General features: G+C 40.6%; 3 protein-coding genes across 17 annotated transcripts; 1 reads left to right on the top strand and 2 right to left on the bottom strand.

Moving 5' to 3' along the window:
• Nucleotides 1-17,776: 17,776 nt before the first annotated feature.
• Nucleotides 17,777-78,099, bottom strand: bcl11aa (BAF chromatin remodeling complex subunit BCL11A a). 2 transcript variants are annotated; one of them, XM_047351835.1, is made up of 3 exons: nt 77,715-78,099; nt 74,100-74,549; nt 17,777-24,862 (listed from the first exon to the last, which is right to left on the bottom strand). In XM_047351835.1, exons 1-3 carry the CDS (start codon nt 77,767-77,769, stop codon nt 22,626-22,628), a joined length of 2,742 nt encoding a protein of 913 aa, XP_047207791.1. In that variant the 5' UTR covers nt 77,770-78,099; the 3' UTR covers nt 17,777-22,625. The 2 variants fall into 2 exon arrangements, with proteins under 2 accessions (XP_047207791.1, XP_047207790.1); XM_047351834.1 differs by having other exon boundaries at nt 74,100-74,552.
• Nucleotides 78,100-93,731: 15,632 nt separating this feature from the next.
• On the bottom strand, nt 93,732-217,034 carry LOC124858842 (regulating synaptic membrane exocytosis protein 1-like). Of its 12 annotated transcripts, XM_047351115.1 has the most exons (34): nt 216,585-217,034; nt 211,948-212,022; nt 185,437-185,647; nt 182,307-182,318; nt 151,715-151,977; nt 148,950-149,629; nt 143,946-143,986; nt 141,828-141,941; nt 141,649-141,748; nt 141,343-141,466; nt 137,204-137,221; nt 135,059-135,105; nt 134,153-134,268; nt 133,942-134,072; nt 133,562-133,733; nt 131,326-131,473; nt 131,045-131,101; nt 129,532-129,700; nt 129,137-129,241; nt 127,876-127,935; nt 124,249-124,338; nt 122,115-122,198; nt 116,214-116,270; nt 115,899-115,964; nt 112,976-113,085; nt 110,830-110,948; nt 106,829-106,989; nt 106,544-106,752; nt 102,877-102,909; nt 100,887-101,052; nt 97,572-97,684; nt 97,312-97,413; nt 97,067-97,206; nt 93,732-96,086 (listed from the first exon to the last, which is right to left on the bottom strand). In XM_047351115.1, the coding sequence occupies exons 1-34, from the start codon at nt 216,743-216,745 to the stop codon at nt 95,871-95,873; spliced, it is 4,470 nt and encodes a 1,489-aa protein (XP_047207071.1). In that variant the 5' UTR covers nt 216,746-217,034; the 3' UTR covers nt 93,732-95,870. The 12 variants fall into 12 exon arrangements, with proteins under 12 accessions (XP_047207071.1, XP_047207059.1, XP_047207061.1 ...); XM_047351103.1 differs by lacking the exons at nt 115,899-115,964; nt 116,214-116,270; nt 122,115-122,198 and having other exon boundaries at nt 216,585-217,033; XM_047351105.1 differs by lacking the exons at nt 115,899-115,964; nt 116,214-116,270; nt 122,115-122,198 and having other exon boundaries at nt 134,153-134,265; nt 216,585-217,029.
• Nucleotides 217,035-225,897: 8,863 nt separating this feature from the next.
• asrgl1 (asparaginase and isoaspartyl peptidase 1) lies at nt 225,898-242,778 on the top strand. Of its 3 annotated transcripts, none has more exons than XM_047350939.1 (7): nt 225,898-225,991; nt 231,045-231,240; nt 232,270-232,412; nt 232,631-232,785; nt 233,600-233,721; nt 238,501-238,611; nt 240,471-242,778. In XM_047350939.1, exons 2-7 carry the CDS (start codon nt 231,054-231,056, stop codon nt 240,683-240,685), a joined length of 933 nt encoding a protein of 310 aa, XP_047206895.1. In that variant the 5' UTR covers nt 225,898-225,991; nt 231,045-231,053; the 3' UTR covers nt 240,686-242,778. The 3 variants fall into 3 exon arrangements, with proteins under 3 accessions (XP_047206895.1, XP_047206897.1, XP_047206896.1); XM_047350941.1 differs by having other exon boundaries at nt 240,445-240,664; XM_047350940.1 differs by lacking the exon at nt 238,501-238,611.
• The last annotated feature ends 28,594 nt before the right edge of the window (nt 242,779-271,372 follow it).

Here is a 271,372-nt window from a genome sequence, read left to right on the forward strand (position 1 = left end):
GCTTTGTTTAGTGCTTTTTTGCCTTTCTATTTAACTATACAACAATAACATAAGACAAAATCAAACAATTCTTAAGACAACAGGCCTTAATAAATTATTTGACTGCGATGTCCAAATTTAATTTTTTGAATTATGATTCAGAGTGGTTCAAGTACAAATCAAGGCACAAGTCTTTGAAAGGTCAGTTAAAGTCAACTTCCAAATCTGCACCATGTTCACATTATGTCTGAAGTCTCCACCAGTTAAATTAGCATTCTCACAAGGAATACATCCCACCCAGTCTGCCTAAAATATGGAAATGCAGTAGGTTATGAATCCAAATTGTTACACTTAAGCTTAATTTAGCACATGGACAGTTAAAATCATTATCTTTTTTCAGAACATTCAATCAAACATATAAAAGAACTGTTATTAACTGTGATATATTGTAAAAAAGAAAGGTTATAATATTTGCCAAAATTAATATGTTGAAAGACCATCGTTAAAACCAGTTAATCTGAAGAAAATCAACCAGGAGGTGCATTTATTTTGAAGAATAGTTAGTGCCTTTGTGATGAGGTAGTTAACATTTGTTAATTCCTTTGTAAACATGTTTAAAAGTAAATTATAAAATACAAAACAAAATCCGACATTCAATGTTGTCAAAGAATGACAAGAATGTATAAATTTCTGAAAAATATAACAGGAACTACCTTCATACTGGCGCCAGCTAAACAACAAGAGAATAAGATGTCAGAGGTAAGATAAGTGTATTTTGTTTTGAAATGACACCAGATACAGAGTTCAGTCTGAGAGACATCTGTGTGGTCATTATTATGAAGCAACAGCAAACATGAACAGGTTGTTATGGACCACTATTAAGCCAAGGTCCTCAAATGTCCCTGACTAATAAATCACACCTTTTAAATAAGAGGGATTTTGTATCTCTTGTAGAGCTGCTATTTTCAAAGTATTAAATACAAACACACCAACTTTTAAGTTTTTAGCTTGTTTTAAAGGCACACGCTGTTGAGAAACATTACCTGGAATTCATATTTATTGTAAGCAACAATGCTGTGACATACGTACACTATGGTAACTCAGAAAGAATAACATTAATCATATATAAATTATTTACACTCACCAGCATTACCCTCTGATTACAACCTAAAGATTGTTCATGTTGACACAAGTTGCTTCATTCCCTCTCTAACCCTCCCCCACCTCTCCTTCAGTTCTCCTTTCATTCATTCATTTCTCTTTGACAATGTATGTGAACTTAAGACTGGGTTCAGTGGTGGACGGAATGAATGAAAGACTGAAAAGATAAGAAAGGGAGGGAGGGGGTGTTCTGTCCTTTTTGATCCTACTCTCTGACCCTCTGACCTTTATAGGAACAGACAGCACCCCTCTCTTTTAACCTCACCACTCCCCTCCTCCAGCTTCTTCAACCCCACAGCATAGGCGATCTTTATAGTACACCTAGTAAGATGGTAGAGGCAACGTCTACCTGGCTGGCCTGCTTCGTATGATTTGTCTTTCTATATACGTAGCATTCCAGCACTGATTGCTTATCAATAGACTTTAATCTCTTGCCTCTTGGCTTAGCTTGTGAGTCTGATCATGTGTGGACTTGTGCTGGGTGTAGGTTGGATAACTGCCTCTCTCATGACTAATTCTAGTAGCATTTTTTTATAACAATTTCAATAACAATGGGAACTGAGCAACTGCAGTCACAAACATTCTTTGTAAGAGTGACAATTTAAGAGATTTTTGAATCTTAGTAACATACAAGAGGGATGGTGATAGCACTGACAGAAAAAAAGGTTACAAACTAAGCTAATGTTAATTTATTTTACATTTGTCTTTTAGATTGTCTAAACACGTCATGTGGCTACCCCATAACTTAAACAGAGCATTAAAGTTGTCAGCTCTGACCTCTCACCTCCTCAAATTTTATTCTCTGTTTATTTTAGGGATGAGCATATTTACAAGCCTATAAAATGCAAAGATCCACTTGTTAAATCAATGCTCTCTTCAGAACTAACTCCGCAGTACGGTTTAGCAAGCCATTATTTGGTCGTAGAGATGCAAGAAAACCTTAAGATGCTCTTGTGCATCTAAAAGGCTGGTTTTCTTTGTCACTTTTTGACAGACTGCATGGGAATTTGGGAATTTTCTGTTATGAGTTTTCATGCTGTAGAACTCTAACATCTTTGACTGAAAAACAACCCATCAAGAAAATATTTTTAAATTTGACCACTTTTAAGTACACTAATATCTTATTCATACCTATTCAGTGTTTCCACATTTTGTCACATCACAACCACAGGCCTGGGATTTTATGCGATAAACTAACACTAAGTAGCACAATATTGTGAAGAAAAATGATACATGATTTTCATAAGTTTCTCTCACAAATAAATAAGTAAAAAAGTGAAGAGTGCATTTATATTCAGTCCCTTTTCTCTTGGCAATCCTAAGGAAATCTCAGTGCGACCAATTGCCTTTGGAAGTCATCATATTAGTAAATGGAGTCCACCTTAAAGATATTTTATCTCAGTATAAATCCTGTGCTTTGAAAGCAACTGTTGAAACATAGTCAATACAAAGTTATGCTTGCAATTTACCACATGTAATGTAGGGAAAGCAGTAAACATGTGGAAGAAGGTGCTCTGGACAGATGAGACCAACAAAAGAAGTAGTTTTTTACCTACATGCCTCCATATTTTGCAGAAATCAAATACCGCACATCATCTTAGAAACACCATCCCCGTTATGAAACATGGTGGCTGCCTCATGGTGGTGGGGACGCTCTTTATCAAGAGGGACAGAGAAGCTGCTCAAAGTTGATAAGAAGATGAGTGCAGCTAAATACACTGCTCAAAAAAATAAAGGGAATACTTAAATAACACATCCTAGGTCTGAATGAATGAAATATTCTCATTGAATACTTTGTTCTGTACAAAGTTGAATGTGCTGACAACAACATCACACAAAAATCATCAATGGAAATCAAATTTATTGACCAATGGAGGTCTGGATTTGGAGTCACACACAAAATTAAAGTGGAAAAACACACTACAGGCTGATCTAACTTTGATGTAATGTCCTTATAACAAGTCAAAATGAGGCTCAGTATTGTGTGTGGCCTCCACGTGCCTGTATGACCTCCCTACAATGCCTGGACATGCTCCTGATGAGACGGCGGATGGTCTCCTGAGGGATCTCCTCCCAGACCTGGACTAAAGCATCCACCAACTCCTGGACAGTCTGTGGTGTAACGTGACGTTGGTGGATGCAGCGAGACATGATGTCCCAGATGTGCTCAATCAGATTCAGGTCTGGGGAACAGGTGGGCCAGTCCATAGCTTCAATGTCTTCATCTTGCAGGAACTGCTGACACACTCCAGCCACATGAGGTCTAGCATTGTCCTGCATTAGGAGGAACCCAGGGCCAACCGCACCAGCATATGGTCTCACAAGGGGTCTGAGGATCTCATCTCGGTACATAATGGCAGTCAGGCTACCTCTGGCGAGCACATAGAGGGCCATGCGACCCTCCAAAGAAATGCCACCCCACACCATTACTGACCCACTGCCAAACCGGTCATGCTGAAGGATGTTACAGGCAGCAGGTCGCTCTCCACGTTGTCTCCAGACTCTGTCACGTCTGTCACATGTGCTCAGTGTGAACCTGCTTTCATCTGTGAAGAGCACAGGGCGCCAGTGGCGAATTTGCCAATCCTGGTGTTCTCTGGCAAATGCCAGGCATCCTGCACAGTGTTGGGGTGTGAGCAGAACCCCCATTTGTGGACATCGGGCCATCATACCATCCTCATGGAATAGGTTTGTAACCGTTTGTGCAGACACATGCCCATTTGTGGCCTGCTGGAGGTCATTTTGCAGGGCTGTGGCAGTGCTCCTCCTGTTCCTCCTTGCACAACGGCAGAGGTAGCGGTCCTGCTGCTGAGTTGTTGCCCTCTTACGGCCTCCTCCACGTCTCCTGGTGTACTGGCCTGTCTCCTGGTAGCGCCTCCAGGCTCTGGACACTAGGCTGACAGACATAGCAAACCTTCTTGCCAGAGCTCGCATTGATGTGCCATCCTGGATGAGCTGCACTACCTGAGCCATTTGTGTGGGTTGTAGAGTCCGTCCCATGCTATCACAAGTGTGAAAGCACCACCAACATTCAAAAGTGACCAAAGCATCAGCCAGAAAGCATAGGTACTGAGAAGTGGTCTGTGGTCCCCACCTGCAGAACCACTCCTTTATTGAGTGTATCTTGCTAATCGCCAAAGATTTCCCCTGTTGTCTATTCCATTTGCACAACAGGATGTGAAATTGATTGTCAATCAGTGTTGCTTCCTAAGTGGACAGTTTGATTTCACAGATGTTTAATTTACTTCGAGTTATATTGTTTTAAGTGTTCCCTTTATTTCTTTGAGCAGTGTACAAGGCAATCCTGGAAGAAAACCTGTTAGGGGCTGCAAGATATTTAGATATGCAATGACCTTAAAAATATTTGGGGCTATAATTGCAGCAAGATGTGGTTCTGAAAAGTATTGACTCTGGGGAGCTGAATGTACAGTATATGCATGCTACACTTATAGATTTTTATTTATAAAATATCCTATAAACTATGTATCCTTTTCGTTTCAGTTGACGATAAACAAATTCTCTTAATTCCACAAAAATCCATTAAAGTTGGTGGTTATCACAGCAGTTTTGTCAAGTTTGCATTAGACTAAAGTTTCACTAGAAAGTCTGAAATTATTTTGATTGGAAATTAGAAAACCTGTCAACCCTTTCAAATCAGAGTACCTTTCAGGATAAAAGGTTTAATGGGTAAAATGGCTATAAGAGTTATGGTTGGATGGGATGAGAGACAGATAGATAGAACAGAGGCTGCCAGGATTGCGCTCTCATAATTAAAATTGAGTTCATCTGAAAGGTGAAGTGTATGATTTTTGCTTTGTTTTATTTTATCCATGTTTTAACCTTCACCTGTGATCATATTGGATCAAAACCAGAAGAGTGAGACTCTGAACGTAAATGACTGGAATAGGCTTCCTCCTCAGGTTAGCATGGCTCTGCTTTAGAGAAAAGATGAGTAGTTTAGTGAGCTTGGGAGAGATTGGAGTGGAGTAGAGCTACTGCTTCTCAAGATTGAAAGGAGTCAGGAGAAGGGTCATGTGATTATCGTGACTTCTGGAATCCTCCTTTTGACGTTTTTTAGGGTACATCAAGACCCAGAATCAAACTTTCTGACAAGGGTAGAACTTGACACCCCTAAGAAGACCTGGAGAGGATATCTTAAAAGCATGATCTCTTGCTTTCAATCTAGGATCTGCCAAAAATATGTATTTTGTTCTGATCTGACCATTTTATCCTTCATCCACAATTTTTGTGTGCGCCCAACATGGGTTATGACAATATGGGCTTATGGTTCTCTTTCTACAGTGGCCTGCTTATGATTTATGGAGTGCATGACTAATAATTTTTCAGTGGATAGATATTTCCTTCAAGCTTTAGATCTCTGTAGTTCCTTCAGAGTTACCATGGCCCTCTTCACTGCTCCTCTGATGGATGCTCTCCTTGACAAGCCTGCCGTTTCCTTTTTATGTCAGTGGAGGAAAGAACACTTGTTGGTTTGAATTTTAAACTCTTCATTGAAAACCCTTTTACACAGTGTTATAAGTACTATTGCTTTTTAAAAGATAAGGATCTAAATGTCTCTACCACCTTTGCTATGTCAGCATAGTGTGAACTGATTAATCGGAATGGGATATCTTTGTTGACACAGCAGCAGTTAGAAATCAATTTTGTACAACTTCTTCAAGCAAAGACAAGCAGCTACACTGCATTTCAAAGATTAAAGTAGCAAAATATTTAATGACTGACAACAAAACAACATTTTAGAAACGAAAAAGTTTGCATTGTCATGTTGGGGTTTTGGAGTGGACCAAAGTGCAGACAAGAGCTTGGCAGCAGCATCTTAGTAATTCTTTAGTGTACAGGTCCTTCTCAAAATATTAGCATATTGTGATAAAGTTCATTATTTTCCATAATGTCATGATGAAAATTTAACATTAATATATTTTAGATTCATTGCACACTAACTGAAATATTTCAGGTCTTTTATTATCTTAATACGGATGATTTTGGCATACAGCTCATGAAAACGCCAAATTCCTATCTCACAAAATTAGCATATCATTAAAAGGGTCTCTAAACGAGCTATGAACCTAATCATCTGAATCAACGAGTTAACTCTAAACACCTGCAAAAGATTCCTGAGGCCTTTAAAACTCCCAGCCTGGTTCATCACTCAAAACCCCAATCATGGGTAAGACTGCCGACCTGACTGCTGTCCAGAAGACCACTATTGACACCCTCAAGCAAGAGGGTAAGACACAGAAAGACATTTCTGAACGAATAGGCTGTACCCAGAGTGCTGTATCAAGGCACCTCAGTGGGAAGTCTGTGGGAAGGAAAAAGTGTGGCAGAAAACGCTGCACAACGAGAAGAGGTGACCGGACCCTGAGGAAGATTGTGGAGAAGGGCCGATTCCAGACCTTGGGGGACCTGCGGAAGCAGTGGACTGAGTCTGGAGTAGAAACATCCAGAGCCACCGTGCACAGGCGTGTGCAGGAAATGGGCTACAGGTGCCGCATTCCCCAGGTCAAGCCACTTTTGAACCAGAAACAGCGGCAGAAGCGCCTGACCTGGGCTACAGAGAAGCAGCACTGGACTGTTGCTCAGTGGTCCAAAGTACTTTTTTCGGATGAAAGCAAATTCTGCATGTCATTCGGAAATCAAGGTGCCAGAGTCTGGAGGAAGACTGGGGAGAAGGAAATGCCAAAATGCCAGAAGTCCAGTGTCAAGTACCCACAGTCAGTGATGGTCTGGGGTGCCGTGTCAGCTGCTGGTGTTGGTCCACTGTGTTTTATCAAGGGCAGGGTCAATGCAGCTAGCTATCAGGAGATTTTGGAGCACTTCATGCTTCCATCTGCTGAAAAGCTTTATGGAGATGAAGATTTCATTTTTCAGCATGACCTGGCACCTGCTCACAGTGCCAAAACCACTGGTAAATGGTTTACTGACCATGGTATCACTGTGCTCAATTGGCCTGCCAACTCTCCTGACCTGAACCCCATAGAGAATCTGTGGGATATTGTGAAGAGAACATTGAGAGACTCAAGACCCAACACTCTGGATGAGCTAAAGGCCGCTATCGAAGCATCCTGGGCCTCCATAAGACCTCAGCAGTGCCACAGGCTGATTGCCTCCATGCCACGCCGCATTGAAGCAGTCATTTCTGCAAAAGGATTCCCGACCAAGTATTGAGTGCATAACTGTACATGATTATTTGAAGGTTGACGTTTTTTGTATTAAAAACACTTTTCTTTTATTGGTCGGATTAAATATGCTAATTTTGTGAGAGGAATTTTGGGTTTTCATGAGCTGTATGCCAAAATCATCCGTATTAAGACAATAAAAGATCTGAAATATTTCAGTTAGTGTGCAATGAATCTAAAATATATGAATGTTAAATTTTCATCATAACATTATGGAAAATAATGAACTTTATCACAATATGCTAATATTTTGAGAAGGACCTGTATTTTCAAAAAGTCAACAACGTAACAAAAACACTGAAGGAATGAACCAGAGACAAGATCAAAAACTTCCATAAGCACTTCAGGTTCTCATGGCAAAAACATAGCATGGTTTTCCAAAACGAAGCATAAACAAAGCATAGTCATGGTAGGGAGCGGGGTTGTGACAAAAGGAACCAGCAACACACAATGACACAAAACCAACTAATATACTGAGTGGTAACAAAGGGCAGGTAATCAAAGAAACAGGGAACAGGTGTGACAAGGAGGCAAGAAGGCAGAAGGAACAGGTGAAGCAAATACAAAGGCTGAGGATGGGCAAAGTAACTAATAAACAATAAACAGAAACACAGACCAAGCAAACCTATAGACAAAGATAAATAATCAAATGGGGAATAAGAAAACTAGAATAATCATGACTAAAGTAAAAAGAGAAACTAGAGGGAACATAGGAACAACAATAACAACCTAAGAACAAACAAAGAACCCATAAAAAAAAACCTGAATACAAAAGTAAACAAACCTAACCACACTGACTGAAATAACTGGAAAGGAAACAGAAAATAAACTAGTAAACAAGAAGGATGCAAAGGAACAAGTAATAAAACACAATCAAACACAAAGATACTAAAGAGAAATAAAACTAGAGAATCCAGGGAAGACCAAGAACTATAATAATTACAATAATAATAATAATGATAATAATAATATTAACCATACAAAGTAATAACAACCATAAAGGAACTTAAGAAGGAAAACACTAGGAGGTGGTAGAGGGAGAACAAGAACTAATAAACATGATACAAAAACCAAAATAGAAACATCTAAGCAAAAGGTAAATAAACACAAAGCCACAAACAAAGTCCAAAAATGTCACACCCTGACAGCATTAGTGTATCATACAATTATGGGGTGAAAAAATACATCCCCTTTCTTATTCTGGGTGTTGCATATCAGGACATAATTAGTATGGTTAGGTCTTTACCAAGATCTGGCAGTATTTTAATCTAACACATAAGAAAAAACAGACAAAAGATTGCAAACTTTCATTATTCGTTAAATAGATGAAAGCTAATGAAAACAATTTTAGCAGCAATAACTCACTAGTTGTTTTTATTTTTTATTTTATCATGCTCTCACTTCATTGTGAATGAATTTTGGCACATGCTTCCGGTCGAGGTCTGGACTTTGACTTGTCCTCTGCAAAACCTTAATTGTTTCCAGACATTCTGTCATAAAGTTGCTGCTGTGTTTAAGATCATTGTACATTTGGGCCAAGCTTCTGATGTCCGACAGATGGCCTCACATTTGACATCAAACAACTTTGGCAAACAGAAAAGTTCACAGTCGACTCATTGACTGCAAGTTGCCTAGATCCTGTAGCTGTAAAACAATCCCAAATTATCACTTATCCACCTTTGTGCTTGCCAGTTGGTATCAGGTGTTTTGTTTTAACAAACATGGTGCTGTGCGGCATGGTCAATCATCTTTTTATTCTCATCTGTCCAAAGCACATTGCTCCAGAAGTCTGTGGCTCATTTGAATGCAATTTTTAAATTTTAAACGTCATGCTGCCATATTCTTTTACAAAAAACCGCATTCCCTTGCCAATGCTTCCAAACGGCCAAAAAGCTATTCTGGTTAAAATTTTAACTACATTATCTTTCAAGAAATTTAAATTGCCAACTTGAAGCATGTAGTGCCTGAGATGGAGCTCTTGAGTTTGTTATTTCTCTGGACTGACTTTGTGGTGAAGTTGCTGAGTTGTCCTCTCCTGGGAAGTTCAGCAGTTTTCTAAAATATTTTCCACTTGTAACTAATCTTCTTATCTGTACAATGCTGAACAGCTATTTCACTAAGGTCATTGTTGATGTCTTTCCACCATGACACTGTGTTAACAAACAATGCTATACGCTTCAGGGTAGAAAACCATCAAAGTTGCTTTTGTAGTGTTGGTTGCACCGATGATCACCAGTTAATCCTCTTTTTACCATGACTATAGACAGTGTATGCCAGTACCTTCAAACTCATAGAGCTGCAGTGTGTCAATGTATTACCAAGAGGTACCATTTAGTTTTGGTTTTGAAAGCAAGGAAAATATATGAAGCAGAAGATCTACAACGACATTTATTAAATTCCCATTACAGTTTCTGATTACTGTTAAAAGAAATTGGTTTTCACATGAAAGAAAATTATGTTGGCAGTTAAGCCTAAAGCATTGAATATAATCCTCCTTGACGTTATACCCTCTAACAATTTATAGTGAAAAAAACAGATAAATGAGACGAGAAGTTGTCTTCATACCTTCCTGTTGTCTTTTCAGTTCTGAACTTTCTTTTTTTTGTATCATGCTCAACAACCATCATTTATTCCATCTATTCTAGTAAGTTTACCAGCATGAACAAATTACAGGCTCTCCCTGCATATAAAAAGCTTCTATAATTTTTAGACAAGTATCTTAACAAGAAGTCCTACGCAGGGGACTTAAGAGTGCTACAGGCAAAGGCAGTCATTATTCCTTTACTTCTTTTGATTGCAGTTATTTTTACAAAGTCAACTGACCTTCTGGTCTTTGTACGTGATGCTGTGTTCAATCATCTATTAAAGTAAAAGGCACTTATTCTGCTGCGCCTTCCTACAGACCTCTGTGGTCAGCGTGGATTAGACCATGTATGTATAGAGGCTGATTCAGGTTTGTATGGGAGGCACAGCCTGGCCTTGACAAAACGTACCTCTGTGGTGGACCACAGTATGTACAGGGAAAACAAAGTCTGCTTCATCTGAGGGCAGACAAAACACACATATATTCCTGTCCTTTATCTGGATTTCACTGGAACTGTGCTTCGTCAAGGACATACTGTGACAAAAGCAGTGTGAAAACATGCTTTGGAAGGTCTTTAGAGAATATCTTATTGTTCAACTAACCCAGGCTGAAGACAAATCCATGGTAGTTTATGGAGCACTGCAGGCCATGGTCATATAGATTTTATAACAGCCACAAATGCTTAATGTTTTTAACATAAACTAGCTCAGAGGAGCCCCTGTAAAACAGAGCAGGCATGGATGCTATGTGGGTTTACAACTCAATTAATTTATCACAGAACAACAGGAAAGACAGAGAAAATATATAGTGGGGATTGTTTTCATTTTCCAAGGTGTTGCCAGTTAGTTGTTTATCTCTAAGAAAGGTTTATAGTGACAGTTTTTTTTTTCTGTTGACGTCTAAACAGTGAACTTCAGAATTTGTCCACTGCAAAAGTTTTAAATTCAATTTTGTGATTCCACCTTATCCTTTTATCACAGGGCTGGGAAATTCGGTTCATTGATGGCAGGTGTCCTGCATATTTTAGATGTTTCCTGGTTTGAACAAACCTGAACCAAATGCACTGGTCATTAGCCAAATCCTGAAGAACATGGGGGCATTCTTTGTATTTATTTATACCAAGACAATTTATGGTTAACAAATGTTTGTTTGTTTTTTTTAATCTGAAAAGTATGACATGAGGTATGTTTGTACCAGTTTTACATATTCAGAGACTGACGTTTTGCCCATTCTTCTTTGCAAAATAACACCCTCTCAGATAGATCGGATGAAGAGAGTAGGTGAACCTTGATTTCAAGTCTTCCAACAGATTCTCAGTCGGACTTTGATTTATTGCCTTAAAAGAATAAACAAATATGCTTCGATCTAATATGTATTGCCTTAGAATGAATATGCTTTGATCCATCCCTCTTTTCATCAATTCTGAACAGCTTCCCTTTTTTCTATTAAAGAAGAACATATACTTATACTATATTCAGGTGCTTCTCAATAAAGCTTAAAGAATATTTTGTTTTAATATTTTAACAATTATTTTAATTAGTCTGTTAATGTAACCCAAACTGTAATCTTTGTTTCATGCTTCTCTCAAGGCTGTGTTTCTCAATGTTGCTTGAGCAATTTTATTCATTACGGTTTTTCCTTGCACTCAATTTTCCATTAATATACTTGGACTTTGTGAGCAGGCACATTCCTTCACAGTGCCCTTTTGTGTCTTATAATCCTTGTGGGTATCGTCAGCGACTGTCTGCTTGATAATTGCCAGGTTAACAGATATCCCCATGTTAGTTTGGGTCTGGGGTAGTCAACCCCACTCCTCAGGAGATGTGTCCTGTATGTTTTAGATGTCTTCCTGCTTCAGTGCAATAGATTCTAATACCTCCTCAGTATGATATCAGGTTCTGCAGGAATCTGCTAATTGAACATTCATTTGATTCCAGAGAAACATCGAAAATACCCAGGTACCCAAGTATTTAAATCCTTTTTTATGTGCCACTAATACACAGTCAATAATACACTAATATACACTGTGTGTACAGAATTTGTACGGCAAATAGGTTTCACTTTTTGACTAATTAATATGTTGAGATGCACCATGTGTTTAATGTTTTACTGAAACAACTGTAGCTATCTAAAAGGATTTAAGAAATGCTCATGTGAATTGGCCATTTCAGTATTGTACTAATAATAAACTTGGTAAACATGCAAAGAACCAATTTGATTTGTCATGGAACTGTGAGTAAACTGTTCAGAAAATATAAAGGAAATCATCAGCCAGAATTTACTGATACAAGACTGAAGAAATGGAAAGTTCTAGGCCAAATCAGGCCCATATCTGATCTAATTGAGATGATTTAGTAGGACTTGAAACACTCTGTACATGCAAGGAACCATCTCACTGCTGAAAATAAGGAGGGGGCAAACTTTCCTCAAATCGAGGAATATCGATATAACTTCAGTGTAGTGCCTGAAAGAGGCATTTCACTGAAGTTATTTCAACCAACGGGTGTGACCATTGTTTAAGGGATAATGTTTTCAAACCTTTTCCACCATTAGAAAAGACAATTTTGTTAATAGCTGTAGTTTAACAAGTATAACCTTTTTTGTTGCTTATCTGAAAATAATTCAATTTCTTTTCCAGATATACAGAGGTTGGACAATGAAACTGAAACACCTGGTTTTAGACCACAATAATTTATTAGTATGGTGCAGGGCCTCCTTTTGCGGCCAATACAGCATCAATTCGTCTTGGGAATGACATATACAAGTCCTGCACGTTGGTTAGAGGGATTTTAAGTCATTCTTCTTGCAGGATAGTGGCCAGGACACTACATGATACTGGTGGAGGAAAACGTTACCTGACTCACTCCTCCAAAACACCCCAAAGTGGCTCAATAATATTTAGATCTGGTGACTGTGCAGGCCATGGGAGATGTTCAACTTCACTTTCATGTTCATCAAACCAATCTTTCACCAGTCTTGCTGTGTGTATTGGTGTATTGTCATCCTGATACACGGCACCGCCTTCAGGATACAATGTTTGAACAATTGGATGCACTTGGTCCTCAAGAATGGTTCGGTAGTCCTTGGCAGTGACGCGCCCATCTAGCACAAGTATTGGGCCATGGGAATGCCATGATATGGCAGCCCAAACATCACTGATCCACCCCCATGCTTCACTCTGAGCATGCAACAGTCTGGGTGGTACGCTTCTTTGGGGCTTCTCCACACCGTAACTCTCCCGGATTTGGGGAAAACAGTAAAGGTGGACTTATCAGAGAACAATACATGTTTCATATTGTCCACAGCCCAAGATATGCACTCCTTGCACCATTGAAACTGACGTTTGGCATTGGCATGAGTGACCAAAGGTTTGGCTATAGCAGCCCGGCCATGTATATTGACCTTGTGGAGCTCCCGACGGACAGTTCTGGTGGAAACAGGAGAGTTTAGGTGCACATTTAATTCTGACGGGAATTGGGCAGCCGTGGTTTTATGCTTTTTGGATACAATCCGGGTTAGCACCTGAACATCCCTTTCAGACAGCTTCCTCTTGTGTCCACCGTTAATCCTGTTGGATGTGGTTGGTCCTTCTTGGTGGTATTGCTGACATTACCCTGGATACCGTGGCTCTTGATACATCACAAAGACTTGCTGTCTTGGTCACAGATGCGCCAGCAAGACGTGCACCAACAATTTGTCCTCTTTTGAACTCTGGTATGTCACCCATAATGTTGTGTGCATTTCAATATTTTGAGCAAAACTGTGGTCTTACCCTGCTAATTGAACCTTCACACTCTGCTCTTACTGGTGCAATGTTCAATCAATAAAGACTGGCTACCAGGCTGGTCCAATTTAGCCATGAAACCTCCCACATTAAAATGACAGGTGTTTCAGTTTCATTGTCCAACCCCTGTATAATAAAAAAGAACAGACATTGATATGTGAACATTTCTTTTGAAAGAACTGACTGTTTAATAGTGTCTTAATTCTTTACATGACCATTCAAATGAGCCCTACACAGACCAATTAAATCTGTATGTCCTTCATTCACAAAACTGATTGATCCTGGTACCTTTATGAGGCATTGTGACTACAGAGCAAAGAAAGGGACATAATGGTATTTACACAGGTACATTCTGTGAAATTATACACCTGTGTGAGTTCACACACTGCATGTACCCTACATGCGTCTCACATAAGGGACACCTACTATCAGTTACAGATAATACACTATAATTTAAGGAGTGACACACACACTGTATGCATGTGTTCTGAGGTAGTGTGCATATACACACACACACACACACACATATACTTGTACTGAAAACAGCTGGTCTGTGTTCACCAGTAGATAGGATGTTGCATGCAGACACATGGGTGTCAGGAGTTCTCAAACCCCTCTGGGCAGGGTTGTGACATCGCACACACAGGAAGCCATAAAGTTCATAGAGTACAAGGCCAAAGGGTGGAGGCGGAGCTTCCAGGGTCCAAAGAACATTATGAGTCCTCATCAAAGACACTGTGTTTATGTGGACAGATCACCACTGATACCCATGACACACAGAAGCAAGTTTTTTAAAGAGGTAATGAGGTGTCCCCATTATCCCTGTCGCACTTTGTGAATCTGTCATGTGTTTTAGTGGGATATGAAGCTATGTTGCTTGAAGTAAATAATGTTTCAGCATCACCTTTCTATGCATCTGATACTGTAGCATCTCAATAATTTTACCGAAATATTAAAGTGAACTGTTTTGCATGAGTGTCACAGTTTAGAGATATCATATGCCCTGATCAGACATAACATTATGAACTCCTGCCTAATTGTTTGTTTACTGCCAAAACAAACCTGACCCATGGAACCATGGACTTCACAAGAACCCTCAAGCTTTGCTGTTATCTGAATGTCCGTAATTGATCATTTAAGTCCTCTAAGTCACGAGGTGGAACCTTAATGGATCATATTTGTTAAGCACATCTCACACAGGCTGTTGTCTCGGCATACAAATCGCTTAAATTGAGAACTCGGCAATATGAGGCCAAACCTTAAACCATTCCTGAACTATTTTTGCTTTTTGACAGGGCTCATTTTCCTGCTCAATTGGGCCTCAGGATTCAAGGAATACCTTTTCCATGAAAGGGTGTACATGATCTGCAACATAGGTGGTATGTGTCAAAGTAACATCCCCATGGATGACAGGAACCAAGATTTCCTAGCAAAACATTGCCCAAAACATGATGATGCCTCGTCCGCCCTGTCTTGTTCTCATAGTGCCATTGTGGTGCTATATGTTCCCCAGGCAAGTGACCCACATGCAACCGGCCATCAATGTGATGTAAAGGAAAACATGATTCATCACACCAGGCTACTTTATTCCATTGGTGGTTCATTGTCCTTCTGTTCTTGAGTACATTGTGTTACACCTGACTGTAAAAAGTGCTCTATAAATAACATTTGACTGATTGATTTACTGATTGCTTTGTGAACCAGTTCTGTTACTTAATTACAAATTATTGGAACTTTAAGTGGTTCATAGGTATTAACGTGGGCACCCTCACTGGTCTGTGGCAATGCTACCCCAATTGCAACACACAGCTGTTCACAGTGTATTCTGATACCTTTCAATCAGAACCAACAAAGCCTTTAGCAATTTCAACTACCGAGGCCAGCCTTTGCTTTCCACATAAAGTCTTGGCTTCCCACAACCCTGTTGTCAGTTAACCACTGTTCCTTCCGTGGACCACCTTTGACAGAAACTTATGACTGTAGAATACAAACATAGTATAAGAGCTGCAGTTTTGGAAATATTCTGAGTAAGTGGTCTCAGCATTACAACAAAGCTGTTGTCAGAATCACTCAGATACTTTTGCCTATTTTTCCTACTCAAATTTAAGGACAAAATGTTCTCTCAATGATTGTTTGTTAAAAAGGTTCTCATTTGATTGTATTATACTGCACATGGGGGGCCATTTATTAGGGGCCATCCGGTCCCTGTACAAGCGGAGCAGGAGTTTGGTCCGCATTGCCGGCACTAACTCGGACCTGTTCCCGGTGCATGTTGGACTCCGGCAAGGCTGCCCTTTGTCACCGTTCCTGTTCTTAACTTTTATGGACAGGTTTTCTAGACGCAGCCAAGGGCCGGAGGGGGTCTGGTTTGGGGACCAATGGATTTGGGGACCAATGGATTTCATCTGGTTTGGGGACCAATGGATTTCTGTCTTTTTACAGATGACATGGTCCTGCTGGCCCCCTCTAGCCAAGACCTACAGCATGTGCTGAGGCTGTTCGCAGCTGAGTGTGAAGCGGCTGGGATGAAAATCAGCTCCTCCAAGTCAGAGGCCATGGTACTCAACCGGAAAAGGGTGGCTTGTCCTCTTCAGGTTGGAGGAGAGTTCCTGCCTCAAGTGGAGGAGTTCAAGTATCTCGGGGTCTTGTTTACAAGTGAGGGAAGAATGGAGCGGGAGATCGACAGACAGATCGGTGCAGCTGCCGCAGTAATGGGGGTGCTGTGCCGGTCCGTTGTGGTGAAGAGAGAGCTGAGCCGAAAAGCGAAGCTCTCGATTTACCGGTCGGTCTATGTTCCTACCCTTACCAATGGCCATGAACTTTGGGTCATGACCGAAAGAACGAGATCCCGGATACAAGCAGCTGAAATGAGCTTCCTCCGTAGGGTGGCTGGGCACTCCCTTAGAGATAGGGTGAGAGCTCGGCCATCTGGGAGGGGCTCGGAGTAGAGCCGCTGCTCCTCCGCATCGAGAGGAGCCAGTTGAGGTGGCTCAGGCATCTATACCGGATGCCTCCTGGTCGCCTTCCTCAGGAGATGTTCCAGACACGTCCCACTGGGAGGAGGCCCAGGGGACGGCCCCGGACACGCTGGAGGGACTATGTCTCTCGGCTGGTCTGGGAACCCCTGGGTTCCCCCTGGAGGAGCTGGAGGAGGTGTCTGTTTTTGCATTATTTGCTGTTATTTCAGTTTTTAACTTTATGTTCTCTCTCTTTTCTCTTCCTAAAAGCTACACCTGGCCTGACTGTGTCCACCTGTGACACCTTTCTGGAGAGGGGCATTGTCAAAGCTTCTGTTGGCAACAACTTAATGCTCACCTTCTACAGATGATCCACTTGGCCCTGTCTTTCAGTGTTTAACCCTTTCTCTCTCCTAGATATAGCAATTGACTGAGCTTTTACTGTAACTAATTATATGTGCTCTTTTTCAGACTCTATCCTTGAAAACTGGCTCAAAGTGAATCTGTTCTTTCTTTCTAGGTGAAACGACTAAAGGAGCCACATCCATTAACATTTACTTTTCCTTCCCATAGAAAGTACCTCTGGATCAGTGCTTCTTTGTTCTCTTTGTGTCTCTGCTCTGTTCTCTCAAACCCCCAGTCGGTCGTGGCAGATGGCCGCTCACACTGAGCCTGGTTCTGCTGGAGGTTTCTTCCTGTTAAAAGGGAGTTTTTCCTCTCCACTGTCACTACATGCATGCTCAGTGTGAGGGATTGCTGCAAAGTCAACGCCAGTGACTGTCCACTGTCTCTACATGCTCATCCAGGAGGAGTGAATGCTACAAATCTCTGACTCGATGCAATCTGCTGGGTTTCCTTAGATACAAAAACGTTTTATCCTATTTGAATAAATAACTGAATCTGACTGCACTGTTCAATGGTTAGTATTAATTGGAATGTATGTACCTGACTTTTGTGAAGTGCCTTGAGACAACATGTGTTGTGAATTGGCACTATATAAATAAACTGAATTGAAAACAGAATTGATCTTAGAAGCAAAAATGCATATTGCAAGATAAGAAACAGCAACAACAGCTTTACTTAAAGCTGTAAATGAAAACAAAGAATGCAATTACACTTTCATTTTTTTTATTAATCATTTTTCAATAAAGGGACAAAATGGGCATGTGAACAGGATTATGCAGACATCTGCCAGAAAACACAGACAGTGGTATTCCCAATACAACTGAACAGAGACCCCAAACAAGTACAACAGAAATCATAGTTTGTTTTGTCCAACGACCACTGGCCACCATTAGAAAAGAAAATATTATAATAAAATTATAGTATAACCAAAACAAAAGAATAAAATAAAAACAAACCAAAAATATATGACTCCATTCCATGTCTCTGTTCAGAACAGAGCATATAGGTAATAATAAATAGTAGCTCCCATTGTAAAAGATAAAGTTCATGTTCAAGTTACAACAAACAGCTCTCAGAACAGGAATAGAAAAGGCTGATAACAAAATATTCCGCATTGCCATTTACAAAAAAAAGTCTCAACTCAAGCAGGCTTCTCCACATCCCCCTGGTCATTTTTAAATATGCTTTGCATATGAAAGTATATTCACCCAATCTAAATATAAAGCACCATTTAGTATTTGGCAATGGAAAAGAAAATGCAAAAACATATTATTTATTTTTAAACATATTTATTTCAACTTTTTTTAAAGTAATCCATGTACTGCATATTAAGTTTTTTTTATCTTTAGATTTTTTTCCTCCTCTCTTCTTGATGTTGGAATGTTGTCAGGTGGGAGAGGTGAGAGAGACAGAAGCACACAACAGAACAGGCCAGCGTCAGCTTTCAGTACTGCATACAGGTATGGCAGCAGAGTGAGGAGAAAGAAGTGCGAACAAAAAAAAAACCCAAAGAAGATATGTACAAACGCCTCTGTGGACAGCAGGAACCAAGGCAGCAGCCATCTGATGGCCTGCGACGCCTCCCAATGTTACACACTTTACCTGCTTTCTATGGGAAGTTTCTTTTTTATCATTTTATTTTATTTCTTTAGACATACAAATAATTCGCACTATATTATCCTGCCAAATTAAAAAAATATACCGCGGCAGCTTGGGATTTTTTTCCACTACCAAAACAGGTATGGCAAATACCTTTAGAGAGAACAAGCAACAGTTAAAAATACGAGCCTCAATATAAATACTATAGTGCCTACTCTAAGTGAACATTGAATTCAAATACAATTCTAGAAATACAGAAAAAGTAGACCATAAATGTGTTTAAGTATAGGAACTGACATGACTGTGCATTTTCCTATATTTTAAGTTCTTTATTATATATTCATATATAATCTTAATCCTTTCCCAAATGCAAATTGTATTTCAACCTGAAGAGCCGTGAAGAACAAAGGCAAAAAATGAAAACAAATAAACATTACAAAATCCTTTTTTTTTTCAACTTTTCTGAAATGTTTCACCTCATATATACTGTGATGGTAGTACTGAACGCCATTGAGATGCAGTAACAAAACTTAAAACATTTCCCCCTAAAATATAGTATAGTTTTGTTTGAAAAAATTTATTTTATATGCCCATGTTTGAAAGAGAAGTTCTACCAAAACAGAGTCTGGTGGTGTAAGCAACAAAATCGGAGTGTTGTCCAGGCAGCAACTTGCTCAGGTAATGATAAATCACAACTTGTTTTAAAATGGTGGTTATTAATAAAGCCAGGAGAAGTGCATTTAGATTGCTACTATGTAGGAGAAGTGGTTAGCTGGGAGGAGAGTACGTTCTTGGGTTTCCATGGTTAACAAACGGTCAAGGGTAAAATGGCGAGGATACAGAGGTCAGGGATAATGAAACCGCTGGCAACAGATTTTGTGCGTCTTTTTTTTACTGCTTGTAACAAGAGGATCCTCATCATCTGACAGCATTACAAAGAAGATTTTCCCCTTTGGCGTAAACTGGGAAAACTGAAACAGTGCACTTCATGTCAAACAAATCCAGCTTTTAGACTCAATCCACGTACCATCTCTGCATGGATGTGCGACAATGCACATTTAGTGCTTTGCATTGAACAACATGAACGAAAATCTCTTTTGGGTTAAAGATCAACTGGAAACAAACACAATAAAAAGTAACGCGCTCTACATTGACCTACAGTGGCTCCCAAGAGTACACATCCTCTTTAAAATGGCATTGTGAAAAAATGTTTTTTAAATATTTTTCCACCTTAAATGTGGCAAATGTCTCATTCAGTTCAACTGAAAAATAAATTAATCTGTTAGGAGAGGAAATGTACAAAATAAACAAGGTACAACTTGGTTACATAAGTTTGCACACCCTTAAACTTAAACATTGTTAAAGCAAGTTTTAATGTTATTTCAGCTTCTTGTCTTATTAGGTACAACCCTAAAACCATTTAAGTGCATCTGATTAGCTAGAAATGAAACTGGACCAGTTGATTTCTTATGTTTTTTTTTTTTTTTTTTGCTAAAGCTGTAATTTATAGAGATGTGACAAAGACTCCAAAGGATCTTATTGTACACATGGATCATTCAGCAGAAGGGGCCTAAAAATCCAGAGCGATATATATAAACACCGTAACACAGTAAAGACAGTCCCCATTAATTTGAGAAATTATGGGACAACAGGGACATTACAAAAACTGGAGCTTCACCAAAATGGATGGAAAGAAAAGATAAGAATTAGTCAGGGAGGCTGCCAAGGAGCCTACAGCAGTACTATTTCTGCCAAGTATTAGTTGTGTTCTACATCTGACAAAAATCTCCAGTTTTTTCCAAATGTCTGGACTATGGAGTTGGGTTGTAAAAAAAGAACATTTCTACCACATAAAACATCGAGGCCTGGCTAAAATCTTCTAAAGCCTTTTTGGTATGAACATTGAAAACTGAACATTACTAAAAACATCAAACCCACAGTAAATCATGGTGAGGGCAGCATCATGACATGGGATAGTTTTTTTTTTTTTATATATAATAGGAGTTTTTCATAAAGGTGGATGTAAATTTCAATACCGGTTCCAAATGCCTATTAATATAGACCCAAACCCTTCAGGTTTCTGCTAGAAAGCTGAAGATTAAGAGATAATTTATTTTTAGCATTACAGTAAGTCCAAGCATACATGCAAATCAACAAAAGAATGGTCTAGAATCAAACTCCACAAATCTGTGGGGGTTCCCTGAAGAGGGCTCAGACAAGAGATGTCCTCATAATCTCAGAGATTTGAAGTTTTTTGCAAGTCAAGATGTAGGGCTCTGAAAGACTCCGACCAAAAACCGAATGATGAAATTCAAATGATGTGTCATTAAAGTATTAGTTTAGGGACGTGCATGTCCAGATTACTGCACCTTTTCTTAGTGCTATCAGATTTGTTTGTTTTTCAGTTGAATAGTAGTGGACTGTTGTCAAATTATAGGTGGAAAAGTATTACATTGATTTATTGTATTCTCATGTTTTAAACACAAACACCTGATATTTTAGTAGGGCTATGAAAATTTTTCAGAGCCACTGTATGCATATTAAATAACAATAAAACATTTTTAAGAGCCCTAAAGTACAGGTACATGTTTTTGCAAAGCTCTCTTTCTCTGCCAGTCACTGCTGATAACCCTTTTCTAATGCAACAATTGTAAAGTGAAAATCGTTGCCGCAGATCCCTGTAGCGCGTACATAGCTTTCAGTTCTGTTTAGCTTTCTGTCTGTCTAGCTTGTATTTTCTTCACTGCTCTTAAGTAAAGTTAGCTTCAATTTGAGCTCAAATATTACTTTATGCATTGTTCCACACCCTGACATGCTGAGCAGCGTTTTAGGCTTGTGCTAACGCAGACATGTGACACTCTTCGCCTGGTCCCTCAAGTTCAGGATTGTACATTTTATCACAGATTACCTTTCTCTCAAAAGCTCCTCCATACAAAAACTAAAACACCAAATAATTGAGATATACACAATACTGCTTGTACCATGCTTGCCATGAAATCCCCAATAATAATATATAGCCTATTAAACGTGTATTAGGTAGCTAAATGATGATTTGGATCTTTCATCATGAGCTGTCCGTTTAAGCTGCCAGGTGCTTGATGCAAGGACCTTTTCCTGGATGATCGAACTCTTTTAGCTTCATCTAGAGTGACCCCAAACGTAAACCAGATAAGATTATGGCCAATGCAGTTTTGAGATATCAAAGGCACTCTTCCTTATTCCTCCAAATGATAGTACAAATTTAGTTCTTAGCACACTTTTTGTCTTTGTGAAAGAAATTTGAGGCCTGTCGTCACTTTTTTAGTAGTCAAGCCAAATACATGATTTTCTTTTTCTTTTAAACCCTGTTTGAACATGGCATCTTTTAGAAAGATCAGGATAAGTGCATTTCCAGGGTCGTAAAAAGAGGGTCAAGTTAAAAGACTGTTCACTTTCCATGTTACAAAACAAAGCTGTACATGATATGTGTTACAGAATGTATGCAGCATGGATGTATCTTTATTTTCTTTTTTTCTTTTTGAAGAATAAAAAGAAAGTAAGTGAATGAGAGAAAAACAGCAACACATTTACTCAACAACTAACCAACCAGGGACAAATTCTTTTCTTTTTTTCTTTTCTTTTTGATTAGCAAAAAACATACTATGCATGCTGACTAATTCTTAAAAATAAAAAAAATAAAACTCAATAAAAGGAAATAGTACACAACATGTAAATTATTGCACAAGAGAAAGGCTTGAAGTTTTGCGTCAATGCAAGAGTATTGCCCCGATACAGATCATGCATTCGATGGGTAATGGAAACAAGGTGTGCTGGTGCAGAGCACATGGTCTTAGGCTTCCACCAGGTTGGTGAAAGGGGAGTGTTGGGATTGGGGCAAATCTACAAAGGGGCTAGGAATAAACACTTGACTGTTGGCGACCCAGTTACAAGGACAAAAGGTCTCATTGTTCTGCCTTCTACTCTGACTTTATTTCGGTACTCAAGGGACGGTCACTGTGCCATTTTTTCATGTGTTTCTCCAAGGTGCTGTAAACACTGAAGGGCATTTTACAAATTTCACACTTGTACACATCTTTTCCCACCTGACCATGGGTCTTCATGTGGCGAGTAAGTTTAGAGCTCTGGGCACACGCATAATTACACAGCTCACACTTGTATGGTCTCTCTCCTGTGTGGCTGCGCCGGTGTACTGTCAGGTTACTGCAGTTCTTGAAAACCTTGCCACAGTACTCACAAGTGTCACTCCTGCGTCCATCCTTGGAATTGGGTCTCCCAGGACCCCCAAGGTGGGGCGTGCTGCCCCCACTGCCTGTCCCACTGCGACCGGACATTCCTCCATCCAGTTCTCCTGGAGGGGTCGAGAAACGCAGGCTGCCATTCTCTGACGAGTGCTCAGATGATGATGCAAAAGGCGATTGTCTGGAATCCCCAAAGTTGAGAAAGGGGTCCTTGAGTTGTCGAGAGGCAGCATAGCCAGCCAGCCATTGGGAGTAGACATTTTCTGTATTAGGGATTGTGGGGGTAGGCAGGTCAAATTCTTTCTCCAGTTTAATGCGCTTTGAGAAAGGACTAAGTGGACTTGGGCTACCCAGAAGTAGTTTCTTTGAGAAGCCAATTGAAGCAGATTCATTAGGAGATGCTCCTCGCCCATTGACTGCTGAAACAGTGCCTTCCTCTAAACGTTCTGTTTCCAGGACAGAGTCTCCATCGCACATATCCCGACTGTGGTGATGGTCTCTGCTGAGATGATGGTGCAGGTGGTTCTCCTGGGCCATGGCGTTTCGTTTGTGTGCATTGAGGGCTTCGCTAAAATGCTGCATGCTGGCAGCCAGACCTATTCCCTGCATGACCTCTGGCAGTGAACGAGGGATAGATGCCTCGTCAGCCACCCTGCCCAGTCGACTTCCAATGCTGCTGCTGTTTTCATGCTGCCGTGCTGCTTCCAGGTTCAGTCCAAAGTGATAACTGTTGTTTCGTTTGGGTGGCCTCTCACCATTCTGCACTTCCTCCTCCTCCCCCTCCTCTTCCTCCTCCTCTTCCTCTTCCTCCTCCTCTTCTTCTTCTTCCTCCTCCTCCTCTTCCTCTTCTTCCTCCTCCCCATTTTCTCGTAAAATGCGATTATTTTCACTTTTCAGCTTGGCCACCACTGATTTAAGTGCATTGCTTGCACTGCCTATGTGCTCACTAGTGCCAGGCTCTGGGGATGAGGCTATTGATAGACCATCTTCTGACTTGCCTGTGTTTGGTGAGGAAGATTTGTGCATGTGAGTCTTCATATGTCGTTTCAGTTTGCTGGCCTGTGTGCAAGCATGATCACACAGGTGACATTTGTACGGCTTCTCTCCTGTGTGGCTTCGCCGATGCACTATTAAATTACTCTGGAACTTAAAGGCTTTGCCACAAAACTCACAACACTTTGATTTCAACTGGGTGTTGGAGGAAGTGGGTGGTCCTGCTGTAGGGAGAGGAGTCGGAGGAGTGGTTTGTGAGCCCACAGGCGACTGCATTGAGCCTTGTAGTGGTGGTGGAGTAGCAAGATATGGAGGTTTGCCACCCCCTGCACCCCCTGTGCCTCCATTTCCTCCTGTCTGGAATGGCTGCAGTAAGCGCTGCATGGGGCTTGGCCGGCTGGGTGATAGTGGGGGAGTAGACCCTGAGGTGTTGCCCGCCAGTTCCCGTAGACGCCTTGAGAAATCCATTGTCGGAGGTGGGTCTAGAGGCAGAGGAGGATTAAGGCGTAGCACCCTGTCAAAGGCACTCGGGTGGTGGGCTGCCAGCGCCAGCTCCTCTGGGCTCAGATGGTGGGGATCCAGATGGTTTCGTGGAGGGGGGCTGAAGAGAGGTGGTGTTGGGGGGAAACGCTGATGATGGCCCCCAGGAATGCCAGAGCCAATGGCACCTCCTGCTCCAATGCTGTCCCTTCCCCCTGAACCCGAGCCAGGAATGCGGAGGAGGTTGAAAGGACTTGCATCAGGTGGCAAATGGAGGCCATGAAGGGGAGGCTGAGAGGGACAGTCGGCGCCACCACCAAGGGAAGAAGGCCCGCCCATGCGTGGGGTGAGAGGACTGCCATGTTCACTTTCCAGGTAAATTCGAAAGCCATGGGAGTTCTGAGCATGCTGCAGCAAAAACCAGGCGCTGCCATATGACTGCTTACACGTTGTGCAGGTATATGTGGTTGGCTCCTCCTTACCTGTGGGGACAGACAAAAAAGAACTTAGAAACATGATGACTATTTTTTTAACACTGCTTTGTGAAACAGCCTTATAAGAAAAATCATCTTAATTTCTTTCAACACTTGAATGTGGAAAAATGCCGGACCTTAGGCCTAGCCCCATTTAAAAGTGGTTGGACATGGTGTTGAGGGCTTTGCAAACACAACAGCAGCTCTTATTGAGGTCATGCCCCACATGAGTAGCATGTGAGAAGTACTCTGTGTATCTCTTTTTCTCCCAGACTGCTTTGGGACATAATTTCTCCCTTTAGACTGACTGAGAGTCCTCCATTGTCAGCAGGAGAACAAAGATGCAGGCTATCCCTGTGGACCACTACTTCTTACTGATCTACCAAAACAGACTCGCTGGTATCACTCACACAAAAACACACGATCACACTCACACGAAGCCCCTGGAGAGACAACAGAAAAACACAGAACTCTGAAAACCTTTAAGTTTCTAAGTTTTTAGTGTTTACCAAACAACCATAGGTAATATAAAACCTTAATATACCCGATAAAGCAGTTTTTTTTACTCAGAATTAATAATGCAAAATAATGGAAGATGTCAATACACTGTATGCTCTGAGATCCATAATCATGAGATATACCTTTAATCCAAAAAAATACAGTACACACATATATTCAATGACTCATGCATATATGTAACCTCGGCTGCCTGAAGAAGAAAAAACTATAGGAGTGTGCAACCTTCTAGGCTCTGACTGAAGAGGAAATCTGATGCTTTCAGTCTGCATCAGAGCTTTTTTTTCCCTCATTGAGCCATGCACAGTTGCTTTGAGAAGGCGATGAGAGGAACATTTAAAACAATAATTGCTTTTGTAAGGGCATCGGGAACGATGACCTGTGGTGCGACCCGCAACGCGTGTCTAATCTCATTAGTGGACGGAATAGACGGCCATCGGCTCGTTTATGAGATTAGACGACAAACGAACGCCCTGCCGCTGCTGTTCAGAGGCAATGTCTGCTAAGCACGAAATGGAAAAAGCACATCAAAAGCAAAAAGAGACAATTTTACCAAAGTCAGAGAAAAGATCTTATTAAAATATTTGTTCAGCTTGTTTCTAAGAAGGAAGATCACTATGGAATAACTGCTATATCCGTTGGTTCCTTTTGAAAAAGAATAACCAAGAAAATTAAAATTATTTATCTTAGAGCTTTCACGTGTATTTGTGAGTATAGAAAATGAATAATTGTCACATAGTGTCTATAATATTGAGTTGTAAATTTTGTGCAGTTTATAGCGAGACACACATACTGTAATGCATTTATCGAAAATGTAAATGTGTTTGTGTGTCTAATGATTGAAGAAGTGGAATTAATTGAGATAAATTGCTGAGATATTATTTTGTTTGCAAAATTATTTATAGATTCATTACAAAGAGGAACATATTTCAAGGGTTTGTTTATTAATTTTCGATGACTATGACTTACAGCTAATTAAAACCCAAAATTCAGTTTCTCTGAATATTAGAGTATTACTAGTACAGCTGCTGTCCATGCCTCGTTATTCTCCCTCAAACCTTTGAATAGGCTTTCATTCACAATCCTCTCAAGACTACAGTTATCCCTTTTTATTGTGCATCAATCTTTTTCCTTCCACTTGACTTTCCATTCATATTCTTGGATACAGCAATCTTCGATCAGCTAGATTCTTTAGCAATTATCTGTTTTGCTGTGGCTTACCCTTCTTGTACATGGTGTCAAGACAGCACTTTTCCCTATGATTGTTTAGGCAATAAAGTGTAATTTTCTAAGAAACAGAATTTTGGGTTTTTATTAGCTGTAAGCCATTATCATCAAAATAACAGAAATGAACCCTTGCAATATGTCGCTCGGTGTTCAATGAACTTATATAAAATGAGTTGCCTGAAATAAATGTACTTTTCAATAACATTCTGGTTTATTGAGAGTTGCCTGTATTAAAACTGACACCATTGATGATATAAAAAACACAACTTCACTCTGTTTCTGAAACAAAGGTTCGGCCACAACTGTGCAACTCTTGATCTTGCCGTGAAGCTCAGACCTGTATCATTGCCGACTGAAACGGTAAGGTTAATGGATATTGGAGTAGGCGACCGCTCCACTCTGTCTCCCTGTAATATACTCCCATCAGCCACTTCATTAGGCAAACTCTTCACCACTCCAAAGAAAAAAAATGAAGTGAGAAAGCAGAAGATGAAGACAGATGGAGTCAAAGAAAGGCAAAGACAGAAATGAGATGGTGGTAATTCCTCTGTATTAAGTTTCAATAAAGGTGACAAATACCTCTAACAACTCTAAAGTTTGAGCCTGGCCTATAGAGACATGGGGAAGGCAAAAAGGAGGGTAGAAATGAGGGAGGGCAGATGGGGTAGATAATAGCATCCGGTTCTTTACCTGGGGTAAATGTCAGAGCCTTCGAGGCACTAGTAAGACTCTAGAGAACACACGCAAGCACTGTTTCAAAAATTTCCTAACACTCAATACCTGCCATGCTGCAGTGACAAGCACAGGCATTAAGCCCTATTAAGCCAAGGGCATTGCCTGGACACTTATGTGGTGCTAGATGGAGGAGGAAGCTAGTAAGGCAGCCTGGCTCAGGTATCAGATGTGCGTGTGTCTGTTTGTAATGTGGGAGTGTGTGTGTGCAGCAGGATCCCCTGGCTCCTTCAATCCCTCTCTGAAGGAAATGTAGCACTCTGGCTGTCTGAATGGCAGAAATAAAGCTTGTGTACCTCAGGACACAGACTACACACCTCGCAAAATAGATTTATTACGACCAGTATTCACTAGATGCATCTTCACTGGCAAATTATAGCAAAATTATAGATTCATTCAATTATGGTTTCAAATTACCTTTCAAATGTGTCACCTTATCAGTAGCAACAATAAATTTAACAGAGCTAATAGAATTACACTATAAATAGTCAGTAAAATTAAAGTAGGCTATTAAAGTCAAATCTATATTTTGTTTTACTTGTTCAATTTGTGACTCCGCATGTCCATGAAACGCCAAAAGCATCCCTCTGTGAGGGAAACCTTAAATGTTTCAGATAATGATACATTTACATAGTTTTTTTTTTTCTTCTTTTTCAATAAATTTACCTTGGAACGTCAGCCTGAATAATTGTCTGTTCCTCATCCAGTCATTCTGTCCTATAAATTAGCTGGATTGCCACCATTATTCCTCTCCAACCAGCTGGGAGACAGAAACCAATGCCAGGTCTTGGCTACCAGATAGGACAGTCCTGCAACTATCATTTTGGCCTTTCCACTGTCTCAGTTTGGTTTCTTTCCCTGTAAAAATGTTCTCCCCTCTCCTGTGTTTTCATATTCCCATTTCTTCTCTACTATTGCAGCGGACAGTAGAGCAATGCAACATTTCCTCAACAGGATTAGTTGGGAACGCTTAGATTGGGGAAAATGTTCCCTAAAAAAATCTCAAATTTCTAGTAGAGCTCCTGGCTTTCAGGAAGCTCAGCTTGTACTTATATCCAGGCATCCACAATAACCTCTGGTCACTCTGTGGGTTACTGAAAACAGGTATGAGCCGGTTTATAGTATCAAATTAAAGCTAGATTTAAAGAAAGTAAATAAATAAATAAATCAAGACCACTACCTTTTTCCCTGTGCCATTGGTTTAAAGGCCAAAAACGCCAAAACAAATTTACCAGTAACCAGTGTCCAGCCATATACATAGTAACGCAGCACTGCCCCTCCCCCACCTTTTACTGCACACTGCTAGTCAGCTGACTGAAAAAAGGGTACAGTTTTCCCTTGCTTACAAGAATGATAAATTCAACATTTAATGTTTAATTCAATTCAATTCAATTCAGTTTTATTTATATAGCGCCAATTCACAACACATGTTGTGTCAAGGCACTTCACAACAGTCAGGTACATACATTCCAATTAATCGTAACAATTGAACAGTGCAGTTGGAGTTAGCTTTTTATTCAAATTGGATAAAAAGTTTTTCTATCTAAGGAAACCCAGCAGATTGCATCCAGTCAGTGACTTGCAGCATTCCCTCCTCCCTTGTAAATACGTTTGGTCACAAAAAATGCTGACAAGCATAGTCGAAAAACTGACTATTATTAAGCCAACACTGCTCTAAGACTACAGTTGGCAGGCTGCAAGCTGCATCTATACAGCAGCAGACTCCAGGCTGGCTACATGAGCAAATAGCCCAGCTAATTAACCTGCTGATAAGAGGTTTTTATACATGTGGTGCTTTACGCAGAGCATAATGGCAATAAAGTATAAACTAATAAAATATTTAGTGGAGGTTTTTGTTTTTCTTTAAATTAAGTCTATGTATCAAAATCACTATAAACAAATGTTAAAGATAACCGTAACGTGTAATAATTAACATTTTATTTTAGAAACTTGTTTCTTTTCTGGTTTTAATAAAAGCAATCTGATTATTTTACATTTCTGTTGAAAAATTATTTACCTATTTTAACCAAAACAAACAAATGAACATAAAATTGTGTTCGTTTTTTCTCAGATTTCTCATTAGTTAGTAACTGAGATCTGTATTAAAGCAGTAGAAGTGAAGTTCTTACAGATACACTGCAGGCCAGACTTCTGGAAGCAGGACCAGTAAAGGCCAGACATTCCTGTTTCTGTTCACATAGTTTTATGGGTTTTGTTAGAGCTACAACATGTTCAGACTTTTCTTTCATTAGCATGCATCATTGTCCTCAGTTTGCCTATAGGCATACATTCATGTTAACAGACCACTGCAGAATAAACATGTTACCAAAAGAAAAGAAGGGCTTAGTTTTAGGTCTGAGATTCGTACACCGTGACAGCTTTAGTACAAAAACAAAAACAATTCAAAGTTTGCATATTGTATATATGTCATGATATTTTTTAAGCCAGCGAGGTTACTCTGAAAAAGGAAATTCTAAGCAAGGAAAACCCAAATACTTGCTAATTATAGCAAAAACTTTGTATGATAATCATGTTTATTTTAATGGAAATTATACCAGTGAAACCATGATCTTTTTTGTACAAATTTAATCTTGCTTCCAAATGTTTGACCTGCAGTATAGTTAGAGTTTCATTTAGCTCTCATCATAAATACCTCTAATCACTATTTTGACTCCTTAGACTTTATTTGCAGACCAGCGAAAAGGGGTTTGCACAGTCCTCCTCTCCTTCAATTATTTTCCCTCTATGTTCAAGCATTCTCCCTAACTGGACAGCAAACAATTGGAATGCAAACAGTGGCAGCTGGTGTCCTGTCCACTCACTGAGAAGAGCAACGCCATCAAATAAGTACACGAGAAACATTGCTATAAAAAAAAATAAAAGCCACCAATGCTCCGCTTGGAGGAAAATCAGTCTCTATTTACTGGCTGGATCAAAGCAACTTCCTCAAACACAGCCATTTTAAGAAAAAATATGACAGCATTGGTGCAAGGAATACTAGAAAGTGGTAGACAATAACTATCAAGAAACACTGAGTATGACTGAGGGGAAAAGACTGAATTCCTCATTTTACAGTCAAAAGAATTGCTTCTTTGATCACTGAAGTGACTTCTGTTCAGCTGCATTCGCCTGAGCTGTACCACCGTGTCTCTGACTTTGCCTGATTTTGGTTTTCACTTGCAGGTGGAAGCAGCCCCACATATATACTGTGCGCATCACTTTGAGGCTGGGTAAACCATCATTTACACCCCATGAATAAGATATTCATAAACGTTTTTCAGGGACTTGCTTATCAGTTGTTCTTTTTAAAAGGAATCGTACCAATTAATTTGGGAGAGGTCAAGAATGCTGAGAAATATAGAAGACAATTGAAATTTGGAGACTTTAGTTTTTCCATAGCCTTCAGACTGTAAGATATTAGATGGGTTTTGGTCTCTTTCATCAATGCGTTATTGCTCCGGCTAATAAAGGGTCATAGTTCTGCTGAGCCATGTATTCCTTTAGCTCTCAGTGGTGATGATTTTATGGAATAATCTACAAATAAAATGTTTTTCACTGAAACGATCGAGCTATGGCTGCTTGCACCATAAACGTGCTCCTGACCCAGTGCTTCTGTAATTTCTTTTATTTGTTTCCTGTCCTCTCTGGCCTGCTTCTAGCGGAGGTTGCTGGGGGTCTCTCAGTGTGGTGAGTGGGTTTCTAGAAGGGAGTGGTCCACATTCACCACATGTTTGTTCAGGAATAGGGAGATACCAGTTTGTATCCCTGGGTTGCTCTATAATGATTAAAATAATAAAACTGTATAATATTATGCACAGTTTACTAAGTAAATAAAATTCTGCTTAAGTATTTCTTTAAATAAGAGCATGTATATGGTCTAGATGACAATATAATGACAATATAATAAGCTTATCAGTAAAATATTATATACTTGCAGGAGCAGGAATAAATGTTGCTTTGCTTTTTAAATAAAAGTAATTAAATTTTTCCACATTTTTGTTTTATATCTTTGAGAAAATACAACAAAGGTGTGGTAGTTTTACTCAAGATTATCATAATAAGAAAATCTTAAATCAGCCCATACCTACTTTTCACCAAAGGCATTAGATGATCAACTGAATTTAATACTTTAATTAGGCCTGAATTGGACATTATGTAACTGGACTACATTACTGAATATGATTGTGGCTGTTTTGTTTTGTAAAGTGTCTTAAGATTACGTTTGTTATGAACCAGGGTATATATAAACCCTTATCAAACATCAGCTTAAACTTCCAGTTTAGCTTGTGGCTGTGCCGCTATTGTCAGTCAGAGAATGATGCCTTTAAACAGATTATGTGTTTAAATGCCAGGGTGTTATATTTATCTCTTTTTCTTTGAATACTTGCAGGATGGACTCCAAAACTACAGCAAGGGATGTATATAACCCTTAAACTAGAGGTATAAAAAATGAAAACGTGATTTAAACCAGGCTACATCTGTGCGATCATAAAGAATCATAGAACATGTCAAGACCACTTTGATGTAGTTAAAAAAAACAGGACTGCTATTTTGTTTCTGCAATAGAATGCAAAGAAAGAAAAACATATTTTTATCTTCAAAAGAACGTGGTTCAGTCAGCGGTGGATTTGTCAGATTTATAGACTTTTAATCAACGGGAACATCAACAACACTGTCACCACAGAAAACCCCCTAAGCTGAACTTAAATCGGCTTCAAAAAACTTTTGAAAAATGAGTGTCCAGGAAGAAAAGAACTTTGAGCACAATTGGATTACCAAAGACAACAAAGAATTATTGATCCGGTCTGATTACATGCTGTGTACGTGCACAGAGGTGCGCGTGGACGTGTGTGTTTGCATGTTGCTGCTATACGTCCATGCAGTCCAGGCTGATGAGCAAGAATATCAATACAGTGTGTCTATGTGTGTGTGTGTGTGTGTGTGTGTGTGTGTGTGTGTGTGTGTGTGTGTGTGTTTGTGTGTGTGTGGCATATCAATACCTTCTGTGTCTGTTTTGAACCCCTGCTGCGTTACAGACTGGGCTATTTGCAACTCTCTCGCCAATCTACTTGTGTGTGTGTGGGTGGGTGTGTGTGTGTTGGCCAACCAACTATTACAGCTGCCATGTGACAATCTCTACTTTTTCCCTCCCTTTGTGGTCCTCACAAACAAACAACCTCTCTCACACAGACAGTTGGGTCTTTTTTAAAGTTTGTCCTAATGACACAGCTCGGCCCCTTAAACTATGTTTATAAATGTAATCAAACAGCTCGGCCTTTAAAGAAGGATCCAAGATCCAAGCTGCTGTGTCGATGCACTGTAGCCTCTATGTGTGTGTGTGCGTGCGTGTGCGTGTGTGCGCTCATTTGGGGGACCAGTAGTCATGATGGCAGAGAAAGCATTCACTTAACCCCAAACCGCCATGGTGAAATTACAGAGCATCCAAATTACAGCACATATGTGAACACAGAGAGAGGGAGAGTAGACTTGGTTCTGACATGCACACACACATACTGACACACACATAACGTGCATGTTAGCCTGGTGACTCATCATGAGGATTGGCATTTAACCACAAATGGACGAACTTTGTATCAGCTCATTTGTTTTGTAGAGTGCTGTTTTTAATCACTGTTTAAGCACTTGGGTTGTTTTGTTGTAACTACCACTGCAACACTCACATAGACATTAGATTAGTTGCCCGTATCATCAGTTGGTCGGATTCAACTGTTGACTAGATCTGTATATTAAAACCCATTAAGTTGCAGTGAATGCTGTTCATCCTAATCATCAAAACAGAAGTGTGCTTATTATTGATGAAACGAGATCTCACAATAATGAGAAAGTTCTTATTATGGCCCCAAATATGAAAGCATGTTCTTTCAGGACTGTGGAATCCATGTTTAAGCCTTTATTTGGAAGTAAGAAACAAAGTAGTTCTTGACTCGCCCTATATTGACAGAGTTGACTAACAAAGCTGGACATAACCGCTCATCTATATCATGTGCCTGGCAGCATTTTGGGTACCCGACAGGGCCTAATGATAAATTCAGATCATGAGTCGAGATGATAAACAATATTTGGTTTTAAAAATACAAGCCTGAATGAGATTTGAAACCTAATAATCAAAATTATGGCATTTTCACAAATAAAAATTAAAGTTTCCTGGATTACCAACTTTGTTTTTAAAGACTTTTTAATCAGTGTAAAATGATTTGGTCCTGGTTTGATCAGTTTTACATGCTTGTCTTATTCTAAGGTGGTCATGATGCCAAAAAGAAAAGCATTGGAAATGCTCTTTTTGTATTTTACAAATAGAAATTACATTTCAGAAATCTAAAACTGTATTTTCAATAACCTCTGCTCAGTGTAGATTTTTTCAGTTCAGGTTTGATCACTTAAAGTATTTTAGATTTTAAAGTAGAAATAAACAAATTCAGTCCAAATTCCTTAAAACTGTGAAATGTCCTTTAGTGTAACGCAGACCGAAAGTGTCAAACCTGACGCTAATCTTAGTATCATTAGTGGCTAATGGCTGGCCAGTTTTTTCTGGGTGTTCATAAACCATTCATATCCTGTCTGTCCCAATGTTACAATTCCTTTCTTCTGCTGAGCACACAAATTCTGTCACATAAATGATTTTAAGGTGATGGAAGCTTCTTCTAAATTTATGCAACCAACGATTGTTAGCCAGTCTGATACAGAGCAGTCAAATCCATCACACCACTTTAAAACTACTTTCTTACACCAAGCATAAGCAAGATAAGAATGATGTTTGTACTGTGAGAATACTGCAACCAACAGTTACCTGCTAAAAACAACACTAATGTTATCATCTGCTTTGGAGCTTCCGATCAGCACTAAACTAAATGGCTATTTACTGATCAGAAATTCTTAGGGTGTATTCACACCCTACTGTACTTTTTGCAAGTGAATCATAACTTGTAAACAAAGCCACGCATTTGACCATCGTTGCTCCCATTGAACAGAAATGAATGGGCAGGACAAAGCACAGACCTGGAAATGGAGGAAAACTATCATAGAAGTAATGCTGCATTTCTGTTCTGCATATTTGTGCAGTTATTACAGCTGTAAAATCATTATGGGTGTCAAGAACAGCTCATTCAAGGCAGGTTTCACTGTGTTCTATTTCTAATTTAGAACGGCGTTGGCAAATGCGTGCTCCAAGCCAAAGGAGACAATGTGCTCTGTATGCCCTGACCCTCAATATTCTGGGAGCAGCGATGCTAAGCATAAGACGGTGGATCAGGTATGATTTTAATGTATTTACTATTCAAAACATTCAATACAGAGGCTTGTTAAGTTCAAAAGGTGTATCTTTACTGTAGTTGGGTGGGATCGAGGCCGGTTCAAATTTACACCAGAAGCGAACCGCACCAAAGTCCATTTGGAAGTGGACCGACACAACCTCAAAAAGCGGTTCTTGGTCCGGGTGTTTGGTTCAAATCGGGTTTCGCTTAAGTGTATTCACACAAAGGGGGTCTGGACTCCCTTGGTCCGGACCTTCAAACTATTCAAACTTTGGTCCGTTTAAAGCGTGTCAGGTGTGAATACACCATTAAAAATATAGTTTGAAATCCAATAAATGTTTGTTCCATTTGTGAAAACACTAAAATGAAGAATTTTTATTGTGTATTTTTTATCATGGCTGCCTGAGAATTAGAAAAGCATAAAAAATTAAATACATAAACAAGTCAGATCTGGACTGTAACATTCAACGCTGAATGAAGATTCTTTAAAATTCAGTATTTGATTTGTAAAACTTGTATTTGAGAAAACACATGGAAAACATTTATTGCAAAAATTTTGCCTTGTTGTACTGAACCCAGTATTGAGTATTGTCTTGTCTTGTGAGTTGCATGTATTGCTACACCCCTAGTATATATAGATTAATTTATTTGCTCTCCTTAGGGGTTAGTTTCTATCTCCAGTGGTAAATTAGGAAAAGACGGGGCACAAGGCGCAGCACAGAGACACACACCCATACCTAATGGCAATTTACAGTCTTTGTTTGGAATTGTTTTTGGACTATGGGAAGAGATTGGAGTGCCTGGAAAAATGCCCAAAATGCATGGGAAAACTGTAAACTCCAAATAAAATGCCACTGTACCACCGTACCATCCTGCATTCAGACAGACTTGCTAAATCTGGTTAGTGATGCATCAGATTTGAGAACCATCTGTTTAGAGCACTGACTCATTGCAAGTTCAGAAGTCTGACTTGTGATGATAGAAAGCCTTCCAGCTCATTGTTCCACAAGAGCATACCATCAATGTCAATTCAGTCAGACACCTCAAACACAGATGTTTCAGTGTGTTTTTAATAAAGAACATGGTTTCTAAAGGACCCGAGTCTTACTAACGAACATGTTTTACAATATGCCGAGGAGTAATGTAAGCATCTCAGATATTGAAACCAACAGGGCAAAGAGCTCCATTTAGTACCTGCCAAAATCAGGTTTGAAACACCAAAACTACAAAGACACAAAACAACAAATGTACAAAGTGACCAGCACATGTATTTAGTATATACTTAGTTTCTGGCACAATTTTCAATTTCATCTTTTAAAAAAACTGGTAAAAACCAGATTATACATTAAAACCCAAGAACTTACAGAGGGCGCACTTTCTTTTTATCTTGACTATATTGTAGTATCTTTCTCTTGCATTTATGTGTGCACAAATGTGTAAAACCTGCAAAACACTAAATGTAGGAGCTTTACATTAAAGCCACTAAAATTATATGAAAACCACACTCTCTGGTGTGCAATATTTTGACATATTTAAATTTTGTTTTTTTAAGACAAAAAAAATTGCTTGAAACAAATGATTCTTCCATAGAATAAAATTAAGGCAGTTTTTACTTTCCACAGGTGATGTTTGGTGAGGTTTCTTTTGTGGGGACGTGTTGGTTGGGTCAGGTGTTACATTAATAAGCCAAATAGAGTACGATTAAGATATAATACACTAATTTAGAGATGACCTACCAGTGAAACATTTAACTGTTATAATATTTTTAATAACAATTTGTGGAGATCTCCTGCAAGTTATTTCTGTTTCAACAGGAAATATGTAATATCAATGATTTTCATTGTAATAATCACTGGAATCACACTAATGATACTATATTACTTAGGTCCGGAAGGATTAAATATATTTTATTTAAAAATTTTCTTTTTCTTTTATGCCTCCCCTGACCATACCTACCAAAACATCAGGCTTTTACTTCCCAAAACTAATTTCTGGTTTTCATTGAAGTCTAACCTGCTATTTTGTTTTTTTATGGACCATAATGACATAAAAGCGAAAATAGGCTGCACGTCCTCTGATAGAGGTGATGATGTTAAACCTAGCAGAAAACAAAGGATTTCCTTGAGTATTCCCATTATAGCATCAAAGCATATGTCCCCAACTCAAAAAAGTGCATCAAAGTACGAGTTGTCTGATTTGCTGATGGATTGCTGGTGGATTAAAGTGATGCAGTAAATTTGCCTTAGTTAAATATTTTAATAATTAGCAAAAAAAACTAAACTTTCCTTCAATTTTGTTGTTTTTTTTCTGAACACATTTACAAACACAAACGTGAATGCACATATCTTAAATGCCTAATAGGACAAGAACACATGCAGAGATTTTCTTTACCTCCACAGAGGTTTAGAGGTTGTTGGTCACCCCCCACACACCCACACACACACACACATAGCAACACGTATCCACACCAAGCAATGTGATATTGAGTGATTTGCAGGGAACTGCAACAGCTGCCAAACAGGACAATTCAGTCATCAGTGTTCGTGTGTGAGTGTCCACAGTGGTGAGTATCCACAGTGGGAGAGCAAACACCTCAGCTGGCCGGAGGCCCACACACACACACACTTACAACACAAACACAGGGCTCTGCTTCCTCTCTTCAGCTAATCCCTGCCCAGCCCAGTTGGTTCCATACCTCTGTTTGTCCACACTGAGTACAGGTGGCTTTTCCTCACTCTGACTACCTATTTCTTCCCGATCACCACATCCCTCCTTTTCTCCATCTTTATTGTTAACCTTTATCTCTTTCACTTCCTGACTTCTTTTCAACTAACCAGAAAAAAGAGACAGAGAGGAGATGGAGACAGTGCGGATAACATCCTGGGAGGCCCGAATCAGTAAAGCCCCAAACCCAGCTGCCTACACATACGCGCTTCTTTACGGCAACATGCGAACAAGCTGTGACTTGACCTAAGAAGCTGCACTGTTGCCAAATAATCCTTTAGCATGCCTGTTCTCCCTTCATCTTACCGGTGCTCTGGTCCTTCCATTCTGTGTTCCCAGGAGGGCAGCACTCAGCATTATCTCTTTAATTGTACTCATCCAACAAGGCCAATCAATATAGGACATATTTAATACAGGTTTATGACTATAAGCAATCAGCAACAGCGATAGCTTTTGCCTGTGGTGAAAGAAAAAAAAGAAAGCAGGAGAGGAAATATAAGCCATCCTGCTTTTAACACGAACAGCCTCCCACAATCTCCCAGTCAGACCTTGGAGAGAAACGCTATAAACTGCAATGAGAACAGAGGAATTCAAGATTCCTTTCTCTCTCTCTGGTAAGAGAAGGCTTTAACTTCAAGGGGGTCTCGGGTGGATTTCGGCGGCTCTTTAAAGCGTTCGATTCTAGCACACAGTTCACATGAGGATTGCAGGATGGACTATGGCACTGAAGCAACTTTTGGCAGACATAATAAATAATTATACGCCGTAGTTATTTTCAGATTTGAGTGTGATAGATGCCTGCAGAACGAGGGAAAAGGAAGAAATAGATGCTTGTTGTACCAATAGAACAGCAACTTGACACACTTTATACATCACTTGCTCTCTGTTGAATCATTACTATTTCAAAAAAACCAAACGTGTTCAGTATCTGTTTAATAAGTAGAAAATTCATATGTGAAACAAACGTATTGGCAATGTGTAAAAAGTCAAAAAATAAGTAAATCTTTTTTGTAGCAGCATAATCTCACGCTTCACATTTTAGAGAAATCCAACGCTTAATTTATGTTTAGTGAGGAAAAATACCACATTAAAAAAATAACCTTTTTTCACTAAATCAGCAGTGGCACCCTTTAAGCAACCCCTTTAAAAAAAAGATTGCTGAGGCATATTGTTTTAGGAACGTAACTTAGCAATCCATGACCTTCTGTTTATCTGGGGTGTAAATTTGATGACTGTTTCTCTTGACTCAGTTTGACCAGGACCAATATTTATTTTGCAGCCACACAGTGGGACTGATGGTAAGCGAAGGAGAAATTATCTTCAAAGTTCACTATTACAGACCTGCAGCAAAGGGTAGCACTTGGAGTCTCCATAACAACAAATAAACATTATCTACATCCTAACTGGTCACTTGGGAGTAATGCCGGAAAATGAGGCTTTTTCATCATAAAGGTTGACACGAGGAATTTGCTAACTGCTACTCGGACTATAACGTTTGCTTTGGTCAGAAAACACCTAGATTAAACTTATCAGGAACAAACACTCCAGTTGGGTTTGGTATCATACTTTGTTTTATTAATACTGTACACAGGAAAACATAAGCCCATTGTTAAATATGGTGGGTGATCTTTGATGCTGTGGGCCAGTCGTTTGTAAAAACAAGTTACAAAACAAAAGTATAAATTTAAAAATGCTTCAGTTGCATGAGATTGTTAGGGGTACCATCAATAATGCCAATTGTGATAAAACAATTTAACATGTGCTTTTTTAAATTTGAAAGTAGGTTTTTTTTTTTACATTTTTAGGATTCTGTTACTGAAATAAAAGAAAAATTGACATTAAGGTTTTTACGCAACTTTAATAAATTTGGCCATCACTGTAAAAAAGGTTAAGGTTTATTTTACTTCAGTCACATTTTTTCCACTGATCTCTGTCTTATAGAATCAAAAGGCTACAAGCTAAAGCCCCCTTCCGCAACCTTTCACAGCCTTGTCTGCTTAACAAAAAGTGTGGGCTTGATTCATTAGAGCTGCAGTCACTACACCCTGAGAGTTTTATCGATCACCCCCCGATGCTTTCTGCAGGCTGGAGGGGAAAGAAAAAAACCCGAGCTGAGGAATGAGACACTTGGAAGAACAGAGGAAAGGTGGGGAAAAAAATAAGTCATAGAGGCAGGCTGAATATATGGCTCAGTTAATGCAAAGCGAGCAGCTGTTTACCTGCCTCTTTAAATTCATTCGAGTGTGCAAAGTGAAGAAAAGACCCTCCATTTGTCAGAGGAGGAAACCCACAGCCCTCTGACGCTCTGTCAACAGAAATATCCCAGTAGTATAGGCTATTTGTTGTGGATTCTTCCCATAGGTTTAACTGGTCAAACCAATGACCCAGTCTTCTTCAAGGTCCTATGAACAGGATGGAAACTTTGTACAGTCAGTGGAAAGAACTACTCCTTTTATTTTGTTTTTCAAATTGATGTGTTGAAGATCTTATTATATGTTTATTATAAGAATATGTTTTTTTTTAACATTAACAAGAAGTTGATTTTTTAAATTATCTTTTTTATACAGGTTAACCCTTGTTCAGATCTACAATCTTATTTCCAGAGGAAAATTTTCACGCTAACAAACAAGGCACAACTGAAAAGTAACACCAATGAGAAGAGGAGTAACTAAAGCACTAAAAGCAATGGATTTCTATTGAACTTCCAAGTATTTGATCCTTTCACTTTTGCATTATTTTCATCTACTGACTGTATTTATTGTGTTTTTTATATTTCCAGTCTAAATTTACTTGAACCAGTGCTTTTCAAACTTCATAGTCTAAGACCTACATTAAGGAGAAGAAAAGAAAAAGAAATATTGTACCAAATAAATTTTAGGCAAAGAAAAATGAAAATAGAAATTTTAAAAACTACACAATTCTTATTCCTTTTGTTATTTTCTCTTCTTTTTCCTCTCTTTTTTATTTGTAGTGTAAAAAAAAGTTTTTTTATTTTTCAAAACATAAATAACCAGGAACAGCACTTTCCTAGAACCAGAAATAAAGTAGAACACTCCTCCATCCAAAAAATATAATTATCTAAAATTGTAAAATTCATTTGTACAAATAAACCAACCAACTCTATAAACACTCAATATTTTACAGTCTTATTGCTGGTTGGAGTCATTAGTAGGAGGACCAGGCGGATCCTAAAGGGTTGGTACAAATTAACATATAGGCTTGGTTGTCAAAAGCAATCGTTGGGAAGACGGGGGGTATTAGCATTGTTATTCAGGAAACATCCATCAGTCCATCTATCCATCCATCCATTACTCTGTTTTACGCCTATACAGTTATCACGTGGGTTAGCAAACCCAACCTGATACCAGACACCCCACCAAACAAAAATCTCAAGATTCCCTGGCCAGAGAGGAAATATACCCAAAGTCCCTCGGGCGAGTTCTGGGTCTGCCTCGGGGTCTACTCCCTGTTTGGCATCCCTATAAAACCTGGGGATATCAAACAGGTTAACCAGAAGAATCCTGCCCCCACGAAGAAGCTCATTTCCACTCTTTAAATCCAGGAGCTCGTTCTTTTAGTCATGATCCATATTGCATGACCATAAATGAGGGTTAGATCAAAGGCCCATCACTAAACCAAGAGCTTTGCTTTTTGGCTCAGCTCTTTCTTCACCAGACTGCATCAACGAGGCCCAAATCCATCTCCTGCTCTATCACAGGGGTTCCCAACCTGTTTAGACTGTGACCCTCAAAATAACAATGCCAGAGATTGGGGACCCACTAAAACTCATCTGGTGACTCCCCCACTTGGTTTCTCGTAACACCCGACCGCCACTTTGAGAGCTACTGTTCTATCAAAAATCATGAACAGGATAACCTGGCACAAGTGACAATGTTATTTAACATAAAAAATTAAATCTGCATTTGAATTAGTTTGAAGAGTGTCATGCAAATTTTAACTTTTTGTCTTTGCTATTTTTGGTAGCAGAGACAAAATACAGCAAAGTGAGTTATTTTATCCTAACTAATATTGTAAAGAGGGGGTTTAGCAAAGCAAATAAGTAAGAACACAAATCTTCATATGGCTAGTCCACTGTTTCCACATGAAACTGTGTAAAATACAGCGTCAGTGAGCCTATGAGCGGTCAGCGACTGCCTGAGCATATGGTCCAGACAACGTTTGTGAATGATAAAAGGCCTCGCATTTGTGTGTGAAGTAGTATTCATTTCTGCGTACACAAACACACTGTGACACAAGCTTGGGGCCTGGCCAACAGCAGAAGACAAAAAAGCCAGTAAATAATTGAGAAGTGTGAAAAGCAATGAAAGAGGAGGGGGTTAGGGGGGAAAGGGCTGATGGGTGGGGCTATAACACGCCCTGTTCTTTTAGAGGTGTTTTTTTGTCAAATATTCACAAAGATCTGAAAGAGTGTGTTTCTGCTGATCTTGTCTGTCACAGGAATAATGGCGAATCCTGTTTTTCTTGTATCTGAGCAGCAACTGTTCATTCATGTTTCTTGCATGTGTGTGTGTGTGTGTGTGTGTGTGTGTGTGTGTATGTGAGTGAGAGAGAGAGAGATAGTTCTCATGTGTGTGAAAGAGGGATAGAGAGCCCAAAGATGCTCCATTAGTGATTTGGTAAGTGGTGTGGGGGGCCTGGCATTCCCATCAGGCTCAGTATGGCCTAAGTGCTGCACCTCACAGACTCCCAAACCTAAACCAAACCTCGCCCTTATGAGCACAGCCTGGATGCAACCCACACCCCCACCCAGTCCTTTTCCTCTCTCAACCAACTCTTATCCCACCTAGGACGACCTAAAAGTGCCTCACAATCTATCACACACACAAACACACACACACTCATGGTCCACTAATGACCAAACCCAAGCAGCTCCCAAACAACTCTGAAAAGCTATTAAGAGAGGGCATTTTGATGGGGAAGTGATTTTTTTTTTTATATGCCATTAAAAGCCATGGATAAAATGGGCATTCGCGTAAATACAGCCACAGGTCGGAAGGGGGATAGCCAAACAGGGATAATTGACAAACCATACTTTTCCCTGAGGTAAACTTGAAGGAGTGTCCACACTTTGCTTTCGCTTCAGGCCATCCGGTGGGTTCTTTGCTTTCCTTTGACTTTGCATAATATTTTAACTTTTTGTAACTTTTTAAGAGATTATTTTACAAACATCCTGCTGAGTATTACAGTGAATTGCAAAAGTTTTTTTCATGCTAAAAAAGCTCAACTTTGTGTATTTTTATCGGAATTTAAGATAAAAAATGACACAAAGAAGATTAAAATTCAAAAGTGGAAAATAATGCAAGGTTTTCAATACTTTTTACTTTGAGTCGGTACTTTGCAGCAATGGCTTTCTCTGGAATTACAGCTGTAAGCCTTCTGGGCTATGTCTCTACCTGCTTTGCACATATAAAGATTAAAATATCTGTACATACTTTTTTGGAAAGAAGCTCGAGCTCAGATTTGATGGAGAGCATCTGTGAACATCAATTTTTAAGTTGTGCTACAGATTCTCAGTTGGATTTAGGTTTGGACTTTGACATTTTATGCTTCTAGAAATGTATAAAGTATATTTAATGTATTTTACTTTATTCTGATCCAACTATCTGATACAGAAGCTTCTTCAGAAAAACTTTTCAGGTTCCAGGATAAACAGGACAAATTCTTCACAAGTGTCAAGCTCTAGGAAACTCATAGGTTCAGGTTAGAACACGATTTAGTCCTTAATGCTAAGTGACGCAACTTTTTCCTAGAAGGAAATAACCGGCGTACCTGTTCATTACACTTAACCCCCTCGTCTTACTGCGCTTCATCTTTTTCTTTATTCCACTTCCTTTTTTTTTAATCACTGCCATCCCCCTCCGTCCACCTCTATAACAAAGGAGGGGGAGAGAGACAAAACATAAACATCAGTCATCACCGAGGAAAAACACCTACATGCACACAGACGCAGAGGCCTGCCTCAGTCTTATTCAGTTTTACCAGCCCGTCATTCAGCACTTCAGCTGGATTTCCAGAGCCTTGTGATGAAACAATGAGCAAGAACACGAGCAAAAAAAGTAGGAGAAATCCAGGTACCCTTGGGGCTTGACAAACAACACACACACATACACACACCTCACATTTACTGCAGGGTATCTTTCCTCTCCTCATTAGCTTTTAATAACCCACAAGGCCATCATTTTCATAACAGCTGTTAGGCAATCTTTAAAAAAAACACTTTCTGGTGAGAAGGTCATTCAGCCATTAGAAAAACCGGCCAGTGTCTTCTGCTTCTAAAACCTGGAAGAGGCCACACATACAGCAAAAAAGGAGCCACCAGTGGCAGTTTGTGATTGGGTTGCTACAGCATTAAAGTGCAATTTACAACGCCTTGCAAAAGTCATCCTGCTCCTTGAACTTTTACACATTTTGCCATTTTATAAACACAAACCTTAACATCTTTTATTTTGATTTTATAAGATAGACAAACAGAAAGTAGCACATAACTGTTAAGTAAAAAGGAAATGATACACCTTTAAATGTTTTGCAAATAAAATCTGAAAAGTGGGATGTGCAGTCTGATCACCCCAAAATAAAATCCAGCACAACAAGCTGTCATCAGAAATGCCCAAATTAGTATCAGAGTCCATCTGAGTGTAGTTGAATCTGCATAGAGATGACCATCTACTTAAAGTGACAGGATGGGCAAGCAGAGTGTTATTCAGAGAAACATTAGGGGAACAGCAGGCAAGTGGAATAAGGTGTTCTGGTCCGAAGAGATACAAATTAAACTTTTGAGAATACATGCACTATTTTATTTATGATTAAACACTAGACTGCATGTCAAGCTGAATCTCCACCACTAAAGATGATGGCGGCAGCATCATGCTCAGGGGATCTTTTTCTTTAGCAGGGACAGGAAAGGTGAGTTGATCAGAAGAGACATAAAACAAAAAGCAGGTCAATCAGGGAAGGAAATCTGTTAGGAACTGCAAAAGATTTGACACTGCAGAGGTTCACCTTCCAACACATCCAATCTGGCTGATCTTGAGTTACTTTGCAAATAATAATCATATAAATGTCCGTTTCAAGATATGTAAAGCCGTTAGAAACATACTCCAAAAGGGCTTGCATCTATAATTGCAGCAAAAGGTAGTCAAACTTTTTTCTTTTTTACTTTTACTTGGAAAAACAAACAAACTGATGATCATTTAATTTTCACTTCACTGTTGCACCTTTCTTTCTTTTGGTATTAATTAATCTCAGTAGTGTACACTAGCACTTGTTCTAACATTCCTGAATGTACAACATTCATCATTTAATACTTAGAGATATATTCTGGACAAAACACATGGAATAAACATGCAAGATGTAAATGTAAAGCTTTTCCTAATATAGACTTATTTAAAGTTTGACAAACACCCTAAATTTAGGAGTTTATCTTCTAACAGTAATAACACGTTCCTACAGACCTATTTACAGAGGATCAGTAAAATTCTCTTCTAACTTAAATTTACTGATTTAACCCCCAACAACTACAATCTTTTAGATTTGGATTTATCAGGAGATAGTGGTTTTCTTAGATGCTGTCAGCATATTTCTCTAATATCAGCACCACTATAGATATCAATTCATTATAGTCTAAAGACTAAATCATTGCTTGCTCACACCTGCTTGTTCTTCTGTGATCCATCAGAGTTTCTTCTGAAAGTTTGTTTTATTTCCCCATAATGGATTCAAAGAGTTTCTGTTCCACCTTCAAATGTAAAACATACCAGATATTTCTCAGAAAACGCGATGAATTTAGATTATTCTCACAAACAAAGAAACAGACACTCTCAGTGGACTGTTATAAATCAAGTCTGTGCCCGTTTTGTTTTTAATGGGAGCCACATCCCAGAGACCATACAGCAGTCTGTCAGGAATTTCAGATGAAAATTTTCTAACCACAAACTACATTTTTACAACAGGGCAGCTGCTCCCTGACCCCGTAAAATCCTGCACAACTTCTGTTTAAAAGCCTTGCACAATCGCTGTATTTTTTCCTCTCCCCAGACCTGCTACCTGTAAATTATACTTCCCCATCCCTCTCTCCCTTTCTGTCCACAGCCCCCACATTCTCTCTCTCTCTCTCTCTCATTCCATGCAGCTGAGAGTTGTAAATCAAGTTGAAACACAGCTCTACATTTAAACGTGTGTGTGCGCATACTGTACGCTGCCTGCTTACTGCTGCCAAAAAATGTGTCCCAACCGCCCCCTTTTCACCCCCCTATACGTCTGCCTATAGAAGGCGGAAGAGCCAGAGGGGACGGAGGCGTTGCAGGCGTGTGCGAGTGTGGGTGGGATTAAGTTTGGTGCTATCTGTAAGGGTCATACGGGTTGAAGGAACACATCCTGGACACTTATCTCAAGTGGTGCAGGGAGACAGTGAGCGCACAGGGTTTTCTGTAGGGTTTTTAGGAGAATGAGAAAGAAAGAAAGAAAGAAAGAAAGAAAGAAAGAAAGAAAGAAAGAAAGAAAGCTGAGGATAAGCCGCTTTGGTCAACATTGTTGTTTTTAAAGTGCTGTACACCTAAAACAAAAATCAAGAGATAAAACATACAAAATTCCAAATAATAAAATCAAATAAACATGTACAGAGCAGCAAAACACTTAAGACCATAGCACAATTAAAGCCAATGTGCAAACTCAATTAAAAGCTAGAGAGACAAAATGGGGTTTAAGAGATGATTTAAAAACAGGAAGTGAGTTGCAAAGGCAGATCGTTCCACAATTTAACCTCCTCTTTGTCTTCGGGACCACCAGCCACGACTGATCTGTCAAACAGAGGGGAGTGAGGGAACATTCGGTTGGAGCACATTGGGGAGATACTGTGGCGCGGGACCATACAGGCATTTAAAAACAAATAAAATAACTTTAACATAGATGCAGAAACAAACTGAATGTAGTGCCGTTAAAACCAGCCGTGACACACTCTTGTTTTATGGTACCAATTGAAAGTGTAAAATGCTGCAAATCTTGGATGCACTCTCACCGTCCTCTTACCGAGCAAATTTCACAGGTTTTCTGTGTACTGTCACTAAAGCCTGATAAGCCTCGCGTTGTTGTTGTTTGCATGTTGGAATAAACCAAATTACACAGGACATGTATATAACTTGCTGCAAGGCAAAGGGTAATCAAATTACACTGGTGCTTTAAGGCATCCATGCCAGCAGGTGGACCCCTGAGAGCACATGACTTTTCAGATAGAATATATGCTGCTTACTCTTTACAATCGATCTTTACAGTCGGTCTTTCAAGTTCCCAGATGGAAACACAAGAAGAATGCCCCCTGACCTTAGAATTCTGACTGATAAATTTGGATCTTGCCAAGCAGCTCCTAGCAGAGTATACGTGTTTGTTGTCACGTTGGATGGTTTGTATCTTATTTTACCAGTGACACACACAGGACAGTAAAATACTTATACGTGACCATATTCCTTCAGCGTATGAACACATAAAATGGAGACATTGTTTTGCATTGCTAAAACAAAACAAATGGCAAATCTCATAGTTTTCCGATTGCAACTGGGATATATTCATCCCTGTTGGGACTTCATTCACATCCCAGACAAATCAAACACAGCAACAGATTTCAAAGCCCCATATTTATAGGAATGTTTATCAAAATTAAGGCTACTTTGCAATTTGCTTTGACACATTCATGAAGCAAAACAGATGGATACAGCTATAATACTGTTCCACAAGATGAATAACAATGAAACATAAACTTCTACACAATGGTTTAAATACTGGTTTTGATTACAGGTTTGAAAGGCAAGTAGGAAAAGACAAAATTGCAATGCGTAGGTATGAAATGGGGGTAGAAAGTGATTTGAAGTCTACTAGTATAAAGGGAAACGCTAAGCAAATTATCACACAGTCAACTGAAAAAATTCATTGTTGGCTCACAAATGAACTCTGAATATGAAACAAGTTGCATTAAATAAATGATAAGGAGAGACATATTAAAAGAGATGTTAGTGATGATGCCCAGTCTGATATCATGGTTTTACCTGGAAGAGCAGCCCAAATCATATTTCACCCAGGGCCCTAGATGTTTATTCTACAATTAATTTCAATACAATCACAATAATACTGTTATAACACACTACCTATATATATTATCAGAAGATTGTGGCCAACAGCCTGACCAAGGTCATGTAAAATGTTTCAGTAGGCATTCTGAAACTAAACATGGGTCTCTATTAGTAATTAGTGTGGCTTTTATCACTGACAGGCAGCTCCTAACACTATCACTGGTCATCTTTCAGATGTCACACTGTCACAGTAGTGTTGGAGAAGTGAGGAGGAGGGCTGTGGGTGATTCTGCTCCATGTGAAACAAATGAACAGTTTTCTTATACACCCGACATTTGCTCAATGTAGTAGATGAAAAGCAGCGTGAATGCAGCTGAAGACGTAGATCCATTTTTTTCTGTTTTGTGCAGAAAGTGTTGTGAGAAAGGGAGAGCATGTGGGAGGGGGAAAAGTGTTAAAACCATGCCATATTTAGGCCAGACTGACACACTGCGAAGACATGGGCTAACTGTTGCTTTTCACACGTTGCATCGTCTCTTCTTACCATCTGCCCTCCCTCTTTGTCTCAGTGTGTGTATATATATGTCGTTTCCTTCGCCTCTGTCGTTCCTTGCTGAACTGTTGTTCTCTGCCTGGCTGATACCATCTTGGCTCTAACTCTCCCTCCACCTCCTGTCTTCCACTTCGCTCCATTAGGAGTGCCTAAAGGTCTCAACAAGATAGCAGGAATATTTTGGAAGGGGGAAAAAAAAAACTGACGGCCATCACGGTTCTGTAAATGCAGTTTCTGGCCCTAAAATGGCCCCTGTTTGAATCTTCGCTGCACAGACATGGTGTAATATCAGGAGTGAAAGGCATTGAGAAAGAGGCACTATGTGTCAGAGGGCTTGTGGCCATTAATAAAAATAAGAAACATGGAGAATATTTCTCATGGTCTGCTTCTATATTTAAACCAGACAACCAGAACATTAAGCACAAAACCGATATGACTCACAAATGCAGAGGAAATTACAGACACACACACATGTAGAGACACAAATAGACTCCTTCACATACAAATCGTGCACAAATCAATCCCACTGCAGACAGGCATGTTTCGCCTCAACGGCCATTCACGTTTCTCACTACCTGTTTCTGGCAGTCCCGGAGCCAGATGTTTGAGCAAGGATGCAAGAGAAGTGAGAAACAGGAAGTGACCAGTGTGCATCATAGGGCTTAGCAAGGCAGGTGTGGGCAGTCAGGCCTATCACTGATCTGAGCATCATTTTTAAATGAAGTGTTCATGTACAAATAAGAAATAAGACTGTCAAACATACATGAAGTACATCTGTGCTGTTCTGACAAAACGACTGATTCCTAAAATGTCCTACATGCTCTAAATCAGTGACTCCCACACAGGGTGGCAAGGTTTTGATATTTAGCATAATAATAGACAAAATGAGCCTGACTCAAAGATCTAGGTGAAAATGTAATTACATGAAACACTCCTGTTATACACAGAGATCTCGTTGACAACTATTTGTGGAATTTAAAAAAAGTTATTGAAACAACTTTATATAAACCAAAGAATGATGAATCTTAAAAGGTATTCCCCCTGGGGACATAATAACTCTTTTAGTTACGTTTTTTCCACCAAAGAATTCCAGGTGCTAGAGCCAGTTATCAACTGTTTCAATTAAAAAGCAACAAGGAATCAGCTTGATTTTCCCCAGCAGGACAGCCAGCGTGGTGCCACGTCATTACTTCACCTAAAATTTTTCTTCCAGTGAATGTTTGACCATCCATCTGTTGTATTCTAAGCTCCTGTCGAACAAGGATCCACATTTAAATTTCAGCAAGGTCTGCTAAATGTACTTATTCCTCAAGTAAAGATCCAAGAATGTCAGTCAGTCAGTCATTTTCTACCGCTTATTCCATAGTGGGTCACAGGGGAGCTGGTGCCTATCTCCAGCAGTCTATGGGCGAGAGGCGGGGTACACCCTGGACAGGTCGCCAGTCCATCGCAGGGCAACACACAAACAACCACACACATTCATTCATACACCTAAGGACAATTTAGAGAGATCAATTAACCTAACAGGCATGTCTTTGGACTGTGGGAGGAAGCCAGAGTACCCGGTGAGAAGCCACGCATGCACGGGGAGAACATGCAAACTCCTTGCAGAAAGACCCCAGGCTGGGAATTGAACCCAGGACCTTCTTGCTACAAGGCAACAGTGCTACCAACTGCGCCACCGTGCAGCCCAGATCCAAAAATGTATTACTCAAAATTTAAACTCTCAAAAGAAAGAACATAGAGCATGTCTTGTCTAAATAAAATTCTTCCCATCCCCTTTCTATTATCCTCTTTTTAAAGTAAGCCATGCATTTTCTTCTCTGGTGTACGGTATTTTTTTTAAGATTCCCTATCTCTACTTCCTCTGTGGTTGGTTTCATTCTGCAGAGAGACAGGAAGATTACAACCATTGCGGTACCATTGTGAGTACCAAATATCTGTGTGAATACAATTTATTAAGGCTTTTGCATTAAAAAATGCACAGTTTAAAAATATTTAATTCGTCTGGGTCCAGGTAAGACCTCATGAGTGCCTGGATCTATATCACAGTCCAGCATTTGAAGACCTCTGGTGCAGAGGACCCAGTGCATGGAAGCAGTTAATCTACAATACTCTCACTACCGCTGCAAACAATGTCTTCATATCACGGTATTTCTAATCATTAATTGGTAAATAAGAGTAACAAGTTTTATAAACACAAATTAAAAGACCTGATGGCATTTATGAACAGTGCAATGCGCATTTATGTAAAACAGCGATGGTGAGTGCAGCTCTGAAATAAGCTGACCCACATATGATACAGGAAGCAATAAAACAAAAAGTACTCTATCTTCTGATGAACACAGTTCTACCCTCTACACAAAAATGTGGGGAACCCATTAAACTTTTCCCTAAAACAGTAACTTAAGAGAAAACCTTTTTAAATCTCAATCCTGATTTAATAGTCTAGCTCTGCAATACTCCTTCATATTTAGAACTTTGTTTTGGGATCTTCACAGTGCCATGAGATGACACTCTAGCAACGCAAGTAAGAGCATGTTCACACTTGTAGCGGGCATATTTGACCGAGACCAAAGTAGAGGTTTAGTCACTGTTTACTTTGCCTTTTACAACTGTACAACTGCATATTTTTCATGTCATGTCAAAAATGTAGACAGGAATCAACCAATCAAGGGACCCCAGTTCGCCTGCTCAGCTGAAAGCATTCATGCATATTTAAATAAGGTGTTTTTTCAGTCAATTGTGAGCACAGCCTCTGCAAGACTTGAGTTCTGATGCTTTTAGTTTTGGAAGGAGTATTGTCTTTCAATCCTGCCTGCTGCCCATATGCTGAAAAGCCCTTCATGTGTTTAGCTTGATGTCTGTTAATGACCTATTGTTGCATTACACGTCTTTGCGATTCTGTCCCCATTTAGCATAAGTTTGAATTTGTTTGATCTAGTTTCTTGTTACTCATCAGCCCGCATTTGGTGCTTGCCATCCAACAAAAACTATGCTGTCTTTACAGAGGTGAATATTTACAGCCTGATGCTGAACACTTATCTCATTAGCAGTAGCAGAGTGCAGCACAGAGCAGCAGCTAAAAATATTAGCATTGCACATGCTAATAACCAGCCTCCCTGAAACTCTGGCTTGAACCCAACGACCAGGAGATGGGGGCTGTGAAAAGTTAATAAACCCTGTTAATCTAAACAGGCACAGGGTCAGTATGCAAGTGCGTTTTTTAAGTGTGTGTATGTGTGGCTATAGCTGGCTAACCCTCGCAGATGAGCTTTCACCCCAATCACAGCCCCCTTTTTCGCTGGCAGTCTGCCGTCTGACTTGGCAGACACACACAGTTAAGGGGGTATGGTATGCATGTGTGTGTGTGTGTTTGTTTGTCTCTGTGTGTGTGTGTGTGTGTGTGTGTGTGTGTGTGTGTGTGTGTGTGTGTGTGTGTGTGTGTGTGTGTGTGTGTGTGTGTGTGTGTGTGCATGAATGTGCATTTGAGCCTGTGTGTGATTGCACCAGGGAGGGAGGATTATAGATGTTGAACATACACAAGCAAATGAGCAGCGGGCCTGACTGGTCTGCATGGTGTGTGTGTTTCAGTGTTGTAATAGAGCCAGCAGTGTGTTTTACTAGCCCACTGACACAGAGCATAAAAAGATCAGCGGGCCAAATCCATTAGTAACATAATTGCATTACATGGTAAATATTCCTAAAAGGTCAATATCTCCATTTGAAACATCATCATCACAGAGAGCTGCAGTAGAATCAGGAATTCTGGGGTTTTACAGACGTTGGATGAACTAAATACCAGTTGTCTGCATTTGTTGTAGGGGAGATTTAGCCAGCAGAACTGATTTTCCACTTCAGGGTAATTCAACATCAGCCTCTGGCAGTCTAACAGATGATCTCACACCGTGTGAGTGTGTGATGTTTCGTTTTAATGCCCCCAAACACAAAAATCTCCTAACCAGAGCTGATTATCCAAATATGAATAATCCAAGTCCAGTTAAAATATATCAACTGCGTGAAACAGTATGCAGGCATCCAGGGGAGGAACCTCTTCTCTAATAATTACCCAAAAATGATGAAAATTAATCTGAAATTACTTGAACTTTTTGTCTTTCAATTACTGAGAACATTAATTTATAAATATGAGATAATTCATTTAAAAGCTATTATGGCTGGCTGGAAATGAGTAAAATGTTTCATTTTCAGCATATGGTGTGGACAATTGTGAGACAGTTTGAGGAGAAGTGAAAGTTATGTTGCAACATATTTAAAGTAATCCACGGATACTTTATTTTTATTATATCAGTATATGCAGTTTCGATTTTCAGAAATGACAAGTACTTAAAATACTCAAAAACGGTCTGAAGTTTCATTCAACATATTCCTGAGTTTGGATCATCGAAGCTTCACTCGTAACAGATTTGTACCTAAGACCTCATATATGTTCTACCTGATTCTAAAGAAGCTGTAAAACAAATAAATGATGTCCTTCAAAAAGGGCTGCTGGGCCGCAGATGGGCTGTGATCTGACAAGGTAATGCAAAAACACCTAGGTTCTATTTTAATTGTTAAATTTTCCAGACATTATCCAGATTTAACTAGTTTAGAAACTTCTAAAGGTATGGTCTGTTTTATTATTATTATTATTATTATTATTATTAATATTTTTAATTCTATGTTTTAAAGCTTAAGCAAAACCTGTAGATTAGGATGTGTAAAAACATTTTTTTTTCTGAATCGATTCCAGCAGGTCAGCTTTCTCATACTGATCTGAATCATAATCTCAGACTGATCAAAACAAGTGAATCACTCACTGCCACTTTCTGCACTGTCTTAAAATCGAACAAAATGGTGATATCATATACAGACTGAAGCAAGGGGCAAAAATTGTGTTGCAAACAGAGAAGTAAGCTTAAAAAACTGTTACGCACAACAACACAGGGAATCAGGAAAGATAACATACTGTACAATCTCCACACAAAAACACACGCACACACATACAACCTCCAGGCTATTGTCCTCCACATTTAGGTCACGATGAAACTAACAGCTCCACACACACACTTACACACATGCTCTCCCCAGGAGGCTCTCCTCACCTGCAAAGAGGGCAGTTTGGACATAGTGTCAAAGATTAAACCTGTGTTTTATCTCTGTAAGGGGGAATGCTTCAGGGAGTGTGTGCGAGCACGTGTGTGTGCTCACTCAGTCCCTTTAAACCAGAGGGCATGGTGGGGGGATCACCAGAGAATACACCTTTCTCCCTCGCACGCACACATACAGCTGCCCTTCTCTGTGTGCTCGGTCAAGTAGAAAGGTGGATCTGTGTCAGGTAGCAAGGGTATTTACTGTTACTGAGACAAGCAGGCCCAGGAAACAGCCGAGGGAGGCTGGGACCGGGGCCCAGACGAGGGAGAGAAAAGAAAGCAAAAAGATTGACCGGGAAACTGAGAGGTGAAGGATGAAAAAGGCACTTCGAAAGCCGTGGAAAGCAAGAGTGCGTCCATACAGATGCACATAGAGAAGCTGTACACTGTACATTAAAGGAAAAAGCATTTTCTCTGTGTCTTTAGAAGGGAGCTAAACAACAGACAGCTAAAACATAAACTATTTTGCATTCAATATCACCCGAAGAGAAGCTTTAATACCTGTGATGGCACTATGTTTATAAAATGTGGATATTAAAAAAAACATGATGGTACAGAGGAAAACTGTCTATGGTTGAAATTCATAAGCAGTTAATACACTTTTTGAAGTTGAACATGTTTTTATTTTTGTACACCAGTTTGGGCCCTATTTACAAACTCTAGTTTATATGCTTTTTAAATTTCTTAAATATTAGCTCTTTCATCAGATTAAATCTGACTCTGACTGTGATAAAAGCAATTAGATGATAACTGATGGCTGGTAATTTAATGGTTTAAATGGTTAAAGCAGAATAGAGACTAATGGACATGTGGAAAACATGCAAATGAACCATTTTTTATATAATACTTACCTCTAATGTAATACTTGTTACATTAATTTTTCTGCAACAATTCTCAAACTTTGTACTCTTATTAGCATGATAATGCAACAAAAATGCCATGGTCTTGAACATGCTGGTTTTGACTTCAAATAAAAATGCTATTTTATATTTTCAAATATTCTAAAATAAAGGACTAAAATGTTGAAACCTTAGGCTGAATTACTACTACCCACACTAAGTATTGTTAATGACAAATATATGCTATTGACAAATGACTTGACAAACATTTCGTAAGATAACAACATTATAAATTTCAGTCTGCATCTAGATGAGGCTATAGTACAGTAACAGCAGTTATGGTTAAAAATTAAATCCTCAATTGTTTAGATTATAAAGAGCATTGTGCAGTATTATTTATTTATTTAAATAAAGCATATTATTCTGTACATCATACATTTATATTGTAACACTTGATTCTATGGTTTAAACATTTTGTGACAGAAGTTGGTTTGTTACTGTAGAAAACAATACATCATCTCCACTTAATATCTAAGGGTGTTCCCCAAGGATCTGATCTGGCACCTATTTTATTCTCTGTTTTTATACCTGGGTTGGGATTAAATCCAATCAAAATAGATCTACATGCTTATGCCACAGTTATTTATACAGGGTGTGAAGCTTTTTCAGGAAGCCTATAAGTCACTACAGCAACCGCAGCAAAAGCTAAAGCTAGTTTGAACTCAAAGTAGACAAATTTTATGACATTCACATGCTCTCGTCTCAAGTCAAGTGATCCTTCCATCGTTATACTAGATGATAAAATCCTGGAAAAAGACACTTCATATATCATATCAACATGAACATACATGTTTAAGTTGATAATCTACAAATCCAAGCATAGACCTGAGCTAATTTATTACCTTTGGATATCTAAATTGAATTATTATTAGTATTATTATTAGTACATTTGCTTTGAAAAACAGAACACAGCAAGTCCTAAACAAATAAACCTTGAAAAAAAAAAAAAACTGTCATGCATCCCAAATAGCCACTATGTTCCTGTTTTTCTCTCTCTCTCTCTCTCTCTCTCTGTTTATTTTGTTTATTATTTCTGCGCAACTACCACATGGCCTGGTGAGTGAGGGACCACAGGTGCCTGGGTGAATCCAACGGACATCCGTAATTTATCATTCATACGCCGGTGACGGCAGGCCAGGCCGAAATATGGCACGGTAAACACAAACCATAGATCATTCACAGACACAGATACACACTGACAGCCGCAGCCACACATAAACACGCACACATAAAATGCATCTTTGAAGAGCGCCGCTTTTATGTGTACACGGAGCTGGACATGGGTCACGTCACAACATGTTTCTTATATCTTTTCCTGTTCATTCCACTTAATCTTTGTCTTTCTGTAAAGACGTTCCTCTTCTGCCTCGCTTTTCTTTTGCTCTTGTTGATTTTTTTGAAAGGCTAGACACTTAAAAGAATAACACTGTCACTGTTTCCCTACAGAGAAAAATTACTTAGCCTTTTCATGTAGAGTGCAAGCATTTGCTTCTTCTAAACAATTTTAACCTTCTGTCTAGACTTCTTGTCAAATTCACATAAAATACCATCATGGCTAACGTTTGGTTTTAATTTTTTCTTATCAACACATTGAAGAGATGTCAGCAGCTGTCTAAACTCCTGCATAAACTCTTCCCCTTAAATGCCTCCCGCTGCAAAACTTTTAATCCAGGTTTTAGAAACAAATATCACAGTCGTACATCACTGCTGGCCAGCATCTGCCAGAGTGAGCTGAGAGCTGATTTCTGTGTTTACATAAGATTACAGCGCGAGGAGAAAAGAAAGTAGCCGATATGGTAGCTCCAAGCCAGGCAGCTCTCATTTTTAATGCAGCAAACGCTGCCACAAACAACCTGCAGGATAGGAGGGGAATGAGCAGACTCAGCCAAAGGTTGGACCACTAAGTAGCACCACTTACAAGCCTTTAGGGATCACCTCCGTGTGTATGTTTAAATTATGGTCTGCCTATACAGGATTTGCAGCAGTGGTCAATGATCCTAGCCTCAATGCCAGCACCATGATGCAAATCCCCACATGAGAAATCTCTGGAATATAAAATCTGTTGTATGAACTGGATTTAAGGCTTCCAGGCAAAGTTGTTAGGCAGGATTAAAAGCATTAAGTTTTATTGTGACATACTAAATTTGCAAATGAACTAAGCTGAAAATTTCAAATATTGTTTTTTAAAATGCTTTGAACGGCCGATGTCAACAAAAAAATGGTTCAAAGGCCATGGCCTTCCAAATTGGAAACATTAGCAGCTGTCCAAACTAGTGTCTGGTAGGTGTCTCCATCTCAGGCTTCACCACCACATGTACAAATGCACAGGTCATAAGGTAGCTAAAATCTAAGACAACTCTAAATAGGAATATGATCTTCAAAAACGTTCATTTTATATGCAATACTCAAATACAATAATTTATTCCACAAATCATTTAGGAAAGCAGGTAATGTATTTCTTTTCTAAGTGTTGTTCCCTTCATTCTGTTTCCATGTAAAGTCTGTTATTTATGTTTTTGAAGCACATTAACAATAAAGCCAGACTACCATAGTAAATCTTTGTATTTAAAAGATTGTTATGAAAACATATAAAACTAACACTGTATATCACCCTGAACATACCATCTCCAGAGTGAAACATGACAGTGGCAGCATCATGCGAGACAGCTGGTCAGAGCTGATGGGACATTTCAGTATGAACTTTATTTATATTCAGACATTGTGCCCCAGCATGGTTTTATGTCCTGTAACACTCTTTTATCAATGTAACTACATTTTCTGATGAAATTAAGAAAGGAAAGTTCATCTAACAAACTCATTCTCACAACATGGATGCTTAGTAATCCTCTGAATCTATAAGTTATATGTCCTATGCAATAAGCACATGAAAGTTATGAGTGTTGGCTTAAGTAAGATATTCTAAGCAAAAGACAAAAAACATTTAACCTACATGTAATAAGTCCCTGATAGGTATTTTAGAACCCAAAAGAGAACTAAAAGGTGTGGATATAGTACTTTCCTGGCTCATGCAAACTTGTACGTAAGTACATGTCACATATGTTCCTAAGTAGCTAAAATAATACAGCAATCCTTCAAAAGCAGGCTCTGAAAGAGACAGTTTGGGTTCCAAATGAGATCATGATACCTCACTCAGCCGACTGTTATAAAATTACTAAGTAATTGTTTTTTTGGTGTGACCGCAGGACTGCTTCTTGCACAGACAGGCTGCATTGCATTTACTGCACTCGTTCAGTCTGTTCAATTCATGGCATCCAGGTCACAGTGCAGGCTACATGTACCGTGAAGCCTGACAGACCAAACATAAGGTTGGCATGCCTACCTGACCTATCATAGGCTGCAAACACAATCACGCCAATGACTCAGAGTGAATGACCTTGGGACATCTGTCCAAGAACACTGTGCCTCTGCAAAAATTTCACAAAATATAAATTCCAATGTATTCAAATATTTTTTTCAAAGTTAGCTTAATTCATTTTTTCTAATTATATTAGGCCATGGCTTCTTTTCAAACTGTCTATATAACACAACTGTGCTGCAATCTTTTTTATGGCAACGCATCAGTGTAAGTAAAATTCCAACAGCTATAGGTATCAATCCAATTTAAAATGTGGATATTTTAGAGTATGACTTTTTAACAGTGAAAGAGGTTACAACTCTGCTCTGAAATTAAAACAACCTCCTTCTGCATATTATGTAAGACTTTATGCATATGAAGAAATTTAAAAAATCATAAAGACACATTGTCAGGCCGAGGTTGTACTGGCCTTTCGTATTGAAACATCTTAGTTAGGCTTAACTGTGTCAGTATATACATAGCTTTGTAAAACAGTATGTTTTTTCGTGTGTGTGTGTGTGTGTGTGTGCGTGTGTGTGTGTGTGTGTGTTCAGAAAGGGTGGTTCCCACAAAACATGTTTTGTTCATGGGTCCCTACAATGCCATCAATATAAGATGTAGAATCTCTCCATGTCTTAATACATCCTTCAGTAAAGGTTTATTTTAAACACTTTAGCTTGAATTTAAATGAAACCTTACACTGGTCTCAAAATAAAGACAGAGTGTGAAGATGCATGTGATCCATCAATGAGTGCACTGAGTAATGTGGTGTAATTATTACTGAGCTCAATCCGGTTCAAACACCAACATGCTGAAAAGAACAGCAGCTGGAGATGCTATTTATATGTGGCCACTTTTTATTAGTGATACCCTCAATGTCAACACTTTACATTTGAAGGTTTTCAAGAACAAAACAAGACAATAGTTTTCTAACAGTTTTCTTCTCTGTAGATTTTGAAATTGCTAATAATAAAAAGGTGATAAAGAAATTACATTTCACCACTCAGAGAAAAGTCAAGGAAACTCCTAAATATATCTATCTTACTCTCCTTCAAGTTTTGTTTGAATGTGATGACCACAGCACACCTGTACAGTACCTGGCATAAGCATTCATAGTGCTCAAACATTTCCACATTTTGCCACATTAAAATCATACATTTTTATGTAATTAATTGGGGTTGTATGTGAAAGACCAACACAAAGTTGCATCTAATTGTGAAGTGAAGGAAATTATGTGCCACAATTTCTGCCCATTTTTTGCAGGTCAAGCTCAGCTAGATAGGGCGGAGATTTCAAGTCTTGGTCTGCACTGATTTTTCACTAAAAAATAAATATTCTTTTATTTAAACCATTTCAAATCTGTCGTCCTACTGGAAGTTGAGCATGTACTCCCGTCTGAAGACTTTTGCAGTCCTAACTGGTTTTCTTTTGTGATTGCAAGATGAAAAGTGGGGAATGAATAATTTTGCAAAGCACTGTTACAGTACAATATAAAAACAATCCAAAAGACAAATTTTCCTTTCAAACAGGGGAAATCAGAGAAAATGATTTATATCCATGAGAGAAATGAAAAGAACAAACGTTGTCATCTCAATCAATGTGAGCAACATTTTGCAAATACCAAGGAAAATAAAATATCACTGAATGCTGCTCACCTATCCTTGAGCAAGGCAATTAAATTAAAGTCAGTGAGTGGGACTGAGCAGAAAAACTTAAGACACTCTAACTACTTGCTTTAACTAAATGCTTTCTTCAACCTTGCATAGCACATCTATGAGAAGTAAAACAACGCTGTATCAGTTAGAAACAAAACCCGTGCTAACCCCGTTTCCATCAACTTTAAGCCAAAGAACCAACTGTCACAGATGTGTCCTTTGGCAAGGAATCAAACCCACAGAACCTGATGAGCAGCAGCTTGGCTGTGTGTCCATGTCCCTCACAGTACACATTCTGACCCAACATGTTGCTGTTATTATCAGCGTGTTCCTACACCATCAACTTACAGTTGATTAGAAGAGCAAAAGCTGAAAAGAAAGGCAGAAAATATGTTTATTTTACTTCCACTTGTATTATTTCTGCCTTGCTTTCACCTTCCCTATCTGTCTCTCCCTTTCTGTGCACTTTTCTCAGTTTTCCACAGCCTGCCAGTTGAGGAGAAGTACTAAGCAGGGCAGGAGCTTCTGTGGAAATCTGCAGTGTTTTTGTCTCTTTCTCTGTCTTTTTGAACCTTACATTTACCCTTCCACCTTACTGTCCCTTTCTTAAAAACAAAATCCTGATTTTTATGCCAACAAACTAGTCAGAGCTTGTTCTATTCAACTCTACCGTATGCCTGTGTGTTACGTAGAAAGAGGAACAAGGTGTGTGTGTGTGTGTGCAGGTGGATGAAAATGGGAATTTTCATCCACCATTCATGCTTGTTTATGGACAGCAGCAGCAACTTAAAATGCAGAGCTGGAGCGAGTGTATGTAATTGTGCTTGTGTGACTGTGTGTGTAACCCCAACACCCACCCATTACACACGCAGCCCTGCGACACCCGTCTCATCAAACAGTTGGACGTTGGCCAAGTTCATCTGTTAATGGACAGAGAGCGCCGGGACCCAGCCTTTCCTTCCTCCCTCTACCCCCTCTGTCTCTCTATCTCCCCCACTCTCCCCCCATCCCCCAGGACACTCTACCCGCATGGACTATATCCTCATCTCCCCATCTCTCTCTATCTAGCTTTTTTTGTTACCCGCACCTCAACTCCTCCCATATTTCTCTCAACACTTCTTGGGGTGGTGCAGATTGGGCCCTGCATTTCACTCGTGCTGCAAAGATAAACATAATGTGTGCGTCCTTTTGTCCCCTTGCTCCTTTGGCAAGATGGTACTAGGGGTGTGCTGCACATGCACATCGACTTTTGGAGAGCACCTACAAACGCTTCGCAGCCAGCTTGAGACAACAAAAGATATGAACCAAACCAAAGCCAAAAAGCATGTTAGGATGACAAGGTGTGCTTCTATGAGAGTATGTGTTTGGGAGAGAAAGAGCAGCAGTGACTACAGTTCAGAGCGTGTTGAAACACATCTGGAGTTCAATGGAAAACTGTAGAAAGAAGGGGAGAAGGAAAAAGAGAGGCATGTGGGATTTCAAGCGGGCTTTCCGGTGGATTACTTGTTGTGGAACAAGAGCACAAAACTTAAGACTTTATGTTTTATTCTCAATTTAACACAGAAGTTAACATCTTGATGACCCGGCATTTAATTCTGGTTGTTGTTTGGTGCGGACAGGATGAGTTGCTCTTCATGTGATGGCCGGTTCATTTTTTTCATCATACAGTAGCAGCAGTTGATTGATTTGTGACTGGAATTTTGTAATAAAAAATAAACAATATGGCTGATTTTCTTTAGACCTAATCCTAAGATCTTGTACTCTCATTTTATTTGTTCAATGTTTTGCATAAATATATGTAACTGATCCTGATTGAGGATTTTAAGGTGCAGTTATAGAGAAGAGAGCAAACCTCAGGGTCTCACATTTGATTTTGTAGATTCTAAGCTTCTGTTGGCATCTTAAGTGCATGACTTTCTGCGTTCACTGGAGTGGCTCGCAGTCGAGTGTGAAGTAGCTGGAATGAGAGTCAGTGTGTCTAAGTCTGAGGCCAGACCAGAGTTAATATCTGCCTAAATTGATTGAGACAAATAGATTGGGGCCTCGTCCACAATAACGACAGCACTGTTCTGATATGACGCAGTGAACTCTCGATTTACCGGGTGATCTACTGTAGATTCAAACCCCCCTCTATAGTTATGAGATATGGGTTAACATCAGAACGATACCCCAAATACAAACTTTCTCTTTAGGGTGGCTGGACTCAGCCTTGGAAATAAGAAAGCGAGATCCGTCATCCAGGGGGAAGCTCAAAGTGCTGCTGCTGCTGCTCCTCTGGGGTGAAAGGAGTCAGCTGGACTGGTTTAGGCATCTGATTGGCATCTGATTAGGGAATCTCCTGGATTACCTCTCAGCAGATCTAATTGGGAGGAGACACAGAATTTGCTTAAGAGTTTATATATGGGTTTAATTGTAATAGATTTCTGGATTTCCCTCCTAGAGCTGTTGCCTCATGACCTGATCTCAGATAAGTGGAAGGAGACAGATGGATAGACTAAAAAGAGTCTCTTTCGCCAAACATGTCCTTTATTAATCTGTAAAGACAGGCCCATCTCTTAGGTGCTTCTGATCACCTCTAGAAATCAAGCCAGCATGTGGGACCAAAGAAGAGATGGACTTACACTCAGCAGGGTCAAACGGCTGTAAAGTTCTACAATGTCAACACATCTGTGGCATGTGATACCTTTTTGGTTTTGATCTTCATTACAAGTCTTTCAAATTTTGTCAATGGAGAGAAATTATTTGCATTAAATAACCACTGCAAAGAGGCGGTCTCTGTATTTTTATCTTTAGTGGTCTGGCGAACTGGACACACAGATGGTCTCGTTTGGCCTTGCACAGGTCATTTATTATGGGACCATTACTTTCTTGCTTAGCGAGTCAGGGTGGGTTGACTTTAACCTCCCTCGCTGCTTTGGACCTTTCACAAACTTATGGAGATGTCGAGAAGGCATTTTCATTGGAGATGTAGTTTGATTGACCAACAGCTAATTCAGTATCTGTGTAGCATCACAGTTCTTCCAAAAACTGCTGTATTTAGTTGTGTTTATGGATGCTTCAGTATTTATGTGCCGTCAAACACACCCACGGACTTATACAATGCCTAAAACATTTTAGCAGGTCTTTATCCATTTTGGGGGTGGGGGAGTGGGTTATGGTGGGGGTTGGGGTGTCGTACATGAATTATCCATTAGATTTCATCATATCTTACGCGGGCAATTACATCAAGAAAATGATCGTGGGCACGGGATCAATTATGCATGCCCTTGGCCAAAGACCAGGCACCAGGCAGAAAGAGAGGGCATGTGCACACTCACATACACACACACATGTGTGAAGACAAGGAGGATCTCATAGATGTGGTGCATCAGTTCATCTTACTGCCAAAAAAGTTCATACGCTTAATAATTTAGTTGTGTTCTGGATACAGTTTCCCAACTGAATATTAACAACTTTGAAGTGAGTAACACCAGCTAGAGTTGTGTGTGTGTGTGTGTGTGTATGTGTGTGTGTGTGGGGAAGTATTTGTAAGGCGGCTAAAAGAGACCTCAGGAAACAGGCCTTGTGAGTCCCACCGGAGACAGCACCTCGAAACACACACACTTTCACTTATCAATTACACCATTTGCAACAGCGCTCATTCCTGAGCAATTAAGAATTCCTTTTCATCGGTATGTAGGTTCCTATATCTCGCTCACAGCGCTTGTGCACAAACCAGGAGAATAAGAGGAAAAACAGGAGTGTCTGTATGAGAGTTGGAGGTTAAGAAGGGAGGTTTTAAGATGAGAGGGAAAAAACAATAAAGAGGAAAACAAAGAGATTAGTGCCTGTGTTCTGCTTCTTGTTTGTTGTTCCTACTTTCTTAATTATCAGGGTTTATTAGTGAAGGAAAATTGATTTACTTTATTGACTCTTTTCTTTTTGTCCTTCTCTCACAAAAAAGAAACACAGGTATCTGAGTACAAAAGGCTAAATAAACTGTTTCTGCACATGCCGCCTGTAAAAACAGAAGCATTTTTCCTGCTAACGACAGAACAATGGGTGCAATTTCTTTGTTTTCTTCCCTTTTAAAGAGTATTCTCCAACATTTGAAGAGAAACTCAATTAGCAAGACGAATCACTGGCTCTAAAATGGCAGCTAAAGATAGAGATGAGTAAGGACAAAGGGAAGGAAAAAACAGATGTATCTGACAGCAGTTTGTTCAAGGAAAAGCAGAAAACCTGAAAGACGTGGGAATCAACAAATCTTCTTCAACATGTCAAGACCTAAATGTACAGAGGAGAGCCAGATGGTTCACGCTGGGTGATCTTTGTCAGCATGTTTGGGAAAAACAAGAAGTGTAATGAGAAAACATCATGCAAATTAAATTCGTCCCATTTCTGGCTCGCTTCTCAGTCATTGTTTCAATTAAAAATTGTTACTTTCATTTATATTAGTCAAAAAACACACACATACATATCTCTAACCTAAGGTGTGAATAAATTAAAAACACACACACATGCACAAAGAAACATTAAAACACACAAACACCTCCATGCCAGCTCTGACAAGCGTGGCTGATGTGCGCCTCCAATGCGCATGGTAATAGCCCAATCAAAAATGCAAAACAATTGGCAATTACTGTGAGGACCTAATGGTCATTAGAATTTACAAGGTAATGAACTAAAGTCTGCCCATTGCATGCATATTCAGAAAGCTATCGGAGCTTTAAAAATTAAAGTAGCACCTAAAATTCAAATGAGCCACCAGAAATTATCGGAAAAAAGTGAGGTCTTCTGCTGGTGCCGATAATTTGGAGTTAGTCCTGATAATAAATCTTGTTGGTAGCCATAAAGTGTAGAGCTGCCAAAGAAAGAAACACCTACTCCATCTAGTTGTCCACACGGACAAGCCAAATGAATTCTAAAGGAAGGTTTTATGGTCAGATGAGAACATGTTAAGCAGTTTGGTCACAATTGCAAGAAGCATGATTGGGGCAGTCAACATGAAGTTATAAAACCTAACATCACTTGACTAACTGTCAAACAGGCTAACATTAAATGTCTGAAAGGGCTTAGACATTACCCCTGTTGAAAATTTATGGACTGCACTTAACAGTTGGGTTTGACCATAAAAAAAAGATCTACCTATTCTACCAAGAAGAGAGGTCAAATATCCAGCCAGAACAGAGCCAGAAAGTTGTAGATGGCTCCAAAAAGGGTGTGGGTGAGGTACCAGTGACTTTAGTGCATTAAACTAGACACTAGAGAAGAATAGACGCATATATTTGTGCTTGTGTGTAAAATCGTTCACCCAGTGCGGATTAGAGAAAATCCAACTAAACGGAAAATATAGCCATCTTATTCCTGTTTTACAAATCATTGTGGTTTTATGTTGTACTCCTGGAAAAAGAATGCTTCATCTAAATCAACATGAGTGTATGTTAACCTTAATGGAACTGGATATATATTTGAAGTACAGGGGTTGGACAATGAAACTGAAACACCTGTCATTTTAGTGTGGGAGGTTTCATGGCTAAATTGGACCAGACTTGTAGCCAGTCTTCATTGATTGCACATTGCACCAGTAAGAGCAGAGTGTGAAGGTTCAATTAGCAGGGTAAGACCACAGTTTTGCTCAAAATATTGAAATGAACACAACATTATGGGTGACATACCAGAGTTCAAAAGAGGACAAATTGTTGGTGCACGTCTTGCTGGCGCATCTGTGACCAAGACAGCAAGTCTTTGTGATGTATCAAAAGCCACAGTCAACCACATCCAATAGGACTAACTGTGGACGCAAGAGGAAGCTGTCTGAAAGGGATGTTCAAATGCTAACCCGGATTGTATCCAAAAAACATAAAACCACGGCTGCCCAAATCACCGCAGAATTAAATGCGCACCTCAACTCTCCTGTTTCCACCAGAACTGTCTGTCGGGAGCTCCACAGGGTCAATATACACGGCCGGGCTGCTATAGCCAAACCTTTGGTCACTCATGCCAATGCCAAACGTCGGTTTCAATGGTGCAAGGAGCGCAAATCTTGGGCTGTGGACAATGTGAAATATGTATTGTTCTCTGATGAGTCCACCTTTACTGTTTTCCCCACATCCGGGAGAGTTACGGTGTGGAGAAGCCCCAAAGAAGCGTATCACCCAGACTGTTGCATGCCCAGAGTGAAGCATGGGGGTGGCCCAATACTTGTGCTAGATGGGCACAAGGACTACCGAACCATTCTTGAGGACCATGTGCATCCAATGGTTCAAACATTGTATCCTGAAGTCGGTGCCATGTATCAGTATGACAATGCACCAATACACACAGCAAGACTGGTGGAAGATTGGTTTGATGAACATGAAAGTGAAGTTGAACATCTCCCATGGCCTGCACAGTCACCAGATCTAAATATTATTCAGCCACTTTGGGGTATTTTGGAGGAACGAGTCAAAAAATGTTTTCCTCCACCAGTATCACGTAGTGACCTGGCCACTATCCTGCAAGAAGAATGGCTTAAAATCCCTCTGACCACTGTGCAGGACTTGTATATGTCATTCCTGAGACGAATTGATGCTGCATTGGCCACAAAAGGAGGCCCTACACCATACTAATAAATTATTGTGGTCTAAAACCAGGTGTTTCAGTTTCAATGTCCAACCCCTGTATATCAAATTACACCCAAGTAAAACAAGGAAAATCCAGAAAACAGGTTAAAATGTTTGAAAAAGAGTGGATTGTGGGTAGGGGGAAGGTTTTACAGCAACACATTTTAGAGGAGCCCAGTGTATAATTTAACTTGTCATTTCATATTAATGTCAATATAATGTTCCTGATTTGTTGTCTGGTTTTGAAATAAGAAAATTGGAAAATGGAGCCAGCGTTGCAGAATTAGTTTGTAATGTGTCTAAGATTGTAAAAAAAGAGCTCCTCATATCTTGTCAATGAATGAAACCAGGAGTGTTTTTCTGTGTATTTTCAGGTAAAGAGCTTCAGATGCAAATCCAGAGACACATTAAAGCTAGAAACTGAGGAACTTCATCTGTTTACATTATGCCAAGAAGAAGGATGTGAAGCACAAAAGAAGAGGGCCGCGGTGACAGGAGGAAGCCAACTGAGTCTACGGACTCAAAACTCAACAATTAGACTGAGTTGCACAAAGTAGTGTGTGCACAGCCCATAGGGCGGTCATATGTCGAAGTAGCAGTTCAGCCAAACTGGGAACGTGAAATCAGAGGGAAGAGCAAAAACACACACACACACACACACACACACACTGTTGTCTATATGTTGTGAGGACCTTGCATTGACTTTCATTGATTTCCATTCATTTTCAACCTTTTCTATGGCCTAATCCTAAACCTAACCATTACTAGTACATACCCAACCCTAAGCCTCACCTTAACTCAATTCACACCTTAGTCCTAAACCAAATGGTCCTCACTTTGCCGGTGAAATATGAAAAAGGGTCCTCACTCAGATGCAAAAACAGGACCACACACACATATACACTGCCAGCTCAGCTCTGGCAGCCTTTAACAGGGACTATCCTGCATCCACTAACACTGAAACACACAACTGATGTAAGTAATGACAGGTAGCACTGACAAATGGAGACATAAGTAGTCTTTGTGTGTGTGAATGTGCGCGTGAATGTGTGTGTGTGTGTGTGGTATATAAACCCAGTCTGTAATCCAGTGGCCTATATAAATAAGCTTTGTAGTGTATAAACAGTTTTATGTACAGGCCTTCAACATAATAAGAGAGCTGAGCTACATGTGCAACCCTTGTGTGTGTGCATGCACTGGAACAAACACTCAAACACACAGAGTAAGCGGCCAAAAACAGCAGCTTTCCCTCTCACCACCAAGAAGTAAATGTAGCGTGGATGTCGAGGCACTTGCATAAACACAAAGAGCCGGATCAATAAACAATCCTCCATCACAGAGAGCGGGTCAACCTGACGTCACCAACACACTGCCACCACAATGGGGAAATAATTCTCCTTCTTTTACGTCTCATCCTGCCCTGTCATTGTTTTGGAAAAGTTTGCCAGCCAGCCAACAAAAGCTTGGGCTTGGAGATCTTTTTTTGTTGTTGTTTTGTTTTCATTTTTAACCTATATGTCATCATCTTTCACCATTGTCGCTGTTTTGGTGCGTCAGCACCACTCTTTCCAGAGATCAGCCGTCAGTCAAAATATGTGGGCAGGCTGACGTCTTTCCCTGGGATTTTTTTTGTTTTTGAAGTTGTCCTTCATCATCACAGTTGTGCTGTCTTTTCCCTGTTTTGCTTGTATTTGTTCCAAGCTACTTTATTAAATTATTAATAGCTAATACAATTTACTGCATGTGCTTATTTCTTAGAATATATTCCCTTTTGTCATTCTGGTCTTTATAGAGTAACATAGGTCTAATAAACTGATATTAGCTGGTTAATTACTAGGGCTATTTGCTGAAGAAGCTAGCCTGCACTTGGCTGCTGAACAGAAACGGTGCTTGTAGCTTGCCAAAATAAGGATTAAAACTGTAACACCTTAATAAGGCCTATGGGTGGTGATCATTTAGCTTTCCCACTATGACTCTGTCTTTTTTGGGGACCAGAAATATTTCCCATATATTTGTGTGTTTTTGTAAGAAAAAATGTGAAGGTATAGGAGCCACCTGACTGCCAGTCATTCAAGCTATTTCTCTGGCATCTCATTTGCAGGTTTTTAACAGTATGAACACATATTTTAGTGATTTTGCCTTACATTATGCTTCTATACTTTTTACACAATGTTGTAAGGTTTTCAAAGCAAAAACAGAAAGAAGCATCACACTTACAGCCAGCTAACTGGCAATGCACAGAAATGGGTGGTGGAGGGGTAGAGCTTGCATTACTCAATGCACCACGCAGACAAGAGAAAATCCTGGTCTCTTTGGCTCTTTCTCTGGGATCTCATTAAAAATACTTTAAACCATAGAAATGTTACAATTGAAAATATCTGTAATTTTTAAACCACATTTTTCAAACCCTTAGTATACCCTGATTCCAGTAATCGGGCCTGGTTTAGTTGCTTCACAAGCAACGTTTGGATTACTGTAATTCTTTGCATGTAGGTTTGGATCAGGGTTCCCTGCAGCATTTACAAAGAGTCCAAAATGCTGCAGCCTGACTGCTGACCAGAACAAAGAGGCATGAATCTATCATGCCTATTTCGCCACCCTTCACTGGCTTCCGGGTACAATTCAAGGTTTGATTGATTGTTTTTAAGTGTTTAAACTCTGTGGGCCCGTCTTATTTAAGTGAGCTGTTGCAGTCTTCCATTCCATCCAGAGCCCTGAGGTGAACTGACCCGATTCTGTTTGTTGTTCCTAATGGCAGGCTAAAGTCCAAAGGTGACAGAGCCCTCTCTGTGGCAGCACCTAGGCTATGGAACAATCTCCCTTTGTCTGTCAAGTCCTGTGAGTCCATAGGTCATTTTAAGTCCAGACTGAAAACGTATCTAATTTCCATGTCCTTCAACACAAGCTGAAATAAGATGAGAATAATGTACTTTATTGATTCCAGAATTGGGAAATTATTGCAATTGAATTGAAAAGGAGTATATCTTGGTTTGTTACTTTGACCATTACTTTTATTGTTATTTTATTGCTCATTTTTATAATTATTATTAATTTCATTTTTATTACTTGTTTCATTTTTACCTATTTTTATCGGGAATGCAGTAACTATTGTGCAGCACTTTGGTCAGCTGAGATTGTTTTAAATGTTCTATATCAATACATTTTGAATTGAATTGAATTGAATTGTTGATGATAATTTTTTTTTTCCCTTGTATCACTTTCTGAGTACAGGATTGGATGGATAAAAACATAAAATGCCAATCAACACTATAAGCACGAGAAAAATACCACACAAAACAATGATCAAAGCAACCTGCGGTACATATGTGCAGGAATGTAATGATCACCGAAGGGAATCCCTCAGCTACTCCACAGAAAAGTCAAAGGTCACATTCAGGATCACATTCAGCTTTAGCTTTAATCTGAATCTGTTGTTTTGGCCTCTTTTTCTTTTTTCAAACTCCAGAGCCTAAGAAATCGCTTGCATGATCCCCCTCTGCGCCTCCGGAGGAGTCACAAGTAACACTGGTGATGTTGTCGAGATGTCATCAGGGTTACCTCAGCCTGGGCCTCAAGCTTCACAAGTCTGGGAGAGAAAGGAGAGCTGCAGACAGAGGAGGACGGAGATGCTCACTAAGCGGACGGGGTTCAATACCAAGAGCTTAACGAAATCTTCTCTGGAGTTGCTGAAAGCTTAGATACCTCAGCTTTATAAATATTCAAACAGAAAACCTGCCAGACGAGGAAGCAGGAGAAGGTTTATAGTAGTTAACACTTTAATGCTGTCTTATATAACAGTGTGGGTGTGTGTGCTGTGGAATTACCAAACAGGATAAAGCTCAAGTCAACACACTCGTCTTTGTTTTATTACTGCTCTTAATACCATAAGCAGAAAATTTCTGTTTTATAGCCCCATCTGCCCATCTTCACACTGCCTATACTGACTATTTGTTCTTCTTATTGCTGAGCTCTAAATAATTCAATTCAATTTACTTATATAATGCCAATTTACAACAAACACCATCTCAACTCACTTTACAAGAGAAACAGATCCATTTCATATCAGAAATATAAAGTTAAATCAAACAAATTCAATCCAGTCTTAATTCAGTTACTTACATCCCATTTCAGATTGAACTACAATAGAATGCAGTCAAATTCAGTTTAAAATGTCATTTGGTAGAAAGTGGTCAATCTAATTAAACCCTCTCAATTACATTGAATCGTTCACTCAGCATCTATCTGTCCTACCAAGCAGCAGTGACATCAATGTATATTTATGTAATATATAATGTTGAGAAAAATTGATTGTCACACTTAAATGTTTCAGTTGATGAAACTAATTTTAAAATGAGACAAAAATTACCTAAAATACAAAAAACTATTCAAATTGTGTATTAATAAAAAAAAAAAAAAACATATGCAAGCCATCTGGCGTAAAACTAAAAGATTACAATTTCCGAACACCAACATAAGACTAACACTCAAACATGGCGGTGTTAATGTCAAGTGTTAAGTGTTAGGGTTAAGGTACTTTGGTGCTTCAAGACCTGGAAAACTTGGTATACTTAAAAAATGGGTTCTCTTCTATGAGAGGATCATGGCGGAGAATCTCTGACCCAAAATTTGTGGCATTTAAACTTAAGCAACTTGGGTTATGTAGCAGTACAACGGTCAAAAGCACAACAGCAAGTCAACTGTCCATGGCTCGAAAATACATTAAAAAAACTAAACTAAATGAAGGCTTAGGAGTCCCCCAACATCTGGAAATAAATATGCTTCAGATTACCTTAAACATGTCATTCCTGCTCAAAAACTCTCAATGGTAGATGATTAAAACCATTCTGCAAAGAAGAGTGGGCCAAAATTCCATCACAGTGATGCTAAAGACTCATTGCCAGTTGTTGCAAAGGCTTAATGCCAGTTGTTGCCTGAAGAGGGGGCAAAACAGTTGTTAGGTTTAGAGGGCTTTTTTTCATATAGGGCAAGGTAGGTTTGAATAGCTTTTTTCCTTTAATAAATAAAATCATTACTTGAAAACTGCTTTTGTATCCATTCAGGTTATCTCTGATTTTTAAAAATGTTACAAACAACAAAAACCGAAAAATCTGTAAGAGAGCAAATGCTTTCTCACAGCGATGTCGAAATCAGTACATAGATATGTAACACAAAACAGGCCACTGGCCTTGGCAGGAGATTATTAGCATTTCCAGTCGTCCCAGTAGCCTGTACTGCATGTGTTATCCTGCCGCTGATGATTTCCACACACACAGCAGCGTGTTTACATTCGGAGAGCCCATTCACCATGCCGACGCTGTTGAAACGCAGTGCAGCACTCAAGTCCACTAAATAAAATCTTATGTGAAGAAATAAAGAAAGACGGGTAAAAAGGAAGAGCGACAATAGATTAGTGATGGCAGCAAGCATGTGAAATCTCTTTGTTGGGCTCGCTGGGATGTTCCACAACATGAAACATGCACACACACGCCTACCAAACCTACTGTAATTGATTCAGTATCAATTGGCTGTCCTGGATTTGCATTGACTGCTAATGCATCAGGGTGAGACTCAGAGAGAGAGAAGGGAGAGAGAGAGAGAAACAAGCCAAATGTGAAAAAGAAAAAGAAGAGGAGAGATATGAGATGGAGGGAGAGCGATCTGAAAGAGAGCCAGCCTGTGATTGGGTGTTAAAAATGCACTAATGTGCACTGAGATGGGCAGCATTAGCCAGTGATGATAAGCTAATTGCTAATCAGTAGATCATAGACTAACAAAGCTCGTTGTGTGCGGCTCCGAGCCAGAACAGCACTTCAGCGGGACCACAGTGGAATGGAGGACCGGATATTTTGGGTTCAGAAATGTGATACATTTTTTGGGGTTCATCATCCTGCTCTTGTACCCATAATCTCCACATTAATGAGCTAATAGAGATAACTAATCAGCCAATGTTTCACTGAACTACAGATCGCCGGACTCATCTCGTCTCTACATCCAATCCACGTGTGCCAAATTCTTGCACCTAAATATCAGGAAATCAATTTGGAAAACCAAATAGGAGGAATTGTATTTACATCTGAAATAATCCACAAAGCATTTCTTCTAAATTTCAATCTTCAAACCCAAGATTTTTTTTTTCATTAATATCCACAGTTGGTGAGGAAAAATGGGAGCTGTTCACATACACACAGACCCCTCTCTCTTTCGAGACATTAGCAATGCTGTTTCTGAGCGAGGGACCGCCTCAGGGATTATAATCAGAATTTTCATCTCAGTTAGGGATTAATTGAATAAATGGGCAAGCAAGAGAGCACTATTCATGTGTGTGTGTGGCTTGAACGATCAGGTATGTAGCCTTTTTTTGCACAACTGATTTTCCTTTTCAATTATCATACACACACGCACACACACACACACACACACACACACACACACACACACACACACAGAAAGCATCTAGGCCAGAGCCGTTTGTTTGTTGCAGAAAAAAAGCAAAAGTGCAGTGCTTTGTGTCCCTCATGCACATACACTCAGCTTGCACAGTACACAGGCAGGATGTATAAGTAAAGATGGGGTTGCAAAAGTCTTAATTATGTCCAGTCAGCATTATTACTCCAGAATATAATCAGTCCTTACAGTAAAAAAAAAAAAAAGTTGCATCTTGATTCCTTTTTGTTCCTCTTGTGCAAAGGCTTTATAACGTTTAGAAAGCAAAATACTCACAAATAAAAAACACACGCACCATCTTTCTTTTTTATTGTCACTGTGAATACTTTTGGATCGCCACAATCACAGCTTCAGCAGATTATTATATATTTTTTCGTCTCCTGCCAGTTTGGGGTCAATTAGGATGAAAGCTGGGGTCGAGTAGGGGAGGGAAGGGGAGGAGGAGAGGGGGGGGGGGTATACTGGCTTTAATTATCGGCTAACGGAATGGATGTGTTGCAGAGATTTGGTGTTTGTGCCGCTGCGGAGAGAAGCTCCACAGAGAGAAAGGAAAATTAAAGGGGAAAGATGTCAATTTAAACAGACCATTTAGAGATTTGTTTTTCCTTTTCATGCGAGAAAAAAGAAAGCGAAAAACTTTTAATAATGCTTGGCCTGTCTGCTGCTCAGTGTGTTGTCAAGCTTGCAGAAGATATATGCTGCTGCTGTCCTGTTTTCCTGTCCTGTCTGAGCGTACAGCTGTTCCCACCAAGACGTTCCCACACGCAGCACTATTCAAGCAACCAGACGCCCTTATTATGATGTAAATCGCTCTAATAACCCAGTTTAGCTGGTGAGTGTCTGCAAGAGTGAGAGTGTGTGAGGAAGTGTGTGTGTGTGTTTGACATACGTTCCGACATCAGAGAAACATATAAGCTAAAAGACAAGCTCGTGTTTAGGGATGGAGCACATTTTTTGAAACCGAGCGCTCGTGTAGCTGCACATTTTAATCATGAGAACTGAGTTCAGCTACAAATGTTGAATTTTGGGCTCATTTTTCAAATTTCTAAGCTATGTTCGGGGAAAAGGCTGATGATGGGTGTTTTTCATGTCTCCCTCTCTGTGCAACAGCTAATTTAGTACACCGCTAAAACTGTTGCTAATTAAAATGCACAAGGAAGAGGGAAAAAACAGCACTGGAACAAATAATTAGCATTTCTGTAAGTAAAGCTCTTCTTTGATTCAAAAACGGAAGGTAGATGGATGCTCCGGTGTAAACATAAACTTATTGAGGGAGAAGGGCCTGGGCCAAATTTATCTGGGTAAAATACAGCTTCCTAGGAAGGAGGTATAGGCACACCAAGACCAGGAGACACACACAGAATCCTAGTGACAGGCTGCAGTTGCTCCGGAGACTAAAGCTCACGCACTGATCAGAAAATGATCCTGCATCAACACATACACACACAGGCACAAATTCAAGGGCACTCGTGTATCCTTTCCAGTGTCCAGTGGGAATAGGCCACAGTGGATAATCTGTGCAAACTAGGAAAAAAGGCACACACTCTGCACCAGATTCAGCCGAATAATACAGCCCTTCCTCATGCAAACACAAATACACACGGTATCCTGACCAATAGTTGGTGCAGCACACACTGCATTGGTCTCTGTCCAACTTGTGACATCCCCTTTTTTAGCAGAACTGGGGTGCATTTACTGGGACGAATGTATCCATTTGGAAGTTTGATGGAGTGCAGCTACAGAACACGGTAGCTTGTTGTACCACAATGAAGACATACTGCATCAGTAAGTTAAAACCATAAACTGACTGAAAATTGCAGAAAAGCCCAACTTTCCTTTCAAAATGATAACAAAGCTGCATTTGAGCTCTCAGAGCTCCCTCAAACTTCAACTAGGGCTGTTTCTGAGAGTGATAAAGGGAAGAGGTGAAGTAATTCTGTATATACAGCCATGTTCACACACAAGCCCAGGCTCTGAATGTACAGTCCCTGTTTTTCTGTAGCTCGGAGCATCTGTGTTCATGTAGAGTTAGAGGTGATGCATGTTGCTCTATTTACCTGGGAGGGGCTCCTGTTTTGGGCAAATCCCCCGAGGCGATGAGAACCTCTCGTCATCTTCATCTGCTAACGTTGCCTGAACCCCGACTTCAACCGGCCTCCGGCCACGCAGGGAGTTCATAGCAGATGAGGGGGTGAGGGCCAAACCGGGAGAGGGCGAAGGGGGCTTGTCCAGCCCCCTGCCAATGGCGAGACAAGGCGGCCCATGGCATCGCTTCCTCTTGTGCTCAATGAAGTGTAAGATATCTGCCAGAGGAAAGGTGGCCTGACACTGACCACAGGTCAGGAGATCCTGCTCCGTAGAGGGGTGAGAGTCTGGACCCAGCCGGGCCAGCCGGCCCACAGTGGGGGCCGGATGATGCCCGTTTGGGCTGCCACTGTCCTCCGAGTGCTCTGAGCATCGCTCTGATAGCTCCTCCGACAAGACGACGGCCGTGGAGAGGGGGTCGGCTGCTGCGGAGGCAGAGGGGAGAGAAATTAGATACTCATGTTTAAATTTCCCATTTTCAAACCTATTGATACAACTCCTAGTGAGAAGTGATGAGAGGGACCACAGGTTCCTCCTGCAGTCACACAGAGGATCAGAGTCAGAGACAAAGCTTCACATGTGGTTCGCACAATAAGGGGCTGAGAACATGGGCCTTGTAATAATAGAAATGCATGAAATGCAGGAAAAATGATTACAATGCAAGCTGGATGTGGATCACAGGTCACAGCAATAAACGGTGGGAAATAATATCCTGAATGGATGCAAAGCTCCAATCACACAGCTTTAAAGATAACAATTTCATAGCCAATGACAGGGGAAGCTTAGAAAATGATGCGTTGAAAAACCTAAATATGTGGATGACTTTGACTTGCCGGTCCATGTTTGTACACGGGCTGAGCCTTTAATCAGCACGGAGGATTGTCACAAACACCTCCAACACGTGCTGCGAAAGGAGAAGGCAGGACAGGAGACACAAATGGAGGGATTCATCCCTCTGCTTCAATTTCATGTGCCTCACTTGGAGTTTGGGCCCAATCGGAGCCCAATTTCTCCATCTGATGGTAAGGTAAAAGTGGACATGTCAGCCTTTTTAAGGAATCGTTTTATTGAGCCCAAACAGCAGCAGAGCAAGTAAAGCAGCAAACTGGGAGTACTAAAACTCTGCATTCCTCTTTTTAAAGAAAATCTTCCAGTCCAAGGTGAAGAGTCTAGCTCTGAGCTAGTAGCCTAATGTGCACTGACCTTCTTTACTCATCTGCCAATTTCACATTTTAATGAACTTAAGACCACTGAGAATCAAAAAATAGAATTTAATTTTCACCATCTGGGTGATTGGATACAGATTTTGGTCTGATAACAGGAAAGGGGGCAGGGAGGTGGGACGGAGCTCCGTGTGCACACACGTGTGGCCGAGTGTCTGCGGGAAAGTATGTACCTACAAGGAAGGGAGAGTGGGAATCCGGACTACATCCCCCTAAAAAAATAGCTGGATGCCACTGTCCTGAACGACATCAAACTGGGACGCCGATACAGGCCCAGTAGCTCCCTGAGCACTGCTTCGAAAAGAGTCCCTGTCTTTGATTAAACTTCTGGTCTACACAAGTTATACAAAAGCTCATGAACAGGGAAGGAATTAAATCCACTTATTTAAAAAATTTTTACTTATCTGCAAAAAGGTAGAATTGAAAGAGAGAATCTAGGCTAAAGAAAGCAGGTAAATGCCTAAAACAAAAAATCTCTGTAAATAAAGAAAACATGCAGAAGTCACTCATCTGTGTCTAATTTAAGAACTGAGCAAACAAGATGAGGAGCAGAGGGGATATGTCTGCTGCCCACTAAATTCACATGCCACAACATGATTTACAACCATCACTTTCCAGAGACATGCTTTTTCAGGTAGATTGGTGCTTTCAAAAGAGCTGCAGATAAAATATATATAAATGCAGAGTACATCTAATTTATTTCTGAAGGATGAATGGAAGACATATTTTAAAGCTGCCCTTTATGGAAATGCAATATATATATATATATATATTAAATACAAAAAATATAACTGTACATAATGTAACTGTATATAATTGTAAGAAGGCAGTTGGAAATAAAAACGAAGAGGTGAAAGAACAAAATACTCAGGTTTTTATTATACTATTTCGCTGCATAGAGCTGAAATCTGAGCTCTCTTAGCAATAAACGGGACTCTGTCTGCTAAACAAATTATCTGCATGCGTGTGCGCGGTCAGAGGGGTGCGCAGGCTACATATTTATAAAAAAGTGATGCACAGACAAAAAAGCGTAGTGGATACAACGTGGGTTTGGAGTGATGAAGACGAATTCGGGAGGGTGGGTGTTTTTGGGGAGCTCCCTCCCTGTCTGTTTGTCTCCCCTTACCCACCCGTCCTTCCTTCTTGTATGCTCTCCCTTTATTCTAAAGAGCTCGCAAAACATCAACCCGTACAGACAGGGAAGGGGAGAGGGGGATTTGGAGGTGAAACTCTTCAGGTTCAAGTTTGGAGCTGGATTTTCTAATCGCGCTCTGCCTCCTAGCGACGGCACAGGGTCATTGTCACTGCGCTGTCCCTCCTCTGAAGGAAACACACACACAAACGCGCGCACACACACTTTTTATGTCTCTATCTCCAAACCAAAGTCACCCGACTGCCCGTCAAGCAACTCTAAAGGTAATTAAGCACCAATACGTAAAGATGTGCCAAATAACCGCCAGTTTTCTTGCGCATGGTCCGCAAAGATCGGCGCACACTTTACCAACTGCCTCGCAGTTTTCCATAACACCCACACTGGCTCTGTTATAGGATATAAAGCGCGTTTGCGCACAAATTAATTAACTCGGCATACATAAATAAGACTTTTATGAGAAATAAACGCCGTGTGTAAAAGTCAGATTCTGTTGGATTTTATAGTTTTTCATCTCTCACACGCCTGATAACCACGTTCTTGTAAATTTACCTGAAGCTTTCAAGTGTAAAGTTGATTTCTTGAAGTTGATGGTTTTAAAATTGTTTTGAAGAAATCATTTGTATTTTATAAAGACAGAACCTGGCTTCAGCCTTACGCACATCTAAACAGCTGCAGCTGTTAAAACATATAAATATACATCGATAAATCGATCGTTTTGACAGGCTCAGATAAGCAGTTTTCCGCTCTATCCAAAAAAAAAAGTCCACTTTCCTGTTTCCCCTTTTTTATTCCAAAACGAGGCAGAGTAGACGAGATCGTACTGCAGGAAGCGATATTCTAGAGGGTGATCTGTCCACGGTGCTCCGCGGCGTGGATACGCTCTGACCGGAGCGACCGTGAAGGCGTCGAGATCCAAGGCGGGCGCGTTTAGCAGCCTGTCAGAGCAGCAGAACTTAAAACCGGTCCATCAAAACTTTTCTTTCTTTCTCTCACTCTTCCTTTTCGTGGTTCATTAGGGCAGCTTTTTACGCACGGATGGTGTCGGACTTTCTCGTGGCGCTGGAAAGTCCAGTTAGAGTGTCCGGTGTCCACAACCCCCCCCCACACCCCCACCCCCTCAGCCCCCCTCCTTTTTTTGTCCCCCTTTGCTCCCAGATGGGTGAACTGAAACAAAAGTGTTTCTAACTCTCTCTTTAGAGGCTTTTACTTACGCGAGAAATCCCGTTTGCTCAGGTGCTGCGGTTTGCCTTGCTTGCGGCGAGACATGGTGGCTGTTCAGCGGCTGCGTTCAGCGCGGATCACATCGGGGAGATGCCGGGGTGACAGAGGAGAGGAGGAGGGGAAAAAAGAGAGAAAAGATCTTCATCCAACGCCTTGGACATCTACCAGAGGAGGTGGAGGAGACGGAGTAAAAAAAAAAAAAACAAAATAATAATAAAATAAATTAGAAATAATAGAAAGATAGCGCGGAGGCGAGGATGGATCGCGGGATCGCCGTCATGGCTTTTTTGAGAAAGGAGAGCAGAGAAAAAAGAGAGAGAGAGTGAGGTGGATGGAGAGAGAGAAGGGGAGAGAGATTGAAAAAAAAATGGCAAAAGCCCCCCTCCACCCCCCACCCCACACCCCCCACCCCTACACACACACACACACACACACACACACCACCCCTCCCCTCTTAGCTGTGCAAGTTCAAGTGCACGGACGTGACGTTCCCGGCGAACTTGAACGTCAGGCGGCGGACGGACACCCGACATACAAAAACATGGGCCGGGCCGAGGCACCCGAGTGGGAGTGGGGAGTGGGAGGAGGGACAGACAACACCATTGGACGATCATTAGAGAGAGAGAGAGGGAGAGTTAGGAAGAGGAGGGGGCTGGACCTGAGAAATAGACCCAGCGCAAGCCAATGGACACAGAGATCAGGGGGGCCGGACAAGAGGCACTGCGAGGGAGGGAGGAGTGTGTGTGAGGGTGTGTGTGTGTCTGTGTGAGGCAGAGAGATGCATAATGAAAGCAATACGCAGAGAGAAAGAGGAAGGTGCATGCAGAACCGGGCACACTGCTGCATGCATCCGAGTCTGTGTGTGAGTGAGCTCACCTGGACCCACGCGTGTCCCCAGTTCGCGTGCACAACATTAGGAAGAGCAAAAGCAACGGAAAGGAATAAGTATTCGTGGCTGTTTGAACAGGAACGGCAGTTTGAACAACCAAACAGCAGCATGTTCATCCCATCCAGGCCGCAGGTTCCAAATGCCAGGAAATAATCACCAAGAGCTGCCCAAGATTTTATGGGACCAAGGTCCAAATTGGATTTTGATTTTGGGGATCACTGCATGTTTTCTGCTGTTCTTTAGTTTATCTGTTTAAATTTATAGTTAGGTATCTGATTAAACATTCATAAAAATGCCCAAACCTTATTAATGTAATCTGTCTCTTTCCCCGTTTGGATTGGTTGGCTCTTGTAATCTATGACAAATAACCCCTGATCAAAGATAACTCTGGCAGGTCCGAATTTTTACATGGTCGGTATGAAGCTATCATGAATCCCAATGAAGACTGCTCTTATTAACACCTGAAAAAAAATCCAGTATGGAATATAAAAAACTACTGGTACAAAATGGCAAAAGGAATTCATTGGAATTGCATGAGAGAATCTGGCATCAGTTTGCTAAATGGCCTCTTTGCCAAGCACTTATTTCTCTTGGTACTTTTGACGAGTTTGTCATGTCATGCTAGACTACATCTGTCTTCCACAGGACGTTTTATGCCAACCATCCGACAATATGTAGCCACATAGGGGATGTTTCGTATCCGCTTTTACAATAGATGAGCTTCATTTGATAGTTTAGTGAAAGGAAATATAGTAAAATGGTTCCAATAAATATTATTTACCAGGCGGTCATGAATATTGATCAGCGGAAAAAATTTCATTTGGCCGAAAGTGAGATCGAAACCAAAACAAGAAGAATTAGCATGTACAGAGTTTTCAGAAAATAATATACTATACATTTTAATAAATGTCAGCTTTGAACACCCATCCATCCATTTTCTATACCTGCTTCTTCCATACTGGGACACGGTGGAGCTGGTGGACATCTCCAGCAGACTACAGGCGAGATGTGGGGTACACATGGACAGGTCGCCAGAGCTTTGAACATTACTGCACCATAGATCTTGCTTGCAGGCAATGTGTTGGTACATAAATCCTCAGAGCAGTGGAAGGCTAACATCTAGTCAGTCAAACTCCCTTTTTAAGCTAATGTTAGCTATTTAGAACAACTTAAACTAAAAATGTCTCTAACTGTTGGATATATCACGATATTAGTGTCTGTTAACCATCTACACTAACTGGATATTGCAGTTGAGTTTGTTGCTTTTGTTGTCCATCAAATAGCGTTTGTATTACTACGCGAGGTTACGTTGGTGGACAACAATATTCTTTTGAGAAAGTTTAGACAAGACGTCCTCAAATGGCAGACACTTGGTTCCAGATTTTGTTTTCTTGGGTTTAACTGTAATCTGTTTTATGTTGCACAGCTTTGTTAGGCTTTACGGTACTTGAGCAGAACAGCAGACTTCCTGTCTGTCTGCAGAAACAAGTCAGTCAAAGGAGGAGGGAGAGGCAATCCTGAGAAATATATAGTACATTTGTTAAGAAAATTTGCATGACAGTCTGCTAAAAAAAAAGAAGGATGAGGAGACAGAAAGGTTTTCCATTCAGACTTGACCGACTCCTACATGTTCTTTCTTCCTATGGGGAGTTTCTCTTATATGTTCAGAGAGTGTAGCAAATAATAACCCAGAAATGTGAAGCATTATTAAAAATTAAATGCAAATGATGTGAAGAATCATACCCTCTGGAGTCCAGTAACTGATGATCTGAGAACCTTATTGAACAGACCCAGCAGAATGCATACAGACTCACTTCCTGCTTAGCAACACAGTGGAGACTGAGTCAACCGAAAACTTGATAATGACTTACCAAATAATCAGAATTATCTCTTTAAGGACACATTCACCCAACATCAGCCCTAGCCATAACATCTCTTTTAACTTTTGTGTGTTGTGGTTTAAACACTGTTAGACTTACAATTTACTAGTAAACCAATACTTAAAAGAATCTTTTCACAGAATATGTTTTGCTTAGAATTAGTTGCTTCACATTTTTAATGATTTTAAAGACAGTACAAACATTTTGGTTTAGTTCACGTTTATTTCTCTGACTTACTCATTTGGTCTTGCAGTGATGTCCGGAATACTACTTCTTCAACAGAGTCAGCTGCTGGACGGTCAGAGTTCGATTAGTTGTGTTTCCAAGAAATCTGAGAAAATTGTCATGTATTTATGCAGATTTATTTGCAGTCACAGGATGCACGAAATGAGACTCCAGCACTGACATAAGCAGAAGAAATGAATACATTACCTGCATTAGATAATAACCATTAAACTTTAAGATTACAACTATTGCATCTATCAGTTATTTTAAATCAAAGACAAATCTAAATTTTGACTTTAAAAGAATTTTCATTTCATTTACAGCTGATAATCAGAAAAAGTATGAAATTCTGTCCCACTCTATTCCAATCCATCTATCCATCCACCCAACCATCCCTTTGTCCACCCGTTTACCATCCATCCCGTTTTCATCCATCCATCCAGCCATCTATTCCTCCCTTAGTAATTTATCTATCCATCCATTCCTTTAACATCCATCCATGATCATTTTTTTATTTGTCATCCATCCATCCATCTATCCATCCCCTTGTCATCCGTTCATCCATTCATTCTTCCACCTCTATAAATCCAACACTTGTGTCCCTTTGCGGACCCTGGTGAGAGCCGGCCGCCTAATAACTTTCAGATTTGTCTAAGGTTGGAGTAGCATACCGTACAGAAAACTGTGTGCTGCTGGTGGTGGGGGTAGAGAGGAGGAGAAGAAGGAGAAGAGGAGGAGGAGGGGGAAGAGACTGTAAACACGCTTGTAATAAAGAGGGTTTGGTAATATCAGACGCGGGGCTTAAAACTGCAAAGGCTCAGCGCAGAGCAGCTCGGCGCGCTCCGATCTTGTTTTTTCTTTCTTTTCTTTTTGGTGTCGAGATGGGCAGACAGAGAGAGGGAGACGAACGGATTGTGGAGGAACGGAAGAAGGAATGAAAGTGGTTAAATACAAGAGGCTTACAGGAGCGGAGAGATTCCCCCACCGACAGCCTGAGCAGCCTCAGCCCCGAGAAGAAGCAGCAGCTCTGGCGGCTGCAGCTGGGGGTCTGTGGCTCGGTGTCCTGGTGCCCGATGGAAGAGGACGCACAATTAATACCGACGGAGGGCGGGGGAGGTGAGAGCTGATAGTGGACGAGCGAGACAGGACAGAAAGGAGGAGGGGGTGGTGTGGGGTGATGGGAGAGAGACAGAGAGGATGAGACGGAGAGAGAGGGAGGAGGAGGTTCAGCGTCAGGGGGGAAGAATGCATGACACAGAGAGGGAAATATTTCTGCAGGTTGCAACTCGCTGCGTGGCTTATATGAGAGGGACCGAGGCGCGCTTGTACGGTGCGTGGACGCAGAAAGTGTTCCGCGGGTGTGGAGGTTCAAGCAGATTCAAAGCAGTTCATGCAAGACAGCTGAACGGGGAAAACTCAATGTATCCTGTTAATGTGAATTACAAATGGAATATTATTATCATCATCATCATTATTATTATTACTTGAAAGTGCAGGCAGTGAACCCGTCTACGGGCGACGGTGCGTTTTAAAGTTTATGTCATTTTCCCAAACCTTGTTTCGGCGCTCCTTTTCAAGTTCGTATCCACGCTTTGTCATTTCGTACCCTTCTAGATCTATTTTACGCCCGTAAACTAATCATTTCGTATCCGTGTTTTTCACTATTGCATCAGTTTAATTCTCTTTGCAGCCCAAAGCGTTTTCATGAATTATGGAGATAATCAATTAGAAAAACGTGGGAGGTTTTGTACTCACATCATAGACTTTTCGTACCTGCCAAGTGTAGGCTTCGCGCCGCATTCAATAATAGATCATGTAACTCCTTTCTGCCTGATCTTCACACATCATTTTAAAATTTAAACACTGAAAATGTTTAATTTTTCTCCAGATTCTTCCATAATAATGTGAAATGTGTTCTTCTAAAGTCAGAGCTACTGTCCAAATGTTTAGCGTGAATTCTTCATTTTTTTTCGTTCATTTTCTAGAATTTTTATCACCTTAACCATGATGGCCAAAGCAAATAACCAAAAGGTAATAAAATGAAGAGTGCATATGGTGTAAAAACATGGTAAATATTTAGGGAGAAACGGGAGGCACGAAGGGAGGAATAGTTTGTTAACTGGTACGAAATGGAAGGAGAAGGGGATGGGAGGGATGACCCCTGATCAAGCCAGTAGACATTTCCTTATAGAAGATCATGAATAAAATACTGAAAACTACTTTAAATGATCACTTATCAAAGCTGGTATAAAACGTCCCCTGTGGGAAGAATTGGTGATTCAGTAAAACGGCCGAGAGAAGATAGTTCCCTTTTATAAATGAATCAGTCGGGTACGAAACGACCACATCTGCTAAAGTAACTATTAAAGGATGACCTTGACCACAATCACACTTTAAATAAAATGCACCATGGGATAAACACATTGAAGCTACACCTAATTATTAGAACCTGTTCCCTCTATTTCGGATATAAAATGACAGTCTGATCCAAATTGTTCCACAGCGTTTACATGCAAAGTGGTTCACCTTTAGTATCCTTACAGGAAGGTGAGAGTGTGAATTTGCTGAAACTTGCTTAAAAACTGCAGCCTTTAAACTGGCCTGTGTCATCCTAGCATTGTGCCCGTGGTTTGAAGGGGCCCTGTATGTTTTAAGCAGCCTCTCTGCGCACATCCGAGAGCGCTAACCTTGACCTCTCTCCATCTGTCGGTGACAAAGGACGCTTTTTGTTTCTCCTTTCCTCATCTCCCCCCTCCGCTCCCACCGACCCCTCTTCCCTTTCTAAACCATAACCACTCGCTCTCTTTCTCTCTCCCAACCGAGGCGGGACCTTGATCTCGGACTCGGGTAGCGGCGGCGCACAGCGCGAGTCTGCCCGGTTCCGTCATAAATCAGCCATGGAGAAAGTGCCGAGCGCGGAGTAGGTACAACAGCTCTGCATGCCTGAAACAAACGTCGCCTGTGCATATCTAATGCTTGATCTTAGAAGCGCGCAGGCAGAGTTGGGAGCCGCATGCAAGCCGCGCTCAGATGGAGGTGATTCTGCAGTACCTTCCCTATGCCTTATGTAGGCTACTTTATTTCTTCTGTTCAGCACTTTTACGCGCTTGTTCAGGTGGCTCTAATTTGCACTCAAGCCAGAACATGCGGTGTACACACAGAGTGATGGAATGGACAGTGGAGGACTTTGATTATGATTCATAATCCGCAAAAAAGGGGTGGTCACATGCTCTCCTTCCCCTGCAACGCACGGCAGCCCTGGGGAAATTGGGGGACTGGGTGCGCATTTCAATATATGTAAATTACTTGGAGAGGTAGAGGAAGGAGGGTGGGGGGTGTTGGAGATACAAAGATAAATCAGTTCTGCACACAGTACCCACCCCCCTCCTTTTTCAGCAACACACGTTGTTTTCTACAGCCCCCGTCATGCCTTGGTTTTCTCCAACAGCCGCTGCTTTTGTTGCCTTCGTCATAATTAACCTGGTGCGTAAAAATTCGCGGCATTAAAACATTAAGAAAAAAAGAGAAATAGTGAAATTAAATAAAATTAAATAGGCTCCAAAACCAAGTGATTAAATAGATAAATAAAGCAATGTTTGGACGTCTGACTGCTAAAAGGGGGGAAATTTGGAGACACAAAAAGCATCAATTAAAATTATCATACTGACTTCTTTAACGCCTAAATCAAAGCAAACCATATATATATATATATTTATATATATGTGTGTGTGTGTGTGTGTGTGTAATTAATGATCAGGTATGATTTGTTTTCAGCTATTTAGGTTTTTGTTTTTTGTGGCAAAACCTAAAAAAGATGCAAATAATACTAATACAGTATTTTCTGGTTTCAGTTTGTATTTCCACACAGAATTAACTCTAAATCCCTCATAGATCCAGTCCCTTTTTCTCTTCTTGTGTGTGTGTGTGTGTGTGTGTGTGTGTGTGTGTGTGTGTGTGTGTGTGTGTGTGTGTGTGTGTGTGGAGGAATTTCTAACTTCCACATAAATACATTTTGCACACATATTCCCCAAGGCCGCCACCAGCCTTCTATCCAAAAAGCTCAACTGTAACGAGAGCACAGTGTGTGGATTTTTTTTCTTTTCACGAAGCGCCATTATCACATCTGGGGATGTGCGCACACGGAGTGGTGGTATTAGATGAAATCGGGTGGGATTACATGGTTATAGAGCAAATTATCTGAGCCCTCCAACACTCACCACCACCACCAGACCTACATGCCTCCACCTCCCAGACTGCCTTCAGTCTTTGCTGCGGTTTGATGTGTGGATCTGATGTGACGACTGACTCGTCAAATAAAGTTGGAGACGCTCAACGAAATTGGTGTGTGCCTACAATACTCGATAAATGGATGCAGTTTCTTGCAAAAGTATTCATACTCCTTTTTACGTTACAACCTGCAAAATCAATGTGTTTTATTAGGATTCCATGTAATACACCAACATACAGTAATGGGAAGTGAAAGGTAAGGCACACATGGTTCCCATTATTTTTCATCAATAAAATATCTGAAAATTGGCCCATGCATTTGTATTAAGTGCCCTTTACGCTGACGCCCCTAAATAAAATCCAACGTTACCTACAGCTTTTAGAGGTCACCTAACTAGAAAACTAGAGTCCACCTGTGTATAATTTATTCTCTGTTTAGATCCAGCTGTTCCATGAAGGCCTCAGATGTTTGTTAATGAAAATTAGTGAACAAGCAGCATTATGAAGATCAAGGAACACAGCAGACACGTCATAGAGAAAGGTGAGGAGACGGTTAAAGCAGGGTTAATTTATTGAACAATATCTCAAGCCTTGACCATCTCACAGAGCACTGTTTTTCATTTGAAAATGGAACCAGTATGGTACAGTGGCAAACCTGACAAGACATGGCCATCCACACAAACTGATAGGTTAGACAAAGAGTGCATTAATCACAAAAGAGCCACCAAGAGGCTCAAGGTAACTATGGAGGAGCTGCAGAGATTCACAGGTTAGATGGAGGAATCTGTCAGTTCAAATCAACAAATCTGGCCTTGTTTGCCTTTTACCACAAGTCATGGGGCACACAGCAAACATCTGGAATGAGGTGCCTTTTTGACTTACATGCAACACACTATATGTGGTGGAAAACTAATACTGCACACTATCCTAAACCTACTATTCCCATGATGAAACATTGGGCCAGAGGAAGCTGGTTGGAGTTGTCGGAAAGATAGATTGAGCTAAATACTGGATCCTAGAGGATAAAACCTGTTAGAAGCTGCAAAATATTTGAGACTGGGGCAATAGGACTGCCGCCCTAAACATGCAGCCAGGGCTACAATGGAGTGGTTTAGATCAAAGCATTTTTAGATTCTAGAATTTATGTGAGAATATATGACAAGACCTAAAATCTGATGTTCACAGATGCTCTCCATTCAGTCTAACTGAGCTTGAGCCATTTTACCAAGAAGAATGCGCAAGAATCTTAGTCTGTATATGTGGAAATCTGGCAGCGACATACCCCAAAACACTCAGCTGTAGCTGCAATGACTCAAGGAGGATAAATACAAATGTAAGACACACCTTAAACTTAAATGAAGTTAAATGTTTTACCAAACTCCCTCGAACAGGAAGGAGAATAACTTAATAGTAGCGAATCCGACTAGGACCAATCACATTGCACAGAATAAATACAGACCACCACCAAACTTCAGTTGTCAAACCGCGGTGCGCCGCATGCAACCCGAAGTCTTCAAACGCGGACTCTAGCGCCCTCTTGTGTCCTAATGCTGCCGACGTAAACAAAGGTAATGAAAAATTGGATCTGTAGGCCCTGAGTCCACTGCAGCCTATGCAAAGGGCCCACATGGTCAGATAAAGCCTCACAGAGGTAACAAAATGTTCTGACATGAAATTTATTTGAGCAAAAGGGCCTGATGCGTGGCGAAAAATGTTAAAACTGGGAAATAAAAATAACGACCTAATCATTTAGAATATTTTTGTAAGTTGGCATAAAAGATAAAAACAATTTGTGAAATTTTCTGAACTGAGACCTTTTGGCTTGTTTAGCTAAAAAATTTCGAAATCATGACAAGGTTTATTTAAAAATATCTATAGATTGTCATATATCAGCAAATGAAGTAATATCTTAAACGTTTGTTATTTTCAATATAATCATACCATTATAATTCTAATAAATAATATTTATATACAAACTAACGATGCATTATTATTATTATAAATCTTATAATAATCTATAATTTATTTTCCTTATTTTTATGTGACCTATTTTGTCAAAACTGGCCAATCTAGAACGCTCTTGTCTATGCAGCCCAACTAATATTAGACATTGTCCGTCTGGTTGCTTCTACGGATTATTAATCCGCAAAGTTATCAGTGTGTAAATAAAGTTAGACCCAATAAAACGGCGTTAGGATCTCTCAGAGGCCGTTCTGAGAAGATCTTAGAAGAGATAAATCAGGTCTTTTAATGAACAGAAGAAAAAAAAAATAAGAGGGGGGTGTAAGGGGACGATGAAGGCCGGCTATGTAATTAGATTAAGCGACGTGAGGGGAGGCGACTTTCTAATAGGCTCTGAGGCGTTGCCATGAACGCAGCCAAACCCTTTCAGACCATTAACACAGAGTGAAGAGGAGGGAGGGGCCCATAACACATCTAATCTGACATGACACCCCTCCTGTTTCAGCCTGCCTGTTAACCAGCAAGCCCGGAGCGCTCCGGATCTCTAACTGCTAAAACTCGAGCCTTCACCGAGTTTCTGACAACATGTTATTAACGTAAGTGCTCAATTATAGGCCTCATTTCTACTTCAGAACTACTGGGATCAGTATTAGGCTCCTTACATTATTAGGCTTCAGCTGACAAACTCTGAGGTAAGTCTGAGGCTTTGCTTAGAATTAGTTAATCATTTGAACAGACGGTCAGGTCTTTGCAGAATAAGGCAAATATAATGTAAATATAAAAAAAGGACAATGGAAAGACAAAAAAAAAAAAAAAACAGGAATGAGAAAAAACTGAATGTTTCAGAGGGAAGGTGTGGATTTATTACTGCTGAGTTTTCAGTGAAGGAGACCCCGAGGGGAGTTTCAGCACTCCAGATTTATGGACTGTTGCATGTTCTCAAGCAGTCGTGTGGGACTATTTTACAGCGAGTAAAAAAACAGATCTCTTTAGAAAAGCCTAAAAGGAAACCGGCGTCTGCTGGAACAATGTCTGCATGTTTAAAAAAATTAAAAGTCCAAAAAGTGGAGGAAAACTACAAAAGAAGTATTGACAATGTTCTCTACGCCATCTACAACTGTTTATTTAAGCAAACATTATCTTTCATTATGTTATTACTGCCGATCAAAAGTTTTATTTTGAAGACAAAATCAATATGATAAAAGCATTAAATGCGATAATTTTCTATGGAATGCAAATGTGTCACATTTAGATTAAATATCAGCCATTTCTGAAAGCAGGTTTAAAATGAAATTATTTAATTCAGACAAAATAAATAATCTGATGAAGAAGATGTTACTTTAAGCCTCCTATATAAAAAGAAAACCATTTACTTGTGTCTCATTACCAGTTTTATTTATACTGTATTGGAGCAATTTAACTGGCCTCTTCAATTTATGCACCCAGGTCGATGATTTTATTTTGGTGAACAAACGATAAATTGTTTCACTTCTAGAATATGTTTTTGTTTTTTTTTTTTCAAGAAAAAGACTAATGTAGGTGAGATTTCATTGGCTTTGCAAAGTAACTCCACTCCTCCAACTCATCACAAGATGGCACTAAAGCGCCAAAGCTGTTAAAACTAGAAAACTTTTTCAGCTCATTTCAACTGATCTTGTATGGGAACCTGGAGTAACAACTGCATATGTAATGAATATCATGTTATTGCATTGATTTCATTTGCCTCGAAGCAGCCTTGTGTATGAATATAAAGAAATGAAGGAAATTGATAGTATTAATATGCATAGTAAATATCAGCTGACGTTACTTTGGTTCATTTCTTACCTCCACTATCCAGGCTCTCTTATACTTCATCCCAACTCTCACTGCACATACAAATTGTACTTTTATAATAGGCTCCAACATCTTTACATTCAAAGAGACAACCTATATCACACGAATCATTTTTACATGTTTTACCTGTTAGATAATTACGTTTGGAAAAGCTCTTAAAAGTTCAAAGAAGGGTGGAGAGGAGAGTGTCTGGCTTGGGAACCTCATGGTCTCATCTTTGCTTTCTGCAGATGATGTGGTTCTGTTAGTATCCAAGGGAAGGGTGCATCTCTACCATAGGCAGAGTTAAAATGTCTAGGAGACCTCAGATCTTTGTCAGCAATAATAAGGGCATTGCTCCAGTCTGTCATGGTAAAGAAGAGTGAATTCAAATTTGAAGCTTGATTTTCTGACCCACTAACATTTAAATCCTCACATATGATGATATTGTTTAGTCTTCCAATAAAACCATCCACTGAAGCTGGCGGGTCTTTCAGTAAATGTGTCCACGCAAAGCTAGTCTTCTTAGTTTTATTGAACAAAAAAAAAAAAACACACACACAAAAACATGACGCTGCTTACGTTTACTACCCAACACTGTCACAAAAATACTAACCTATTCCGCTGTCAATTCAGAGCGGTCAGAAAAACCGTGCGCTCCTCCCCCTTTCCAGCTCCCCATCACTTAGCAACAACAAACCTTAAAGCTACAAGCAATTGTTTTTACTTAGCCCTTCAACATGAAACAAATGAAATACTATGACTGTGCAAACAATAACATTGCAGTGTTGTTGTGGTGTGTTGTCCTTTGCTATTGTCTTGTGCGTGAAAGCGTCTGACAGATCAATAAACTCACCTGACAAATCACTGACCTCCAAACCAGATACCACATAAGTACTGACAGGTTTCTCTTCATTCATGGTTCTCAGCAACATGTAAGTCTTTCTTCCAATAAGCATTAAATCATTCATCAATGCCACAGCACAGATTGTCGTTGAGCTACCTGGGTCCAGAAAAGCGTAAGTTTGTACTACCTTATTCCCCATCTTGGACTTGACTTGGATGGGGACAATTGCAAAAGTACAGCCATCTTCCCCAGCCTCGGTCAGCTTATGAGCCTCAGAATGAGCGCCAACTAATGCACAGAAAACTGTTTGACTATCAGTAAGAGCAGCCTTTGCAAGTAATGCTGCTCTTTCAGCTTTAAGCAGCACATATGATGCAATCCTGACAGCTGAACTACCCTGTCTGCTCCTGTAATGTCCAGCAGCTGATGGCTGTGATACACTGTCTGCCGGTCTTATGTCTGCATCACATTCTTTAGCTTCTTTAACATGATCTTCTGCAACCTTTATCCACATTTCCACTTACTGCATAAATCCACAAACATACATTAATTTAGGCTCAAAATATGAACTCTGGTCCTTTTCTAGTTCTTCGCCTACAGGTATGGTATCATAAATTCAAAAAAAGCTCCTGGATACAAGTGGTTAAAAAGAACTTACTCCGCAGGATAGCGGGACCCTGCATTAGAGAAAAGTTTGGAAAGGTAAGCAGTTGTGTTTATTCCTGATGCCACTCGGAGTAAGTTTTAAATATGGGTCTTGCAAATATCCCCCACAGGACGGAAGGACTAAGGGTGGACAGTTTAACCAATGAATGGATGACTACAAATGGATGGATGCACATAATCTTCGGACAATTTGACAGGGAAAGTCTGAAAATACAAACACTTTTGCATTATCTCTTTCCCTTTTGCATAATTAACCAGATCTGGAAAATACTTAAATACATTTTATACTTTTACAGACTAGGCAGGATCTCTGTGAAAAGACAAATCAATGACTTTTTACTTTCAGCCTCCTTTGTCATTCATTTTAGCATTTATATCAATGTAGTCTGAGCTTGAAGACTAATCTTTATTCCCAACAGAAGCTGGCAGTAGAAGCTGTGATTTAGGAAGACAGCAGTTGGACCAAGTTCACTCAAAAATCAGCGAGCAAATCAACAAAATACCTGACATTTATATGCAGACGTTAAAGATTGATAGCGAACTTTTAATTCCACTGCTCTACATCTCTGTTCAGTGTTCAAAGATGCTTTGGCATCATTACTTTAACCACTTGGCCTATAAAAAATACCAGGAGAGGAGTTAGCTGGGTATTACCAGTTACAGTGCCTTGTGAAAGTACTCGGCCCCCTTGAACTTTTAAACTTTTTGCCACATTTCAGGCTTCAAACACAAAGATATAAAATTCAAATTTTTTGTGAAGAATCAACAACAAGTGGGACACAATCGTGAAGTGGAATGAAATTTATTGGATATGTCAAACGTTTTTAACAAATAAAAAACTGAAAAGTGGGGCGTGCAATATTATTCGGCCCCTTTACTTTCAGTGCAGCAAACTCACTCCAGAAGTTCAGTGAGGATCTCTGAATGATCCAATATTGTCCCAAATGACTGATGATGATAAATAGAATCCACCTGTATGTAATCAAGTCTCTGTATAAATGCTCCTGCTCTGTGATAGTCTCAGGGTTCTGTTCAAAGCGCAGAGAGCATCATGAAGACCAAGGAACACACCAGGCAGGTCCGAGATACTGTTGTGGAGAAGTTTAAAGCCGGATTTGGATACAAAAAGATTTCCCAAGCTTTAAACATCCCAAGGAGCACTGTGCAAACAATCATATTGAAATGGAAGGAGTATCAGACCACTGCAAATCTACCAAGACCCGGCCGTCCCTCTAAACTTTCATCTCGAACAAGGAGAAGACTGATCAGAGATGCAGCCAAGAGGCCCATGATCACTCTGGATGAACTGCAGATATCTACAGCTGAGGTGGGACAGTCTGTCCATAGGACAACAATCAGTCATACACTGCACAAATCTGGCCTTTATGGAAGAGTGGCAAGAAGAAATCAATTTCTCAAAGATATCCATAAAAAGTCTCATTTAAAGTTTGCCACAAGCCACCTGGGAGACACACCAGACATGTGGAAGAAGGTGCTCTGGTCAGATGAAACCAAAATCAAACTGTTTGGCCACAATGCAAAACGATATGTTTGACGTAAAAGCTACACAGCTCATCACCCTGAACACACCATCCCCACTGTCAAACATGGTGGTGGCAGCATCATGGTTTGGGCCTGCTTTTCATCAGCAGGGACAGGGAAGATGGTCAAAATTGATGGGAAGATGGATGGAGCCAAATACAGGACCATTCTGGAAGAAAACCTGTTGGAGTCTGCAAGAGACCTGAGACTGGGACGGAGATTTATCTTCCAACAAGACAATGATTCAAAACATAAAGCCAAATCTACAATGGAATGGTTCACAAATAAACATATCCAGGTGTTGGAATGGCCTAGTCAAAGTCCAGACCTGAATCCAATCGAGAATCTGTGGAAAGACCTGAAGACTGCTGTTCACGAACGCTCTCGATCCAACCTCACTGAGCTCCAGCTGTTTTGCAAGGAAGAAAGGGCAAGAATTTCAGTCTCTCGATGTGCAAAACTGATAGAGACAAACCCCAAGCGACTTGCAGCTGTAATTGCAGCAAAGGGTGGAGCTACAAAGTATTAACGCAAGGGGGCCGAATAATATTGTACACTACACTTTTCAGTTTTTATTTGTTAAACAAGTTTGACACATCCAATAAATTTCATTCCACTTCATGATTGTGTCCCACTTGTTGTTGATTCTTCACAAAAAATTAGAATTTTATATCTTCATGTTTGAAGCCTGAAATGTGGCAAGAGGTTGACCAGTTCAAGGGGGCCGAGTACTTTCACAAGGCACTGTATACGACATTAAGATTTCAACAACTGTAAATTAGAGGGAAAAGGCAAGAGGGCTGATTTCCTTTCTACAGACTTGGACAAATTTGTTGGTGGCCTGGTGAAGGTGTGCAAATTAAATTAATCTTTTCTTACAGAAGCATAATTTTCTACATTTTGTGAAAATCCAAAATTTTATTTGAGTGCCTTTATTAACTTCTAATTACTAATAAATGTTTCCCTAGGTAACATAAATATGGTATAACACAAAGGCCAGTTTCTTTTAGCTATTCTTCAAAATAGGAAAAACAAGAAAATATGTTATTTAGGAAGACAGATGTGTTTCCATCTTCATAAGTTAGAAAAAAGCAGCATAAAAATAGATACTCACCTAAACTTGTCCAGTCAGATAATTAAAACAACTGAACAATTGAATAGATATTAACAAGGCTGAACGAGGACCCACGATTATCTTTGCAGAAAATTGCTTAAAATGGTACAAAATGGCTATTTGTGAGACCTGTCAGGAAAAAAGCCATTTATATCCTAACATCATACATGTAAACATGTGAAGGTCCCTAAACTCTACTGGGAAAACTGTGTTTTTGGTCAGATGGAAATAAGATTGAACACATCTGGAGGGTTTGTCTTAAAACAAAGGAATGAATACGTGGAAAAGCAGCTCCTGCCCACAGTTGAGGACGGTGGAGGATCTGTGATGCTGTGGGCCTGTTTAGCTTCCAAGGGACCTGGAAACCGTGATATCATGAACTTTGAAATACCAACACATTTTAAATAAAAGTCTGGTGGTCGCTTCCAGAGAAACAAAAATTGTACCTAAATGAGTTTTTCAACAGGATAATATATGATTAAATCAACCCAGAAATGGTTCATTATATATAAAATCAAACTATTTTCATGACCATCTAACTCCACAGACCAAAATCCATAAGAAAATCTGCTGGGTGATCCGAACCTAAGAGGGTATAAGAGAAGACCCATTACAATCTAGAGATGGTCAAAGATCCCTCTGTCCGCATGCTCCAATCCTGTAAAATGTTGCAATGAAAAAAAATTTTTTTTTAAGGCGTTACCAGAGATTTATAACTAAAGAAACTATGAAAATAAAAACATGTGAGAATGTAACAAAATCAACCTGATAACATGTAAATGTGTCTCTGCTGGCAGCTGCTTCCCAATAACTTGAGACCCCAGTCATTAGAAAAGGCCACTCTCTTCTTCCACACAGTCTTTTATTTGTAAATAATAAAAATGAACTCTTGAATATAAAACATACACATCAGTAGAGCCACATCTGTTATACAAACAAGAACTGTTGCAGTGAATACTTTGTCTTTCGTCAAGAATCGTGTTTTGGGAACCATGAGCTGTAAACAATCAGTATTCCGGAAGTAATACTGACAAAGGAAAGGGCAGTCGGCCAAACCGCCAAGGATGAATGAAAACATCTGCAAAATATGTCTGCAAAACTAGATTTCTCATTGGTTTCAGAAGTTCAGTCCAAACCATAGTCAGAAAACAGAGAAGGAGATGATTTAAGAAGAGGGAAGTTATAATTGGGTCTGCTTTTTTCTTATTCCTTTTATTTCCTGCAACTGGGTCCAAACTAAAGGCCTATCTACCGCCCCTTTGTGGCTCGGCGCCGCTCAGCGGCATAAGCACCAGAAGCAAGACCAGGGAATGTTTGTGTGTGTCTGCGATGTTTGATTTGTTCTGATCCTCAGTCCAAGCCGCTTGTTCTGATTAGTATGTACAAGCTATGTGTGTGTGTGTGTGTGTGAGTGTTTGTATGTGGGCTGAGGAAGTGTACAGTCAAATACACTCTTTTATATTCATATAGCTATATCTTTATAATTTCTGTCAAACTCATAATGATACTTCATATACATTTAGTGTTATACACACATTCTATATCTCTGCCTTTAGCCCCGACTGTCTGAAACTACAGTTAAGACGCCTAGAAGGGCTCAAGAATGCTCAGTACTACAGAACAGCACTGTTGTTCATCAAGTTTGAGGAAACAATCTCAACAAAGACAATTTTCCTGGAGACTGTCTCGTGTAGATATTTTGACCCAGCGCGATAGGCATGGCCTGAGTTCAGCTGATCCCCCCCTACCTCGCTGCGTTTACTGGTCCACTCCTGTCAGGGGCGGGGATGGCTTGGCTTTTCTCTGTATTCATATTCAGTACGAGCAAACTGTACAAGAACATGCAACATACAAGCTGGCCTAAAAGTATGTGGAACTAACACACATAGTCTAGTTTTTTTTCTGCTTTTGTTTTTTGAGAATTGCTTCGTTTAGTTTTAGTCTCGTCTTTCAACTTTACAAAAAAGGTAAAGAACGAAAACGGAAAAAACGTAACGTACGGAAACGAAAGAAATGCGCATGCAGCTTGGGGCCGGGCGGGGCGTCCCCGAGTCATGCTGCTCCCTCCAGCAGGGGGCGGGGGGTAAGGAGGGAGGAGGGTTGGGTTAGATGGGCGAAGGCCAGTTCGAGCAAATGTGACCTTTTTGTTCGGCACCGCTCGAAAACCAAACGTACAAATATACAGAGGGAGTCTGCACCTTGTGGTACCAATCTGAACTACAGGTTAAACCAAAACAAGGATGATGATCGGAAATGAAAGTTGATGATTTATTTGGCCACGGTCTTCTCTTCTAGACAGAAACCTTTCTATTATTCTGTCTGAGTCAAGCTTTTCTTCTTGTGCTTCCTTTCATTTTTAACAATATGGATACAAATGGCAATGTCCTGCCTTTCCCTAAAGATTCCACTCTATGTCAAACTACTGGCCCTAGTCCTCATGAATGATACAATTTCCAAATTAACATCTGCAGAGACAATGGCCAACCTTTGCTAATAGTTGCATGAAGCTCCAACAGTTTGGAGTTACTTCGATTGAAACTGAGGAGAAAGCCCTGCTCTGATTGGCTGCAGGGCAGCACTTCTATAGGTGCTTAAAATTAGGGAGAAGTGAAAGAAAAGATACAGACAAGTGAAGAAAGTTGGTCAGAAGGCTCCACAGCTGCAGCTCAAAGACAATGCAAAGAAGGCAAAGACGTTAAAAATAAAAGATGTTAGGAGGAGGAGGAAAAGGGAAGATGTGAGACGTGATTGTCAGACTCCAGCTAAGCTTTGATTGGCTAGTTCTGTCTCTCCCTCTCTCCTTTCTCTCTCTCTCTTTTTCCCTGGCTCTCCATCTGGTTTCTCATTGATTCCCCGAGGGCATCTCCTCGTTGGCGTCCTCAGGCTGTGTCTGCACCCTCTGCTCAGGTGTGGTCCAGTAGCTGTGGTCCATTATCTGATCATGTCAGGGCTGTTTTGGGGTGAGCGTTTGCCATTTGGTCACTAGGACCGAACGCCGGGTGGTGGTCCTGAGTTCAGCGACGTCTGAGACGCCAGCCGCGTGAGGGGAGCTAACGTAGGGTCCACCAGTGAGGACGGTGGAAACAGTTTGTACCAGCCAATCACCGTGCTTGAGAGGTCCAGCTCCTCCAGCAGGATCTGTGCTACACCCATGAAACATTTGTGGTCCAATCGTCCGTAGTCGCCCCACACTATCACCTAGACAAAGATAATTTAACAGACAGATTGAATCAATCAACTAGACTGTTGTTAGTGTGAAGCTAATAAAGGTCACTTAACATATGAAACAGTGTCTAACACTCAACAGTTGTATTTTCTCTCATTTACAACCACAAACTCTTGTTGCAATAGAGCAAAGTAGTGCATAACTGTAAACTGGAAGGAAAAGGATATTTTGTCCAAAGTTTTGCCCATTCTTTTTGCAAAATTGCCAGGCTGGATGGGGAGCATCTCTGTAAACCATTTATTAGTCTTGCAACAGATGCTCAATTGGATTTAGGTCGGGACTTTGACTGGACCATTCTAACACATAAAAATGCTTTGATCTAAACCATTCCATTGTAAGACTGGCTTTGTGTTTAGGATCGTTGACCTGATGGAAGGTCAACCTCTGTGCTCAGTGTTCTGTAAGGAACCTCTGAGGCTTTCACAGACCATATGGGTTTATAGATAGAGATAGAATTACACACTGGTGGACTCTGTTTACTAGTGGTAGGCGAAGCTAACCAAAAAGCTGCTTCACTCACCCATAATCCATAATTTTACCTAGGGGTATCAGAATAAAGACGGCTAAAAACAAATGTATGCCACACTTGTCATGTTTTTAATTTGTAAAAAAAAAAGCATGCATTATTTTCCTTTCAGTTCAATAATTATGAACTACTTTGTGCTGGTATATCTCATAAAATTCTAATAAAATACACTGATGTTTGTAGTTGTAAAGCAAGAAAATGTGAAAAAGTTCGAGGTATGAATAGTTTTACAAAGCGCTGTCTTCTGCTGTAAAAGTGCTAAATGTATTACTGGCATTAGCTACATAAAAAGTAATGTAAAAAATCTTCATTTAAACTTAATATTGTTGAGAATCAGAGAGTTTGGAGAAAAAAAGAGGTCAGGTTGTGAGGTTTTTGAAATCTATGAAAACTTTCATGTCAACACGGAAAATTGTTGAGTGTTACCTGAAGCACCTTGCCCTGAGGACTTTCTTCAAAGAGCAAGTGCTGCTGGTAGAGCGGCTCCAGGGTCTTGCGAGCAATCTTGGTTTTCTTTTTGGCTTTACATGTTCCGTTGTCCAGCAGGTAAACCTTGACATATGGAGCTGGGCAGCATGGTGCAAAAAAAGTTAAAGAAGTGAGGAAGAAGAAGAAAAGAGCAGGAATGTTCTGCATAAGATCATATCTGAATCTGAATGAGACCGTGTTACCTGGGAGGGATTTGGAGCCTGGTTTGGGGGTAAGGCCTCGGGCCCTGATCACCTCTACCTCCAGCTGGCCTTTCTTATCCATCAACCCGATCTGAACGTCACCTGTTGAGGTGTTGCAGGCATGGACAGACATGTTCAATAACTGCTTTAGGAAATGCTAAAACATGTTACAATCTACCCAAAGCTGTGTCGACAAGCAGCTTGAAGATCAAAGTGCAGAAGTTTTACGCTACAGCCAGCCTGCAGAACCAGTGACTCACCCATTGCAGGCGTTGCCAGTGTTTGCCGGCCAACCAGCTGACCGGGACCTAATCCATCCAGGAAGTCACTGAACTGGCTGTCGGCTCCCAAGCGCATCCCTGAGAAGATCAAACTGAAACATGCAAACAGAATTTATCCACCAACCCCAACTGTCAAACAAGACATGTTATGGTGTTACAAGGTGTTATAAAAGGACAATGACCCCAAACACACATTAAAGAAGGTTTTGGGTTTATCTAATGTTCTCCAGCTCTGGGTCATGGTGATATATGTAGCTCCACTGAGACTGGCACCAGCTGGAAGAAGTCATAACTTTCTTAGATGTAAATGCAATATTCTATCAAATGTCTGGTTCTGTGTATACATGGAGTTGTTGTTTATATATTTTAATGCTACCCTTTTTTTGTTTTTAGTTTTATATGTACATAGATCTCTCCTCTGGGGGGTGAGCAGTTGTAATTACTGTAAAATATTTAGAGTTTTGGAATAGGTAAAGCAGGCTAACATAAAATGATCTTCCCATAGCGCTGATGTTCCCAGTCCCTGTCAGTAAACCAGACAACTTAAATAGACACTACCAATTCTGCCAGGAAGAGTGGTCAATCATCCAGCCAGAATTATGCCAGGTGGCTTCAGAAAGAGTGCGGTCGAGGTGTAGCTTGCGTGAATCAAATATTAACGGATCACTAATTTCTAATGTCTAAAACTTTAATGTCTCCAGTTTGCTAAACAGGATGTCACAAAGCAGTAGATGAAACACAACACAGCTGCTTGATTCCTCTTAAAGCCAAGTCAAAGTGTCATTCAAATAATTGATACTAACATGTTGGTAGTGGTTTAAAGTTTAACAGATTTTTTCATGCATATTTTGTGTTTGTGCCCGGATTTAAAAATACATAGAAAAAGGAAGCTCTTAGTTTCACTGCAGCCAAACTCAGAAAACCGCAGTTCTGTTGCAGCTCTTCCTTCTTTCACAATGCAGTTATGCAACACATTTGATTAATATATTTAAGTCAGAAGAAAATCTCAAAGTGCTAATGCAGCTATTGTTGAAACTCTTAAAACTGTTAAGAGTCTGGAACTAAATTATCAATGAATAAAGAAACAGGGTTCCTAAGTTACAGTGTTCAAAGATTTCAGCACAACAGGAAACAAGGATCCAGGGAAGGACAACAGGAAGGACAAAAGGAAGAAAGTGTGGAAGAAAGGAGGACAGAGGGACGGTCAGGGAAGCAGGGAGAATGGGGGAAAGAAGAAAACAAAATAGGAAAGACAGAAGAACAGAAGGACAGAATGAAGTTTATAAAGACAACAGGATAGAAAATTGAAGGGAGGAGGGAGCCAGGAAGGAGGGAAGGAATGACAAGGAAAGAAGAAAGGAATGAAAGGCAAGGAAGGAAAACTGACATAAGGAAGAAAAGAAAGGAACAATCCAAAACAATTAAAAGAAGCAAGGAGGGAAGGTCTGGAAAGACAAACAATTTTCCACAGTCTTAATTTATTTTCCATACCAATACTGAAAGCAAATTCCTTGCTTTTCCACATTGTGTAGAAAAGGTCTGGAAAAGTACAGAACTTGATTTCAGTATTTTCAATAATCTCAGACTTTTCCAGAGTGTGAAGAACGCTATAAGAAAGTAGAGCTGCCTCACTTCACACCTTCCAGTTATGGAGACTAAAACTTGGACCTGAGCTCTTGTTGTGACATACAGGACCTTCTCAAAATATTAGCATATTGTGATAAAGTTAATTATTTTCCATAATGTAATGACGAAAATTTAACATTCATATTTTTTAGATTCATTGCACACTAACTGAAATATTTCAGGTATTTTATTGTCTTAATACGGATGATTTTGGCATACAGCTCATGAAAACCCAAAATTCCTATCTCACAAAATTAGCATATTTCATCCGACCAATAAAAGAAAAGTGTTTTTAAGACAAAAAACGTCAACCTTCAAATAATCATGTACAGTTATGCACTCAATACTTGGTCGGGAATCCTTTTGCAGAAATGACTGCTTCAATGCGGCGTGGCATGGAGGCAATCAACCTGTGGCACTGCTGAGGTCTTATGGAGGCCCAGGATGCTTCGATAGCAGCCTTTAGCTCATCCAGAGTGTTGGGTCTTGAGTCTCTCAACGTTCTCTTCACAATATCCCACAGATTCTCTATGGGGTTCAGGTCAGGAGAGTTGGCAGGCCAATTGAGCACAGTGATACCATGGTCAGTAAACTATTTACCAGTGGTTTTGGCACTGTGAGCAGGTGCCAGGTCGTGCTGAAAAATGAAATCTTAATCTCCATAAAGCTTTTCAGCAGATGGAGGCATGAAGTGCTCCAAAATCTCCTGATAGCTAGCTGCATTGACCCTGCCCTTGATAAAACACAGTGGACCAACACCAGCAGCTGACACGGTACCCCAGACCATCACTGACTGTGGGTACTTGACACCGGACTTCTGGCATTTTGGCATTTCCTTCTCCCCAGTCTTCCTCCAGACTCTGGCACCTTGATTTCTGAATGACATGCAGAATTTGCTTTCATCCGAAAAAAGTACTTTGGACCACTGAGCAACAGTCCAGTGCTGCTTCTCTGTAGCCCAGGTCAGGCGCTTCTGCCGCTGTTTCTGGTTCAAAAGTGGCTTGACCTGGGGAATGTGGCACCTGTAGCCCATTTCCTGCACACGCCTGTGCACGGTGGCTCTGGATGTTTCTACTCCAGACTCAGTCCACTGCTTCCGCAGGTCCCCCAAGGTCTGGAATCGGCCCTTCTCCACAATCTTCCTCAGGGTCCGGTCACCTCTTCTCGATGTGCAGCGTTTTCTGCCACACGTTTTCCTTCCCACAGACTTCCCACTGAGGTGCCTTGATACAGCACTCTGGGAACAGCCTATTCGTTCAGAAATTTCTTTCTGATCCATGATTGGAATTTTGAGTGATGAACCAGGCTGGGAGTTTTAAAGGCCTCAGGAATCTTTTGCAGGTGTTTAGAGTTAACTCGTTGATTCAGATGATTAGGTTCATAGCTCATTTAGAGACCCTTTTAATGATATGCTAATTTTGTGAGATAGGAATTTTGGGTTTTCTTGAGCTGTATGCCAAAATCATCCGTATTAAGACAATAAAAGACCTGAAATATTTCAGTTAGTGTGCAATGAATCTAAAATATATGAATGTTAAATTTTCATCATGACATTATGGAAAATAATGAACTTTATCACAATATGCTAATATTTTGAGAAGGACCTGTAAGCCAGATGATTCATTTCATCCCTCTGTACTATAATGTTTTTTCTACTTGTGTACATACTTCCCCTCAGAGCTGTAGCTGTTCATGCTGCCATCAGTGGACTCTCTGCTGGCTTGGCGGTTCATGGCTGATCCTCCTCGTGGAAACTCCACCGCCATCCCCGTCTCCACACTCCTTTGGATGGTGCTGCTGCCCGCCTTACTGACCTTCTTCCCCGTCGGTGCCTCTGTGGCAAACACAGAGAAAGGCTGTTAATCCAGGGGCGTTATTAAACCAAGAACCGCATCAGTTATCAGGCCTCTGGCCACGTCCGGCCAACATCAAACCAAACCCGGTTTTCAGTCAGCAAAAGAACAACGAGGTTTAGACATTAAAAGCTCAAACGGAGTCTTTTTCTTATAAAAGTTATAGCAGAAATGTATTTGAAAAAGCCTGATAACTTGAGGCTGAGGTTTATCTTTAGGCCGGCCGGCCCATGCAAAAAGATATCCCCTTGTGACCTCACCAACATCTTAACACACATTAATGGAAAAGAAAGGAAAACTTTAGATCGGCTCACTGCTTTTTGTTCAGTCAAACAACCATTTGATGATTAATTTAATTGATGAGGTAAATGAACGGAGAGAAAAAAAACAAAGCAGGGGCTCAGTCATTCCATATGAATGTTTAGCAAGGTTGTAAACAAAATAAACGAGTGGAAGAAATCAAGATGGTCAAAATCCAACTGTTAACAAAAATCTCAAGTCTTTTTTAAAAGACTGTTGTTTTTAGGTCTCTCAGTTTAGTTGGGATTCGGATGTAAAAATAAGAAGGTCAGATCGAATTGACTCAGCCAGACTTCTTGTACACAACCTTGCAAAGGTATTGACACCCTGTGACCTTAATTACATACGTACATTTTTGATTTTTATGCGCTGAACCAGAACAAAGTAGTGCATTATTATGAAGTGGAAGAAAAATTACACATTGTTTCTAAATTCTTTACAAATGAAAATGTGGGGTGGCGTGCTCTGGCTATATGTTTATGGTCGTAATAAAAGTGAACTTCTGCTCCAGTCTAAAGTCTTTCACAGCCTCCAACAGGTTTTCTTCCAGGAGCGACTTCCTTTTTATAGCTCAGTCCAGCTTCCCTTCAACTCTGACCTGCTTCCCTGTTTCTGCTGAAGAAAGGCATTCCCACGACATGATGCTGCTACCACCATGTTTCACAATAAGTATGGTGTGTTTAGGGTGATGTGCAGTGCTATTTTTCTGCAACACAGTGTTTTGCATGAGGCCAAAAGCTTGAATCTATGACTCATCTGACCAGAGGACAGAGGACAGATATGTCCCCTACATGGCTTGTAGCAAACAGGACTTCTCATGGCTATTTTTCTTGTCACTCTTCCAAAATAAGCCAGATTTGTGGAGTGCAAGACTAATTGTGGTCCAGTCAACAGATTCTATCCCCGGAGCTGAGTATCTCTGCAGCTCCTCCAGTGTTACCATGGGCCCATTTGGCTGCTTCATTGCATTTAGTTGGGTTGTTTTTTTAGGGATATAAAAAGAAAGGGGGGTGAACGCAGATACACGCCTTCCACTTGACAATTATGGACTATTTTGAGTTGTGTCTTCCACATAACATCTCAATAAAACACACTGAAGTTCACAGAGTGTGAATATTTTTAAAAGGCAGTGGGGAACGGAACAGAGATATGACAGCAGGGTGGGGAGCGTGCCTGAGACAGAGACCAGGAAGGGTTGAGGAGTCCTTTCTAACTACACATCAGCTTCTGCAGGGGCTCCTTTCTATGACTTTTTACATTTGTTGTTGTTTATCTGTTTCTGTGAGGTTTATAATACTTTGTCAAAAAATAAAACCCTATTACCAGGATATCTCCGGAAAACTGTATAATTTTCTAAATGTCCACTGCAGTGCACCATGCTGTATTTATGATGATCTTATAGACACCAAGTGTCCATAAGCATCATCCCATCTAAACTACTACTTGTTTTCTAAACTTTCTGCCTGCTGTATCTGCAGTGATGGACCTCCTTCCTTTTGCTTTACCTTTCTGTCTGTCCACCGCCTTACCCGCTGCCTCTGAAATAACAGAACAACAACAAGAGCAATAAACAACAACACTTTCACAGTTTGGTGTCCTTATGATTCAGTCAGCATTGTCATTACCCTTCATTGTACTCAAACACAATGCTTCACAGACACTCATTGACCAGAAACGAGCGGTTATCACTTTTATTTTTTAAAACTTGCCCTTAAACTGGACCCCTGTCATTTTGTGAAGTTGATTGCTGAAGACCACAGTCTCTGATTGGTTTCTTGCAGAACAATAAAATCCATTATATGTAAAAATAGGTCGTTTCCCTGCAGCTAACTACAGCTGCACTCCAAAGTTTACATGTGCTCATTATGGGTATTAATGTCATATAAATATTTGTTTTTCAGTGATTTATTTGAAATGTTCTTTTTACCAGGGTTCAACGATTGTACAACAACTTCAAGAATCGGTTGCACAAGTTTGTCTGAGAACCCTGAATGACTTTTACAACCTTCAGTAACACAGTATATGTGCCTGTACATTTTGAGCTTGCTTCTGTAATTTTGACCCTGTGCAGATTTGAGCAGATTTGCTGTAAATCTAAACTTGGGCCCCCTCCTTGAACCGCCACCTTAACGTGGTGGAGGGGTTTGAGTGCTCAAATGATCCTAGAGGCTATGTTGTCTGGGGCCTAAATGCCCCTGGTAGGGTCTCCCATGGCAGACAGGCTCTAGGTGATGGGTCAGACAAAGAGTGGTTCAAGAATCCCTCATGAGGACCAAAATATCGAGGCACGTGACGTCGCCCGGTACGGCGGAGCCGGGGTCCCACCCTGGAGCCAGGCCTGGGGTCGGGACTCGTCGGAGAGCGCCTGGTGGCCGGGTTGCTCCTCGCGGGACCCAGCCGGGCCAAGCCCGAACGAGAGACGCGAGGCCATCCCCCAGTGGGCCCACCACCTGCAGGGGGAACCGTGAGGGACCGGTGCAAAGAGGATTGGGTGGCGGACGAAAGTGGAGACCTCAGCGGCCCGATCCCCGGATGCTTAGGCTGGCTCTAGGGACGTGGATGTCACCTCGCTGGGGGGGGGAAGGAGCCTGAGCTTGTGCAGGAGGTCGAGAGATATCAACTAGAAATAGTCGGGCTCGCCTCCACGCACAGCGTGGCCTCTGGAACCCATCTTCTTGAGAGGGGTTGGACTCTCTTCTACTCTGGAGTGGCCCACGGGGAGAGGCGGTGGTTCTGGTGTGGGTTTGCTTGTTGCCCCCCCAGCTCAGCCGTGTTGGGGTTTACCCCAGTGGATGAGAGGGTCGTATCCCTGCGCCTTCGGGTTGGGGAGAGGTCTCTGACTATCATTTCAGCCTACGGACTGAGTGGTAGTGCAGAGTACCCGGCCTTCTTGGCGTCCCTGTCGGGGGTGCTGGATAGTGCCCCTCCCGGGGACTCCATTATTCTGCTGGGGGACTTCAACGCCCACGTGGGGAACGACAGTGACACCTGGAGAGGCGTGATCGGGAGGAATGGCCTCCCCGATCTGAATCCGAGTGGTGTTTTGTAATTGGACTTCTGTGCTAGTCATAAATTGTCCATAACGAACACCATGTTCAAACATAAGGGTGTCCATCAGTGCACCAGGACCCCCTAGGCAGAAGGTCGATGATCGACTTTGTTGTCGTATCATCAGACCTTCGGCCGCATGTTTTGGACACTCGGGTGAAGAGAGGGGCTGAGCTGTCCACTGATCACCACCTGGTGGTGAGTTGGATCCGCTGGAGGAGGAGAAAGCCGGACAGACTTGGCAGACCCAAAAGCGTAGTGAGGGTCTGCTGGGAATGTCTGGCGGAGCCCTCGGCCAAGGATGTATTCAACTCCCACCTCCGGGAGAGCTTTGACCAGATCCTGGTGGATGTTGGAGACATAGTCTCCGCATCTATTGTCGATGCTGCTGCCCGTAGCTGCGGCCGTAAGGTCTGTGGTGCCTGTCGCGGCGGCAATCCCAGAACCCGGTGGTGGACACCGGCAGTAAGGGATGCTGTCAAGCTGAAGAAGGAGTCCTATCGGCTGTGGATGGCTTGTGGGACTCCTGAGGCAGCTGACGGGTACCGTGAGGCCAAGCGTGCTGCGGCCCGGGCTGTGGCAGAGGCAAAAACTCCGGCCTGGGAGGAGTTCGGTGAGGCCATGGAGAAGGACTACCGGTTGGCCTCGAAGCGATTCTGGCAAACCGTCCGGCGCCTCAGGAGGGGGAAGCAGTGCTTCGCCAACACTGTTTATAGTGGGGGTGGGAGACTGCTGACCTCGACTGAGGACATTATCGGGCGGTGGAAGGAGTACTTCGAGGATCTCCTCAATCCTGCCATCACGCATTCCATGGTGGAAACAGAGGCTGGGGACTCGGGGTTAGACTCTTTCATCACCCAGGCTGAAGTCACAGAGGTGGTTAAAAAGCTCTGCGGTGGCAAGGCTTTGTGGGTGGATGAGATCCGCCCTGAGCATTGCCGGCACTAAGTCGGACCTGTTCCCGGTGCATGTTGGACTCCGGCAGGGCTGCTCTTTGTCACCGGTCCTGTTCATAACTTTTATGGACAGGATTTCTAGACACAGCCAAGGGCCGGATGGGGTCTGGTTTGGGGACCAGTGGATTTCGTCTCTTCTTTTTGCAGATGACGTGGTCCTGCTGGCCCCCTCTAGCCAAGACCTACAGCATGCACTGTGGCGGTTCGCAGCCGAGAGTGAAGCGGCTGGGATGAGGATCAGCTCCTCTAAGTCCGAGGCCATGGTACTCGACCGGAAAAGGGTGGCTTGTCCTCTTCAGGTTGTAGGGGAGTTCCTGCCTCAAGTGGAGGAGTTTAAGTATCTCGGGGTCTTGTTCACGAGTGAGGGAAGAATGGAGCGGGAGATCGACAGACGGATCGGTGCGGCTGCCACAGTAATGGGGGCACTGTGCCGGTCCGTTGTGGTGAAGAGAGAGCTGAGCCGAAAAGCAAAGCTCTCAATTTACCGGTCGGTCTACGTTCCCACCCTCATGGCCATGAACTTTGGGTCATGGCCATGAACTTTGGGTCATGACCGAAAGAACGAGATCCCGGATACAAGCGGCTGAAATGAGCTTCCTCCGTAGGGTGGCCGGGCACTCCCTTAGAGATAGGGTGAGGAGCTCGGCCATCCGGGAGGGGCTCGGAGTAGAGCCGCTGCTCCTCCACATCGAGAGGAGCCAGTTGAGGTGGCTCGGGCATCTATACCGGATGCCTCCTGGACGCCTTCCTCGGGAGGTGTTCCAGGCACGTCCCACTTGGAGGAGGCCCAGGGGATGGCCCAGGACACGCTGGAGGGACTATGTCTCTCGGCTGGCCAGGGAATGCCTTGGGCTCCCCCTGGAGGAGCTGGAGGAGGTGTCTGGAGAGAGGGACGTCTGGGCGTCTCTGCTGAGTCTGCTGCCCCCGCGACCCGGTCCCGGATAAGCGGAAGACGACGAGTACGAGTACGAGTCTAAACTTGGGCAGCCAATTCTTGTTTTTTAATTACAATAGATGTATGTTGCAAAATCATTTACACCTGAAAATAGAGGATCAAATAAATCATTAAATATTCATATGGATTTCATGTTCATGATAAGTGGATGTAAATTTCAGACTGGAAAACCATCATTTCCAGAATCTCCATTTCTTTTTTCCCCGCTCTGACCTGTCTGGCTGAGCTGTGAAGTACTCCGGCTCCGTCTCGACGGTAGAATGGCAACGACCCGTTGGCTGAGACTTGACCGCCGCTTCTTGATCCCGCTCCCCAGACTCCCGAGGGCCGTGTCTGACTGGCTGCCATCGGCGTGTTCCATGCCATAGATCTCCCCGCTCACGCTGGTGCGCATGTGGCGGCCCGATACGCGTACAGCTCGACTAATGATCAACATTTCAGACACATTAGTGCTTTATTTATCGCAGAAAGGCCATGTATGACTGTGTGTATGTGTACCTGAAGCGTCCTCGGGGTCTTTCTGACTGGATGGACATGTAGCTGGTGCTACTGATGCGAGAGGCACTGCTGGTTCGAGAGATGGCTGACACGTCACTGACATCACTGTCTGAGGACTTATGGGATACATTTTCACTGCTCCTCCTCTGGTCCTTATAGAGCTACAAGACAAAAATATTTCAGGTTAATAATGTAAAACTGCAGCATTTAGTACAGTTTCACAATTGTAGGTACAGTACAGACCAAAAGCTTGGACACACCTCATTCAAAGAGTTGTCTTTATTTTCATGACTATGAATATTGTAGCTTCACACTGAAGGCATCAAAACTATGAATTAACACATGTGGAATTATATGCTGAACAAAAAAGTGTGAAACAACTGAAAATATGTCTCATATTCTAGGTTCTTCAAAGTAGCCACCTTTTACTTTGATTACTGCTCCGCACACTCTTGGCATTCTGTTGATGAGCTTCAAGAGGTAGTCACCTGAAATGGTTTTCACTTCACAGGTGTGCCTTGTGAGGTTTAATAAGTGGGATTTCAAGCCATATAAATGGGGTTGGGACTATCAGTTGTGTTGTGCAGGAGGTGGATACAGTACACAGATGATAGTCCTACTGAATAGACTGTTAGAATTTGTATTATGGCAAGAAAAAAGCAGCTGAGTAAAGAAAAACAAGTGGCCATCATTACTTTAAAAAATGAAGGTCAGTCAGTCCGAACAATTGGGAAAACTTTGAAAGTGTCCCCAAGTGCAGTCACAAAAACCATCAAGCACTACAAAGAAACTGGCTCACATGAAGACCGCCCCAGGAAAGGAAGACCAAGAGTAACCTCTGCTGTGGACGATAAGTTCATCCGAGTCACCAGCCTCAGAAATCGCAGGTTAACAGCAGCTCAGCTTAGAGAACAGGTCAATGCCACACAGAATTCTAGCAGCAGACACATCTCTAGAACAACCGTTAAGAGGAGACTGTGTGAATCAGGCCTTCATGGTAAAATAGCTGCTAGGAAACCACTGCTGAGGACAGGCAACAAGCAGAAGAGACTTGTTTGGGCTAAAGAACACAAGGAATGGACATTAGACCAGTGGAAATCTGTGCTTTGGTTTGATGAGTCCAAGTTTGAGATCTTTGGTACCAACCACTGTGTCTTTGTGCGGCGCAGAAGAGGTAAACGGATGGACTCTACATGCCTGGTTCCCACCGTGAAGCATGGAGGAGGAGGTGTGATGGTGTGGCGGCGCTTTGCTGGTGACACTGTTGGGGATTTATTCAAAATTGAAGGCATACTGAACCAGCATGGCTACCACAGCATCTTGCAGCGGCATGCTATTCCATCCGGTTTGCGTTTAGTTGGACCATCATTTATTTTTCAACAGGACAATGACCCCAAACACACCTCCAGGCTGTGTAAGGGCTATTTGACCAAGAAGGAGAGTGATGGGGTGCTGCGCCAGATGACCTGGCCTCCACAGTCACCGGACCTGAACCCAATCGAGATGGTTTGGGGTGAGCTGGACCGCAGAGTGAAGGCAAAAGAGCCAACAAGTGCTAAGCATCTCTGGGAACTCCTTCAAGATTGTTGGAAAACCATTTCAGGTGACTACCTCTTGAAGCTCATCAACAGAATGCCAAGAGTGTGCGGAGCAGTAATCAAAGCAAAAGGTGGCTACTTTGAAGAACCTAGAATATAAGACATATCTTCAGTTGTTTCACACTTTTTTGTTTAATATATAATTCCACATGTGTTAATTCATAGTTTTGATGCCTTCAGTATGAAGCTACAATATTCATAGTCATGAAAATAAAGAAAACTCTTTGAATGAGAAGGTGTGTCCAAACCTTTGGTCTGTACTGTACCATAACATTGCAGCATTATTAAATACCATTAAACTATGTTGTACCGGTTACTCTGAGACTGGATGTCAGTTCTAGTACGGGGTTTAAATGTCTGGAGGTTCCCCACTTCAGATCACTCAGGAAACCGAGTTGGATACGAAGAAAAAAGTGCAGTTTTATTGTGGTTCTGATGTGGGAAGTTGATGGACTCGAAGGCAGTTAAAAACTCTTTTTCCTATCAGTTTTCAGTTTGATGTAAAAACTCAAATTAGGCCATAAGCCCCTTAAGCTCCAGGGAGACAAAATAAAACTGCAATAAAAGCTAAACCTTTACTTATAGATCATATTAATTTATGGCAAGATATAAGGCTGATTGTATATATATTAACATTGTTTAAAGTCCTCTGAATGAACCTCTGAATGCAAGAAGTTGTTTGATCAGCCTATTTTTATCTTTCAAATCTGTATGTGAAAACAAGTTTTGCATCTCTGTCTCTAGAATTGCCATTAAAAGAAATTGGTCCACCGACTGTGCTTCAAAATGAAAGGAAAACTGAATAAACTTTGTTTGGGCTGAACACAGAAGCTATGCATTTTTTCCTGCATTGCACATTCCTCTTTGATGGCTCTGGAACAAAGCGCCTCTACACTTCTATCAACTCCTTGGCCGTTGCTGTAGCAAGAAAAAATGCAATATATATACAGGGGTTGGACAATGAAACTGAAACACCTGGTTTTAGACCACAATAATTTATTAGTATGGTGTAGGGCCTCCTTTTGCGGCCAATGCAGCATCAATTCATCTTGGGAATGACATATACAAGTCCTGCACGGTGCTCAGAGGGATTTTAAGCCATTCTTCTTGCAGGATAGTGGCCAGGTCACTACGTGATACTGGTGGAGGAAAACATTTTTTGACTCATTCCTCCAAAATACCCCAAAGTGGCTGAATAATATTTAGATCTGGTGACTGTGCAGGCCATGGGAGATGTTCAACTTCACTTTCATGTTCATCAAACCAATCTTTCACCAGTCTTGCTGTGTGTATTGGTGCATTGTCATCCTGATACACAACACCGCCTTCAGGATACAATGTTTGAACCATTGGATGCACATGGTCCTCAAGAATGGTTTGGTAGTCCTTGGCAGTGACGCGCCCATCTAGCACAAGTATTGGGCCAAGGGAATGCCATGATATGGCAGCCCAAACCATCACTGATCCACCCCCATGCTTCACTCTGGGCATGCAACAGTCTGGGTGGTACGCTTCTTTGGGGCTTCTCCACACCGTAACTCTCCCGGATGTGGGTAAAACAGTAAAGGTGGACTCATTAGAGAACAATACATATTTCACATTGTCCACAGCCCAAGATTTGCTCTCCTTGCACCATTGAAACTGACGTTTGACATTGGCATGAGTGACCAAAGGTTTGGCTATAGCAGCCCGGCCGTGTATATTGACCCTGTGGAGATCCCGACGGACAGTTCTGGTGGAAACAGGAGAGTTGAGGTGCACATTTAATTCTGCCATGATTTGGGCAGCCATGGTTTTATGTTTTTTGGATACAATCCGGGATGTTCAGACAGGAAGCTGTCTGAACATCCCTTTCAGACAGCTTCCTCTTGCGTCCACAGTTAGTCCTGTTGGATGTGGTTCGTCCTTCTTGGTGGTATGCTGACATTACCCTGGATACTGTGGCTTTTGATACATCACAAAGACTTGCTGTCTTGGTCACAGATGCACCAGCAAGACGTGCACCAACAATTTGTTTTGAACTCTGGTATGTCACCCATAATGTTGTGTGCATTTAAATATTTTGAGCAAAATTGTGCTCTTACCCTGCTAATTGAACCTTCACACTCTGCTCTTACTGGTGCAATGTGCAATCAATGAAGACTGGCTACCAGGCTGGTCCAATTTAGCCATGAAACCTCCCACACTAAAATGACAGGTGTTTCAGTTTCATTGTCCAACCCCTGTATATATATATTCAGATCCAAGGCTTTTATTCACAAATATTAATATTCTGATGGGTTTGTATTTATAGTTCCCACCTCGCCTCTCAAAATTTTAGGACCTCGGGATGCTAGCTGTGTGGAATAAGAGATTATTTTCACTAGACCTGTGGTGGAGCAAGACACAACATTTGTTGCTGACCTCTCGTTTGTTCTTGACTGCTCGGTCCAGGTCCTGCTGGCTGGAGGTGGTGGCAGTTGAAATCCGGTTAGAATGAACCCTCATCTGGAGCTGACGAACACGCTCCTCTGCTACCAGGGCTGTATGTGCAGAAAATACAAAGAAGTGATTAACTTCCATTTAATTATACAGCTCAGCGGAAGCTCTGTGGAGACAATCATCAAACAGTCTGGGCAGACCCAGCTAACAAGACCCTTCTCATGGAGGCTGAACAATAATTCAGTGGGAGTTATTTTCTTTCACTTCTTAACCTTTTAGAAATATAATAAAATTATGATAAAACTTGTTTTTTAAAAAGAAATGCAGAGTTTAAATGCAGGAATTAAGATCCAACTCCAAATGGGTGAAATTTTCACAGGTTTCTGCAGTACTCTGTGCCCTCCTTTTTTGTTCTTAACAAGGGTTTATACACGTTTAGCAGCCCTATTTGTATCAGGGTTTCTTATAATGCTGCGGTTCAGTTCTTCTAGGTAACATTAGGAGGACTCATTGTCAGTACCGTATATATACCGTTTCTCTCAATGTTTATGTTGCACATTTCCAGCACAGAGCATTTTTCATTGCTTGTTTTTCCATTGAAACACCATACATTTCCAAATGTACTCTGGCATTATAGTTGATAACCACAAACTCTGTTTTGCGATAGCAATGTATTTGTGTAAAAACAGGTGACACGCACATAATGATGTACAGCAGCTCTGTACTGTGTAGGTCAGGTGTGCCAAGAGGCCCCCTTCTACTCTGATGCCCACTAACAGAATCCCGTACAACCAATCAACTCCAATTAAGTGCACCTATGTATAATTTAAGCCCGGTATAAATCCATCTGTTCTGTGAAGGCCTCAGGGGTTTGTTAGAGAATATTAGACGACAACATGAAGACCTAGAAACACAGCAGATAGGTTGGGGATAAAGCTGTGGAGATGTTTACAGCAGTGTTAGGTAATAATCTCACAGAGCACTGTTCAAACCATCATCTGAAAATAGACTATTGCAGAACTGCAAATCTACCAGAACATGGCTGTCCATCTACACTGACAGGCACAGGGAGAGGATTAATCATAGAATATAGTGATTTTGGGGAAGCTGAAGAGGCCTTTATGGAAGCAAGGCAAGAAAATCCTCCCATTTAAAGTTTGCCACAAGCCATGTTGTGGACACAGTAAATATGTGGAAGAAGGTGCTTGGATCAGATGAGATCAAAATAAGCTGACATGAAAAAAAATACATTTGCAGTGTTAGTTTTCTGCCCTATCACTGTGAGCAAACCATACCAATGATAAAACATTGGTAGGGTGGTGGCAGCATTGTTATGGTTTTCTTCATCAAGGACATAGAAGCTGGTGAACGTTGATGGGAAGCCAGATGGAGCTACATATAGGGCAATGCTGCAAGAAAACAAATTAAACTACAAACAGGTGGACTCTGTACACTAATTAGGTGACTTCTGAAGGCAACTGGTTGCACCGGACTTTATTTAGGGGGTGTCAGAGTAAAGGGTGGATGAATGAAAATGCATACCCTTTTAGATTTTTATGTGAAAACCACATATCATTTTCCTATAATGCACTGCTTTAGGTTGATTTTTCACATAAATTCCCACTGAGGTTTGAGGTTGTAAATCGACAAAATGTGACAAAGGTCAAGGGTCTCATATAGTCTATACTATTCTCATATTAGTCAAAACTGCTTATTGAATGATTTATAAATACAGTAAGTACTCTGAATATTGTTGTAATCCACATACAAATCTAAAGCAATCTGAAACATTAAAATCTTACACAATACAAAATGAACATATTCATATGTTGCAGATATTAACTAGCCACTACAAAACTCAATTATCTTATACATACTTACAAAGAAACTATCAATTAGCTAATTTAGCTATTCAGTTCTATCTCGCCTTTTATTTTGGCCGATATTAGGGCCAAATTAGCTGAAACAAACACTGTCTGCTTTTATTTTATACTCTGTTCATATAAAGAATGATACCTCTCAGTTTTGGCCTTGGATAACTTTGCTGAGGGTGAATGAATAACCCAAAAGTGTCTAATTTCTACTATAACTATGAAAGAAATTGTGTGCGGCCCATCCTTCTTCATACCTTGTTCTACGGAGCTGCTCTGGGGTGGAAGCTGTGGGAGCTGCCTCACTCTGCGTGCTGCCGAGGCCGCCGCCGCTGAGGAAAGAGATGCACCACTGTGCAGATGGCCCCTAACACAAAATAACACGAGCCACAGCAGACAGAGAGAAAAGGGAAGAGTAGAAGAGTGAATACAGGCAAGGATGATAGAGGGGAAAATAAAGAGGAGGGAAAGTTTTAGAAAAGTTATGGAGACTGGCTGGAGGATTAGCAGAACTGTTAAGCAGAAAACAAGACCAAAAAATCCCAACAGAGCAACTTCAGGTAATAGATAAAAAAGACAAGAATATAGCTACAGGAAAAACACTATTTTATCAACACCACCATCTTTACAATGAAAAAAGTGAAGCTTGTTCAGGGGTTGAGGGCATTTCTGTTGTCCAAAAGAGCAGTGGAGAAAAAACACCAGTAACACTGACAAAACCAGACACACAAACAAGAACCAAAAACAGCACCAGCAGCATCCACCCTCTCACTGGGAAATTTCAGACCGGTTCTCTTTCAGACAGCTCTGTCTCCCCTTATAGAGGGCCAGCAGGGCCACAACGTAGCGTTCACTGTGGCGTACAGACTCCATGGTCATTCAGCGGTGCACAATCATACAAACCGGAGCTGGAGCATACAACCCCTGTTACGGTTAAGCAGCAGTGTGCAAAGCCAAAATGGAACAGAGAATAAAAAAGAAACAAATATTTTTCAAGAGTTTACATTAAAAAGCTTTGGTCTTCTATAATGACTTTTTTTATGTAATGACCCCCGCACCAGAATTAAGATTTAATGGAAACACTTAGAACGAGCAATAAAAGATTCAAGTTTTATTGAAATGAACAAAAATAGGTGGTGAATAACAGGTCAAACTTTAAATCAGGTCCCTGAATGCCATATTTTAAAGTTCCAGTTTTTATTTTTACTTTTAAGCACAAAGATTTAAGAAAGTGCTTTATTATCAATGCTCCAAACACTACATGAAAACTCAAAAACATATTGCTCTCTATACTTTCTTACACAACTTGGAGATTTTAGCAGCTTTTCACAAAATTTCAGTCTGGTATCTGTCCATTGTGAGGAAATAAATTTACCTATTACACTATGACAAACTCTTTTACTCCCCCCCTCCCCTTACCACAACACTATAATACTTTGCATAATAGGAAAGAGGTTTCCATGACTGTCAGTATCATCCCTGGAAAAATTAAGATACAGCACCCTGTGATTCAGCAGCTTTCTTTGTTTGACTTGGTCAGTCTCTAACAGTCATGGAGGAAATTTGGCCCACTCTCGTGTGAGACATTCCTTTAGTTCACTGAGTTTTGCAGACATTAATGTTTGCCCAGCTCCTTTAAGGTCCTAACATAGCATTTCAATCAGGTTTAGGTCTTGACTTAAACACAGCAACACATTTATTCTTTTCTTTTTCAGAGATTCTGTTGCAGATTTGCGACTGTGTTTGGGCTTATTGTACTGTTGATGATCCGGTTTGGGCCAAGCTTTAGCTGTTCCTCACTTGGCCTCATATTTGACTCCAGAATACTTTTGTTTAAGGAGGAGTTCATGGTCGACTCAATGACTGCATTGTGCCAAGATCCGGTGGCTTTAAAACAAGCCCAACCATCCATCCAACACCGTGCTTGACAGTTATACTCATGTCCTGTGTTGGGTTTTCTCCAAAAATGGTGCTGTGCCTTACAGCCCAACATCTCTACTTGGGTTTTACATCTGTTCAAGGGCCCAATATTATTTTTAGAGAGAAAGGCGTTCTCCTTCAATTATTCTTGCCAAAGCATTTTCTCTAACACGGTAACGAGGCCTGGAGCTGGATATGAAGCTTCTGCTTTCTTCTACAGTTCCTCCAGCAATGAATAGTCTGACTCAGGGCCAAATATGCTGTGAAGTCCACTTGGCTGCTTTCTTAAATGTTTTCCACTTGTGAATGATCTTTCCTTGTCGAACAATGTGTTCAGATAGTTTGGAAATGGCGTTTTATCGCATCCCAGACAACAGTTGCCTCTTTAAAGTCATTGCTGATATGTTCCACCTTGTCATTAAGTTAACACACACAAATCTGTTTCAGGTTAGCAAACTGCCAGATCTTCTCGTTTTATAGAGAAGGTCACAATTGCAGGCTATTTGTTTTTCAATACATTTTCTTGGCACAACATGCCTGTTCCTTTCCATCCTAATGGGATCTTATGGAATCTATATGGGTGTTCCTAATTTATCCCATAACAGTAATATACTAAAGGAGTTTTCTTTTCTGCTGTCGCTACATGCATGCTCTGTATGAGGGATTGCTGGGATTCTAATTTCCCCTCGGGGATCAATAAAGTATCTTTGAATTGAATGGTCAATGACTCAGTTTAAGACTGTTCACTGTCGCTTTGGAGGAGTGAATGCTGCAAGTCGGTGACTTAATGCCATCGGCTGAGTTTCCTTAGATGGAAAAGTTTTAACTAACTCAAATAAAAAACTAAATTTGACTGCATTGTTTGATAACTAGGATCAAATTGAAATTTATGCAGTTGACTTTGTCTGTATAATTGGATTTAATTGACTTTTCTTTTTGTAAAGTGCCTTGAATAATATATATATATATATATATATATATATATATATATATATATATATAAATAATATATATATATATATATATATATATATATATATATATAAGATAAATACCCTGGGTTGAATTGAACTACTAATTAAACACACCAGCAATACAGAAACTACATTTGAACTTTGAATACAAAAACTTAGTAATAACTCTCCCAGCAACCTTAAGAAGTTGCTTTTTCCGAACTGGCGTCTGGTACTAGAGGAGAGGTGAGGTCGGCCTTTCTCTGAGCATTTCCGACATGTGCTGAGTCCACAGTACATGTCTTACCTGATGCTGTCAGACTGCTTCCTGCCAAGAGTCTGACATTCAGGGGTTTCCAGGGTCCGAGGCTGCCTGGGGAATGGCCGACGGGCAAAGGGAACAACACAAAACAGAATAAAAACATGAACGGATGGATGTGTGGATGAGAGAAAGATTTAAAAGATCTCCATTCCTTCCAGGCTGTCAGTGGTCTTCTATATTTATAACATGGAAACAGAGGCATGTGGTGATGGATTGGTGGGAGGAATAAAGAGTGTCACACATTTATGTTTTATCTAAGCGCGTGTGTATGTGTGTGTGTGCACATCAGTGTGTGAGTACCTCTTCTTTGTACTGAGGTGAATTAAAGTCTCTTGAGAGGGAAGTAGCATCCATATTCTTCATTCATGGACATGAAGACGACAAGGATGATGTACGTGCCACCACACACAAAAAACACAACCACACTTATGATATGAATGTCACATCATCTCTGAGCACAAGGGCTTGGAAAAAAACAAAGAAACAGTAACACTTCCCAAAGACTGAGAGGAGGCGAGAACACAGAAGCTGCAAATTCCCAGAACTGAAAAAGTGGACATAAGAAGCAAACGCAGCAGGAAGCACACAACGCAGCCAGTTCCAACAACTCCAAGATTAAAGCGACACAAACCTCGCACGGAAAGTCATGAAGCAAAGAGAGGAAGTTAAGAGAAAACAAAAATGACAATAATCATAACCAAAGGCCTTTGCTGCTTCTACACATCAAAGTATAAACTGCTAAACACCACTGGCACATTAGTCTACACAAACAAACCTTCACAAAACGCAAGCAGCACTTTCTAACAAAAAGAAAGATTAGAGCTTGTCTGCGCCTGGGAAGGCATGACATGTCCAAAGAGGTTAAAAGTGACTAGAATAGCTTGCAATTTTATCTTGTATTTTCAACAGCATCACTGCACCTGACTTCTGAGGAAATGATCATTCATTAAAATGCTTCAAAACAGCTTGATATTTTTGCAAAAAATAAGTGCATTTCAAGAAATTAGACTAGCAATAAAAAGAGAATTTATTCTAGTAATTCAATGAAAAAAGTGAAACTGATATATAGATTCACTATACGCAGAGTGATATATTTCAGGTGTTTATTTATGTTCATTTTGATTATGGGTTATAATTAAAGACAGATTTTGTATGTCTGAAAAATGTAATACTGGATAAAGCGATCCAAAATAATTATTTATGTTATGGCCATTTCATGGGCTACATACTCAAGGATAAGACTCCTGATTTGACAGTTGTACAGCAGACAGTCATCGACACCTTCCACAATCAGGGTCAGCCACAAAAGGTCATTTCTAAAAAAAGATGGCTGTTAAAGTGTTGTATCCATGCATATTATTGGGAAGTTGAGTGGAATGACAACATGTGGTAGAAAAGGGTGCTCAGCAGCCTCAATAGGATTAGGAAGCAAAGTCCATTCAGGAGTTTAAGGAGATTCACAAGATGTGGACTGCAGCTGGAGTTAGTGCTTTAAGAGCCACCACACGCAGACATCTCCAGAACAAGGGGCCACAACTGTTGCATTTCTTGTATTAACCACTCCTGAACCAGAGACGTTAGAAGCATCTTACTTGGCCTTGGCCTACTTGTACCTGCTTTAATGACCATGGTATCACTGCCCTGGATTGACCAGCAAACCTGCCTGACCTAAACCCCACAGAGAATCTGTCATATTGTCGAGAGGAAGATGAAAGACACCAGGCCCAACAACACAGACGAGTTAAACGCCGGTATTAAAGCAGACTGGGCTTATTTAAACCTCAGCAGAGCCACGGGCTTATCTCAGTGCCATGCCACATTGATGCATTATTCATGCAAAAGTAGTCCAAACCGAGGATTGAATGCATAAACTGTACAGTACATGGACATAATTTACAGAAGGCCAACAATTCTTTGGTCTTATACAACAGTCACATTTTCTGAGAAACCAAACTTTGGATTTTTAATAGTTGTAAGCCATAATCATCAAAAAATAAAGAAACACTTCGTCACTCTTAGCATGTCACTCTGCATGTAATAAATCTGCATACTACATATGTTTCACTTTTTGAAATAAATGACAGAAATTAATTAACCGTTTGATGACATTTTAATGTATTGAGAATAATTTATTGACCTGGCAGCTCGCTGATCACTTTCTTTGTTTAGAGAAACAAAGTAGACAAAGTTAGTCCAGCAAGACAAATCTACCCATCTGCTCATCTCATACTCATTAAGTTAGGTATAAACCCACTCATTGATAAAAAAAAAAAAGAGTTAAGGCCCCAGGTGAAAGAACATGATCTGAATGTAACATAGAGCAGTAAAGGATATGAAAATGCATCTAGAATGGGCACCAGAGGTGGTGATATCACCAGAGGACCGATGGGGCTATCGGGCTGTTGCCAGAGCGGACAGTCAGTCAAAACAGTGAGTGATGATCACCATATAAAGAGGACGGCTCGTGTATTAGACTGCATTAGCAGTACTTGGTGCAGGGGGTTACGTTTGCACCTTACTTCTTCCAACAAGATGTGTGATGGCCTCTGTGGATGCCTTCAGGTCATAGTGTTTGTCTGCGTAATTTTTGGTGGCTAATTTTTAAAATCACTGCCCATTTTCCTGTGTATAGCATGCAAAGTGTATTCTAGGCCCAGCTCAATGTTTTATTGCTGAAAAAAAACCATCAAGAATTGCACCTATGCACTGGAACCTTTGAACATCCACAAAGTTTTTTTATGTCTGAATGATTACGAAAGGACAGGTTAGTACAAATGCAAATTAGAAATATCCTGTCCAGGAGTGACTTTTAAGACTAGGGTTGAAACTTTCATTCTTCATAACGCTTATAGTTTGAGTAGCTTAAGTTCTCCTAAGCTATCTCTGTAGCTATGCTGCTAAACGTTTAGGCTGATGGAGGACGTAACCTCTTTCCCTCACTCTGCTACATTCTCCTACTACTCTCCAGTTTTGCATTATTTGCTGTTGTTACAACTTTTAACTTTATGTTCTCTATCTGCTTTTTCTCATCCTTGAAGATACACCTTAGCTGGCTTGGTGTTTAGCTGTGACACCTTCCTGGAGGGGGAGCATTGGCAGAGCTACTGCTGCCAACAACTTAATGTTCTCTTTCTATAAGTGAGACACCTGGCCCTTTCTCTCAGTGTTCAACCCTGTCTCTCTCTCCTAGACATAGCTACTGGCTGAGGTTTTAATGTGACTAACTGTATGTGCTCTCTTTCATACTCAAGACTAAAAAACTGGTCAGAGCTTATGTGCTTAGCTGTGTTTCTCTCCTAGATGAAGCCACTAAAGTAGCTACTACTGTGTTTAACGTTTTACTTTTCTTTCACAGTACTTTTTCTGTGTATGCTTTGTTCTCTCAAACCTCAGTTGGTCTTAGAAGATGGTCACTCACACTGAGTCTGGTTCTGCTGGAGGTTTCTTCCTGTTGCAGGGGAGTTTTCCTTTCCATTGTCGGTAAATAGATATACTTGGTGAGGGAGATTGCTGCAAAGTCAACAATACAACGTAAGCAACTATCCACGATCATTACAGGCTCATCCAGGAGGAGTGAATGCTGCAAGTCACTGACTCGATGCATTTGCTGGGTGTCCTTAGAAAACTTTTTGTTACCAATTTGAATAATATGCTGAATTTGACTGCATTGTTTCATAACTATGATCAATTGGAATGTATGTACTTGACTTGGAATCTGAACTGACATTTTAAAGTGCCTTGAAACAACACATGTTGTGAATTGGATCTACAGAAAGGAACTGAATTGAATTGAAAATACTGCAAAATGGCCGTTACTGGGGAAATGTTCCCATTGGGCTTAAACATACCACCAGTTTTTGAATTTTCACAGACGCTGTTTCAATTTATGGCAAATACATCAATCCGTCATCAGGCCACTGTTATATCCATAGACTAAACATGCTGGGCAACTGCGGGATACAACCAGCCAGTTTCGTGCAAACCAAAGATGTTATCATGTCAAACTTAATTCAGTGCTGCTTATATTTTGTAATGCATCTACAAGGTATCATCTGTGTCTGCTGACCTATAATTACTGTCTGCACCGTCTAAAATCAGGATACACTGCACATCTTCCAGTAAACAATAGTTGAAACACATAAAAGGAAGAAGAAACAAAAAAGGTCTAGAGTTTACTTATGAATTTTCAGATTGTATTCTGCAAACTTAATGTAGACTGATGTTTTGACGTCATCTGTGTTTTCATCAGTCTTTGGATGCTTCAGCAACTGCCTGACAAGACAATGCTCCACTCATGATGCCACCACCTTTTCCCACCAGTGTCCGATCTGCCAGCCCCATTTACACACCGGTCCCCACTTTACTTGTGTACCACATGACCAAATAAAATCATTTATTCCGGGTGCCTAACGTTTTGTTTCTGTTAAAGTGTAGGAACTTTCTTAATCAGAACATCTGGACAGGAAGAGAACCAACAGTTTCACCTCCACCTATTTAACTTGGATACATTAGCTTTCTGAAAGAGAGTACACCCCAAAGATTATGCAGCTGGTTAATTCAATTCAATTCAGTTTATTTATATAGCGCCAATTCACAACACATGTTGTCTCAAGGCTCTTCACAAAGTCAGGTACATACATTCCAATTAATCCTAATCATTGAACAGTGCAGTCAGATTTAGTTATTTATTCAAAGTGGATAAAACGTTTTTCTGTCTAAGGAAACCCAGCAGATTGCATCCAGTCAGTGACTTGCAGCATTCACTCCTCCTGGATGAGCATGTAGAGACAGTGGACAGTCACTGGCGTTGACTTTGCAGCAATCCCTCATACTGAGCATGCATGTAGCGACAGTGGAGAGGAAAAACTCCCTTTTAACAGGAAGAAACCTCCAGCAGAACCAGGCTCAGTGTGAGCAGCCATCTGCCACAACCGACTGGGGGTTTGAGAGAACAGAGCAGAGACACAAAAAGGACACAGAAGCACTGATCCAGGAGTACTTTCTATGGGAAGGAAAAGTAAATGTTAATGGATGTAGCTCCTTTAGTCGTTTCATCTAGAAAGAAAGAACAGACAAACTCTGAGCCAGTTTTTAAGGTTAGAGTCTGAAAGAAAGCACATAGTTTGTTACAGTTAAGCTCAGTCAATCACCATGTCTAGGAGAGAGAAAGGGTTAAACACTAAAAGACAGGGCTATGTGGATCATCGGTAGAGGGTGAGCATTAAGTTGTTGCCAGCAGAAGCTTGGACGATTCCCGTCTCCAGAAAGGTGTCACAGGTAGACACAGAGCCAGGCCAGGTGTAGCTTCTAGGAAGAGAATAGAGAGAACAAAGTTAATAACTGAAATAACAGCAAATAATGCTAAATTGGAGAGTAGTGTGAGAATGTAGTGAAGAGGGTGAAAGTGGTCATTATGTCCTCCAGCAGCCTAAGCCTATAGCAGCATAACTACACAGATAGTTTCAGTTAAGATTATTTAGTTAAACGGCGCTTATTTACAACAATGTCGTCACAAGGAACCCCACAAAGGGTCCCACTGATGGTCATTGTTATACTAAAAACCACAAGGATTGGGATACCTCCCTCTGTCAGACTGATTACAACCATTGGAAAAGAGAAGGGGTCATACAGGTAGCAGAAATGGAGGGTGTGTTTGTACCTCAACCATAACTGAGCCGGTTTAGGCTAAACCTGACTCCCCCTTACTCCAACCAACAGGGAGGGAGGAAGGCTCCCTCCCTGATAAACTAAGCCACTCTAACTATAAGCTATAAGCTATAATTGCTGTTACATTATGCTTAATGTGTGGGATACAAGATAAAGTCACTCACTACATGTTTATCAGAAAAGACAGGTTTAGAAACGTTGTCTAAAGGTTCGCTACAATCTATTTACAGAGATATCCGCTCTCAGCAAGGGAATTGGTTCGAGCATGTAGAGCTTGACATCTGCCTAAACCTACTAAGGCCAACTGAACCAATGAGGTAAAGGTCAGCTTTTAGCGAAAACAAATTGGGTTTTAAAACATTTAAAAGAAAAAAAAGAAAGTTATAGTACCGGGAAAAGCAAAGTAGAAAAATAATTTTTATCCCTTTAATGGAATTAAACAAACTTTTTCATCATTTGGGTCATACTGGCATCAGATTTTAAGGCACAAGTCAAGCTCCAAAAGGAAGGAGAGGAACATCCACAACAGGCTACCTGTCATCTTCAGGGGAAGCATGTTGGATAAGAATCCTGGGACTCGCCGGGCGTCTTCGAGGCAGGGATTGGGAGAAAGATTTTGTACATGTACACATACAAAATATGTCACCCACATGACAACATCAGAGTGCATAACTATTCTGTCATCACTAAAAACCATCATTTGTGACATGGCTGCCAGTAGTTTTGAGACTGAATGCAACCAGCATAACCAGCAAAACAAGAGAGCCTAGTATTTAGTCTTTTTGGGTTTAATTACCTGAAAGTAAAATAAAAAGTATTTGCCAGTTGTTTTCTTTTTATTTTAATTCTGTAGAAAATTACTTTGTTTTGATTAAAAAATATTAAAGACACTTCACGAATGAAGACGTCAAATGAACATTAAATGTTAGTGTTTCATGGTGAGTATGAACGATGAATGACAGTGACCTACAAGTCACACTACTTTTAGTGTTGACTGAAATGCAAACAATGTGACACACTTGGATAAATCGAATTGTATGTTCTCGATGAAGCACCTCGATGATGTTAGGAGAGGTTATGTTGGAATTATGAAGGGCTGAAGCTCAGCAGATGGCATGTCAAGCAACTAAGCTCAAGCCTTGATTGTGAACCTCGTTTTTATCTAGTCTTTAAAGTGCTCAGTACTGTAAATACCACAAGTGTCACTTAGGTATAAGTGCTAGTAATTTGATAAATGACATTTAGAAGCTACAGAGTTATGAATAACAGTTTTGTAGTTTAACAGTTTTTAAACTGAAGCAGTGGAGTTTACTGAATGGTAGTTGTAAGGGATTTACAGCAATGGGAAAAAAAAAGAACACCCCATGATTCGAGGGCTTGTGCAACCACGTTTAGCAACAATAACTGAAGTAGTCTTTATGACATTGCTTCTTTACATTGAGGTGCGCAGGCATTTGTTTCTTCATCTCTCTTAAGGCCCCACCATAGCATTTCAGTCAGATGGGGGTCTAAACTTTGACTCTGCCATTGCATCAACTTGATTCTTTTCTTTTTCAGATATTCTGTTGTAGCTGCTGGGTTTTGGAATCCTTCTCCTATTAATGACCCAGTTTGAGCCAAGCTTCCACTACTGGACAGATGGCCTCACGTTTGACCTTAGAACACGTTGGTTTACTTTGGTATGCAGGAGTTTATGGTTGACCAATGACTGCAAGGTGCTCCTTTGTTACAGCTGCACACAAGCCCGTATTACCATCCCTCCTCTACCATACTTAAGAGTCGGTATAAGCAGTTTGAGCTGATTTGCCGTGGTTTTCTCCAAACATGGTGCTGTGCAGTATGGGCAAGCATCCAAAGTCCAATGGCATTCTTCCAGAAGTTTTGTGGATCAGTCAGATGCAACTTTGCAAACCTAAGTTATGCTCCTATACTCGTTTTGAATGTTGGAATCAGTCCTTTCAAAATAGCCACACTTGTGTTTTACTAACTGTCCTGTCATGAACCTTAACATTTAACACCCGGTAGGGTGTGAGATAGAGCTCTTGGCCTTTTTTGGTCATTATTCTCAGCATTTCACTATCTACCTTTGTAGTGAATTTGCTGGGTTTTTGTTTCCTGGGAAAATTGGCAATTGTCTTAAATGTTTTCCCCTCCAGAATAACCTTATTTAATGAAATGGACGTCATATCGTGTGGAAATGGCTTTATAACCCTTTTCAGATTGATAGGCAGCAACAGTTGAATCTTTAAGCACAATGCCAAGTCTTTTCACCTTGGCATCATGGTAACACACACCTGCATGCTTCAGACCAACCTTCTTTAGTTACTTGCTTTTGCAGACGTGGTCACATTGATGGTAGTTTATGTAAGTTGATCTGATTACCAGCACTCAGCTACTTCTTTAACTGAAACTATAAGTAGGAAACGAGGGTGTCCAAAATTTTCCCATTGCCTTACTCTCTGCAACTTAAAATACGACTTCAAGGACTCAGTCAATGTCCAAGAACTGCAGGAGAAATAGAGAGGTGCCAGATGATAAAGTGGGGTAAGTGATAAAGGGGAAAATCTACTATTAACATTGTGTATGTATATACAGAGAGGAAGGGACTACAAACACCAAGAGAAACTAAAGGGAACTACAAGGATGGGGTGGGAGCAGAGGCTGGTACCTTGCAGTCTGTGATGAGGGGGCATGATTGTCTGGAGTGAGACAGTTGGCGCTAGCACTCTTAACCCTGTCCAGAGATGGCTGAAGATCACTAGATGCACCACAGCATAACATGCCATCCAATGGAGGAAGAGAAGGAGGAAGGAAGAGGAGTCCAAAAGACAGGACAGAAACAAACACAAAGAGAAACAATGGACAAACAGAAGGCTGTTCAAAGGAAGTCTGGTTACATTTCCCAAATTCTAAACCTAAAGCATGAGTGGTCGGGATAAATATGGGAGTGTGACTAAGTTCTGATGAAGTAAAGCTGAGAAAACAATGTAATTTGTCATGTTAATGATTATTTTTCTGTTTGTTTGTGTCTAATCAAAATTTGATCAAAGCACCAGATAGAGCGCCATGTTGTTCAGACCACCTTCGGTTGTATGGCAGCTCAGCTTTTGTCATGCATGAAGCGTGAAACTGGTAACAAAACATTCAAACAATTCTACTATGCTAAAGTTGCTGTGAAGATACTCACGCCAAGGTTTGAAAACTGCTTTCTGTCTCCTCCTACTCCGGGTAGGAGTTGCCCATTTAACACACGTAGAAAGCCACGGGTTACAAGGACATGAAGCGGTTTCAGTGAAAGTAGCAGAAAAATAGCAATGTCAGACTGACCAAGCATACAAACTGATTCTAACTGGAACAGCTAGTACAAAAAAAAAGACTTAAGAGAGCTTCTACTGCAACATTTAAGTTTAAATTACACAGCTAGAGCTGAGTAGCCAGCTTAGTGAAATTTGGTGTTATGATTAATAATCAGTTTGTCTTTCCCAGTGTTTTTGGTGGTTTTCAGTTAGACTTTACAAATCCATAAAAATCAGACTATTCAATTCAGTAGGCCATACAAATCTTGGCATAATCCATGATAAGCTATGATCCCGACATTTGCAATACTATTCTATACCTCCTAGCAGGCACAGTATGGGACATGCCCACATATTGTCTAGAGAATATACTCAATATGACCCAGTTTGGGTCATATAATATCTAAGAGCTACAGCTGCTTCTCTAAGGTCCCTACTCTTGTCTTTCCTACTTGTCATTGTGTTCCAGAGCAGAAAACTGCCAAAATGTCTAGCTTTTATATTATTGATCAGGATGACGATGATAAATGAATCAAGCACTTCAATTTGCAGCACCTGGCTGCCATTTTTTTGCGTTAAGACATATTGGAGCAGCAAGGGTGTAGGTAGCTTTTCCCGTGACTGTAGTAACAGTGATTAAATTTTTGTTGTTTCCATTATGGTTTCTGCAAAATTACAAAGAACATTTTCACTGGCCACCAAATGCTGAAAATGTTTTTCCCGTGGGTGCTGTAGGACAAGCACTCTGCTCTCTCATCTCTGATCTCATCCTCTTTATAAGCACCAGACACTTTTGGGAACGCCTTTTGGTACTGCTATTGTCATTTCTAACTTATCAGTTACTTTGGATAAAAGCATTTATTGGCTACATGTATGAAATAATAGAAGAACTATGAAATATCCAAAATTAGACTGGTGACTCTCTAGTTAAATGGATATTGCGTTACAGTAATAAGTACTGAAAACATTCTTAGAGAACATCCAGATAGATAATATATATATATATACTAAACAGAGGTGTCACCTCAGGGTTACTAAATCTAACAGATCTTCTAATGTGGGCATGCATGAGACAGATGAAAATGAGAAATTGAGAAATGGGATTCGGAGGAGAGACAGTTGATGGAAACATCCATCGAAACAAAAGAAAGCAGGAATTATTTGCTGTATTTATTTAGTATAATTCAGCACAGCTGATGCAGAATTCAAACTTTTGCTTTAGTTTTTCTATTTGTGTTTTAAAAATATAACTTAAAAAACAGAGGTACAGCAAGGAAAATAAGTATTCAACAAGTCAAAGTTCTTTCTGAATATTTCTCTTGGGCTTATTGACATGAAACTCACACCAGATGTCTGCCACAACTCAAGTAATCCACACGTGGATATAAAAAACTAATTAGCCCATCAAGTACATTATGTGTGTTAAAATTAAGTGACAGGTAAGAAGTACCAAAAATGCTTACTGAAATGTATTTAATATTTAGTATAAAAGCCTTTCTTTTGGTAATAACAATTTCAAGACATCCCCTGTATAGAAAAACTAGTTGCACTATTTGCTAAAATGGGATTTTGACCCATTCTTGCACACAAACTGTCTTTGAGTAGAGAAGGCCCTGGGGGCCTTATCCATCCTCTCTGATATTTAGTTGTTTCCTTTGAATTTCAGTTGGATTCAGTTCCTTTGAATTTCAGTTTTTTCTGTAAAACTAGTTTTCTTCAGATTTTTTACATGAGTGCCCCTTGTACCTTTCTCTAATCCTCCTTCAGTTACATAAAATATGTCAGTCCCATATATGGAAAAGCAGCCCCACACCATAAAGTTTCTTCCTCCAAACTTCACCATTGCTATGGTATTTTTGGTGTGATGTCCAGTGCCATTGATTACCCAAACAGGGTGTGGTGCTGTGACACCCACAGAGGTAAATTCTAGCCTCACCTGACCACTTTACATTTCCTCTTCTTTTCATTAGCTCAATACCTATTCCCTGTGTGGTTTCATTTTATTATACAAAACAGTGTTTGCTTTGATTTATTTTTATGTGAGAAATACTTGAGTCGCTACAGACAACTGGAGTGAATTTCATGTAAATTTTGTGAGACAGATTTTAAGGTGTTTAATACTTACTTTCTCAGCAACAACATTTATATCTCAGAAATAAGGCTTTTCTGTACATGCTCTACAAAGATCCAACATGTCTAAAAATGAAGAAAAATCACTGGCAAAGCTCACAGGTGAAAGCAAATCAATAAAAGCACCAAAAGATAAGAATACATGTCTGACCCTGTCAGACACACATCTCCATAAAACACATCTGTGTATGTATAAAAAGCTCCCTCAGATATGCCTTTAGAGAAGAACACAGATGCGTCCTCAAGAGTTAGACTTACCTTTCTGTCTCTGTGCTCAAACATTAAGATAAGACCATTGTAGATGCAGCTGCAGAGTATGTATCAGGCAACAACCATTATAATAAATAGATAAAGTTATTGTTTGTTAAACAGGGAACTGAGTCCAAGATGAGACATCTGAACTAGTTCAATAATCATTCCATGCTTCAACCTCATTGTGGTCTTAGAACAGCAACGCAATCAAAAACCTCTGGTGCCCTCTTGTGGACCTGAAGCAGCAGCACAGCCAAACAGCCTGGGGATTCCCTCTAAAACTGCCATTCAGTATTTTTTTTATATAGTTCTGATTTAAATTTGGCATCTAATTAGACTTCTCAACGGATATACCAAACTGGCAGACCTATTCTAACCAAGCGTTATTTGTCTCGGTGTGCGTCGAAATGAAATTGTTAGTAAAATGTGTGCAAATAGGCTATTTTCTGACATGTCAAGCATAGTGTGTTTTTAAATCATTAACACATTTTTACAGCTTTAAAACTTTTTTAAAGGGGATGCAGTAACAAAAAAAATGAGAGAAAACACGAAGCATATGAGAATGCAGCTCATCTGGAACCTATATGCCAACAACATGTCAGGACTGGCCAGTTTACCTCGTGTGCAGGCACTCGGCACTTTTGCCTCGCATTGATTGGTGGATCAAGATGACCTCACTGTGGTTACCATGGGGATGGATGATACATGAGGAAATTAACAACAGTCAAAAAAACAGAAAAGCAGAGGAAGAAGAGGATTTGAACAGGACAGAGAAACTGTTGCTAATTTTGTTCAAACACATCCAGAAATGGCAGATTTCTATTAGTTAAAGGGCTGTTTTTGTATTTCAATGCAGCGATAAAGTGTAAAACATTGCAATCACTTTGCAATTACAGCACCTAAACACTCGAGAAGTAAAAACAACAGACAGAAAAACAGGGCGACTTGTTTAAATGAAAGGCAAGAAAATGTAAATGAAAAAAAGCACAGTCACAACTACACACTTGCAGCAGGCTCATAATCATCAACCAAAGAAAGGCAGATTTTGAAAAAATTAGGCACAGGGTATATCTTTTAGTCTAATTGCAGTGCCTTGTAAGCATTTAAACCCCTGAACTTTTTCAGCTATTGTCCAATTATAACCACAAATTTCAAAGTGTTTTAATGGGATTCTATCAACACAAAGTATTGAGTAATTGTGGATTCATGGTGTTCTAATTCAAATAATCATCTATAAAGTGTGCTGTGCATTTGAATGCAGCCTCCTTTACTCTAATACCTCTAATTAAATGGAGTAGCAAAATAATGGTGATTATTAAAAGTGAGCCATAAGAACTCCAGTTTAGGTTTGCTGTGAGCAATGCAGGGTGGTCAGTAAACATGTGGAAAAAGGTGCTCTCTTCAGATGAGGCCAAAATAGGAAAATAGCATTGCACCCTGGAACACAACATCCCTACGACAAAACATTGTGGTGGCAGCATCATGCTGTGGGGATGCTTTTCCTCAGCAGGGACAGGAAAGCTGGATGAAGCTAAATGCATGGCAATCCTTAAGGAAAACGAGTTAGAAGCTGCAAAAGACTTGAGACTTGGGTGGAGGTTCACCTTTTAGCAGGGCGATGACCCTAAGCATACAACCAGAGTCACTACTCAGGGGGGCTATAAATGCACATGACACTTTAAGATTTTCATTTGTGGAAAACATACATCCGTTTGCTATTATTTTTACACATATCTATTACTTTGTGTTGCTTAGGATAACAAAATCCTAAGAAATACTTGTGGATATAATGTGGCAAAATGTGAACTTTGAAGGGGTGTGAATACTTTTGTGTAACTCCATATATCGGGGTGAGAGTGTTCACACATTTACACAAACCTGTCATCCAGGTACTCCTCCCCCTGACGCCGGCCTCTGGAATTGTCGCAGTAGCGGTTTGGAGAACGGGAACGGCGAGAGTGAGGAAGCTCGTCGTCCAGACTCCTGAAAGACAGACGGACCTCAGTCAGACTGGTGGTCAGGCTGTCCTGCAGCAGCCTCTACGTGAGGCTCATTTGGCTCAGCCTGTAAAAGCAGAGCTGGCAGAACTACATGTTCTGCATCACGCTGCCATTTCATTAGCAGATGGACTCCACTTCCTGGCTTCCAATAAAATCTCATCTTTCCTTTTTTGGTTGTGGCTCTTTTGTCTTACAAGTGACCACTATGGATGGGGCAGCATGTGAGATACTGGTAAGAATATGAGCATACAAAGTCTTGTCTTGGTTTCTGACCTCTGGGTGGGGACATTGGGTGCTCGGGACCGGATGGTCCGCCCCTGCTCCTCACGGTGCGGCGACACGGAGCGGGAGCGTATGTGATGGGAAGGCGTCCGCTGCTGCTCAGGCACCACCAGGGTAGACGTGGACTCCCGCTGCCTCTCCCTGCCACGCCCATCTGCTGCTGGACACATAAGGATAATGTTGATGTGCCCACACAGAGGAATACCAAATCAGAGGTAAAGCTCTATATACATACGATCTTTCTAACAGGCACATGAAGGTTTTACATCACAGCTAAATGATATTTGGAACCTTTCATAATTTCATCACAACTGAAAAATAAACCCAGTTCTCTCTGTAGAGAGGTAACCCCAAAGCATGATGCTGCCACCAACTATGTTTTAGCTTTCGGTGATGCTAAGTGTTGTAATTATACCAAACATGCCTTCCAGAGTTCAGGCTCAAAAGTTTAAGTTTGGTTTCATCTGACCATAACAAAGTCTTCCCTGGATGTTTTCTCTGGAAGAAAAGGATTTTGTCCTGGCAGACAAACAGAGAACAGTCACATATAGAAGACAACCAGTGCTTGTTAGAAATTTCTTTCTTTAGTCTTGCCTTTGGCCTCTTGGCAGCCTCTGTGACCAGTTTCAGTCTTGCCTTTTCATTAAGTTTGGAGAAACATCAGGTTTTTTTGTTATTGATGACAGTCATCACATATACTTTTGTACAATGAGATAGTTTAATTGCAAACTAAGACTTTAGCTAAAGGTTGGAGTAAATGTTAAAATCCTACAAGGACAGCAGAACTATTATTTTTGCTGTCAAGCAATACTGGGTATAACTCCGACCACAAGATGGCAGCAAAGTGCTTTCAACACGATACTTGGTTGAGTGGAATATGCATTAGCCACCATTAGTGGGATAGCTTGGATCAGGGGTGCCCAAGTTTAGTCCTCGAGAGCTACTATCCTGCAATTTTTAAATGCATCCCTGTTCCAACAAACCTGAATAGAATGGCTGAATTTCCTCATCAGCGCGTCATTCAGCTCTGCAGAAGTCTGGAAACAACCCATTCAGTGATAAAGGTGTGTTGGAGAAGGATGAGTTGCAAGATAGTAGCTTGGATGTAGCTGCCTTGGATGTATTAAAACAGAAAGTGGTTTGGGGTGAATTTGAGACAATAGTCTATAAGAGGGTAATCAGAATTAACCGATAATCAATGAGAGTGTTAACTCAAAAGACCAAATGCTCGAACTGAATAAAAGAGTGCTTCAAAATTATTACTTTAACTAATAAAATAATTTTGTAGGGCCATATATTAATCAGATCGTTTCCATTACTGTTCTACCATCTTGCATGGGCACATTATATGATGATATTATATTTTTGCATAACATAAAACCACACTTTGCAGGCCAAACTTTTCAGGTAGCCAAGACTACCCCTAAACATGAACAAATAAAAAATCAAAACTAAAAGCTCAGAGGGGCAATGAATGAAACTGCAAGAAAGGATCCCCACCCACCTTTAGAGACTACTGCTGTATGCTCATCAAACTCAGGCTCTGTTACACGCTGAGAACCTAAACAGTCATAAATACACACATGCGCACAGAGATATGTGAATGCACCACAGACATACAGATGCATTCCTGGTAGCATCGGGGAAGGCTGATAACAACAGACATAAAAACACAGACATTTTACACTTTGCTTCACAACATTAATAATAACCTGCACATTCACACACAGATGGGAAATGTGACAGTTATGAATACATATGAAGTGTTTGCGGACTCAGACTTACGTTGCAGCTTCTTGCCAGGTGCGTCTGTATGTCGTCTGGGCAGGAAGGGGGAGGGTCGAGGCAGTGGGATCGATGAGACATCATGGGTTTGAAGAGGATACCAGTGAGGCTTGTCGTCAAGTAAGGCCGTCTCCAGCTCAATCAGAATCTGTTCAGGTCATAATGGAAACAAAGAGATCAGCTGTTCACGGTTGCTGTTTGTTAATTTGACCAATACATGTTAACATACATGTTAAAATCTGTTCTCTACCAGGTTTTAAATTTATTTAAGTCCAACAAGTTTATCAAAACATAAAACAGGCCTCCAAATGAGTCGGAATGAAAAGTAGCAGCCAGGTACCTCTGAAAAAATATAGTTGATCAACTGACCATCAGCTCTATACAAGTAGGAGTTGGGTGATGGGTGAGAGAGGGGAGGCTTCAACCCTCCGTGGTGGCACTGGGAGTGGATGGGTGCTCATCCTCTGGCTGTTTCTTAAAGGGGGTTCGTAGACTCAGACCTGTGATTAAACTAAGTTTTTCTTAATGGGATCTCAAACTGGTACTAGAAGCTCTTTGTGACCCTCCAAGGTTACCTTGCAACCTAATGCAGCTTATCTTCCTAAGGTTATACCTTCTGACTACAGTTCCATGACAATAGAGCTTTCTAGTTTTTGTTCACCTCCTTTTACATCTGAGGAACAAAAGAGGTTACACTTCCTGTGCACTTTGCGTGCGCTGCGCATTTACATTGACCATACACAGATTGTGAGGTTGTGTGATCAACTGCTTGTGTGTATTGCTAACCCAGCAAGGGAGAAAACTCTTTCCAGACAGAGACTCTCTTACTGGATTGTGTAGGGCATTTCTCTAGCTTACAGCAGCAGGGGTCGCCCGATGCCCCGTGGTGTGAGGGCTCACTCCATCGGGGGCGTACCAACCTCCTGAGCCCTATTTAGAGGGGTGCTCATGAGTGACATTTGTGCTGCAGCCAGCTGGTCTTCGCCGCGCACATTTGTACAGTTTTATCGTTTGGATGCGACAGGCCCTTCTGTGGTTCACTCTGTCCTTTTTGTTGGGTATGAAGTGCTGCACTAGTATGCTGTGCATGACCCAGGTTTGATGGTTGTTCTGCGGAGCGTTTATATATGTCCCATACTCATGTTGTACTGAGTGAATGACCGAAAGGGAACATAATGTTATGCATATAACTAATATTCCCTGAAGGAGAGTAACGAAGTACAACGCATGGCTGCCCTGCTGCTCAGCAGGGCTCTTTGAAGAGCTGACAGGTATATAGTACAGGTGGGGCCTGTCACCTGTTATTACATAGTTTGCCTAGGAGGCGTGATTAGAGGTGGCTTCAGCCAGGACATGTAGGTCCTGATATCCCATACTCGTGTGTTGTACTTCGTTACTCGTTCCCTGAAGTACTGTGTTGTACTTCAGGGAACAATAGTTATATGAATAATATTGTGTTTTGGGAAAGAGTTGCAAATACATGTGCCATGCCAAGGAAGAAAAACGGGTAGGACCGGTAATGATCTGGGACTGCCTTGCATCCACAGGACCTGGGCAATTTACACTTATTGAATCAACTATGAACTCTTCTATTTACAAAAGAGTCAAATGAAAGACCATCTGCCAGACAGTTGAAACGGCCCAATCAGGGTCATCAACAGGACGATGACCCCAAACAGAGCAGCAAATCTACAACAGAATGGCTTTAATAGTAAAGAATTGGGTTGTTTCAATGGCCCAGTTAAAGTCCAGACCTCAAGCTGATTTAAATAATGTGATGACTTTTAGAGAGCTGCACAGAAACAGATGTCGGCAAAAGTCAATGAAGGAAAGCCCAAAGAGTGGGCCACAGTAACATTAGAGACAGATAAAATCAGGCAGAAAACAACTGCTGAATGTGATCGTTAAAAGTGGATCTCCATGCTTTTAACTCATGTGGTGTACTTAATTTTTCTACTATATTTTTTTACTAAATAACGACAACTTGGAGGCGGCTGTGTGCTTTTGTACACTTGAGATTAAATTATCATTCATTTTATATTCTGACACCAAAAAATTCTTGAATTGAGAAAGGGTGTACTGTTTTTTCTTTAAACTAAAACTATATTTTCTGAAGACCACTTTAAATAAAATGAGCATGTGTGTAGCTTGAAGACCAGAGCCCAAGTTATCAAAGAAAGATTTTAACCTTCATTACCAATTAAAGTTGTATACTAAAGTCCTTTATGTGAGGTACCTCTCCCATAAAGGTGCTGTCCTCCTCAGGTGACCTGGGTTGGTCCCAAACAGTAAGCTCCAGCATGTGGTTGCGAAAGTCCCTGCGATGGACGTGGGTGTAGACGAAGGTCTGGTTCCACTTGGGCTCGCAGGTCTTCTTCATTGTCTTTGTCCTTCGTTTGCTTTTGTCACTGCATGATAGTACAGGTACACAGCTGATGACAATTCACTTTCAGAGGACTTTTACTACATATCCTCTAGGTTAAAAATACAGCTTTAGACAGGTTATACACACTATTAGTCTGAAAGCATCAAAATGAGACTTCAGAAACCTGATTAGTATGCTATAAGTAAGTAAGTCCAACAATGTAGATCGTCTGAGATGGTTGGCTGACCTACCTGCGGTCAGGAAGGAAGTACATCTTTACATACGGACTCCTGGGGCGTCCGTCAGGCCGAAGAGGAAGCTCCGCAGCCTGCAGCATGTTGACTATGAGCTGGTGACCCACTTTATCGTACCACAACTTCACCTAGATGAGAAATGCACATCCAGAAAAGTTCACTTCAGGATTTCAAAGCAGCCTAGGACAGTCACAGCGAACACACTCACCGATAGCTGCCCTGGTATCAGTTGAGGAGCATCTCTGAGCATCCCAGGACTGGAGGGAGACAGGACATTTAAAGATGGTCTCTCCATCTTCTGGGACTCAAAAGAACTGGAACCTGCTAGGAAAAAACAAATGGTTGTAATCCAAGAAGGGGAAGATCAGCTGTTCTTAACAGAAATGTTCAGGAGAGTAAAAAATAAATCCTAAAATATGTTTAAAATTTGAAACTTGTAGTAGTAATGAGAACCATGCAGGAGGGAGAATAGAGCTTAGTCTTTCATGATGACAAAGTATAATTAATCTGCTTCACTTTAAGTCCAGCAGGCTTTGGTGTTGCAGTGACGGTGCGTTTTATACTCTAATAGCGGCTTTGTGTTTAAAGGACTGCTGACCTTTAAACCCACAGTGTACAGTGTAAAGGTGTAACAGTACAAGCATTTGTCCTGAATTGTCACAGCACAGAAGAGGAATACATCAAAATCAATCACCACCCTCAACAGAAAACAAGTAGATGAAGATAATTTCTAAAGCTCTCCACACCAAGGCCATGCAAGAATGAGTGGTAATGATAACACACAGGAGGCTGAAAACCCACCTGCTTCTTATTATTTAGCAGTTTGAAAAAGTTTTGGGATTTCTGGTGATCTAAGGCTACAGTGAAGACTGATGGTAGATATATTTTGGAAAACCAAAAAAGAAATAATTCGTGTGGTTTGCAATACTTCACTGAGCATAAAAAAACAGTAGTAAGTGCATTTAAAAAACAGTGCAGCGTTCAACTACCAGGTACACCAAGTTCATGAGAGCAGATCTTATAAGAGCAGCTGTCAGTTGACTGGTTAGATTATCTGGACCGAGACAAACATTCAAACACACAAAGAAAGAAGCATGTTAGAGAGGATACTTACTAGATTCTAATGGAGGGTGGGACGTGTCGGGGATTCTTGGGATATCACTGAAAAAGAGTTGAAAGCAGAACAGATGTCACTCATGTTGGCCTCTTAGATAGTTTTAAGTACATCAGAAATGAAACTGACAAAAAGTGCATGCAAGCAGTTAAAAAAATGGCTTCACTGTTATTAAAGTTTTTGCAATGCTCAGATGGAAAGTATCATGGAGAAGAAGAAGGGAAGATGTGAGGCATGCTCCTCTTGTGACTACAGTGTTTCCCTGAGTCAATTATTATTATAACTTCTGGAGGCCATGAGCTAAAATAGGACTGGACAAAAACCAGTGACTTCTTCATCACCCATGGGAAACATCAGTGTTTAATGCACCAAAAAGAAATCAACAAGTCGTGAAGCACTTATCAGTGTGAATTATAAATTTTAGATAAAAGTTTTAAAATATATAAGGCCAGTGTTGGATTAGTAATGTTCAAAAGAAAGAACAGACAGATTCATTTATTCAAGAGGTTTGTTGTTCGAGCCATAAAATGAAATAATCTGGGTTTAAAAGGAGCTAAATACTACCCCAGATAAACAGGAACACCTAACATTTTATCTGGTTTTATTATGCATTTGATAAGAATAAAGAAACATGCATAATAATCTCAATTATCTGAGGTTTTAGAAGAACTATGAAACCATTTCATATGATTATGTAGACATTTGCCCATATATCTCTTTAAGTCACCTCAGTCCATTGAGTTTTTTCCTTTATGCAAAGTCATAATCATAGTTTCACAGCAATTCAATCATATTGAGTCTGTCCTCTCAATGGCCCTTTGTAACAAATTGTTGAACATTTGCAGCTGTCCTTGGGATCATTGTCTTTTTGCATTATCCAATATGGACCAAGCTGTTAGCTGCACATCTGACTTTAAAATTTTAAAACACATGGAGTCATGATTGACCTTCTGACATCCAAGTTTCCAGGTTTTGTACCTGCAAAACAAGCCCTAATCATCAGCCTTCCGCCTCCATGCTTAAAATTGGTAGGAGGTGTTCATGTTTTCACAAAGCACTAAGCAAACATATTTACTCTGTTTTTGTATGAGGACATTTCTCCAGAAGATTTGGAATTTGTTAATCGCTGAGAAGCAACTTTGCAAACCTAAACTGTGCAGCCATGTTTTCTGCAGACAAAAGAGATTTGCAATACCTGGTTAGTGTCCCTAACTGTACAGTCACCACTGTGCACAAAAATGTTCCAATAAGTGCATCCATGAGCGGCGTTCAAATCTGGAGAACTTTCAACTTAATTTTGTTATCTGACCAACTTTAAGAGGTAATTTTATCATAAAACCTAAAAACTGTGAATGTTTGAGACATGAATAAATCATAATTAGGCTTTCATCAGTTTTTCAATTATTTTGAGGAAATGAAGGAAATCAGAATTAGATTTATCGGCCAAGATTGCTGCATAAACATGGAATTTGACTTTGGATTCACAAGCTCACAGTGTACAAACATTAAGTACAAATATACAAACTTTTGAGGAAGTAAAATTAAAAGGTAAAGAAACAATATGTAGATATGTGTATGTACACCCAGCACCCAGTAAAGCACACCTGTATAAGACATAAAATGCCCTACCATATTTGAATCAATGACATATGTAACAGCAGGCCACAATGCCAAATCCAGTTTGTTATCTAAATAAATATCCAATATTAAACTGATAAGTGTTTCATGAACTATGAGTTGCTTTTGTGCTCATTCCAAAACCAAAATATAAAATAAGTAACATAAATTTAATAAAATAGCTTTCTTCATGATTCCTAATGTTCCAGCAGAGCTCACCAGTCACAGAGATGCTGCAGGTACAGGTATTTAGTTTTCTGCACAGGCAACCTGAACTCTTGCAAAAGCGTGGCTAAAATGATGAATGTTTCCCAGTCGCCATTTTGGATCTCATGAAGTCAACTTGGAGAACTTTTCATCAATTTTCTTAATTCTGCAACTCTGACAAAAACTCGCAATTTGATCAGTGTCCATCAGTACTGAATGATATTCAGGGCAGTTCGTTAGGAGATACAAAATGGCATCTGTAAAGCCAAAATAGTTTCAATGAGAGGATTAAAGGCTCCTTAAAAAAACTGAATTACTTACTGAAATTTTCTATAAACCCTTCGTGAGTGTTTGGAAAGAAAGTATTAGATTCAGAATTTCAATTATTTTCCCTCTGCTAGTATATGAGGTTATATCTGATTCAGCAAAAAATATGTAATATGTGATGTCAGCAAAATCCAAACAACATGTAAGTTATAATGAACAGTAACTCAAACACATTTATGTTTCTTTGGGAGAGTTCTTCGGTTTTGCTGCATTTATCCTGACAACCCAAAACAATAAAAATTAATCATTAAGAATTCAAAAGTGTCTAATCATATCTAATCAAAATAAATTTGACTAAAAGATTCTGATTATATTAAATTCACAATTTTATTTTTCATATTTTAAAAGCTTAATAGAGCAGTCAAGCATCTACATCAGGTAACACTTAAATTTGTTTTTAAACACTAGATGACAAAGACTAAATGTACAGTGCCTTGCAAAAGTATTCAACCCCTTGACTTTTTACCTATTCTGTTCAATTTTACCCTGTAATTTAAATGTTTTTTAATCTTATTTTATGTGATGGATCTGCACAAAAATAATCTAAGTTGGTGAAGTGAAATGACAAAAAAAAAAACATTGAAAAAGAAAAAAACGAAAATTGGCTTGTGCACATGTATCCACTCCCTTTGCTATGAAGCCCCTAAAACGTTCTGGTGCGACCGATTACCTTCTTAAGTTACATAATCAGAGAAATGAAGTCCACCTGTGTTCCATCCAAGGGTTACATGATCTGTCAGTAAAAACACACCTTTTCTGAAAGGCCCCAGATGCTGCAACAACAATAAGCAAGAGGCATCACACCATGAAGACCAAGGAGATCTCCAAACAAGTCAGAGGCAAAGTTGTTGAGAAGTACAATAAGGGTGGGGGTATAAAGAAAACATCCAAATCTTTGATGTTCCCCCGGAACACCATCCAATCCATCATCTTCAAATGGAAAGCACATTGTACCACAGCAAACCTGCCAAGAGACAGGGCAAGGGAAACATTAATCAGAGAGACAGTATAAAGACCAAAGGTAACCCTCAAGGAGTTGCAGATTTCCACACCAGAGACTGGAGTATCTCTCCATATGACCACAATAAGTTGTACACTCCATAGAGCTGGGCTTATGGAAGAGCGGCCAGATAACAAACATTACTTAGTGTTAAAAATAAGAAGGTATGTTTTGAGTTTGCCAAAAGACACAAAGTATGGAGGAAGGTGCTCTGCTCAGATGAGACTAAAATTAAACTTTTCGTTCACCAAGGAGAACGCTATGTGTGGTGCAAACCCAACACATCCCATTTCTACCAAGAACATCTCCTCGAAAAAACACAGAGGTGGCAGCATCATGCTGTGGGGATGTCTTTCAGCAGCAGGGACTGGGAAACTGGTACGAGTCGATGAAAAGATGGATGGTGCTAAATACAGAGATATTTTCTTGAGCAAAACCTGTGTCAGTCTGCTTGTGATTTGAGACTGGGATGGAGGTTCATCTTGCAGCAGGATAATGACTTGAAGCATAATGCTAAAGCAACACTCGAGTGGTTTAAGAGGAAACATTTAAATGTGTTGGAATGGCCTAGTCAAATTCCAGACCTCAATCTAACAGAGAATCTGTGGTTTGACTTAAAGATTGTTGTTCACAAGCGAAAACCACCGAACATGAAGAACCTGGAGCAAAAATCCCAATGGCAAGATGTGACAAGCTCATAGAGACTCATCCACAGTGATTTGGAGCTGTAATTGTCCCAAAAGTACTACAACGTACTGACTTTAGGGAGGGTGAACAGTACTGAGGTTTTCTGGTATTTTGTTCTATTTGTTGTTTGCTTCACAATAAAAAAAATCTTCAAAGATCTAGGCATATTCTGTAAATAAATGGTAAAAACTCAAACAATCTATTTTAATTCCAGATTGTGAGGCAACAAAACATGAAAATTACCAAGGGGGATGAATGCTTTTGCAAGGCACTGTAAACCCATACTTTATTTTTAACAGTGTTCAGCTGTGCTTGGATCATCCAGTAATCATCCAGGGACATCCAGAGATATTTTACACAGAGCAGGTCAGCTGAAAAGCAAAAGTGGAACGTTTGCAACATTTACAAAGAAAAATAAAATAATATTTTGCCCTTCAATGCCATTTTAAAGATAATTTCCACAAAGAAAATCATGGTGGTTGACAGCATCTCCAATTAATGAACATGTTCTTATCCAAATTAAACAAAGGTGCTCAATTAGTACCTAATTAAGAGAATTAATCAGCTATCTCGATCAAAATGAAAACTGAATCAATCCTAAAAAGGTAGGCCAAATGACCTACCCCTCAGATACAAGTTTGTGACCTGTTTAACCTATTTACAAGATGGTAGACAAAAACTTACATGCAGCTATGGTTTGTCTTTGTGATGCCCACAGGACTTTATATTCAATCATTAACAGTTAAACTTATGCTGCCTTACAAATAAAATCAGTTGATTCTCCCTTAAAGGGGACATGAGACATAAAATGAAAACATAAAGACCTCAGGCACGAGTAGAGCTTCGCAGTGTTCTGGATTTGAACTAAATCCGTACGTTAAACTTAGAATTCATTCCGGTGTTTCAGTTTCCTTAAATGTTTCAGCATTACAATCACAGCTGCCGGCATGAATAAGCTTTCAATCAACACTGAGCCATGACCAAATGTTTTTTTTCAGTGACATGTTGTTTTACAAACTTTGCAGATTCAGTTTTTGTGCTGACAGTTAACCTTGTCTACTAAATATCAGGCAGAGAGACCTGATGCAGATTTATACATTGCAAAGAGCTGTATTGGCTTAAAAAGCTTGCTGTATAGCAGATAATTTTCAATGTAATCTATGCACAACCTGATAAGCTAAATGAATTTTAGTACAGTTGTATAATGAGCACAGATTAAGATCCAGCGGAAATCACCTTCAATCTGATTAGCATGCTGATGCTATAAAAGAGGGTGTAGATGTGCGTTCGATTTTCTTCTGGTGTTGGCAACGATTACCTTCAAAGAGAGATTGCACTCACGTGCAGGAAACTGCTGCTAGGAAGATTTCACCTGAACATTTTTCTGGATAATCAAGAACCTCGAGGTGAGAGGTTTAACAGCAGTGAAGAGAGCTTCAGGATATTCAAGAGAGTCCAGCATTAGGGAACGACTCCCCATGAGGAGTTATTACACAATAATGTTGCCACCAGTGCAGAGCCTGCACCACACTGACAGTCAGGGGTGTGAGACCATCTGCATGAACCATTATACAAGAAGAGCACCAAAGAAACCAATTTAGTCCGGGAAAAATATCAAGAACTGGGGGAAATTCTTCAGGAAGGAAATGGATATGTTGGTGCAGCTTCTCAGTAATGCTGGACAAGACATTGTAAGAGCTTAAGTAGAAGACAACTGGACCTGTCTTTAAAAGCTGTTTCACCTCTCATCCAAGAAGGCTTCTTTAGTAGTACAATGATGGACAGCAGAAGACGTATTTTCTCTGAAGAATCCCTCTTCTGACTGCTGAGGATATCTGCCTGATACGCTCATGTGGGGTTGCTTTTCATCTAAGGGACCGGCCTATGTTCAGATTCTGCCCAAGAAAACTGCCCTACATAAAAAATGGGATCAAAACCTCCTTCAGGATAAACATTTTTTAACAACTAAGGACCAGTCTGGAGATGATCTGTAGATTCTCAAGCATGGTGGTGGACCAGGCCAGGCTATAGTCTAAAGTGACCAATCCCTCAAAGATCAGGACATTGAAATTTGGTACTGTCTAAGAATCTCCAGAATTCACAAAAATCCGGTGGATAAACAGAAGAAAACCTGATCAGCTACTCCAAACACTAACAGGACAGAAAAGGGCCTTCATCAAACAGGACTTAACCCAGAAGTTGACATCATACACATCAGGGGTTGCAGAAGTCATGAAGAAGTAGCAAAACTGTAAATATTAACTCTTTGAATAAGTTTTTGATTTTGATTAAACAAAAGCATTTCAGACTTTATAAAAACTTTTTGTGTCACCAAATAAAACTTTGGCCTTGACTGGCAAGACAGATAATAACCTAGAATACAGTGTTTAATTTCTTTCTAAAATATGCCATGCTTTTATTTGAGTGTGTTTCACTCCTGACTTACCCAATAGGCCTGGACACCACCAGCTCCACCTGAGGTTCGGCTTGAGACTCCAGGATGATGTTATAAACTTCCTTTATGGTCGCTCCTGGCAACAGCTTCCCATTCCACTGCAAAACTTCATCCCCTGAAATCAGATGTCAAAGCCATGTGATTGCTCATCATAACTATATTTTAAATTAATTATGTGTACAGTAGGAACGCTGACTGTGTTTGTGTGTGAAGGAATTAGGAGATTATACAACAACTTCTTCTATGCGACCATAACAGTCTGCAGATTCAGGACAGTTGAGAGGGTTTCGTCTCTACCTGCTCGGAGATGTCCCACCACATCAGCCAGGCTGCCCTTCTTGACTTTGGTGATGAAGGCACCTAATCTCCCTGACTCGGTTACTCTCCCTCCCACCACCTGGAGAGGAACAAACACACCAAGGAGCTGTAATTCAAAGAGAAACTCCCAACCACATGTTGCACAGACGGCCTCTGACCTTTAGCCCGAGCAAAGCTCCAGCCTCTTTAGGCATGGTGGCAGTTCTCTTGCTGAGGGTGATTCGTCCAATCAGATGGTCTCCCTCCTTGGATGGCTGCCAGGTTACAGGATGCTGCAGAGGAACAGGGGGTTCTAACTTGAGTAGTTTAAATAAAAATAGTTTAAATGAAATGAAATTAAACACTCAGTTTTTATGACTGATGTTTTTAAAACAACTAGTTGCACACAGTTGAATTTTTGATCCAGACCAGGTGAAAACTATACATACAAGCTTAAATAAGGACATACAGTCACTTAAATCATTCAATAGGCAGTGCTGACGGGTCTAGAATGTCTAAACCTGTCAAGACCAAGAATTATTGACCTCTTACTGTTTATCATGGTTGCAGATTTCTGGAGCTATTTCTATACAGCTGGAGATTCCAAGATGAATCCGTTCAAATGGCTATTCGAGCACAAGTTACTCAGATGTGTCATCACTTTGCTAAAGTCTTGGAGAAGGTCTAAAGTGTCTGCCTCAACTGAAAGAAACTGGTTAGGATCCTCTGGAACCAACCTAGGAACCCACCATTATGTAGCCAGGATAAAATGGTAACTGGTTCAAATGATTCTATGAAGTAGGTTGTTAGTATTATTGCTTAAAAATTAAATTAATATTTCGCGAACATAGTTTAAAACACTAAAAAGGTTTCTTCATCAAATCCCACGTCTCAGATGCACCACAGCAGACATTTAAGCAGAAGACAGTGAAAGTAAGGCAGAGATATTTAAACTACCAAAGAGCACCAAGTGTTACATGTAGCTGAACGTTGGACTTTAAAACTGTCAACTGAGCACTGGGTGCATTGGTGTTCAGGCTGCAGGCTGTAATTTATCCCTGACAGATATTATTTATTACAGAAGTCATTTGGAGTGTGTTGGTGAGAGTGTAGCGAAATGCTGAAAAATATTTTAACTACTGCCACTGATAATAATAGTGACGATGATGCTAAAGGTAAACTGATAACAGAAGAATTTGCACACAATAATCATGATACAAAATGTTGCTACTGTCTGCATTAGGTAGCATGAGTTCATTTTCCCTGAGAGTTGTTGTTAATTTGGAATTAAAATTAATTATTTGGAGTCAGTCAGTTTGAGACACAGTGTACGATATATTTTTGACATAAGACAAACCCTTATTTGGAACACCAAAGTCAATGTCCATAATGAAGTCGGGTGCCGACCAGGAATGACGTATGATCCAAAACCAACAGCTTAAACCTCAACTGAAATTTGCAGCTCTGCGCATGGAGAAGCTAAATGTCTTAAGTTTCAAGAAGTATGATTGGAGGAGTAAATGGGAGAAAAACTGAAGAACACTGGTTGTCAAGCACAGTGGTGGCAGTATTATGCTGTGTTTTTTTTTGCTACAAGTGGTACTGGTGTATCGGAGAAAATAAATGGAATAGTGAAGGAGAACTACCTCCAAATTCTTAAACCCCACCTCAAATAAACAACTACATAGTTGAAAGTTAGACTCAACAGGTAAATGATCCCAAATGTGCAAGAAAACCGGTTCGAATGGATACAGCAGAGCAACCTTAAGCTTCTGGGACGGTCTTCTCAAAGCCGCAACAGCTTCGATCCTTACGTCATTAAGGGTCGTGGCTGTAAAGAAAGCTCCTGATTTATATGAAAGATTTTGCCAAGAAGGGAAGTAAAGTATCCAGCCAGAATAATGCCAAGCAATCTTTTTATTGGCAACAAAAAGTCTATAGGAAAGGTTGAACTAAGTGACATTTAAACAAATATTAGTGGAGGTTCAAGTATATATTTCTGTAATTATGTGTAATTTTGATCCTGAATGGATTAGGGAAAATCCACAATAAATTCAAATGTGTGTACCCAATTAATGTTTAAAAATGATTGAAGTTGTATGGTGCATCTTCATTCAATCTTGGAAAAAGGAAAGTTAAAGTAAATGATTAATAGCCCAAACTTACAATGACATTAATGCCCACAATGAGTTAGAACTGTACATGTGCATGAAGGTTGACATGCCACTAACTCTTCTAGTGACTCAGATATAAACTCTGAACAGCATCACACTGAGGTACGAATAACAGTGACTTACATGCCATCCTGTGGGGTCATGTGGATGGCACTCCCATTCTCCTGCAACAGAAAACAGACCATTTCACACACTGAAGAAGTTGCAGTCGAGACTACCACCTTCATACAAACACGAGCCTTCTGTCATATACAGCTCAAAGTATCTCACAGTTCCTTCCCAAGGCACCTGCTGACAGAGAGGGTCGAGTTTACTAAATATTTAAGTCGGGGAATTTGAAATTTATCAACAAAGCAGCAGGACAGAGGTGGCAACGAAATCAAACGCCTTAAATCCCTCCCCAGATACTTTACAGATTGGATGTTTTGGATTAGCTGCACAGACAACCGATATGTAAAGGACGAATGCATAGAAAAAACAGGAACTGAGGTTTCAAGGTGGTCAGAATGAATCAAAACAAACAAATCTACTAATGTTTAAAAATGTAATTAAAAGGAAACACTGAACATGAGAAAGTATAAAGCATTTATTCAAATATAAAATTGGCAATATTGGGTGATTTGGTACTGACAAAATGAAAGCAGGAGAGCTACATGCAGTAAACCTGCAGAAAGCAAGCAAAATAAATCTGGTATTCAAGTTGCTTTCACCAAATTCAGGTTTCGGACCATGTTGATAATGTTTTATACAAGCAAATCTGGGAATACCAATGGAGCAGTTTGCTTCTGCAATGTGTGCAAAACTTCAGGAACACTTCCATGACGCGAAGTAAAACAGAACCACGTTTTCCCAGCAGCAGGGAAGCAGTGAAGTTAACACGCTGTAACCACCACCTGTACTAATGCTGTGTATCCTAAATGATAATGTCCTGCAGCTTATAGAAAATACAGGCATTAATGTTATGGCATAAATATAATCCTGGGTCACATGGCAGAGTGGGCACTATTTTATGACTAAATATGGAAATTTGACAGATAAAATTCATATTTAAAATTAATAGGAAAATAAATTAATCTTTTATTACAGTTTGATGATAGCATAATTTCAAACAAAAAACAAAAAAATCAAGCCTTTAATTTGAGTACATGAGAAGAAAAGAGCATGTAAAAAAGATACCGTTTTAGAAGGAAATCACTTGTGCCACAATTATTGTCCTTCCTAACAATTTCTATAAAAGTAAATTATTTTGTTCCCGTTTTCTCTGGGGCATAAATATTGCATGACAGAGGTCCATTCCTTATAGCTATTCAACAAATGGGAAAGACATGTAAACATAAAAACTTTTATGGCATGATAAACTCCACTAAAAATACCATGTTACACAAAAACGTAAAACAAAAATTTCTAACAAGATCTAACTGCTTTCATATAAAACAGAGAAGCAAAGGGTTATCCAACTGTAGCCAAAGTAAAAGCATAATGATTATTACAATTCCACCAATGTAACAATATTCCGGACATGGAAGATGGTCAGTTTCTGATGGAGGTTTCCTCCTGTTAAAAGAGGGTTTCTTCTTTTCACTGCTACTATTTTCTAGCTCAGGAGGAAGGATGGCTCCAAGGCTTATGACTAGATGCAGTTGGCTGGGCTTCCATAGACAGATAACGTTTTACCAGTTTATAAACTGAACTTGTAATAGAAGAGTGTTTTACTATTGGCTAATGTGCTGAAACAACTTCAAACATCTTTCAAATAAAGAGAAAATCAAACTAAACTGGTCAAGACAATAACACAGGGGTTAACTGCTTTTAACATATTATAATCCCAGTCAAACTCACAAAAGAAAAAAACAAACATTCATAGACAAAAGCGTTTGGCATTTCTGGTGTGATATGAGAGCTTTTAACAATGTGAATACAAGAAAATAAGTTAAAGTAAAGACTAAGTCAAAGGCAATGCGTACAAAGTGTTCTACCTCTGCCCTCCTGCTGTTTTAGAAGATGAGTAGGCTGTGTGTGTGTACAGATGAAGGAGCACAGATGCACTTCTCGAGAAGAAGAAAAAAAAGACAGAGCGTCTGCATATGGAAGCATGAGTATAAGGGTTTTTCTGCAGTGATCTCACAATGATTGGCATGCCTGGATGCTTCTCAGCTGCCAGCAACCCTGTCTCGGAGCTGACCTGATCTTATTCTGGAGCTTAAAAAGCCAAAAGACACTCAAAGCCACATGGGTGTGTTTAAAACCCCACCTGACGGGGCTCCTTAACATTCACCTCACCTCAGTTGCTACTTAGAGGACCATGGTTAATAGACGTCACCGTCTGGTGTGAGTAAATATAGCGTAACACACCAATAATAGTAGGATACATTGTGTTGAATGTTTCAGATACAAAAATGGTCAAATTAGACACGGATAACCTGACTAAATACAAATGGCAGTTTTCAAATGAGAATTTATTAAAGGAAAAAAAGATATCCAAACCAACCTGGATCAATGTGGAAAAGAAATCCCCCCCTCAATCCATCAAACTCTTTGTGCCACCCTTGGTAGCAGGGCTGTGGGTTTACCCTCGGGTCTAAAGCTCCTCCTCTTAACTTCACACAAATACAAATGAGCTGCATCAGAAAATCTCTCTCTCTTTAGAACTAACAGATGAGCTCACACATTTCCCAACATTTCATAAACACTTTCACACCATTTGACAGTTATTTATTTTTCTGGACACACAAAGTCGCACTATTTAGTCATGCCTTCCCCGCAAACCCTGCAACGGTGAGAATTATCTGTTCCAATGCATTCTGGGATTTGTAGTAGTTTGATATGGGAACAGTATACCCACTGGCAAATGGTAACAAGTATAAATTATGTCATTGGCCAGATAACAGGCTGCATGGTGGTGCACTTGGTAGCACTGTTGCCTTGAAGCAAGAAGGTCCTGAGTTCAACTCCAGCCTAGGGTCTTTCTGCATGGAGCTTGCATGTTCTACCAGTCCATGCGTGGGTTCTTTCTGGGTACTCTGGCTTCCTCCCAGAGTTAATTGGTCTCTCTAAATTGCCCCTAGGTGTGAATGAGTGTGTGCATGGTTGTTTGTCCCGTGTGTCTCTGTCCAGGGTGACCTGTCCAGGGTGTACCAGCCTCTCGCATGTAGACAGCTGGAAGTAAGCACCAGCTCCCCTGCGACCCTCTATGGAAGAAGCAGGCATAGAAAATGGATGGATGGATGGAGGGATGCCCAGATAAGAATTATAAATCCTGAGCCACATCTGGCCATAATAAATACACTCTAAAGTTAAGTTCTTGTAAACTAACAATTTAGCTCCAATTTATGTTCCCTTTAGTTTAGGATTTAAAGTATTTTTAATAGAAACAAAAATAGCAAGCTGCCTGAGTGGCTTTAAATGGTTGGTAGTAAAGTGACCTGACCCAGCTTGAAGATAGCAAGGAGTTCTAAAGCTTCCAGATGTACAGCTGGTTATATGGGATGACTAGGGGTCAACCCTGGGACTAAGAGAGGCCAGAAAGCCCCCCCCCGATGTTCATAATGTTAGACTGTGCCTCCTCAGGGCTGAGATGAGAAGAATTTAACATGACAAAGAAATAATCAGAAAATGATTCACACACTGTTCTAGCATAACATCACACAGAGTCTGCTTTAAAACAAATCTTGACATATTGCAATATTTGCACATTATAAAAAAGGAAGGTGAAAGAACATCTTAATGTCAAAAAAATGTAACATCAAATGAACAGCTTTTGTAAAAAGAAGGTTCCAAAACAGCAGGGAAAAACCTGTTATTTTAAGTGAACTTTATTTTGATAAATCTCCATTAAAACCTCTTCCTGCACCTTTCTGACAGAAAACACAGAATTCTGTCACCATACTCTGAATTTAATAAGTTTTGATAGGATGTTGGCGGCCATGATGGATTAATAAATGAAGAAGCTGCTGAGTACCAACATCAGAAGAACTCAGAAATGCTGAGTCGCTGGTTGCCATGGTGATTGTCACCTTTTCTGATGTCCGGGATGGGTCTGCTTACTGCGCCACTTCTGAATGCCGAACATGATGTAACTTTTAAAAAAAAGAGCGTTCCAGTGGCTACACTTGACATACTTTCTGCATCTAAAAAATGTAAACGTAGGAAATATGACAAGCTGAAGAGGCCATTCATTTTTCAGTTTTCAAAGAAATATTCAGAGCTGAATTATAATGGGACTGAGTAAGAGTTTGAGTGTACACTGCACTCTGGGGTGATTTAAAAGAAAACCATAAATCCTACAGGAGTGTGAGAAACTCTGGGTGAAAGCTGACAAAAATGCTTTTGTTTTATTATAAAAAGTGTACTTTAAAATAGACTAAATTAATGTTTCTGAACAGATTGCTTCATCATCTAAGTCTAAGCTAAACATTCCATGAAAAACAAATCTAAATCTAAAACCATGTGATTGTATATACAATGCTAATTCATTAAGTTAGGGCCCAACTTTTAGTGAACCATTAAACTTTGAACAGTAAGACATGGAACAAGAAATTCAGAAGGAAATACTTTATCAAACTGTTATATCTTCTCATTTAAAATATCTGACTTATTGTGGCACTAATGGATGGGATTTTACAGTTTTTTTGCTACTTGGATTGAGCGGTGCCATGGTCTAATAACCCAAACATTTAAACAGTTGACACTCTGCAGGTCTGTGACTTAAGAAGCATCTTAACCAACCATCCATGGCTAAACTAGGAACAAAAGACACGAATAACACTTTTCTCTAACAGGTGAGAGTGCTTGCCTGAGTTTGGTTCGTTTTGTGTGCAGTTGCGAACTGTCAGAATAATGGTTAAGACTCTCATCAAGGGAACCAGTTGCAGTAATTCGTATGTATACACAGTTCACAAAAACAAAAGGGGAAGTAAGTGTCCCAATTCACCTGCAAAGACAATAGCTAGAAGGACAAGCAAGGCTTTGGTTCTATAGTTTGTATTTATTTAACCAAAATATCATGCATGTCATTACAAATTCATCATGGAGTAAAAAGAGAAATATTGTGATGAGTCACATGTGCCACACCTATAAAAACAAAACAGATGTAAGAAATGTCTCTTGTTTAAGAGTAAAACAACTCACCTCTCTCGCTTATGCTTTCAATCTCAACATCTTCGCAACTGCTGTACTCGGGCGTAGTTCCACCTTCTTCCTCTGAGCTGCTGACACTGGTTTGTCTCTTCCCCCCGGCCCCTAGCCCCCGTTTTGACTTGTAGGGCCGTGGTGGAGGAGGCCGCAAAGATTCAGACTGGTCAGAGCTTAGTGAATCATTGCGCAGCATGCTTTCAGCCTTGTCCCGCTTGGTCCGTTTCACCCCAACGCCCTGGCCGAGACCCGATTCAGGTCCCAAAACTGAAGGTACTCTGAGTTCAGGAGGAGGGGCTTTTTGTGAAACGGCCTGTACCCCGCCCACCGTCCTCTGTCCAGGTCGAGTAGTGTCCCCGACCTCCCCTATCACACTGCTCGTGCCACGACCCTGAGCAGGCACAGACTGACCCCTGCCTCCTGAAGGAACTGGAAATGCTTGTCGAAGGGGACCCTCACTGTTGCCCACCTGATGATAATCCCCCTCCTCTGTCCTTCTTACACCAACACCTCCTGTCACAGGATCATGCTCCAGAGACCGTCCCTTTGACAACTGCCGGCCTTCCATGCGTGACTCTCCTCGTAGGTCTCGATCCATGGAGACCTGGGTTTGCAGCCTTGCCTGGTGTGTCTGCCGCTCCGCCCGACCCGTTCCACCGCCTCCACGCCCATTTCTCCTGAAATTTAAATTCAATATTAACCAGAAACAAACAAATCATCAAATCAGGTCTAGAATAGGGATGCTTACGTTCGCTATTATTTTATTTTAGCAAATTAAGAAGCTTCCATTACCTATGTCAGGCTGCTGAGCAGTGAATACCGTAGTGAGCTCCCAAAGCTTTAAAAGACAATTCTAAATTGCTTGTTTTGTTTCTTAGTATTTTTACATTAACAAAGATATATACACTACCGGTCAAAGGTTTTAGATACTCTTTCTCACTTAATGTGTCTCTTTATTTTCATGATTATTTACATTGTAGATTCTCACCAAAGGCAACAAAACTATGACCAAACAAACATGCGATTATGTACAAAAAGTGTGAAATACAGGGGTTGGACAATGAAACTGAAACACCTGTCATTTTAGTGTGGGAGGTTTCATGGCTAAATTGGACCAGCCTGGAAGCCAGTCTTCATTGATTGCACATTGCACCAGTAAGAGCAGAGTGTGAAGGTTCAATTAGCAGGGTAAGAGCACAGTTTTGCTCAAAATATTGAAATGCACACAACATTATGGGTGACATACCAGAGTTCAAAAGAGGACAAATTGTTGGTGCACGTCTTGCTGGCGCATCTGTGACCAAGACAGCAAGTCTTTGTGATGTATCAAGAGCCACGGTATCCAGGGTAATGTCAGCATACCACCAAGAAGGACGAACCACATCCAACAGGATTAACTGTGGACGCAAGAGGAAGCTGTCTGAAAGGGATGTTCGGGTGCTAACCCGGATTGTATCCAAAAAACATAAAACCATGGCTGCCCAAATCACGGCAGAATTAAATGTGCACCTCAACTCTCCTGTTTCCACCAGAACTGTCCGTCGGGAGCTCCACAGGGTCAATATACACGGCCGGGCTACTATAGCCAAACCTTTGGTCACTCATGCCAATGCCAAACGTCGGTTTCAATGGTGCAAGGAGTGCAAATCTTGGGCTGTGGACAATGTGAAATATGTATTGTTCTCCGATGAGTCCACCTTTACTGTTTTCCCCACATCCGGGAGAGTTACGGTGTGGAGAAGCCCCAAAGAAGCGTACCACCCAGACTGTTGCATGCCCAGAGTGAAGCATGGGGGTGGATCAGTGATGATTTGGGCTGCCATATCATGGCATTCCCTTGGCCCAATACTTGTGCTAGATGAGCGCGTCACTGCCAAGGACTACCGAACCATTCTTGAGGACCATGTGCATCCAATGGTTCAAACATTGTATCCTGAAGGCGGTGCCGTGTATCAGGATGACAATGCACCAATACACACAGCAAGACTGGTGAAAGATTGGTTTGATGAACATGAAAGTGAAGTTGAACATCTCCCATGGCCTGCACAGTCACCAGATCTAAATATTATTGAGCCACTTTGGGCTGTTTTGGAGGAGCGAGTCAGGAAACGTTTTCCTCCACCAGTATCACGTAGTGACCTGGCCACTATCCTGCAAGAAGAATGGCTTAAAATCCCTCTGAACACTGTGCAGGACTTGTATATGTCATTCCAAAGACGAATTGATGCTGTATTGGCCTCAAAAGGAGGCCCTACACCATACTAATAAATTATTGTGGTCTAAAACCAGGTGTTTCAGTTTCATTGTCCAACCCCTGTAGCTCTAAACAATTTTACATAGATTCTTTAAAATAGCCACCCTTTGCTTCGATTACTGCGTTGCTTTCTTGGCATTCTCTCCATGAGCTTCATGAGGTGGTCACCTGAAGTGTTTTTCCAAAGAACTTCCTAGAGGTTCATTGAGAAACGGCCAAAGGTTAATATTTTCAGTCATTTCAGCAAAATGTGGCTACTTTAAGAAATCTAAAATATAAAACATATTTAAAGTTATTTTACAATTATTCATTTCCTACGCAATTCCATATGTGTTCATTCACAATTTTGATGCCTTGAGTGAGAATCCACTGGTCTAGTCATAAACATAAAGAAAACCAGTAAATGATGATTCAGCTTAAAGTCAAAAATTTTGTCCAATAGATTTAAAAGGTAAACATAATCGCAGACGTGCAGCACGTTTTTCAGGTGATTAGTCCTTCATCTTACCTGTCCCGAGGTGACTCACTAAGTGACCGAGCATCTGTACCAGACGTGGTCCCGAGTGCACTCACTCGGTCTTGGATTGTCCCAGTGGAGCCTGTGGGCGCTTGGGAGCGAGATCTCAGCTTATCCCCGGACACTTGGCACACAGACGGCTCACTGACAGCTAAACCAAGACCGGAGGGCTTCCCAGGAGGACCAGTGAACCAGTCGCCTGGCTTGGTGAGGATCTCCTGCTGCTTTCTGCAGTTATTGCACACCCATATCACCTAGAAAACACAGAATGACCGTCGGCCACGGTACCATCAGATCATATATGATAATAAAATATGTCACAGGCACTTGCGGAGAATTTTACATGAGAAGGTGCTGCTGAAACCATGTTTCACTGCAGCAAGTGAAAACTGCAATTTAGTTTGCCACACACTCATCTGAGGCCAAGCCACAATGGCTGTCAAGCAGGACACGGAACAGTGTACTTCCTAAAGAGCTGCACTGGTGAATGTGAGTTATCCAGGGGAAAAACAGGCATTTTTGGAAGCTTTTTAAGACTCAAATGACGGCAAACGTACCAGGGAGCAGCTTGACTCTCCCACTGTGGGCTGCCTTTGGCCACCAAATGAAGAACAGAGCCAACTGTTAAATTAAAGGACACTGGGATTACTGCCAAAATAAAATCTCCACTTCTCTTTCTAATTTTGTAATCGCACATATGTACACCAACTGTACACTGGCTGCAGAGCGTAAATTCAGATTTCCTGATGCACTTGTGGAATAGACTAATTTGCAGATAAAATGTTTGTTGTGTATCCACAAGCTATTACAGAAACTAGAACTGTAGCAACACAATTTCCAGTCATGGTGAAAAGTAAGGACCCAGTTTTTCAGTTCTAGGGCTACATTCACCAGATACCGACCTCAGGCCAAAATGGAAAAGCTGCGTGTTAAAAAAACTCCATCCCCCCAGTCCAACAGCTTGCAGAGCTACCTTTAGCAGCACTAAGCCTCAGCAGTCATTTTCTGTTTGAGTTTATCAGACTCTCACATCATTGTGGAGGAGTTTTAACAAATGACTCTTTCCGATGTTGCTTCAGTTCATTGAGTTTATAGACAGCTGTTTCGGCACATTTCTCTAAAGCCCCCACCACACCATTTCAATGAGATGGAGGTCTGGACTTTGACTGGACCATTGCATCACCTAGATTTATTCTTTCTCGATCATTCTGTTGTAGGTTTGCTGCTGTGTTTGCGATCACTGTGGGTGACTCCGTTTGGACCAAACTTCAGGTGTCGCACAGATGGACTCATAATCGGCTGCAGAACACTTTGGTAGTCAGAGGAGTTCGTGGTCAACTCAAAGAGTGCAAGGTGCCCAGGTCCTGTGACTTCCAAAAAAGCCCAAATCATCACATGTCCACTACCATGTCTAACAGCTGGTATAAGGTTTTATGTTTGGTTTTTAGCAAACATGGTGCTGTGCATTATGGCCAAACACTTCTTACTTTTGTCTCATCTCTAAATTCTTCCAGATGTTTTGTAGTTGATTCGCGTGTAATTTTGCAACCCTAAATCAAGCTGGTAGATTTTTTTGTGTTTATTTTGTAGGGGCTGCTGCAGGAGTGTGGGTTATCTGGGTGGTCTTTAATGGCTGTCCAATCCTTGTATGCCCAAAGCAAGAGTTGTGTCTGCATTCACAAAATATCAAGCCTGTTTCCAGTTGACTCCACCAGGGCTGTCCCTTATCACCGATGTTTGTGGTGTTCATGGACAGGATCTGAAGGCATAGTCATTAACAGGAGGGTGTCTGTTTTGGGAACTTCAGAATCTCATCTTTGCTTTTGCTGACAATGTGGTTGTGTTGGCTTCTTCAGGCCATGACTTTCAGTGTGCACTGCAGTGGATCGCTGCCAAGTGTGAAGCAGGTGGAATGAGAGTCAGCTCTTTGAAGTCAGAGGCCATGGTTCTCGACCGGAAAAAGGCAAAGGAGTCTGGTGTCTTGTTCACGAGTTATGGTAAGATGGAACAGGTGATGGACAGACAGATGGGGGCTTCTTCTGCACTAATGCGGACACTGCTCCAGTCTGTTGTGGTGAAGAAAGAGCTGCCTATGTTCCAACCTTCACATATGAGCGTGAGATATGAATCATGACTGAAAGAACGAGATCCCGAATACAAGCGAACGAAAATAGATTCCTCCAGAGGCTGGCTGGTAACAGCCTTAAAGATAGGGTGAGGAGCTCTGTCATCTGGACGGAATTTAAAGCAGAGCCGAAAGGGGTCTGCATTGAAATGAGTAAGTTGAAGTGGTTTGGGCTCCTGATCAGGATGCCCCCATGGGCGCCTACATTTGAAGATTTTCCAGGCATGGCCTGAAAAATGTCCTGAGGACACCGCGGGAACGACCCTTACTGAAGGGATTATATATCCCGCCTGGTCTTTCCCTCCTGGACCTGTTGCCCCCATGACCCGAGCTTGATGAGGGGAATATGATGGATGGATGGATAGATGGATGGAAATTGCCTTATAACCCTGCCCAAATCGACAGGCAGCAAAAGTTGCTTCCTTAAGGGCATTGCTGATGTCTTTTCTGCTTGGCATTGTGTTAACACACACCTGTATGCCCCAAAGCAGCAAGATGGCAAAGCTCCAGCTTTTATACCTGTGGTCACACAGACAATGATCAATTAACTAGTCATGTTTTATTAACAGCACCTAGCTGCTTATTCCCCTTTAATAACCTATAGAAGCAGCAAGGGTTTACTTTATTTTCACATACAGTAGCTTCTTCATATTGCTTCCTCTTTGTTGAATAATTGATTGCAGCAGGCATAGGCAGGCATAGGCTGGTATCAAGTTTCATAAACCTTTTACATAGCAACAGTTTTAATGCGAGCCAGAGAAAATAAAGTGATCAGAAATTTCTCAAGACTGCATGGAGCATTGAGTAGCACGGAACTGCCCCTCCCCTAATTTTTGCTGTGCACTGACTGCCAGCTGGCTGAAAGAAGGCAACCTCTCATTTACAAGAAAGACGAATTTGAAAGTTAAACATTCATAGCGTAGAAAACACAGAATCACCAGGTTTTATTGTTTTGGGAGTAACGCTATTTTAAAAAAAAAAAGCTATAGACAAGTTACGAGCAGCATGTCTGGCGAGAACCCAAGTAAAGGCTATGGTCCAACTAATTATCTAGGTAATACCAGCTTGTTATACTTGTGATACTTTATAAAAAGTAGAATGACAAGAAAAAAGATAATATTTTACTCAATGAGCCCTTTTTTCAATTGAGGAGCCATTTATTCTGCATTTTTACTTAACAAGGTGCATCATAGATAAAATGACAGCTAACAAACAGCTAACAGACCATGAAATTATAACTACTAATGAATGTGTTGCATTATTTTAGCAGCAGGACGATTTCTTTATTGTTTTAAGGAAATAGATCATATTTTTTTATTTAAAAGTTTGCGTAAATACTGTGAAGCCAAGGGATTTTTTGTAATAGTTATCATACCGGCCATGCCTAAATGACAGGGTGGAATCCTGTTTTTATACACTTATAGTTAGAGTTGAACTGGTACAAAAAAGATTCTTTTTTACCAAGTCTGAAAACTCTTATACTCATTATAAAGTCATGCAAAAAAGCATGATCCTATAATTACATTTCTTTTGGTGGTAATTTTCAAATTTTGCCATGTTTTCCCTTGTGTGCGTCACCGTCACGGTCCGATGGTTCTGATCCGTGAAGCTGGCCGTTTTCTAGAATAGCGAATGAGCCTCAGTGCTCTAAGCAGCTTTCTGAATCAGAATGAGGAAGTTGGGGTGGACTGAGGATGTGAGGTTGGGTTAAAAATAAAGAAAGTGAGAGGATGGAGAAGCTGAGCCAGTGGACGGTAGAATCAGTCCTACTCCTGCAGCCACCAGGGTTCTCATTACTCCTGAACACTCCCCAATGACTCTTTAAAAGGGAGCTAAAATAAAATACTCTGCCATCAGTGACCCCCATCTCTTCCTCTTACCATCCCTCCTTTCTCACCCCTGCTTTCCCCTTCCATTTCTCCCTCCTCCAAATTGCTTTTGATTAAAGCTACAAAAGCTGAGGAGAAAACAGTTTTACACCAACGCAGCTATATTTATCCTGCCAAACACCCCAGCACCACCGGGGAGAGAGCGAAAACATGTGCATACACACACTCCACAAAGAAAGCAAAACACCACCTCATGTGGGACGTTATCGCTTTGGTGAAAGCATCCACCAATCTGTGATTTATCTGCAGCCGGACCAACAAGGTGGAAGGCAGCCAGACTGTCAGAGCGGTGTGTCTAAGCATGGAGGATTCTTTCCACCACATACAGTGAGGAGGATGGTAGAGGTAAAAAGTAAATCTCCAATTTTTTATCTCCACTTGGGGTTACCAAGTCTCAATACCAACCATTACACACCATCCGTATGCCAGGCTTTTTGTTTGGAAGGTCAGGAAAAGCCTTTTTGTCCTACCATCACAAACATAATCATGTGGAGATTGCTCAACTCTACTGAGTTCAACTATAACTGTGTGCTAAGGTCAAGTGAGACTAAGGCTTACACTGCAAGTAAAAGTGGCCCAAATCTACCTTTTTGTCCGTATATGACCTACATCTGATTTTTGAATAACAGCAGTCTTCAATCAGATACGTTTCTGCTTTTCAGTGAGCTCAGTCTGAAAGATGGACAGGTTTGTGCCGGAGGATATGAGAAGATGCAAGATAACACATAACAAACAAAACAAACATGGCAGACACCATTGATAATTTTGTCCACTGATTGTACGACTACTCCTGAATTGATGCCCACATGCTAACATTTGTAGCTTCTGAATTTACTTCCCTAAACACAGTGCATAGTGTGACATCCCATCTTCCACTGAGCAACAAGGGTCACTTAAAGGCTGAAGACCGTTTTTTACTGGAGTCCAAAGAGAAGTGAGCATAAGAGATGAACCAGAACTCTGGATGACCTAAAAATATTGTAGAAATGGCCAAAGATCCCTTTATTTGTATGCTTGAAAATGTTATAGAAGACCAAAGGATGTCCTACTCAGAAAAGACGATGAAAAGTTGCTGAAAGTATTAACAGGTAGCTTAACATAGCAGGCACGGCAACTCCAAACTTAGAATCCAAGATGGCTTTTGTTTGTGTCGCAGTTCCAGGGATACTGAGCCATGAAGATACATTTATTAGTTATATGGGCAAAAACATAAAACTAATTTTAATTAAAGTTGATTAATATCATTAGCTGGCATCTCACAATCCAATATGGCTGTCATAATAGCCACAGGAATATATCGTCCATTTGCAATTTAGAAAGATTGTATCATTAAAAATCGGTCCAACAGCAGGTACTAAACAGTTGGATGCATTAAATGCTGAAAAATACCTCATGTTGTGCTAACAAGTATCAGTATTACTCTGTTACTGATACTTAATATGACAACCAGTGGAATTTGCCAACCGTTTGGTTCAGTGATCAGATTACTACCACTGGCACAAACAAGCTAAAAACAATGTTTTAATAAACAATTTTTGGTCAAACACTAAAAAGGAGCATGACTAAATACTGGTAATACAGGAATAATGGGTCTTTAAACCTTCCATGTTGAAATTTTAATTTCAAGAGATTTTCCCTTTATTAAACTGGAAGTGGAACATTTAGATTAAAGGAACTTTTAAAAGATGCACTACTAGGACCTTGTAGCTGTGTTGTTGGTCAAGTCATCAGTGCTGGGTTCAACAAAAGAAAGCTGCCTTTTTCTTTTAAAGTAATGGTTAACACATTTCTAACACTTGATTGACCATTTGAAAATCAGTGGCAGTAAAGTTTATTGCCTTAATTTATCCAAGATCTTTACATTTTATTCTGCAAAAATCCAAAGAAGTTCTTCAAACCTACTCAAACATGTTTCAGTTGTTCTGTTTATTACAGCAATTGTCACACCAGTTACATTGTTCAATTTCAACTAAAAACTTACAGCAATGTTTAAAATAAAATTACAGATCTTTCTTTAGATGGTTTTTTGCATAACTGGTTTTAAATGGGAAAATAAAGTATTGTCACCTCACTTGTTGATTTCAAAGATAAAGAAACAGTTCCCAAATGAATAAACATGCAATACGATGAACTAAAATACTTTTTATTTACTGCAAGTCAAAGAAAATGTCATCATAACAGCAAGAAAATTGGATGAAAATGTAAACTATAACAAGAAGAACAAGAAGAATCGTTCCTCAAAATACTTGCAATGAATTTAAAATATGACATCTCTAACCTAGAGAAACTTCCTTACACTATATTTTTGCTTTTAATAATGTCAGCGTAATTGAAAATAACATTTAAGAGATCGTTCAGAACTGTGATAAATTTTAACTGCTGAATAATATCCTGAACTAGAAAATTCACTCTTAGGAATCAAACTTTTGTAGTTAGAGAGCATAATATCCCTATTCAAACCAAACATTTCACAAACCAGAATGCATCCCATCATAGGAAAAAACACTTCTCAATAACAATGACCAGTGGCCCCTTGAGCTAAAATCTTTCCCCGTGCCACTGGGCGTAGCAGTTTCAATATGGTTTGAGACACAGGGCCACTTTGCAACACTGGCACATCCAAGACATGATCTGGTACCTCCCCTGAGTTTTACAGTGGCAGCACTGCATCCCACCAACAACCTGGTACCACCTTGTGGGCTGGATGACAACAGGAAGGTTCACCCCTGAGGTGGCTCTTGGCCAGTATCTTCTTTCCACAAAACTTATTTCTCTATATCTTCCTCTCAAGGATTCCTTTGACATGTACTCTCTTGGTTGGCATCCTCTTTGGCAACAGCTGCACATGCACCCAGAACCAGCAGCCCCTGGAGCTCTGTAACTGCGTGGTTCTTTAGCTCCTCTGGATCTTTGAGCTTGCATCCAGGTGTGAGACTTGGAACTCGGAACTCTGCGTGACGACAAAGAATTTACTACAGATTGTTGCACGTTACCGTCTGCGATTACGCGACAGCAACACAGCTTTTCTGTGTGACTTTCACCAACCTCCAGTTTAGATAAAGCATAAAAACAAAAGTTAGAGGCTCTTAAATTCTGAGGGCTGTTATCAGAAAATGCAACTCTATTGTTGCTTAAAGCAAAAGATATGAACCCCACAACAACAAACTATGTTGTAGCCAATATTCCCTGTGTCTCTACTGTGTGCAAAAAAAATCAGCACTGATATGGCAGCATGGATTGAACTAATAATACAGATTCTGTTGACAGCGATCAGAATGTGTCCATTTGTATTTCAGTCTAGCTTGCCAACAGCGCCCTCTAGAGACAAAATATTCTAAGGTCACAGAACAAGGTTCTTTCCTCAGACCACTTTTGATAGTGACCACTGCAGACTAGAGGGTGACACGGGAGTGGATTTTCTCTCCTGTCCCATCCCGCTCCCACAGAAAAATGTCTTGTCCCATCCCAATCCCGGGCCAGCATAACGAAAAAAATCCTGTCCCGTCCCACTCCTGGTAAATTGATTCCCACTCCCGTCCCGCTCCCATTCAGAACGACTCCCACTCCTGTGCCACTCCCATTTTTGTTTTCTTCATTTAGTCTTTTGGCAATTTGTTTCTTTGAAGGACCAGTTAGGTCCCTGTTTTTAGCTGTAGTAAAGGCCAGTTAAAGTAAAAAGAATAATAATGAAGAAATAATAAACTATTAAACAAGGAAACAGACCATGCCTATCTTAGTTGAATAAACAAAATGTACATGACCTCCTATACAGGCATCAAGAATGGAGGGTCAAACTGGACAAAATTAATACAATAAAATCATCATTAAATAAATAAATGTTGTGAATGTCCCATAAGTGAAGTAAATGTAACATGAAAGAAATGTAACGTTAAATGTGCCATTAAATTAAAGGTACCATTTATTTATTTAATACATCATTAGAAACAATAAATGTACCATTATATCATGAAATTGACTATTATGCAATCAAATGCGCCACTGAATAATTAAGTATAATTTTAAAGACGACATGACGTAATTAGTGGTACACTTAATATTTAATGATGTATTAAATAAATTGTACATTTAATGGTACATTCAATTTTTTTCTATTTCACAACATATTTATTTAATATCTTCCCTTGATGAAGCCTTTCTACGAGGTCTGCGAGGGGACATGGGGAATATTTTCTTTTTTGCGTTCTCACGCAATAGTCTTTGCGTTATTTCGCAATACTTTGTGGGATAGTTTCCAAACCAGATAACTGCAAAATTGAAACAAACACTACACCCGTTTTGAGATTTATTGAGTTTTATTTTGAAATCAGCATTTAATAAAATTATCTTCAATCAGACTAAAAGACAGTTTTTATCCACAAGCTGTCAAACAAACTACTGAACTCTGGACCATAAAACTGCACCAAACCACATCTGTGACACTTTATTTCCTTATTACTGCTGCATGATGTGTACTTTTTTTTTTGTACGCCATTAGTGCTTTTGTTTTTATCGTGATTTGAACGGTTCTTCTTATCCTAAGCATTTAATCGCATTGTTTACTGCGTGTTAACCTGCATATGACAAATAAACCATATCAATCACATATCAGTGTTTGTTTTATGAGTAGTTTATCATCTGTGCTGTTGCTCCAAAATGCCGAACGCAAAAGTATTGCGTGGAGACGCAAAAATAATACTTTTCCCCATGTCCCCTCACGGGCTTCCGTACCTTACCTCTTAAATCTTTAGAGCACATGCAGCAATTTTGTTGGTCAGATGAGGTTTGACACATGATGGTACTTTTGGTTTGATGAATGAAGAGATGCAGGGTTGATTTAATCCAGAATCTGTTTTACAAGTGTCCTTTAATCACTGGTGAACTTGATTACAACTAAACACGTTTTACAAGCAGCAGACTGCGTGTTAACACCGCTGCATTCAACTCTCCTGAAGTTCGGTCATATTTGCGACTTTCCTGTCAGCTCTATGAGTTTAATAGATAAGTCCTTACTTCTGACTTTACGTTACAAATCCAATTTTACCACGTCCACTTCTCCACCTGCGTTTGCTCCCTCCATCCTGAACGCAGGTGGAAAACACAGAGCAGAAGCACTGTTGGCTTGTGGGTCGTGTAGTTCGTTTGACTCACATTATAGTATAGGCTTCTTGAAAAAAAAAACTACACAATGGCGGCGTCGATCCAAGTTTTTTTTTCTTAAAGTTTATAACAAAGTCTCAGTTTTACATTTCCAAAGACAATTGATCCTAGTTTATTTTCCCTCCTATTGGTTAGCTCCCGCTCCCCGTCTGCTCCCGTTCATTTTTTAATCCTGTACCGTCCCAATCACGGGATCTTTACTGATGCTGTCTCCCGTCCCGCGGGTTTCCCGTGGGAATCCCGTGACCCGTGGGACTCCCGAAAAAATGTCAGCCTCTAGTGGAGACCAGGAAAACCCAACAAGAACTGCAGTTCTGCGGACTCACTGACCCAGTGATCATACCATTTTAGTTCGGTCCTTGTCAAACTAGCCTCACTTACAGGCGCCATGATGAAGAGAAACATCGATGTTATTCACCTCATCATTGAAATGTCAGCTTTGTAAAATAAAATAAGCTACTTTTTTAAGAAGGAAACGTCTCAATACCTACCGTCATGTTTAATAGTTTCTAAGTAAATGTGCTTCACATGTCGAGGAACTGTTGAGGAAAACCGCTCTGGGCGCCAAATTTCTATTTTCGCCGCAAAAAAACGCTAATTCGCCTCTCAACAGTTTATTTGACAGTTTATTTTCCCGCCATGCGCGCGGTGGGATCTTACTGCGTACAGAAATCCGTACAAATACGTGCTTACGCAGAAAAACAACAACTTACGTTTCTTTATCGCTACCATTGTTTATCCAACGTAAGGCTGATGCAACTGCGCATTTTTCTGGTTTTAAACCATTAATTGAAAAATTAATTACCTCGTACCGTTTTTAAAAAAGTTGTGTAAAAATAACATGCCCCCGCCCCCTTACTCTTTTGTCTCTGACTCCGCCGCAGGAACAGGCGGCTCGGTTTCTTCTGGAAACACCATGTCGGCGGTACCGACAGCGTAACAATCAGCCCATGTTGGACTTCTGTAGTTTTCATCCACAATCATCCACGTTTTCTTTCACCCGACATCTTCTCAGGCGAACGTCTCAGCGTGTCTCGACTTGACCTCAGTTTTAGCGACTGACTGCTGCGCCTTTTGACCCGATCACGACAGCACCAGACCCATTTAAAAAGAAAAAAAAAAAAGAAAAGCTTGCGTTTACATTTTTATAGCAAAAAAAGAAAACAAATCACACAAAAATATTCTTACATTTTAAAACAGTACTTTTATTGTAGTTTAATATAATGATTCTGCCCTGTGCGGCAAAAACTTTGCACACCACTGTCCTATTGCACACCCTCAACAGTACATCAGCTAACGTTCTCTCTTCCACTCTGGAGGACACACAGGTGCATCTTCATATATTAGAATATCATTGAAATGTTATTTTATTTTAAGTAATTTAACACAAAGTGCTATGTCCAAGCATGGTAGTAGAAAGTTGAGTGGAAGGAAAACGTGTGGCAGAAAATGGTCCACAAGCAACAGGAACAACTGCGGCCCTGACAGGATTGTAAAGGAAAGCCTTTCACAGTTTGGGGGAGATTCATTAGGTGTGAACTGCAGCTGGAGTCAAAGCTTTAAGAGCCACCACACAGACCTACTTAGGAACTGGGCTACAACTGATTGTGCTGAGCCACTCCTGAACCAGATACAATGTCAAGAAGGTCTTAACTATCTTCCAGCAGGGTTTGGCTCCTGCCCACACTGCCAAAAGTACCAATACCTGCTTCTGTCATCCTGGTATCACCGTGCTTGGCCGGCCAGCAGTAACCCTAACCCTGGCCTGACCAAAATCCCAAAGAGAATCTACAGAGTATCATAGAAAACTTCACGTTCGGGATAATTCACTGTCCTCCACGAGCAATAAATGCATTGTTTTTCCAAAATCTGATTAATCAGTTCTGATAATCTTGATTTCAGTATTCATCCAAACAATCGTAATTATATTATTTTCCATACAAAGCAACCCTAAAACTGACAATCACTAACTTAAACAGGAGAGGAATAAGAGATGGCTGGATAAAGAAAACAACAGCTGAGACTAAAAGCAGAGGGGAAACAATTAGGATTGGCATGAGACACAGAAACACAGAATTTTTATTCAGACAAGAAAATCCCATTATAACCAAAATTGCATTAATCAGGGAAGTGTGAGCAAAACACAACATTTAAAAGGTGAGATGTGAATTAAGAAACAGTAAGGATGAAGGTGTGAAAAAAACAGAAGTGAGCAACAAAGTGCCAGGCAGATGTTCCAAACAGTTATTGAAAAAATAACTTTTGCATGCCCACAATGCTCCAGTCTTGTCAGACATTGTACTTTATTTCCTAAAAAGTACTGCGTGATAATATGTTGGAGCTTTCCTGTTGCAAGAAGAAATACAACACAAGGAAAAGCTAATATCTTTTACCTTTATTGTGATGTGACTGAACAAACGGGTTATCTTGAGGAGATTTTGAGTAGTGAGCTGTTCTTTTTTAAGAGACTCACTTAATCTCATGCTAATCCTTGTATTAGATCACAGTCTAATGGTGGAACAGAGCAGCCTGACAGTGAGCATTAACACACACACATTCAGGAACAGGCTTATATTTAAATAAAGAGACTGCTTCTTCATTTAAACAAAAAACAAGCCTGCTGTCAAGTATAAGCATGTGGGCAACGATGCATACATGCACATACAAATGTCTACTCTTTTCCACACACACATCTGCAGCAGCAGGAGTAATGCATCACATGACCATAGCGGGATCAACCCCCCCCCCTGCCCACAAGATGAGTTTATGAGTGAAGGAGTGAACAGTGAGCAAGAGAGAATAGCTTCTCCACAGATGGAAACTAGGACACCAAACCCTTGAGTATGTGTGTGTATGTGTGCGTCCTGCTGCTTCTGCATGCGTTTGTGTACGTCCATCTGCGTAAATGTATCAGTCAAGGAGCATGACTATGCACTTGTGTCTCATCATGAGATAGAAATGAATAATCCAGGAGTCATTTGGTTATATTATTTCTTGGAAAAGTATACAATTTGTGAATTTGTTTTATTAATTCTTTTTTGATTAAATATGAACAAGCCTTAATATTAGCTTAGAAAAATGTATTTTAAAAGTGTGTTTGGAGGTACTTCTGCCATTGGCATTGTATTGAAAAATGCATGTTAAAGTTTTGAACACACCTTCACATATTCGAAATATGTGCCAGGTTTGATGCACTTCTGTTTTGAATAGTAGTGTAGTAGTGTTTTGGGATCAGCGTTGTGGAATGCACAGCGTTGGAGTGTGTAACTTTAGCAGGACATCCTAGTCTTCTTTTATTTTTGTTTTATTTTGTTTCTCTATGAGTGGTCAGATAATAATTAGCTGAATTAATCAGAAAGTAGTGGTAGAATCTCTAGAGTCAAGCCAAGATCAACATAATGAGAAATTCACTGTGCCTGATAGCTTTTAAATAACATGAAACCCTTTTAATTCACCTGTTCACTATCAGCTGCGTACATGGTTGCAAATTGGTCTTTTTGTCCACAATAATCAAGCATTGTTTTGTTTCACTGTTAGCCCCTACCACTATAATTGCTATTATCACCAAATGGTGGTGTAGCTCTGATGCCTATCAAATGAGACCATTCTATTTTCAAGCGATGGAAGGAGATTTGAGAAGGGGCAGGACCAGTTAGTAACATCAGCCAATGAGAGTTTGACGCATGGCAGCAGCAATATGCGAAAAAGTGTAACCGAGAACATCCATAAATCTTGCACTAAGGATGAAAAACGGCCACAAAGGAGATTAGTGCCCACAGCAGCTAATGAGGTACTATATAAGCTCAGCTTGGCCCCCACAGCAGAGCATGCACACACAATATGTACACTGTACAGCACAGGCGCAACTACAGAAAGCTCACACACAAATAAAGCATCTGGGGGCACCCGAGCGCACTGTATTTGTACAGTAACCCTGGGAACAGTGGTCTTATAGGAAACTACACACACTTTCGCCTGCCTGTCAAAACTTTCATGCAAACTCAGACGTCATATTTACAGCTGAAGTGAGCATCTGGGCCAGTGTTAAATAGGAGATCAATACTGTAAATATTTTACTTAGGCTCAGTATGTGAAGGCTACAAAAGAAATTCTGTGGTGAGGTTGGGTGTTGTCGACTTATTAGGGACTTGTAATTTTGAAAACAAAACGGACAGCTCCTATTTGTGCACCACAGTCTGTTTGTTTCTTTGCAGATAGACACAAACTGGGATTTCAGTACATGTGTTGCTCTCTGAAGGGCTTGTACTGCAATTACTGAGAGAGAGATGACCCCCTTAAGACTAGTCAATGAGAGACAGACGTGAAGACAGATACAGCTCGCAAGGCTGCTGATCAATAGTAATCATGAGGTGGTGTGGCATTAACGTCAGATGACACATCGCTCAGGCTTTCTACTGTGCAAAACCCTGACACAAAACGGCACAAAGCCATTAATCCCTCTGGACTTTGATCAATAGATACACATTTACACAAGCATGAAGACCATAGTAGCACATCTGGGGTTTCATTGCTCATTTGTCTCATGGTTTTTGTCACAGATGCCAGTAAATGAAAATTGTGTCATTTTAAGAGATCATCCCTTCACCCAACACTGCACTTCTCTGAACCAGTCGAAGCAAACATGACACAGACTGAGTGTCTGACCCCATAAATGGCCCCCAGGGGGTAAAGGTTGTGATTCACAACTATTACATTAACATCATGTCCAGTTAAATGGATATGTTTGATAAATGAATAGGTTGAGTCTCTGAGGATCCTTCAAAGTAGATTGAGGTTGTAGAGTAAAGACTGCAGTTATAATTTTATTTTGTAGTCTGCAGTATGGCAGAAGTATATAATGGGAAAGTTCATGCTAAGGCTTACTTCACATGGTCTTTAGTTGACCGATAAGCAAAGTAGACGGTTTCTCTATACACATCACTGGATTTGTCTCTTTGTTCCTGCACAGAGATGTGCTGTTGTCACCAGTCTAAACCCCGCTTGGATTGGCTCTGATTGGTATTTACAGACAGTCCCAGTTCCTGCATAAATGGTGCCCTGTGCTAACTCTTTTACCGGCATCAACCCCTACCACAGTGTAGGTTTTGAAAATGTAAACTCCACGCGGGTACATTGCAACTGACAGCAAGCAGAGCCTGATCTCCTTATTTTCAACAACAAGCAGGAGCTGGTTACTTAAAGCATAGGGTGCCAACTCCCCAATGAGTGTACAAGCATAAATGCAACACACTTGTCCAGGGTGCAAGTGACAAATTTATAAAGTATTTTGTTTACATGGTGTTAAGCAACCCCACACCTCAAAACCCTTATAATGTCACCTTGGCCCATTTAGGCCATATCAAAAACCAACACTGCTTAGAGATGCATCACCTCAATTTAGAGTTACATTGAAAAGTTAATTTACTTCAGTGAATAAATTCAAAAAAGGAAAACACATACAATATCTAGGTCCTTTAAATACACAGTAATGAAGCTTTTTAACCTGAAATGTTGGTCACTTGAAAAGTATGCTCATGTTCTGCACGGTCCACAGACATCTCAGATTGTCTGTGGTCCAGAAGTGGTTCTACACAAAGAATGGATTCCCAGTTGCCTGTGCAACTCTTTTTGCTATACCTTTTCCCTCCACTCAACTTTCCATTGATATGCTTGGATAAAGCACAGTGAAAAGCAAGCTTCTTTAGCAATAATCTTTTGCAGCTTACCCTCTTTGTAGAGAGTTTCAATGACAGTCTAAAAGGAAACTGTCAAGTCAGCAGTCTTCCTCATGACTATATAAGCCATAACCTTTTTCAATTAAAGATCCTTTTTTATTGGTTTTACATATTGAAAATTTCTAACCGAATTCTGGGGACTTCATTAGATTTAAGCCATAATCACACAAAAGGTTTAAATTGTTGTGTAGTGAATCTATATATTATTTGAAGATCACTTTTTGAATCAAGTTAATAAAATAGATTAACTTTTCACTGATATTCTAATGTGTTAAGGTGCATCTGTGTAAACAGTGGCTCAAACAAGAGTAGCTCACAGGATTTATAAAAACCATGTAATGGCAAGTTCTGTTATTCAGTGTATGCATGTACTGAACACATGTCTCAAAGTCAAAATGCAATGCAACACTCAGAAAATACCAGTGTCATGAAGTAGAAAACGTCTTTGCTATAAGATGTTTGAGAAAATTATATTTTGCTTGATAAAAACCTTCAGAGCAAACCCTGATGCAGAAAAGAGGCTTTATGTTGCCACAAGCAACAAAAGAAAATGAATTCCCATGAAAGGCAATAATATATGCTTTAAATCTCCGCACAGTAGTTTGGTACAACCCATTTCATTTAGGGGATCAGTAAACCAATGACGTTACAGTTCTGGGCCAAAGAAAGCACTCCCCATCACATGCATGTCAAATGTGCACTTTTTTAGCACAATGCAATGGTACTGTCTGCTTTACACTCCCCCAAATTCATAGAAAATTCACAGAAAAGCTTAAACTCGCATCAAACTCAGTTGCAGACAGCCTTTGGGATATTATGATTAAGCTTTTTTTAGGAATCATGCTTCTGCTCTGCAGTTCAGCTACTGTGACATCAGTTACAACTTAATAACTTTTAATTATTCGTTATTTCATTCAATTCACTTTAAGTTGTTCAAGTAATGTCAGTATGATTTCAAACAAAACAATTTTTTAATGGGTGTCATGGGTTAGTCTTTCACCACATTGCATTCAGGACCACAAATTCACTTTCTGACCATTTTTGTTTACCTTTGAGAGTTCAGTTTGTTTGCAGTGAAAAAAGCAGCCAGAACAACTTTTCAGCAGCACTGCAAGGAAAGATTAATCATTCCTGCAGTAATTTAATGAATCCATGTCAAACAGTAAATCAACCTGTTTTGCTACACGGCCAGAGCTACATAAGGCCTCTGTTCTGCCAAAACTATTCACTTTCAAGCCAGTGATTGTTGTACCAAGCTTTAGCAAGGGAGTGGGACTGCTATGTACAGCACAACAAAGCAATCCTGGAACACATTGATCTTCAAGCCTGGCCAAGAATCGTCAAAGTGCCCATTTGGCAGCTCATTTTCGGGCAGGCAGCCAAGGCCAGAAAAGGTTTTCAACCTGACACAAGTATAGAAGTAGAGGAAGGTGTTAAAAGCATGTCTGCTAGGTAGACTGCTCTGTATGAAACTATATGATACCGCAACCATCAAAATGATTTGACGTATACTTTTCTTTTAGTCCTGCTTATGCAGGCTGCAGTCAAGGAAAAATACTTTTCAAATCTGGGGTTTTCCTTTTCATCAGGTATAGTTAAATTAATTCAACAGTACCTCAAGGGTTCAAAAACAAAAAACTGATTATTTATCTTGGCCAAAATGTGTCAAGATAAGCATGAACAAATAAGTACACCCACTTAAATAAACACTTTCAGCAGCAATAAATTATGAAGAGCTTTCCTTCCTTTCACTTTTATCTTTCAGCCATTCTCTTGTAGATTTGGCTGAAAAGTAATGATTGTCCTGTCGATGATCCAGTTTGGCCAAATCTCCAACTGTCAGACAGATAATGGCACATTTGACTCAGCAATACAGGTCCTTCTCAAAAAATTAGCATATTGTGATATAGTTCATTATTTTCCATAATGTAATGATGAAAATTTAACATTCATATATTTTAGATTCATTGCACACTAACTGAAATATTTCAGGTATTTTATTGTCTTAATACGGATGATTTTGGCATACAGCTCATGAAAACCCAAAATTCCTATCTCACAAAATTAGCATATCATTAAAAGGGTCTCTAAACGAGCTATGAACCTAATCATCTGAATCAACGAGTTAACTCTAAACACCTGCAAAAGATTCCTGAGGCCTTTAAAACTCCCAGCCTGGTTCATCACTCAAAACCCCAATCATGGGTAAGACTGCCGACCTGACTGCTGTCCAGAAGGCCACTATTGACACCCTCAAGCAAGAGGGTAAGACACAGAAAGAAATTTCTGAACGAATAGGCTGTTCCCAGAGTGCTGTATCAAGGCACCTCAGTGGGAAGTCTGTGGGAAGGAAAAAGTGTGGCAGAAAACGCTGCACAACGAGAAGAGGTGACCGGACCCTGAGGAAGATTGTGGAGAAGGGCCGATTCCAGACCTTGGGGGACCTGCGGAAGCAGTGGACTGAGTCTGGAGTAGAAACATCCAGAGCCACCGTGCACAGGCGTGTGCAGGAAATGGGCTACAGGTGCCACATTCCCCAGGTCAAGCCACTTTTGAACCAGAAACAGCGGCAGAAGCGCCTGACCTGGGCTACAGAGAAGCAGCACTGGACTGTTGCTCAGTGGTCCAAAGTACTTTTTTCGGATGAAAGCAAATTCTGCATGTCATTCGGAAATCAAGGTGCCAGAGTCTGGAGGAAGACTGGGGAGAAGGAAATGCCAAAATGCCAGAAGTCCAGTGTCAAGTACCCACAGTCAGTGATGGTCTGGGGTGCCGTGTCAGCTGCTGGTCTTGGTCCACTGTGTTTTATCAAGGGCAGGGTCAATGCAGCTAGCTATCAGGAGATTTTGGAGCACTTCATGCTTCCATCTGCTGAAAAGCTTTATGGAGATGAAGATTTCATTTTTCAGCACGACCTGGAACCTGCTCACAGTGCCAAAACCACTGGTAAATGGTTTACTGACCATGGTATCACTGTGCTCAATTGGCCTGCCAACTCTCCTGACCTGAACCCCATAGAGAATCTGTGGGATATTGTGAAGAGAACGTTGAGAGACTCAAGACCCAACACTCTGGATGAGCTAAAGGCCGCTATCGAAGCATCCTGGGCCTCCATAAGACCTCAGCAGTGCCACAGGCTGATTGCCTCCATGCCACGCCGCATTGAAGCAGTCATTTCTGCCAAAGGATTCCCAACCAAGTATTGAGTGCATAACTGTACATGATTATTTGAAGGTTGACGTTTTTTGTATTAAAAACACTTTTCTTTTATTGGTCGGATTAAATATGCTAATTTTGTGAGATAGGAATTTTGGGTTTTCATGAGCTGTATGCCAAAATCATCCGTATGAAGACAATAAAAGACCTGAAATATTTCAGTTAGTGTGCAATGAATCTAAAATATATTAATGTTAAATTTTCATTATGACATTATGGAAAATAATTAACTTTATCACAATATGCAAATGTTTTGAGAAGGACCTGTACAGAAAGGTTCTTGATTGACTGAATGACTGTAAGGCACCAAGTTCATGTGGTTGTCAAAGGAGCCCAGATCATCAACCTTCCAGCCCCGTGTTTAACAGTCGGTACAAGCTTTTCTGTACGTGTTTGGTTTTGTCTAAACACGAGGCTGTGAACTATGGCCAAACATCTCTGCTTTGGTCTCATCTTTCTAAATTACATTGCTCCAAACGTCTTGTTGACTGCTACTTCCACATCTCTGCCAGCTCAGAAGCTTTTCTCCTAAGCTTCCTGCTTGCTTGCATTCCTAACTTTTTATCTCATAGCCAAAATCACGGAAATATTGGACTAAAACTACTTCTTACCAGTGACTCCCAAGGATTATTATTATTTTTTAAATTTTTTTTCTAAAGGATTTTGATGTTTTTATACTCAAACTTGAAAGAAGGACAAGTTGACACCAGCTAATCAGCACAAAATCCCTCCCTTCACCACAGAGGACTTCGACAAACCTTTACAGAAATTGGCTGTTTTGGAGATGAAGATCCATCAACTAGAAGTGAATGTGGAGGTGAATATGGGATACAGCGATGATTCAACTCTGCCTGTGATCCCAAACAGTGACAGCTCAATGACTCAGCCGACAATCAGAACACTGACAATAAACCTACCGGTAGACCCCCCCGGCATGTTTAAGGCGCATGCCCAAAAAATCAAGGTGGACGACTCACTGGAAGATCTCAGCAATTAAATAAATTACAATGGCCAGAATTACTGAGAAATGCCACCGTTTCCCCTGGGAAAAGGAGACTTCGACAATGAGCTGTCGTCACAACAACTGATAGGAGTGAGACAGCTGGAAATAATGGAATTCCCTTCCAAAACAGATATGCCCCACTACAGAATGAAAACCAGGAAAATGATCCATCTTCTGAGAACAATAAAAGGTTTGAGAACAACCTTCATTCTAAACAGTCTTCTCCTAAATTGCCAGAGAAAAAGCACCTCACCAGACCAAGAACCCTAATAGTGGGCAACACAGCTGTGGATGGGATTAAAAACTTCTGCAACAAGAAAAAGACAGAAGTTATGATTGGTACCAGTAACGTGGTGTCCGATATCTCAGAGAATATTCTTGCAATAACAGAAAAGCACCTGTCTCCAGAAAACCTTATTATACACTGTGGAGCCATGGATGACGTAGCTAAGAAAAAATCAGAAGGACTGAGGAGGATTTCACTCGTCTGCTGAATATTGTTGGAGGTCTCAATATCAAGGTGTTTCTCAGTGGACCCTTTGCACCGATTTTCTGTGGAGATGAGATTTTTTCCAGACTTCTGATGATTAATAAGTGGTTGAAAAAAACATGTGCCACCACACCTGTGAACTTCATCGACAACTTTAATATTTTTTGGGAAAAAAGACAACTCTTCAAGCAAGATGGTTTCTGTTTGAACAAGCCGGGAGCCAGACGTCTCACATCTAATCTCTTCTATTCAGTAAATAATCCGCCAGCAGCTTCGGCCTTCAGCAGAGAACATGGAGTATCAACTGCAATGATAACGCTGCCTCCAACAGCTCCAGCAGAGACAACCGGCCATTTGGCTGAGAAAGAGAGGTCATCACAAAAGGTCTCCCCGTCGAAATCCACAGGAGAGGTGGACCCTTCCGTTATACCCCCCTCCCCCCAAACCTAGACCCAGACCGACCCCCCCGTTAAACCCCCCTCACCCCACACCCCAACCCAGACTGCACAGAACTGTCCAATCTCCCCACTAGGCCCGCTTTTTGCTTCACTGGATTCTGATAACATGAACGGAACTCTTAAGATCTATACCCAAATGGCTCTGACATCTTCTCCGTTCAACACCCCCCGTGGCCGAGGCCCTGCTACTGAAGCAACATCTTCCAAATGCCACAGAGCCCCACCACCTCCTAATCTATCTCCTCCTAATCAGGACCTTCAAATCACTTCTCTGTGATACAGTCTGGGCCCCAGTGGTAACTCTATCAGAAATGAGCATGTCCAGGAAAAACTTGGGCCCCTAATAGGAGATAGTTGTAAAATCCCTCTGCTTATACGTGACAGAAAGAACAAAGCCGAAAGGATAACAGACACTAATAAACAACCAAAAAAACCAATAAACTGTCAGGTACAACCACACACAGAGTTAATATCAACAACTAAGTCATATAAACTGGCTCTATTGAACATTAGATCTCTGTAAGGAAAATCATTTTTAATCAATGATTTCATTACTGACCACGATCTTGGTGTTATGTTTTTAACAGAAACATGGTTACATGAATTTAATGAAGCTCCGATTCTGATAGAGTCGGCGCCTCCGAACTACAATTTTCTTTGTGAGAGCAGACAGCAAAGAAAAGGTGGAGGGGTGGCCACTTTGTTTAAAGATTTATTAGAGTGTAAAAAAGTATTTCTTGGCAAATTTGACTCTTTTGAATATTTGGCTCTCCAGGTAAAGAGCCTGGTCCGAACCATGTTCTTGAATATTTACAGGCCTCCTAAGTCCAAAACAAACTTTTTCAGTGATTTTAATTAGCTTTTATCTGTGATATGTGTTGATTATGACTGTTTAATTATTGTGGGAGACTTCAACATTCACATGGACAATCCTGAAGACAGAAGTCCAATAGATCTATGTGACACTCTCACTAAGGGTCTAAACATTTCTAAGGTGTCTGTAACTGATGTTGCCCTATGACCACTTTTCTGTTATTTTTGAAAGCATCATCTGCAATGACTCAGTTTGCCAAAGACACATGATAAGAAAATGCATCTTTAAGGACGGTGCTGCTGAAACCTTTAACCAGATTTACTCTTCTAGCTCCACTATGCCCTGTAACACTGTAGATGAGCTGGTAGATAACTTTCATTCTAAAATCTCGGACATCATTGATTCAATTGCTCCAATTAAAGTGAAAGTCATTTCTGGGAAGAAAATGTTTCCGTGGAGAAGTGCTCCACCAGTCAGAAGTGAAAAACAGGAGTGGCAAAAGACTGGACTCCAGGTTCACTATATTATCTATAAAGAGAGACTATACAGATATAACCTACAACTGAAAAATGCAAGGGAATCTTTCTTTTCTGAGATCATCAGCAAAAACATAAACAATGCTCGTGCATTATTTGACATGGTCGACAGGTTAACAAACCCTCCTGTAACTGTAGCAGCTGAACTCCACTCTACCAGGGCCTGCAATGAATTTGCTAAATTCTTCACTGAAAAAACCCAAAAGATCAGAGGGGCAGTCAGCACATCCACATCAACTCCAGTACCAAAGTTGTCTTCAACTAGAACTGATTTTGACAAAATGTCCCAATTTCAACAAATAAACTACAAAAACTTAGAAGAAATCATACACCAACTAAGCTCTTCTTCCTGCCATCTCAATGTTTTACCCACAGCTTTCCTTAAGAAAGCTTTGCCTGTAATAACATCTAATTTAACACAAATAAAAAACATGTCTCTTTTGTCAGGTGTTTTCCCCCAGGCCCTGAAAACAGCAACTATCAAACCTCTATTGGAAAAGAGCAACTTGGACAAGCTGCTACTACAGAACTACAGGCCTATATCAAACCTCCCCTTCATCAGCAAGATAATTGAAAAAACTGTGTTTCAGCAGTTAAACAAATTCCTAACAATGACCAACCGCTTCGATGTCTTCCAGTCAGGCTTCCTGCTCACCACGGTACAGAGACTGCTCTTGTCAAGGGGTTCAATGACATCCGTATAAACGCAGACTGTGGAAGAACCACAGTGCTGGTATTATTGGACCTTAGTGCAGCATTCAACACTGTTGATCACTCCATTTTATTAGAGCGCCTGGAAAACTGGGTCGGCCTTTCTGGCACAGCACTCAATTGGTTTAAATCCTACTTGAAGAATGGGGACTTTTTTGTGTCAGTAGGTAACTTTACATCAGACACCAGAAAAACCACATGTGGCGTTCCCCAAGGGTCCATCTTAGGGCCCCTTCTATTCAATATCAACATGCTCCCCCTAACTCAGATTTTAATAAACAACAACGTAAGTTATCATAGCTATGCTGACGACACACAGCTATACGTTACGATGTCACCAGGTGTCTATGAACCCATTCAAGCGCTGGGTAAATGCTTAGAAGAAATCAATGCATGGATGGGCCAAAATTTTCTTCAGCTGAATCAAAACAGAACTGAAGTAATAATCTTTGGACCAAAGCAAGAGCGTTTAAAAGTTAGCACACAGCTTTAGTTAATACATATAGAAACCACGAGTCAGGCTCGAAACCTGGGTGTAGTGATGGATTCAGACTTGAACCTTCAGAGGCACATAAAGACAGTAACTGGGTCGGCCTTCTATCACCTAAAGAACATCTCCAGGATTAAAGGACTAATGTCTCAGCAGGACCTTGAAAAACTAATTCATGCGTTCATCTTTACTAGAATTTATTACTGCAACGGTGACTTCACAGGTCTGCCTAAAAAGTCGATCAGACAGCTGCAGTTGATCCAGAACGCTGCTGCCCACGTCCTCACTAGAACTAAGAAAGTGGAGCACATCACCCCGGTTCTAAAGTCCCTACACTGTCTCCCTGTAGCTCAGAGAATAGACTTTAAAATACTTCAGGTAGTATAAATCACTGTAAGGCTTAGCACCAAAATACATTACAGATTTGTTGTCAGTGTATCAACTACCCAGACCTCTCCGGTCTTCTGGATTAAATCTACTCTGCACACCCAGAACCAGAACCAAACATGGAGAAGCAGCTTTTAGTTCTTATGCTCCACTAAACTGGAATAAACTCCCAGAAAACTGTGAAAGTGCCAAAACCCTAAGTTGCTTTAATTCAAGATTAAAAACTTATTTGTTTAGAGTGGCCTTTGAATGTGTTATCTAAATATTATTAAAGTTTTCCATCCAATTTTCCCTTCATTTTCTTATTCTCTTTATTATATATATTTTTTGATTACCTCTTGTTTGATTTTCTGTATCATTGTAATGTTTTTCCTTATGTACAGCGCCTTGAGTGCCTTGTTGCTGAAAAACGCTATATAAATAAACTTGACTTGACTAACTTGATTTGTTGTTCATTCAGGGGAGAAAACTAACTTTCTCCCGACAAGCCATGCTTGTTCAGTCTTTTTCTAATTGTCCCATCTTAAACTTTACAATTCAATATATTAACGAAGACTTGTTGAGGGCTCTTATGGGACATTTTTGAGCATTACACAGTCTGAAACTTAGGTCATTTTGCTGGGACTTCCCCTCCTGGGAAGACTGGCATCTGTGTCTGTTTCCACATCTGAATAATATTTTCTGTGTAAACTGATGAACTTTAAGTTGTTTACCAATTATCCTATAAACCCTTCACAGATTAATGGGCAGCGACAATTGTTTCTTTTAATTTCATTGCTGATGTCTTTCTTTCCTGACATTGTGTTAAAATGCATTGTATACTCCAGCGTAGCAAACTGTAAAAAGTCCTGACTTATAGTGGTGATCACAGCGAGGATGACCAAATGATTGAGTGGTTTTGATTAGCAGCATCAGGGCAATACTTTCCCTCATCAACAGCAAGGGAGTACACAGTTTTTATTCAACAATGATGATAGTGATGATCTGCTGTGTATTTTTGTATATATGAGGTTAACCTTACAGAACCTTTTAAAGACTGGATAAAATGTACGATGTGCTGCTACCTAAAACCCAGGAACTGAAACAGGGATCCCTTTCCTCTCAAGCACATTTCTGCAGCTCAATCTGCTCAGATTTGTAGGATCTGGATATCTACTAAACAAACAGTTTACCAATGCTGAGTGACATTTAGCCTCTGCATTCACACAGGCAAATTAGCGAGGAACAGGATTAAAATGTCAAAAAGTCAGATTTAGTTGCAAAAATAAACTGACTCAAGAGGGAAGTTAGTTGATGACAGGCAACAGCAAACCACGGGATCGGAGTCATTGTCTCAGATCAATAATGCAGCACTAACTGTGCAGGAGACCTCACTCTGCCCGAACCACCTGTGCCTCCTGCCCTGCAGCGAGGATAACGGGGCTGTCGGGCCAATCCTCTCTCCGGCGCCATGAACAACACGGTCCACACAGACTGCCGCCAGGGGCATGGAAGTCTCTACAGCCGTCTTTTCTCCTTACTAGAATCAAGGCTGGAAAAGGTCTATAGTTTTGCTCTGAAGCACTTTAAGAAGCTGAACTGGAGATGGAGCATCACTCTCAACAAAGGAGGCAATGATGATGGTCTTCAAGTCTGCAACACTGAGCCACCTTCTCTCCATCATTACGTCAGACATACTCTCCTATAAAGTCCCTCTAATAATAAGTAAAATGCTATCTGTAATGTAATATAGATAAATGTAATGTTAGTATAGATAATTGTAGCAGACAGTGTTAGTAAATAGTAGTCAGTGTTGTGGGTTTGGTGGCAGGACCAAGACGCAGATCATGGCGAGGAGGCCGCATGGTGAGTAGATGAGGTTTAGTAATGAAACTGAAGGTAGACTTACATAAGGCAGGCAGGCAGGTTATCCAAAAGCACAAGTTCAGGAAGCAAAACAGAAAACAAACAAGTAGAAACTCAGGAAGATAGCAAGGGTTGATAACGTAAGGAACCAGCGGGGAACAATAAAAACTAGAGAGCTTATAAGCTGAGGGAAGTGGAGTATGAACCATTGAGACAGGGAGGCAGGTAATCAGAGGAAACATGAAACAGGTGTAGACCAGGCTGCATGGAACTGAGGGAATATGTTACTATGGAAATGGAAGCTAGAGAACGCAGAGAAAGGGGTGAAAACTGAACTAAACAAAAGACAGCTCTAGGGAAAGGAAACCCAAACATAAAACACAAGGCTAAATCTGGAAGGACCACTAACTAGACAATGCAGGAAAAAGATGAACTATACTAAAAAGCAAGGCTTGGAAAGAACAACTAATCTTAAGGGAAACAAGTAACTAGGTAAATAATAACAAAAAGGGGTTTATAGGCGAGGGGAGAAAGAACTACTAAAACTAAGGGGCAGGAGAGAACAAAACTGGATGACAGAAGGAATAAAACAGCTACTAAACCCAAAGATATAGAAACACCTAACTGAAAAAGTAAACAAACACAAAACACAAAATGGCAGATCCTGACATCACCCCCCTCTCAAGGTCGGATGCCAGATGACCTTTAGAGTCCAAAACAAAACAACCTGTTAGGGGAAACACTTAAGTCCAAGAAAACAAAAACAGCAGATCAAAGTCCAAACTAAAGTCCAGGAGAACGGCGACGAAGGGGCAGGCGATCAGGAGGGCGGCGACGAAGGAGCAGGCAATCAGGAGGCCGGCGACGAAGGAGCAGGCAATCAGGAGGCCGGCGACGAAGGAGCAGGCAATCAGAAGGCCGGCGGCGAAGGGGCAGGCGGTCCGGAGGCCGGCAACGAAGGAGCTGGCGGTCCGGAGGCCGGGTGGCGGAGGAGCTGGCGGTCCGGAGGCCGGGTGGCGGAGGAGCTGGCGGTTCGGAGGCCGGCGGCGGAGGAGCTGGCGGTCCGAAGGTTTGCGGCGGAGGAGCTGGCGGTCCGGAGGTTTGCGGTGGAGGAGCTGGTGGTCCGGAGGTCTGCAGCGGAGGAGCTGGCGACAAAGGGGCAGACGATCTGGAGGCCTGGAGTCTGGCCTGTTGTCGGTCGTAAAGTCTTGGGGTTTGAAGTCAGTCTTTAAATCAGAAGACTTAGAGTCTGGGTCAAAGTCGAGTCTTAAGTCAGTTTTAGCTGCAGGCTGCGGTTCTGGAAACTTAGCCGCAGGCTCTGGCTCTGGAAGCTTAGCCGCACACTGCGGCTCTGGAGGCTTGGCTAGAGGTGGTTCATCCATGAACCCCTCTCGCAACTCTGGAACTCGGTACTGACCCGTAGGAGCCGGCTGAGGCACTGAAGACGTGGCTGCCGGCTGAGGCACTGAAGACGTGGGTGGCTTCTGGCTGAAGCACTGAAGATGTGGCTGCTGGCTGAGGCACTGAAGACGTGTCTGCCGGCTGAGGCACTGAAGACAAAATCAAAGTCACCCTGGGAAGCCGTGCAGGAACCGCTAGTCCTGGGAAGCGGTACAGGGACCTCTAGAGTCCTGAAAAGCTGCAGGTGGGCCCGGAGAAGCTGCTGAGGAGCCAAGAACTGGCACTGAAGCTGGAACACAGGAAATCTCTGAGAGGATGACCCATAGAAATCCAAGAAGGTGTACTGGTTGAGTTGATGTGAAAGGTGGCTGATCAGGAGGTAATGAAGCTGGCTCTGAGATGTCTGGTTGACCTCCAGCGGAGACTGGTGCTGGGGCGTACGGCTGACCTCCAGCGGAGATGAATGGTGGAGCGTCTTGCTGAACCCCAGCGGAGACAGAAGCTGGAGTGTCTGCAGCACCATCAGAGATGGCTGAAGAACTGGGTGAAGTTGGTGGCAGAACTGGTAACAGAGGTGGCACTGAGATGTCTGGTTGACCTCCAGCGGAGACAGGTGCTGGGGCTTCCAGCTGTCCTCCAGCAGAGACTAATGCTGGAGAGTCTAGCTGAACGCCAGTGAAGACTAAAGCTGGAGCATCAGCAGATCCCTCATTGAAGTCAAGAACAGGAACTAAGGCAGTTTGAACAGGAGCTAAACCAGACAGAACCGAAGCAGGAGTGGATGAACGGCTCAGAGATCGGGAGGTAATGTTTTCTACAGCTTTAGACTGTAGAAGTGAGTCGGCATTAGCCATGTTCTTCCGCCGGGAACCACTAGGGGGCACTGGATGATCGCTGGAGCAAGGCTGGGAACCAGGAAGCAAAGTCGAAGATGCCAGGCAAGAGGAAGGATTGTTGGCCAGACCCTCCGGGAAGGATATGGAGGCGCCTGTCTGAATCGTAACAACAGGAGGAACAGTGTCCTGATGGCAGCGGCGTTGTCCGCGGGAGGAAGATCTGGAAGACTGTGGTGGAGGCGTGGAGCTCTCCCATACCGGGCAGAGGAAGTGTGCGTTGCTGAATACAGGTTTCCGGAGACGAGGAGGGAGCTGTATGCGAGACTGTAGATTTATTTTGGGAGGGCGGAGATGAAGTGGGCCGGTACCAGGCAGAGGGATCGCCAGTCGCGTGCCCCAGAATGGCGATCGCCGCTCCTCTCCTCTCCTGGCCTGGATGAAGCCTTTCTCCGCGGCACAGGGCATGTGACGTCACGGGCTGGTGCCAGGTGGAGGGATCGCCAACCTCGAGCCCTAGAAAGGCAATCACGGCTCCTCCTTTTCCCTGGCCTGTCCGGAGCTTTTCTCCGCGGCACGCCAGAGGTACTCCCTCGCCCGCTGCTTGGTCCTTCTTTTGGCTGGTTCCTACTGTCAGTGTTGTGGGTTTGGTGGCAGGATCAAGATGCAGATCATGGCGAGGAGGCCGCATGGTGAGTAGATGAGGTTTAATAATGAAACTGAAGGTAGACTTACATAAGGCAGGCAGAGTACAGGCAGGTTGTCCAAAAGCACAAGTTCAGGAGGCAAAACAGAAAACAAACCACAAGTAGAAACTCGGGAAGATAGCAAGGGTTGATAATGTAAGGAATCAGCGGGGAACAATGAAAACTAGAGAGCTTATAAGCTGAGGGAAGTGGAGTATGAACCATTGAGACAGGGAGGCAGGTAATCAGAGGAAACATGAAACAGGTGCGGACCAGGCCGCAGGGAACTGAGGGAATATGTTACTATGAAAACGGGAGCTAGAGAACGCAGAGACAGGAGGGGAACACTAAACTAAACTAAAGACAACTCTAGGGAAAGGAAACCTAAACATAAAACACAAGGCTAAATCTGGAAGGAGCACTAACTACACAAAGCAGGGACAAGATTAACTATACTAAAGAGCAAGGCTTGGAAAGAACAACTAATCTTAAGGGAAAAAAGCAACTAGGAAAATAATAACAAAAGGGGGTCTAAGGCCAGAGGGGAAAAATAAACTAATAAACTAGAAGAATGCAGCAAGAATAAATAACCTAACAGTAAACAAGCACAGAAACACTAAGCAAGAAACTAAACTAGAAAACCCAGAGGCAAGGACAACTGTACTAATAATAACCAGAGGAGAAAACCATTCTAAGTAATAAATAAATGAGAAAGCAACCACCATGGGAACTATAGGCGAGGGGAGAAAGAACTACTAAAACTGAGGGGCAGGAGAGTGAATAAAACTATCAGTAAAAACTATCAGTAAACAAACACAAAACCCAAAATGGCAGATCCTGACAATAGTAATATCTTATTACTTTATGCACAAATATTGCTGCATATAATAATAATAATAAAGTGCAAAAGGAAAAGAAAGAAACACAGAAGTATTTGCATTGAATATTATCTCTGGAACAGTGGCGGTTGCAGGTCTTTCAAGGAGGGGAAGCTCAATTTTAAGATCGCTGATTCGCTCATTTCGCTGTCAATCAAAAGGGATTCAGCCTCAGACAGATCATCCAATCATCATGCAGAAGCTGAGCGTCCGGGCCAGCCGAGGCCAGCCCACTGCCCCATAGACCTCCAGAGACACTGAGCGTTTGATGGGTGGGACAAAGCCCAGCATTTTTGCTTCACTATTGAACTCACTGTTTAAAGCACTGTGAAGCTGCGGGACTGAGTGAGAAGAAAGCCGCGTCGTTACCAGTGATAAGAAGCTGATTCTGAACAAAAGTTGAGCGCGTTGTAGCGCATATTTAGTCAATGACATGTACACACAACAGTACATATTTGATCACTTATTTCTTGACATTTTAGGGGAAGCTGAGCTTCCCATGCAGTCTTAGAGCAATCGCCACTGCCCTGGAAGCATACATTTTACATTGCTTGTAATAAGTGCAATGGACACAAGAAAGGTTTAAATGTACAAACGCATTTGAATCCATCAATCTTTACTTAAGGGTTCAGGACAAAGAGCTACAGGGTTTGGACAATGAAACTGAAACACCTGGTTTTAGACCACAATAATTTATTAGTATGGTGTAGGGCCTCCTTTTGAGGCCAATACAGCGTCAATTCGTCTTGGGAATGACATATACAAGTCCTGTACAGTGGGCAGAGGGATTTTAAGCCATTCTTCTTGCTGGATAGTGGCCAGGTCACTACGTGATACTGGTGGAGGAAAACGTTTCCTGACTCGTTCCTCCAAAACACCCCAAAGTGGCTCAATAATAGTTAGATCTGGTGACTGTGCAGGCCATGGGAGATGTTCAACTTCACTTTCATGTTCATCAAACCAATCTTTCACCAGTCTTGCTGTGTGTATTGGTGCATTGTCATCCTGATACACGGCACCGCCTTCAGGATACAATGTTTGAACCATTGGATGCACATGGTCCTCAAGAATGGTTCGGTAGTCCTTGGCAGTGATGCACCCATCTAGCACAAGTATTGGGCCAAGGGAATGCCATGATATGGCAGCCCAAACCATCACTGATCCAACCCCATGCTTCACTCTGGGCATGCAACAGTCTGGGTGGTACGCTTCTTTGGGGCTTCTCCACACCGTAACTCTCCTGGATGTGGGGAAAACAGTAAAGGTGGACTTATCAGAGAACAATACATGTTTCACGTTGTCCACAGCCCAAGATTTGCGCTCCTTGCACCATTGAAACCGACGTTTGGCATTGGCATGAGTGACCAAAGGTTTGGCTATAGCAGCCCGGCCGTGTATATTGACCCTGTGGAACCCCCGACGGACAGTTCTGGTGGAAACAGGAGAGTTGAGGTGCACATTTAATTCTGCCGTGATTTGGGCAGCCGTGGTTTTATGTTTTTTGGATACAATCCGGGTTAGCACCCGAACATACCTTTCAGACAGCTTCCTCTTGCGTCCACAGTTAATCCTTTTGGATGTGGTTCGTCCTTCTTGGTGGTATGCTGACATTACCCTGGATACTGTGGCTCTTGATACATCACAAAGACTTGCTGTCTTGGTCACAGATGCGCCAGCAAGACATGCACCAACAATTTGTCCTCTTTTGAACCCATAATGTTGTGTGCATTTCAATATTTTGAGCAAAACTGTGCTCTTACCCTGCTAATTGAACCTTCACACTCTGCTCTTACTGGTGCAATGTGCAATCAATGAAGACTGGCTACCAGGCTGGTCCAATTTAGCCATGAAACCTCCCACACTAAAATGACAGGTGTTTCAGTTTCATTGTCCAACCCCTGTATAAGGTAAAGAGAAAACAGCACTCACCACTTTGTCCTCCTGAAACCCGGTCAGTCAGGCATGTAGAATAAAAAGAAAGACAAGAAGTAATGTAGCAATAATTAAATGAAAGCATAGAACAATCTTACTTCCCTCCTTTCTTACTTTGTAATATTAATTTGAGTGGCTTGAACAGACATTCATCCTCATGTTGCCACGATACAACCCCAAACTTAGGTGATTTATTGGGATTTTGTGTTTGGCTCTATCTATCCTCCCATAAACAGCTTCCCTGTCCCTGCTGAAGCAAAGCATCCCCACAGTGTAATGCTGCCATCGCCATGTTTCAGTGTGGGGATGGTGTGACAAGGGTGATGTTCAGTTTTGGCGCCCTACTTTTCTGTCCTGCCACTTTCTCACAAAGGCCAGTTTTGAGAAGTGCACAACTAATTGATGTCCTCTCAACAGATTCTCCCACTTGAGCAGTGCAACTCTGCTGCTCCTCTGAATTTAACATGCACCCCCTTGCCTACTTCTCAAATTAATACTCTCTTTGCCCATTATTGTTGTAAAACCTAACATAACTTGAATTTCTCCACAACGTTATCTCTGACCTGTCAGAGGGAATTATACTGAGAATAAATTAAATCTCAGTATAATTAAACACGTAGATTATGTACTAATTGGGTGACTTCTGAAGGCAGTTCTTTACAGTGGGTTTTATTTAGGGATATCAGAGTAAAGATGGCTGAAAACAAATGCACACATGAGATTTTTATTTCAAAAATAAGTAGAAAAGCATGTTTCTATGTCACACCTGTGTGCATAGGCCCAACAATATGCCACCAGACTACCGACTGTTTCACCCATGAAAACAGCCTACTGTTTCCACAGCAACAACTACCAGATTGGTATTTAACATGCTCTCTAAGGTCACTCCTGATGCCTTCCCTGCTTGGCATCGTGTTAACACATACCTGTGTGCTCCCAACCAGAAAATGATCTCTCCTTCATTTGTAGAAGTGGTCACAATGATGACAATCAATTAATTGCATTTTACAGTGAGTGTATTCAAAATGATCTTATAAAATATAGATGAGGCATAATTTGTCTTCTCTAAGGTTAAAGTCGTGTTGATTTACTAAATTTACTCTCCCAGTTATTGCAGCAGCTCCCTCCTCTTTCAGAACCATACAACTGAACACTCCCTACACCAGCCACTAACTAATTAGGATGTACTTTTATATGAGTGTGGCTGTGCCTGTGTGAGGTCATTAAATGCCACCCCAGTAATGTGGGGAAGGGGGCCAGACATAGACCGTCACTTCTTTAAAAAGAAGACTCACCTCCTGACTGTAAAATTCACACACACAAACACACACCCTGCTGTGTGGTTATAGGGCACCTCAGGACCCCTGGGGGACCAAGACAGAGTGGTAGACCACCCTCTCAGTCCAAAGCTCAGTCTAATGCCCAATTAACCTTTACCAGGCCTTGCTTGGGTCACACGTATTCACGTATACAGGCACAGCTCATGTGCACGCACATGTGTGGAGGCACGCATAAACGCACACAGCTCTCGTGTGTGGTAGATTTTACCACACTGTCAGAGCAAAAAGTGAGGACGGATACGGCGGCACACATACTGTCATGGCTCATCACCTCCACCTGAGCTCCAACACCTGAGACGTGATCTGATGTACAGTATTTTCAACGTCTTTTCAAAGCCCCGAAAACATAACAAGAACAAATGTGAACCTCTGCACCTTTTTACTGTGTACTTCATTCTATCTCTCTCTCCAGGCAACATTTCATTTTCCCTGTGGATTGATAGGAACAACAGAAGCACCTCAAAAATGATTGTGGACCTTCTCCCATCTTGAATCTTGCTTGGTTTTTCTTTTGACTCAGACATCTGTAGTTATTTTACTGATTAAAAACCAATTACTGTGTGTCTGTGTCTTTTTTATGACATGTACTATGTACACTAGTCTCAACAGACTAGTGTGCACAGTTAACTGTTGTTTCACTAAATCGAATGTTGACACATGATTTGGTCAGTATGTTATGAATTAGTAAGTAAAATTATAAAGAAAGTACACCCACTTTTTGTCCCAGGACTTTTTTATTCGGGCATAATGAAAATGACTGGACTTTCAAGATTTAAAAATTATTTAAATCTGACCTCAAGAACACAAAACACCCAACGGATTTCACACTTTCATGTTTAATTAAAGATAAGGCCAACACAGAGCAGTTGTCTGTAAATGGAACAAATAAGTACACCCTGTCATTCAGCAGCTTGTATAGGCTTTCTCTTTGACTCTTTCCAAATAAGTCATTTTTGTTTAGTCTTTTTCTTATTGTCCTTTCACAAACTTAAACATTTAACATGCTAACTGAGTTCTGTAAAGGTTTCTCTGAGCATTCCAGTCTCCTGGTCTTTTTTATTACTGCTATGTCTACTTCTGGGATGATTGGCAGCTGCTTTAAATGTTTTCCCTTTAATAGAAAGCATGATGGACCTGAAATATCTTACAACCCTTCCAAGATTGATGAGCAGTTGCTCTGTAAGGTCATTACTAATGACTTTCCAGCTTGGCATTGTGGTGACGCATGCCTGTATGCTTCAGACCAGCTTTAGCCATTAACTATCAGGACCTGGTTGTTTCTTTGCCTCTAATTCCTATGGAAGCAGCACAGGTGTGCAAAATTTCCACACACAGCTTTTCAATTATATATTGATCCTTGCTTCAGAAATACTGATAGTGTGGAGTCTTTTGTGTGTTTTTGAAAACTTGAGATTATATATGAATAATTTCAGAACCCAGTAAGGACCAAATATATTTTAGTAAAGTGAATGAGGGTGTACTTTCTTTTTACTACGAGTGCATCTATAAAATGTTTTCATATATGAGAATGAGCTCTTCATATTGTGAAGTTTCATAGCACCTTTATAAATCAACAAGACCCTCATCATTAAGGTGGTGTTTATTATTATGGGGCTTGTAATCTGCAACTTCACCACCAGATGCCACTAAATCCTTTTCCACTTTACTCATGATGGGTAACTCAGAGATAAGCATGCAAGCTTTCTCTGAAAAATGTGAAGTTCAGTCAAGCTTCATGATCATTTTCAGATCACAGGAAAAGCAGCATAAGTAAAACCTTCTCTCACCGTGTTGGACCGCAGGGACACTCTTCCCCCACAGCGGGCGCAGAACTTCGTCTGGCAGTACGAACACAGGTTCCCACAACCATCCGCAAACTTGGTCTTGTGGCAGATCCCACAGGTTGGGGCATCGTCCCGATGAACGGCCGAGCCCCCCGCCGCTGTGGCCTGCCGAATCACCGTCTCCCGGTAGCTGGACAGGTGCTGCTGGATGCCTCTGGAAAAAAGAACACCGGATAGAAGCATGGAGATTGTTTCATATGTGAATGCAGGTTGCGTTTCAGACTGGACCACAGGAATACTTGACAGGGTAATAGTTCAGAAGTTTCTTTACTTTTTAAAGGTGCAACATTAGATTCTGCTTTGCCAACATTTACGACTGTGTTATATTTTCCATTCATCCATGCACTTTCTAAACCCTCTTGATCCATGTAAGGTATGCAGTGGCCTGGTGGATATCTTCAGTGGCCACTCTGAAAATGACACCAGTGCCCCACAGGACAACACAGAAACACACAGTACAAGCAACATGAATCCACACATTCACATCCAAGGTCAATCTTTCTATGTAAAATTAAATGTTCAGTCAATGTTCATGGTGATCATTTTTAGATCATCCTGTTCAGATCCTGTTCAGATCAGATATCTACAGTGGCCAGTTAAACTAATGTATGTTTTTGAACTCTAGTAGGCTGAAGTATGCAGACATGCATGAGGAGAACATGCAACTCCACACAGAAAGGCTTCTTGTGTTACAACCCTATAATACTTTTTAAATAAAGGTTGTTTATCTCACAAACTATTAATACTGCTCTGCACTTGCATTTTGCAGCTGTGGATTATAGGTGTTGAATTAAACTGAAATTGAATTTAAAAAAAAGAAATTTTACATTTCAAAATCCATTATAAACTAACTGCAACCCTAACTGAATCAGTTAAACTGAATGTGATTTTTCTGTGCCAATTTTAAAAATCCGTAGGTTGTTCTGAAGGTCCATAAAACAGGTTTGTCTGCGTCCGTATTGTGGGAAAAATAAATATATGATTATGTAAATAATGTTTTTTGCAATGATTTGGAGTATGCTTTTGCTCAGAGGTCAAAAGTCGCATAAAAACTAAGGAAAATGTTTGAATTACATAAATTTTTTATGAATTTACTTAAAGTGAGATTTGTTTCCTATGAATAATTACAGCCAAAAAAAGGCAGGATTTCAGTTTTATTGTTAAGACAACTGCAATAAGAGATGATGATCCCTAAATCCTTGACAAATGATGAAATATTTGCCTCCTTAAAAAAGTTCTCCAAATTCAGCAGCTTGTAAGGACATCTCTGGTCAATTGCTCACTTATATATGTATTTATATCAGAAATATATAGAAATATACATCTACATCTATATCTATAGATATAGATGTAGATGTAGATATAGATATATATAGACATACACTACCGGTCAAAAATTTTAGAATGCAATGGTTTTATTTATGTTTATGACTATTTGCATTGTACATAGATTCTCAATGAAGGCATCAAAACAGTGAATGAACACACATGCAATTATGTAGCAAACCAAAAATTGTAAAATAACTTTTAATATGTTATGTTTTAGAATCCTTAAAGTAGCCGTCCTTTGCTGTGATGACTGAAATATGAACCTTTAGCCGTCTCTCAATGAACGTCTGGGAGGTTCTTTCAAGACTTTTTGGAAAACCATTTCAGGTGACCACCTCATGAAGCTCATGGAGAGAACGCTAAGAGAGCAAAGCAGTAATCAAAGCAAAGGGTGGATATTTGGAAGAATCTAAAATGTAAAAATGTTTAGAGTTATTTTATACGTTTTGTTTACTACATAATTCCATGTGTATTCATTCACAGGTTTCTTATCTCTGGTGAGAATCTACCATTTAAATAGTCTTGAAAATAAAGAGACCCATTAAGTGAGAAAGGTGTTCTAAAACCTTTGACCGGTAGTGTAGATATATATCCTATATATGCCTAAATATATATATTCCTTTAAAATATAGTTTTTTACATTGCCAATACCTTTTGAAAACTGCTGTACACAGTTGTCAACAACACAATGTAAATGCTATTGTATTACAAAAAATAAAATCAAAGAATTGGAGGAGTAAAGAAGACCATTTTTAAGAGTGTTAGTTTCATATCAATGGGTAAAGTTGTTGCAGGCCATGTTATCAACACAAGAAAGTCCTCAAAATCGATATTTGGTTAAGAGGGGGGTATTGGTTTCTTGTGACGTTACAGTAAGCTGTTTAATTTGATTTCACACTGTGGAGGTTGAGGAGACAGTAATCACAGATTGGAGGAAAAGGGAAAAGGAAAGAAAGATTAAGGTAGCAGCAAATCTTAAAACTTATTACTAAACTACAGAGAGCAACTGGACCCAGGTCCTATTTAGGTGACGTTAGCTCCAGATGAGGAGGTGCTGCTTATGATTGCATAATCTCGAAAATAAGGAAATAAAAAATATATAGATTTTTGTACACATTATGATCCCTTTGCATCTTTGCCCTTACCTAAGCCATTTGAACGCAGATGGTTTATTTAAATCATTAATAATTATAAAAGTTACAGCTTTTCTGAATCTCAGAGAACCACTGTTGTTGAGTACTTACAGGCTGGGGCTCAGCGGTGCCGACTCGTCGCCCATCAGCTCAGCCAATCAAACTACAAATCCCAGCATAAGAGGTGGCATCAGAGGAAATAAAATCCAACATCCAGCTGTTTGCTCCACTTTTCTGCATCGCTGCTGTACTCGTAACAGACAAAACCATTCCTCTAAAGGCAGCTTTCAGAGACGCCAAGAACCCAACAGGTAAAATACAAGGTACCCCCAGAAGAGTTAAGACCTTCCTTGCACACACACACAAACACACACACAAACATTTGTCACACTCTTATAAGGCTAATTCAAAAACAAAATGCAAACCTGTAAAACCCACAGAGGGATGCACACTTCCTGGGAGAGATAAGGTCACAAAGATGTGACCTGCTGCTGCAGCTCAGCAGGAATCACTTCCTGATCTATGACACTTGCTGAGTATTCCCCAACTACCGGCTCTGCTCAGCTGCTAATAGAGTTAACCCTCGATAAAGTCCAGGGCTGATATATGGAATCTGTGTGCCTGATTATAAGTTTAAAGCTGAAGTCACAAATATTACATGGATTGCCCATGGAAAAGCTTTGACCCAAGCTAAATGTGGTCTGTTGGTTTTTTTGCTGTAAAGCCTCATACCTTCTTTGTTGTCTCAGAGGTGTTATGCTGATGCCATGGCTTTAATCCAAAATGGCTTTTTCTAGTATTAGGCCTAATAAATCCAATGCGGCTGGATGTAAGTAAAGTCAGTCACAGATGCGCTGAAGCCCTTCCTGAATGTCATTTTCTGCTTAGGTTCATTCAGTCCATTTTATTATTTCCAAACATATTTGCTCAGTTTTTGCTGTTGTAGTTCCCACTTCCTTTTATTAGCAACATTTCACATTTACCATTAAAGAGTGTGAACAAACAATGCTAATCGGAGCACCTTTGCACCTAAAGCCACCTGGGATGGATGGATGGATGAATGGATGGATGGATGGATGGATGGATGGATGGATGGGTGGATGATTATGAAACACCTCAGTTTTTGATTAAACACCAACATAACAGGTCAAATTTGATTTTGCCAAAGTTTTTTGGGTTCAATGAGAAGATAAGGACCCAACTAAGACATCTGTGAGGTGAGCTGAGAGATGTAAGAAGCTATTTAAAAGTAAGCTTGATTCTCTATGGGATGTCGAGACAGGTGTATTTAGGCTGTGAGAGAGAGTGGCTCTTTCATCAGATAACAGGAAGGCTAAATGGAGTACAGCAAAGTTGCTCAGCGTCATCCTTTTGAGCTTTTTTTGGCTGATTGTTTAGAAGTCTCAGAACTAAGATAAGGATCTACATTCTCTAGGGAATTGACACAGAGACTGTTTTAGTAATGCTAGCCATGATATTTTATGAAGCTAGCTATAGCTTAAAAAGAAAATTCCTTAATATTCTGTCTTTGTGTTTGGCACTTGGCTCCTAATGTAAATAATTAATGACAGCTCAAAACAGGAACAATGGGAAATCTCAATTTGCTCAAATTGCTATAAAGAGATCAAAGCTGTACAAACCTCAGAAATCAGCCACAGAATTGACTCTTTAATGAATTTAACAAGTTTTTAAATGAGTTTTGTTCTGAGTAGCTTCTAGCTTGACTCCACAATGAGAACCTCTCCCTGATTCTCTAGACTGACATCACTTTGACTGCTGTCTGTGGCAAACTACCTCTTTAGAAAAGCAAATTATTACTTTAAAACTCAACATATGTTTGCTAAACATACAAAATATATTTTAACATAGTGTCAAGTTTCATTTAACAACGTTTGTTTGTGTAAAGGCTCTTTTTAATGGTTACTATCTCAAGTGACAGAAGCAGGAAATACATCAAGTGTCCTTCTACAAATCAGTCAACCACAACAAGCCATTGAATCGTCTGCTGCAAGAAGCAGCTTCTAGAAACGTATGGTTTGAGGGTGGGGGCAGATCTTAATTAGGATGGAGGGAAGAAAAGGAGAGAGAAATGCATGATGGACAACATCAGAAAGAAAAATGCACAAACAGAGCTCATTAAAGAAATCCAGAAAATATGTATATTCAAATGTGGGTACAAGGTTAAAGAAAAAGTGAACATAATTCCACAGTTTCTTACAGAAACACAGAAACAAACCGCATCACTTTCCCAACAAAATCTTTAGTGCTTTTACTTGCATGGAAGCAAAGCTGTTATGTGTGTATGCCAAGGCTTTATATACATTTCAAACCAAGCCCACATGATTTAGCAGCATTATCATAAAGTGTGCTGGAAAGAAGCTGGAAAGCTCAGCACTCTGCCCTCACACATACAAAGGAAAAGCAAAGTTTGGTCCATGATGATGCAAACTAATGTGGGTAACAATTAGAAGATAACGTTTGAGACAGCTGACATTTTCTTTTCTTCTGCATAGAAATTATTTTTCATATTTCAGTGTTGTTTCCTGGTTGACATAGGAATATTTTAAACTAATAGCTGGATATCCATCTTAGCACAGCTAATATTTACTGCACCAATCCTTTATTGACAAACCCTAGAAAAGATGTGTAAAAAGGTGCAGAGCCCAGAGGTGTCTCGTATGCACCTCTCTCTTAAGTTCACCCCACCCACAGCTTTTCTTTAGGATGAAAGAAGGTCGACTTTGTGTCTGGTTGATCTGGCTGTATTTGTTTTATGATCATACATCTGAAAGGCCCATCAGTGACCCATTCTCAGGGTATGGCTTTATATGTAACAAGGTTTCCAGGACATTTGGAAGATAAATATGTCCATACGACTTTTTCCACAAAAGCAAAGTTTTTGTCTCATCTGACAAAAGGACATGTTACCAGTTAAAGTCCCAGTAAAGTCTAGAAAACCTCATACATTTACATGTGTGACAGTATGACAGAAGAGGCTTTTTCCTAGCAAGCTTAACAAGCAACCAGTTACCAAATATTTATTACCTGTTAGATAGACTAGGACTGAAACAATTAATCAGATTAATCCTAATTAATCAATTATTGAAATTATTGTCAACTCATTTAGTTATCAAGTAATCGCTAACTGAAGTAAACAGACTATAAAACATGCCATTTGGTCAAAGAACAACCCACTCAGAGCAGTAATTAGGTCGAAATAGTGGAAAAAATATATATACATTTTGCATTTAAGATTAAAAACCTTGTCTGTAAAAATCTTTGTCTGTAAATATGCTCTATCCAGAACTCAAGTTCCATGGCTTTAGCTTCACCTGATTCAAATTCTGCAAAAAATCCCCAATTTAGCTATCCAATTAGTAATCAGATTATTAATTAATATTAATTAATCAAAATATACTCGAGAGATCAATTGATAAGCAATATAATGGTTTGTTGCTACCCTAAATTAGACCTGGTGACCCCCAGATGCCACTCTTTGGAGCTTTGGAGATTTATTTTTACCACACCTACCATCCTCCTCACCGTGCATGGTGGTAAAACAAACTTAGGCCTTTGTTCAGCCTTGTTCGTCACAGTTCCAGTGATTTTAAACATTCACAATATTGCTCTGACTGTAGCTATGGTCAAGCTTAGGTGAGTCGCTATTTTCCAGTCAAGTTTTCCCTACATTGCATGTTTTCCTGTCTTTCCCATTTTGTAGAATGAAGAAGAAGAAGAGAAATAGACAATGATACCACTTCACATTTATACCTCAGGGAAACAAACCTAACTCACAACCCTAACTCATGGTTTACTGATTGCACTCTCGTACTGGTACTCGTCGTCTTCCGCTTATCCGGGACCGGGTCGCAGGGGCAGCAGACTCAGCAGAGACTCCCAGACGTCCCTCTCCCCAGACACCTCCTCCAGCTCCTCCGGGTGGAGCCCAAGGCGTTCCCAGGCCAGCCGAGAGACATAGTCCCTCCATCATTTCCTGGGCCGTCCCCTGGGCCTCCTCCCGGTGGGACGTGCCTGGAACACCTCCTGGAAGGCGTCCAGGAGGCATCTGGTATAGATGCCCGAGCCACCTCAACTGGCTCCTCTCGATGTGGGGGAGCAGCGGCTTTACTCCGAGCCCCTCCTGGATGGCCAAGCTCCTCACCCTATCTCTAAGGGAGTGCCCGGCCACCCTACGGAGGAAGCTCATTTCAGCCGCTTGTATCCGGGATCTCGTTCGTTCGGTCATGACCCAAAGTTCATGGCCATAGGTGAGGGTAGGAACGTAGACCGACGGGTAAATTGAGAGCTTTGCTTTTCGGCTCAGCTCTCTCTTCACCATAACGGACCGGAATAGTGCCCCCAATACTGCGGCAGCCGCACCGATCCGTCTGTCAATCTCCCGCTCCATTCTTCCCCCACTCGTGAACAAGACCCCGAGATACTTAAACTCCTCCACTTGAGGCAGGAACTCCCCTCCAACCTGAAGAGGACAAGCCACCCTTTTCCGGTCGAGTACCATGGCCTCGGACTTGGAGGAGCTGATCTTCATCCCAGCCGCTTCACACTCGGCTGCGAACCGCCCCAGCGCATGCTGTAGGTCTTGGCTAGAGGGGGCCAGCAGGACCACGTTATCTGCAAAACGAAGAGACGAAATCCACTGGTCCCCAAACCAGACCCCCTCCGGCCCTCGGCTGCGTCTAGAAATCCTGTCCATAAAAGTTATGAACAGGACCGGTGACAAAGGGCAGCCCTGCCGGAGTCCAACATGCCCCGGGAACAGGTCCGACTTAGTGCCGGCAATGCGGACCAAACTCCTGCTCTGCTCATACAGGGACTGGATGGCCCCTAATAAAGGGCCCCCGATTCCATACTCCTGGAGCAACCCCCACAGGGCATCACGAGGGACACAGTCGAATGCCTTCTCCAGGTCCACAAAACACATGTGAACCGGTTGGGCAAACTCCCATGAACCCTCGAGCACCCTGTAGAGGGTATAGAGCTGGTCCAGTGTTCCACGGCCGGGACGAAAACCACACTGCTCCTCCTGAAGCCGAGGTTCGACTATCGGCCGGACTCTCCTCTCCAATACCCTGGCGTAGGCCTTACCAGGGAGGCTGAGGACTGTGATCCCCCTGTAGTTGGAACACACCCTCCGGTCCCCTTGCTTATGAAGGGGGAGCACCACCCCAGTTTGCCAATCCAAAGGCACTGTCCCCGTCCGCCATGCAATGTTGAAGAGGTGTGTCAACCGTGACAGCCCAACAACATCCAGAGACTTGAGGTACTCAAGGCGGATCTCATCCACCCCCGAAGCCTTGCCACCGCGGAGCTTTTTAACCACCTCGGTGACTTCAGCCTGGGTGATGAAAGAGTCCAGCCCCGAGTCCCTAGCCTCTGTTTCCATCACGGAATGCGTGATGGCAGGATTGAGGAGATCCTCGAAGTACTCCTTCCACCGCCCGATAATGTCCTCATTTGGTCAGCAGCCTCTCACCTCCACTATAAACAGTGTTGGACAGCACAGAGACCTTTTCGAGGCAACCACAAGCCAAGACGACACAAAGGGCTTTCACTGTTGTAATATTAATATTTTAGACTGTATCTTTCAGCCTTAAATTAAGAGCGAAGTATTACAAAGAAAAAAATCTGAAATGTTGGAGGTTCATATGTAGCCTCTTTTAAACTGATACACCTAAATAAAATGCAGTTGGCATAGAAAGTTATCCAATTTGAAAATGCAGTGCGCCTGTTAACAAAAAGCCTCATGAAGACCAAGGAACAGTTCAAAACATTACTCCCAGCTGTTCAATCTGTCATCCAAACAAAGAGTATGGCACTTCTGTAAGTCTACCAATGGACGGCCATCCACCTAAACTGACAGCAAGAAGAACATTAATCTGAGAAACAGCCGAGAGACCTATAGCAACTCTGGGGGGGCTGCAGAAATCCAAAGCCAAAATTTGTTGTGCCCCTTACAAATCTAGCCTTTATAGAAGATTGGCAAGAAGATGCCACTGTTGAGAGAAAGTCAATGGATTTCTATTTTAAAGTTAAAAACCTTTATTTGGCAGAAAACTAACACATCACTCTGAAAACATCATGGTGAAACATGGTAGGGGCAGAATCATGATGTGGGGATGTGTGTTCTTCAACAAGGTCACAGAAAATAGTCTAGTCGATGGGAAGATGGATGGAGCTAAATACAGGGCAATCTTGGTGGAAAACCTGTGACTGAAGAGACATCCTACAAATTATTGACTCAAGGGGGCGGAATACAAATGCACACCAGGCTCTATAGATTTTTATTTGTGAAAAAAAATTAAATCCTAAATTATTTTTCTTTCATTTCACAACTAAGTGCTACTTTGTGTTGGTCTGTCAGCTAAAATGTAAATGTGGTCGTACAGTAACAAAATGTGGACAAGATCCACTGGTATGAACAATTTAGCAAGGCACTGTTTCTGACATTTGTCAAAATACAAAAAAATCTACTTCAAGGAAAACAGGAGTAATTATGATGTGACTTCGGCACATAAATTCTTCTTTTTATTTCTGCTGGTGATCAGTCTGATGGAGGTGCAGAGGGAATGTTTATGAACGCCACTGACCCTTTTACCCTCTCACCAGAGGGGATCAGATGAACACTGCGTGTGTTAGCTGTAGTAAGAGCTAAAGTAAATTAACATGTCAGCCTTACAGTACAAACACACCTACCAATGGCATCAGCAGTAGTGGTTATAATTTCATGCTGGTGGCTTTCAGAAACGAGAGAATACTGTTTCTGAGAAACTTAAATATTGTACCTGGAACATTTCAATAGCCACCAGAGAGGAATGCCATGAGGGTGGAGAAAATAAAAATAAACAGGCTGAAAAAAGCACATTCAAACATAAAATAGGAATAAACATAGCGACGAGAAGTCAAAAAACCAGAAGCAACAGTCCAATTTGGACAGATTTTATAGGATTATTAACCGAGCATCGAGAATCAGATTCTCCAACACATTCCAAAATAACCAATAATTTATCCTTTACAAGTTATGCATATAATGTTTTAAAGATTCAAAGAATGTAGCGTATCTTTATCAGCCAAACAGTCATTTTCACAGGTACAACACACCATATCAGCATCTGCAATCCAGGATTAGTGTTGGGTATCTCTGCTGGGTAACTAATATATATCGCAGTATCTCGATACAAGCCAGTTATCCAATTCATTAAAGACAAATGAGCAGCAAACATCAATCCAATACGATTCAATTAATCACAATTTAGTCTGATTCAGTATGCTTTGTATCAACTAATACGATGAAATTTGATTTAATGTGACACAATAAATTTGAAAAATGCAATAGAATGATGATGTTGACCTGAATGAGAATGAATCCTAAAAAGGTCCTAAAAACATTTTCAGTGTTTATTGTGGAACACTCGCTGCAGAATCGTTCCCAAACATTAGGAGCCGCCCCTGACAAAATTATACTATTATAATACTCTTCTTGCCAAAAGGAAAACACATTATTGGCTTAAAGCAGTCAAATCATTCTTACTGCATGTTTCTACTGGTATTTTGACTATTTGTTTTTGGAAATTAGCTCTAAGACTGCTGGAAGTCCTCCTAACCATCACCCTAATTTTGAATCTGTCCTTTAATCCTAAATCTGCCAGGGGTATGAATAATTTGGGGCTTAAATGATGGATGAATTAATGGTTATGAATGGATGGATGGACGGACGGACGGACGGATGGATGTGTCAACATGAGCCTGTGGCTGTCAGCATTTTAAATTAATAGTATTCTGTTTTGATTAAAAAAGATCCTGTTGCAATCAATGTTAATAAGAAGGTAGATTCAGATGTTTGGAGATATGTTTTTGTTCTTCCTTGGTAGGGCTTAATGGAGCACACCCATTTTCCTAACTGAGAAATGTCTAGATTATCAGTTTTTGGCTTCACGTTTTTATTTTAAGAACACTGAGATCCTATCTGTCTATCAGGAAAAGTAAAGACTTAGCTGATAATGAAAAGCCCAAATGTACATTTATGTACAGTTGAAAACAAATTCACAATAACTGCATTTGTTCTTACTTTGTTAGTCATTTATTAGGTAAATTAATTTGCAGTACATCTTATTTATGCAGATCAGGATACAGTTTATCTTAGTGCAAAACATAAGCAAATTTTCCATTTTAATGAAGACGCTGTTAGTTTGAGCCAATAATCATTACTGTGTGTCCACTCCATCTCACCCCTTTCTAACAGGCTCACAATTAATTTGCTCTACAATCTCCCAAAATAGCTTTGGACCCTCCTTCACCACAGCTTGTCTGCTGCATTAAAGTGAGTACTTGTGCTTAAAACGCCTCCAAAACATTAAAGATCCCCCTTATTTGACATGACAGTTAATGGGTCTAAAAATAATGCGGATAAAATAGCTGAGTCCTGAAGTTCTTGAGCGTCGTTGTTGTTTGAGGGCCAAATGTTGGCATCGCCTCTTCCGGTCCCAGGCGTTCAGGAGCAGAGCGGCATTGGGCTGGGAATGGGAGCCAGCTTCCTCTCTTTCCCTGTGGTGACTCAGGCCTCTTTGGCCGAGTATGAGTCACTCCTCCAGTTCCGGGATCGATATTCAAAAACGCAGGCAGACATGAATCAAATAACAATGAGCCAGTGTCAGAGAAAATCACCTCGCAGCCATTAAGAAATTAGGAACTCCAACTTTTTCTGACTCATTAGTCCTCCAGCAGCAAGTTTTAGAGTCACTTTTGTCCTCGCCACAGACTTCCCCACGTCCAATTTCCAAACTTATCGTGGTGTCAGCATTGTATGTTTGTTCCTACAACCTCATTTTACTCCTATCTCCAACCCAGCGTGCACACACATATACACAGGCACACTTAATGAGGACAAGTCATCTTGGAGATTGATTGCAACTCGCTGAGTGTCCCATAATAGACGAGTATTAAAAAGTTTCCTCCCTCTCGTGCTGTCTGTGAAATTGAATGGAAGGTAAAATGCGAGCCAGAATTAGAAACAGGGATCTGGTCTGCAGCAGCTGTGTGTGCGTACAGAGAAGGTGTTTGTGGAGATGTAATGGAGAGCCTCCTCAACTCTTTTTTACACCTTATTATTTGCAAAAAACAGTTAGTCGCCTGTGCAGGCTGATAGAAATCTTTGATGACTCAGATTATTATTAAAACTTCTCCTGTACTGGACAGTTATTGAGAAAAGCACACCATGCTCAGAAAACAACAGCTTCCGTTTTGTCGAGAGGAGACAAAATCAGAGGGACTGATTCTGAAGAAAATAAGTAGAATGGGTTCAAAAATATCACAAGGACACTGTTTATGCATTAATTAATAAGCATTTTCAACCATTTTAAGGGTTGCAAAAAATTCATCTTTTTAAATATACATTTGGAAGAATGGACAGTAGACACTGAAATATGCCACAAACAAATTAATAACTATATATTGAGCATAAAATATTAATAACAGTAGATAATGAATAATAATAATAAAAATTACATTTTTCTAAAACTGTCCAGAGTACAAAAGTTAACGTATTCATGCTTCTATCTCATGCCTTCCTTATTCTGCTCTTCATCTTTTTTCTTCAGGGTGAATCCCTGAATAATATTCCTAGCAATAGCAACAGGATAACAAAGCAGGCCTTCCCACCACAATGTAGCCACAACCCAACAAAGTTAGAGCATCAGTTCCTCAATCAGTGCTTTACAACGGAGTGGTCCAATTTCGTTCTGGCCAGTGAACAAACCACAGATAACTCTATCTGACTGTGTGGAATGGAGCTGAATCTCTCTGATCCAAATTAAACTGTTATTTTATATATGGGCATTGTTGTATATATAATGCATTTACTAAGGACCCCATTAAATCCTGACCTGCCATTAAAACTAAATCATTTTGTACAAATTATTATATAGAAGTTGCATGCATCCAATTAGTTGGAGCTAAAGAGATAATAATTCCCTAATGTCAAAGCAAACGTCAATGACTGGCATGGTGCAGTTTGTATGCTCGTAATCTGACTTTATCCCTGTTTGGGTCAGAATGGAACAAACCAACATAACTCTGCTCTACCTGCAGCTGTTAGATGATATCAGTCATAAAACCATATTTTATAACAGTAGATCATAGAAAAGCATGCTAAATCGTCATTGGACCAAGTGGATACGAAATGTCCCCAATGCAGGTCAAGACGATGCACGATTAGTTCAAACTGTCCTGTGGTAGATGATTCCTTTTCATACCCAAACAAATTAGATACAAAATGACCGAAACTGGAGAAGGACAAAAAGGCAGAGGAATAAAATGACCTCAGGACAATGCCAATCGCCAAGAGTGTGTCATTGTTTAACATGTTTAAAGTCCAGACTGAAAGTTATCAACTTTTTATAAAGGTAAGGGGTTTAATAATGAATTAAGATGAGGCACAAAAGGCATTTGAGGCTAGTAAATCTAGTAAATAGACCACAGCAGCATGGTGGCAGCATAGAGCTTTCAAACATTTTACAGACTGAGCTACAGAAACCTGAAACAAATGTTTTTATTATTACTTATATTAGACAGAGGTCACTGTTTTTAGATACATTTTGGGTCCTGGGTTCAATTCCCGGCTGGGGGTCTTTCTGCATTGAGTTTGCATGTTCTCCCCGTGCACACGTGGGTTCTTACTGGGTACTCCGGCTTCTTACCACAGTCCATAGACATGCCTGTTAGGTTAATTGGCCTTAGGTGTGTGCATGGTTGTTTGTGTGTTGCCCTGCGATGGACTGGTGACCTGTCCAGGGTGGACCCCGCCTCCCGTCCGTAGACTGCTGGAGATAGGCACCAGCTCCCCCGCGACCCTCTATGGAATAAGCGGTAGAAAATGACTGACTGACTGACTGGATTATAAGGATCAAAATGTCTATATAATTAGATTGGCCTGATTTGATTATATATTTCTGGAAATGAATTGCAACGATTTAACTGGTAACATGCCTTGAGATGATATTTGATGTAATTTGGTGCTACATAAATAAACTGAATTGGATAACATGAATATATGTCAGAACCACTATTTAGAATCTGAATTAATTTGAGTATTCAGTAACCTACTGATGTTATAAGAGTTTTGATGCACAGCTCCAGTATAATGAGACCCAAACACCTATTTAAACACAATTCACTGGTTTATTACTGTCTCTGACAAGATCTCCAAAGCTGGAACAAATAGATTTATATTACGAGGCTAATATCCTCTCCATTTGTGCATGTATATGCTGCGATGTGGCCTGGCCGCTCACCATATGGGTATGGGGACATGCAGCATCTCTTACTCACTAGTTTTCTGTCTCTGTGCCAAGGCTCTGCTGTTTCTCCCCCATGTCTTCCGTCAGAGAACCCACCATGCTTAACTGGGTGTACTCTCACCTCCCAGTCTCTGCCTCCATCCCCAAGTACTTCCTTGTCCTTATATATCGCGCTCTGTCTGACGACAGTTACAGGTTACCGAAGAGGAAATTTGCAGTTTTAAAAGGACTAAAAGCTTTTCACATAGAAATCAACTGAAGAGGAGTGCATGCAGGATTCGGGGAAACCCCATTAGCAACGAAACGTGATGACTCATGCTGAAACTGACAGCAGTAATTTCATACACAATAGCGCAAGTGTACAGTATGCTTCTTAGCTAACCATCTCTGTCATGTAGACTTTGCTTTTCTCCTCATTTCACCCTCTACTCTTGTCACCTCCCCCTTCCTCTCAGTATACTTCTCTGACTGCCTTTCCACCCACTCACTGTTCATCCTCGCTGTTTCTCTCCATTTCTCACTCCTCTCCCTCTCTCCTGCTCTCTCTCTATTTCCCTCCACCAATCTTCTTCGAAGCCATGCTCTTCCTAACATCAGGAAATGTGTAGATGTAGGTGTTATTGTTATTAAACATTTAATTAATTTAATTCATCCTTTGTAACCAGAATTAGGATTAGGACCACCAGAAGAAAAGGTTGTTGCCATGGGGAGAGTCCAGGGAGCCCATGTATATCCTACCTGTAGTCTGGGTGACCTGAAAGGCATTTCAATAATTCTCATTCGATCTTTTATTCCAGATATCACAATCTTATGACCTATATTTGTTGGTAAACCATCTGTGATGTAACTTTCTTTTAGGTCAGTTTGCATTACCAAAAGTAAAAGTAAAAAATAGAGTTGTTTTAACCTTCTTGAAATTTTATGTAAATAAATTTGCTTAGAACTGGGGTAGATTTGCTTTTTAAACAATTTTGGCCCATTCCTCTTGATAGAACTGGTGTAAATTAACTAGCTCGCCTCGCTCACACACCTAGTCAGTTTAGAAATACGGTTTAAATACATGCTTTAACTTCTGGACTGATATCTTTAAATGTTTCTTTAATATTTCCACAGTGTTTCCTCTCCATGATAAATTAGAAATTAGAAAGGGCACCAGTCCCCCATGATGCTGACACCCCCTTAACATTTCACAGTTAGGGTGGTGGTCTCAGAGTTGCAGGCTTTCCCTTTTTTTCCTCCAAATGTAACTGTGGGCATTATGGCACCTTCATGTTAGTTTAATCAGATACAGAGTCTTTGTCTCTGGGTGCAGTTACAAATTGTAATCTGGCGTTTAATGTTGCTTTTGGTGTAACGGCTTCTACTTCGCAGAGCTGCCTTTCAGCACATGTCGACTACAGGACTCATTTTACTGTGGATAATGAAACTCTTACCAGCTTTAGCCAGCATATTCACAAGGCCCGTAGCTTTTGTTCTGGAGTTTTGGCACATCTTGCACCAAAACATGTTCAGCTCTGGGACACAGAAGCCATCTCCTTCCTGCATGGTGTGATTGCTGGACATTGTTGTTCTCATTGTTTTGACCAGATTAACATGGCACATTTGGGTATCTAGAAGTTAATTAATCAGAAATTAATCAGAATAATAGAGTTCCACAATTCTCTTCTTAATATTTTGGCTGGTTTCTTTTTTTTTTACAAAGTAACAAAATCACAGCCAAATAATTGATTTTTTAAGTGCTGGGGGCTTCTTCAATGCTTTTGCAACTGAGGGTTGTCAACCATGTAGTCTTTATTAGTCAATTCATAGGGCAGCTGAAGAACCACTTCTTTTCTAGTCCAAAGACTCTTAAACATAATTACATGATGTCAAGCTCATATTTGGTACCCATAATAACAGCCTAGATGTACTTTACCATGCAAAATCAGATGCTTAGCGCAAATGAATAGCGGTTCACTGGACAGACTTTACTTTGACAAGAAATATTGTGGTGTTTTAATATCACAAGATTTTTTCCTATGTCCACGCTGGGCTATCCTATACCTCCTAACTACAAGGCTGGTATATTTCAGTTACGATCCCATCTCATAAGCCTGCAATTGCATCTCTGTGGGTCATGCCCCTACACGACTTTCTCAGATCATGTCAGAACGCTGCTAGAACATCATGAACGCTGACATAGTTTAACAGAATAGATTGTAAGGACCAAAAGGGGTTGGGACTTTGTAGATACATTTTAGTTAACTAGATGATAAATATAATCATTGCAGTATTCAGCAATAATACAGCAATTTATCAGTCATTTAACATGACATTTCAGTAATATGATGTTAAATTTGTCAGTCGTCAACCCAGTCATGAGTATGCTTCTGATATGTGTAATGTTTTGAAAATATGAAAATATTTCATGTGAAATTAATGTTTGCTCTCTCAATTTTGTAACCTGCCTCTCCTCCCTGACCTCTGGAGATAGGTGCCAGCCCTCTGAGCCACTCCAAATGAATTAATGGGTATAGAAATATAATCATGTTTGAGCTTTTACAAATATGTTCATGCTACCTTCATGCTTCCCAAAAAGAGTTTGCAATCTTTATTTTATTACTCGTACTCGTCGTCTTCTGCTTATCCAGGACCGGGTCGCAAGGGCAGCAGACTCAACAGAGACACCCAGACGTCCCTCTCCCCAGACACCTCCTCCAGCTCCTCCAGGGGGAACCCAAGGCGTTCCCAGGCCAGCCGAGAGACATAGTCCCTCCAGCCGTCCCCTGGGCCTCCTCCCAGTGGGACGTGCCTGGAACACCTCCCGAGGAAGAAGTCCAGGAGACATCCAACATAGATGCCTAAGCCACCTCAACTGGCTCCTCTCGATGTGGAGGAGCAGCGGCTCTACTCCGAGCCCCTCCTGAATGGCCGAGCTCCTCACCCTATCTCTAAGGGAGTGCCCGGCCACTCTATAGAGGAAGCTCATTTCAGCCGCTTGTATCCAGGATCCCGTTCTTTCGGTCATGACCCAAAGTTCATGACCATAGGTGAGGGTAGGAACGTAGACCGACCGGTAAATCAAGAGCTTTGCTTTTCGGCTCAGCTCTCTCTTCACCACAACGGACCGGCACAGCGCCCCCATTACTGTGGCAGCCGCACCGATCCGTCTGTCGATCTCCCGCTCCATTCTTCCCTCACTCGTGAACAAGACCCCAAGAAACTTAAACTCCTCCACTTGAGGCATTCTTTATTTTATTACTATTTTTAAATTAGTAAAAGCAAGGAAGCAGTCTAATTTTGTCCAAGCAAAGCGTATTTCCTTTGTAATTCTTTGACATCCATATGAAAAACTTCATCCAAAAATTCATCCATCCATCCATCCATCCATTCTTCCATCCATCCATCCCTCCATCCATCCATCCATCCTTCCACACATCCATCCATCATCCATCCTTCCACCCATCCATCCATCCCTCCACCCATCTATCCCTTTATCAATCCATCCATCCATCCATCCATCCACCCATCCATCCATTCATCCATCCTTCCACCCATTCATCCATCCTTCCATTCATCCATCCTTCCACCCATTCATCCATCCATTCATCCATCCTTCCACCCATTCATCCATCATCCATCCATCCATCCTTCCACCCACCTATCCATCCATCCATCCTTCCATTCATCCATCCTTCCACCCATTCATCCATCCATTCATCCATCCTTCCACTCATTCAACCATCATCCATCCATCCATCATTCCACCCATTCATCCATCCATCCCTCCACCCATCCAATGGAGGGAGCTAATTTTAGCCACTTGTATTCGTGATCTAGTTCTTCCACCCATTATCCATATCTTACGACCCTAGTTGAGAACTGGAACATGTATAATGTATAAACGGGTAAACTGAGAGCATCACTATTATTCCTTTTAATAAAAATTAAACTTTTTAGTCCTGATTGGTTTAGTGCAGACCTTGAAATTTTTCCTCCTTCAACGCAGGACTCAGTCTCAAAAGTTTGATTTTCACAGTTATACGGTTACCTTAGATGTACAGATGGGAATATAACATTGGCAATAACAGGCACTGTGCTAAAGTCGTTGAGACAACAAAGGATCCCCAGCTAGTCTTTTAAGTAATTATTGTCCTCAAACTCCCAATCTGGTCCTTATATAAATAGACCAGCAGCTGTCCAGGGCCCAATGAAATGTGCTGGACCAGATCTGTACCTCGGCTGTGCTCAAAATGCTCAGGAATCTTGGATGACAGCAAACAAGAAATACAAAAAGAACGATAAGAAGAGACTTGACTCTGTCACTAATGCTTGCATGCTAACAAACAAACACAGGCACTTGTGATCAAACAGAAAACAGGAAGCGGGATGTTGACGAGTGAAGGTGAGCAAGAGTGAAAAGCAACCAAGCTGTAAGAAATGGAAATAAAAGAAGAGGCGATGGAAGACGAGATAGGAGAGAGAAGGAATGGACAGATGGAGAGAGCACCAGAGCCAACAGCAGAGCTAAGTGGGTAGTGTGCTCCCCAGACAGCGTTCCATATGGCCTGGCAATGCCATACAAACACACATAGACACAGCATGTATATGCACTTACATGGGGACCGAATATACCTCCACACAAACAAATGAAATTTTCACAGGTAGTGCGTGTTCACACATTAATTACCATGTACCCACGCCTTTTACAGAGTACAGTGTCCCACTCATTACAATTTAAATTAAAACAAACCCTGTACTGTCTGTGATAATGATTTATACCCTCATATGTTAGGGCATCAGTTATCTCGCTGGGATGGAAAACAAGGGCGGGCCATATCTGGCCTCTATTCCAGTTTTATTAAGAGAAACCGTGCAGTAGGTTTACAGCTAGTTAGCATGAAGCATTAAATTCTGGGACTACTCCCAAAATTCCAGCATTCATTGTTTAAAGCTATGATGGGAGGTGGTTTCCAAATGAAATGGGACAATCCTTCAAGACAAGCCTTCAAGAAGCCGATAAGACCATAAAGAGATTTAATATGGTTTATATTCTAGCATTACATCTAACATGCTACAGACGTTGGCATAGAATATTTTTAATGCCCCACAGAAACCTTCTGCAAAATTCACAACCAACTCAGTATCCAGGCTCCTGCAAGAACTCTGACAAAACCTTATGGATCGGAGTCCAGTTTTGTCCTGGGATGCCTCATTAACAAAATAATCGCACTGGAAAGCTCCTTCAACGACAGACTGCTTTATCTGGAAGGCACATCCAAGGATCATCCAAGGTCTGACCTCCCAGGAGCTGTACTATGAACAATCATATGAACAGACCTACTTCTATTATCTATGATGATGCAACCACCAATTTCTAAGTTTTACTGCCATGAACAGGGGGGGTTTGAGAGAAAGAACAGAGCAGAGACACAAAGAGAACAAAGAAGCACTGATCCAGGAGTCCTTTCTATGGGAAGGAAAAGTAAATGTTAATGGATGTAGCTCCTTTAGTGGTTTCACCTAGAAAGAAAGAACAGAAAAACTCTGAGCCAGTTTTCAAGGTTAGAGTCTGAAAAAGAGCACATGTAATTAGTTACAGTAAAGCTCAGTCAATCGCCATGTCTAGGAGAGAGAAAGGGATAAACACTTAACACTAAAAGACAGGGCGCTTATTTACAACAATATCGTCTCAAGGCACCCCACATAGGGTCCCTCTGATGGTCATTGTTATACTAAAAACCACAATGATTGGGATACCTCTCTCTGTCAGACTAATTATAACCATTGGAAAAGAGAAAGGGTCATACAGGTAGCAGAAATGGAGGGTGTGTTTGCACCTCAACCATAACTGAGGCGGTTTACTCCAACCAACAGGGAGGTATGAAGGCTCCCTCCCTGATAAACTAAGCCACTCTAACCATAAGCTTTATCAAAAAGGAAAGTTTTAAGCCTAGCCTTAAAAGTAGACAGGGTGTCTGCCTCACGGAACAAAACTGGGACCTGGTTCCACACGTGATGAGCCTGATAACTAAAGGATCTGCCTCCCATTCTACTTCTAGAGACTCTAGGAACCACCAGTAAACCTGTAGTCTGAGAACGAAGTGCCCCCAGTCAGTCGTGGCAGATGGCTGCTCATACTGAGCCTGGTTCTGCTGGAGGTTTCTTCCTGTTAAAAGGGAGTTTTTCCTCTCCGCTGTCGCTACATGCATGCTCAGTATGAGGGATTGCTGCAAAGTCAACGCCAGTGACTGGCCACTGTCTCTACATGCTCATCTGGGAGGAGTGAATGCTGAAAGTCACTGACTGGATGCAATTTGCTGGGTTTCCTTAGACAGAAAAACCTTTTATTCCAATTTGAATAAATGACTAACTCTGACTGCACTGTTCAATGGTTATGATTAATTGGAATGTATGTACCTGACTTTGTGAAGTGCCTTGAGACGACATGTGTTGTGAATTGGCGCTATATAAATAAAACTGAATTGAATTGAATTGAAGACTGTGTACTCTCTTTGTTGTTCGTACACATAGAAAGTACTCCTGGCTCAATGCTCAGCCTTTCAAAACGAGTACACAATCTGTGTTACAAAAATCTGTTCATACACTTCCTGAGTATACCATGATGTATCTGCCAAACACGCCAGGTTATACAGGTCCTTCTCAAAAAATTAGCATATTGTGATGAAGTTCATTATTTTCCAAAATGTCATGATGAAAATTTAACATTCATATATTTTAGATTCATTGCACACTAACTGAAATATTTCAGGTCTTTCATTGTCTTAATATGGATGATTTTGGCATATAGCTCATGAAAACCCAAAATTCCTATCTCACAAAATTAGCATATTTCATCCGACCAATAAAAGAAAAGTGTTTTTAATACAAAAAACGTCAACCTTCAAATAATCATGTACAGTTATGCACTCAATACTTGGTCGGGAATCCTTTTGCAGAAATGACTGCTTCAATGCGGCGTGGCATGGAGGCAATCAGCCTGTGGCACTGCTGAGGTCTTATGGAGGCCCAGGATGCTTCGATAGCGGCCTTTAGCTCATCCAGAGTGTTGGGTCTTGAGTCTCTCAAAGTTCTCTTCACAATATCCCACAGATTCTCTATGGGGTTCAGGTCAGGAGAGTTGGCAGGCCAATTGAGCACAGTGATACCATGGTCAGTAAACCATTTATCAGTAGTTTTGGCACTGTGAGCAGGTGCCAGGTCGTGCTGAAAAATGAAATCTTCATCTCCATAAAGCTTTTCAGCAGATGGAAGCATGAAGTGCTCCAAAATCTCCTGATAGCTAGCTGCATTGACCCTGCCCTTGATAAAACACAGTGGACCAACACCAGCAGCTGACACGGCACCCCAGACCATCACTGACTGTGGGTACTTGACACTGGATTTCTGGCATTTTGGCATTTCCTTCTCCCCAGTCTTCCTCCAGACTCTGGCACCTTGATTTCCGAATGACATGCAGAATTTGCTTTCATCCGAAAAAAGTACTTTGGACCACTGAGCAACAGTCCAGTGCTGCTTCTCTGTAGCCCAGGTCTGGGGAATGCGGCACCTGTAGCCCATTTCCTGCACACGCCTGTGCACGGTGGCTCTGGATGTTTCTACTCCAGACTCAGTCCACTGCTTCCGCAGGTCCCCCAAGGTCTGGAATCGGCCCTTCTCCACAATCTTCCTCAGGGTCCGGTCACCTCTTCTCGTTGTGCAGCGTTTTCTGCCACACTTTTTCCTTCCCACAGACTTCCCACTGAGGTGCCTTGATACAGCACTCTGGGAACAGCCTATTCATACAGAAATTTCTTTCTGTGTCTTACCTTCTTGCTTGAGGGTGTCAATAGTGGCCTTCTGGACAGCAGTCAGGTCAGCAGTCTTACCCATGATTGGGGTTTTGAGTGATGAACCAGGCTGGAAGTTTTAAAGGCCTCAGGAATCTTTTGCAGGTGTTTAGAGTTAACTCGTTGATTCAGATGATTAGGTTCATAGCTCGTTTAGAGACCCTTTTAATGATATGCTAATTTTGTGAGATAGGAATTTTGGGTTTTCATGAGCTGTATGCCAAAATCATCCGTATTAAGACAATAAAAGACCTGAAATATTTCAGTTAGTGTGCAATGAATCTAAAATATATGAATGTTAAATTTTCATCATGACATTATGAAAAATAATGAACTTCATCACAATATGCTAATTTTTTGAGAAGGACCTGTAGTTAAAGGACAATGATGAATCAAAGAATGTACATTTAGATGATAATATGATATAACATGGGATTAATGCTTTTGTTTTCTGCTCAGAAATATCCTAGAATGATACAAAAAAATATGTACAACCTAATTTGTGTTTTATCCAATAACTAAAGAACTCAAACCTTCAGAAGTATAACTGAGAGTTTGGTCAAATGTCTTCTAGATACCAGCTGGAGCAGAAACTCGTGGGAAGACCAGGATCGCAGCCAATTCCTCAAGGAGAGAGGAAGTGACTCCTCGCCAATCCCAAGGCTCATTGAGGTTACTACAGGGCCGCTGGGCCGTTGCCATGGTATCCTGCTATCAGGGGACACCTGGCCAATCACATTTGTTGATGTGAGGCGTAAACATCCTTCCACTGCGGTACAACCATGATGCCCTTACATGAGCTCAGAAGGGAGGAGAGGAACGGACTAAGATGCAGATGTATTAACTGACCCGCTGGAAAAATCAGAGTTGTTGCAGTATATTTTTTTAAATAAATCTAGAACAAGATTGTAAACATCTCACTAAAAAGACATTGTTGTTTCTGAATGCATTGGCTTATAGTGTTTGAGCTTCACAAAAAAGAAGATTTCACAAAAGCTCCTTTGGTAATTATTAAGACGGCAATCAGTCAATTAAAATATGTCTCTCAAAGCCTTTGTATGGAGATTAGCTGCAGCTAAAGTAACACACGTTCTCCTACACACTGACAAACTTTCTAGAAGTTTTGGTCTTATTAAAAGTTGAAAACCCACAGAGATTAAGTCCTAAAAGTACACAGGGGTGAAATTTAAAGCGAGCCGTGTTCTCTTGTAGTCCTCTCTGGCTGCCAACAGCTTAGTCAACAGATCAAAAGAGGTCTGCTTCTGTCTGTACTGTGCCGATCAGCTGGACAAATGCTTGGCAGGAAACGACCAGCATCCAGGCTTTGCTGCCCACATTATCTCTTACACATTATGAAGCTTGTCAGTGAATCTTCACCAGACCTCAAGTAATACGCAGTGAAATGCAGCATATAGTGATGGAAATAAATATTTTATCTCGTGATTCTGTAGCGTTACACATAACCGATCAGCATATCAAAGAGAAATATGTGTATGATCCCATTCAACCGGTCCAGAAGTCTCGCTCCAAAAGGCTGGGTATGGGCCAATGTGGCACACAAATTGCAGTAATCAGTCAATTTAATAGGCATCATGTATATATAGTATATTTCAGAGGTGTTACAAAAAATTGGATCACTGTATTTTTGGACATTTTCCTAATAATATTTTGACAATAATTCAATAATTCCGGTATAGGGCCTTATGCCCTACCTTTAGCTCTGGTGAATAAAGTACTTCCTGTTAGTATCATTGTTATTTTTTGTTGCATGTGCTGTTATTTTTATCTAAATCAAAATTAAACCATCACAACATTTTAATAAGAATGTATTTGTCTCACTATCTATTTCCATTATCCAAACCAATTACTAAGCAATGCTAACATGTTACCAGTGTTATAAACAAAGTAGCCTCTTCCAGCAGGAATGTTAAAATTCTGCAGGTTAAAATGAAGAAAAGCTTAACTTCTGAGATGATTTACAATAAAACCGGTTTACAGTAACACCAGTGAAACAATATGATTCAAAATAGCAAAAAAAAACTTTCTAAACATTTGCATATATTGCCATAAACATTCACCTACTAATCTTTGATGATTGTTCTGTCTTTCTTTATTGATTAAAAATAATGTCGGCTAATTGATTTGTAACGGTTCCTTTTTATCAGCCAAATGTCACGTTTGTTATTATAAGATCGACATTTTTTCCAATAAAAACAGTGAAATTACTTACTTGTGCTACATTATTTTTTTAAAGAAATGCTTCAAAATAAATACAATGGGGGAAAATATAAAGGAAACTAATTATTTCCAGTTGTTGATGGAAACCTGACTTTGCTCACATCTATATTCAATTTTAAGTATTTGAAAACATTAATGCTAACAGACTATTTGGTTGATTAAAAAAGATCTTCTCATCTCAACACAGTTGTTGTTGTACCAAAACTTCAACAATGCAGCTCATAGGAGTGAAAAATCAAAGAACCTGCACAGCCAGTAGTATGATCACCAATCAAGCGACTGGGGCACAAACGCAGCCACACACTCACTGTTAGAAACACACTTCTTCACAGCTGTTAATCAGTAGTTCATTAACGATATCAGCATTGATGATCATGGAAATTATGCCGTCTTCTCGTAGCGACTATCATGTCATTTTTCAGGCGTATCCCAATAACCTCACCTGTGTGTTTATGTGGAAAGTGGATGGTCTACAAACAGCAACGCTGTGCTCGGTTAGTCCAGCGGTTCACTCTGACGAGGTGAAACTGGCAAAGCTGTTAGCTTGTGAGCGAGTTTGTCTGGCTCTCGTTCTTCAGACATAGCTTAGCTCCTGCTTAACTTCACCTGACCCCATGGCCACCTGTACTTTAGCACACTCACTGCACACTAGTATCACTACTGTTTTTGCAAAGTGAGGCAAATACTCGAGGATGAAGAACATAATGGACAACCTTGAGCATCCTCTTTATGCTACAGCAACACAACAACAGAGTATTTTCAGTTGCAGGCTTCTTTAGATAAGCTGTTAGATAGACCACCGCTGGAGATCCTTCCAGCCCACAGCCATCACCTTCTATAATGACTCTTGGAGGAAACTCAATTTGAGTTACAATAACATTCAATTTATTTTTCATTTAAAAAAGTACTATTCACTTTAAATTTGAAAAATGAGCTAACAATGCCAGATTTCTCATTGTTAAAATAAAAAGTTTCACATTAAAACCTTTCTGGCCGGGCTACGCTAAAACATTAACATTACTTCCATTGAGAAGAAACATGCTGGTCAAATTAAAAGAGAGTAATGAGAGTAACTCACTGTTACTCTCATAAAAACACTAGGTACTGTAATAATGTCACACAGCTCACTCAAAAATGAAAAAATAAAGTCTTCATCCTTTGTTATTAAGTAAATTAAAAACTAAATAAATAGTGGCTATAAAAGTCACTGCAACAAAAATGCAAAGACATGCATTTTAATTCACAGATGAGCAAGAAGAGACAGGAGTCTTTAAACAGATCAACATCCAAGGATAAAATGACAAGATTATGTTTAAGTATCACTGGCAAACCAAGTTTCTATTACTGACCACAATTATAAAATCTGTCTTAACGTAAGTGTGCACACACAGTGGTAAAGGACAGAGTATCACTGAGTGGTTTCCATAATAAATAATTGCTTCTGACCGAAACATCAAGCATCCATCTCTACTAATTGGAGCAAAGATGGAAGCTATATTTCTGAGAACGCTAACCTCAAAGCAAGAGTATAGTGTTATTAGGAAAGCTTGCAGATGAACAGGAAAGTTCAGCTTAGCTCCTAATTGTAAATCAGATACCAGCTTCAGCATCCATATTCCACCATGGTATGTTCTTACAAGGTTTACACCGAGCACAAAACAGGCAGGCGTTGAGTTGACAAGCAAATAATGAATCTGAAACCTCTTCAGCTCCAGGTGACTTACGTTTTTAAAATAAATTGTTTGACTACTTGTGTTTTGCTCCCTGTAAGGATGGCGCCCTGGGCACTGAGCCACTGCTAAGCTGAAAAATGACTTTTTATAATGTTTGGTTCAAGTACTGATTTTCGTTAAGCACTAGTGGCCTTTATTTTTGTTATCTGAAAGTAGGCAGACAGGAAGTGGGGTGAAGTGAGGAGGAAGACATGCAGCACAGGTCGCCCGGGTCAGGAACCAGGGACGGCTGCATCAAAGACGGAAGTATTTAGCTCACTCGCACTACCACTACGCCATGTGCTGCGCCCACTAATTGGACTTTTGACAGTACCACTGGTTAGAAAGTACTGTAAGTGGAAAGTATAAGTAGATTTTTAATTATGAGCTATGAAAACATTAAGCTTTGCTGGCCTGTGGATCTCAAAGGCTGAATCAAAGGCTACCATAAATGTTCTGCAGCTGATAGCTCGCCAGTTCATTGTAAACTCACCATTAAAATTAGAACAACTGATAAATCTAACAGAAAGCCCAGTTCTTATCCAGCAACTTTACATGACGGCTTTGGCTTGTTGTTGATGACTCAGCAGTACCAGAACTAGACTAAGCACACTGACCGAGTCCATCTCTACAAGAAGGACTCTGTAGCTGCTGTCCAACAGATGACAGACAGCAACTTGAACAGGGAAGTACTCAGTGGACAAAAGTCAATCAGATGGTAAAAAAGAGCAGCTTTTAGAGGATCTTTGTCAGCAGCGTCGACTGAGGTCTCCTTTATACAAACTAGGAGTGTATGTATTCATACCAAACCATTTTTTTATTCATCTCAGGTGTAAAGTGGATTTCACAGCATCAGCTAGGTGGGTTCGGAGTCAGCAGCTGGAGAGGATCTGCCACTTACCTGACGTCATTTTGCGTTGGAGGTTTCTTCTGTCCAACCAGGTTCACTGTCCTCGCTTGAATCGGCTTTTCTTCCCTGAAACACACACATTTGTGAAATATGGTTAGGGCAATGATGAACCTTTTGGTCAATTAATTTAAAATAAATGTTTAGTGAAGAACTTAAGCTCAACACAAATTAGACACATGGTTCCTGAGTTTTGTTTAAAAAGGGAATATCTGCAGGGCAGGTCTTTCTTGCCTTTACTTGTCCAAGTTAAAACTTTTTAAAACCCACCGGCATCTTTTATGCCTGTATAAGTCCAACTACAGCATATATTTCAACAATTGGGCTTTTGCTTGGCCCGTATGTCTTGCCTAAACTCAGCCCAAAGAAGGATTGCAAAAGTTTGGCTTATTTTCCACATTTCATACAGTTCCAATGTAGACTTAGCAACCCTGACCACTTTCCAACTGCATTGAAACATCAACAGACATCTATGTGTAGATGTCTTTCCTATGTTGTAAACAAGATGTCTTCTCCATGCCGCTAAAGAGATCTTTATTCACCTTTCAGTTTTCGGCCACATTCATACATGAATAGACAGAATCTGACCCGTTTCGATGTGGAGGATGTGTCCATATCTGTCTGATATGGAAGTTTCTCTATTAACCTTGCCACCACAACTTTCCAACCACATCCACACATCCTGGGACATTTTAGGTAGATGTTTTTCCACACTGTATAAGATGTCTTTTCCATGTTGTTACTAAGGCCTTTTCTTTTTTCAAGTCCTTCTAAACTGTGGTATGAATAAGCAAATAAAACTGACTCTCTTAGATATTATTACAATGCTCGAACACTTTCAGGTGTCGATGACGGTCTTTAGACAACAATCACATGATCGCAATAAAATTTTTGTCCACTGACACATTCACAGTGTGATTCAAAACTATCTCATCAAAAAACATGAGCAGCATGCTCTGATTAGTCTGATCACAGAGGGATCTCAGGAGAGATTTCCCTGCCAACACCCACGCTGTCTAAAACAGAAGACGTGTCTTTTTATTGTCAGCTCTCTGGGTACCCCACTCAATCATTATGAAACAGTTTGAGCAACTTTAGACATACTACAGGATCCTGATCAGGGAGTACAAAGCTAACAAACTACAGATTACAGGTCAGTTACACTGGTTTATTCAGAAGTAGTCATTAAATGTGCAGGTATACCTCTGGTGTTACCAATAAAACAGGATGTGTGCATTAACAGTAACACTAACTTTACTGGGTTGGTACTTTGTTTATTGATCCACCAAAATATGATATGGAAAAGAGTATTAAGAGTTTATACACATGCTGATATTATTCTTCTTTGAATTCAAGACAGAGGTATCAGGCATTCTTTGATGAGTCAGCGCATATATCACTTCAACATACCCTAAATGAGCCACACCGATCACATATAAACAGACTGACAGAAGGCATGGAAGATTTGGTTTAGTGCAGAGTTTGCACTAAACCAATCGCCATGGGCAGTATGACTATTGAAACTTGATGTCATTACCCCCTTTGTAATTGTATACATGGTAAATGGACTGAACTTATATAGTGCTTTTCCAGTCATACAGACCGCTCAAAGAGCTTTACACTAGAGCCACATTCACCCATTCAGCTCACACATTCATACACCAATACGCAGATCGGTAGGCAACTTGAGGTTAAGTGCCTTGCCCAGGGGCACATCAACATATGGCAGGAGGAAGCTGGAATCAAACCCACAACATTCTGATTGCAAGACGACTACTCTTCCTACTGAGCCACAGTCACCACATCAACATTTTTGATACCCGCAAATCCAAATACATAAAACATGGTATGCCACACTATGAGCAGGGCTTCGTTCATTGTAGACAGTGCAAGATGGCAGGCATAAAGGTGCCAAAATTATGTATGTGGTTTAAGACCCATTGTGGGGCAGAAGCAGCAAGATGCTGTGGGATGGGGAAGCCTCCAAACTAAAGTTGCCCAGGTACACCAAAGTTTCAAAAGCAGTGCTTGGTTCTAGCATGAATGACACCCTGGAAGAGCCCCTTCTTCTTTGCCCATTGTAATGCTAACAACATTGGGTCATGGGAATGAGATAAGATAAATAATATAAAGGTTTCCTAAATATTAAAATGAGGATGAAATACTCTCCATTCAAAATGTAAATAAGTGAAACTTTTCTTTTGTTGCAAGCATTGTTCCGCTCCCTGACACAATGGTGTCCTGGGCTGTGTGCCATAGCGGCCATATCAAAACCCGCCGCTTTCTACCAGCAGCTCAGGTGTATAGATGCAAAGCCAGCCATGTTGCAACAGTGATTCTTTGTCAGGCAATGACAGACCTAAGACTGTGTGTAGAAGGTTTCTCAGTATACACTGAGGTACTCAGTGATGCCAGGCACCATAAAAGCCCTAAAATATCAGTTGTTGGTGAAGACTCATTCTCAATGTCCACTGCAGAATAGAAGGTGCTAAATACCGCATCCTCGGAGAGTTGCAAGAGTTCAGCTACAACTGTACAAACCATAACCACAACAACAGAAGCACTAAGGGGGCTGGCATCTAACCTACACAAGCATCCATAGGTTGGGTATGGTATATTTGGTGACCTGCTAGGCCCAGACAAAGGCTTGGCTTGGACAGAGGGAAGGCCAATCATGTAGCAAGAACGGTTCACTGTGAGAGAGCAAAAGACGTAGGTGGCATCTGTACAGGATCTGCAAGGAGCCCCTAATAGAAGCCCCCAATATGAGACTAGAAGGCTATAGACAACCAGAGATCCCCCTCAGTCCAGGAAAGACCATCACCATGACACAGGGGTAACAGCAAGGAACCCAGATGAAGCTCCCAGCTCAGGTCACGCCTAACAGTAAGGCCGAATGAACCATTTGAGATACTTTCCCAGGTTTTCCTATTAACGGGATATGACTTTTATTTTCTCTAGATAACAAAGTGTGAGCATCGTGTCTGAACTGTGCCGACTGTACGACTGACCCGGACAGATTCAAGGACCTCACTAAACCATCCAGTCAAAATTAACAATCGGCAGAACAAAGGACAGATTTCTTTTGTCCCAACAAGATGAACTATAGCAACTTCTTAAGGTTTATCTTTATCTAACTGAACTAGTTATCACACTAGCCACAGAAACAAATACACACAATATGGCAGCTTATATCACACAACATACGATTCTGTGACGTAGTTGAAATCCTCTATAGTAAGATAGCCTTACATTTTATGTAATACAAACTGACCGAGTGTAGTGTAAACTCGGCTTCTCTGCATCACAGTCCATGGTACCATACAGCTAGTGTATACAGCATGCATGTATTAGCCAACCAGTGCATCCTTCCTTTCCATGCAGACACAATTCTGATCACACATACAGGCAGCTTCCTCATGATGGTCTCCATCTAAAAGTGGTGACAGCAAACAGCGGAGGCGCTAATATGGGTTAGGACATGTACATGCTGACGGCCTGCCTTAGTTGCAGCTGCTACACTATGACACGACTACATCCATGGCTCTTTAATATATTAGTTGCAATGATGCATAGCTACATAGAGTGAGAGCTATGTATTGGACATTTCTTTCTTTAGATGCAATGAATCGATCTTCCGTTCCAGTGCTGGGCCATCAGTCCGAACAGTGGGCTTAAAATAGAACAGAGACAGAGCTCAAAAGGGCCTCACTAAGGTGGGTCATTCTAGCTTTCTATCTGTGCATACAGCAAATATGCAGACTGTGTTTCAAGATGGATTTTCTGGTCCTGGAGGACAGCATGGTTTGGCTGCAACTCTACACATTAACTGTAACTCCACATACTTTTTTTTTACATGAATCTGGTGTCCTTATTCAAAATCAGATTTCACTGGTACCTTTTCTGCTGCTGCTGTAAAGGCCGACTGTTTCTGTAACAGCCTGTGAGATGTCTGTTGCAACAGCATTGGCCTACATACGGTGCACAAGGCAGGGAAAGGCTCAGCCGCACCCCAGAGCTGAGAACAGCAGCTGTTGAGATGGATGCTACACAGATAAAAGCCAGGGAAGATTTCACTTTTACTGTTCTTCATGCCAGGCTTCACTTAGAGCCCCGCACCAAGCCGCAGCATCTAAAGCTGCGAAATATCTCAGGTATCCTCCGCCAAATACTCCCTGCCTGACTCAGGCACACACTGTCTGCTTGGTAGAAATAGGTGCAGATGAGAAATGTTGCTTCTTTTTTTAAAATTTTGACCAGATGCAGCCCCTCAGTCTCTGCCATGTCGTATATCTGCAAATAAAGTTGCATGTTTCACAGCACTCACTGGGCCAACTGCATGAGCTGGGAATAGATGAGTACCCAATTTCATCCCTTTGCCCCATGCATGGTTCCTCCTGCGCAGAGCTCTAGCCTATGAGGCGGTGAGTCAGTGAGTTCTGTGTGAAGTTTTTAGCAGAACACACACACACTCACACACACTTACACACACATGCGTGGAAAGATTCAGAGTGGAAGTCCTAATGAAACATCCAGAGGAGAGATCTGATGTGGTGGACTTCTTCAGAATGGCATTAACACACAAACACACTCCCTCACACTGATTTTTTTTCCTCTTTTCCCTCTCTTACTTTAACATGGCCTCATCCTTCGCTTCCTCCTCCCGCTGCCGAGCCAGCACAGCCATGATGATCTTCCTCTCCTCCTCCGTCAGATGGCTGAGGTCCGGCTCCGGGATGGCCGGGGCGGCGGGTGGGCGCGGGCCGCCCCGAGGGCCCACCGAGGCGAACATCTTCCCTGCCACCACCACTACAACCTTTCTTCACTCCCGGCTCTTCTTCCTTCTCCTCCTTCTTCTCCTCCCTCCACTCGCCTCGGTCGGGATCACGGATAAAAACCCGCTGGAGGAGCCCACGGATCACGACATGGCCCACGGATGGAGCGGCGGTCGGAGCGGCTGATGCGGAGTTCCCATGGCGGCGGCGGGGGCACCCAGGGTGGTGTTAGCAGCGGTGACTGTGGCCTTAGCAGTTCGGTTTTTGTTGCCGTTTTCAGCTTTTCCTCCCTCTTGCTGCTCCGCTGTCTTCTCCCCCCACCCCCTCCCACCGCCCACCCGCCCGCCTCTCCCCTCCACCACCTCCGTTTTACGGGGAGCCCATATCTCCGGCGGTCAGTCGGGACGCTGTCACACGGGAAAGAGCAACTCGTTTCCGTCCTTGTGGCCAGGCAGCGGGGAGGAGGGGTCCCTGAAGACGGCTCTCCGATCGGCGCGCTCAGCTGGCTCCTTTGGCTGCGGGGCGAGGCGGTAACTTCTTGTTTTCCAGCTCCGATGCCGCCACTGCTGCTGATGCTGATGCTGCTGTCAGGGAGACGAAACCGTCAATGGGACCGCAGCCCCTCAAGCGCGCTCACTTCCCATGCCGCGGGAGCGCGCAGCCCTCATTTGAGAATGGGGGCTCCACTTACGTCAAGATGCGCGTCCCCGGCGGTCTGTAGCACACACTCAGGAAATACGTGTTTTCTTAAGGACGCACTGTGGCTTTGCGAGCAATAAGATGCCAAATGGACTAAAATCAAAACATGAATCTGTATTATTTTTCCTTATATATTATTATATAAATGTTTCAAAAATTGTCATATATATATATATATATATATATATATGCGTGAATATTCTGTTTTTTACTAGGCGTTAAGATTACATTATTTACAATCTATTAAGCGGTATTATTTATTAAACAAGGATAAAGAAAAAACCAAAAGTAATAGCAAAATCCAGTTTTGTTAAAGTATATGGTCATATATATAAATTTGAATATTATAGAAAAAATTTATTTATGTCAGTAAGTCGATTTACTAACTGAATCATAAAGATCATTCACACACAGACTGACGTTTTCAAGCCTTTATTTCTGTTTATTACAATGATTTTCCACTTACAGCTAATGAAAACATGACATTTAAGATTAGAATATTATATCAGACCAATGAAAAGTATGTTGAATACCTAATTAAAGGTTGTGATTTTCAAAGGTTGTTTTGCTCTGACCAACGACCTTCATCACAACGCATTTTGAATATGACAATCCATCCCTTCTAAACATTTTATTTTTGTTTATATTTATTTATATTTTAATAATTTTAGTATGTTACAACAACAAACCTCATTGTATTTTTAGAACTTTATATAATAGACACAAAGTATGCTGTGATTAATAAGCAGCAGTAAATAATAAACGGTTTCTGAAACATGACATATAGATCAGTGTTGTATGCATTTGTATACACCTGAGTCAAGGTTTTCTTCCAGGATTGCCCTGTTTTTTGCTACATTCATCTTCCCATCGACTCTGACCAGCTATCCTTGCCGAAGTTTCTCCACAGCATGATACCACCGCGAATGCTTTACTGCCGCTGCATATGTACGGAGTGATGTGCAATGTCACACTTCCACCGCACATGGTGTTTTGCTTCTAGGCTAAAAAGTTACAATTTGGTTTCATCTGACAAAAGCATCTTTTCCACTTGTTTAATGTGCCCCTTGTATGGCATGGAGTAATTTGCAAATGTTACCTTCTTATGGTTTTCTTTTAACAATAACTCGTCCATAAAGGACAGATAGTTTTCCTCCTTCCTCCAACCAGTAATTAGGTGACTTCTGAAGACAACTAGGTGCCTAAGATCTTATTTAAGGATATGAGACTAAAGGGGCCTAAACAAACATAAGCAAAAATATATTTCAAGTTATCGCTGCTAAAGGTGATTCAACAAACTAACCGAGCAGTGAACATAAAACATAAGATAAAATCATAATATTTAAAGTTCTAAACTATGACATAATACTTTAGGAAACTAATAAATATATTTCTAGGATTCTATGAAACTCATTTGAGAAAGAGTGTATGGAATCTCCTCCTCTCCTCTCTCCAACCACTCATTGCGTTTTGGAAAGACCAGCCCTTTTCTTTCCTCTTGATTTTACCTCCCTCCCTCCTTTCTTTTTTATTTATTTTTCTCCATCTATTCTTTTAGCAACCTCTTGTCCATACACTTGTTTCCTTATCCTGCTGAAAAACTATTCTGAAGCCTAAGGTTTCCCAGATAACCATACAGTATGACTGTAGGATGACATTTACAGTATGTCACTGAGCAATATTATAATTGTAGCTTATGATGGGACTGCTTGGCGGCACAGTGTTTAGCACTGTTGCCTTGCTGCAAGAAGGTACTGTATTCTTATCCCCGCCTTGGTTCTTTATGAATTGGGTTTGCATGTTCTCCCTGTGCATATGTGGGTTCTCTCTGTGTACTCTGATTTCTTCCCAGATACCAAAAACATGACTGTTCGGCTACCTGGTCACTTTAAATCACCTTTAGGCATGTGCATGTCTGTTTTTTTTTTGGTGGGGGGGGGGGGGTGGGGGGGGTTGTCATGTGGGTCTCTGTGTTGCCCTGTGATGGACTGAGAACCTGTCTGGTGTGTAACCCTATAAGGATATTGTATAGGCAATAATAGTCCATAATCTGTGGAGAGAGGGTGCTGTCATTTAGCTTTAATTAAACAATCTGCTAATAATAAAGATATAATAAAGCACTGTTTTCTAACAAGTATCCTTACTGACTCCCCTCTGAAGGACAATAGTTTAAATAAATAAGGTCAAAATTTGCATGGACTTAAATATTTACAGCTAACAAGATGAGATTTTTATGATGGCTAAAAGCTTTACCACACTGAAACAACTTGGTTTTTTAAATACAGTTTTGTTGATATTAGTTTGTCAGCTACAACTAATGTTTAAGTTACAATCTTTTTTTGATTTTACATTTTTTGTATATCTTTTAATTCTTCTAACAAAAGTCTATGTAAATTGTTACCTCCACTGTATTAGCCCCAACGAATTATTACACCCTCCATTAGAATAAACACATGATTTGAGTTTACTCCTTAGACTTTTTTTTTACCACATTGATTAAAACAAATCTAAGCAATTGTAGGTTGGGATTCTCACCTGGCTGATTCAGATGGCAAGGTACATCTATAGGGGACAATTTTTATCAAGTCCTCCCAAAACATTTTTTAGAATGCAAGATTACCTAATTATTTGAAACACACAGCATCACAGCACTACATGCAACTTTTCTAACCATTTCAATAGTCACAGATGTGATAACCCCAGTACCTAGGCATGCACATGCTTCTACAAAGACCACAGTTAATATTAAAACGTGATGTTGATTTGCACATAGCAGCAGCAGGAATGATGAAAATACTGAGAGATTTCAGCTGGTTTCTTGACTATCTATGCCTTGTTGCTTATCTTTTGTTCATGAGTTCATGTATTATTCCCTGTGACATTCCACTTTGTAGCAAATAACTATGAACTAATTTGTTTTGGTTTTCTTCAATGTGTGGAGTGCTGGGGTTGTACATCTGGCATAATTTTAATCTCTAAAGAAATATTAAGAATGTATTTACAAAACAGAAAATTAAAGCTTTCAATACTTATCACATATGGGCAAGACACTGATGTGCACTATTGAAAAAAGATGTTTAAATTTTTTTGTTCTTTCATTATATCAGGGTGAGTTGCTGATTGGATGCGGGACGGGGGTTTGGAGCTGGGGCCTGTGAATTATCACCTAAGGGCCCCAAGAGATTCCAGAACCACCTCTGAGTTCAACACTTTAAATATTGACTCCTCTTAAATTTCATTAAGACCCTTTGAACCACTGCCAAACGTATTGGTCACACGACTGTGTACAGTAAGGTAAATTCAAAGTACAACCTGAAATTAGTCTCTGTGAGATACATTTCAGCACCATGGTCAGCTCAGTGTGCAGCTGTGGGAATCCTCCAAAATCCTGCTTACTTCTACTCCACTGATCAATATGAAACACAAACTCAGGTAGGCTACACAGAAACAATACATACTTACATGTGTCCTCCAAATTGTGACTGCCAGGTTTGGCTCTGAAACCAATACAAGTAGACTTGGAAATGAGGTTTTATCCTTTGTTTTGTATAATTGTACATGTTGAGACCAAAATTATTCATACATATAAACAAAACCAAATCGCAAATCTGTACATAGCTAGTTAGCTTACATTCTATTGTCTCACAAACACCAATGGAGTTCACAACAGACAAGTAACTCATTTAATTTGATTTCTTCTTTTTCAGCTAGGGAGTACTTCCCCTTCTATACCGCCAGTACAACATTTTCTCCCATGGGGTCAACTCTGCAGTTAACAACCTTCAAAACCTGAACATAAATGTTAGACCAGAATGAACAGAACTACTAACATTAATAACCCACCTTTGTCACACATCTAGAAAGATAGCTGTTTCCTTGTCCCAAGACAAGAGGCTCACCCAGCCTCTTAGGACACTACTATATTTACACACTGATGTTTTCAATTCTTTTTTTCTGTTATTTGTGATGATTTTTCACTAAAAAACACGATATTTAAGTGACATCAGACCAATAACAGAACATTTTAATACAGTAATGTGCGTTTAAACAAGAATATATTTAATACCTGATTAAACGTTGTTATTTTCAAAAGGTGCTTTTCATTTGACAAAGAGCCTCATCAGAATGCATATTGTAATTTAATTAATATGATCATAAATCTTACTCTAAAGCTTTATAGCTTTACTAACTTTTTTCAATAAACTAAATACTTTTATTAATATTCCTCTTTTTACGATAAAAGTAATAATCATCACCATCCTCGCTATGTATTGCTATGTATTGCTATACATTTATTATTATTTGTCCATGTTCATTCATTGCTCCCTAGCTAACGTGAAACAGAAGAGTCTTGTGCTGCTCCTGTCTCACAGTATGACAACACACCATACAAAAACACAGCTTTATCTGAAAGCCTGGCAACAGTACTGACCAGCAGCGCTTTTTGCCTGTTTCAACAACACTGGCCCTCTGTGGCATCTATGGAAAGCCATTTCATTCAAAATTATATAAATAAATACTATTATTAATAAATAATTAATAAATATTCCATCAAAGAAATAAATTTCCCCATGAAATAAAACAAAATAAACATTTTGAAAAAATTTTAGCTTATTCTGTCATTTATTTACTAAAAGATTTATTATGTATGTATTTACTTCTAATTTTATTGATGTTTTTATTTATTTTTTATCTCTTTATTTTCTTCAAGATTTGTTTATTTATATCATATCGGTGTTTTATTTTGTGACACTTTAATTTTGTCAAGCCACTTTACGTATTTCATGGACTTTTATTTTTCAACTCCGTTTTTATTTCAAACTCTTTTTATTTCACTTTCTTATATTCAAATGAGGGGGCGGGGTTTTCTCTGTGGGCCAGTGGCGAGACTCCCACAGAATGCGGAAGTCACGTGGGCCATGCAGCAGTAAACAGTTCCAAACACCAGCAGTTCCGCCTTTGAACGCAGTTGTCGCTGTTTCGGTATGAGTTTTAGTTAACTACAGCTATCTAAGAGCATGACGGGTTTAAACGGGTCTATTTCAGTCTGTCTAATGCATCTTTTTTAAATATTCAACACAATTTGAAATACCAATTTCTGAGCAGACAGTGTTTGTGTGTGAAGTAGAGGCTCCAAACTGACACAGAGGCAGAGGACAAAAAGATTCTTTAGAAGAAAAGTTTTTACTTGTTACTGTATCCACAATCTTTAACTGGTTTTAATTCTAGTTACTTAATTACCTCAACTAGAGAATACGTTTAGCTTTTGTTCTGTGTGATTGACATGGTTAATTTAGTTCGAGTTATAGATCCTTTGACAGACAATGCGTCAGAGATGGCAGCCAAAATGGGGATATTATCAGTGAAGAATAATGTGATTCTGAAGATGAGTAATTATTTAATATTTTTCAGTTAAACCACAAAAGACTGACTTCACTGAACTGCTGAAGCATGCCACACAGAATCAACAAGGTAACACGATGTAATTTTCTGTGTCCTGCAAAATAATACGAGCTGAATCAAGATGTTTGAACATTACTTTAACACTATAACCTCCATAAAGTTGGCATTTACTGCAGGACTGATAATTTGCATTTGTTTTATATAATTAAATTAGCATTCGTAATCATGCTGTCAAGTTGAGATTAGAATCTGTATTTCAAGACAGAACAAGAAATTAAGAATTATTAACAATACTGTATCAGCATCCATAAATAACAGTAGAACAGTACGGTAACACTGCTGCCATTGCATTCATGTCCATATTCATGTTTTTGAAGAGACAGATGAGTGGTGAGCTCAGAAATGACCAGGTTGGTGAACCTTGCCAGTCCAGCCCAGTCTTTGTGTATTTTGTCTGGCTTTTACTTCCAAGATGCGCATCCATCACAGTTGTTGGAATGTTTGATAACTTTATTTACATATGTAAGATAGTACAGAATACTGGTTTTGCTGTTGGTGAGATCAGGAGCACCTGTGTTTCCAATCAGCCGGTCCACACTCCAGGAGAGGACTGGGATATGTCTCCTTAATGTCCAGGAACTCTGCCAGAAGACAGCTGTCATCCTCCTGATAGCTTCCTGATTTGACTGTCCTAAGAAACTGCCCAACTGGCCAACAGATTGATATCAGTGCCTGGTGAAAACTCCACCGGTGTTGGGACTGGATTCCTTTGCCTTATGCATCTGAACAAGTTTTCAAGACCGACTTCACTACTTCTCACTGCAGGATCCTCCCTCCTCCTCCTTGGTACTGGGTGATGAACAAAAGAGTTACAACAGTCTCTCTTGGTTTTTGTAAACTGCCCTCTCTCAAAATGTGCCTGTAGAGTGATTTATTAGTGTATTTCCTTCCACATTTTACAATTTCATTGGTGCATCCAAATGCTGCACAGCCAACCATGGTAAGGCAATCACCGTCAACATCTCAATAAGTGTTCTTAATTTTCTTCCAATTATTTCCTTCAAAGCAACACAGTTTACCACTTGTTTACAGTATGCAGTTGTGATAAAGATTATTTCTGGGGCATCTGAACTGTTGCTCTATTTTTTTTAATTATTATTTTTAGAGAGGTCAGCAGATGCGGTGGTTGATGTCAAACGAGATGCTGTCGATTATGCCATGGATGAACCCTCATTAGGACTTCAGCACATTTCCACGCTGTCCAAATGTTATCAGATACAGCGTATTGGTGCAAATGAATGACAGTATAAATGGTGGTAAAAGTACTTCTTTATTAAAGCTTGTTTGCATTTTACATAATATTGTATAGTAAAATGTTTGGTTATTTGATTTTGCACATTTACTTTGTCATCTAATATGATTTTAACCAGAAACCGTTTTATTTAAATTAACATTTTATTCAATTAATTACTATTTTACAATAGTTGTCAGGCTGGATGCACAATAGATTGGGTTATAGATACATTTACTCAGTTCACATGAAAAAGAGTAAATGAAATATACAATAATTGTTTTCTACAGAAAAGAACAATTCGTCCAAGGTCATCAGTCGAAGCATCTTCAGCCTCACATTTTCCTCCAAGTCATTTAAAACTAAAATAATTTAGATCATCTCTGCCATTTAACTCATTTTTCATCTGATACCAGGCAGAGAAAACCGACTGAATGATATCTGCTACACATGGGGTGTTTTGGGACAATAGGAATAAATTCTGGAAACAGTAATATCCCATGCTTTGTTGAAGGATGTGGATCTGAAGGTAAGCTGGAACAGAGCTCATAACCATGGGCATCTTTAAGTGTATAGGAGGACATCAGAAAGAGCAGTTAAAGTAGTTATTACTCCTGTTTGGTTTTCTTAACGTGCATAACATTATAAACCACTGTATACAGGCTTATATTGATCAGTGTATTGCACAAACACTGATCATAAACAGCCTAAATGTATTCTACGATGTGTGTGCAATCTCGTTTCCCTCTAAAAGTTAGAACAGGAATAAATGTCCCTGCTGCTCCTAATAAAATGCTTCAATAAAATTAATGGTAATTGAAGTAATCGGTGCCCATTATGGGTCAATAATTAGGCCTACTAAAGTTCGCTGGGGGAAAGGAGAAAATAGTTGTTTTGTGTTCTGTCCAGCCAGATGCCGCTGAAACCGACCTGAGAAACCGCAAATGTAAGTGGAATAAAACAGGAAGTAGCTGCAAAATATCTAAGAAGGAGCAGATGAGAGCAGGCGACCACCTGCTCCTTCTTCGATATTTTGCAGCTATTTCCTGTTTTCTGCTGCAGTTTGTTGGCTCTCCAAACTTGCCCACAGAGAAAACTCCGGCCCCTCATTTGAATATCAGTCAGTCAGTCATTTTCTACCGCTTATTCCATAGTGGGTCACGGGGGAGCTGGTGCCTATCTCCAGCAGTCTATGGGCGAAAGGCAGGGTACACCCTGGACAGGTCGCCAGTCCATCGCAGGGCAACACACAAACAACCATGCACACACTCATTCATACACCTAAGGGCAATTTAGAGTGACCAATTAACCTAACAGGCATGTCTTTGGACTGTGGGAGGAAGCTGGAGTACCCGGTGAGAACCCACGCATGCACAGGGAGAACATGAAATAAAAGTAGCCTAAAATTTATTTAAAAAAAGCTTGAAATAAAAACGGAGTTAAAAAATAAAAGTCCATGAAATACGTAACGTAGCTTTACAAAATAAAAGTGTCACAAAATAAACACCAATATGAAATAAACAAATCCTGAAGAAAATAAAAAGATAAAAAATAAATCAGAAATAAAATTTGAAGTAAATAAATAAATAAATCCACAAATAAATCACAGAATATACAAAAAATTACAAATATTTATTTAGTTTTATTTCATAGGGACGTTTATTTCATTGATGGAATATTTATTAATAATTTATTATTAATAACAGTATTTATTTAATTTTGAATGAAATGGCTTTCCATGCATTCCATTCTTCAGTCCGTTAACAAAATAAAAACAGCGGCAGAAGCAGAGTGCTTTTATTTTGAATGCCCGGTTGTGGTTTTCGGGTTGTTGCTACCAGCTGAATTCCCCAGTCAAGGGGTTATTCTGGTAAGGAAATAATATTCTTCTTTTTGTGTTATTTGTGTTGTGATATTTGAAGGTTACGTTCATGTTGATCTAAAACATTTGCCGAGGTACCTTTATGGCGTCGCTCTTCCTGCAACCAGAGAGCTCATAGGAATTAGGTCAGTCTTTAAGGTTTTAACTGAGTCAGCAGAAGGCTTGCGTTGACTTCGGTAAAGTTAGAAAGATATTCACAGATTCGTCTTTTCCGGATCAATAACTCATCAGCGGAACATTGCTTCTACAAAACCGACACCTCTCTGCAACCACAGCAAGGCAGACAATGAGCTACAAAAAACGAGCCTACAAGCGCGCTGGGAGACTTGCATTGGCCTCTTTTCTATGGAAGCAAATCGTTACCATATTTCAAATGTAAAAGCATTTCCAGAAATGCTTTTTCATTTTAAGAATGTGGCTGCATTATTTGACCCATAAATAAAATTAGTAATCAATCATCCTATTTGCATTTTCTTCTTCACGACTGCACATTTTATGCCATAATCAAAAAGAAAACAAAGCAGACATTGCTTTTTCGTTTTCGTGGTCTGCCCGCAAAATACTGCCCAGAACTCGAAAACGAAAAAGCATTCCGAGCGGCGGGCACAGCAGAGTGACGTCAGCAGCCGCTCTTCCTCAGCTCCCTGCTGACCGAGCTACCCATCTTGTTCAGTAGGGGGCGCTGTGTACGTCTGCAGTGCATTACATTGCAAACGTGCCGATTAATTGATTGAATTGCAGCAGGGCCGAGCTCAATTTGTGGCAGGCTGTGGCAGATCATTATTTAAAACATTATTTTATTAAAATAATATTTTATCTGATCTTGCATTGTGAATGGTTGTCTAAGTTGGTTCCAAGACTAACTTAACTTCACTTCCAGATTCTTCAAGATAATCCTTGGTTCTCAAACATAAACATTGCATGGTAATGTTGCATCACTCTTTTTGGTCATGATTTCCAATCATCTTTAATCAACTAGTTTATATTGTACATAGTTCTTTAGTCTTCGTTATTCTTTAATTCTGCTTGGTAGTTTAGTTGGATTGTTTTAGCATAGCAAAGAGTTTGTTGATTGAAATATGTTTGACTTTGAGTTGACTTATTTTTGTTAATAAATACTTGTATTTTAAGAAATTGTGTGAATTCATTCCATGTGTGTGCAGAGTTTATGCTGTTCAATAATGTCAGAGCTCGTCTCACACCTTTCTATTTTGTCCTAATACCATCGCCTTACTGGGCTGGTATTCACAGAACAACCCCTAACAGGCCGAAATATTATTTGATAAAATATTAAAATATTAAATATTAAATAATATTCTCAGATTCATAATCCCAACACAGACAAGTGCTGTTAGGGAAGATTTATGGGCAAATGCTGGTGGAATAACAGCCCTGGTCAAAATAATGAAGAGTAAACACATTAAAAGCTGAAAGACAGATTATTTACCCTATTTGGTAAAGATGATCCAAAAGACTGTCATCCTCTTTTTTAGTGTCTTGAAAATCTCCAAACACAATTCTGTTCTTTAATTCATCTTTGTCTTCCTGTTCTTTTGATTTTTTGTGTCGTGAGCTTATCAAATCCCAGACTCCTCTGCGATTTTTGGTCCATACAACGCAGAGCCAATGATATATTTTTTGGATAATCTTTTGGATAATCTTTATAATTATATAAACAACGTGATATGGAGTAGATGTGATGATTTTTGTATCAACCTACAACTTCTAATTGTGTCTTTGTGGATTATAATACCTATAAAGACCCACAATGTTGCGTGAAGAATATTTGTAATATCTGTGGTACATTTTCCCAAGTAATTGTCGTAGTATGATCAAGATGAGATACCCTCTGTGTGCAATGAGTTTGATGGCACTACAACGTGCTATAGTGAAGTTATTGCTTACTTTAATTATAGAATATTAAAATGAAAGCCCAGTATCCAAAGCTATCTGATTGATATAGCAAACTGTAATTCGTGATGGGTTATTCTATCCTACACCTAGCAAAAGGGATTTTACTGAATATTTGGCTATTTAGGCTATAGTCTTCCTAAATTCCTAAAAACATTTTAAAAGTATTATTTTCCAATCCAAGAAATGTAGTATGAAAAACGTGAGATAACATACAAATAAAATGATTATTATGACAATAAACCTCTTCTTGGTGACGCTATTGAATATTTCCCAATCATATTTTTCTGGTGTTGCAACTTGCAGACGGTCCCTGCGCATTTGTGGCGCAGCGAGCCCTGCAAAGAGGCCAATGCAAGTCTCACAGCGCGCTTGTAGGCTCATTTTGAGGAAAATACGACTGTAGCTCTGTTGTGTCAGTTTTGTAGAAGCAATGTTCCGCTGATGAGTTATTGATCCGGAAAAGACGCATCTGTGAATATCTTTCTAACTTCACCGATGTCTTGCATTGCCTGGTCTCTCTGTCTCATTCTTTCTCTTGTTTTATTTTTATTTAGTTTCTTATTCTGGCTAAATAATCACATTGACGTGGAAAACACCAATGCCCTTGATCTTATTTTCCATGTGTGCTGAGATGTGTTTCATTTATTGGTTACTGATTGCGCCGCAGTTTTAGCGTGTAGTTTAACTTTGAATTATACAAGGCTGAACAAGTTCATCTTTGTATGTTAATGTCAATGCATTTATTGAATGAATTCAATTTAAAAACGTAAAGGAAGGTATTGATTCGTTTCACACGGTGATCATATTTAACATATTTATATATGTTAATGTTTATGATTATGGCCTACGCTTTAAGAAATTACAAAATTCCGTTTCTCAGAAATTTTAAATATTACTAAAGACCAAAAACGAAGTTTATACAAAAATCTCGGCCTACGGTGAAGCATGTCCTGTACAGTATATGCACTCAATACTTAGTATGGGCTCCTTCTGCCTTAATATATGCATCAATTCGGCGTTACATGGAGGCGGACTGTGACACTGTAATGGAAGCCAAGGTTGCTTTATTAGCTTGCCAAGTGATAGTATGGTCACTAAAGTTGGTATTGGTTTTTGGCTTTTGGCAGTGTGAGCAAGGGGGAGGCTCTGGAGGCACTGAGCTAGCTGCAGTCCAGGTTTTGTGAATATCTAAAAACTCTTGAATGGGTTTTGCATCACAGTCCTCTTAACGATGAAGTTATCACTGTTAACTGTGTACATTTTTAGCCACGCTTTTTCCTTTCACAAACGTTTCCATAAATAGACTTGTGTACATCAGTTTTTCATCCTTGTGGAGGGTGTCTCTGACTGTCTGCTGGGACACCTGTCTAGTAAGCTGTCTTAGATGTGATTGTGAAAGCTATAACATTGTCATAAAATAATTTAAGTGTTTTTTTATTGATATTATGTAAAATTAAAATCTTTTGAGAAACCAAATTCTGCATTCTGGATAAATTATGTTTTTGATGATATTCTAACTTATTGATGATGCAAATGTATGTTCAACCTCGCTGCAGCCATGATTCAGTAAACTTGGTGTAATTTGAAGTGAACCTCTCTGTGACCTTATCAGTCTCTCTTTTTGGGGGAACATGACTCATTCTTCATTACAGTGCAGGTTTAGTCAACTGAGATTCGTGAGCAGCTCCTTTAAGGTCCTAATTCAGCTGTTCAGTCAATATAGGCTGTGGACTTTGACTTGGCCATTGCAACACCTCGATTCTCTACATTTTCCTCTATCCTGTTGTTTTGTTGTTTTTTTTAACCGTGTCCTGTCCAGCAGAGTAGCGCTCAGAATTGTTGTTTGAGTGCCAAGAAATTGCCCAACAGATTTACTTTCACAAGCGGAACATCACAGCTAATGCTTTAAAGCTCTGCTTGATATTTATAAAAGAAACTTTATTATAAACTTCTTTGGGAATATTTCAATTGTTACGGACATGGAGACTGAAATGAAAAGGAAAAAAGAAGCTCGAAAAGAGAGAGATGGGGGGAAAATGGAAAAAGGGGAGAAAAGGAGAAAAGAGTGGAGGAGAGAAAGAAGGAAGAAGAGAATACAAGATTACACACTGCTTGCTTATACACCTGCAGCTGTTTTTTTTTTTTTTAACAAAATAGTACACGGTACTTATGAATGTAAAATGTACTTAGTGAGAGGTGCAGCCCAATATTGAAGATCTTTGTATCTGTGAAAACCTGAAGCTTAACACCTGTGAGTATGAGTGTGGACGCGCTTTTGAAAACAAGGTTTCTCCACAAAAATATGCAATAGCGAGTGTGAGGACCCACAGACCTGCCCCATGGTCCTTGGACGGAAACTGAGGAGATCCAAGCCACAGACATTTAAAGGCCGCCCAAAGCACAGGAACCCCAGTCCCCAACAACCCCCATCCACCTCCGCAGAGGGGGCTATGTACAAAAGAGGGTTCCACATGGCTCAAACCAGCCTGCCAACCGGAGCGGCCCCAGGACGGAGCAGTCCCGAACCCCCAATGAGTTCCGATTCCAACTCTATGAGTCTCCCACCCACAGTGAACCCCAACATGAATCTCCCCACAGGGCCACCTCCAACAAGGACACCGATATCAAACACATGCCCCCGAACCCTAACGCCACGAATCCCCTCCCCCACAGGGGCACACCCCCACAGGGGCACACCCCCACAGGTGAACTCCATAGCCGATGAAGCCACACCCACACAGCGCAAGCTCCACACACAGCCCTGCTCTAAGCACCCCCGCCGCACCCCGCTCCCCCACCACACAACACGCCGCAACGACAAGGCAAGGGCCCTGCTCAACGCCACCCCGGCCCACTGGTGCAACAGGGCAGACCCCACCGAGCACCGCACCCACAACAGGACCCCCGACCCCGCACCATGACGGGACAAACTCACAAACTCACTATCCTGTTATTTAATATTCCTGTGTTTAGGATCATTGCATAAACAAAGAGTTCACCTCCCATTTGACTTTAGAATATTTTGGTTTACTTTCAAGGTGCACTTGTACTTATGTTTTTTTTACTGTCACTGAATTTATAAATAGATATTTTTAACAGATTTGAAATATGAGATTTCTTTTTTTAGGGGACTGACATGTTGCCAGTTGTGGTTGTCCATGGTGGAGCGGGTCATATCCCCAAAGAGCGCTCAGAACGGTCCACCTCAGGTGTGCGCTCTGCAGCGCAATCAGCATATGCAGTCCTGAAGCGAGGGGGCAGCAGTATGGATGCCGTGGTGGACGCTGTGATGCTACTGGAGAATAATCCATCTTTCAATGCAGGTATTGTAAAAATAAGATTGCCACCTAGAACTAGCTAATTACAGGAACTGTTTATGCAGCTATTTCAATATGTCTATGCAGCAGAAAGATATATACAGTTAGATATATGGACACTGATCCATCCTAATAAATTGTTTAACTGAATCATTCTAAACAAAGACCAAGTTTGGCAGTGGCTGTTGAAAACGTTCAAAGTTGCTATTGTGGTAACAATTCACATTGTTTAAAGGTGATTACAGCTAAAATAACTCTATCACTCTGAATTAGCTGACAGAGTCCTTTAAATAATGACTTCTTATGTTCTAAATAATTACCTCGTATTATTGCTTTGCATCAGAACCGCCACCCATGCAGGTATCTGCTGCTAAGAATACCTGCGGTTTTGTGCATCATCAGAAAACTGCAGGTAAGCTAAAAAAGCAGTTCTGTGCATCCTCCAGAGCTTCAAGATGAGAGCTTGTGCTGTACTGGAGAAGCTTAAGGATATCCATCAGAGTCCAGTAAGCTCCAGCACAGTCTCCTTAGGACTGAGTGATTATAGAATCTTGTTGCCACCAATGCAGAGCTTGCTTAACGTCAGCACCAGATGGGTAGGAGCATGTCTGTATCCACAGAGAAGAGAACACTTTTTGACCATGGGCTGTGACAAGAACGGCAGCAAAGAAGGCGATTCTGTCATAGATCAAATTCATGTAGGGGTTTCTTCTCATCTAAGGAAGTGGACTTCTTTCTAATTTTTGTGCCTCCCAAAAACACTTCCATGATGAAAGATTGCCATCAAAGTGTCCTCCAAGAGCAACAAGGAGATCAGATCATGATTGGCATTTTTTCCACTATGAAGGAGCCCTGTCAAGGTTAAAGTGATAAGGAAATGTTTAAAATGACAAAACAATGAAATGTGGGCCAGCAGCTAACAAAATACCAAAATGTGGAATCTTCAAAACAAAAAACTGGTCTCCCTTCCTAAACTGTTGACAGCTGGTAGCAGATTTGTCCCCAAAGTCAGTAATTTCTGAAATATTTTTTTAGGGTGTGGATCAGTGCTGAATATTAAGGGAGAGGTGGAGATGGATGCCCTCGTGATGGATGGGAAAACGCTGAGCAGCGGAGCCGTGTCTGCTGTCCGCAACATAGCTAACCCGATTCAGTTGGCCAGACTTGTTATGGAGAAGGTGATATTAGCTGCATGCTTTTGTTTATTTTTTATCAACTTTTATACAACTGTTCAAATACACTCTGCAAAGTTATTCTCCATCTGCTTTCAAAAGAGAAAGGATCAGTAAAGCTGCAGCAATGTTTGCACCGTGGCCTAAAAGTCACGTCTGTGTGTTCAGCAATGATTTGCTGTGCAAACGTATTTCACAAATGCGATCTCTGATCCCTCCTTCAGACCAGTCACGCATGTCTGACAGCTGAAGGTGCCTCTCAGTTTGCTCACTTCATGGGTATACCTGAGGTGCCTCAGGAGTCCCTCATCACTGAGTACTCCCGCATGCGCTGGAAAAAGAACCTGGAACCAGATGCCAACCCTGTGGAGTGCCAAATGTAAAACTAAATACTTTGGAAATTCTTCTACATTTCATTAAAAGCAAAATGTAGTGATATTTTTAAACCATTCAATTGTAAGTATTTGAGATAATTGTATTGATGTCTTTTTGTTTATTTTTGGTCAAACTCACAATATTGAAACATTTAACATCTGCTATGTGGAATTTTATGCAAAACAGTGGACCTTAGATTTTTCTTTATTTATTTAACCCGGAAAGTCCCTTTGAGATTAAGAACCTCAGCAACAATTAAAATGACATATAAAATGACAGCTCATGGAGGTCATCTCTAGTGCTCTCAGGCTGGACTTAAATGTGCTCAATGAAGTAAGCTCAGTGAATTCCCAGGCTTTTTGCAACATGTTCCATGTAGATGGAGACGAGATAACAAAAGCCCTTTTTCCCAGTTTGTGTGGGGAAGTAGAACAGAGAAATTGAACAAACAAAAAAGACCATTAACATGATCTACAGCCGTGCATTTTATCACTGCTTGACCTGTGCTTGTAACATATTTAGACCGTTAGAAACGTCTTCTGCTTCTGCCTCCTCTTTAACATTCGTCAACATTAAAGTAATGATAATTAATGAATAGTAACAGTAATATTGAAGTTGGTCCCATCATTTATCACTGAAGCAGACTGTGCTGCATGAAAAAATTCCTTACATTTTGTGTTAGAAATATAAACATTGAGTAAACAAAGCCAAAATGTTCCTTTCTTCATTCGAACTTGATGTTTAAATTATGTGGAGTGTTCATATTAATATTTTGTGTTGATCTAAATACATCTCCACTGATTTGTTTTGTTGTTTAGGGGGAAAATGGGGACAGTTGGAGCGGTGGCAGTCGACACTGATGGGAATGTAGCGTGTGCAACTTCCACTGGTGGACTGTTAAACAAGATGGAAGGCCGGGTGGGCGACACCCCATGCATAGGTCAGTTCTCACACCTTCTGTCATGGATTCAGATCATAATAGACATTATCTGGTCCTTACCAAGTTGCTAAAATATTTAAATGGAACCTCAGCTGCACAAAGTACACTACAGATACCTCACTGTCATTGTTTTTATCAAATAAAGATGAATTTGAAATGGAAAGCTGGTGTGATAAACTTAGTACACCCTATGATCCAACAGCTAGTTGTCTGACTTTATCCATTTCTTACATCTTTCATAGAGATTTGCAGATATGTGTTTCTGCACACCTCTCTTAAGGTCCCACCGCAGCTTTTCAATCAGGTTGAGGTCTGAACTTTGACTGGACAGATGTCCTAACATTTCACTCCAGAATACTTTGGTATACAGACAATTTGGCCGTTTACTTAATGTCTGCAAGGTGCCCAGATGCTGTGGATACAAAACTCCCCAGATTGTTGTGCAAGGTATTTGCATCTCTAATATTATTGCTGATATCTTTCCAGCCTGGCATTGTATCAACAGACAACTGTTTGCTCCAGAGCAGCAAATTGCATAAATGCCTGCTTTTCAGAGCTGTTTACAATGATGATGATCAGTCATCGAATGCATTCAATCAGCATCACCTGGCTGCTACTTTCTGTCTTAAATCCTCTTGAGGCAGGAAGGTTTCACTTGTTGTGATTATGAATATGAATATATTATTTAATATTAATACTTTTATATTTTATTAAATAATATTTCGGTCTGTTAAGGGTTGTCCTGCGAATACCAGCCAAATAAGGCGATGGTATTAGGACAAAATTGAAAGGGATGAGCCAAGCTCTGACATTATTGAACAGCAAAACTCTGTACACACACAGAATGAATTCAAACAATTTCTTAAAATGCAAGAATTTATTAACAAAAATAAGTCAACTCAAGTCAAACATATTTCAATCAACAAACTCTTTACTATACTAAAACAACCCAACTAAACTACCAAGCAGAATGAAAGAATAAGGAGGACTAATGGGCTGTGTACAATATAAACAAGTTGATCAAAGATGGTTGAAAACTATGACCGAAAGAGTTATGCAACATTACCATGCAGTGTTAGTTTTGTTTGAGAACCAAGGATTATCTTGAAGAATCTGGAAATGAAGTTAAAATGGTCTTGGAACTAACTTAAGCAATAATTGGCATACCTTTAGACAAACATTCAAAATGCAAGATCAGATAAAACATTATTTTAATAAAATAATATTTTAAAGAATGATTTGCTGAATAAAACCAACCTTCTGGATGACTAATTCTCAACGGTGTTTTATTAAGTCAAGTCAAGTCAAGTATATTTATATAGCACTTTTCAGCAAGAAGATGTTCTTTAGGTGACAGAAGGCCGACCTTGTTACTGTCTTTATGTGACTCTGAAGGTTCAGGTCTGAGTCCATCACTACACCCTGGTTTCGAGCCTGATTGGTGGTTTGCGAGCTGTTCTAAGCTGTTTTAACTTTTAACCACTCTTCCTTTGGTCCAAAAATTATTACTTCAGTTTTGTTTTGAGTCAGGTTAAGAAATTTGTGGCCCATCCATGCATTGATTTCTTCTAAGCATATACCCAGAGCTTGAATGGGTTCATAATCACCTGGCGGCATCGTAACGTATAGCTGTGAGTCGTCTGCATAGTAATGATAACTTACATTGTTGTTTATTAAAATCTGAGTTAGGGGGAGCATGTAGATATTGAATAGAAGGGGCCCTAAGATGGACCCTTGGGGAACGCCACGTGTGATTTTTGTGGTCTCTGATGTAAAATTACCTACTGACACAAAAAAGTCCCTGTCCTTCAAGTAGGATTTAAACCAACTGAGTGCTGTGCCAGAAAGGCCGACCCGGTTTTCCAGGCGCTCTAATAAAATGGAGTGATCAACAGTGTCAAATGCTGCACTAAGGTCCAATAATACCAGCACTGTGGTTCTTCCACAGTCTGCATTTATACAGATGTCATTGAACAACTTGACAAGAACAGTCTCTGTACTGTGGTGAGCAGGAAGCCTGACTGGAAGACATCGAAGCGGTTGGTCGTTGTTAGGAAGTTGTTTAACTGCTGAAAAACAGCTTTTTCAATTATCTTGCTGATGAAGGGGAGGTTTGATATAGGCCTGTAGTTCTGCAGTAGTAGCTTGTCCAAGTTGCTCTTTTTCAATAGAGGTTTGATAATTGCTGTTTTCAGGGCCTGGGGGAAAACACCTGACAAAAGGGACGTGTTTATTATTTGTGTTAAATCAGATGTTATTACAGGCAAAGCTTTCTTAAGGAAAGCTGTGGGTAAAACATTGAGATGGCAGGAAGAAAAGCTTAGTTGGTGAACGATTTCTTCTAAGTTTTTGTAGTTTATTTGGTGAAATTGGGAAATTTTGTCGAAATCAGTTCTAGTTGGAGACAACATTGGTACTGGAGTTGATGTGGATGTGCTGACTGCCCCTCTGATCTTTTGGGTTTTTTCAGTAAAGAATTTAGCAAATTCATTGCAGGCCCTGGTAGAGTAGAGTTCAGATGCTACAGTTACAGGAGGGTTTGTTAACCGGTCGACCGTGGCAAATAATACACGAGCATTGTTAATGATTTTGCTGATGATCTCAGAAAAGAAAGATTCCCTTGCATTTTTCAGTTGTAGGTTATATCTGTATTGTCTCTCTTTATAGATAATATAGTGAACCTGGAGTCCAGTCTTTCGCCACTCCTGTTTTTCACTTCTGACTGGTGGAGCACTTCTCCATGGAAACATTTTCTTCCCAGAAATGACTTTCACTTTAATTGGAGCAATTGAATCCATGATGTCCGAGATTTTAGAATGAAAGTTATCTACCAGCTCATCTACAGTGTTACAGGGCATAGTGGAGCTAGAAGAGTAAATCTGGTTAAAAGTTTCAGCAGCACCGTCCTTAAAGATGCATTTTCTTATCATGTGTCTTAGGCAAACTGAGCCATTGGAGATGATGCTTTCAAAAATAACAGAAAAGTGGTCAGATAGAGCAACATCAGTTACAGACACATTGGAAATGTTTAGACCCTTAGTGATGATCAAGTCCAAAATATGTCCCTGTTTGTGTGTTTGCTGTTTAACATGTTGAGTCAAACCAAAATTTCTAAGAGTGTCACATAGAGCTATTGCACTTCTTTCTTCAGGATTGTCCATGTGAATGTTGAAGTCTCCCACAATAATTAAACAGTCATAATCAACACATATCACAGATAAAAGCTCATTAAAATCACTGAAAAAGTTTGTTTTGGACTTAGGATATTAGCTGCCTTTATTTATTAAAATAATATTTAAAGAGATATTATTAAGGAAAGCTAACAAAAGAAGCTTATAGCTTATCACAATCAAACACAAACCATTAAAATACCATTAATAAAAGGGTTAAAATGCATAAGCGTGGACGTGCCGTTATGGCCGATCTTCTGTGTTTGAAATCACCCTTTAAATAAAGTTTGTCTTAACTTTAAAAAAAAATCAAGCACAGAACACACAAACTGAGCACATGTGCTTACAGCTAATCTGCTAGCACTAAGATAGAGTTTTCAATATAAACAAAACCAAACGTCATAAAACAAAACTTTTTTTGATTATTTCATTCTAATCTACTTCTCTCTGCCCAAAACACAACCTCTTATGTGAACCATGCTGAGGAAAAGTTGTCCGGGGCAACGAAGTTGAAGAAAGCATCCACAGTGAACAAAGGGTTAACTTGCTAACCTCCGTAGCTGTGGGGTGGGGCGGCTTTCTCTTTCGGCATTGTAGAGACAGGGTCTCTGCTGGGAACTCTATGGAACACAGTTTGCTTCTGTAGACCTCAGAGAGAAAGTCAAGCAACACTTGTACCTTAATTACCCCGTTCATGAATGAATACCGGATACACAAACAGCAATTCATTCCTACATAACTTAGTGCATATGATCGCGTGATCGTATGACACTCTTGAATCCAGTTTGAAGAGTTATGTCTGTTTGCCAGCAAAGAGACATTAGCCCGCTGTGTCCCTCTGTCCAGTTCCATTGGAGACCTGCGTGGAAGAGGTCAGTTTGTTGCAAAAGTGGGGGTTTTATTCGGACAGTGACGTCACGGGAAGTCCGCTGTTATTCCCTGTTTCTGGTTGTGCTGGAAGTAGGTAAATGTGATTTATTTAGAAAGTTCCAGAAAAGTTCTTACTGGCCATTAATTTTGTACCCATGGCTGTGGTCCCAACAGACTTATTTATTTTACAGGGCTTTTCCATTTGTCTTCATTATTGTTTGATAAATCCTGACATTTCTTAACACTTGTGGTTAGATCCCTTTTAAAATAAAGACCTCTTTAGTTCTTATCCTTGTAGAACAATAAATGTATTCAGATCTGACGTTTTTATAGCTAGGTGCTGTGCTTTCTTAAGAGTCTGTTAAACTTTAACCAGTAGATCTGCACTGTTGTCTTATATGATTAGTTGGTAAACAAATCACACAGTCGGATTTCAACTTTGGTCTAAAACAAAAATGTTCTGTAGGCTCACATGTGTTGGATGGTGCTTTTGAAAAAAAACAACATCTTCCATTTCCTGAAAAGAATTATCCGCCTTGGACTTTCTTTATGCTAGAGGCAGACAGCAATAGCAGACTAAAACTGCGAACCTGAAGCTGCATGAATGACATGACGTGAGAATAACAGTGCAGCTCTAACACTGGACACTGGTAACAGTTTATTGGAAGTTTAAACAAAAGTAAAGAGTAAATATGAGTCTGAAACATGCATCCATATTAGTGTTGTGATGTTGTGTCAGGCAGTGGAGGCTATGCTGATAACATGTCAGGAGCAGTTTCAACTACAGGCCACGGAGAAGCTATCATGAAGGTTACGCTGGCGAGGCACATCCTGTTCTACATGGAGCAAGGTAACACTCACATACACACTAACACAGTGGCTTAACAAAGAGCCTGTCCAGATGTGTTCAGATCACTGAGGGCTCTGCAAAATATTTATATCATGTTATTTAAGCACCTTTTCAACAGCTAAGATACATATATTTACAGTTGCAGACACTCATCATGGACATACATGTCCATTTTTAAACAAGTTTGTGTTTATAGATTTTCTTATATCCACACAGAGTCAAAATATATGGCAAGGAAAGGCAAGTGTATTTGTATTGCCCATTTCAGCAACAAGACAATTTAAAGGGGTTAATATGATGACAAAAAAACATCTAACAACAAAAAAGCGGCATAATAAAGGAAAGTAAAGAAAAGTTGTACTACAGATTGAAATTAATGACCTCAACTGTTTTGTAAAATCGTAAGACTAAACGAACCTTCTGCAGGAAAATTTACATCTTTTACCCATTCATTAATGCATTCAGTGCTTTTCAAACCACATTACTTCACTATACAATCAAACGTTTCTCCCTGGGGAGGAGGAAATTCTGTAGAACCCTTCTGGCCCGTTACCTGTCTGGGTAATGGCGGAATATTCCTTTAAAATTATTCACGTCTTGACCAAGAGTCAGAGCCCTCTCGGCGCTCTGTAACCTTCCCCCTAACTATTGTTAGGAGTGCCAAGCTCAGCCAATCAGTCGAGGAGGGGTCTTCTGCAGCGAACTACTTGTTACTGCACACAGCGAGGTCTGCCTCGCTCAGTTTTAAGGTGAAAATTTCCAAATAACCTTTGTCCCCAGTTGACAACTTTGTTAATTTATTTTAAACATTTAATTTAACCTCACTCCAAACACTGCTGTAAGAGGGGTGCATGGAACCTCCCTACCATGGAGAAAAGTGCCACCTATGCACCACCTTAAATTGAATGAGTTTCAGCATTTTTGCAGTTTTCTGGAAGCTTGTTCCAGATCTGTGGAGCATAAGAACTAAAAGCTGCTTCTCCATGTTTGGCTCTGGTTCTGGGATGCAGAGTAGACTTGAACCAGAAGACCTGAGTGGTCTGGAAGGTTGATACAACAACAATAAATATTTAATGTATTTTGTTGCTAAGCTATTCAGTGACTTATAAACTAACAGACGTTTTTTTAAAGTCTATTCTCTGAGATAAAGGAAGACAATGGAAGGACTTTGAAACTGGGGTGATGTGCTCCACTTTTTAATTCTTAGTGAGGACATGGGCAGCATCGTTCTGGATCAGCTGCAGCTGTCTGGTGGGCTTTTTAGGCAGACCTGTGAAGATAAACACATGGATGAGTTTTTCAAGATCCCGCTGGGACATTAGATCTTTAATCCTGGAAATGTTCTTTAGGTGATAGAAGGCTGGCTTGGTGACTTCATGTGCCTTTGGAGGTTCGGGTCTGAGTTCATCAATAGTTCAATTTTTTGAACTCTGGTATGTCACCCATAATGTTGTGTGCATTTCAATATTTTGAGCAAAACTGTGCTCTTACCCTGCTAATTGAACCTTCACACTCTGCTCTTACTGGTGCAATGTGCAATCAATGAAGACTGGCTACCAGGCTGGTCCAATTTAGCCATGAAACCTCCCACACTAAAATGACAGGTGTTTCAGTTTCATTGTCCAACCCCTGTAGGTTTGTGATGCTAAACAAGAAGCTTTGCTGTTACACTAAAACAAGCAACACACCAGACTGGATGACTGTGTTAAACTCTGACTGCATATAACTGAACCGCAGAACTTGTCTCTTGTCTGAATTGGAGCAAATGAAAGTGTTAATTCATAAGAAGCTTAGTTGAGGCTCTCTGACTGACTGTCTTCCTGTGTTTTACAGCACGTTCTCCTCTCTTCTCTGCTCAGGCCAGTCACCTGAAGCCGCCAGTGATTTGGGCCTGGCCCACATGAAGTCCAGGGTCGGGGGGCTGGGAGGGGTCGTGACCGTGGACCCACAGGGCAACTGGGCTGCTCGCTTCTCCAGCCGGCAAATGGCATGGGCTGCTGCGCAGAAAGATACGCTGCACTATGGCCTGTACACAGGAGAAAACTTCACCCAAATCATGGAGGATACTCACTGACCAGCTGTCAGTTTGTGAAGTTAAAGCTAGAAATCCAGGCAGAAACAGATGAAACGGCTGAAGATGATCATCCGGTAAAGAAACAATGGTTAATTAGGTTTAATGTTGATATTCCGTCATTATTTTTAAATCAACTAAATTAACAACAAATTTACCTTAGGTATATCATCAGTAAGAGCAGAAACACACTAAGCCCAAAAACTGGGCAACTGTGCACAGGTCTAAGCCGATCGAAAGAAAAGCGTGTTGGGAGATATTTCCAGGAACGTTTATGATTTCCCACAAACTTTTTTAACATGATAATTGCAAAGTAATCAGAATCTGATCATTTGTAAAAGTATTTCAGTATTTTTGTCACTGAGGGAAAATGTGGACAAAGGCACATTAGACAACATAATTCACTGCTCAGTTTTTGAAGTTCTGAGGAGAAGCTTCAGGTTTTACAATTATATTTTATTAAAAACTACTGGCCAGTTTTATGACCACTGGCTACCTTATTTTGAGCCAGTGTTAACACACAAGCAAAGGTTTTCTGCCACAGTCCTCCCTGAGCATGTTCACATCAGTACTGATAAAGTTCAGTTTCTCTGATTTAAGTATTAAAAAAGAGCAATAAAACCAATTTCTACCAGAATTATCAGCATATTGAAGGGTGCAGGTACATCTCACTATAAAGCTTTCCAGCAGAGGGAAAGATTGTCCTCTAAGGTTTCCTGGCAGATAACTGCTCTGACTTTGGACTTGATAAAACCCAGTGGATCAACACCAGCAGATGACATGGCTCCACCAATCATCCCTGACTATGGAAACTTCACACTGGACGTCAAGCAACAGGGATTGTGTGACTCTCCACTCTTCATCCAGACTCTGGGACCTTGATTTCCAAATGAAAAGCAAAGTTTACTTTTATCTGAAAGAGAACTTTTGACCACTGAGCAACAGTCTAGTTGTTTTTCTCCTTCCTTTGTCAATTTCAGTGGGGTCAGGGGTGTGCCAGATGTAATATTTCTAGTTTTAATTGGGTTTTTAATTTACTGGTTAGCCATAATTAACAGAAATAAACATCTTAAATATATCACTATGTAATTATTCCTTATGGTTCAAAAGTTTCAAATTTTTTAATCTGTACTCAAAGCCCACACTGCATAGATGCATCCCCACCAGTAGAATGCACTCCTTGAAGGAGAGAGCACCTGCAATCAGATGGTACCTCCCCTCCAGTTTAGGAGGTCCCTAAGCTCACCAATGCACCGAAGACCTCCAGGCCAGGGCCGGGCGCCAGTACATGCACCGGCCCAAAACCCGACGACATACCCCCCAGGACCCAAAACCCCCAGGACCCAGCCCAGGGGCGACACGCCCCAGGAACCCCGAGCCCACCCCAGACCTACCCAGGAGGAGCGGGGCCACCAGGCCAGTAACCTATGTCTGCCAGCATAGGCCCCCAAAAAACATTGTATGCAGCCACCAGATGTAACCCCAGGGAGCCAACAAAACCCAATCCCGTCGAGAGCCACAGCCCCCGCTGCCAGACCCCCCAGCGACCCCAACCCAGGGACACCCCTGATGCCCCAAACCCAGACAACTCCCTGTATCAGCAACAATGCCCCACAGGATGAAGCCAAGAGGCTGTCTCCAGATTTATCTAATCCAACAATCTGGTTTATACTAAGAACATTTTTATTTTTCCAGTTCATAAGAATAGTTTTCTTAGCGATACCTAAGACAGTGAAAACCATGTGGTTTTACTTGTTGATTTTATGAACAAAAAAGCTTTTCAGGGATTTTCTGATGTATTGAGAAGCTCCTTTAAGCCTTTAATCCGTATGTGTTTTATGTGTCGTTAAACACCTGTTAACACTGTTGAGGATGAAATTTCTGTTAATCTGCCTGCTAGTAGTAACCTTCTGATCCACTAGATGGTGCTGTTTCATGCAAACAAAATGCAAAACTTGAGATTTCCTTTTTTTACTGAAGTACTTTTAAGGCTTTTGTGTTGTGTAATTCATTGTAATTGTATAGATGTGTTATAGGTTATTTTATCAGATTGACCATTCTGCAATATCATTATTAAAACTCAGTGTTATACCTCAGATGTGTTTCACATTATTTCTATTATTAGTTCTTATAATCTGATTTATTTATGGGTATTAATAAAAGCATCTTTTTTAGATATGCTTTTATTAATAACCTCTGTGTAATTGCATTATACAATAAAAACACATAACTTTGCCTGCAGAATGTTTGTGGAGCTTTGGAGCTCTTCACTAAAATATTACAGTTTGCTTTATTCTTCTCGTCTCAGTGGTAATTTTCACAAGATTGGTGTAAGCTTTAACACATTTCTTTGAAGAAGTGCACCTAAAGGGAATACCGTATGCATATAAGGATATAAGCAGCTCATATAAAACGTATGTATATTTATTGCAAAGAGATTTCTTTGTCGTCATATCAACAGCACTGGTGAAGCTGTTTGAGGGTCCCTCAGAAACCACATTCTTAATCTAATTAGCAAACCAATTGATGTAAAAAAGCAACAAATATTCTTTAAATCATAGTCTACTTGTGTTTCCAATGGTTACATCCAAAGGAAAAGCCTGCAGGCATCATTGCTTTGCATCAAAATTACCTTACTTGCAGGAAAGTGCTGGTAAGAATATTGCAGATATAGAAAAAAATATTGATCAACAATAACTCAAGAGAGACGCTCAGCTTCAGTAAGGAATGTTTCAGGACATTCAAGAGTTTCCAGCAAACACCAGGATGTCCTCCTCCTGATGCAGAGTCATGTTGTTACCAGTGCAGAGCTTGATCAACATTGGCTGCAGATGGGGGTGAGTGCAGAACACCTTTGGACATACAGGACAGCAAAGAAGTCACTTCTGTCCATGAAAAACACCAAGGAGAGACTGAAATTCAGCAGGAAATACAACGATGCCTGAATCTTTTGAACATCTGCAGAAGAACCAGTGAGAGGAACCATGAGTCCTATGTGGTGCTAACAGTGAAGCATCCTGATATAATGGATGTATGGGGTTGTTTCTCCTTGTTGGAAGCATCCTACCGCATTTAGACCAAGAAGACTCCCATTAGTATGGAGTTGGATAAAAATGTCCTGTAAGGCCAGTGTAATTTGCAATATTTAGTGAGGGCCAAATGCATAACATGCAGAGCCGGGCAGTAAATACCTTCCTTAATAATAAATCCAAGAGTCTAGTGATGTGTTGTAAATATCGATTGAATCTACTAAAAACAGTTTAATAGACTGTTAGTGGGCATGTCCTGTAGGTCACCTATCTCCACGCTGTTTTGAGTGGTAACTCATCACTTCTTTCCCACATCCTTATGTGCTTGGAGTGTAAACACATTCATGTGTTTTATCTGCTCTCAGATCCTGATAACAATGGGTTGCTGCTTAAGTTTGTACCCTAAATACAGCATTGATGTAGGTGATGGAAAACACCAGCAGCCAGAGTGAGGATTCTCATTTCATGTTGGTGGCAGATATGAGCACGACACTGTTCTGGAGCAAATATTGTCCCTTCCTGAGGGGCCACTGCAGGGTTGGGGTCTGGGACAGCTTCGATCGATCTATCTATCTATCTATCTATCTATCTATCTATCTATCTATCTATCTATCTATCTATCTATCTATCTATCTATCTATCCGTCCGTCCGTCTATGAAACACTCTTAAAATATTAACCTATCAGCTATCTATTTTACCATGACATTCATTTTCTATTTATAAATGCCTGAAGTAAACTGGTGCAACATTTGATTTTAAGTTTACTTTTTGTTTACTGGTTAAACAAATCTGTAGTGGATAGCAGTAACTGAAAATCTTGACATATAAGATAAGCAGACCTCAAACTGCAACTCAGATGCCTTTAATAAGCCTGGATTCTAGCACTTCTACATTTAGATTAAATTAGTCGTCACTCAAAGCACCACATATACAGGGGTTGGACAATGAAACTGACACACGTGTCATTTTAGTGTGGGAGGTTTAATGGCTAAATTGGACCAGCCTGGTAGCCAGTCTTCATTGATTGCACATTGCACCAGTAAGAGCAGAGTGTGAAGGTTCAATTAGCAGGGTAAGAGCACAGTTTTGCTCAAAATATTGAAATGCACACAACATTATGGGTGACATACCAGAGTTCAAAAGAGGACAAATTGTTGGTGCATGTCTTGCTGGCGCATCTGTGACCAAGACAGCAAGTCTTTGTGATGTATCAAGAGCCACGGTATCCAGGGTAATGTCAGCATACCACCAAGAAGGACGAACCACATCCAAAAGAATTAACTGTGGACGCAAGAGGAAGCTGTCTGAAAGGGATGTTTGGGTGCTAACCCGGATTGTATCCAAAAAACATAAAACCATGGCTGCCCAAATCACGGCAGAATTAAATGTGCACCTCAACTCTCCTGTTTTGGCTGCCATATCATGGCATTCCCTTGGCCCAATACTTGTGCTAGATGGGTGCATCACTGCCAAGGACTACCGAACCATTCTTGAGGACCATGTGCATCCAATGGTTCAAACATTGTATCCTGAAGGCGGTGCAGTGTATCAGGATGACAATGCACCAATACACACAGCAAGACTGGTGAAAGATTGGTTTGATGAACATGAAAGTGAAGTTGAACATCTCCCATGGCCTGCACAGTCACCAGATCTAAATATTATTGAGCCACTTTGGGGTGTTTTGGAGGAGCGAGTCAGGAAACGTTTTCCTCCACCAGTATCACGTAGTGACCTGGCCACTATCCTGCAAGAAGAATGGCTTAAAATCCCTCTGACCACTGTGCAGGACTTGTATATGTCATTCCCAAGACGAATTGATGCTGTATTGGCCGCAAAAGGAGGCCCTACACCATACTAATAAATGATTGTGGTCTAAAACCAGGTGTTTCAGTTTCATTGTCCAACCCCTGTATATGAACTCTATTCTGTTCTCTGAGTGGTTAGATGTCTGATTAAGACAAGGGTGTTAAGTTAGCACTCTTACTTTTGGAGAGTGCTAACGAGGAAAACTGACATGGAAATTTGGAATTCCTCACCAGCTTGACCTAAGCTCAACAGTTAGCAAATTTTTCTGGTTTTCTGACTTGCAATTGGTGATGTGTTCAATCCAATTCAATTTAATTCAGTTTATTTATATAGCACCAATTCACAACAAAAGTCATCTCAATGCACTTTACACGACAAACAGATCGAGTTTATAAACTGAAATATGTAATCAAATCAATCCAGTCAAATATATAGATTCAGTTCATAATGCTAATTGGCAAAAGGTTTTCTAATGAAATCAACCAGATTACATCAAGTCTTCCTGAATCAGCATGTGACGAGTTGATAAAAAAAATTAACCGGGATCTCCTCATAGTCATTTTGACTTGAAAAGCTGGAGTTTCCTAACCCACCCAAACCTCAAACCCCAAAAAGTTTGCTCTGTATGTAAAGCATTTTGATAGCTGCAGTAAGTTGTGTCTCATTAAATCATTCACTCACAGCACTCAACAGCATCTATTTTTGAATGTGTCCTTTAGTGTTTAATTACAAAACGCTAAGGAAATGTAGAGAAATACATCCTTATTGGCGTGTATTGTTACCAGTCATTAGTCTGGTCCCTGAGCACAACAACTTGCAAAATTATTTATTTCAGCGTAACTGTGGATGAGTTGAAGTTTTAAGAGAAATTCAGCAGAACAAAATGACAGTGAATCTACAGAGAACTGCATGAACCAGGTCTGCATGTTTGCTTTAAAGTATTACTTTATGATGAACCTTTTCCATATGTTTCACACCTTTTATGTAACATATACATCCTGTATAATTTGACTAAAAAACAAACAAATCTGTGAGAAAAAATAACAGAAAAGGTGCAAAATCCTGGTGAAATAACTGCACACCCTTAAACTAATACTTTAAAACCAGCTTTTGATTCAGTCAGTCAGTCTTCCTAAATAGGAATCTATCAGTATCCCACATCTTGACTTCTAGCAGTTGTTGACTCTTCCTTGCCATAGTTCTCCTGATCAGATTGTGAGGACATCTCTTGTCCACAGTCCTCTTTGGGTCACCTCTTAGATTTCTTGTCAGAATTATTTCTGGACTTTGACTAGGGCATTCCAAAGCTTTAATTTCCCTCTCATAAAGGTATTCTTTTGTTGATTCGGGTTTGGACTAACTGGGATGTTGAAAAATGAAATCCCTCATCATCTTCAGCTTCCTAGCAGACACCTAAAGGTACTCGTACTCATTGTTTTCCGCTTCATCCGGGACCGGGTCACGGAGGCAGTAGACTCAGCAAAGACACCCAGACGTCCCTCTCCCCAGACACCTCCTCCAGCTCCTCCGGGGGGAGCCCAAAGCGTTCCCAGGCCAGCTGAGAGACATAGTCCCTCCAGTCTGTCCTGGGCCATCCCCTGGGCCTCCTCCCAGTGGGACGTGCCTGGAACACCTCCCGAGGAAGGAGTCCAGCAGACATCCGGTATAGATGCCCGAGCCACCTCAACTGGCTCCTCTTGATGTGGAGGAGCAGCGGCTCTACTCCGAGCCCCTCCCGGATGGCCGAGCTCCTCACCCTATCTCTAAGGGAGTGCCCGGCCACCCTACGGAGGAAGCTCATTTCAGCCACTTGTATTCGGGATCTCGTTTTTTCAGTCATAACCCAAAGTTCATGGCCAAAGGTGAGGCTAGGAACGTAGACTGACGTAGACTGACTAAATTGAGAGCTTCGCTTTTCGGCTCAGCTCTCTCTTCACCACAATGGACCGGCACAGCGTCCCCATTATTGTGGCAGCCACACTGATCTCCCACTCCATTCTCTCCTCACTCGTGAACAAGATCCCAAGACACTTAAACTCCTCCACTTCAGGCAGGACCTCCCCTCCAACCTAAAGAGGACAAGCCACCCTTTTCCAGTCGAGAACCATGGCCTAGGACTTGGAGGAGCTGATCTTCATCCCAGCCGCTTCACACTCAGCTGCAAACCTCCTTAGTGCATGGGGCGGTTCATAAAAGTTATGAAAAAGATCGGTGACAAAGGGCAGCCCTGCCGGAGTCCAACATGCATAGGGAACAGGTCTGACTTAGTGCTGGCAATGCGGACCAAACTCCTGCTCTGCTTGTACAGAGACCGGATGTTCCTTAATAAAGGGGCCCTGACTGCGTACTCCTGGAGCAGCCCTCACAGGGCACCATGAGGGACACAGTCGAATGCCTTCTCCAGGTCCACAAAACACATGTGGACCGGTTGGGTAAACTCTCATGAAGCTTCAAGTACCCTGCAGAGGGTGTAGAGCTAATCCAGTATTCCACAGCCGGGGCGAAAACCACAGTGCTCCTTCTGAAGCCGAGGGTCAACTATTGGCTGGCTCTCCTATCCAATACCCTGGCATACGTCTTACCAGGGAGGCTGAAGAGTGGGATCAGTGGAAAGCCCAGTCCCTCTCTTCACCCGAGTGTCTAAAACATGTGGCCGAAGGTCTGAAGAAACGACAACAAAGTCGATCATCGACCTCCTGCCTAGGGTGTCCTGGTGTCAAGTGCACTGATGAACATCCCTATGCTTTAACATGGTGTTCATTATGGACAATCCGTGACTAGCACAGAAGTCCAATAATGAAACACCACTCGGATTCAGATCGGGGAGACCATTCCCGCCAGGTGTCACTGTCCTTTCCTATATGGGCGTTGAAGTCCCCCAGCAGAATAACAGAGTCCCCGGGAGGGGCACTGTGCAGCTCCCCCGACAGGGACGCCAAGAAGGCAGGGTACTCCGCACTACCACTTGGCCCGTAGGCTGAAACGACAGTCAGAGACCTGTCCCCGACCCGAAGGTGCAGGGATGTGACCTTCTCATCCACTGGGATAAACCCCAACACGAGACGGCTGAGCTGGGGGGCAACAAACAAACCCACCCCAGCTTGCCGCCTCTCCCTGCGGGCCACTCCAGAGTAGAAGAAAGTCCAACCTGTCTTGAGGAGCTGGGTTCCAGAGCCCACGCTGTGCATGGAGGTGAGCCCGACTATTTCTAGACAAGCTCAGGCTCCTTCCCCACCAGCGAGGTGACATTCCACATCTCTAGAGCAAGCCTAAGCATCCAGAGATCGGGCCGTCGAGGTCTCCACCTTCGTCCTCTTTGCACCGGTCCCTCATGGTTCCCCCTGCTGGTGATGGGAAAACTGGGGGAGCAACCCGGCCATCAGGCGCTCTCTGACGAGTCTCGACCCCAGGCCTGGCTTCAGTATGGGACCCCGGCTCCGCTGTACCGGGCGACGTCACGTGCCTCGATTGTCCTCATGAACGCTCTTTGTCTGATCTGGCACCCAGATCCTGTTTTCCATGGGAGACTGTACCAGGGGCATTTAAGCCTCAGACAACATAGCCTCTAGGATCATTCGAGCACTCAAACCCCTCCACCATGTTAAGGTGGCGGTTCAAGGAGGGGACACCTAAAGGTTTGGGTCAAAACTGACTGGTATTTGGAACTGCTCATCCATTTTGTTAAAACGTCAAGCTCCATTGGATAAAAAGTAACCCCAGATCATGATTCTGCCACCCCCATGTTTCAAGGGGAGTTCTTTTTGGTGACACTCCCCAAAAGTTCCAGTTGGGTCTCTTTACACCTTAACATGTTATACCAGGAAGATGTTGGGAGATTTTAGCCAGGCCTGGATGTTTTCATTGGAGAAAGGTTTACTGTCTTGCAGCCCTACTTCTTAGTCCAGAAATACAGAGAATAAAGGTTTTATCACATCCATACCACATAAAATATGAACCCCCAACTCTCAATTTAGTCACCAAAAACCCAAAAGCATGGTTACTGGAAAACCAAAGATCCGATATTGAACAATGGTGTACCTGTTATTCTTGTTATGCTGTTTTATCTTTATTTGTTTGGCTTTGCTCTGGTTTATTAGGGACCATCAACCTGTGCAACGGACAAAATATGAAAAATGCGCTGAGGATATAATATTTTTTCTATACATTTATTTTGTGAATCTTAATCAGTATACACTGTGTCTATTGTTGAATAAATATAATTAAAAAGCAAAAAATCATTATAATTGACAGAAATACAGGCTTTAAAACATTAGTTTGTGTATATAATGTATTTTACTTAGTGAATTGAGTCACTGATATAAATAAGCTTTTCAATAATATTCTAATTTATTGAATATGACTGTATATGATGCTGTCGGCATGTTTTTTATCCTTCGCCGGAGTGACTGTGTAACCTCTAACCTTTGCAAACTAGCAAATGTCAGAAAAATTCTAAAAGGAAAGCTTTACTTTATTTCAGGTTCATCAGATTCACAAGATTTGCTGGTGTAAATTGCCGTCATTCTGAATACTGAAATTAAATCAAAATATGTTTTGACAAATTATTACAACCAGGTCACAGCACCTTTTTTATTTTTCTATATTTCCCTTCCTAGCAGATTTGTTTTTCAGTTTAATAGTATAGGATATATGTCACTGTAAAGGATTTATCAGGGTCTCAATTTTTCAGATGTGAGTAAACAGGAATTTTATCAGGGATCTGTATGCTTTTGCTGTATGACTAAAGAAGTGTCCCTTCATAGCTAACTCTGCAAGCTGCAGAATCCTGCAGAGAAACTGAGACAGGCTACTGAATCACTGTAAGCTGATCAGTGCAGAACGAAAAGGACATCAGTGCACTGTTGACCTCCCAACAGTCAGCAGAATGAAGGACAAACAGCAGTCTCTCCAAGGTGACACAATCTGCCCCATAGTCCATCCTCATTATACAGACTTGGATCTGATCCTAGTTAGTTAGTTGCTTGTTTATCTTTTCTTTCTTGGTTGGAAGTGTTGGATGAAAGCGTATACATGTTAGCATAAGAATAGGAAGAATCACAGAACTGGAGGTGAAGTAGGCTTGTGTAACCTGTGGGAATTGGAGCGAGGTTATTTCAGGGAAAAAGTCATTATTTAAAATAATGACGTCACATTTGAGTCGTGTGCGTGTGCATACGCACGCCCCTGTGTGCGTTATCCTTTGCGTCCCCAAGGTGAGAATCCAAGGTGCTCCAAGTTAAACGCGTCACACCAGACAATTCCGGATGTAAAGCATGTTCTTTCAAAATAAAACTAATCGTACCACGACCAAAAAAAATTAAAATAAAAAAAAAGTTAAAAATTCTTAAAATAATATATTGAAATTACATACTTTTGATGTACCAAATGTTAGCCATGCGTCTCATAATTTCTAGACCTAACCTTTCTGGAGTTGTTTCTTCATCCGCTTTTCAGGAAACGGTTAGTTGCTGTGTAAAAATAACTTTACCTCAGTCAGTGAGTAAAAAAGCGAGGGGCTGGACCCCGTCCAACACAAAAACCTCGACAGCTGATAGAGATCAGTCCCAGTCAGGACAGGAGAGGCGCTTCTATGCAGAAAACAAGGACACATCTAAAGGTAATAGCCTACACATATAAATATTTATTATTTTAAAATTTTACAACTTTAATGACTGTTCCCTGTTCCCGCTGTGTGAGTTTATCACCTGACCCTCAGCAGATCGCTTTACATTTCAGTCACAGTTTGGTAAAAACGCAGAAAAAGAATAAAAGCTGCAGCTTAAAGGTTTAAATCCATCCTTAAACCCAAAGATGCGCAGAACTGAGCCAGCTGTCGGCCGCTGGGAGTTAAATTACCCCATACTGCTTTAATGCCGAGCTCCGACGTAGAGAAGGCAATTTAGGACTGCTTTTGCATATTTGTATTAGACATAGAAAAATCAATGAGAAATAAAATAAAGTATGCACAAAACTTGGAGAATGAATTATTCCCTATGTTCTCACTATTTACGCCCAATGTTAAGACAGTCGGTTCGGACTCAAAACTGTGGGTTGCTTTATTACAGTCGTTCTCAAATGTTTTGTAACAGGAACCACCTTAGAATATAGAGGGTTTAAGAACCACCACACTGACACTGACATTTTAAAACAGTATTAGGCCACAACCGGACTTGGACTTAGTCAGTTTCTTTAGTTTCTTGAAACATCTGCTTAAATTGGCTAAACAAATGAAAAAGAGAGAAAAACGCGTTCTATGTTTGCAACATTTCATGAGCTTCATGTTAATTCAATTCAGTTCAATTCAATTTCAATTCAGTTTCAATTCAATTCAGTTTTATTTATATAGCGCTAATTCACAACACATGTTGTCTCAAGGCACTTCACAACAGTCAGGTTCATACATTCCAATTAATCCTAACAATTGAACAGTGCAGTCAGATTTAGCTTTTTATTCAAATTGGATAAAAAGTTTTTCTATCTAAGGAAACCCAGCAGATTGCATCCAGTCAGTGACTTGCAGCATTCACTCCTCCTGGTTGAGCATGTAGAGACAGTGGACAGTCACTGGCGTTGACTTTGCAGCAATCCCTCATACTGAGCATGCATGTAGCGTTAAAACAAATTGTTTCATCTCAGAGCATTAAAAACTGTTCAAATGATAACAAGATAATCCGAGTTGGCCTCATAAGAAAGCTGACAACCTGGGAAAATGCATTTCTCTCAGTCTGTGAAAGTTCTGACCAAAGACAATCACCAAGAAATGTTTAATTTCAAATGTTATTAGGTGGAACATGTAGAGATTTCTCGACAACTCTGACCACAAAGTCCAATATGCCAAGAAGTGAAAACTTCTTAATAACTGCAATAAAAACAGTTTATAAAAGATTTGCACTTACTTTGTATCTCATTAAATCTTTCCCACAGTACTGAAACGCCTCCTTTGTTGTACATGTTGCTACAGTGCTTGAAAGTCCAAATTACTGAGGAATACATGTGTTTTGGTGTTTGTAGTGGTTCTGGTCACTGAGTGCATGTTAAGATTAGTGCAACTTCATTCAGTGATCCGAGTTCTGAATTCATAGACTGGGACGCAGCATAATTGGCCACAAGCTCTATTTCCTAGTTCACTTACATGTGTTGTGCTTCTCTTTTTAGTAGTTTGTGTTTGAAGCATTATTTTTTTTTCTTTTGACCATGCACGTTTTATTGCTACATCACAATTAATTTGTTTGTTACCTGAAGGATCACTGATATCAAAATTTCTTGAGTCTACTAAAGTTGTATACTTGTTCTGAAGGTAGTCTGCAAGCATTCACTCCAGCCTGAATGGTTTTAAACCTGTGTTATATGTACATTAAAGGGGTAAAAAGAGATCCAAATTGACCGCAACAATTTATATTTATATTTGCATTTGATGGTTAGTGATGCAGCAATCAATCAACCAGGTTTTCCTTAATTGTTCATAAAATTCATCAAAACTAAAAACTCCAACTGTTGTCAGCCTATAAACACCGCAACAAAAACCTCATCTTCTTATACGTTTTTTGTTTTGAGTTGAGTAAAAATCAGATAAAGGTTAGGTACCACCTACTTTGATGCAGAACTGGAGATAATCTTTTGGATTCAAAACTACTGCAGTGAACCTGGAGCACATCTTTCCTTTATGATCCATGTTTGTTACTTTTAATTGTTTAGTTAAAATAAAGTTTAAATTAGTTGGCATTGTTAAAATTGCATTAGCAAATCGTCGTCTATTGCTAGGCTGGCCACAGCGTCTTATGTGTGTATTTTTTTACAGTGACTTGTTTATAATATATCACATACTTGAATTGGCCCCTTCAGATACTGAATCTATTTTAAAGCTGTTCTTGGTTTGGGTTGTAGACTACATTCAGGTCATTGTCCCAATTTAGCCCAAAGATATTGATGTGTTTAATTTGTTCTTGAAAGTTGGAATCTCCAAGTTGGAAAAATCAGAATGACCACTGAAGTCAAAATGTGTAAAATCTGAGGTCCCCAAGCAACCCTAACCTCAAAATCCATAATGGCTGCTGTGCTTAAAAAACAGAAAAATAGCTGCAGACATAAGAAGCTTATTCACACTTCTAGTGATTTGTTAACATGTTCCTTTGGTGTTTAAAATATGGAGGAATGCATTGTTATTGGCTGGATGTTGTTCATTATAAGCATAAAGTGCTGATAAATGTGAACTACTGTTAGCATAAAAGGCTAATAGAAGCTTTTCTGGTCACTTTGAACAGGACATATAAAATTCCACTGTTTTTGACTTGCAGCTGTGACACAGTTATGTTTATTGTGACTTAATTATCAGATGCAACTTCCAGCTTCTGAGGATAATAGATACAGCTTGTACATTAAAAATGAAATATTTTCCAGGATTGGTAAGCATGTTTAATGCAGTCAAACCTCAACAACCTTTCAACCACACTGCACTCACTCTAAAAATAAAAACAGTTACCTATCAGATGCACCCCAGACAACTTTTCTGTCCTTTATTTGCCAGTGTGATCAATGGGGAGTGGGTGTCCTCTATGTTTTGCAAAGTGTAGACACAGAAGCAAGATGGCAACATGGCTGACACCAAAGAAGACATCTGATTCACAGTTTCCAGCATATCGTAAAACCCTAGGGCTTTTCAACAGGCTTTTAAGGAGTCTGGATTGCATTTGATTATTTCAAAATCTAAGTTACTTAAACGGATCAAACATGGACTGAATGTTTCTACTCTAAACAGAAATTTTGTGAAACACAGTTTTAGTTTCATAAATCTTCTTTTCTGTTTCCCAAAACAGAAAAACAAATTTTTTTTTTAAGTATTAGAACTACCTTGGATTGAGAAATGTGGAAAAACCATAATATATAAACTGGTCAAACCTGGAATTAATTCTAAATAAGTAGCTATATATCTAGATTCATACATAAACTGTGACAAAGGGCTCGCCCATGGCAGCATTTATGCAAGAACTGCTCTGGTGCTTAGCTCTGGGCTTAGGGTCTTGCTCAGGGACCCAGAGTGGCAGGCTGTGGGATTTATACCAGGGTACTTCTGGCCTCTAAAGGACGCAAATGCCCTGCTCTCTAACCACTGGGCCAACACTCCCCCCATGAACCTTATTTTACATGCAGTTTTTACTATTAAGACGCAGACATTTGTACAACAAAGGGATGTAGAGGATCATGTATGCATAGTGCCTACTCTTTTTAGGACAATATACTACATAGTTGGATTTCATTTATCTCAGATTGTGTTGCTGTTTCCTAAAGAAGAACAACCATCCAGAAGTAAAAGTTCAACTATCCTGTTCTTGAGTAGATCACTTATTAAAAGTAATGTGTAATGGGTGTGTAAGACATAAGCTTTCTGCCCTGTTTGTGTCTTTCCTCCCTTGGGATGAAGGTCGCTGTGGTTCCCAGGCGGAGATGTGGGTGGCTGAGGTAAATCTCTTACTCTGTGGGGAAATCTCTTACTACTTCATGGGGAAGTTTAACGGTCCATTTTCTTTGGTACAGAAGATCCTGTAGCTGACCAAAACTTCTGATAATATACCAGCTAATTTGATTAAAAATATTTGTTTTGATGTCACTGTGAACTATGTTGCAAATGGTCCTAGTTATATTTCTGAATGTAAATCCCTACAGATTTCCTTTTTCCTTACATAAAATGTGGATCCATAGTGGAACACCAGGTATATTATCAGATCCTACACATTCCAATAGTGCTTCTTCGCCAATGCCTCACAGACGTTTTCATGCAGCTCTTTGAAAGTATGTCGTTGCTATGGAGGATTGTGCAGGAAATGCTTTAGTTTGCGGAGTGGAGTGTAGCTCATGTCTTGTGACTGTGCTTGCTGTTGTGCATGGACACGTATGTGTGTGTGTGTTTGTGTGTGTGTTTTAGCCGGGTTGTTTGTGTTGATCTAGGCCTTCGAGCTCTTTGTGTTTGAGGAGGGGTCTCCGGCCTCCCGGGTCTGACCTCAGGGTTGCCATGGAGACGGCAGGAGCCACTTCCTGCATTCTCGGCCCATCCTGCAACAGGGCAGGGGATCTGGAGTAAAACTCATGACTGGAGTGGAAACGGGAGGAAGGCAAAACCATGTTCTATTTTAATCAACCTATTCTAAGAAATCTAAAGTACAGCACAGTTTGACCTCAAACTGAAGCAAATGGAAAATATTGGTTATGTGGACATAACCAATATTTGGTATTATGCAATCTAGGTTAAAACTTCAATTTGCCCATTGCATAATTTCTGCAGTCAAGACATCAGCTGGAGCGAGGAACCAAGGGGGGAAACTTTTACAGTTTTTCTGTTCCCTGATGTCCTGATCTTGTTGCCAGGACACTTAAGCTGTGTGCTGAAAAGTTTTCTTAGTTTTAATTTATATAACGCCAATTCAAAACACACGTCGTCTCAAGGCACTTTACATAGTCGAGTCAATCAAATCATACAGATTTCAAGTCAGGTACATACATTCCAATGAATCTAACTATTAAACAGTGCAGTGAAATTCAGTTTATTATTAAAATTAGTTAAAACATTTTTCTATCTAAGGAAACCCAGCAGATTGCATCGAGTCAGTGACTTGCAGCATTCACTCCTCCTGGATAAGCATGTAGCAACAGTGGAAAGGAAAACTCCCTTTTAACGGAAAGAAACCTCCAGCTGAACCAGGCTCAGTGTGAGCGGCCATCTGCCACGACCAACTGGGGGTTTGAGAGAACAGAGTAGAGGCCCCCCCCCCACCCTACCCTTTTGTGCTAGACTTTTATTTAAAGACAAAGCCTGACAGATGTAAAAAACCTAGAAATGATTGTACTTAGTACTGGTTACTGATTAGGTTTTAGCTAAGCTAGCAATGCTGATCACAGGTCAAATACAGAGGTTTATGATGAACTTTCCTAACTTTATTGCAAAACAGGATTTAGTGCAAGGATCATGTACCCCACAGCCTCAGGTGTCGAGGAACATTAACTCGCCGATTTCATCCTTAGCGAGTCAACGGGGTTAATATTAGGAGTCCTGGTTTCACGGGCCACGGCCTCTGCAATTATTCAGGACCCTGGTCAGAATATTGGTTAATTTGTTAAGCTGCTGACTGAGACAGATGGACAAGGTCACCTTGTCAGAAAGAGCACCAGAGGCAGAGGGCAGGATTGAGCTAACAGATGCAGAATGGAAAGTTGTTGGAAAACTGCAGATACACACATTCTGCCTGTGAAGGTGCTGCTAATGAAGATCAGAAGCTTGAAGAAAGGCTGATTATGAAGGCACTTTTTGAACGTAACTTGGATTTTGTTACAATAACTGTTAGGAAAACTCCTATAATTAAGTGTCATGTATGAAAACTATGTCTCAAAATCAAGATTTTGGACCCCTGAAATAATCTTGACTATAGGAGGGGCCAAAGTGAGCCTGTAAATGCTAAATACTCCGAGCTTAGCATTAACCTTCTGAGTGAAGGATACATCTTGACAGTTAAGTAATGTAGTTACTCAGTCACCAATCAGTGTGAGGTTGGAAGTCCTCAGAGTTCACTTTGGTTGCTATAGGAGCTAGCGGTGCCTCTGTCAGTATGTGTTGTATATTATAAATAGGCTTTCCATACGCTGTAACATTCTTTAAATTCTCGCATCTTCACCCTAATTTTGATACTTTCTTTGTGTTTTATGGTCATGGGAAAAACTAATTTGGCCCATGCTGCTTCCACAGAATTTAAGATCAAAAATAGAAGGACATTGTTGCTAATTAAATGAACTTGATTATGTGGTTATCAGCAAGTGTGAGCACCTCAATAAAAGTTCAGTTTGCTGCTCTGAAGCAACATTGTAGAATAAATTGTGGTCCATTCTTCTTTATAGCATTGTTTTAGTTCATTTGTTTTACAGACATGGGGGTTTTGCACAGTATTTCAGGCAAGTTGACATCTGGACTTTGACTGGGCCATTACAATACCTTTATTCTTTTTCTATTTCGTTGTAGTTTTGCTAAAGGGGTTTTAGATCATTGTCCTGTTGGTGACCCAGTTTGGGCCTAGCTTCAGCTGTTAGACAGATGGCCTCATAGTTGACCCTAGAATACATTGATATACAGAGGACTGCATGGTCCACTCTGTGACTGCAAAGCTCTCTTGCTGCATAACAAGCCCAGATCATCAGCCCTCCACCACCAATCTTGACATCTTTGTGCTGATATGCTGTGTGCGTCTTTCTCCAAACATGCAGGTGTCTGTTATGGCTAAACATCTCTACTTCGCTCTCTTTCAGAGGTCTTTTGCTTATATACAGATATACAGCTTTGCAAACTTAAGTTATGCTGCCAAGGTACTTCTAGAGAATAAACACTTTCTTGGTAAACCTGAAGTCACATCTTTTCAGTTTCTAATTGTACTTCAACATGAACATGCTAACCAAGACCTGCCAAGTCTGAGATGGAGCTGGTGGAGTTTAACTGTAAATCTTCATCGACAGCCATCAAAACCATTTTTTCCATCACCAATAGTTTATAAATCACTTCAATTTAAACAGAAAAAAAATATTACCATACTTTATGAATACCAAACAAATGCCTTGTAAAACAATGCAGCCATAAACAATGCTCAGGAGAAAATATATGATTTTAGCTATTTGGTAATGAAACTTCAATTGTTCACCCTTTTGATGCATTGCCAACCCAGACCTGCCAAACCGTGACTTGTGTGTATTTGTGGTATATTTGTGCATCTTGAGGTGAATAACAAACACACAAACTCAGAGACTACCAATCATTTTTAAAGTTGCCTTTGTAGTAATTGTAACCGTTTGTATATCAGCTATGAACTCCTTGTCACCTCTGTTACCACACAGAGTGGACAATAGACTTTTGACAGAATCCCTGGAGTATGTGCAAATTTCTCCAGACTTTTCTGTGGTGCCTTTTCCACAGTTGGAGATCATGTGATAGAGATGCGCTCTGGTTGGTCTTAAACAGGAGCATGTAAATGAGATCAGACATAATGCAAAAAATCTGGTTGTCAAAGCTGCTACAATATATATAGAGAAGAATTAGACCTTTGCACATTATGTACATATCCACTATGAAGTTTATTATCCCAAGAGTGAACATGCAAAATATTGCTTCTCCAAAAGAGACTATGAAGCATAAAGTTACTTTAAGTTGATGGACTCTTTAGACAATAGTTCAGACTTTAGAGCGTAACAGAAGACTGTAAGAAATCAGCAGAATGACTGCAGCAAATGTTTCTCTCACAACACCTTGCAAAAGTATTTCCCTTCAACCTTTCTATATTTTGTGATGTTTTAACCACAAACTTTATTGTGTTTCGTTGGGATTTTATGATAAACAAGACAAAGTAGTGCACAATATGAAGTGGAAGAAAAATTGTACATGGTTTTCTTTTTTTTATTACAATCTTAGAATCTGAAAAGAGTGGCACGCATATGCCTTCAGCCACTTTTGTTGATACCCTTAAACAAAAACTACCAATTAAAGAAGTCACCTCATTGGTGGACAAATCCTATTGTGCATAAATTAATCTCAGCTCAGGTTTTTAACATCTCATGGACCATTGTTGAAATGAAAAGAATATGGCACACCTTCAAATGTACCAAGACATGGACTTCCACCTAAACATTCATGTTGTTCAAGGAGAGCATTATTCAGAGAAGCAGCCAACACAATTCCCTGAAAATTGGTGTTCACAGAAGTTCTCCATCCAGCCTGACTGAGCATGAACTATTTTGCAAAGGATGGGTTAGAAATTCTGCAAAGCTGACAGAAATGTAGCCCAAATGTTTTGCTGCTGTAATTGCAGTGAATGAATGTTCTAAAAAGTGCTTGCTTTTTAAGAAAACAACTTGCCATTTTTCTTTTCACTTCATCCACTTCATTGTCCACTACTCTAGTTTATACAAATTCAATAAAATACACTAACACTTCTAGTTGTAATGTGAAAAACATCCGGGATTAAGAAGTAACCTCACATAAAAAGCTTCTCTGGTGAATTTCTAAAAGACAGCACAAAAAGATGGATTCTGTGACATACACTTATGGTGCGAGGAATCGTGTCAGCGTTGTGCATCCTGGGTAAAGTTTTAGCTTCTTTAGTAGTTCTCATTCATAAATGTTTGGAAACACAAGATGGGTTCAGTTCTGGGAATTTTTTGCCTTGCCTTGTTTATTTCTTTTTCATTGCCAAGAAATTGATGACTGTGTTTTTAGATATCTTGACATAGTAAGAACTAAAAGAAAGCATCTTTGTTTTACCATAGGTGCATCTCTGACAGAAAATGAATTCGGGAATTTTCCCCTCACTTTGTCCCTTATTTCTGTTCACCGCCTTGAGAGAAACCCTTAAAATGTTTCGTTCAGTCAGTCAAATGTGTCAGTTTAATTTTGCAGCTTCCTCATTGATGGATAAGCTAAAATCTTAGATTTCTCCAGCTTTTTTGAAACAACACAAGCATTTAAAATAGCTTAGTACTCAGGCACTTTTCTCTGCCACTTGAAGAGGTTTGTTCCCACCAGATTGCCACAGCTGTTTTGTCAGCAAGCTATATCAAGATTTGAGACTTTATCAAATCGGGAGTTGCTGGGTGTGCTGGTAAAGTCATGCACATGCTGGTAGACACTTTTTCTGATAGGTCAGTTGCACAGATTTTTGAATTGTGTTTACTTTTGACATTTTTAACAGTTCCTAGAAGAGCACACGAGAGCTGCATGCAGTTTTTTTGTCATTTAACATGCATCTCTTTGCCACTTTTCTAATAGTATATTATTTAAGGGCATTTTTACCTCTATAATTAATTTTATTTTGTTATGAATTAGATAGATAGATTTGTTAACTTGGAGCTTTTTCCTTTAGTTCAGTTTCTTTTCATACAGAGAAAACTGCAAGTGAACCACAACCTTATTGGTCAGATGTGTCTGGGGCAGAAATGCCAAATGTAAATGCAGGAGGAAGGTGTTGTGTTGTGTTGAAAACATGGAGTATTTGATCATATATGTTGTCTGAGTATTGTACAAAATGGATGACCTGTTAAAATATAGGGCTTTACTCTTTACAAAAAAGATGGTTTTAGGTGACTAATCAGGAGAAAGGAGCAACTTTTAAGAATGTACAACGGCACGCTAAGTTTCACGTTAAAACAGACGGCTTTGGGAAGTTGAATATATTAACAGTCTTTAAAGATGGGATAATTTAACATCGACTGATATATACAATATCTACTTTCCTTCACCACAGGACAAACTGGTTTCAGCTTTATAACTTTGCTTAATGAACAATCTGAACATTTCCATTATTTTATGAGTTGTCTATAGACCTGAAAAATGTAATCATCTACCCACAAATCAATGATGCAACGTATACATCACTGGTATCAGTCCTTTTTTGGCTACCTACTGAAGTTTAACCTGAGTGACGAAGAATATTGTTTTTATTAGTGAATTTCAAGCCTCAGAGAGGTGAAGTTGCAACAAACAAGGTACTGATTAGGATGTTTTTTGGTTCATCATTCTGTCATTGTCCTGAATTTTGTCTTCTGCTTGATCTGGAAAAAAAACAATGTGGCAATAATTACAATGATGATTTTGGTTATGTTTTACAAAACCAGAATGCTCAGCTATCAATACATTCTTTGCTACAATGTTAAATGACTAACTGAGCTCTTGGACCACCCAGAAAGAAATGCACACATTTCTCCGCAACACTTTGGACAAACAGTTATCTCAAGACCTGCTTTTGTTCCTTCTTGCATGCAGCCTGGCTATTAGGCAACACTGCAGATTCCATTCAGACCCGCAGCAGACTGCATGAGGAAAGACTAAAAACTAGTCTGTACACCTGCTTTTATTTGCCCTGCCTTTCTCCTCCCTGCTCTGTTTTCTGCTTGCCTTCCTCCTCCTCCTCCTCTTTCTCTGTCCACTCTGTGTGTTAGCCAGTTGCTAAGTGCTAGGAATCTGAGGAATGTAGGATTGTAATGTCCTGATAAAGTTTGCTTTGTTCCCTAAGTGACCTGTGAGAGAATAGTGCCCACAAGTTCACATACGACAGACAGGACACAAGTGTACATTTCTTTTTAATAAACACTCACTATGGGGGTGGATGTGGACAGGAGATTCGCTGTAATTTGTTAATGTTGTTGAAATGTAGCATCTGTTTTGTCACTAAACCTCAACAACATGTACTCTTTAATTAATTTAAGAGAGTAACTGTGCTCTGGAGGGGAAGTTGGTTGGTTTATTCGGAATAATAGAAAATCTGATGAAGATTTAGATTTATTAAAATAAGGGGACATTTACCAAACACTAAGGCACTGGGTATGAAAGGTGTGGGGTTCTGTTGGGAGTTTATTGACAGTTAATATCTTCTCTGCAGTAGATAATGCTAAGCAGTTTCAGTTTGGATAAATATAAAGAAGATTGGAACAAACAGACGAGCTTACTGCTAGTTAGCTCCAAGAGCAAGCCCAGGTCAACACCACTCCACCACCATGCTTGACAGTTTGAAGTGAGTTTCTGTGAGGTTCTATTGAGAGCTCATGAGCCGTTAGTGTCTTCTCAGCACGCAGTAAGTTCAGTTTGGATGTAAATAAAAACATCCAGATTGAACAAACAAGCCAACATTCCAGTCAGGGTGGCTACAAGATTCAGCCCAAATCAACACCAATCCACCACTGTGCCACAGTTGTTAGGAGGTGTTTCTACTGAAATGCTGTGTTTGGTTTTCTCTAAACACAATATTCGTAGCGAACTGAATAAAGAATTCTTTGGAAAGTTTGTGTTTTCCAATTTACTCTCACTAGGGATTACTTCCCAAATGCTCAGAGGCTGGGTATGAAAGCTTTTTTGAAGTGGGATTCTGTTGAGGGCTTATGAGCACATAGTATCTTCGCAGCACATATAGCTCTTTCATGCCATCAGTTTCAATTAAAATGAGGACATTCAGACCCAACAAGCTTACTCATCAGTCAGTGATTGCGAGGGCAAGTCCTCATTAACATCCCCCCACCACCATGCTTGGCAGTTGATATGATGTGTTTGTGCTGATATGCTATGTCAGGTTTTTTAATAAATGGGGAACATTTAAAAAAGATCACAAATATAACAAAGAGAACAAAGTAATTATGCCTAAAGTGAATAGTTTGGATTCATTTAAATGGGGGTTCTGTGGGGAGCATACAAGCAGTTAGCATATTTTCTGCTGTAAACGGCTACCTCATTAACTACTAAGTGCCAAAAAAAACAAAAACTGAATTCATTATGTTTCCACCACCGTGCTTTAATGTTGTGATGTTTGTGCTGATATACTGTGTTTGTTGTTCTTCAAGCATGGTGAAATTTTGTCAGTAAGGAACATACATGTTTTCAGATTTATTTATAATGGTGAACATTTCCCAAAGGCTTAGGTACTAGCTATGATTTAACAAAGAGAGGAAGGTATTTCTAATTTTATAAAAAAAATTATTTGGATCTATTTATTATTTTTAATGTGCATCTTTAGAGAGCATACATTGAAATTAAAGACAGTGTTCTTTCTTTTTCCCTTTGATGGATGTTGCTTTCCACTCTTTCGTTCATTCAGACGCACAGGTTAGTGATACTAACAAGTTCCTCGTCTTAGATGAATCTCACTCATAATTCAAAACAGAGCCCTTTCCACACTAGGTTTTCATCCTGTTCTGCCCTTTGGTCCATGGTGTCCTGCATGCAACAATTCCAGCTTGAAGTCATTTTGCTGGCTCAACAGCTGCTTGATACTCGAGTTCTTTGTAAATGGAGGAGGAGGAGCCATAAAGCAGAAAAGGCATTCCTAACTTTATCTCAGCTCAGTACACACATGTGATTGCATGCTCTCCAACTCTATCACTCACATATACGTTTTATCTCTCACTTGTCCTATCTCACATATTCTGAAAGCTCACAAAGACATGCATGCACACAGCTGGTTTCCAACTTGTGCCTCTTTCCTTTAGAGAAGAAGAAGAAACAGGAAGCAAGCATTTAGCTTAGGGGAGGAGGGTCAGACAGGGCATGATGGGAGTCCTCCACACTCATCTGCGTGTAAAGAAGTGATTACGTGTGTGTGTGTACATATGCTGAACTGTGGGAGTGTATATGATGGCTAAACAGAAAGGACAACCTGTGTTTACATGGTAAATGAGTGTGTATGTGTGTGCGTGTGTGTTTGTGTGTGTGTTGGGGAGTAAAGGGTGTGGAATGTCACATGCTGATACGATGCTTACAAGACAACAAAGACAGAAAACATGGTGGAAATCATTAACTATGCTGCTATGCTGGTGGCTGCTCAGCATTTAGTTGTTTACAGTAAAACAGGGAGGGAAAGCTGCACTGAATGTGTTCATCACTTTATGAACCTGAAGGTGGGGTGGGGTCATTCCGAGCTGTAGCGGTCAGGGATTTTAACCCTTTTACCTTACTTTGCATTTGCCTGATGAAACCTTTTTTATTCATCATTACCACTGTTGATAATTCAAAACCATGTAAACTTCATTGTTGAGTCATATTTTCTTGATGATGCATAGTTCTTAGACTGTGGTACATGTCCCTTTAGTGGTTTTTGGTTCTGTTTTTTGTTACTCATATGACTTTTAGTACCAAGTATTTATAAAATCAATATAAAAGTAATTAATGCTGTGTTCAATTTGTGCTTGGAAATGGGAATTTTTGTATTTCAAGTCAGGGATTTAACAGGTATGCCTCTTGAAATGTGATTTCTAATGGATCTTCCTCAACAATCTAGAACCATCCATCCATCTATTTTTTTTTGTTTTGTTTATCTGAGATGGGTTTGGGAGGTAATAGATCCAAGGGGAAAACCCTGACGTCCCTCTCCCAAGTGATGCCCTCCAGTTGACTTGTGGCATCTTGAAACCTGAAGAGATATATAATTCATAGTTAAGAGTTTTTGGTCTGTCTTGGGGTTTCCTCATTGTAGGAAATTCTGGGAAAAACCTGAAACTGATCAGGAAAGATGCCAAGAGACTGACAGAAACTCTGAAGCAGCTGCAGAAATTTACAGCAAGTAATGGTTGTGTTCTTCATTTGACAAAGAGCTCCTGTGTCCTCAGTATGTCTGGACTAAAGAGTACAGTTGCAGCATTCTTTTGAAGACATCCAGGCCTCCCTACAATCTCCTAACACAATGTGGTAGAATGTGTTGTGGTCTGATAAAACTATACCTGAACATTTGGACCAAACGTCCAAAATGTATGTTTGGTTAAAAACAAACAACAAAATCACTGGAGATAACAAAAAACAAAAAACACATCATAACCTCAGTGAAACATGGCAGTTGCAGCATCTGTCAAGGTTGAAGAAATTATGAAAAGTTCCTAAGCCAGTTTTAAACCAAAGCCTTCAGGTGTGTGTTAAAAGTTCAATTCAATTAAATTCAGTTTTATTTATATAGCGCCAATTCACAACACATGTTGTCTCAAGGCACTTCACAAAAGTCAGGTTCATACATTCCAATTAATCCTAACCACTGAACAGTTCAGTCAGATTCAGTTATTTATTCAAATTGGATAAAAAGTTTTTCTGTCTAAGGAAACCCAGCAGATTGCATCCAGTCAGTGACTTACAGCATTCACTCCTCCTGGATGAGCCTGTAGAGACAGTGGACAGTCACTGGTGTTGACTTTGCAGCAATCCCTCATACTGAGCATGCATGTAGCGACAGTGGAGAGGAAAAACTCCCTTTTAACAGGAAGAAACCTCCAGCAGAACCAGGCTCAGTGTGAGCGGCCATCTGCCACGACCGACTGGGGGTTTGAGAGACCAGAGGAGAGACACAAAAAGAACACAGAAGCACTGATCCAGGAGTACTTTCTATGGGAAGTTGTAAGATAAGGAGGGATTTCAGTTTTCAGCTTTACTGTGAATCCAAGCATACACCCAAAACTGCAAAAGTGTCCTCAGGAGAATAAAACGTTTAGGAATGGATTAGCCAGAGTCTAGAACAGAAAATCTAAGGGGTAACCCGAAGATTTTGGGGAACTTTTGCAGCGTAGAGTGGGCTACTGCTGGTACACTCCTTCCATAGAAGACCGAGCGCTATAAATGAATCAAGGGGTGCTTTAACAAAGTATTAGTTTTGTACAGGAGTGTTATGTCACATTTTGATAAGACATTTACATCGTTTTGTTTTTGTGGTTTTTTTACTTAACGTTGCCCTGGCATTCCGATCCACTTTACTGAAAGCACTGACTTTTAATTAGTTTTATTTAAGGACCATCTACATCAGGAGGTCCGGTTTTCCGTCTGCTACCTCTGTACACCAGACACACAAAAGATACTAGAATTTCCTGTAATTTAACACAGGAGCAACATAAGCATTGCAGTCTGATAGCTCGTCCCCTACAGCAGGAGACGGTGCCACAGTCGGTCATTTAGCTCAAGAATGAATGATATAGGCTGATTAAAGGCCAACTACAAAAATGTTTAAACATTTTAAAAAGAACAAAACGATGTCCCGATTCAGACTTGTAAAGAAGACCTCCAGTGTGTTTCTCCTGTAGACCAGATATTTGCAACTTTGATTTGTAAGAACTAACTGAACTCTGTGTTCACAGGTGCTGCCTTCCCCTTAGGCCACGTTGGCAGTCTGGGCTACTGTAAACATCCTTGACTGGAAGCTGGTGTTGGATTGTGGGGCTTTCAGTCGGATGTTTGCAGCAGCCAACTGCCCTTACCATCTCAGGAAGGTTCCCACGTTGTAACTGCATCCAACTGTACAAACGTAGATATCTGGCAGCAAACTCATCAGACCTGAATAACTGCTTTTCTAACAATGTAATATTTTTCATATAACAATTAAAATAATGGTAATTTGTATCAGTTCTCCCCTTTTTGATGAAATAGTCCTTTAAACCCATTTTCCATTAATTATTCATGTTTAGATTTATTTTCACAATCTGTTAAACCAGATCTTTGGAGCAAACAAGGCCTGTCACCATGGTAGTTCTGCATGCAAGTGAGGGCTGATGCTATATAGCACTCGATACTGAGTGTTTCTAGCAAGCTATAGAATTGACCTAAGCTGACATTCTTTCCCTGTTGGAAACCAAAATTAAGGTTTCTCTTACTTACTTTTCCAGTTTATAATTTCAGCCCAGGTTTCAACAGCCTTTATATTATGGTTTTCATGCTTGTCTCAATCTAAGGTGGTCCTAATCGCGAAAGAGAGTTGAAAGTTTACAAATGGAAGAACGTTTTATTCATCTCAAACTGTTTTAAAGCACATTTTAAACATGTGAACCAGTGCACAATTCACTGGGTATTTTTCATCGTACAATACAATTCATACACTTGTTGAATATTTAGTTTACAGGCCAACAACCCTAAACTCAAATGAATAAATTTTAAATGTATAAATTGGGTAAACGTCAAGCTTTCCAATGACAATATTCTACAGATGAAATAAAAACATCTTGTTGATATTGTCCTGAATGAAAAACAGATTTTCAGCTACAATTCAGAATTTTATTGATTAAAGGACATGAACAAATAAGTTTTCTCTGCAGTGTATAGTTCAAGTTTTTTATAGCTGATTCTACTGGCTGTAAACTATAAACTATCTTGTTTCAGTTGTACAGCAATATCTACAGTGGTTTGAAAAATGATGACTCGCTGAATAACGCATATTTGTTCTCCTTTACTCTTCTCATATTATAACTGTTGAGCTACATAATAGAGTTTTGTAGCCAAAATACCTCCATCGTTAATGTCTGAATGATAATGCAATTTAAGTGAATGTATCTGTGAAGTTACATGAACATCAGCAGACCTGTTAATATCCTGATAGTTGCTCAGCTGATAGTCTTGTCTTCCCCTTAGCACGTGTCCCGGGATGTCCCCTTTCCTCTCCACAAACAAGGTCTATCCACCACTTTTTGTTCTATGGCTGGTGTAGGTCACATCTTTGACTTAAAAAAAAAACCTTTTAAAATATGTGAGACAACTGAGCAAGCAGCCTGATTGGATGTGCATGCATTCGTCCTGAACAGGAAAGAGTTAAAACATTGATTTGACATGCTCAAAAAGAAATCCCTCAACACCTCACTTTGAGTTAGCAAACGCCATGGGTTCACCCAATGATGTCACTGCTTAAAAAATGTTTCATCCAAAAACATCAAGTTTTCGATACATGCTCATAATGTGTTTTTATTCCTTTAAATTTGTTTGGTCATAAAATAAAAAACAAATGTAGAACACAACACCATATAATTGTTAGCTAGCAGTGTTATATGGCTATAATGTCTTTAAGTGCTTACACTGTGTCGCAACACATGGATGAGCCCACTACACATTAACTGGACATGCAGAAAATCAATAGAAACTCATTTAGGTTGCAAGTATCCAAGCCACCCTCTTAACGACTGCCACCCTGGGTTGTGTGCCTAAATAATTTTGAATAATAAAGCTGTTTTATTCTTTCCTTACGCCTACATTTTAAGAAGTAGTGACACAACTGGAGGCAAAATGATAGAGGGAAAGAGGAGTGTGTTGGGAAGAGGGATAAGGGGTTAGAGCTAATACGGAGACTATTTAGGGAAAATTGCTGTTCCTGAATAGTTTGCTCTCCTTCCCCCCTTCAACAGAGCCAGGAGGAAGCGGGTGTAACATACACCAGAGGACCACAGACAAGGAAGGAAGGAAGCATTCTAAGATCACTCCCTCCTCCACCCCCACATTCATCATCCTATGAACAAAAAAAGCCAGGGCTGTTGCTGTTTCTGCCTGCTCTGGGGATTAAATACCAAGTCATGGGTTTATCAAGCATTCTGGTGATAGAATCACAGAATAAAACCGCAAATGTTCCTGAAAATATCCCAAACTTTGCCTATATTGACTTTATGCGCAGAGCTTTCCAAAGTAAAAATAAACATGCTGCTTCTCATCATACATTCTTCAACATATGTCGATCTGAGATCCAGGAAATGTAAACACCCTACACTCTCGGCGTGCGCCTTCTGGTGGCCGGGAGTGGGACTGTTTGCACTGCTTGGCTCAGGAGCGCATCCAGCAGCAAACGAGGAAATCTGTCGCCCGACTTGAACTACAGCAGTTATACTTCTTTTTATTCTTTACACATTTATATAATAACTTGTCCTTTGCCTCAACAAGTTAATATAATGTACTTTATTTTCGTTTTGGAAATAAAATAAAAAAATTACCACAGCTGTTCATTACATATCATTTAGAGATGTAAAACTCTTTCGAACTCTCAGTGGCACTGAAGGAGGCAGCAGCTGTGTTAAATTTAACTTAGTGTAAATAAAGATCTATTTTCAAGCCGAGAACAGTTGGCCACCCAGGAGAGGAAATAAAGAGTGCCTATTCTTTGATTGGTTGCTTCTACTGACCCAGGAAAATCGCTCATGGTTGTCCCCCTGGTGCTGAAACATATTCACTCTAAAGCATGTGACGGTTATTGTCATGGCAAAAACTACACTTTCTTTTCCTTTTAGGGGTTTATGCATCAGAACATAATACAAAATACCTGGTCTTTATTAGGTTCTAAATATGTTTAAGTGTGTATTCACACCAGGATAGGTTTTTTTTGTTTGGTGGGGTTTGCTTTCACATTGTACTTTTTGAAGGTGAGCTATTGTAAACAAAGCCACGCTGGTGACGACCATTGCTCCCATTGGACAGAGATGACGGGGGCGGGACAAAGCACAGACCCGGAAATTTCGGGAAACCGCTGTAGAACCGCAGCACCTCTGTTCTACATATTTGTGCCGTTATTACAGCTGCAATATTATTGTAAGAGTGAAGAGCAGCTCATTCAATGAAGATTTTGCTACGTGCTATTTCTAAGTTTGGAACAGCGTTGGAAGAATACGTGCTGAACGCCGAAGAAGACGGTGTGCTCTGCGTGCCCGGTCCCACATGCCCGGTGTTGCAACAATCAGCTGGCCAGGTATGATTTGAGTATGTACACCTTTGCTATTAGCTACGGTGGCTTGTTAAGTCCAAAGAGACGTACGTTTTCTGCAGTTGGTTCGGATCAGGGCCGGTTCGTATTCGGACCATAAGTGAACCGTACCAGTCCGTTTGGAAGCGGACCTCTTGTTTGGTCCGGACCCGGGTTCGCTTGAGTGTATTCACACCTGCACAAGAGGTCCGGACCAAGAGGGAAAAACTACTCTGGTCCGTTTAAAGCGGACCAAAAGTGGCAAGTGTGAATACACCCTAAATAAAGCATGTGATCAACTGACCATGCGGTCCAACTGATGATGGTCAATTTTCACATGATCACAAGGTGGGTTAGAGGTGGGGTGTGGAGCATACAGGTATGTGTTAACACAGTGACAAGATAGGAAGTCCACAGCAATGACCTCAGGGTGGCAAATGTTGCTGTCCATCAATCTAGGACAGGTTGTGAGGCAATGCCCAAACTATCTGAAATTCATCATTCTGCAGAGAGGGAGACTATTCACAAGGGAAAACACTTAAGAAAGTTTACCAAGACATCTTCCTAGAAGTGGAGTTCAAAGGACACTTTAGGGCTGATGAAGTATAGTTTGTTTAAATAGGTTAAACCAGACAATAAAGAATACAACAGCACAACCTACATTTGGAAAGTTCTACCTCAAATTGTCAGATTAGCAATATTTTCCTTTTTTGCATGTTTTGATAAACCTATAAACCTAAAATTAATGAATAAAAAAAAAATTCAAAAGCAATGAATGGTTCAAATATAAATAAAATACATTAGATTAACATGCACTGAAACATAAAGAGATTAGAGCATAAATAACCTAGATCCTAAATGTTCAAAATCACTCCACCGCATCTGAATTCATTTAAAAGCCACTATCCTTGAGTCGAAAGAAAGTACCACAAGATGGAGCCATAATATCACTGCTTCACTCACAATAAACCTTGACTGTTGCTTTCCAGCACATCAACTCCACCAGAAACGGACCAGATCCCTGCTTCCCCATCTAGGACTGGAAAAAAACTTATGGTCCAACCTTAAATGTAACAGAAAACATGACTGGTAAAGAAAATTATGACAATTTGTCATATTTTGTATGTAGCTATGCACAGCAAAAAATCCTTTTCTGGTTATACTTGACTTAAGAAGAAATAAAATAAACTTTAGAAAAGTTAGGTAAGTTAGAATCTCTTGAAGTGGTAAATCATTCATTATAAAATATATAAAACGCTAATATAAAAACAGAAATTTATTTAAAAGATGATTATTCTTTGTTTAAAAATTTTAGCAGATTTGTATTAATAAAAAGCAAGAGAAACAATTAAGCAATCAAAATCAAAATGGTCCACTGGTTTAACATAACACAAAGTGTTGCCCTGCTCCAAAATTTGCCTGAAGAAGTTTTGAGCTTTATGAGGACGTTTCTGTCTCTTGCCATGCAACAAGGTGGACAATGACCTTAAAACATAAAACTGCAAACTTTTGACAGAGGTGACGTTGGTTTTTGGTTGGATATTTGCTATGTGCTCTGCAGATTCAGCAGGATCTTCCTCTCGTTTGACCCGATGGAGACAGTTGGATTACAGGTTCCTTCTCTCTGCCTGCTCCATCCTTCTGGAGACGGCGGTTCGCTTAAGGAGCATCAATAAATTTTCAAACGAAACATGCTGTTTCATGGTGATATTGTTTTTGTGTCTGTACAGCCGATTTTATGTGTGATCTACTGATTAAGGATGTTATTAAATACAGTGCGCCACATTTGCACGTAATTCAGAAAGCTGATGTATCTATTTTCTTTTCTTTCAGCCTTCAGGCACGGTTTATGTTTTGTAAAGAGTAAAATTAGATTTCGATTTGACTCGCT

Source organism: Girardinichthys multiradiatus, chromosome 22 (assembly GCF_021462225.1).
Source record: "Girardinichthys multiradiatus isolate DD_20200921_A chromosome 22, DD_fGirMul_XY1, whole genome shotgun sequence".
NCBI lineage: Eukaryota > Metazoa > Chordata > Actinopteri > Cyprinodontiformes > Goodeidae > Girardinichthys > Girardinichthys multiradiatus.

Bases quoted from the DNA above. Each gene is read 5' to 3' on its own strand.
- asrgl1 (XM_047350939.1), top strand. From the start codon at position 231,054: ATGTTGCCAGTTGTGGTTGTCCATGGTGGAGCGGGTCATATCCCCAAA. The intron at 231,241-232,269 runs GTATTGTAAAAA...ATATTTTTTTAG, and splicing joins TAATCCATCTTTCAATGCAG to GGTGTGGATCAGTGCTGAAT. The intron at 233,722-238,500 runs GTCAGTTCTCAC...ATGTTGTGTCAG, and splicing joins GGGCGACACCCCATGCATAG to GCAGTGGAGGCTATGCTGAT.
- bcl11aa (XM_047351834.1), bottom strand. From the start codon at position 77,769: ATGTCTCGCCGCAAGCAAGGCAAACCGCAGCACCTGAGCAAACGGGAT. The intron at 74,553-77,714 runs GTAAGTAAAAGC...CTGCCTCCGCAG, and splicing joins GAGCAAACGGGATTTCTCGC to CAGCCGACCCCCTCTCCACG. The intron at 24,863-74,099 runs GTAAATAGAGCA...CTGTCCCCACAG, and splicing joins AAAACAGGAGCCCCTCCCAG to GTAAGGAGGAGCCAACCACA.
- LOC124858842 (XM_047351115.1), bottom strand. From the start codon at position 216,745: ATGTTCGCCTCGGTGGGCCCTCGGGGCGGCCCGCGCCCACCCGCCGCC. The intron at 129,242-129,531 runs GTCAGAAACCAA...TCTGTCTTTCAG, and splicing joins CCCAATGTCCCCACCCAGAG to GAGTCTGGACGACGAGCTTC. The intron at 97,685-100,886 runs GTATGTACACAA...TGCATGTTTCAG, and splicing joins AGCTACAGCTCTGAGGGGAA to TTTGATCTTCTCAGGGATGC.